The following is a 288,358-nucleotide window of genomic DNA, read 5'->3' as shown; positions in this document are numbered from 1 at the left end:
TACAACATAAATCAAATGTAGGACAGGCAATTTATTCCTACCCATAAAAGAAATGCAAAATATAAGAGACTCACAAAATACAATAACAGAACTACTTAGTACTACTTAAAACTCATTTCTATAATGTATTAGCTGCTGTTATAATCTCTTGGAAACTGGTACATAAACTTCCTAAAATATAATATAAAGTAGTTTATAGGACTATTCCTAGGATTCATATTATACAACTACCAGCTTATATCTTCCAGTGAAATGAGCCAGGTTTAATCCAATTCTGTCCTTTTAAGAATTGCTCAAACTCTGTTTTCTTCATGAAGCCTTTCCTGGTCCTCCAGTTGCTAGTTTTCCCTCTCCCAAATTATCTTATATTTGATTATTTTGCATAAATCTTTATTTAGTAATTCACTCTTCCTTCCTCCCCACCCTCTTATCCATCTATCATCTCCCTCTCCTCTGCTTCTTTATAATATATGTTTCTTGTGAGTACGGATTTTTTCATTTTCTATCTCCTATCCTCTTAGATTATCCACTGAGTTACTGATTCCTCTGGCACAGAAGCCAAGAAGGGAATTAATTCGTTATTTCAAAGTACTTTAGTTCTTAAGACTTAAGTCAATATGTGGCTAGAAGCACTTATAAGTTAGTCATCTCCAACATGCTTATATGCTAAATTTCCATGTCCCTGGAGTCTCTAGAAATTTCCAGGAGAGATCTGAATATATCCTTATAGGCCAAATCATTCTCTGCTAAACACTGATATCCTTGAGTAATTCCAACATGCAAGGCTCCATTCTTTGTGTTCTTCCAAATTTTAAGGGAGTAACCTCAACTGACTTGCTCATTATCATACAGTCTATGAAGACTTTATTTATCCACCTAGCTGGGTGGCACCTAGCTGTCTCCATGGGTACATTCTTAATAAAGGTTTGAGGATTTCTATCATTTGGCAATTTATAACTTTATGCAAGTAATAAATAAAGCAAGGGTCTCTATTTCCTTATATGTAAATTTTTTTTATTGTTGTTCAGTCATTTTTTAGTCAGGTCTGATTATCCATGACACCATTTGGGATTTTCTTGGCAAAGATACTGAAATGGCTTGCCATTTTCTTCTCTAGATCATTTAACAGATGAGGAAAGTGATGAAAAGAGAATGGGTCAGAGCCCTACACTTTATTCAATGTGCCATCTCACTGCTCCCATATATAAAATGAAAGAATATAAAATTGAAAATTGATTAAAATCCTATTTTGCTAAGAAGATATCAAGCCGGATTTAGAATTTCCTTTCACGATAATTTTCCCTGATAAATTTCATCTATCACCCACATTCCTGAGAAACTTGCCTAAAGGCCTATTTTTGTCTTATAATTACATCTACTTACAAAACCCCACAGGTAGGTGGATCAGAGGATAGAATGTAGGCCCTGGAGTCTGGACGTTTGAGTTCAAATTTTGTTGTTGTTGTTGTTGTTGAATAAAGTGTTTTATTCTTGTAAATATTATCTTCCTTTAGAGTAAGAGAAAATCGTTTTTCTTAGAGGGCCTGATTTATTTTATTTTTTTAATTATATCTTTTTATTTTCAATATATATGGATAATTTTCAACATTCACTCCGACAAAACCTTGTGTTCTAATTTTTTTCCTTCTCTTCCCCTTACCCCCTCCCCCAGTCTGCAGGTGATCCAATATATGTTAAACAAGTTTAATTCCTCTATACATATTTCCACAAATATGCTGCACAAGAAAAATCAGATCAAAAAGAAAAAAAATGAGAAAGAAAACAAAATGCAAATAAACAAACAACAAAAAGAGTAAAAATACTATGTTGTGATCCACATTCAGTTCCCACTGTTCTCTCTTTGGGTGCAGATGGCTTTCTTCATCACAAGATTATTGGAACTGATCTGAATCACCTCATTGTTGAGCAGAGCCACATCCATCAGAATTGATCATCCTATAATCTTGCTGTTGCCGTGTTTAATGATCTCTTGGTTCTGCTCATTTCACTTAGCATCAGTTCATGTGAGTCTGAGTTCAAATTTGACCTCAGATATTTACTAGCTGTGTGACTCTGGGCAAGTCATTTAACTATATTTACCTCAATTTCTCATGTGTAAAATGAGCTAGAGAAGGACATGGTAAACCACTCTATCATTTGTTTAAAAAAAAAGGAGTAATGAAATGTTGAACAAAACTGAAATAGCTCAACAATTGACAAAATTGTAACCCCTATTCATCACCCACTTTTCAGAGAAATTTAATTAATCTAAAAGGTCAGACTTTGTAAGTTTAAACTATTGTAGCAACTCTAGTACCTAAAAACTACTCCTATCCCTAGGAGTGTATGGCTGTTCAAGGGGGACTAACACCTTTAGTGTGAGGGCTTGCTGAGACCTTTTCAGGACTACTCACTCACCTTCACCAACTCTCACCTGTGTCTCCAAGAGGTCTGTAGTATGTGAAGGGACCACAGCTCAATGAAAGTACTTTCATTGTATCTTGGCAGATAATGCAAGTTGTGGTTAACTAATGGTTACAAAACAGTTGTTAAGTTGCAAGGTGTCTACTGCAAGCTTCAGCATTTGGGTGAATGAGAACAATGTGTTCCAATGGCCATAAGGCAACTGAAGCAAATGCCTAGAAGGCTTAGAGCCTGGTCAGAAACTGAAGATGCCAAAGTTATCCACTACATCCCAGGCCAGCCAGTCATCTTGACCTGTCTTGCCACTGGTCTTTAATAATTCTGGAAGAGAGAATGAGATTGAGGACTTTGTGCAACTCTTTCATTTAAATCCAAATCATACACAAGTCAAGACATCAGCCTGTGATATCCATTGGTCCACTTTGAAAATGAAGGACAAACAAACTCTTATTATCTGAGAACCCTTGTCTTGTGATTTGAATTGCATGTCTTGACTGTCTAAGGGAGATATAGAAGGAGAAATTCATAGAATGTAATTTCAATTCTGACTATGACATCAATAGCCAATCAGAAGAAATCACCCTTAAGTTGCTTGAGATTTTCCTAACTGTTACAAAAGACCTCATCAGCCTTCATCCAAAGTCTATAGTCATGGGGAGAGGGCATTAACCCCATTTATTGGTAATAGCTAGCTTTATTAATAAATGGATCATACTGTGAAATTCTCTCATAATTTCTCTTGGAACAGTGTAGGCCGGAGAAACAGAGCAAGACAGAGATTAGAGAACAATTTAATAGTTTATTAAATGGAGAGATTTACTGGGACCAATTGGATCCATGTTTTGTCTCAAGGCTGAATGAGACTGTCTTCTCAAAGAATCCAGCCCTGAATGTCCAATACAAGATTCTTTTATAATGTAACAAGAAAAATGACATAATGGGGCCTAATGGGAAGAGGAACCTAGGATGAGGATGACATAATGGAGGCAGGCACCTAGGATGACATAATGGAGGGAGGTACCAGAGAGACTCCTGATATTCTAATGATGTCTAAAATGCATAAAGACCTTTATCCCATCAAACATTAAGAGGGAATGATCATAGCCTAAGGTCTAAGATATAAGATCTTTATCCTATTAAATATTAAAACTGGGTCAGGACATTAAAAGAGAACTTTGGCACAACAACAGGGGAATGGAAATAACCATTTATATCTATATCTATATCTATATCTATATCTATATCTATATCTATATCTATATCTATATCTATATCTATATCTCCTATGTGTCAGGCACTATGTTAAGCATTTTACAAATATTCTCATTTGATTCTTATAACCCTGGGTTTCAGGTGCTATTATTTTCCCCATTTTACAGTTGAGAAAATGAAAGCAAATGAAAATTAAATGATTTGCCCAGACTGACACAGCTATTAAGTGTCTGATGCTGGATTTAAATGGAGGTATTTCTACTTCCAAAAGTAACACTTTATCTAGTACACCATCCTTCTGCCCCAAACATCTAGGTGATTTTAATTTCCTTTTTAACTCTTAAATCTATGATCATTTTGTAATACAAATTCTGGCAATTTTGGAATGGTTGCTTTGGAGGGGGTGTGTGGTGGGGAATTACTAAAGACTTTGGCTATAACTTTTCCCAGAGATAAGCTGGAATGAGGAAGAGGTTAACTATCTTATGGGTAGTGGGGGTGGGAGGTGGGGTGGAGATTTCAGTGTTTTAAGATCTCTATAGAGAAAAATACACAGAGAGAATTATAGAAAATGAACAGTGACAAAAGCCACCAAAGACAGAACCCTTTTCAAGAGAGTGATTATAAGCCCCATAGTGACTGAAGCTTTTTCCTTTTCCTATACAGCCCCTCTGCTTAGTTTTGGAATCCATAGATATAAAGCCTATGTCTGCAAATTACTGGAGCAACGGTGAATTTACTTCATTCTTTCTCTTTTCTGTTATATTGCTGCATGCATTGGGTATCATTCCAAGTGTTTCTTTGCTATTTTAAATTTTTCTTATCAGTTATTTTTATTTTTTAATGATGATTTTCTAGATAAAGATCATTTTATGTCCTGAATTGGTTTTTCGCCATGAAAGGTGGAATGGTAGGGAAACCTATAGATAATTAATTATACCAAATTCAACTTGTGGGGAAGTTTCCCTTTTAAACTTGATAATCAAAATAATATTCTGGGGGTTCAGAGCTTTGTGAATTTTATTGTTTAGTCCATCAGTCCTGTCCCACTCTTCCTGACTCCGTGGAGCAAAGAAGGACCTTCTATTTGCCACTATCTCTTGAAGTCTGTTCAAGTTCATATTCTTTTTTTTTTCCCCATGAATTTTATTAAGAGTCTGTATTGAAAGCTTTCTGATTTTGTAGAAAAGCAAAATCATGTAGACCTGGGACATTTCCCCTGGATTAGAGCCCTTATAAATTCATATTCATGCAAAGAAGTCATTTTTGATAGAAAGTCACACCCTAAAATAGTCCCAGAAGGTGGAGAAAAGCATCCTCAAGGAACATCAATTCCATCCATTTCTTCAAAGGGAAATGGGAAAGTGTTCCTTTTCCAAAAGAGTGGTCCCTCTGTTGGGATCACTGCTAGGTATCAGTATGATCCAGTGGTTTGTGGGAAAAGATATACAAGAATTACAAAGGCTGAAAAGGGGAGGAGAATCTTCACTGGTGGCCACACCACTTCAGTAATAATTCAGTAAATAATTCAGTATTTATGTATTCAAAGGTAGAACAAAAGTTTACTTAAGCCATTCTCTATACTTTTAGGGAATTCTTAGTGTAATAAATATCTAAGTAAATATTATTTCATTTCAAGAGAATTTTCCACCAACTTTATAGGTACTGTTTTATATATTTATTTAACTTATACATTAATACAATACAAAAAGACCAACAATATTCATATGCTATATAAGAAACAATATCACTTCAATAACTATGCTTTAGAGATGGACATTATTTATAAAATCACACACAATCAACATTTTGCTAATGGGGTGATTCATAGTGCATTAATGAAGGGAATCTACATACAAGTACACTCTCCATTCTTATTTTGGCACATATTTGAAGAGAGACACTAAAGCTAACTGCAGACTCCTCTAATAGAACCTTTCTAAGATCCTTTCTAAATGTGGCATCAACTGCACTATGTTCTGAGGTCTCTCCCAACTCTTACATTCTGTTTTCTATGTTGTAAAGAACCTTTCTATGCTGACTTTCTAAGATGGCACCTTTACCAGTATGAGGGAGGGGAATTCAGAGCTCTAGTACCTCACTCTTTCTCATGAAAATCCTGAAAGATCAAATACTGCATTATTCTACATAACCCAGTAAATACTAAGCATAACAGTGGTGTGTATGCATGTGTGTGTCTGTGTGTGTGTGTATGTGTGTGACAATTCATTGGAATCTTTTATTTTATAACACATTTTTTTTTTTTGGCATGGAACCATAATTACATCATTTGCTCACTAGGAGTACTTTAACTAACTTTGGAGGCTTTTACAAGAATATATTGGCTAGTTAGGTCTACCCTTTATGGAAGACCTGTTCTTGTTCTTGTTCACTCAGAAGTTGTACCAAACAGCCTCTCACTTTTAGATTCTTCAGTTTCTCTGGACTGTTTAGTGTTAGCTGACAAAGGCTGGAAGACATCTCTATGATCCCCATCTATTGCCTTGTTGGTGGCTAGTTCTTCCTTTGATTCCAGGCCCCTCAGTCCAAGATTCACACCATACACTGAAAAAAATTCAGAAAAACAAGGAAATTATAAATGGTGATTAGGATTTGACTATTAGATCTAGATATCACATCTGAAATACAACAATGATTTTTTGAAAATGGAACATATAGGTACACTGTGCATTACCCAAAAAAATATGAGATAAAAGAGCAGATTTTGACTCAAACTCCTCCTTTCTGAGATATTTTCCTCATCTGTAAAATGGGGATAATGATGAACACAATACTTCCCTCATTGTACAATCTGGAGGAAAATACATTATAAACTGTATGAACTATTTATATCATTATCTTTGTATGTCTCTTTTTCACCATGTCCCTTATCTGTTTCCTCAAGCATAATGGTCATCAAAAATTCTCTCTCCAATTTTTTTTTCTCCGAGAGTCAGCCAGAACCTAAATGCCAGGCAGTTATTCAAGTAAATAAATAGAAATATAGTATCCAGCCCAAGGGAAATGATAGCTGAAATATGTTGTTCAGTTCTCATTTTCAGAAAGAACATTGGAAGCAACCTGAGTTTTTTTCAAAGGAGGACAACTAAAATTGGAGATAGGGATTAGGGGAGGGATGTAGCTAGAGACTATGAGCATTGATTAAAAGAACTGGAGATGTTTAGCCTGGGAAAGAAAAGTAGCAAAGAAGCAGGCACTGAATTTCAAGGCAGAAAATCTGAGTTTGAATTCTGATTTTATTTCTTCTTACTAAATGAGTAATTTCTGGGTGTTACAGTGCACTGGCCCTGGAGTCCAGAGGATCTGAGTTCAAATTTATTAGTTGTGTGACTTTGGGACTTCAATGATTTCAAACTCCCCCCAACTAAATTAATAATTTAGAGGCAAGTCATTTGACCAATCAAGGGCTTGTATTCTTTATTTTTCACAGGAAGGAAGTTTGATTAGAAGATCTCTAAGATCTTTTCAAAATCCAAATCCTTAAATTTAGGAAACTTAGGAAATTTTCATTTGTTAAAGAAAAACCAAATGAAGTTCTGATGGGTCTGATAGGGTAGAACTATCAGTGGTTATCCCTAATAACTAAGTTATTTCTAGAAAAAACTGCCTTGCAATTAAAACTGTGATATGACCTTCTTTGGGAGGTAGTGAGTCCTTCATCCCTGGAAGGTCTCAAAGAAAAGTGAAAAATCACTGATGTTGTAGAGATTTAGCATTGCATAATAAAATAGTGATTGAGTAAGAGGATTAGATCATAAACTCATTAGAGGCATGGACTGTGTTTTGCTTCTTTTTAAATTTCTCCTTCTTAGTGCCTGGCATATAGTGAACCCTTAATAAATGGTTGGTGACTGACTAGCCTCTGATCCCTACTATCTCCATGAACTTGAGCAAGCACCTTAGCCTCCTGGGGCCACAGTTTCCTCACATGTAAAATGAGGCTATTGGGGTCCCTCCATGGCTCTGGTTAAGGTTCACCTTGATATCCTTTGAGGAGGTTTCCAACTTTGATATACAACCCTTTTCTGGTTACAAACGCCTTGGATATATATATTTTTAAAGCTTAATGGAGGGCTGGCAACTCACTGGCATTAGAGTTGAACAGACAAGCATCTTCTCCCTCCACTGTGATAGCAATGTTGTTCCTCTTAATATAGGTAGTTGTGATCTTCTTACAAGACAGCAAAATCTCAAGGAGCTGCTGGAGTGACAGGCCACTCATTTTTGGGTCTCCATCCATTTTGTAGGCATTAGAAACTTGATGGTAGATTTTCTTCAATATCTGAAAGAATAGAGCATAGGAGAGCAAAACTTGGTGACTCTATTGCTAAAGATCTCACATATGCATATATTACTTTCACATACAATCATACTTTATGGTCATCTTCTCATTTAAGCTTCATGCCAATCTTACATGGCAGAGGGGCAGTGGAGGGCTTATTAATCTCTTTTTATATGCTGATGTTTGGAGAGAAGAAAAGCTGGTAATTGATAAAGCAAGAATGAGAACTCCCATCACAGATAATAGTTCCTAAAACACATTATCTATTCTATGATTCTGATTTTATGGAGGAAGGAACTGAGACCCAGAGTGGGAAAGGGGTTTATTCAGAATCACACAGTAAGTGGCAAAGTCAGGGCTCAAACTGAAATTCTCAGATTCCAAATCCAGTACATTTTTCACTGAAACATAGAGACTTATATTTGAATCCCAGTCCTGAATTAAGACTGGGAAAAATAGTCTCCCTAAGAAATCAGCTCCAAAATCTAGAAGCTAAGTGCATTTTACATGTTTCTATGGATTCTTAGGGATCCTACCAGGATTATATGAAGGGGATTGAAAAATTTACATAGAAAAAGTAAAAGGAACTTTTTAGAACTTTCATGTTTAACTATATAACTATTGATCCCAGTTTCCTTTTCATTTGACTCACATTCTTCTCTATTGTGGTTAGGAAATGGAACCTAAACCAGCTCTGGAGTAGAATCAATGGGACTTGGAAAGGTTGCTCTAACTGATAGGAGAGTGCTTTGATTTTATTTTTCAAATTATGGGAAAAATTAAGTTTCAATGCATAGGGAGAAAGGTATATATATTCAGATGAGATTTTATTAAAGACATTAGGCACTATATATTATAGAGATAACATGATATAGTGAACAGAAATACTAGTTTTGACACTTATTAGTTCTGTGACCACAAGTAAGCAATTCAACCTACCTGAGCCTCAATTCCCTAATCTGTAAAATGGGAATGATAATAGCATTTATTTTGTAGCAATATGTACATTAGTAATATATATATATATGTATATACGTATATGTATGTATAAAATATGTATACTAGCAATATACAAATAATATTTATAATATGAAGACCATATTAAATAATTTATCTAAAATGGCTTATAAGCCTTAAAATGCTAGGTAAATGAGAATTATCTTTAATATTGTTAGTGTTATTATTAATTACAAGAAATTTTAAAAATCTGGAGCCAGGCCTTTGCTAAACCCTACCGAAAAAGGTATTTCAGTATATTGGAGGTTTTCCATTTCTCAATCATGGTATTAATTTTGTACCTTCAACAGATGAGAAACTAGTTACAGATGTGGTAGCCATAAAGTCAAAAAATTTTATGATTGCTCCATTATAAGCAATAAAAAATATTCAAAATTCCTTCCTCTCCTTTGATCTTAGTTTTCTCACCTGTAAAATGAGGGTGTCAGACCAGAAGGCTTCTGAGGTTCTTTTCTATATGATAGTCTAAACTTGAAAAGGATAATATACACTATCTATTTTATGATTGTGATTTTATGGAGGAAGGAACTGAGACCAGATAGTCTTTTAGTTCAAATTATATACTCTCTGCCTATGGTAGTTTACATGCTAACAAAAAATCATTTAAGGTTTTGAATACATACACACACACATATTCATTCAGAATTTGAAAGCAACAATCAAATACCTGTTGGATATATTATGTATCTCTCTTGTCATATTCCCTGAGGTTTGAGCAATCCATCCCCATGCGATTTGGGCTTGTTTTTATTTATTAGGTATTGAGACCTTTTTTTGAAACAACTGGCTCAGAATGTTATCCTGGTCATTTTTGTTTCTTCTGAACTTCCCTCTTTTTCTCTTTCCTCCTTCTCTTCTTTTTTTCCCCTCTTTCTTTCCTTCTTTTCTTCCTCCTCCCCTACCTTCCTCCCTCCTTTCCCTTCCTCCCTTCCTCTCTCCTTCCCTTTTTTCCTTCCTTTATTCCTCTTTCCTTTCCACCTTCCTTCCTTTCCTCCTTCTTCTCTTCCTCTCTCTCTTGCTTTCATTAATTAGTCTGGTACTTCAGATTTCTGCTGTTCAGATAACTAGGGAGCTCCTTTGGGGGTGTCAGTCCACATCATCTGTCTGGCAATTGCCATTTCTGACTAGCTAAGCTCAGACTGTAGTCTTCTATGCTACTCAAATAGTTGATAGAGACTCTGCAGGAAACATAGACCAAGGGAATATTTCATCTCATCTGAAACATTTTGTATGTCTACTGGCTGCAAAAATTAGCCTTTAAAAAAATCTCATTAGATTAAAAAAATTCTGTTCATATCTTTGCTTCTTTCCTCCCTGAGTATGCCAATTAGTTATCACAGAATCAATCATTTAAGGGGTTATTGGCACTAAAGGCCGGCAGTAATATAGTCAGGAAAATCATCACAGAATTTGTTTTGGAGAGGTGGAAAAAACTCTGAGGCTATTTAGCCCAAAACTATACGCAAAAGTTTTTTGTGTTCTCTCTATGCTAGAGATTTCAATCTCTCTTAGTAAAGAGATATTATAGGTTCAAGTGTTACCTAAAGAATAATTGTCTCATATAAACATACTATATTTTGATTATGATTTCTGTCAGTATCATATCAGTAGGATCTATAAGACATTTGTATGTGATAATATTTTTAGAATAGAATACAGAAACTACTTAGCATATCCAACATGGACATTTTAAATTTTATGTTAAACCAAGTCAAAGGAAGCATTAAATGGTTAGATATGTTTAAACTGAGCTCTATACCAAATAAAGTATAACTTCTCATCCTACGTCCAAAGTTTTCCATACTTGGTTGCAACCTGGCTTTCCAGATTTAGATCATGATTTGTCTTCATGCATTTCACCTATATTCCAGCCAAACTAGATTTCCTGGATAGACTGGGATCTTGTCTTATGGGACAGAACTCTGAAACAAGGATTCTTACAAGACGTTAACTCAGTGGAATTGATGAGACAATTGTTATCTAGTTTAGCATGGTGATTAATAGTTCTCTAAGTTCAGTATGATTGATTTAATCTTACAACAAATAATAGTTTCCTAGTCATATAATCATTGGTTTATACTCAGAGTAGAGCATATTAGCTGGGAGCCTCAGCCAGACTCATTCAAAGCTGGGGAAGACAAGTGGACTGGAGGCTGAAGCACAAGCCCTCAGACTTAGATACATTCATCCCATCTCACACCCTGTGGTGGCAGGTCTGTCTCCTGCATTTTCTCCATTGAAACCAAGATTCTGGAAGACCTCTTACAACACTAGCCGAGCCCCAAATGAAGGAGATAGACTTTGAAGGAGATAATAAAGAATTTTGACTTTAACACCTGGCTATTCTTGTGGTGATTAATCTGCTGAAAAGAAGGCTGCTCTAGAGACTACCAGAAAACCAAACCAAGAACATTACATTTTGGCACCTGAATGGGGGACCAGGGACCTACATCTAGCCAGAAATTAGGGTAAATACAAATATAGACAAGAAGGAAACTTTGTAAAGGGATTAACTGGTATTGCATCTGAAATAGGACAAACATTTAGAAAGGAATCTTTTCCACTTCAAGGAAAATGTGTAGAGAACATTGATAGACTTATGAAAAACCAAGGTTTGATTGTAACTTGGATGCAGATCATTGAACTTTTAGAAACAGTACAGTACATATCGACTTGGTTCTCTAAGGAAAAAGAATTAGATCCAAACAAGTAGAAATTAGTAGGAGAGCAACTATGTGAATACTACAAGGATAATGGTACTGATTCAATTCCTAAAGAAGCATTTTATACATATAACTTAATACAATTGGCTTTAGGAAATTATCTAAGTTATAGAATAAGGAAAAAGAAAAAAGTACAGAAGAGGGAGGATCCAGATAATCTAGGTGAAAAGGATGAAGAATTAGATAAGAATAAAGTACAATTCCGATGAAATTAAGGAATGTGGTTTCACAGCAGGAGCCATTAACACAACCAGCACCACTTATGAGGCAGCCTATGACAAAATTACAGAAGGCATTAGTTAAAGCTAAAAAAAAGGACAGGATATATTTGATTTGATTAATGTATATCCTGTGATTGAAAAATTTGAATCTTCAGGTCAAGCCAGGAGAAGATACACTCCTTTTGATCTGGAAATTATTAAAGATTTGAAAAAGGGTTGCACTCTTTATGGGGCTTCCTCATCTTATGTTAAGATGATATTAGAGAATTTGGCTTATGAAATTTTAACCCCTAGTGATTGGAAATTTATAGCAAGGACTGTTTAGAACTTGGACAAAACGTGTTGTGGCTTTCAGAGTATAGTGAATTATATTGACTACAAGCCAATGAAATCAGCAACCTGAAGTTAATATACAACTTTGGCCAACTAGCAAGTAAAGGTCAGTATGTAGACACTTCAATACAGATTAATCACCCCATAGCAGCATATGAGCAAATTGCTGCTGCTGCTATCAAAGCATGGGACTCCCTCCCAGGAAAAGATCAAGGGGGAGCCTTCACAAAAATAGAACAATGTCCAAATAAACCTTTTGCTGATTTTGTGGGATGTCTGCAGACAGCTGTCACAAGAACTATTGCAGAAAATGCAGCTACAGGAATTATGATAAGACAACTGGCTAAGGAAAATGCCAATGAGGTCTGTAGAAGAATTATATGGGGACTACACAAAGATGCTCCTTTAAAAGAGATCATAAGATGCTGTGCCACAATGGGCACAAATGCCTTTTATACCCAGGCTATGATGCAGAACATGGGAAGAAAGGGTCTCTGACAAGGGACTTCCAGATAGACTCGTCAATGCTTTCAGTGTTGTAAAATAGGGCATCTGAAAGCTCAATGTAGGCATAGAGATAGAGTGAGAAGACAGGATGGGAGAAGAAGACCCAAAACCCCATGTCCAAAATGCAATAAAGGCTTCCAATAGGCTTCAGAATGTAGAGTGACCCAAGGAAAGGAGAGGCGGGGCCCAGCTCCAAGACCTAAAACAAAAAACAGGTGGACCATGATGGCAGCCAAAGTTACACCCAGAGTGTCTTTAGAAGTTCAGGACTCTGATATGATCAATCAGCAGAGAAGCTGATAGAAGAAAGGGATTATATGATCAAGCAGCCAAAAGCAATCAGATGGGAGAAAGGGATTACAACTGGAGAGAATATAGGCTTTTTAACCCAACAGAAGGGCTGTGTCCAATGTGAGCAGCTCCAGTATAATTGCCAGGTGATGAGGAGAAATCTGAAAAGTGGTAAATAGAAGGGACTAGGTAGGTTAACTACTTGGGGGAAAGGGTTTGCTTATATTTCTACAGATGAAGAAGGAATCAGATGGGTGCCAATGAGCACCTGGAGAGAGACAGAAAAAGAGAAAAAGGAGAATAGCTAAAAAAATATCTGGCACTGAAAGAGCATGGCTGATAATGAGACTGTTACAGAACTTCAGAACCAGCAGGAATCACTGGATTTCCTGGGATAAAAAATTTTTTGATAAGACTGTTGCAGAATTTCAAAACCAGCAGGAATCATTGGATTATCTGAGACATGATAAGACTGATACAGGACTTCAAAATCTGCAGGAATTATTGGATTCCCTAACACATGATGAGATTATTGCAGGACTTCAAAACTTGCAGGAATCATTGGATTCCCTACACACATGACATAGTGGACAATAGATTCCTTTTGGATTGTTTCTAGGACTTATGGACATGCATAATTCCTCATGTTGAATCATGTTTGTAACATCACTACTAGCCTGTGTTATTATGTGTTATGTAATGACTCCCATGTTGATGGATTTATGTATTCCTGTTTCAAGTGAGACCCTTCAAAAACCTGCTAATCTGGTTTGATTCCTCATTTTCCTTTGGTTTTCATCTCCCTTCCTGAGAGGTCAGAGAGGGTGTGATCACCTCCTTTTTTGGTGTTTTCACCCCTTTTTTGAGGATTCAGGGAAGGTGTGATCACCTCCTTTTAGGGGGTTCTCACCTCCTTGAGAAGTCAGGGAGGGTGTGACCACCTTATGTTCTAAAACAAAAGAAAATGGGATATGTTATGGGCCAGAACTCTGAAACAAGGATTCTTCTAAGATGTTAAGTCAGTAGAATTGATGAGACAATGGCTATCTAGTTTAGCATGGTGATTAATAGTTCTCTAAGTTCAGTATGATTGATTTAATCTTACAACAAATAATAGTTTCCTAGTGATATAATCATTGGTTTATACTCAGTGTAGAGCATATAAGCTGGGAGCCTCAGCCAGATTCAGAGCAAGCGAACTGGAGGCTGAAGCACAAGCCTTTGGACTCAGATTCATTCATCCCATCTCATATCCTGTGGTGGCAGATCTGTCTTCCTACACTTCTCCACTGAAATCAAGACTCTGGAAGACCTCTGAGAAAATCAGCCAAGGCCCAAGTGAAGGAGATAGGATTTTGAAGGAGATAATAAAGAATTTTGACTTTAATACCTGACTATTCTTGTGGTGATTAATCTGCTAAAAAGGCTATTCTAGAAACCACCAGAAAACCATCCAAGAACATTACAATCTTGAATAATTATTTTACCTTTTCTTGTCCTTAAGCTGCTCAATAGTACACTTAAAGGATTGAACTAGACAGCTCTAAGGTCCCTTATATCTCTAAATGGCCATATTTGAAAGTCTCTTCCACCACCTCTGATAGTCTACAGGACCTTAGTATCTACTGTCAATTTTTTCTTCCTATTCATTCCTTAAGCACAAAGGGAAAGAAAGTAAAATTTTGGGCCCAATGTTTTATAAGAAACCTTTTTTGTGAATTCAAGGTCACTATTTCATTGGTCTTCTTTATTTTTTAAAGAGGAAAAAGATACCTGCACTCCCAAGTTCCATATCTACTCAGTTGCCCTCTTTTTTTCCCTATGTAACATTACAGTTGAGAATTTTTCATTGTTCTGTTCCTGAGAGAAGATGGCTTATACCATCAAGCAAACAACATGGAAGAGGAAAATAAGTACTAATTCTAGAATCAAACTAGGGAGTGGGGAGAGAAAAAAATGATTAAAAGCAACCGAAGCTCAAGGCAAATATCAATATTGCCCTTAAGAACCTTGGTACCTTTGATAGATTCAAGTCTTCAAGTAAAAGTTGAATACAATTTAGGGAACTGTGGAGAAGATTTCTACTCAGATTCACTGCCTTCTGAAAGATTGAGTGATTTTCCAGTGATTGATAAACAGATAGCAGTACTGTGATATAATATAGCACTCAAATTGATATTAGGAAGAGTTGACACTAATTCTCTGAGAGCAAGCCATTTAAAATCTTTGAGCTTCAGTTGTTTCATCTATAAAATGGGGATAAAAAGAAAACATATTACGGGATTGATGTAAAACTAATATGAGGTAAAACATGTAAAATGCCTTGCAAACAATATGTGAAGTGCTCAGCAAATTTTAAATATCTATAATAAATAAAATTGTTTTCCTAGATCTAGCACATCCTTTTCAGAAACTGGAAGTGAAATAATCTTATAGAAACTGTTTTAAACTGTTTTAAAACTTTAAAGTGGAACTTTGAATGGATAAGAAAAGAAATAATCTTAGATCATAGATCATAGAATACTATAGATGACTGATAGATGTGACTTCAACAATGAGATGATTGAGAGCAGTTTCAATGATCTCATGATGAAGAAAGCCATCTACACCCAGAGAAAGGGCTGTGGGAACTAAGTGTAGATCATACCATAACATTCTCATTCTTTTTGTTGTTGTTCATTTGCATTTTGTTTTCTTATTCATTTTCTTTCCTTTTTAATCTGATTTTTCTTGTGCAGCAAGATAATTGTACAAATATATTTGCATATATTAGATTTAACATATTTTAAAATGTATAACATATATTGGATTACTTGCCATGTAGGGGAAAGGGTGGGGGAAAGAAGGGGAAAATTTGGAACACAAGGCTATGCAAGGATTGATGTTGAAATGCATATTTTTAAAAATAAAAAAATAAAAAAAAATACTAGAGATGGAAGATATCTTGGAAACCATCTTGTCTGAATGCCAGCTCATTTTAGAGAAGAAAAAATGGATACCCAGAGATAGGAAAGTGAATTATCCAAATATACATGATCAATTAAAATCAAAAGAAGGAAAAACAAAGTGATATAGCCATTAGAGTAAACAGTACATTGTCATTTGTCCTTCATTCTTCAAGATGACTATGACATCAGGGAGGTGATACTATGACATACACATGAATTGGATTTGAGCGGGGAGGATCTATAGACTATTTGGAGGGAAACAAAATTTATGTGGAATTCTTTAGACAGAAACTGATTTTCAAGAAAATCATCAAAGATTTTAAAAACTATTGCAGATGGAAGTAAGGTAATATAAGATGATAATAATAAGAGGATAAACACTAAAAATATAGCAAAATACTATGAGAATGTTGTAAAGTTCATAATCAGTTGAAGCTGGCAATGAATGAGCTGAGTAAAACAAAAAAGTGATTTAAAAAAAATTAAAGAAAAGGATCAAAGAAGATATGACTTTTAAAATAGATGATATAATGATGACATAGTAATGATCATAATAACTAGCATTTACAAAGTACCTATTATTAGCCTGACATTGTGCTAAGTGCTTTACAAATACTTTCTCATTTAATCTTCACAACAACCATGAAATGTAAGTGCTATTGAGAGAACTGAAGTAGACAGAGGTTAAGTGACTTGCCAGGCTCACACAGTTTATAAGTATTTAAAGGCCATATCTGGACTCATATTTTCCAGGCGACAGGATCAACACCTATGATTTACATCTTTACAATGAAACAATCATAGTATTTTAGAGCTAAGAGGTCAATGTTGTATTATATAGAGAGAACACTGTATTTATAATAAAACCTAGATTTGATTCCTAACTCTGTTGGATCCTCAGTAAGTCCTTTCACTTTTTTGAATCTTAATTTCCTTGTCAGTAAAATGAGTCAATTGAACAAGATAACTTCTAAAGACTATCATATCTAACAATGCAGGGATTCCAGATCAAAGGAAAATCATTATGAAAGTAGCCCCACCCTCAGCCCCCTAAAAAGAATTCAAGTATCAAAGAGTCATAGTCAGTATCACACAAGACTCAGCTGCTGCCACCATAAAGAGCCTGAAATACAAGATTCCAGAATACAAAAAGATTAAAAGCTTCCAAGCAACCAAAGCAACCAAGAATAACTGATCTAGGAAAACCGAGTCTCATTCAAAAAGTGGAAAGATGAAGTTTCACTGAAATAAATGACTTCTAAGCATTTCTGATGAAAAGTCAGAACTGAATAGGAATTTTAAAATGCAACCATAGGAGTCAAGAAAAAAGGTAAATTAATTTGATCAATGGAAGGAACTATATGATGAATTATTTACATTCAAATATGGGGAATTGATACTAGTTTCTATGTAGAATCTCTAGTCTTTAATAGTCATAAAGAAAGTTAAATAAGACAGTTACAAAGTCTGGGGTTTGGTTTTGTTCTATTTGATGGTCTTACGAAAAGAAGGAAATGTAAGGGAAAGGAAAAGTTGCAGGACACAAATAAATCCACATAAATCATAAGCTTTTCTGTGTATTATTAACAAAAACCCAGCAGAAAGAGTGTTAAGAGAAATTACAAGCAAAATAACTTACAAAATATATAAAATATTTGAGAATTTATCAAGACACATAAAAATTATAATATAACACCTAATAGTTAATATTTATCTAGTACTTACTATGTTCCAAGCACTGTGCTAAGTGCTTTACAAATATTACCTCATTTTACCATCATGGGAAACTCTAGAAGGAAAGTACTATTATTATCTGCATAATAATGCATAACAATAAGTTTAGGAAAACTGAGGCAGACAGAGATCAAGTAACTTGTCAAGGATTACACAGCTAGCATCTGAGGCTGGACTTAAACTCAGATCTTCTTGTCTCTAGGGTCAGCATTCTAATCATTTTGTCATCTAGTTACCCAATACTATAAAACACTCTACAGAAATAACCAAAATAGTTGGAGAAATAGCAATTGCTCATGGATAGGCTGTGCCAATCGAAAAGTAATGACAATATTAATTTATTTAGTGCCATATCAATTAAGTTATTAAAGGATTATTTTATGAAGGTAGGAAAAATAAAAATGAATTTGGAGGAGCAAAAGGTCAAAATAATATAGAAAATAATGGAAAATGCTGAAAGAAAAGTAACATCTAAAATCAGATTTCAAACCATTTTACAAAATAGTAATCATCAAAATTAATGGTGTCAATTGAGAGAGAGAGAGAGAAAGAGAGAGAGAGAGAGAGAGAGAGAGAAAGAGAGAGAGAGAGAGAGAGAGAGAGAGAGAGAGAGAGAGAGAGAGAGATTAGCCACAATAACATATTAGGCATACAACATGCAAAAGGAAACCAACCTAGCAACTTTCTACTAAGTAGACTCCAAACTTCCAGGTATAATGGAAAAACCAGAAAATAGGATGATAGAAATTAGGATTAGATTAAAATGTAATACCATATATCAAGATAAGCTCCAAATGGACACATAACTTAAATATAAAGGATCGTAGTATAAACAGATTAGAGAAAGAAATGATATTTCATATTTATAGATAAAAGAGAGTTCATGAGAAAACAAGGGGAATAACAATGGAGAACTGTGATTATATAAAACTAAAAACTTTTCACAACAGTATCAATATAGTTGAAATTTGGAAACAGTTTATTAGGAAAACATTTTTACAATAAGTTACTCTGACACATTTTATATCCAGCCTATATAAGTAACTGAATCCAATATATAAGAATAAGAAACATTACTCATTAATATTAAAAATTGTTTACATTTTTACATTATTTAAAAATATGATCAGGTAGTTCTCAAGGGACAAATTCAAACTATCAGTAATAATATAAAAATGCCACAAATAATTAATTATTAGAAAAATGTGAATTAAAGCAACTCTAAGGTTCTATCTCATAATCATCAGATTGGCAAAGATGACAAAAAAGGAAAATAAAAGTTCTTGGAGGGCTTTTGGGAAAATGACACATTATTGGGTAATGTCATATATTGTTGGTGGGGCTATGAATTGGTTCAGTCATTCTGAGAAACAATTTGAAATTATGTTCCAAATGTCACTAAATTGTATATGGCTTTTGTTGCAACAAAAATGGCTTTTGTGGCTCAAAAACTTTGTGGGGTTGATACCCCACAAAAAACCAAAGAATAAAAACCCAAAGAACAGAAAAAGAAAAGATCCCATATGCACAAAATATACTTATAGAAATTCTTTTAAAAACTAGAAATTAAGGATTAGCTATCAAATAAGAAATAGCTGAACAAATATTATAAATGAATATAATATATTTTGCTATAAGAAATTGTCAATAGGATAGTTTTGGAGAAATCTGAAAGATTTGTATGAAGTGATATAGAGTGAAATAAGATGAACGCAGAGAAAAATTTATATAATAACAATGTTATAAATAAATGTCACTCTGAAAGACTTAAAAATTCTGATTAGCAAAATAACCACCCATGATTTCAGTGGACCAAAGATGAAGCATGCCATTCATCTCTTAATAGAAAAATAATAAACTCTGGGCATAGAATAAAATATTCATTTTTAGATTCAGAATATATGAGAACTTATTTTGGTTGTCTATGCATATTTATTTCATGTTTTTCTTTTGTTTCAATTGAAGTATGAGTTGGAGGGAGAGAAGGATTGGGATGGAGGTAGCAAAAAAAAAAAAAAAAAGGAAAGAAAGAAAATGGTCAATTTAATCATTTTTTTTCTTGAGGCAATTAAGGTTAAGTGATTTGCCCAGGGTCACCCAACTAGAAAGTATTAATGTCTGAAGCCCGATTTGAACTCAATTAAATAAATTTTTAATGCACAAAAGAAATCTGAAACAAAGCTAGTAAGAATCCAAGGCAAATTGGACAGTTTTGAAGATTACATTGAATTTCTTATATATTTTATAAGAAAAGTGAGCTGTATATAATTGAGATTCACAGTTTTGAATATTGTTCTCTTTTTTTGCTCTAATATAGATGTATGTTTTATGTATATAATATATGTAGATATATTATGAAGATGTCCATTTGCTGTGGCATTTGTTAAGTTCAGAATAAATTATTACCAGTCATACTAAAATGGTTATATTGCTGTCTAATTCTTCAATCCTATTGCTTTCTTACAATTCAAAAGATTTCTCATTTTAAAATGACCTGGAACCAGATCTATTGCAAGTTAATCACACTGAGCTGCTTAGCCTTTGACCATCATCAAATCTATCTGATAAAAATAATTTGTTGACTTTAATGCAAAACAGTTTAAAAAACAGCTAGAGAATAACTGAATCTCACTGCCTGCAGTAAACATTTCTTAACTCATAAAATGTTTGCCTTTATCCTTGATGTTTATGAGCCTAAAACATTTATCACCTTACTGTAATCTTTGTTTTCTATCATGATGTTAATTGGAACACCAATTTGAGTTTTTCCATTAACTTTGAAATTTCATGTAATAAAAGAACAGAGACCCTAGAATGTACAACATAGAATTCCAGAACTAAAAGGCATTTCAGAACACAAAACAGAATGTAAGAACTGGAAGGGGTCTTATAAATAATTTATATGAGGAAAGAGATGTGAAGTGTCTTGCTAAAGATCATACACACATCAGTGCCAGATTTAGGTCCACTAACTAGACCATTTTAGTGCTTTATAAACTTTTACAAAACTTCCCAAGGGGGAAAATGCTGTGTGTGTGTGTGTGTGTGTGTGTGTGTGTGTGTGTGTGTGTGTGTGTGTTTTAGAACCAAATACATTGATACTTTGCTATAAGCTAATGTGCCTGTCAACACAATAGTTCACCTCTTGAGTAGAAATCTCCTAATGATGCTACATGACTACAAATAATAGAACATCACAATGATGAAACCACAGTTACGATTGCCTCAAAGAATACTGTGAAGATGGTTGTAAATGAAGATAGGTATAAGTATCTGTATCAGGATATCAAATATGACTTTTATAGAGGAAATATCATAAAAGACATTATCAAGGTCTGGGAAAGGAGGCTTGTCAGTGATGTAGCAAGACTGTGGGATTACCTCAGTGTTAACATTGTAATTCACAAATTATTTTTTAAAAAATTCCAAAAAAATTTCTCCACAAAATTTCCTATAAAGATTATATTGAAAAATATAGATGAATTGTAAAAAGATGAGAGGGTGTGGAGAGGTCACTATATACACTAATAAGATATAAATAAAATATGGGTAATAAACATGTTAACAACAAAGATTAACACAGGAAAGCAAAGTTGAATCCATAAATATTAGCCACACTTGCTGGGATGGGAATCAGGAAGATTATTGCAATATTACTCTAGGAAAGTAGAACTTATTCAATACAATAGAGTAAATAATAAATTGCAGTGGAATAGTACTGCATATTAATAGTAATAGAAAGAAATCCACCAACCATTGATTGCCCAATAGACATCTTAAACTCAACATGTCTAAAACCAAACTCACTATCTCTCTCCTTAATGCCTCCCCACCTCTTATATTCCTTATTACCATAAAGGTTAAAATCTTCCTCTTGGTCCCTCAAACTCTCAACCTAAGTGTCACCTTTAACTCTTTACTGTCTGTTACCATATCCAATCCATTAGGAAGACTTGTCGATTTCACTATTACAACATTTCTCAAATATGCTCTTTCTCTCCTCTGACATGACCATCACTCTGACACTACCATCACTTTAATCCAATCCCTCATGACATCACACTTGGATTATTGCCTGCTGGTGGGTCTACCTGCCTCAAGTATCTTTCCACTTCAATCCTTTCTCCACTGATCTATCCAAAGTGATTTTCCAAAAGTGCAAGTCAATTATGTCACACACACTCTCAATATTCTCCAGTGATTTCCTAATGCCTCTAGAATTAAATATAAAGTCTTCTGTTTGAATTTTTTTAATTCCAAAAAAATCATCCAGGAAATTCCATATGAAAATTTTATATGAAAATATTGATGAATTGCAAAAGATGCAAAATATTTCATAATCTAGTTCCCTCCCACTTCTCCAGTCTTCTTTAATCTTTCATCATGACATTTTTGAATCCAGTGACACTGATTTCCTTGATATTCCATGTATAATACACTCCATTTCCTGGTTCTGGACATTTTCTCTGGCTGTCTCCCATGCCTGGAATGTTCTCCTTCCTCATATTCATCTACTAGCTTCCCTGGTTTTTCTTTAGTCCCACCTAAAATACTATGTTCTACAGGAAGTATTTTACAACCTCTCTTAATTCCAGCACCTTTCCTCTGTTTTCTCAGTCACCAATAGAGTGAAACAAGGTTATATACTTGCTCCCATGTTTTTTAGCATGATGTTTTCAGCCATGTTGTCAAATGTCTTCAATGAGGACAAACAGAATCAACATCAGCCACTGCACTGATGGTAAGTTCTTCAAACTTGAATAGGCTAAAACTAAAGTAGAGGGAGTATTGGTACTTGATTTTTTTTTTTTTTGGTTTGCAAATGATTATTAGTGCATAAATGCAGTTTTTGAAGCTGAGATGGAATAAAGTATGGATCAATTCTCTGCTGCTTTTGCTAATTTTGGAATAACAATTAACACCAAGAAAACATGGTACTCCATCAGCCAGCACCACACCATGCATATGTGGAACCATTAGTTACAGCAAATGGTGAAATTTTGAATAGTGTCAATAAGTTCACTTATCTTACACAAGATTCTCCATCTCCCATTTCAGGTCATTTGCAATGGTTTTCTCTCTGCCTTCAATATACTTCCTCCTCCTTTCTGCCTCTTCCCTTCCCTGTCTTGCTTCAAAATTCAGCTCATATCCCAGGATATGAGCTTCTTCTTCAGGAAGGCTTTCCCAGTACCCCTACCTGTTTGTGCTTTGGCTTCTCAAATTACCTTCCATCTATTCTGTGTATACATACTAACATGTGTACACACACATATGTGTATATATATAAATACATACATGTTCATATAGATGTATATATTCATATATACACACATATACACACATATTCATACACCTGGAAGATACTAGCACAGGCCTGATAGGCATGACATGCCCTCATCAGAGAAGGTACTATGCTCTATGAGGAAAGAAAAATTGAATTAGGTGATAAAAAATGCAAGATGCACAAAGCTAAAGAAGCTACTCCATATGTTCATAGGGACTATTTGTGTCTGAACTGTGGCTGAGCATTCCACCCTTATGTTGGTCTGATCAGCCAGTCTGACACACTGTAACTGGACCCTAACATAGTGATGTCATTTTGGTTCTCTTGAGAACAAAGGACAACAACCAACCAACCAACCAAAAAAAAAAAGCCTTCCCTCCATCAATTATTTCCTATTTATCTTCTATATAACCTGTTTGTATGTGTTTGTTTGTTTGTTGTCTTCCCTGTTAGATTGGTAGATCCTTGAGGGCAGGAACTGTCCTTTTCCTCTTTTCATAAACCTAGTGCATAGTATAGTACCAGATACATAATAGGTGCTTAATAAATGTTTATTGACTCATTGATTGAAACCAGTGGGAAAGAAGAATGATGAAGAGCATTTGGGTGAGAACAATTGAAGTGGAAAACAAAGGCTATATTGTGGAAACATATTTTAAACTAAAGGAAAGAGACATAATGAAATTTCTTGAGCAGGTGACAAGGTCAAAACTGTACTTTAATGGTATCACTTCTAGTGCAGTATGAAGAATGGATCTGAGAAGGAACAAACTAAAGATTGGAAGGTCAATGAGTAGACCATTGTAATAATGTGGAAGGAGATAAGAGTTTGAACTAGAGTGGCAACTGCATAAGTGGATTTAAAAGAGATATTATAGAAACAAAAATTGACAGATTTTGGAAACTGATAACATATGGGCAAGAAGGGAGGTGTATAAGGGAAAGTGAATAGGGAAGGAGGATTCAGGCTTCAAGGTTAGGATACTAGAAGGGATAATAGTGCCCTTGATGAAATTAGGAAAGTTAGAGGAAAAGGGAAAAATATAATAAAGTCTGTTTTAGATGGGTTATGAGACATCAAGGTGGAGATGTGCAATGGGAGAGGAGCTCAAAAGAGGTGAGTTTGGATATATAGATTTGTTAGTTATCTGCATGATAACTGAACTGGTGGAAGGTGATGAGCTCACTAAGATGGAAGAAAGACAAGAGGTCCAAAGAATGCGCATAAGAGTATAACCATACAAAAGGGCTGAGATATAAATAAAGACTCCATAAAGTAGACTGAAAAAGCATGTTCAGACAAATAAGGAAACCATGATAGTGCATCAGCACAAAAACTTATATGCTGTTTTGCTACTCTCTTTTCTTGTTAATGCTTATTAAATTTTGTGGTCTTTAAGAACAAATATTATTCCAAGGAAACATACTAAAGTTGTAGCTTTTAAAGAGCCCACCTCAGTAAGTGCCAATGGTAGTGGCTATTGGTACTATATAGGAAAGTCAAGCTTTTCAAAGATCATTTAAATCCACAATAAAATAAGATTAGCTGTACCAAAGTAAAAAATGAAGTTAAAAAGCTCCAACTTGACAAGTAATTGCTGCAAAATAGCTGAATTAATCTCCATAAAATTACAACAGACTTGTCAAGGGATTTTTTATAGATTCTCCTATAGTGTGGCATAGGTTTTCTGAATTTGAAAGAACAGTGAGAAGAGTCCTTTTTTTTAAAAAAAAGACAGCTAATTATTCTTATGAAGAATTCATACATGGCATAAACAAAATAAAGACTGGAGTACTGAACTTGGAAAAAGGTAATTTTTACTATTAAAATTCATTTTTTCATTTAAGAAATCTAAATAACATTGTAAGATCTGGGCATCCTTTATCAGACACTAAAACATCCACTCCTAAAAATTTTTTTGGAAGATTTAAAAAATTCTACTGAGCCTGAGAATTCTACCGGATTCTGGAGATGTAGATTTAACTCATGATTTCATTCCCTAAACCCTTAAATTCTCCAACCATGTTGGCTCCTTTTTTTTTCAATTCATCTTGCCTACAATACTGATAGATTAAATGACTTTCTTGCCTAGTTTCATAAGCCAGAATGTGTCAGAGATAAGACTTACCCCTAGGTTCTTTAAGCTCAGAGTGTGATTTGCACTATACTACCAAATATAATGATATATGAAGAAGCAGAATTATTTTGGGATCACGATATTCCCAAATGAGAATGGAATACTATACACCATAATATATGGTATATACCCTTATATCCTCATAAATGTTGCAAAAGATCAAGGAGGTAGAGATAGCCATATATCTGTAGCTTAGGAACTTGCTTGATTGAAATATCCATAAAAACTTGTGGGACAAAATCAAGGTTAGATGGGGGAAATGGATGGTTCAATATGATAAAAAATTCAGTGCCATGATAAAAAAAGAAATAAAGACTATATATAAACAAGATATATTAAAAGTTGAATCAGGTCTGGCAAGTGATTGTAATAAAAGAAGAATATATGTTGTATTAGAAGATTTTCTTAAGATGTTAAAAGATATAAGGCTTATTTTGTTTTAATAAATATAATTTTTATCCCAGTTAAATTGTCTGTCACTGTAGGATTCTAGATTGAAAAGAAACATTAGGGGCATACAGTCCAAACTGTACCTAAAAAGAAACCCTCTTTTGAACATCACCAAAAAGTGTCTATCTAGCTTTCACTTAATGACCTCTAGGTAGCAGGAACCCAGTATCTTCAATTCATGTTTGGAGAATTTTATCCTTAAGATTATGCCTACAACAAGCCAAAATTTGCCTTCTTGCAATTTATCACAGAAGTCAAAGTTGAAAGATATCTTCGTCTGATTTCATCTAGCCTCTTCATTTTACAAATAAGAAAGATAAAACATAGAGAGAATTTATTGGCTCAAGTTTATACCACTAGTAAAAACAAAAGCCAAGATTTGAACTTGTCTTCATTCAAAATCCATCAGTTCTTTTAACGTGTCATAGTACTCCTAGTTATTCATTTTAGTTATGTCCTTTGAGACTGAGCAGAAACAATTCAATCCCATCTTCATGACAATCTTTCAAATATTTGAAAATAATTATCATGTTCCTTCAGTAAGCATTCTCTTCTTCATACTAAATGTTTCTATTTAGGAAAGAAACAAGGCCTATTCAGCAACCTTACTCATTGGCCCAAACAATACTAGATTAACAGAAATTCTTTCATGTGTCCAAGGAAAATACACATTGTGATTTTTTAAAAAATCTGAAGTTGAACAATTCCCTAATATTTATTATTCCAAATATGATTGGTTCCTAAACATAATCCTCCTTCTGAAAATAGTAGCTATCATATCAGTGAAAAGATAATTTTACATCATAAAACTTGGGTTCAAGTTCTGATCTGCCATTTACCAGTTGTATGACCATTAGCAAGTGATTTAACATCTCTAAGTCTTTCTCCTTTTTTGTAAAATTTGGATAATATCCAATAACCTCAAAGGGTTGTGAAAATAAATAATATGTTGGATGTAAAGCATCACATAAAATAAGCTCTAAGTAATATAACAAAATGTTATGTCATTACATATCTTTGGAAGGATGATTATAATATGTTTCCTTAGGTCAAGTTTTATGTTGATTTTAATTTTTGTATAAACAGCACCAACCATAAGGCTTGGCATATACTAAATGCTTAGCAAAATTAAATTTTAAATTTTCAAATATCTGCAAGAAGAGAACAAACTCTGACAAGTGTTACTTACCCAAAATTACTGCATGAAAAAAGTTATGATAAAAGCTTTTTCTGTTTCTTACAATTCAAGTAAATATATTATCACTTTCATTGTGCTTGGGGTTTTTTTTTTAAGTGATGCAGATGATAACAGATTGTACTCAAGATTTGTAAAAGCCAGGATTTTTTGGATCAGGGAAGGAGATTGTGACCCATATAGTATATAGTATAGTATAAGCTCAGATCCATGTACTATATCAGAAAAAAAAATCACCTTTGTAGAGAAATTGTTTCCCTTTTCATCCTATATATTGAGTTAGAGTTGGGGGGGGGGCGAGAATGGTTGATTTTAATACACTATTTTTTTTCCTTCAAAGGAAGTTTGGGATTCAAATTTGGGAAGTCTCCATTCCTGAAATATAAAGTCTCAGGTAAACTGAGAGTGTTGGAGGTAAAGATCATATAAAGGTAAGTAAATCCTAATGAAAGGAAAATCAAAAATGAAAAAAAAGTATTTCCAAATTTCACAAAATGGTTTGGGGGCTTCTAGTAGAGTTTATTCTTATAAAGAGTAGAGATGATCTTTTATAACCCTGAAATGGACCAGTAAGAAGTGGGAGGGTTTGGTTCACTGCTAAGGGGACAACCCAGAAGCTTTGGGACCCCTCATCATCTTTCTATCATGATCTCTGTGATAAGATCCCTAGCAGGAATTAACTAATCTAAGCTTCTGTATAATGGGCATAACATTTGCATAATCTACACAAATTGTTGTGAAGATCAAGTATGATGAACTGACTTAGAGTTATTTAAATTAAAAATATTTTGTGGCCCATTCTGTGAATGTCTAACAAATAGGTCCTAGAACTCCATGGTTTCCTAGGATTTTCCCTACCCTACCATCTGCAGTGAGGGGGTGGGGCAAGAGATGGAAACAAGGATGACAGTCTCTCTGAATGGCTCACATACACATCTCTGAGATCACTGCTTTCAGTGCCAGTTTTTTATTTGTTGTACAGAAAGACAAGGAAATAAATGGATAACGCCTACTATTTTGAGTGACTTATAGTCTTCCTTCCTGCACTTTAATTTTGTCCTCACCATCCTCATCTTGATACCCAGGAAGATGCTGGATATCAGCCTGGTAGCTCCTACAATGTGGCTGGTGAGGACCAATTAGCTATAGAATCCTGGGACCACTTTATGGTTGGCTAAGGCAGTTCTGGATACTGGCCCATTCAAGTGATAGCCTCACCTTGGTGTCCAGGAGGACGAGGATGTTGGTCCTTGCTCGGGAAGCCTCCTGTTCCAGGAGGTTAAGCAGGTGCTCTTGGAAGGCTCCCAGCAGAGGGAAGAAGCGTCCATTGTTCCAGCAGTGGTTCATGTGGACCAAGTCCAGTCCCAAAGGACGCAGGGAGCGAATGCTTCCCTGGTCTAGGATAACTTGCTGTGAGCGGGCCGGCAGCAAACTCCCAGCTCTTGCGTCCAATGTCGTCAGTTTCAGCACCAGACCCGAGCGGACAGCAACCACTACACCCGCTACTCCCACAGGGCGGGCGCTCATCCCCCGCACAGGCACATTGGTCCGGGGCCCAATCTCACATAAAGATGTAGGTTTCTTTGAGTCCCAAGCACCCGAAGGCTCCTGCAGTTCCTCCAGCTCTTCGTCTGCGTCTGCCTCTGCCTCTGCTTCTGGCTCCGTCTCCCTCTCGGGCACTGCCTCCGCCTTATGTTTGAGCTCTTGCTCGGACTCCCTCTTCAGCACCTGCTTTGCTTCCGCCCCTGCTTCTGCTTCTGTCCTTGTCTCTGCCCTTTCCTCTGTCCCTGTCTCTGGGTCCGGTTCCTCTTCCTGCTGCTGAGCCAGATCCAGGACCCTCCATCTCAGCTCTACCACACTAGCCCACAACGCGGCGTACAGAAGCAACAGAGCGGCCAAAGTAGGGCCTAGTGCTATATCCTGCCCTGACCACTCCCCTTTCCAAGTCCACGTCCAAGTCCACGTATCGGCCTCAGGGCTCGATCCGCTCCCAGCCGTCGTAGGCGATGGCCCCCCTCCAGCTCCAGCCACTGCCACAGCTAAAATGAGGGCTTCGGGCCCCATGTTTACGGCTGCCAGACCTCCAGCCCCAGCAGGGGCCTGTCCTCCCATGACCTCCATCTTCAGCAGGTGTATACTCTCAGCCTGGGCCCCAGCTCCCTTCTCTTTCCTGCCCCACTTCAGTTGAGGCCTCAAACCTTCCTTCTTCCCCTGATCTGCTTAGGCTGTGGCAGCCTCGGTCTCAGATTTCCGTGCTCAGCGCAGTACCCACCTTCCACTCTCTTCCACCGCTGGTAGCTCCTCCTCCTCTTTCTCCTCCCACATCTCCACCCTTTCCTAGTCTCCCTCTGCCTCCTCCTACTACTTCCCCTCCTCCTCCTGATTAGCTATTTATAGAACTTTGTATTTTCTGTCCTAGGATTTCTTCCAGTTCTGACATTCTATGCTCTGTTCTAAAATTCTTTTTCCCTCTGACAGATTGTATTCTGAGGATCAATGAAGCACTTACAAATCTATATTTTCCCAGGTCTGAAAGTCTATAATTCGAGCTACTCATCAGGTCTCTCTCACTTTGATCACTGGTCTAAAATTATAACTCTCATTCCTTTCAGAGAAAAGAAAGACCGTGTTATATACATATCATTTCCCTCCAATAAGATGTAAGTTCTTTGATGGAAGGAATTCATTCCTTTTGGTCTTTGTATGCTCTGTACCTAGTTCAGTGTCTGGCTCTAGTATGGCATTTAATAAATGCTTGTTATAGGAATTAATGATTACTATCTTCCAGACCCCAAATCCTGACTCTGACTAGCAAGTGAGTTCTTTTTGCTGAGCCTCTGTTTTCCCATTTATAAAATTAAGATTCTGATGAACTATTTTGGTTTTGACAGTTTGCCTGAGCCTATTTGTGAGTAATTAATTTTCTTTAGTTATCCATATCTGTCTTAATTTCTGTAAAGAGTGTTTTGTAGTTGTGTCTTGGGAGATATAGATATGTTTTGATATATAAAGATTTCTAAATATTTTATACATCCTCTACTTATTTTAAATAAAATTTCTCTTCCCACCTCTTCTGGGTTTTGTGGATCTTATACAGAAATACTGATGATTTACATGGCTTTATTTTATATTTTGTAACATTACTAAAGAAACAATTGCTAATTATTTCAACTAATTTTTAGGTTTCTCTGAGCAAACAATTATATCAATTGCAAAAGGGATCATTCTTTGCTGTGATTATTCCTTTTTTTCTTGTTGCATTGCTAAAGCATTTCTAACAATATGTCAAATAGCAATGGTGATAATAAGCCATATTTGCTTCATTCTTGATTTATTGAACAAACCCCAAGTTTTATCTCCATTATAGTTAATGCTAGCTGTTGGTTTTAGATAGATAGTAATTTTAGTTGGTTTTGGTTAAATAGATAGTGATCATATTAAGGAAGTGTTCACTTTTTAAAATTTTAATTTAATTTATAGCAAAAATTCATGTTGTATTTTGCCCAAAGCTTTTCCCACATTTCCCATGTAATCATATGATTTTTCTTTTTCTTATGATTGATTTAATCTACTATATTTATATTTTTTTACTGTATTGAACCAATTCTATATTCCTGATATAAATCCAACTTGGTCATAGTATATAAACTTTGTGAAAAGTTGCTATTGTCTAATATTGCTAATACTTTATTTAAAAATATTTAGTGGGGCAACTAGATGGCACAGGGGATAAAATACTAGACCTGAAATCAGAAGGGTCTGAGTTCAAATGTGACCTAAGATACTAAACACTTCTTAGCTATGTGACCCTTGGGCAAGTCATTTAACCCCAATTGCCTCAGCAAAAATAATATATATATAATATATAAATGCCAGCTATTACTACCACCACTACCTCCATTATTATTGTTCTAATTATTCAAGAATATTTCCCAAATTAGGACTTTGTGTTGGGATTAGGCTTGTTATATTTCTAGATAGAATACTGATGCCTTGTAAGGTCCTGATCTGTATCATCTGGAGTCCTGCTGTTACAAACATTTTTGTGTGGGTGAGGCAAATGAGATTAAATGACTTGTTCACACAGTTAGCAAGTGTTAAGTGTCTGAGGCTGGATATGAACTGCAGTTTTCCTGATTCCAGGGTCAGTGCTCTATTCACTGCATCATTTAGCTATCCTTGCTGCTTTCTTCTTTAGGCAATGAATGCTCTGATCTTCAAGGATCACAGAGATGGCTCAAGCCAGGGAGCTACAAAATTTCAGAAGGCCCTAATTGGCTTCATTTAGGGGATGGTTTAACTTCTTTAGACTTCCTTTGCCCCAAACTCTGGTTTCAGTCTAAGCAGCAGAACTACAGACTCACCTAAGGTGGAACACCAGCAGACAGTTATTTGTCCCAGACATTATCAGCAATCTGGAAGACAATAGTGTTTCAAAATAACAGACTTGTAAGCTGACACAGTTCCTGTCGTGATCATTTGACTCTTGGCGGAGTCTTAGATTGCAGGGCAGTTAGATGGCACAGTGGATAGAGTGCCACACCTGAAGTCAGGAAGACTCATCTTCCTGAGTTCAAACCCAATTTTAGGTACTTTCTAGCTATGTGACCCTGAATAGGAAAAGCAATATTGTTTTAGTAACAACTTTAAGCAAATAAGTTATTTTGACTATTACGACTATTCAAATTAACTATAAAGGTCATATGAAGAAAGATGCTAACTGCATAAAGAGAAAGAATTGATCAATAGAATAATAATTAATTAATGCATAATTATATAATTATCTATTGTTCTACATAATATAATTAATATTAATATATTATACACACACACAACATACCTATTCATGTCTAATGGTAGCTGTCTCTAGGATGGGAAGAAAAAAAGAAATTTACTACATAATTTTGATATACATTTGAAAGGAATATCAAGTTGTGCATTATAGATCTGAAGTTTTGTGAGTAATCATATTTTAGTGTACTGTTATTGAAATGCTTGTTTTATGCTATAAATTAGAAATAAAATTTAAAAAATAAATATCAATCAGAACAAAGCTAAATGAAAGAGGATTTGCCATTGTCTTTCACACACTTGACCTATATGCCTAACTTTATTCTCTATATATCAACAACAATGCTTTTCCTTTCCCCTGACTTTGATACCATATTGTGCCCAGAAAAAAATAAAATAAGAAATTCTGTCTCTTTATATTTCAACAATTTCTGAATGAGCAAAGTGAAGATTTGGATTATGGTTAGGAGAAGGGAGAAACAAGATAGCAGTTCTCAAAAATTTTGAGGTATTGAAATATTAAGAAGGATTAAATATATTCTTTTTGGCCCCAGACGACAGAACTAGGAATTATGGGCAGAAGTTCAGGGAGATGATTCACTTTGGTACTAAGAAAAAAATTCTAAAAATGAGATTTGTTCTAAAAGTAAAATAGCCTATCTCACTTAGCAGGTCACAGAATCATAAATTTAATGTTGGAAGGGACCCTAGAGTTCAAGTGATCCATCTATCAGATGACGAAACTGAGTCTCAGACAAGTTTAATGACTTGCTAAAGATAACCTATTGCATAATTCATACCCACATCCTCTGACTTTTTCTTCTCTGCTATGTCTCCCATTGCTCCCATTTTCTTCTTTCTTGTGGCCTTGGAAATAGAAGTGACAATATTTGTGGGATGTAGTAGAAAGACAGTTTTACATGGAATCAATACAAATTCAAATCTGAATGTCCAATTAACTTCATTGTTTTGCATATTTTAAAACACATTGTTACAGAATTTTAGAACTGGTAAGGACCTCAGAGGGAACATTAGGAAGGTATTCCTTCTCCCAACTGGGAAAATACAAATTCTAAACGTAACATTCTGAACAAAGGGTTTTCTAGCTTTCAGATCATTTTATTTTTGGATAGTTCCAATTATCATAGAAGATTCTTTCCAAAATCTGACACACTCTGCTACTTCCACCAATCATTCCTAAATCTGCCTTCTGGGACCAAAAAAAAAAAGTATTATTCCTCTTCTGGGACAGTCATCATAAGGACCCTAAACATGTAACTATTACCCTTAATTTACTTCTTCAGAAATTTTCAGTCTCCATAGTTCTCTCTCTAGATGTGAATGGGACTTTTCATCACAAGTCTTGAATTGCCTTGAATCACTTCATTTTTGAAAAGAGCCAAGTCCATTCTTCAACAATGAGATGATTCAAACCAGTTCCAATTCTTCAGTGATGAAGAAAACCATAGAGGCCTGTGGGAACTGAGTGTGGACCACAACATAATTTCTTCATGCTTTCTGTTGATGTTTGCTTGCATTTTATTTTCCTTCTCAGGTTTTTTTTCTTTCTGGATCTGATTTTTCTTGTGCAGCAAGATAACTGTATAAATAAATATACATATATTGTATTTAACGTGTATTTTAACATATTTAACATGTATTAGGTTATCTGCCATTTAGGGGAGGGAGTGGGGGGAAAGAGTGAAAAATTTGGAACAGAAAATTTTGCAAGGGTCAGTGTTGAAAAATTATCCATGCATATGTTTTGTAAATAAAAAGTTTTAATAAAAAAAAGAAAAGAGCCAAGTCCATCATAGTTGATTATCATATAATCTTGTTGTTACTATGTCAAATGTTTTCTTGGTTCTGTTGACTTCACTCAGCATAAGTTCATTAAATCAGCCTAGTCATCATTTCTTATGGAACAATAATATTCCATTGCATTCATATACATGACTTATTCAGTCATTCTCCAACTGATAGGCAACCACATAGCTTCCAGTTCCTTGCTACTACAAAAAGGGCTGCTGCAAACAGGGTCCTTTTATATATACTAATGTTTAATATTGATTTTTCTTACAATTGGTAATTTGGAGCACATTTTTATGTGATTATTTACAATTTGCTAATCTTCTTTTGAAACCTATTGACATCCCTTATCCATTTATCTACTGGGGTATATAGCTCTTTGGGTTATAAAGTTGTGTCAATTCTCTCTGCATTTTGAATATCAGACTTTTATTTCATTATTCAGCTTCTAATCATACCTTCATTGATAATATTGACATGAACGGTTTTTTAATACCATAAAACTCATTTATTTTATTTATTATCTATTGTAAGATAAAAAAAATTGTTTAATTATATTCCAAACATTATTAATCACTGGAAATACAAGTAGGAAAGATGTATAGTTCCTTTTCCCAAGGAACAACAGTCTATCCCTTCTTTGGTTAAGAAGCCTTCCTTTAGCCATGGTTTTGAAAAATATTTTCTCATTCTCTTGTAATTTTTAAAAATAGTGTGATCTTTTACATTCAGAATGTCTTTCGACTTTGAACCTCTTATGTTGTATAGTGTAATCCTACTTTTTGACAATGACTGTCCAGTTTTCTTGGCAATTGTTATAAAAAAGGGAGTTTTTTTTTTTTTCTCTCTAGCAATTCTTTTTTTATTTTTATAAAAAATAAGATAAGTCTTCCTGTCTCTTCCAGGCTTGAAATACAGTAGCTATTCAGGGGTCCAATCGCACTCAAGATCAACGCAGAGACTTTGACCTGTTCCTTTTTTGACTTGGGCCATTTCACCACTCCTTAGGTAGCTAGTGCCCTTTTCCCTTGCAGGGATTCACCATATTGGTGTTGGAGATTCCCAAATTCGAGTAATCTACCAGTCTCAGTTTTCCAAGTAGCAATAACTACAGAACATCACACCAAATCCCCCTGTTTATTACTATTTTTCAGTGATCTGCTTTTTGATTTTAAGTCAGTATCATATAATTTGGATGAATACTCTATGAAGCTGGGAAATAATCTACTTCATTTGTATTTTTTCTGATCATTTCTTTTTAGATTCTAGACCCTTTTGTCCTTCCAAATGAACATTGTTATTATTTTGTCATGTTTTATAAAGTATTCCCTCAATGATTTGATTACTATAGTGCTAAATCTGTAAATAAAAATGCTATAATAATTTTCTTTATATTAGAACAACTCAACCATGTAAGGGAATATCTCTAATTATTGTTTTCCTTTGTTTCTGTCAAAAGTGTTCTATAACTTTATTTTCTCTAAACTAGTGTTTTGATAGATTAATTCCCAAAAATTTTTAGAATTTTGTAATTATGAGTTGAATTTCTTTTATGAAATTTCTTCTTCTTCATAATACTGTATAGAAATTTTTGTAAATTTATTTTTACAAATAATTTTCAAGGCAGCTAGATAGTGCAGCACACAAAAAGTTCAACTTGGAGTCAGGAAACCAAGAGTTCAAATCTTGCCTCAGATACCTGATAGCTGTATGACTTTGGATAAGTCACTTAACCATTTCTACCTCAGTTTCCTCATCTGTAAAATGGAGACAATAGTAGTACCTACATCCCAGGGTTGATGTGAAGATCAAATGAAATAATATTTATAAATGTTTTACAAACATTAATATAAAATACATTTTAGCTTTTATTACTGTCGTTAGTGTTCAGTTGTTTCCGTTGTGTTCTTGACACCATTTGAGGTTTTCTTGGCAAAGACACTAGAGTTTCTTTTTTTCTTCTCTAGCTCATTTTTACAGATGAGGAAACAGAAACAAATGGGTTAAGTGACTTGCCTACAGGTACCCAACTAATAAGTGTCTGAAGCTAGATTTGAACTTAAGAAGACAATTCTTCCTTACTGTAGACATGGGAATTTATCCAGTGAGCCACCTACCTGTCCAGCTTTTATTAGTATCATTATTCTGAAACTTTGCAACAACTACTAAGAATCTCAATTATTTTATTGATTCTTTGGACCACTGAAAAATAGAGCTAATTTTATTTCCTCTGGTGATGTTTTTATATTTTATTTTATTCTCTTATCTTAATATAATAATTATCATAATATCTTTTCTGCTTTGTCTCCACAATCTGATACTCACAAATTTACAGGTTGGGTATGCAGGGGGATGATTATTTCACAGATTCCAAGAATAGTAAATGGGTCCAAACTACAGCTCATAAGTTTTTACTGGTGAATTTATATTTTAAGTAGTTAATTAGCAAATATATTTAGCTCAAAGGAAAGTCATTTTCTATGATGGTATATAATAATATGTTATAATATATTACCTATTAAAACAATAGCTACAAAACACCCCTTTCCATAAATAAGGGATTCTACCAAAAAATACTCAGCATCATGGGAAAAATAAGCATAAACACATGCAAAACAGAAATCACAATATTTCCTCTTAAACTTATTTTTCCTCTTAATTTCCCAAGTTTATCATTTTTATGCAATATAGATTAGCAACTCTAGCCTTATTCTTTTTTACTCTCTTCCCCTAATATCTAATCAGTTGTCAGATCTTGTCAATTCCACCTCCACAACATCCTTTGCATCAGACCTCTTCTTAACCACTAATTGAGGCCTTCATCACCTCTCTCCAATTATTTTAATAACCTCCAAATAAGTCTTCCTGCTTCTAGTTGTTTTCCTTTCATATCGATTCTCCATATAACTTCCACATTGATATTCTTAAATCACAGATTTGATCATTCCTTTGCTCAAGAAGCTTCAGTGGTTTTCTATTGCCTCAAAAAAAAAAAATACAAATGTTCCCATTTAGCAATTAAAGCCTTTCACGATCTGGCTTCAATTTGCTTTTCCAAGTTGATTCCCCATTATTCCCACCCCACATTTTAAGTTCCAGCAAAACCAGCATACTAAATGTTCCCTGCACAAAACATTCTCTCTCCAACTTCCAATGCATAAGTTGTCCCCATTGATTCTTGGCATCTCCAGTACAGATCAAGGCTCAGATTAGATGTTAGTTCCTTAAAGCTCTCTCCTCAGAAATCCTGGGAAATAAGAAGTCCTATTTTTCTGATGAGGAAACTAACACTCAGGAAAGGGAAAATGACTTTTCTAAGATCATGTGGCTTAATAGTAATTATTATTTTATTACTAATATTTATGCAGCAATTTAAGTTTGCAAAATGCTTTATAAATACTATATAATAATAGCAATTATTATTATTATAACTAGCATTTATATGACATTTCATTCTTGTAAAATGCTTTATAAAATTATGATAATAATAGTAATTACCATTATTACTAGCATTTTAAGTTTGCAAAATGCTTTATAAATATTATTATAACACCAGCAATTATTATTATTGTTAGTAGCATTTATATGATATTTTATGTTGACAAAGTACTTCATAAATAATATAATAACTAATTCTTATTATCACTAGTATTTATATAACACTAACTTTGCAGAATGCTTTATAAATAATACCTCTTTTTATCCTCATAACAATTTTAAGAGTTTGGTACTATTTTTATCCCCATTTTATAGATGAGGAACTGAGGCAGACTTGGGTTTAATGGTTTGCCTAGGGTAGATAGGAGAAATCTAAGTATCATGGCCCAACTTCTAAAATCTCTTACAACTCTTAATCTTTAATATATTTTATGGGAATCTCAGTATAAGGATGAGCATTAATTGAGTTAGTAAATTAATTTGATACCCTCCCAACTCAAATAGCTACGTCTTAGTATTTTGATCATATGAGAACAATCAAATAATCACATGAACTAATTGTGAACATGGCAGGGACACCAATTAGTATAATATCATAGGCTTTAATCCAGTGCAGAAAGTTCCTGACCAATTTAGAAGTCATTAGATGAAGTGAAGTAAAGCCACATAGGAAATATATTTGGAATGATTGAGTTTGGTGATTCCCTGTGAGGAATGAGATAGTTTGAAATCAAGAATTTAAGCATCTATCATTTAATGGTGGAAGCTTCTAGCCAGTGCTCTGAAAGGGAATCTTGGCCAGTCTCCCCTCCTTCTTTGATGAAAATAGAGCCTAGTAAATTACAGAAGATCTGAAGGTTTGTCACAGGAATCCTAACAGTCTCCATCAAGAGCTGAAAATAGGCTGGACATGATGATAAAAGACACATTTGAGGCTCTATAAGAAGCCAACACAAAAGCTATACTCTATCTGAGGGAGCATTTTGAGAATTACTGCAAAAGGACTTTCAAGAATAGTAGATCACTTCTTTGTCTCTTAGGCCCTTAAGTCTCTTTCTCCAGAACTCTATATGTACTGATGGGAGAGTGTATAACAGACTATTTTGGGTAAACGGGGTGATATTTTATTATTTTAGTGAATATTTCTAAGAGCCAAGTGAGTCTGGCTGACTAATTGGTAACCACTGATAATCATAGGATTCCACAAACATACCATTCAGGTCTGTAAGCTGTAGAGTTAGAAAGACAACACGAAACTGCTCAGGTCTACTAGATCCTGAAGGAAGCCATAGCAACTCTATGGGGACCCAACCTGCCTGTGCAAAAATTGGTATGGGAAAGACGTCCCAGGGCATGTGTTTGATCTGAATCGGAGATTGTCAGTTTTGAAAGAGACATTTAGTCCAATCCACCATATGTATACTAGAAGATGATTCTTCCTGATGGAGCACTCTATCCACTATGCCACCTAGTTGCCCCTGAAACCAGGAAGACCTGAGGATTCAGCCTCAGATATTTACTAGTTTGTGATACTTACCTTCTGTTTATTTTAATGTCATCAACTGAAAAATAGAGAAAATAACGGCAGCTGTCTTCCAGGGTTGTTGTGAGAATCAAATGAGATAATAATTATAAAGTCTTAGAAGAGTACATAGTAAGTGATACATAAAAGTTAGCTATCATTAAATAATTAGTATATAGTATGGTTTTCAGTTCATCTAGCATCCTACTCTCCCCAATTTTGTGGGATCATATCCATTGGGCTGTGGGCCACACTATTCTGGGAGAGTAGCTCTTTCACTTTATTTATTAGAAAGTTGGTATTGTCATACAAATTATTCTCTTGGTTATACTCATTTCTCATGTATATTTTATCATTTCTTAGGCTTAATATTTCATTTTATAATTGCATTCTTATATCCTAATTTGCTTAGGCATTCCCCAATAGATGGGCATCCCTTTAATTTCTAGTTCTCTGCTAGCATAAAAAGAGTTGTCATAATTAATTCTGTATGTATGGGGTCCATTTCTTTTTTCTTTGGTCTACTTGGTAAAATAAGTCTAGTAGTAATATTGCTGAATTGTTAAGAAGTATGGACAATTTTGGGGGCTTACTTCCAAATTGATATCCAGAATGGATTGGTCATTTCATAGCTCCACACCATACCTATTTCCCCAAAGCTCTTCCTACATTTGTTATATTTTTTTATGTCATGTTTGCCAATCTGATGGGTGTGAAATAGAACTGGAGTTGCTTTAATTTGAATTTCTTTAATTATTTGTAATTTACTCCTTCAACCTTTTCATAACCTCTTATGAAGTGATTAATTACAATCTTTGCTGCCTTTCAATATTTTCTCTCAACTATATACCTTTGGTGTCCCCTGTTCCTTCTAGGGATTACCTTGATTTAACTATTCAAGATCTACCCATACTTCTCCCTTCATACCGACAGATACTGGACTAATAATGGCATTATCACAAATGAAAATGGCTCATTTATTTTGAGGAGGTCCAATACAATCATTGTTAGACTGGCAAAAGGAGCCTGGTCACTGACAAAGAAAGCAATTTCTGTTGCAATGGTATTTTTATGAATTTGGTTTTGAATCTCAGATCTGAAGCTTACAACTTTTATGACTTTTTGAATCTTCATTTGCTCAATTGTAAAATAGGGATTGTAATCATGAAAGGCTCTCTAGGGATGTTGTAAGAAAAAGGGCCTTACAAATCTTAAAGCACTTCAAAAATGGTAATTACTAAATTTTAAACTTTTTTTAGTCCTTCAATCCTGCAATGCTTTATTTTTCTGGAGGCCAGTCTACCGGCAGTCTAGTTCGGCAGTTACCTAGGCTGTGTCTGAAAGACTGAACACCTCTGGTATTGTCAAACATGGCAGAGAACATAATTTTCACATCAGGATGACCAAGGGTATTTGATTGAAGAGCATTCAGCCTTTACTATACAGTAAATAAGATCTATAACTAAGAAATTTATTTCTAAGCACATTATGAAAAGGAGACTGTAGGCTAAAACATTATGTAATATTGCATGAGTGATGTGATGAGAAAAAGTTATGTTTAAATGAAACAATAAAAAGTATTTTGGATTATTCTGCTTCTGTCGACTAAGAAAATTATATTTTTCAGAGAGAAATATAGTTGATGATTTGAACCCTAAAATAATTTTAGATAAATAACTTGAGGAATATGTTCACAAATGAAATAAAATCACGTTCTTCTGGGACAGGATCCTGGGCCATTTAGCAAAAATAAAAGATGACAGGTGGGCTTTCAGACCTACAGACTGGGCAGCAATTTTTTAGATCTCGTTGTTCAGAGATGGAAATTATGGGTGAGAGATCCTTGTTTCTGGTGCTCAACAGATTAGTGATGAATGGTGAGAAATCTGACTGTGAATGTCAATCTGAAAGTAATTTTTGTATCCCAAGGTAGACAATATGATGTAAAGGGAGCATACTAGGCCTGAAGTCAAGAAGGCTTAGGCATAGATCCTGCTTCAGACACTGACTGTGTGAATTTGGGTAAATCACTGAACCCCCTGTTCCTCTGTGTCCTCATCTGTAAAATGAAGAGGTTAGACCCGAAGACTTCAAATGTACCTCCCAACCCTAAATTTATGATCTATGATCCATGTGGCAAAAAATGGACAGCAAATGTTTGAGTCTGGATGTTCAGAAATGGAAATCAAGTGTGAGATTATTAATTCTGGTGTTTGATGAACAATGAGATCTTTGCATATGCATATGAAAGTTATTTAAACAACTTGAGGCAGTGTGGTATAATGGAAAAACCTTGGACTTCTAATCTTTTGACTAGATTTTCTTTTTGACCTAGATTCAAATCTATACTCTTTCACTGAGTAATCTGGGGCAGGTCCTTTCCCCTCACATTTTAAGTTTCTGCCTCTGCAAAAGGGTGGAATCGGATCATAGTACCTTGAACACAACCAATGCTTAACAAATTTCTGAAATTGAATTGAGTAGCTATTCTTAAAGTTCCCTCCAAGCTGTATTTTTATTATTCAGAGTTTGACAAAATTCAATAGAATATTGAATACAAAGAGATAGTTCTCAATCTAGTTTTTAATCTAAGTATCGAGTCCCTCATGAATAATGGGTAAGTATGAATCTCAGGGAGAGAACAACTATAAAATAGGAAGAGAGATGGATGCACAGGGAGAGAATGTGTGTGATGAATAAATGGACAAAGCCATAAATAGACAGCTATTTAAGTAGACAGACAGACAGACAGATAAACATATACATAGTAATGTCTTTTCTTAATCGCCCTATTGTTGTTGTTCATCCTTCATACTTGAAGATCAATGACATCATGATATTGGGATCAAGGTATAATGTGTTCAACTATAGCTGCTAAATTTTATAATTCAGAAGACTGTACTCTAGGTGGGACAGAAATCGTCCATTCAGTACAGAGTATTTATAAAACAAGTATTGTGGGGTCAGAATCAAGAGGTTCAGATAAAAGGTTCACACATATATGCATTGAAATAGAGGTTACATGATGCAGTGAAAAGAGCACTGAACTTAGGGTAATAGTGTCTGGCTATTCTTTTTCTTCTTCTATAAACTTTGAACAAAACACTTCATCTCTCTGGATCTCAGTTTTCTCCTCTATTAACTGAGGGAATAGCACTTGATGCCCTTCTAGCCCTTATTTTATGATCTTATCAAATCCTGATTCTAACACTTTTTTGGAACTAAGAGCAATGACATCTCATTCCACCCAGTGATAGATTGTAGCCAACTTGTATGACTTGAGGATTGATTATTAAATTTTCAGTGTGAGCATTTATATCTTGGACAATAGCAAACACTATATTCCAGGGCTTGATTTACTGTTTTGTTGTTTCTCTAGACCTAAAAAATGATGAAGAAAATATGAATAATGCAGATGAATTTGTAGAAGTGAGTCATGTGTACTCCTTTACTCCTAACCCAGCTCAGAGTCAGTTGTTAAGTACTTGCCAGAACACTCCTAATATCACCTCTCCAATCATTAGTATATCCATTGTAGTAAAATGAAAATGAAAAGCACATTGATTTTGGAATCAGGAAATTTGGATTTAAATTCTGAATTTGCTAGGAACTACCTGTATAATATTGACCAAAATCCTATTATCTGCAAAATGGTGATCTTTTATTTCAGTATCTTTTAATTCAGTACCTACTATGTGCAAGACTCTGAAACAATATTCCTAGCATTATGTTTCATAGGAAAGCTCTTATAAATCTTCAAATGTTATATAAATTAGATTAAATGGTGATAATTAAATTAATGGAATATAATTTTCCCCTCATTCCACAGATTCTGATTTACCTCATAATTTATTACTTAAATGACAGTTATTCCTCTTTTTCTTGCTGTGCGTGATTTGTGTGTGATTTGATTGCAATACAAAATACAGAGATGGCTCTGGGAATGTCTGGTATGGTGGTCAAAACTAACTTTTCTTGTCCACAGTTTGATTTTAGTGCCTTCAACTTTTTTTTTCCCCTGAGGCAATTGAGGTTAAGTGACTTGCTTAGGGTCACACAGTTAGGAAATGGTGCTCTATCCACTGCCCCACCTAGCTACCCCATCTTCAATTTCTTATTGAGAAATACCAGGGAAGCAGATATATCATTGAACTTGAAGTCAGAGATTCTAAGTTTCAATCTTAATATCATCATTTAATTGGATAAATCACCTTTTCCTTTTTGATTTCAGTTTACTCACCTGTAAAACTGATAGCAATATTTGTGTTCTCTATATCCCAAGATTGTAATGAAGAAAATGTTTTGTCAAGCTTAAAATACTGGAGGATTAGGAATTTCTACTTAAGAGAATAATAACTGACATGGAGGTTCTCATGATCTTTCAGCCTCTGCCCTCCTGTGAAGTTGAAGGTACAAATAGAAGCATGTATATATTACAAATAAGGAAACTGAGGCTCTGAGAGGTGAGATCGTGAATACCAGATTGATAAATTTTGGCAACTTCTAGCTATGTATTGTAGTTTTTTGGTAACTTAATAGTTAATAGCTGTAAATTATCTACATTTGGGATATAGGGGAAAAGTCACTGAAGTTGGAATCAAGAGAGGATAATTCAAACCCAAGCTCTTTGCATAAGTCCTTCTCTGAATCTCAGATTCTTCTATAAAAGAAGAGGGTTGGACTAGATAGCATTTTTTCAGCTAGACTTCCTCAATTAAAAAAGATACATCAATTTTAATTTCAAGACTAGCTAGATAGTGAAGGCTAACAAGTATTAATAGCTAACAATACAAAAAAAAATTTTTAGACTGTTTTAAGGCAACAGAGCACTTCCCTCACCTTATGAGGTAGATGGTACAAGCCTTACTAGTGAGAGAACTGAGACTAAAGGGGATAATGTGACTTGGACATAGTCATAAAGTGCTTATGTACTAAAGCAACAATTCAAACTCAGGTCACCAATTCTAAAGCCATTACTCTTTCCATAATTCCATCAGAATCTATAATTTCTAGATAGCTCTCTTAAGCTGCCAAAACCATTTGGTTCCTCATATGTTCTTCACTCTTAATAATTAGAAATCTTAACTCTCAAATTGTCATGGCATTGCTCAAGAAGTTTGATCAAACTCTGCTAGAGACTGGCAAATTTCAGAAAGCTTAATGCCAATTATTCTTTCATTAAATAATAATATTTATAATAGTTTTGAATTCAAATTCATTTCCCCCAATGCAACCCCACCAGCCAGTGACTGAAATATTTGACAAGGTGAGACCCAGTGGGAAGAGTTTTAATAATGTATATATTGCAGGATAGAAAATTCCATGAAGATGACATGTGGTCAATTGGACAGACCAACCATTTTGTTCTAATAACACATGGCTGCTGGATTTCCATTCTTGCCTTTCTGAATCTTATGGTTGAGCAGCATCTACCAATGGGAAGGATCAATATCACATTCTGCCTGGAAGCTTTGTGTTCAAGATGAACCCTCTAGGGAATGACAAATTCACATATGTATCTCTTGCTGCTCCGGCAGGACTCATCACTCCACTTTCCTTGAGCTGCCTGGGAAAACAAGGCACAGTTTTCCCTCTTCCCGCCATTGGGCTGTGCACGATCCCAGTTGAGGAAGGTAATGGCTATACCATTGACATCAACAAATTTGCCTTCATTGACCATGTCATTAATCCCCAGCCAAAAATCATTAATGCCTGGTAGACTCTTTTTTCCATAATCTCTCAGAGCATTAGTTTCATCGCTGTTCCTAGGAATGACCAGGGTTCCTCCTTTGGAAATACAATCCTCATTTGCCTCATGGAAGTGCTTGGAGACATCAGATGCCAGGTAGCATTTTTTATGTACTTTCATGCCTCGGAGGCAGACTGTGAAGAGAGTATGATTTTAAATACATAAAATAAAATTACAATAGAAGCCAATTATGTTGAATATAATTAGCAAAATATATTTTAAGATAAATTCATGGACCTTAAGTTAAGAATCTATTCCAAAAAAAAGTCTTAAATATGGAGATATGTTTAAATGGATTATACATATTTAACCTATGTCAAATTGCTTGCTGTCTTGGGAGAGGGGTAGTAAGAAGGAGAGGGAGAACAATTTGGAACATGAAGTCTTACAAAAATGAATGTTGAAAACTAATTTTATTTAGAAAAATAAAATGCTATTGAGGAAAAAAGATTTTACATTTATATCTTCAATACTTAACACAGTGCCTTAGTCACAGAAAGTATTAAATGCTTTTCATTCTTTCACTTCCTGGATGAAAAACATAGTGTATGATGCCAGGTTCATATTCAAGTTTTTTTCATTTTGCTAAGGTCTTCATGGTAATAACCTTTAGGAACTCAGATAATTTCTGTCATCGTATTCATAGTAGATTAATTTTTTTCACTAAATGAGTGGAAATTAAATCTATTTTTATTAATTAAATATAAATTACATATATATTCAGTATATATAAATATAAAATTCCTCATTTTGAATTTTATATTTATTCCTTTAAAAAAATCCTTCTGAATACCATCAAATAATCAACTAGTATGGTGAACAGGATGTTCAATTAGGAGCCAGGACTCGAAGGTTCCAGTTCCAGTAATTCTAATGAATTGTGAGCTAAGGCACCTTCATTTTCCAGGATTCATTTCTCTCATACTATTTTTCTATTATCTGTTAATAATTTTGTTTATTATTTTATTTACTAATATTTATTATTTCTCATAATTTTCTCTATTATTATTTCTAATAATACTTTCATTTGGCATAAGAATGGAGGTGATGTTGAGACCCCTAAAAAGGGGTCTCAACTACCAAAGAATAATGTTCAATAAGTGAGCCATTGGGCTGAAGCCAGAAGCCAGGCCTTGATGTAGAGAAAAAGCTGATTCTTAATTTGTAGATAATTGACTACAGAAAAATAGCAAAGAAACTCAGGCTTGTCTATGACCAGGGATCTTTGGGCAGGAGCAATGGAAAGAGATGGGCATGAGAATTAAGTTTGAATCCCAGATCTGACAATAGCTATATGCTCTTGAATAAGGCAGGTCCCTTCCCTTAGTCTTGATTTTCTCATTTAGAAAATGGCTATAATATTTCTTTCCTTTCTTACCTGAAAATGCTACAATTTGTAAACCACAAAGTGCTGTGCTGGCACAAGCAAAGGAAGCTGGTGGTGCAGTGGATGGAACACTAAGACTGAGCTTAAGAAGACAAGCTCATGACCTTAGACAAGTACAAGTTGTGTGACCTTGTGCATGTCACTTAACCTCAGTTTCCTCAACTGTAAAATGGGTGTAATAATAATTCCTATCTTATAGGATTGCTGTGAGGATCAGATGAAGTAATAATTTAGTATAATCAGTGCTTAGCACATAGTAGAAGCTATATAATTGTTTATTCCATTCCCATTATGTATGAATCATCTCTGTTTGCTCTTACAGATTTATTTCTTCTTGGTGTTGAATGATAAGGATATTTTTAGCAATTCAGCTTTTGAAGGCTCTCTTCTCATTTATTGTGGTACAATGAAAAAATCTTCAGATTTGAAATCAGAAGATGTGAGTTTGATTCTGAGTTTTCTTTCTTTCTTTTTTTGTGAGGTCAATTGACTTGCCCAGGGTCATACAATTAGTAAGTGTTAAGGATCTGAGGCTGGATTTGAACTCAGGTCCTCCTGACTCCAAGTCAGTGCTCTATCCATTGTGCCATCTAGCTGCCTCTCTTTTTCTGCAAAGCCATTTCTTATCTTTTAGCTGTAGCTATAGCTATAAAAGCTTTAGCTTTTAGCTATATAAACTTATAGCTTATTCGCTAATATGTAACTTATATATATAAGCTATAGTTTATCTTTTAGCTTTGTCATCTTGGTCAATCACTCAAGTTGATTAAATTAAATGAATACAGTGAGCCAGACACTGTGCTAAGCACTGGGGATATAATTAAGAAAAAGAAGACAGTTTTGTAAAACTGGGGGGGATTTGTTGATTTCTAAGGTTCTCTCCAGCTCTAACATTTTGTGACACTTTGGTCCCAGATCTTTGGTGACATCTTGCACCTTTCAGCAACAAGTCACCCACGACATACATTCTTACCTGTCTGCAGGGCTTGCATTTCCTTCAAGGCATTTACTTCTCTCCAGAGCTTCTCCACCTGTGTTTTTAGGTCACCATCCTTTTCTTTTGTGTACATGACAAAGACATAAGACAACAAAACAAGGATATTGAAAAGTAGTTTTGCTGAACAAAGATGCCAGTAGGCAGTCACAAAGGAAAATACCTTGATTCATATGACCCACAAACAAATGGTCTTGATAAAGTTTCTTTCAAGAACTTACATGGGATGATACTCCGTGACATTTTGGGCCACTTTCTCTCACTGAGACTCAGTTTTCTCTTCTTTAAAATGGGAATAAAAATACCTAGGGTTGTTGTGTTACTTTCTTCTCTAACATACTTAGTTTCTTTGTAAAAAGAAATAAAATTCTCATTATCTACTTAATGGAGTGATTGTGAAGTGTAAATGAAGCTTGTTTTGTTTGTAATCCTTAGATTATATGATTTAGAGCTGGAAACTATGATAAAGATCATTTCATCCAACCTTTTTTTTATAGAGAAATGAAGTTTTTTGCTCAAGGTTACATAGAATTGGAATTCAAAACAAGTTCTCTGATTAAATACAATATTTTTTGCACCACATCAGATTGCCTGTTAAAATACTGTTCAGCTCAGTTCTATTATTGTTATTATTTTTTATAATTAATGTTGGGATATAACATCCTTCATTGAATTAATTATTCATGGCCTGTAGCAGGTTTAGAATAGAGTTACATACATTATAATAATTATTGAGCCCCCAACTGTGTACGTAATATTTTGCTGTATACTGAGGTCTCAACAAAGTTTAAATAAGGTTCTATCCTGATTGTCAGGGAATTCAAAGTTCAGTTGGGACAAGCTGTATCTTAGCCACAAGCATGACCCTATAATAATGATACTATTAACTTGCATGTCTGTGGTGATTTAAGATTTATGAATTGCTTTCATTGCAATAACACTTTGAAATAAGCAATTTGTACTCTTTCCCTTACAGTTTTGTGCAGAACTTTGTAATCTGGCCTCAATTTTGTAAGCCAAAAATACTCATACCTTACTCAATAAATTCCAGCATCTCTTTGTTTCCTCTAAAATAAAAAATAAGCTCCTTTGTTAAATTTTTAAAGCCCTCACAATCTAGTCCCTATCTAGACTACCTTTCCTGGATAATTCAAATAGGAAATACTGTCAATCAACTGGCAAGTTTTCAATAGCTAGCATTTATTTAGAGCTTAAGATTTGCAAAGTGCTTCACAAATATCATTTTACTTTTTCCTTAGAACCTTGGGAGTTGTGTTATTATTATTCTCTGTTTTACAGATAAAAAAAAAAAACTGAATCAGATAGACGTTAAGTGACTTGACTAGAGTGACACTCTAGCTGTGTCTAAAGCCAGATTTGAATTCAGGTTTTTCTGACTCCAAGTCCAGTATTCTGTCTCTTCTACCCCCTTGCTGTCCCCTTTTGTACCTGTAGGCACTGGGGATACAAATACACTGAATGAAACAATCCCTACTGGCTAAGAAATTATAGTATTACAGGAGAGACAACAAGGACAAATATATATATGTGTAGATACATATATATGAGTATATATAGGCAATGCATTACATAGATTCATTATATTTTAAAGATGAACAAATTATAGTACATATTATAGACACATGTATTACATAGATTTATTATATGTTATGTATAATTTAAATTATAGTACATATTTATGTATATACATATAACTATATACATATAAAATATAGATATATAGGTATGTATGCCATAAGTAAAAAAAAAAAGAATAACAATATTAAAACAAAATAGTTAAGAAAGGGAAGACACTAGTGGGGGATTGGCAAAAAATTCACTTGGAATCTTCTGCTTGAGGTATATGTTGAAGGAAGACAATGACTGAGACAAAGAGGAGAGGCAGGGTTTTCTAGTCATGGGGATGTGCAAAGACATAGATTGCCGTGTGTGAAGAACTGAGAGAACATCAGTTTGGCTGCATGGAGGAGAAATGATGTCCAATTGGCCTGGATGGATAGTTTGGAGCTATATTATGATGGCTTTAAAATTAAAAAAAAAAAAGAGCTTATTTTTGATTCTAGAGAGAACAAGGAGGCATTGGAATTTACTGAGAATTTTTGGTTTATAACATTGAGGCCAGATTACAACGTTCTGCACAATTATGTAAGGAAAAAAGTATAAATATTACAGAGTACAGCAATTAGGAGGCCATGTGACAGCAGAAAGCCTTCTGGATTTAGAATCAATAACTTGAAATCCCAGGCCTGTCACTATGAATAGTCTCTTACCTCCTTTTGGCCCAAGTTTTACTATATGTAAAATGAAGCCATCAGACTGGACAATCTCTAAAGTCCCTTTAAGAATTGTGATTTAGCTCTATGAAATATGAAATAAATTTTTTTAGCTCTATTATTTAACATTCATTGGTGGAAAAGGTTGCAGACCTAACCCAGTAATTTTTGTTGTTATTTAGTCATTTTAGTTACGCTAACTTTTTGCGATCCTTTTTTTGGTGGGGGGCTGGGGGAGATTTCTTGCCAAAGATCCTGGAGTGGTTTATCATTCCCCACTCCTATTCATTTATAGATGAGGAAACTGAGGCAAGTATGGATAAGTGATTTGCCCAGGGTCACACAGCTAGGAAGTATCTGAGGCTGTATTTGAACTCAGATCTTCCTAACTCCAGGCCTCAGTCTCTATCCACTATACCAGTAATAGATCTTTCTCTTCTTCCATGTCTTTTAGACTTTTCAGTAAGGCTAATGGGTATTGTTTAATTTTGTTGTAATAGTTTTTATTATTTTACAAAAATATAAAAAAAAATCCATGAACTTGGAGTCAGGATTGACAGTTTGGTTATCTTAAATTAGATGAGTAACTTCAGCTAAGTCACTTTCCCTATCTGAATATCAGTTTATCTATTTGTAAAATGGGAATAATAATTGTTATACTCACAGTTTTATCATGAGGAAAATACTTTACAAACTATAAAGTACTAGAAAAATGGAAAGTAATTTTTTTACCTCCATTTTAGAGATAAGGAAACAGTCCTAGAGGGATGAAGGAATTTGTTGAGTATTGCAGACTTCATAAAAGGTACAGCTGAAATTAGAATCTAGTTTTTTTTGGCTCCAAATCTACTGCTATTCCCATTACATTAGAACTGTCAGGGATTTGAACCAATAGAATCAGCCTTCCTCACACTAGGCTGATATTCTTTGCATCAAACAGGGTGTCAGCCAAATCAGGGACAAAGCTAAGCTTTGGGATGAAATTTTGTGGGTACCTTGGGCAAGTTCCTTCATCTATCTAGACATTAAATTTTCCATTTGTAAAATGATATAGTTAAACTAAATGCTCCAAAATGTCCTTTCTACCCTCTAACATTCCATGTTCTTGTTCTAAGTTTCTGCCCATATTTAACAATCTATGTTATATAATCTAAGGTCCCTTTTAACTCTATTAGTTATCCTTCCAGTTCTAATTACTCTTAGAGAATGTTAGAACTGGAGGCAACCTCACGGAAGCGTTATCCCAAACTTCATTTTACAGGTCAGAAATCTGAGAATCAGAGAGGAGAAGCAATTTGCCTCCAAGATCACACAGCTAAAAAATGGCAGAGCCAGAGCTTGAAGCAAGGTCTTCTTTCTCCCACTGAAATCCTCTTTCTACTCTAATCTCTCTTTATGTGTTGTATCCCATCCAACTCTGTTATTCTATGGTCTGGGATTCATGTGGTGTAAAGTATATAGTTAAAGCCCTAGCGACCTGTTTCCCAGAGCTGAGTCTTGAATATGGCTATTTTTCACCACTCAGACTTCCCACAAAGCCTCCTCTGTATCAGATGACTGTGGTTCCTATCCCAAAGAACTCCCACTTAGAAGTCTCAGTTTCTTTAGTCTAATGTTGAGAGGTTACAAAAAAAAATCATTTTGGGTATAAAGACTGACCCTTGAATGGGCCCATTTTAAGTTAGGGGCCAAAAAATTATCTACTTTAGTCACACATAGAGATATGACTAACAAATACACATAAACATTGCTGTTCTTCCTCATTGTCTGGCCTCAGACATTACAGCAGTCACCATTTTGCAGATTCTTTAATATAGACAAAATGGAGGTTATATAAACTTGCCACATCATCTATTTCTCTCTACATTCATTCTTTTCTTTCCTTTCTCTCTAGCCTCCTTCTTGCATTCTCTAACAAGGAGATGTTAGAATTGGACTTGAAGAAAATACACTGGCAAATATAAGATTGCCCAGAAAAAACTTAGCTTCTAAACACTTAAGCCCAGATTAGTATTTATAAAAATAGGGAATTGGGGAAAGGATCTTTATAATTATAGAAAAGAAAAGTATAAATGATTTGACTTCTTCACACATTTATTTGGTGTCACATGTGGATACTGATTCTATTCTTTTTTTCTTTGTTTTTATTATTTGTAATATGTTCAATTGTGGAGTTAATTGTTAATGAAAGAAAATTGACAAGGAAACATAAGAGTTACCTTTAACTAGGAATTCTCTAAAGATTAGAGAATTATTGAAAGTAATAGAGAGAAATTTTGATCCTTTCCCTTGCCTTGATTCTTTGGTAATTTTCCCCCTTAAGATATTTCTTAAAAAAAACATCCAGTTATCAGAGTTGGAAGGGGCCTCAGAGCATCAAATGTTAGAACTGGGAGAGATTTTAAAAAAGAATATCAGCATTGGCATGTTTATATTCTATGTTCTAAGTTCCCTTCCAACACTTTTATTTCCCAAACTTCTTAATGTATGAAGGAAAATGGTTACCTTTCACTCTACGTTTGCTGTGTTTTCTGGCTTTTAGTTTGGCAGGCTGGCTTTGATCAATGAGTAAAATAATGATGAGGATGAAGATTCCAAGTCCATTATGGGCCATTTCTCTCCAAGAAGTATCAGGGAACTCAGGAGCAGTTAGGAGCAAATGGTGCAGCTGAATAGTCCTGGGCTTTATAAAAATGAGCTAGAGAAGCTGGCTCTTCTCACCCATGAAACCAGTCAAAGTGCTTCTGTTGGCTGGAGTATAAGGTGGCTCCTTGTTCTCCCTCCTCAAGTTAAAAAAGCTCATTTTGGCTACATTTCTTGGCTGATTTGCATTTTGACAGATGATTTTTATACCTGGTATATCACATTTGACAGTTTTCCTCCATTACTTCCTTACTTCCCAAAATATTGATATGTTTGAGAAACCTATTTTTTAAGTATCAGACTAAATTTCTGAAACTAATGGTACTAGGTAATAATCAAGATAATAGCTCTTATTTAGAAGGCCCTCTAAGATTTACGAGACCCTTTTCACATAGAACCATATGAGTTACTACAAATATTAGTTTCTCTATTTTTCAAGTATGGAAACTGAGGCTAGAATTATAAACTAAATTGTCTAGGATCATAAGTGTTAAAACCAGAACTCCAGTTTACATTCTCTGATTATAAATCCAGTGTTCTTCCAACTATAACACAAGGTCACCAGCATATCTGCCTCTACTTATTGAAAAAAAATATAATTGTAGAACTTAGAGCTCAAAGTGATCTTAGAATTCACTTAGATAACACAAATCAACAAGTATTTATTAAGTGCCTATTGTGAACTAGACACTGTTCTAACTATTGAGAATAAAAAGAGAAGCAAAAAGAAACCTTCTCATCTTCAAGGACCTTATATTCTAATTAGAGAAAATAATATATAAAAGGAATACTGATGGGAGAGGCTGGATTGCAGTCTGTGAAAAATGAAGAAATGGCTAGCCAGAGTCTCTTCCTTAAATGGATGTGCTTGGAGAAGCTTCTACTCAGAAGAAGGGGCAGCAAAGGCAGAAGAGAGAATTCCAGGGCTGAAGTAATCTTCTAGTATGTAGAGTTTTCTGGGATATAATGGAGGAATCTAGATGGTAGTCTGGTAAAAAAAAAAATGAACTTAGTTCATGGTTTGAATTTCTACATTAGAAGATTAAAACCTAAAAAAGGTAAGTGATTTGCTACAAGTCATTCAGTTTTTGTATTAGTCTACTATGCTAAGTGCTGGGGATACAAAGAAAGGCAAACAACTATTTTTACCTCTCAGGATTTTCCATTCTAATGGGGAAGAGAGAACATAAAAAGAAAAAAAAATCCAATGTGGATTTGGGAGTGAGGCATGATGAAGTCCTGCAATAAAATAAGAAATGATAACTTGGCTGTCTGGGGCATCTTCCTTAAATGTAGTATATAGGAGGAGCTCTTCTTTAATGTCCACCCTCCATCCTCTCCAATCAGAGGATGACAAGAGCCTCAGAGGCAGGAGATATATTGAGGAGGTGTACATTTCAAAGATTTCTTGAGATCGTGATGAAATCCAGAAGAGTCAAGTGAGAAATGAAGAGATGGTTGCCCTGAGCATCCTTCTTAAATGGAGTATCTGAAAGGTCACACATTTGTAAGTAGAGTTTGGTTGGGTATGTGAACCCAAGTTTCCTAACTCCAAATTCAGTGGGGGATTTTTCCCAATGAACTTACCTCAATTCATCCTTCTTTCCATTTCCCAAAAGTCTGATATGAATCATGAAAGAGGATAGCTGGGGTTTCACTATATGCATATATGCATATAGGGACATTTAGATATGTTGAATTAGGGGACTTTCCCTAAATACCCTAGGACTCATGGGGAAACTTTGAAAACAGATACATTACGGTCAGAAATCTTTAACTTGCCTTTTCTTCTAAAAAGCAAGCATGTCATCCCACAGAGAAATATTTATTTAAAGGCTCACACATAAAATTTGCAGAGAAATGTGTTTTAATGAAGTAAGGTAATAATGAAATTGGATAATAATAGTAAAAATAGCATTTATACAGCATTTTAAGGTTTGCAAAGTTTACAAATGTTAATTAATTTGATTTGAGTTAGAAAGCACATTCAAATTCCAAAGGGTAAGGTAGCTCTCTCTTTTCCTCCTATTAAGTTTAATTCTGGACCCAGTTCACTTTACATCCATAGAGTCTATCCGAAGTTAAACTGGTGGACTAATTCTATGGATCCTACTTCATATCATAATTAAGACAAAAGTCATTTGTCATTCATTTGTTTTTCCTATATAGATAATTACAGTCAATTCATGTTTCTGTAAAAACAAAACAAAACTTATGAAACTTATCTAGGATGTTCTGCAATGTTCTAGAGGTTGATGAAATCAGAATAATGTCATTCCAAACCTTCTCATCTGTAAGAATTCCTTTTTCCATTTGGATTCCTTGTGGCTCTTCTCTGGAACAAACATCTATCTCTGACACCAATATTCTTCATATGACTATCAAGCAAAGAATATCACAGTTAATGTTGTTAGTTGTTTAAAAGGCAATAGTAGAGAGATGTATAGTAAAGGAGAGTGGCCTGGATTATATTACCAACTACCAAAAAAGAACTATTAAGAATAAGTGGCAACAAAAAGAAGAATATTATTGGAGTGTGTAAGAGTATAAGAGTGCTAATCATGTAGTGATAGTAAAAAAAAAATGTGAAGCTCTATAAAGAGATCTAGAGGAAGCATGCCGAGTGAAACCCTTCTGGAAAATTTATAGGAGGTCATGGCCAATTGTTGCAGAGGATGAAAAGACCATGTATTTGGCATACATTCTGTGCCTTTATAACAATGTACCAATGTGCCAGGATAATAATGTACCTAAATATATAAATGTATTATTATATAACGTATAATCAAACACACAATAATTTGATATTGTACTATATTTGTTGCATTTTTATTATTTTATATTACATATAAATAATTCAGAATATATAAATATGTTAAAATAATAGCGATATGTCTAAATCTACAAGATCCTGGAACTATTAAAGGGTTGAAGAAGGAGTGAGTTCTTCATCACTTTCGGAAGTATTCAAAGGGAGGCTGGATAACCATTAATGGCTTGTTGTGGATCTTAGAGGGAAATCTAATTCAAATTAGACCAGGTGATCTCTGGGCTTCTTTCCAACTCTAGGACACCATGATCCTAGGTAACAAAATGAACATTGCTGTAAATTTGGGGATGGATCAAGGTTGTCTTTGGATTAAACACTTCTCTTTGATTCAGCAGCTGTTTTTACTACATCTTTTAAAATCTTTTCCTGGGAAAATCCTGTGTAATGATGATTTCATGGCATGGAAAAGCAGCAATGGAAAAGGTTGAGTTTCTTTTGCATCTGGGCTGCATTCAAATAGACCAGCTTGAGACAAGGTTTCCTTTTTCCATAGGAAATCCACAGATATTCACCACCATCACCATCATTACTCTGCAAACATACTAGACACAGTTTTTGGGTCTGTTTTTTTCCCTAAAAACACATGTTTAGAAGGAAAGCTGGTGTAATGGAAAAATGTCAGAATTGAAGTTGAGAACCCGAGGCTTCTGTTTTGAGATGGACACTACCCAGCACTATCCTAGACAAGTCATTTTTTCTCATTGTTTTTTCCTCCACTATAATTAAACAGGAAGACATTGGGCTAGAAAATCTCTAATTGACATTCAATAAGTATTTATTAAGTGCTTGCCATATGCAAGGCACTGTTAGGTACAGGAGTTACAGTGTATATACAGACAAGTGAATACAAAGCATACGTTGGCTGGTTGATTTGTGTTGGTTGTCCTTCGTTCTCATCACTATGTTACAGTTGAGTTACAGTGTGTCTAACTGAGCTGATCGTACCAAGACAAGCTTAGAATACTCTCCCACAGATTGGGCACAGGGCCATGTGAACTTCTGGGGTGGATTCTCTAATGTTGCACATCTCACATTTCTTCTGAGCTAATTCAATTCTGTTTTTGCTGATAGAGGGCACGGCATACTGAGTGCCCTGTGCCAGTGTCTCTCATGTCATGCAATCAATTCTAAAGTTGAGAGAGATCTTGAAAGTGTTTTTGCACATTTTTCTGAACACTACTTGATCACTTGCCCTGTGTGAATTCTCCATAAAATATTCTTTTTGGCAAGCATATGTTTGATATTCAAATAAAGTGGCCAGCTCAACAGAGTTACTGCACTCTCTACAGCAGACTTTGAATGTCTGAGAGTTTAGTTCCAGAAAGACTCAGTGTCTACTATCTTATTCTCTTCCCAAGACAATATAGATGGAAGAGATTTAGTTCCCTAGCATGGCACTGATATACTGTCCAGATTTCACAGGTATACAATGAGGTCATCACAATGGCTCTGTATACTTTTAGTTTGGTACTCAGATTTGAACTTTAGTCTTCCTGATTCCAGGTGCAGCTCCCTAAGCATCATACCACCTAATGGAAATTAGGGATTTAAAGAGACTATAAAGTAAGATCTATGATCATCTTTAAAATGGAGATAATAATAGGACCTATCTCCTGATTTGTGTGAGGATAAAATGAGAAAATATTTATTAAGTGCTTTGCAAATCTTAAATATATATATATATATATACTTATGCTAAGTGAAATGAGCAGAACCAAGAGAATATTGTACCCAGTAACAACAAGATTATGTGATGATCAATTGTGGTGTACTTGGCTCTTCTCAACAATGCCATGATTCATATAGGACTGCTTGCCATCTAGGGGAGGGGGTGGAGGGAGGGAGGGGAAAAGTCGGAACAGAAGCGAGTGCAAGGGATAATGTTGTAAAAAAAAAAAATTACCCTAGCATGATTCTGTCAATATAAAGTTATTATAAAATAAAATAAAATATTTATTTAAAAAAAATGCCATGATTCAAGGCAGTTCCAATGGACTTCTGATGGAAAGTACCATTTTCACCCAGTGAGAGAACTATGGAGACTGAATGCGGATCAAAGCATAGTATTTTCACTCTTTTGTTGTTGTTATTTGTTTACTTGTGTTTTTCCTTTCCCATGAATTTTCCCCTTTTGATCTGATTTTTCTTTCATAGCATGATGAATATGGAAATATGTTTAGAATAACTGCATGTGTTTAACCTATATTGGAGTGTTTGTTGCCTTGAGAGGAGGAAGGGAGAAAAATTTGGAACACAAAGTTTTATAGAGGTGAATGTTGAAAACTATCTTTGTATGTATTTGGAAAAATAAAATACAAAAAAGGCAAGTCAAAGGGGTATATAACTTGCTATTTTTCACAGATGGGGTGCATGAGAATACTATACAAACATGGCTGAAGAGATGGAGGTGTGTAAGCATCAGATAACCTCTCTTATTTGAAAGGACAAATGAGGGTCAAACATACATAAACACATACATACAGACATACACTATTTGGTACAGAAATTCATATTCAAGAAGGAAACAAACAGGGCTACTGAGGAGGAAGAAGTTAAGAGGGAAAGAAAGTTGGAAACAAATTTACTGATGGTGGAGACAAAAGTATGATAAAGCCTAAGAGAAGAATTAGAATCTAAGAAGAGGGTTACGGATCTTGTATCACCTTTTATAATTAGCAAATTGCTGAAAAATTATGAAATATGAATCTAATGGAATACTATTATACCCTAAAAAAATGATAATTTCAGAGAATTCTGAGTAGGATAAATCAATGCAAAGGGAAGAGGGGGGAAATAAGGAGATAAAGAAAAACAAGTTAAGATTTCTGATCAATGTAGTGATTAACCATGTCTTCAGAAGACAATAAAACATGCTACTTAATAAAGTGGTGATAGATTTCAGACGCAGAAGATTATTATTTATTACAAAAATCTTCCTCTCTTTTTTAATGGGGGAGTGATTATCAATAATAATATCAAAAAAAAACCGAGGACTATCAAAACCTTTTAAGAAATGGACGGAAGAGAACAACGAAATTCATAAGGGAATATAAACAAGCAGGAGGGTTTTGGAAATAATGTGGATGACTATTATAGAAATGTTTTGCATTTGCAATATAATCTATATTAAATTGCTTACATTTTTAATGGGTGTGAGGGGTATGAAAAAGGAAGAAGGGAAAGAATCTAGAACTCAAAATTTAAAAATCAAATGTAAAAAATTGTTTTTTTCATGTAAGTGGGGAAAAATAAAATGTTAGATACATTTTTTTAAAAAGAGAGTAATGTGTAAAATTTATTGTGAGCTTTTTTAAAACAAGTAGTTTGAAATAGAACTTCATAATTTCATGTAGAATCTTTTTGTGTTCTGATATGTGTATGGAAATACTTCTTTTGTTCTTAAAATTAAAAAGAAACAGATACTATTTAAGTACCTACCATGTAACAGGCACTATGTTGAATGATGAGACTACAAATACAAAATAGATTGTCCCTGCCTTTCTGGAGTTTATATTCTTTTTAAAATTAATTTTTAAAACTAACATTTATTTTCTCTCCCTCTTACCCCAAAAGAAAAGAAAATCCCTGTAACAACTATACATAGTCAAGCAAAATAATACATTGGTCATATCAAAAAATGTATATCTTATATTTCTTATTCTGCATATTTAAGCCATAATTTCTCTGTTAAGCAGGTAGGTAGCATTCTTCACCACTGGTCCTCTGGAATCTTGACTGGTCATTACTTTGATCAGAATTCTTAAATTTTTCAGAATTGTTCATTTTTATAAGGTTGCTGTTATCATACAAATTGTTTTCCTGGTTTTTATTGCTTCATTCTGTACCAAATCCTACAAGTCTTCCCATGTTTCTATGAAGCTGAAAGAGGGAAAGACAATACTTCTAGAGACGTGTGAGCTAGAAAACATCCAGGGAATAAATCACAACAATGATAAGTGGATATGGTACGTTTGAAAGTCTAGGGATAAGTTCTAATGATTTTGTGATGAAGAGAGCCATCTACACCCAGAGAGTGGATTGTAGGAACTGACTGTGGATCACAAAATAGCATTTTTATTCTTTTTGCTGTTGTTTGCTTGCATTTAGTTTTCTTTCTCACTTTTTCCCTTTTTGACATGATTTTTCTTATGCAGCAAGATAATTGTATATATACATATATTGAATTTAACATATATTTTAACATGTTTAACATATATTGGATTACTTGCCCTCTACTGGAGGGAATGGGAGGAAGGAGGGAAAAATTTCCAAGGGTCATTGTTGAAAAATTATCCATGCATGTGTTTTAAAAATAAAAAGCTTTAATTTAAAAAAAAAAAAGAAAGTTTAGGGATAGCTAGACATTCTAGGTTCTCAATTGTCTAGTTATCCCAAGACTTTTGAATGTACTATGTGTCAACCAACTTTCTGCCATGTTACTTACTGTCAAAATGTCATTTCCTCCCCTCTTTACTCCCTACCTTTTCATTTGTTATTCTGGGAACAGTAATCAAATTAACACTACCTCCTATCAAGGGATAGTTTCTTGACTGCCCTGACTCTATTTATCATCGTTGCAACTTATTCATTCTCAATCCTAATTGGGGAAGAAGAGCATTGCTTACTATCAGTAATACCAAAAATAGCATTACTCATCCAGGGCAGGGCCAATTGAGATTGATTAGGGAGGATGCTGTAGCAGTATCAGGATATGAGGGAAGAAGATAATCAGCTGTGCTCAGTGATGACAAAACATCCGGATTTGCTAATGAAATACACTACTTCCCTTTGACACCTAAGGAAAAACAGTAGGAAATGGGCTCTCTCAACTCAGACTGTTATGTCTTGTTATGCCACCAGGTGGCAATGTAGGTTTTAGCTGCCTCAAGTATTCCACTCGGTATTTTGTGGATTGAGCCCCTAAACCTGGCTGTTAAATTTGATAAGGCAACAAGATGGTGCTCCAAGATTGAATTATACTACCTGACTCTTGATGCATGCGTGAAACGTCCGTCTTTTTTCAGCCTCAACTTTCCTTAGTGATTTCTTGGTTTCTTTATATGTACACTCTCGACCAGACTTAATCTAAGCCAGTTCAGCAATTTAGGCTATATTTGAACTCAAATCTTCCTGATTCCTGGTGAATGCTCTATTCGCTGCACTACCTGGCTACCTCCCAAAGTGTGTAAGGCATCCCAAACATACCTCATACATACCTTGTATGGTATTTCATCCCCTTCAGAGGTTATTCACAAAAAGGTAACAAAATGTAAGCTCATCTTTGTAATTTGTTTTAGATAACTTCTTGTCTCTTACTCTTATTACATAAAATGGACTTCAAGGAAATCATTTGGTGAGAGATATAAGTTCTGATAAACTTCCTATTTTTCTTCCCCAACAATTATACAAAGACAAATATAACAGATTCTAACAAATGGGAAAGTAATTTTCTCTTTCTGGATCCTGGGTTCATTATCTGTAATAGGAATGCATCAGACTTTCTTGACATGACAAGGAGCTAAAATTGTAACAGAACTAAAAGAATCAGTAAAGGGAAAGTTGAACTTCACATCTCTTAGATTGGCTAAGATGACAGGAAAAGATAATGATAAATGTTGGAGGGGATATGGGAAAACTGGGGCATTAATGAATTCTTGGTGGAACTGTGAATTGATCCAATCATTCTGGAGAACAATTGGGAACTATGCCCAATAAGCTATAAAACTGTGCATACCTTTTGACCTAGCAGTGCCATTGCTGGGCCTGTAGCCAAAAATAGCATAAAAAAGGGAAAGGACTCACATGTGCAAAAATGTTTATAGCAGCTCTTTTTATAGTAACAAGGAACTGAAAATTGAGTAGATATTCATCAGCTGGCGAATGGCTGAATAAATTATGTTACATGAATACAATGGAATATCATTGTTCTATAAGAAATGATGGGCAAGCAGATTTCATAAAAGCCTGGAAAGACTTACGTGAATGGATACTAAGTGAAATGAGCAGAACCAAGCAGAAACATTGTACCCAGCAATGATAAGATTGTGGATCAAAACAGTATTTTCACCTTTATTGTTATTTGTTTATTTGCTTTTTTTTCTTATATTTTTTCCCTTTTGCTTTGATTTTTCTAGCACGGCTTCATGAATATGGAAATATATTTAGAAAAATTGCACATGGTTAATCTATCAGCTTGTTTGTTGTAGGAGAAGGGACAGGGAAGGAGGGAGGGAAGAAAATTTGAACAAGGTTCTGCAACAATGAATGTTGAAAACTATTTTTGCATATATTTAGAAAAAATAAAATACTATTTAAAAAAAAAAAAGAAGGGAAGGTTGAAAGATCCATGCCTTCTTGGACAGTTTTCCACCCCAGAAAAAAAGGCTATGTAAGTTTACTAGCTAAAATCCAGAATATCAGCAGAACTATTATATCAGATATGGGGAAATGACTTTAATAATGGAGACTGACCTTGGTATGGATAGGACCAAATCTTATGATATTGAGTACAATGTGATTGTCACCACTGCTTCTCTCTTACATTTGTTCTCTTCACAAATTGATATTATATTTTTAAGAGCAAGATGTGGCCAACTAAACAAAACAAAATAAAAAAGAGGAAGGGAAAGGAATATAGTCTACAAAAGTAATGTCATAGGAATTGGCTAGAAATGGAATTTCAGACCTATTATTGCAAAAGTCTTAACTTCAGACACAAAGGATAAAAAAGGAATGAATAAAAATATAGCCCATGGATCAGAAAATAAAATTCAGAATAGATAGTCTGTGCAGAAGAGAAATAGTGAGGAGGAAAAATCAAAGAAAAACTAATTGGAAAAAAGACACAAGAAAAAAATTACTTTAAGATGATAAAGGTGAAGGGAACTAGAAAAATTCTGAACCACATGTTTAAGTGAGCAGGGAAAGAGAAGGCCCAAAAGAAGTAGAAAAATAAACAAAGCGATAAAAAAAGAAAAGAAAAAGGGGCAGCTAGATGGCATAGTGGATAGAGCACCAGCCCTGAAGTCAAGAGGACTTGAGTCAAATCTGGCCTCAGACATTAAATATTTCCTACCTGTGTGACCTTGGGCAAGTCACTTAAACACAATTGCCTCAGGAGAGAGAGAGAGAGAGAGAGAGAGAGAGAGAGAGAGAGAGAGAGAGAGAGAGAGAGATGGTCATTTTAACTAAATTCAAAGGACTTGGTTTACAACAGTGACATACAGATGCAGAGAGTCTTGGTACTAGATTAGCATCAAAGAAGTGCAAACAAAACTTAACACATAGACAAAATCCTGTTTTCAAAGAAGGGGATAAAAATCAATACTGAAGAAATAATGAAGGAAAATGCAGGCCTAACAATTATAATTTTAAACATGAAGAATATAAAAAATAAAATGTTAGCCTGGATAAAAACTAAAACCCAACACTCTCTTATTCAAAAAATAAATGTGAAAAACACACATGCACAGAATTAAAATGAAAAGCTAGAACAAAATTTACTGTTTATCAGATGAATACAGGAAAGTGGAAGTTGCAATTATGCTATCAGATATCAAGAGAGATAAAGTAAATGGATGATCTTTAATTAATCATATGGGCTGATGATCCCAGGAAATACTCAAAATATATCAACTTTAAGTGATCAACAGAAGTGGAGCTGAGACATAACCTTTAGGCAGGCAGATATTGACACCTGAGGAGTGTGTTCAAATTTTTAATGATCACTCACACCAGACATAATCAAGGTTAGTATGTCTCATAGTTGGCAAACCCATAGAATTAGCAGTTAACAGAAGCAGAATTCTGAGAAGAAGGTACATCCCATTGCAGGAAGGATCATTGTGTACCAATAAGTACACTCCTGGCCAGAAAAAGGGCAATCTCTGCCCGGGGTCAAAATAAAAAGGTTCATGTTGGGAATAGAACAGTCAAGCTGAAATAGTACCAGGGTATAAACATGGAGCATGGAGAGTTAGAGAATAAGATAAATAGAAAGATTGCCTGAGATTAATGGTTAAGAAGCTCTATTTGGACCAGAAAGCCAATATACATGGAAATCTATTCTATTTGCCCACCTAATGTTAATTCCCCAAAATATTAGTTTCTTTATTGCTAAGTTTGCATGGTCCTCATCATGATCTTGTTCATCAAGCTCCGGTAGACTCTGCCTTCTCAAGTGAGACACATTCCTTTTACAGAAAAAAAAAAAAAAAAAAAAAACCTTACTATTCCTTTCAACCGTTAATTGCCTACAAGATACACAGATAAAGGCCTATGCTGTCTCATTCTCTCAAAAACCTTTCCTGTAAACCTCCAAAACAATTTGGTATCAACTTTTTCCTTATCAAATACCCTTAAAATTAAAATGCATTTTATTGTCAGGTTTCATCACTCTAACTTCCCTTAATTTTTTAGTGATGATTTTCCTGTTGTGTCGTCCTTTCCTAAGTGTCCTTTCTCTTCCATAGCAAACCAAGGTAGACAATATATTAAAATTTGATTGGGGCACAGATAAAATAGTGTATGAACAATGGTGGCGATAAGTTTGGGCAAGATTGTGGAGGACTCTATCAAGCTCAGTAATGTTATATTTCATACTATAAGCAATGGGGAGGCATTTAAAATTCTCTAGCAAGGGACATGATCAGAGCTCCATACCAATCTGGCATGTGGGTGAAGAATGAAGAAAAAATACTTCACTTAAGGCCAGTTGGATCTAGTGGTCTTTCCCCACTTTCCCATACCTGCCATGCCCATCTGTCTCCTCATCTCATATCATTCAGACATGTTCTCCCATTGCCTCCTCTTTCAACTCCTTTCTTATGTGAAAAGGTGACCTTTCACTTTGCCAAAATTAAACCCCCTATGTGTACCTTTAGTACCATCCTCTCCTGCCTTCTCTAGTATTTTGCTCCTTTTATAGCTTATCTCCAACTCTCCCCATCTATTGACTTCTCTGGTACTTCCAAACACAATCAGATTAATTTCATCCTTTAAAAAAAAAAAAAAAAACCTCAGTTATATCTCCTCTGGTAACTCTGTTTCATTTGCCCTTCACAGCTAAACTTCTCAAGAAAGCCAGCCACACCAAATATTTCCACTTCATCTCCTATTACTTCTTCTAAAATTTCTGAAAACTGGCTTCTGATCTCATCATTCAATTGATATTTCCTTCTCTAAACTTTTAATTTTCATATCTAATGGCATTTTCAATCCTCAATCTTCCTGACTTCTCATCAGCTTTTAATAATGTTGGTCACACTCTGAGATACCACTACACACCTGTCAGATTGGCCAGAGTGACAGGGAAAGATAATGCGGAATGTTGGAGGGGATGTGGGAAAACAGGAACACTGATACATTGTTGATGGAATTGTGAATACATCCAGCCATTCTGGAGAGCAGTTTGGAACTATGCTCAAAAAGTTATCAAACTGTGCATATCCTTTGATCCAGCAGTGTTTCTACTGGGCTTATACCCCAAAGAGATACTAAAGAAGGGAAAGGGACCTGTATGTGCCAAAATGTTTGTGGCAGCCCTGTTTGTAGTGGCTAGAAGCTGGAAAATGAATGGATGCCCATCAATTGGAGAATGGTTGGGTAAATTGTGGTATATGAATGTTATGGAATAATATTGTTCTGTAAGAAATGACCAGCAGGATGAATACAGAGAGGCTTGGAGAGACTTACATGAACTGATGCTAAGTGAAATGAGCAGAACCAGGAGATCATTATATACTTCAACAACGATACTGTATTCTGATGGAAGTGGATTTCTTCGACAAAGAGATCTAACACAGTTTCAATTGATCAAGGATGGATAGAAGCAGCTACCCCCAAAGAAAGAACACTGGGAAATGAATGTAAACTGTTTGCATTTTTGTTTTTCTTCCCGGGTTATTTCTACCTTTTGAATCCAATTCTCCCTGTGCAACAAGAAAACTGTTCAGTTCTGCACACATATATTGTATCTATACTTGACATATTTAACATGTATAGGACTGCTTGCCATCTGGGGGAGAGGATGGAGGGAGGGAGGGGAAAAGTTGGAACAGAAGTGAGTGCAAAGGATAATGTTGTAAAAAATTACCCAGGTATGAGTTCTGTCAATAAAAAGTTATAATTATGAAAAAAAATATAATGTTGGTTACTCTCTTCCTTCATAGTCTTCCTTCTAGCTTTTCATAATATTGTTCTCTGTTGGTTCTTCTCCTATCTCATTGTTCCTCAGTTTCCCTTTTATATTCTTCTACATACCATACTCATTAATAACGGGTGTCCCTCCAAGATGTTGCCTTGAACTTTTTTTTTTTTACATTATTTCACTTGATGATCTCCAAGAGATCAAATTATTTCTAGACAGATGATTTGCAGATCTAAATATCCAGTACTATTATTTCTCCTGAGTATCTTGTACCAAATGTCTTTTGCCTCAAAAATGGATGTTTCTATGGGATCTCAAACTCAATATGTCTAAAACAGAACTCATCATCTTTCCCCTCTCAAGTTCCCACATCTTCTGAATTTCTCTGTTGCTGAAGGCATAATTATAATTTCAGTCACCCAGTCTCTCTCAACACTTACTCAATATACATCCTCAATCTATCACAAAATCTTGCTGCTTCTATCTTTAGATGTCTCCTGTATTCCATTTACTATTGCCTGTACTCTAGTTCAGGTACTCATTACATTTTATCTAACCTATAGCAATAGTCTTCTAATTGATCTACTTTTCTCAACTTTCTCTTGATTTCAATCCATTCTCCACTCAGCTGCCAACATGATTTTATTAGAACAAAATTTTAACTATTCACTTCTCTAGTCATTAAATTCAATGGCTCCATATTAGTATATATTGAGTATGAAATGTAAAGACTTCTTTTTGACACTTAAATCTCTATATAACCTGGTCATTTTCTATTACAATATGTATGTTCTGAATCTCTCTTTCTCTGAGAAGAAACCCTTGTTACATCTCTCCATCAGGGTTCTCAGGTACCCTGAGGTAGTTGGAATACTTCTTTTCTCTGCCATTGGCTTGACTCTCCATTAGCTGTGCACCGCTCATTTTTAAAGTCCAGTGATTAGTCCTCCAGTTTCATTTAACCACTTAACACTGGATAGCTTTGACAAAATAACATTTGCTCCAAAAACAGAATCAGAATAAAAAACATTTTCCCCCAAACCTAGAAGGCCTAAACCTTACTTCATAATGTTGGGGAAGGAGCAGGGATTAAGCTTCAAATTTAACTCAGTTGCTCTGTAACATCTGCCCCACCAGGTTCATGTACAAAGACAACATTGCTGCTGTTTTCAGCTAGGCTAGAGCCCCAAAATAATTTCAGAAGATCTTTGTAAGTTCCGCAGGACATAAATGCTAGACTGGCTACAACATTTAGTCTAGATTCCAAACTGCCAAATCTTTGCTCATGCTCCAGATCTTTGAAACTCCCAAGGTTTGAAACTCCTTAAGTAGAATGGAAAAGAATGAACTAAAACCCTAGTATATCCTATTTCTCAAGGGCCATATGGCCTTTGGTAGTAGGAAAAAGGCCTATTACCACATGGTCTCACTGGATGTCATAAGTGAAGGAATCATATTTTTCCCAGATGAAAATACAGCAAAGAAAAGACCAGATATTTTTAGGCTCTTTTGAAGACACAGAAAGTTCCAGCTTTACAGTCAATGAAAAAAGGTTCCTCTTAACCACATGATAGGACAACCAGAACTAATTATAGGATATCCATGCATGTTCTAGTCATCACAATTCTCCCACATTCAGTTCCTTCATGCACTCCATGTGGAAATGACATTTTAGCAAATTGATGGGAATATGCACATGCACCAGATCCCCATTTACTAACTTTCCAATCTTCTTAAATTTTATTCCCCTCCACATGATTATAATCCTAGACTATGAGATAATCTTTGGGATATACCATCTCCTGTCTCCAGGCCTTTGTCCCTCTTCCTTTCAATTTCCTCTCCTTATTTCAATTTCTTAGTTTCCCCAGCTTCCTTCAAGACTCACATTCTACATTCTCTAAGAATGGTTTCCCAGTTCCTTACCTCCCTCCTACTAATGCCTTCCTTCGAGGTTACCTTCTATCTACTTACCTGGTCATTTACATGCTGTTTTTCTCTTTAGATTGTGAGTTTCTTGTTTTTGCTTTTCTTTATATCTCCAGTACTTAGCAATTGTCTGGTACATAGTAAGAGATTGGTATTGGCTAGGAAGTCTTGCTCACTCCCCTTTTCTATGCCAGCAGGGGAAGAGAAGATTAATTTTTTCTCCTACTTTGCTATTTCTCTCTGTCTCCATATCTGTCTCTTTTGTAATTTTGGGCACCATTCCACTCAAAAAGAAAGGACTTCTGGTGGCTCTGACAATGAGCAAAGGCTTAGTCTATAAATTTCCAAAAAGCTGTGGATTCTCAAAATTGAGATCAGGGCCAGGATCCCAAAGACAACCAGGGAGGCTTTAATGTACTTGACTATTTCTGGGGTGGAGATGAGAGGACAAGGTAAATCATAGGATTTAGAGCTAGAAGAATATATAAGGGTCATATAATCTAATCTAATAGTCAATTGATAGAGACTTAAACAGACCTAGAAAGGGAAAGTCGGTCAACATGCATTTATTAAGCACCTACTAATTTTTTTTTTTTCTGGGCACTGTGCCTAGAGTTGGGGATAAAAAGAAATACATAAAAAACTGCCCTCAAAAAACTCATAGCTTAATGAGGAAGACAGCAAGCAAAAAAATAAATGTACTTACCATATAGATAACAGTGTTAATGAGAGATAATTTCAGAGGTAAATGATGTGGTCATTGTCACCCAAATAGTACCTGAACCAGGTGTTGAATCTTGGTTCTCTGAATGTAGACTCAAGATTCATTCCTCTACCATCCACTGCCTTCATTGCTTGGGATAGAATAATAAGTTATTGTGAAGAAAACTTATTTATTTCCTGGCTAAGCCACTGAATTCAGGATAGAAATTCAGGTGGTGACTGAATGGCCCATTTAAAGATGAGGAACCCATTTATAGCCACTGTACAAACATTACTCTGAGTTGAATAATGTCTTGCTGGATTGGCATTGCGTGAGGGCTTTGGTTCATAGCTATCTGTTTATACCACTTTGTCCTTGGCCCAACTGGGCAACCAACATGTTATTCCACGAGTGACTATTAAAGTTTCCACAGAGTTTCCCCAGAATCTCAAATTTAGACAAATAAGCCTGTCTTAGCTCTTTTGGAAGAACTCATAATCTTGTGGCTGTTTGTTATACTGAGGATGGAAAAAGTAGGAAGGCTATGGCAGAACTTCTTTCACTGACTATTTCCAACCTCTAGCAAGGGTCCTCAAACTTTTTAAATAGGGGGCCAGTTCACTGTCCCTCAGACTGTTGAAGGGCCGGACTATAGTAAAAACAAAAACTTTGTTTTGTGGGCCTTTAAATAAAGAAACTTCATAGCCCAGGGTGAGGGGGATAATCATCCTCAGCTGCCACATCTAAACCTGCTTTAGAAACTCAAGTTTGGTGCATGAGATGGATGAGGGTATTGCCTCCTTAAGCCATTTCACCTAACTTAAGTCACCTAACTGCTTATAAGTGCACAGCTGTTTACATGTTATCTCCACTATTAGAACATGAGCTTTTTGAAAGCAGGGATTGACATTTTTTTCTTTCCAATTCTTTGTATCACCTACACTTAACACTACGCCAAATATATAATCAGCATCCTAATAAATTCTTTGGTTCAAATCTTGGTTCAAATCCATGCTCTGTCACTTAATTAACTTTATATTTATATAGTATATATGAATTATTATTTTTCACTGGACCTGGGGAGATGACTCAGAGAAAACCTACTGGCAAAGAGCTATCTGATGATCCTGACACAGGAAAGGTTATTTTACCCTGCCCCCCTTTTGCTGGAGCTCTCAGTGAATCCACATTTATAAAGGGTAGGAAGCCCCATGATAAAGCATAGAATGATGTAATCTAACTGTGAGAGATTCGAGTTTAGCTTCCTCCCCTCTCTCTATTGTCCTTAAGTTGGGATGTTCAAATCAGAGTAAATGTGCCCATATAGTAGCCAATGTTATAAAGTCACAGTACTATGTAAGTAAAATGATCAGAGGCCAGTATGTTGGGGGAATCTAATATTGGAGTAGGGGCAGAGATAGGAATCTTGAGGAAAGAGGATTCTTAGTGGCTAATTCTGTCAACTTCTATCACTTTGGGGGAAGAATAGTAGCATAGTAGATAGAATGCTAGTCTTAGTTAGTTAGGAAGATTTCAACTTAAGTGTGCTCCCAGAAAATTCTTAGTTATGTGATGCTGGGTAGGGCACTTAGCCTCTATTTATCTCAATTCCCTCAGCTGCAAAATGGACACAAAAATAGTGCCTTTCTCTCAGGGTTGTGGAAAGATCAAGTGAGATAAAATTTGTAAAGCACTTAGCCCCTATTAGGCACTTAATAAATGTTTGTTCCCTCCTTCCTGCCCCCTTATCATTTTCCTCTGTGACATTGTTTACTATCCTGGATGCTGAGATTTAGGGCAAACCTTTTCTCCCAGAAACTGTGGAAATGTATGGTTCAGAAATGCTCCTTGGTCACACACACATAGCCCAGAAGATAATTTTGAAAGTTTAGGAAATGGCTTAAGGAGAATGTCTCCATATGGGAGCATCTGATCTATTTCCAAGGATGTGCTGGAGTCAGCTCAGATTTGATTGTTAAAATTTCAATGTGAATATTTCTACATAATCAAGGCTTGATTTATTGTTTTGTTGTTTGGATTTAAGAAAAATGAGAAAATGGTGAAGAAAATGCTAATGATGTATATTAATCTTTAAAGTGTGTCAGATTCATCTACCACCACCATCTCAGCCGCTACCCCAAGAGCTGATTGTTAAATATTTACCAGCTTTACTACCTAAAATAAATTCAATGATCACAGTATGCTGAGTTCAAATTTGTGAACATGGGGATTCCTAAACTGAGAAAAGAGAATCTAGACTGATTGGATAAGGTCAAATAGTCTAAATAAAGATTTTATACTTTAATCATTTGAGTAATATTCTATTTCACATCCTAGGTAAATTCCAAATTGCACCATTAGGGACTGAGTTAAACCAAATGGCACATCAATCCAAGGTCTGGACTTGGCAGGAGGAAGAGCATGGTTGACATCTGCAAGCTAAGTGCCACTTGGTGGTCAGTGAGGATATTGCAGATTTTTAGGAAAGTTATTCCAACTTTGTGTCAGAGATAATGGGATAAGGCCATTTGGCTGGTGAATTAAGTAAATCACCACAGAGTAGGCAACTCAAACTTGCCCTTTTTGTTTGTTTGTTTGTTTTTTCTGTTCTAGATTACGGGAATGGAGTTTCTGATTTGGGAATTTTGAAAGGTCAGGGGAGTGTGCCATAGGAATATGAGAGTCAGGTCAGGGTTTTATGCAGACTGGTATCAATACTCCATTAAATAGAGAATAATCTTTCAGAGTTTTTATTGCCTTTTTCTTACTCCAATCCAACCTCTGACCAGTGGTATCTTCCCTCTGTGATGGCATTAGGGTCATCCCCAGTGGTACTGATCTTGCCACTAGACCCAGATGGCTCTAGAGGGGAAAGTGAAGCAGGTGACTTTGGTAAATCAAATCCAATTTATGACATTATCTTCCTGATGTCATAGTCTTTGAGAAGGAACAACAAACAACAATAATCTCCCATTGATACCATATGTGTGGCCCTTATACACAGTTATTTGCATTTTGTCTTGTCCATTAGAATGTTAGCTTCTTGAGGGCAGAGTTCAGGCCATCTATGTCTGGCACACAGTAAGCACTTGAAAAAATATTTGTTGACTACCACAGTTAAGTGGTACAATGGATAATAATTCTGAGTCCAGAGTAAGGAAAATTCAAATTCAAATTAGCCACAGATACTTACTAAATATATGTCCTGAGGCAAGTCACAATCTCTTTCTACCTTAGTTTCCTCATTTGTCAAATGGGGATAATAATAAAATATTTTTCTCTCTCAGGATTATTACGAAGACAAAATGAAGCACTATTTATAAAGTACTTTGCAAACCTAAAAATAGAAGAGAAAGGGAATAATCTCCTATCTAGCACTTACTATGCACTAAGCACTATGATAAGTTATACTTTACAAATATTATATCATTTGATCTTCTCAACAACCCTGTGAGATAGGTGCTATGATTATCTTCATTTTGTAACTGAGAAATCTGAGGCAAACAGGTTGAAGTGATAAGTAGAATCATATTCCTAATAAGTGTCTGAGGCTGGATTTGAACTCACATATTCCTGACTCTATAGAACCAGTGCTCTATTCACTTGTGCTATAGCAATGCTAGCTACTATGCTTGTCACCTGGCTCAATTGTTAAAGTGATATTTCTAAAGCAGAGCCCATATCACTGTATTTAATAAACTCCAGTGGCTGCTTATTATCTTTAAGATGAAATATAAAGTCCTCATTTGGCATTTAAAGCATTTAAAAATCTGGTGCCTTCTACCTTTCAAGGCTTTTTTTTTTTTTTTTGCATTTTATTCCTTTCCACAAGTTCTATGTCTACTTGACCTTACACGATTTTCCATCTCCCATTTCTGATTCTTTGCAATGATCTTCTCTCAGCCTTTAATATTCTCCCTCCTCCCCTCCTCCCTTCCCTGTCTTGCTTTAAAATTCAGCTCATGTCCTACCTTCTGCAGGAAACCTTTCCCAGTATCCCTAGCTGCTTGTGCTTTGGCTTCTGAAATTATCTTTCATCTATTGTGTGTATATACAAATATGTGCATGCACATATATATATACATATATATATACACACATATATTTATATATACATACGTAAACATATGTATGTGTATATAGGTACATATATGTACCTATATATATATACATACCTATATATACACATGTACACACACATAGTTATTGTTTTTATTCAATTGTGTTTGAATCTTTGTGATCCTATGGAACATATTGGTCGTGAGTTTTTGTTTTTGTTTGCAAAGATACTGGGGTGGTTTGCCATTTCCTTCTCCAGTGGATTAAGGAAAATGGAGATTAAGTAAGTGACTTGCCCAGCATCTCATAATTAGTAAATGTCTAAGGCCATATTTGTACTCAGGTCTTCTGGACTCAAAACCCAGCACTCTATCTGGCTGTCTATCTAGCTCTCTGGGTCTGTTTGTCTTGTATGTATTTCTCTCTAATTATTTACTTACATGCTCTCTCCCCACTTTAGAATATAACTTCCTTGAGGGGCAGGAAATTTTTTACCTTTTTTTTTGTATCATAATAGTTTAACACAATGTTTGAAATATCCTAAGTGCTTTATGAATGCTTACTGCCTCTTATTTCTTATTTCTGTCCTGATTAAAAAGTTTTATTATTTCAAAGCATCATAGGAAGAATGGAAAGCTCTCATGAAGGAAATTGCAAAAAAAAAAAAAAAAAAAAAAATGACAGTAAGAGGTGGAAGAGGAGTACATCTGCTATTTCCAGTACAACATGTACTATCATCTAGGTTGAATAAAGAGCATAAGAGGCTCCTATTAAATGCTTTGTTCAAATCTAGATAAACTGGCTGTACATCATTCCTTGGATCTACTAACTATTTAAAAAAAAGAAAAAAAATGGAGCTGCTCTGATACGTTTCCTTGATGAAAACAGGCGTTGTTTGTTTTTTTGTTTGTTTGTTTTGTGATTGTTGCTCCATTTTTTACATGCTAATACAATTTAACAAACATTTATTAAGCCTTTACTGAGACACACAGTGCTACACAATGAAAAAAAGCAATTAAGTAATCCCTGACTTCAAGGTGCCTGCACTTCAAAAGGATTAAACCATGAACCTCTAGGATCTCTTTGTGGATGTTAACTTCACTTGGACAACCTTCTCTCCCAAACCTCTCAACTCCTTTTTAAATGTTGCCTTCTGTTAGAATATAAAATTCTCAGAAAAACCTAGAAAGTCCTCCATTAACTCAAGCAAAGTGGAATGTACTTTGGACAAAGTAATGTTCTGGGATGATCATCTGTGAATGACTTTGCCATTCTTAGCAATACCATAATCCAGGACTACTCTGAATGATTTAGGATGAAAAATCCCATCTATACCCAGAGAAAGAACTTATGGTGTCTAAATACAAATTGAAGCATACTGTTTTGTTTTCATTTTTTAACTTTATTTTTCTTGAGGGTTTTTTTTTTGGGGGGGTGCGAAGGATGGAGATCTATATTGTCTTTGACAATATAGTTCTTATGAAAATGTTTTGCATAACTTCTCTTGTGCCTCCTTAATTGAGGGAGAGGGTGGGAAAGGGACAGAATCTGGAACTCAATGCTTTAAAAACAAATGTAAAAAATTGTTTTATATGTGGGGAAAATATTAAATATTAAACTCATTAATCAATAAAAAAGACATTTTTTTAAAAATGTAATCTCCTTCAGGGTAGGAATTGTCTTTCTTTTTGCTTGTATTTGTGTTATATACAAATCCCACATTGTGTGATTAGCTCAGTGCCTGACACACAGTAAGTACTTAATAAATGTTTTATCTATCTATATTTATCTATTATCTGTTCATATTTGTCTACCTATCTGTATATTACTTATTTATCCATAATTTGTCTATCTGTATATTATCTATCACTTATATATCTATTTATCTGATATTTCTCCACCAATAAGTACATATGAAATGATTTGAGGGAAAATAGTGTGACATGGAGGTAACCTTGAGTTCTTGAAGCCTCTGTCATGGAATACAAACTAAAGAAAATCTTACCTTGCTTTAAGTACAACCTTGCTTAGAATTGTAACCATTTGCCAAATGTAGAGTAGTAGAAATTAAACTTGATCAAAAGATCTAGTTTCTAATAGTAGATCACTACTAATCCTAGACAAGTTCATGAGTCCCAGTCTCATCCAGTCTGCCTGAGTAGAAGTCAAGATTGTTTCAACCTCCTATTCATTCTCAGTGAGTTTCTCATTCAGGTGTGACCTCATTTTGAGGATCTCTTCCCTCCTCTAGGACTCTGTGTTCATAGCCTTCCCAGGAATTTTGGACTTATTATTAGTAGCTCTTATGCTGCTTGTCCTTGGCCAAAAACATTGAGTCTTATACAATCATTACTTAGGGTCCCTGTGACTTTAAATTAAAGATCAGTTAACCTAGCTAACACACAGATTAGAATTATGGAATCAGATTCTAGGAAGGAGCCTGATGTAGTGGAAAGAACATTGGTCCTGGATTCACAGAGGAGAAAGGAATCCTAAGAGATCAACTCCCTTATTTTAAATTAAGGGGAAGTTTCTCATCATAGCCAGCAGATATGAGTGTTGGGGCTGGAATTTAGACACTTTGGCTAAAACCCACAGTTCTTTCCTTTATGGGGATAATAGATGTTGCTCTCAAGCTTTCCCAGTGATCAGTAGAGTGAAGGAAGGCTGCTCCCATGCTTTTTAGCATGATGTTTTCAAAGATGTTTTCAGACACCTTCAAGGAGGACAAAAATGGCATCAAGATCAGCTGTGACACTTACCAGGGGTAAGTGATTTAACTTGAAAAGACTTCAAGTCAAGACTAAAATGGAGGAAGAATTCATGTGTAACTTTTTATTTGCAGATGATTGTACATTCCATGCAGCCTCTAAGGCTGAAATGAAACAAAGTATGGGTTGATTCTCTACTGTTTGTGCTAATTTTGGCCTAACCATTAACACCAAGAGAACAGAGATCCTCTTACAACCAGAACCATATTATCCATATGTGGAACTATTGATTATAACAAATGGAGAGATTCTGAATGCTGTGGATAAGTTCACTTTTCTTGTCAGTATACTTTCTAAGGATGTACATGATGATGTTGATACACGTATTGCCAGAGCTAGCTCAGTATTTGAGAGTCTCATAGGGAAAGTGTGGGATTCAGGAAAAAGCCTTTATGCTGACTTTATTGTTAAATGTCAGTGAAACCTGAACAGAATATTAGCACCATGCAAATTGTCTCAGGAAGATACTGAAGATCACCTGGCAGGACAAGATCACAGACACTGAGTGAGGTCTTTTCTCTAACTAAACTGCCAAACATTCACACTCTACTGCAGAGAGTGCAGCTTTGATGGGCTGGCCACATTGTTAGAATGACAAATGTATATATACCTAAAAGACTCATTTATGGAGAACTCACACAGTGCAAGCCCTCACATGCAGGCCAGAAGAAGAGATACAAGAACACTCTCAAAGTCTCTTCAAAGAACTTCAGAATTGATTGTGCAAAATGGGAGGCCCTGGCACAAGAACATCCCAGCACAGCGCCTACAAAGAGGGTGCTGTGGTCTATGAGCAAAGCAGAATTATAGTAGCTCAAAAGAATCATGAGATGTGCAAATTTAGATTTCTCCCTTCCAGAGGTTCGCATGGACTATTTGTGTCTGACTTGTGGTAGAGTCTTCCAAGCTCATATTGGTCTCATCAGCCACAGTGGACACATTGTACCTCAGCTCCAACATAATGATGTCACTTTGGTCCTCTTTGAAGGTGAAGGACAATCAATCAGCCACCTGAGTCAGGAGACCTGGATTCAAATCAAGGATGCTATTTTTATTAAAATATTGTAGGAAGCTCTGGTGGCCAGGAAACTTAATATAGGTAAATTAGCTAGTCAAGGAGGCAATAGGCAATAAACACTTACTTAAGTGCTTACAACATAAAAAGCACTGGAGATATTTTGCTTATATTCATATCTGGGAGAAGACAACCACATAAAATGGAAAGAGGAGTTAGGATAGTAAAGGTAGGAGAAAGGGGCATAATGGTGAAGTTCAGAAAAGCAGAAAACACAGCCACGAAGGGAATGAAACATGATGAGCCTGAGATCTTCCTCGAAATGAAAATCCCAAAAGAAACTTGCCAATAGAAGGGCACTGGTATGATATAGAAATATACCAGGTGAAAAGGCATCTGAGGCATGGTAGACAAGTCAGAAACCCAGCTGGATCAACAGAATGGTATGGTAGTCCAGTCCAGTAAGCATTTCTAAGTGCTTACTATGTGTCAACAATTATGCTACAGGGATTCAACAAAAGGTCAGAAATAGTTCCTGATCTCAAAAAGTTCACCATCTAATGAAGTTGACAATGTGCAAATTGTATATACAAGAGATATAAATTGGAGATTTATATATATTGGACTTATGTATATATACACATACACCTATAATTTATCTATCAATAGAATTTATATATTTATACCGCTACATAAAGATATGTAAATTGGAGATAATCACTAAAATTAAGAGAAATTAGGAAAGATTTCTGGTAAAAAGTGAGATTTTATCTGGGATCTGAAGAATGTCAGGGAAGGAGTTGGAAATGAAGAGGGGGAAATTCCAAGCATGGGGAATAACCAGTGAAAATAAAGCTAATGCTTTCTTAGACTATATTTAATGAGGCATATAGCAGAGAATGAGGGAGATGATAGTCCTTCCTTCATTAGTATATATTTGGACTAATACATTCAGTTTAGGGAGCATTGGTCTCCTGGCTGTCCCAGGAAGAACAGTAACATAGTAAAAGTTTAATAAAGGTTTATGGATTGTTTGATTGATTGAACAAGCTGTAGTACATCCAAGAGAGGTTGACCAGTATGGAAAGAAGACAAGTGTCAATTCCATATGAAGATTGGTGGAAAAAACTGGGGACATTTATGCTGGAGAAAAGAAAGATAATTTAGATTGAACATTCTCAACCTGACATTCATAGATCCTCAAGGGCTTTTTGGATAAATTTCAAGCAGTGTATGAATTTGAATAGAGGAAAAAGGTTACATTTTTATTTTCACTAACCTCCAATTGAAATTCAGTATTTCTTCCAATTATTTAAAAACATTCTTGTCTGCATGCTTCATCAGATGGCCAGAGGGGTCTATAACACAAATAAGGTTAAAAACCCTGGATTTAGGTAAACTATCATAACTATTTTCAAGGATGTGATAACTGTCAAGAATTGGGCTTGTTCTATTTTGTTCCAAAAGGCACACGAAGGGCTGGTCAGCCAGTTAATAAACAATTTTTAAGAATCTACAATACATGTATCTAGGATATACTGCAACATATTTAACATATATAGGACTGCTTGCCATCTTGGGGGGGAGGGAGGGAGGGAGGGGAAAAAACGAAACATAAGCGAGTGCAAGGGATAATGTTGTAAAAAATTACCCTGGCATGGATTCTGTCAATACAAAGTTATTATTAAATAAAATAAAATTAAAATTAAAAAAAAAAAGAATCTACAATACACCAGATATTATGGTAACCATTGGGAATACAAAGAAAGGTAAAAGATAACCTCTGCTCTCAAAGAGCTCAGAGTCTAAAGGGGGAGTTGATAATATGCAGATAATCACATATAAACAAGTTATATACAAGATAAATTTGAATATAAATATTTGTACAAACATAAATTTGAATAACTGACTCAAGGAATAACTGACTAATGAAGAGTGATCATTGTGTAGAAATTGCAGTTGCCATTGGGCAAATTTCAGCGATATATAACAAAAAAATTTAGATATCCTAAAATAGAGTGGACTGCTGTGAGAGACAAAAAATCTTCATGGAGAAGTTGGATGGTTACTGGACAATGTTAGACAATGTTGCAGAAGAAATAATCTTTTAGATGGAGATTGTACTAAATGACCTTGAAGCTCCTTTCCAATCTTAAATTAGGAGTCTACAAAGTAACTTTTCTTTTTTGGACCTCGATTTCTTCATTTGTAAAAATGGAAATGTTACTATATACCTGTTTTGTGTGAGGGCCTGAAAGGACCTTGAAGACCATCTAGACCAACACCTATGAGCAGCAAGAATGTCCTCTGCAACATTATTGATAAATTGTCATTCAATATGGAATTAAAGATCTCTGTAAATGAAAAACACACTTCCTCATCAATCTGCTCATTCTACTTCAGGGGAGCTCTAGTTCCTAGAAAGTTTCCTTGTATTGAAACATAGTCTACCTCTCAGCAAATTAGACCTTTTCCTCCTACTTATGCCCTATGGGGCCTGTCTAATCTTGGCTTCCTTCAAGTCTCAGCAAAAGTTGCTCCTTTTGATAAAACCTTGTTCTGGTCTTCCTGAATTTTGGTGCCTTTTTTCTAAGATGGTGTCCAATTTGTGCTATATACATTTAAAAGATTTTGACCTTATGGAATAAAACAAGCATTTTTATAACATAGGACAACAAAAAGATTATTATAAACGAAACTGCAAATCTCTGCACTATATCCAACAAAATTATCATGTAAATTTCTTTTTATTTTCCTTCTTTCTCACCCATTCCCCTCCTAGACAGTGATGTACCATTAGATAATAGGCATATGTATGCATGCATATATAATTATCCTGTACATACTTCTGTTTATCAATTCTTTCTCTGTTTGCAGATAGTGTCTCTCATATGTCCTTTATGCTTGAACAAATTGTGGTATATGATTGTTTTGCAGAGCTATTATACTATAAGAAATGAGCTCAATGATTTTAGAAAAACTGGAAAACTTGCACAAAATAATAGAGTGTAATAAGCAGAACCAAAAGGATACTGTATACAATAACAGAAATATTGTTTTAAGGACAACTTTTAAGTGAATAAATCATTTTGCTTATTATATACCGTATAAATTTTGTTTGTATACAGTTGTTTTATGTTGTCTCCTTCATTAGGAAACTCCTTGAAGTTACTTTTTTGTCTTTCTTTATATCTTTGTCACTTAGAGCTGTGTCTGGCAAAATATTGTTGTTCAGTCGCTTTAGTCCTTGAGTGACTTTTCAAGACTCCATTTGGAGTTTTCTTGACAAAGCTATTAGAATGATTTGCCATTTCCTTCTGCAGCTCATTTTTACATATGGGGAAACTGAGGCAAACAAAGTTAAGTGACTTGCTAGGCAGTGTTTGAGGCTGAATTTAAACTTTGGTCTTTCTGACTCCATCTAGGTACCATCCCTTCAGATATGGTAATGATGTTTTCTTTTAACTCTTTTCTAAGATTCATTCAAGAGCTCTCTTTTTCTGAAGTTTTCCAACAAAGAGTTGAGCTAATGTTATTCAGGAAGTCAAACATTTAGGTAACGTGCTATTTCTGGGTCTGCTTCTTTTAAATTTATTTTGAGGCTGGCTGGGCTTCTTATGTGGTGTACAACTAGCTTAGAAGTCAGTCACTATTTATCCTTGTTCTACACAGAGAAAGTACAGTCCAGAAAGGGGAAAATCCTTCATGAGCACTGGCTGTCAGCCTCTGGAGGATAAGCTTCAAGGAAAATCTCTTTCCACTCTGGACAAAAACAACGAATGTCTTGTTTTTTCTGAGCACTTGGTAGCCAGTCTGCTTCTGGTTTCTTTCTAAACCATCCTTTAAATGCAGCTAGGTTAATCTCCCTTATGCATTGGAACTATGTCATTCCCCTGTGTAGAAATATTTAGTGATTCCTTATTATATACTTAATAAGACCTTCACACTCCTTTGTATGGTATTCAAGGTCTTCTACAGTTTGGCTCCAGTGTGTCTTTCCAGTCTTATCTCACAATACTGAATTGTTCTTGCTTTTTATTCTAGCCCCATTAGCCTACTCCCCTCCAGTAGAACACACCCTGTTCATTCCTGTCACCTTGACTGTTTTTCAGTAATTTAGACTAGATTTATAAGACCTGTATAGTGCCATCCAACTTAGCTTAAAGCCATCTGCTTCAGAGTCTGTATCAGATCATAACCCCATTGCCAGGAGTTTACCCAAGGCAGCCCCTCCACTTTCATTCATATTTCTAGCTCTCTTACTTGGAAAAAGAATATATTCCCTTTCCCTGCTATTGCTTTTCCACTCTTTTACCTCAAAATGAAAAAGAGGCATGTAAAATACAGAATCTCATTGATTGATAGAGCTTGTTCTTGAGGGCCAAAAAATGACATCAGTATTGATGAGATTCTGGATAGTTAAGTGGGCCTTGACCTAGAGAGCCTTAATTACTATAAATAATCTGGATATTTAGCTAGTCCCTAAGGCAAGCAGGGAAGAGCACTGATAGGATTATAAGTGAACCTTTTTTAAAATTTTGATTAGGCCTTTTGTTTAAGTGGGCTTTATTACAGCCCCATTCCAAGTGGAGGTCTTTGATAGGATACAGTAATTGTGAGGGTTATGATGGTTTCTATCAAAAAGCCGTTATGATGTTAAACCTTTAACGTTATATTTTCCCTATAAAAGGATTCAACTGTACCTTATTAACTTGCTAACTCTTTTAGTGTACTAAATCTCTTTTAGGATTAGCCTTCCTTCCAGTCATGGTGTCTTTCCCTTAATGTTATCTCCCTTCTGGTCACTTGTGGAGAACTTATCTACCCCTTGTTAATTGCTAAAAACCTTTTCCTTATTTAAAAACTCCTATGCATTTAGCCTGCTGTTAGTAGCTTAGTTAAAGTTCAAGGATGCCTCCTTTGTCCATCTTTATAAAGGTAAAAAGACTAGATCATCCTGTAATAATCAAAGGAGAATCTTTTTTCTTAGTCATCCATTGCTTCAAGATTCTTGTCAGTCTTACCCTACACCAGGAAAAAAGTCATCTAAGAGCCAGTGTGACTTCAGAAGGAGCCAAGAAATAATCATGGCTGGAAAAAATGGCCGGAGCAGAACAGAAGTTTGTATACAACATTTGGAGATCTGACCAAGGCTTTGATACTGTCAGTCATGAGATCTATGGAAAATCATATCAAAATTTGGTCACCCAGAGAAATCATGGATAGTTTCATCATGGCATGCTTGCTTGGGTTCTGGACAATGGACAATACTCTTGAGCTTTTTTAGCCCCAATGGAGTGAAACAAGCCTGTGTGCTTGCTCCCATGATTTTTAACATGATGTTTTCAGCCATGTTCTCAAATGCCCTCAATGGGAATCAAAGTCAGCTGCTTTACTGATGGTAAATTCTTCAACTTGAAAAGAATACAAGCCCAAACTAAAGTGCAAGGAGTGTTGGTGCGTGATTTTTTGGTTTGCAGATGTTTGTGCATTCAATGTAGCCTTGGAAGCTGAGATGCAACAAAGTGTAGATCAATTCTCTGCTTCTTGTGATAATTTTGGCCTAATAATTAACACCAAGAAAACACAGTTCCCCTATAAGCCAGCACTATATCATCCATACGTGGAACCCTTATTTATAGAAAACAATAAAGTTTTGAATGCTGTGGATAAGTTCTCTTATTTTGGCAACACACTTTCCAGGGATGTTCATTTTGATAATGAGATTGACACCTACATTGCCAGAGCTAATTCACTCTTTGCAAGACTTCAAAGGAAAGTATGGGAAAGGAGTAGTATTAGGCTGACTACCAAACTGAAGGTCTACAGAGTCCTTGAGCTGATCTCATTGTTGTATAACTGGGAAACTCGGCCATGCTGGGAAACCGAATCATTTCTATTTGAATTGTCTTAGAAAGATTCGGAAGACACCTGGCTGGATAAAACACAAGGCACTAAGTCCTTTTTTGAACTAAATTGCTAAGCATTCAACTCTACTTCAGAGAGAATAACTCCATTGTTCAAATGCCAAATGTACACTAGTCAAAAAGATTATTTTATGAGAAACTCACACAGGGCAAGCACTCACAGGTGTTAGGAAAAGTAATATAAGGACATCCTCAAGGTCTCTCTTAAGAACATTAGAATTGATTGTATGATATGGGAGACATTGGCACAGGACTACTCACCTCATGAGAGAAAGTGCTCTGTGAACAAAGCAAAATTGAATTAACTCAGAAGAAATGTGAGATGCACAAAGTTAGAGGCGTCCCCTCAAATGTTTACAGGGGCTATTTGTGTCCAACCTGTGGCAGAACATCCTGATTTCGTATTGGACTAATCAATCATAGTTGGATATACTGTAATTCAACTCTAACATAGTGATGACATTTTGGTCCTCTTCAAGAACTAAGGACAGGTATCTTACTAGGCTTTTTGTTCAAGTGGACAATTTTGATTACAGCCCCACCCCAGGTGGAGGTCTCTGATAAAAATAATCATAACCTCACCTTTACAGTATCCAATCAGAAAGCTAAATTATGATGTCAAAGTCTGCAAAAAAGATCAGCTCAGCGTAAATTCTCCCCAAATCTTTTTAGGGCTAGCTCATGAGGTCTTCCTCCTGGTTACTGCTAAGGAGCTTATCTTTCCCCTTCATTAATTGCTAAAACATCTTTTCTTACTAAAAACCCTTATGAATTTAGCCTATTGTTAGAAGTATAATGAAATCTTTGCCCCTTGATTTGGAAGATGTTGAAATCTACACATTCTTTTGAGATGATTTGTGACAGGAGTCCATAACTCCAATCTATTTTGGGGATAATACCCTGTATCTCATCGTTTAGTGAGTTGGTATAGGGAGAATCCATCTACATCCTATAACCTTAACAGAGGGAATTTCCATACCATCCCATTTCCCATGCTTGGTTTGGTCATGGAATTTGAGCAAAACAGGAGATACCTTTGTCAGCATTCTCATGGATGTGCAAGTGAACTTTATATCTGGTAAACAAGCAATGAAAATTACATTAAAGTTTGAGGCTTATTATAGGGATCTTCTATTAGAATCTATATTCTTAAAACATTGCTCATTCTTATGACTAGGTGATTGACTAGATATGTGTCACTGGATGACTATATTTAAATAATTATTGATAAACATTATCCCTTATAAAATCATAATGAACTAATACTGATTAGAGTTTAAGCAGGGATTCTGAATGAATCATTTCTCTCACTTTTAGGGATTCTCAAATTACATATTCTGTCCCTTACCTTTGCTTTCATACAGGCCCATTACCCATAATGCCTCAGGTTCGAAAGAAGCCTTCTTTTATTTCAAAGTCTGTTTAGGTGCCATCTTCCCAATAAAGCCTTTCTTTACCTCCTAGTTGTTACTATTCTACTTCCTCCTGTTGCATTAACTTCTTTCTGAATATGTTTCATGCTCTTTCTCATTTCCAATAGAATGTAAGCTCTGGGAAGGCAAGCACTGTTTTATTTTTGTCTTTGTATCTTTGGTTCCTTTGGGCAGCTAGTTCTCATAGTGGTTTGAAATCTGGATGATTTATCTTCCTTAAATTCACATCTGGCCTCAGCCACTGATTATGTGACCCAGGGTGAATCACTTAATCCAGATTACCTCAATTTTCTTCACAAGTAAATGAGCTGGAAAAGGAAATGACCACCCACTCCAGTATTTTGGCCAAGAAACCCCCCATAAAGGAGTTATAAAGAGTAAGAAGAAATTGAACACATCTTTGGCTCCTCATTCCACACTTAGCATACAATAGATTCCTTATTATTTTTCCTGAATTAAATGATCTTTTAAGATTTATAAAACTCTTCTCATAATAGAAGATCACATAATTATCTCTATAGGAGAAATCTGAGTTCCAAAGAGACAATAGGATTTATTATCCACCATCACATAGCTAGTAAGTGTTAGAGCCAGGATTATAAGATTTTAGAGTTTACATATCATTTTACCTAACCTCCTTATTTGTATATGAGGACACTGAGACCCAGAGAATTAAAATGACTTACCTGAAATGATAGAGGAAGCAAGAGGTACAACTGGGATTCCCAGCCAGCATCCCTGACTTCACATCTCATCCTCTTTCCTCTCTTATAGTGTTTTGCATCCCTTACATCTTACCCTGAAACACTTGCATATTATCATCTAATATTCTGCATATGGTTTTCTTCCTACTTTCTGCTATCTTGAAATTGGGACTCTTGGAAGCCTGAGGAAGCACCTAATGATTGGCCATGTCCAGGATCATAAAACCTGAAGACAAAGAACACAGTAATCAAAATTAATGGGAACCTATACTGGAAAAATCTGATCCTGGAAGGGTCTTATATTGGAGCAGTCCATTGTCCCCTTTAATCCTGCAGCTTCAGTATGGATGCCAAGAAATCAGGGAGCAGGTCTCATCTCATTTTGTATTTGCTTAAGTGCTAGTCACTACATCCACACCAACACCCACTCCCACTAATCCCCATCCACCCTTCACCCCATACACAGAGCAGGTGCTTAATATGTATTTGTCCAAATGAGGTCAGTTGAATTGCTATCATTTGATCTGCAAAGGCTCTCTGAATGAAAGCAAATCATAGACAGGTGCTGTGAAATGTTTTCCTCCAAATAAGTAGTTCTTGGCCAATTTCAAATTCATTGCAGTGTTTGGAGAAAATAAGCCTGCTGCTATTGGGTTATTCTGTTTGTTTGTTTTTTCCCCAGGTTTTTTAATACTGAAACTAAGGCTTAGAAATGTCAGTCTGAATAAACTATACAGGTTTAAATTGTGGCAAGAGTGAATCTCTTTTGGCTTAAGAAAGACCTTGGATAAAAGGATAATTAGAAACTGGGGTCAGAGCTATAATCAAGAATTTTAGCACCTGGAACGAATTTTGCTGGATGAGGGATGAATGTTTAAGATGTCATCCCTGACTTGTGTTTTATTATGGTAGGCTAGAAACCAAGGTCATGGGAGCTGAGGAGGTTAAAGAACTAACTAGAAGAAAGCCAGGGTGTTTGAAAGGGATGAGGAGTCAGGTATTGAATTTAGTGGGAAGGAAAAGTGAACTTGAGGTCTGTAGGAATTGAAAAATATGGACCACATAGGTTACCCCAGTGATCATGGCAGAGGGAGGGGCTGAAAGTGGCTGTGGAAACCTCTGCCATGTTCAGTCATTTACTTGTTTCACTTGTGTCTGACTTTTTGTAACCCCACTTGGGGTTTTCTTGGCAAAGATAATGGCTTGCCATTTCCTTTCCCAGCTCATTTTACAGATGAGGGTCACATAGCTAGTGAGTATCTGAGTCTGGATTTGAATTCAGGTAAATGAGACTTCTCGATTCCAGAGCCTGCCCTTTATTCAATGTGTCACCTACAGAGGTCAATCCAGTTTTGGAGTAGGTGCCAAAAGGTTTAGTATCTTCAAGAGAAAGATTAGTTTCAGTAAATTCCAGGAGATGGAAAGAATTTCAGATGAACTGATGCTAAGTGAAATGAGCAGAACCAGGAGATCATTATATACAGCAACAACAATACTATATGAGGATGCATTCTGATGGATGTGGCTCTCTTCAACAATGAGATGATCCAGGTCAGTTCCAATGATTTAGTGATGAAGAGAACTATCTACACCTAGAGAAAGGACTGTGGGAACCGTGTGGCTTACAACATAGCATTTTCATTCTTTTTGTTGTTTGCTTGCATTTTATTTTGTTTCTCTTTTTTTCTGGTTTGATTTGATTTTTCTTGTGCAGCATGATAATTGTATAAATATGTATGCATATATTGGATTTAATATATATTTCTACCATGTTTAACATATATTGGACTATGTGCCATCTAGGGGAAGGGGTCAGGGAAGGGAGGGGAATTGGAACACAAGGTTTTGCAAGGGCTAATGTTGAAGAATTGTCTGTGCATGTATTCTGAAAAATAAAAAGCTTTGATTTAAAAAAAAAAAAAAGAAAGAAACTCAAAATTTGAAAAAAAAAAAGCTTAAATTGTTTACATGTAATTGAGAAAAATAAAATATTAAGGTTAGAATAAAATAACAAAAAGATCAGCAAAAAATAAAGAATGTCAGATGAAAACCTATGGTATGAAGGAAAATTTGTTTAAAAAAAAAGAATATAGTGGGAAAGAGAGGGCAGAAGAGATTGGGAACTGGGGACAACAGGGGTTTAATTTTCTGTGAGGATGCTACTCTGAAGAATCTAGGCAGCCACTTGCCATGCACTCCCAAGACTAGTCAGTGAATCCCTGAAGATCATTAAGAACTAAAATTTAGAGGTGGAAAGATCCTTAAAATAGAGGGCTGCTTGAGGTCTGCAAGATCTAGTCCAACCATTTCATGTTATGGAAAGGGAAACTGAAGCCCAGAGAGAGAAAATTATTTTCTTTAAAACAAAACAAAACAAAACAATTTATTTAATATTTTTCCTCAGTTACACTTAAAGAATTTTTTACATCTAAAACTTTTGAATTCCAGATTATTTCCCTTATTCCCACTCCCAGTCCCAGAAACCACATGTGAAGTTATACAATACAGGGAATTATTTTCCCAAGGTCATATGGTTAGTTAGTAGTAGAGCTTGGGTAAAATCCAGGATATCTGGCTCTTTATCCAACATTTTTACTATTTCACTCTGCTATCTTTAACCTTAAAGGCACTTTGGATGGAAATAAGAGAGCAAATGTGGTGTATAGGCTGGTTATACTGATCCAAGATCTATTGTCTCCTATCAAGATGCATGTTGCTGGCTCATCACTTTGTCATATCTCTATCTCAGGAAAAAAAATTGTTTCACTTTATCATTTCAATTTAATTTAAACCAACAGAATAAATATTCATTAACTATCCGCATTGTAGACATCTGAATTCTGTGCTAGAAAGATATATGATCTTTTCCTACAGGAAGCCCAGTTTTGGAAAAAAATAATTGAAACAGACAACATTATATGATGTTTATGTCCCTGCTGTTTGGTCATGTCTGAGTTTTTGTGACCCCATTTGGAGTTTTCTTGGCAAAGAGATCGGCATGGTTCACCATTTCTTTCTATGCACATTTTACAAAGAAGGAGACTGAGGCAAATAGGATTAAATGACTTAGTCACATAGCTAGTAAGTGCTTAAGGTCAAATTTGAACTCAGGTTCTGCTGACACTATCCACTGCACTTCCTAGCTGCCCTGATATATGTGTTAAAGAGGTTGAAACAAAGTACACTGTGATGGGACTGTCGCTTTCCTTCGAGAGAGATTAGAAAAGACTCCCTGGAGAAGTGACATTTGAACTGCAGTCTGTTTAGGGTCCTTCCAACTTCATTTCCTTATGATTGCTCTCTATATTTTTCCATTGCTATTAGTTGCTCAGTGGCTAGAAAGAATCAAGATGAATTGAATTCAAATCCAATCTCAGCCACTTAGCTCTGTGACCTTGGACAAAATCACTACCTCTCTTTGTCTCAGTTTCTTCAATTGTAAAATGAGGATAACAACAGTACCTATCTTGCAGAGGATCAAATGAGATAATTTTTGTCAATTTTTTTGTATATTGGCACATGTAAGTGCCTAATAAAATTCTTGTTTCCTTTATTCCTTCCTACACTCAAGCCAAACTTTTTTGCCTTAAAAGGTGATTAAAAATATAAGAGTTTATAGTTGTATAGATATAGAGCTAGAAGGGAAGTTAGACTGTAGTCCAACTCCCTGATTTTCCCAATGAGGAAATGGAGGCTTAGAAAAATAAGCTATCTTAGCCAATGTTTTATAGCTTTTAAGTATCAGAGGCACCATTTGAATCTAGGCCTTTTTGACTCTAAGGTCTGCATTCCATTCACCATATAATTCTGGCTCTCCAAGGCACTTTCCTTATAAATAACCATTTGACATGATAAGGTAAGGATTATTTTTCCCATTGAACAGATAGAAAATCAAAGCATAATAACTTGCCCATGATTGTGTAGCCGATCAATTAAGAAGGCAGAACTCTGTACGCCAGTCTCCTGACTTCAGAATCAGTACCATTAGATCAAACTATTGATGGGATATGAGGTGGAGTGATGGAAGGGAATGGGATAAGGAAGAGAAATAAAATACCGAAGAAACTCAACAGCAAATAGAAAATGGAGTTCACCTTCTTTGAAATCTAGTTCCTGATTCTAGAAACTGAGTAACCATGGGATGGGAGGTTCTTTAACTGCACCTATTATTCTACATATTCCACTTTGGTCTCCATGTGAGTTGAGATTTGTTCATTTGTTTTTTCCTAGTGAACAAAGCATTTTTAAAATTTTATTTTCCCCCAAATTTTTAACATTTGTTTTTTAAAAAACTTTGAGATCCAAATTATTTTGCCCTCTCCTTTTTCTCTCCTCCTCATTGAAAAGGCAAGCAAGTTTATATAGGTTATACCTGTATGATCATGTAAAACATATTTCTGTATTAGGCAGATTGTGAAAGAAAACAGAAAAAAAAATCCTTGAGAAAATAAAAAGAAAAATATGCTTCAATCTGCATTCAGACTCCATCAGTTCTTTCTAGAAAAGTGAATAGGTTTTTTCATCATAAGTCCTTCAGAATTGTCTGGATCATTGTAATGGTAAGAATGACTAAGTCATTTATGGTTGGTTATCATACAATATTCTTTTTACTATATACAGTGTTCTTTTGGTTCTTCTCTTTTAACTTTGCATCAGTTCATGTAATCCTTCCCAGGTTTTTCTTGAGAGTCTTATATCACATCCAATTATGTACCACAACTTGTCTAATCATTCCCCAATTTTGGGCATTCCTCTCAGTTTCCAATTCTTTGTCACCATAAAAAAGAAAGCTGCTATATTTTTGTACATATAGGTTCCTAATAAATTCTTGTACACTTGTACTGGATTGTCTTCAACTGCTTTTTTGTAAGAGGATTCAAAAGAAAGAATAACAGAAACTGAAGGTTATTTCTAATAGAGAAACTGAAGGCTATTTTCAGTTTGAAAAGACACAAATAACATTGACAAATTAAGACAGCCCAGTAGAGGTACCTGGGCCTATACTGGACTAAGTACCAATAATAGCTAGCATTTATACAGTGTTTTAAGGAATACACAGCACTTTATAAATATCTATTTTATCCTTACAACAATCCTGAGAGGTAGATGCTAAGCTTATCCCCACTTTATAGATGAGCAAAATGAAGCCGCAGTCATGATTTACCCAGGATCATACAAGTAGTGCTCTCTCTACCAAAAGGGATTATGGTAGTCTTGGTCCCAGAGGCAGATTAGGAGCCAGGGGAGGGAGTTTCAGAGTTTTAAAATGATCTAAGGAAAACTCATTAACAATTAGAACTGTCCCAGAGGGCACTGGGCTGCCTTGTGAAGTAGTGAGCATCATTTCTCATGTGGAGGTTTTAAAACCCTTTCTCTGGGAAGCTTGGAGTAGATTTCTCTTTAGGTGTGTACTGAACCAGGTGCCTTATTAGTCTCTTTCAGCTTTGGAATTATATGAGATCTAAGTCTGAGAGTGCTGGCTTTGTCTCTGGCTAGCCCTATAACTTTAGGTAAAGCTCTTCCTTTCTAAATCTTGGTTTTCTCATTTTTAAAATGGGGATAAGAATGTTTTCATTCCCTGCTGTCACATGGTTGTTGAGAAGAAAAGTATTTAAAAAAAAAGAATTTAAAGTATTATAGAAATAGAACTGATATTAGAAAGTAACATGGTCACAGTAGGAAAAGATGAGACTTGGATTCAGAAAATTGGGATTCAAGGGCTGCTTCTGCCACTAACTACTTTTATCATTGGGAAAATCACTTCTCTTTCTCAAGCTTCCTCATCTGTAAAACGGTTATAGTGATAGCTCTACTCCCTACCTCAAAGGGCTGTTAGAAAAAGAGGTTTGTAAAACTATGTTATAAAGCAGCAGTCATTAAAATCATTTGGCACTGGCTAAGAAATAGAGTAGTCGATCAGTGGAATAGCTTAGATTCACAGGACAAAATGGTCAATGACTATAGTAATCTAGTGTTTGACAAACCCAAAGACCCCAGATTTTGGGATAAGAACTCGTTATTTGACAAAAATTGCTGGGAAAATTGGAAACTGTAGGGCAGAAATTAGGCAATGATTCACACTTAACACTGTATGCAAAGATAAGGTCAAAATGGGTTCAAGATTTAGATATAAAGGGTGATATAAGGAAATTATAAGAAGAAAGGATAGTTTACCTCTGAGATCTGTGGAGAAGAAAGGAATTTGTGGCCAAAGAAGAACTGAAATACATTATTGAATACAAAATAGATAATTTTGATTATATTAAGTTAAAAAGTTTTTGTACAGACAAAACCAATGCAGACAAGATTAGAAGGGAAGCAATAAACTGGGAGAAAAAAAAATTTTACATTCAAGGGTTCTGATAAAGGCCTCATTTCTAAAATATATAGAGAATTGGCCCAAATTTATAGGAATTCAAGCCATTCTCCAATTGATAAATGGTGACAGGATATGAGCAGACAATTTTCAGATGAAGAAATTAAAACCATTTTTAGTCATATGAAAAAGTGCTTTAAATTATTATTGATTATGGAAATGCAAATTAAGACGAGGTACCACTACACACCTCTCAGATTGGTAAAGATGGCAAGAAAAGACAATGATGAATGGAGATGTGGGAAAGTTAGGATGCTAATACATTGTTGGTGGAGTTGTGAACTCATTCAATCATTCTGGAGAGCAATTTGAAACTATGCCCAAAAGGCTATCAGACTGTGATCCAACAGTGTTTATATTGGGTTTGTATCCCAAAGCAATCATAAAGAAGGGAAAGGGACACATGTGCAAAAGTGTTTGTCGCCCTTTTTGTAGTGGCAAGAAACTGGAAACTTAGTGGATGTCCATCAGTTGGAGAATGGCTCAATAAGTTATGATATATGAATGTTATGGAATATTATTGTTCTGTAAGAAACGACCAGCAAGATGATTTCAGAGAAGCCTGGAGAGACTTACGTGAACTGATGATAAGTGAAATGAGCAGAACCAGGTGATCATTGTACACAGCAACAACAAGATTATATGATAATCAATTCTGAGGGATGTGGCTCTTTTCAACAATGAGATGATTCAGGCCAGTTCCAATGATCTTGTGAGGCAGAGAGCCATCTACACCCAGAGAGAGGAGTGTAGGAACTGAGTGTGGTTCACAACATAGTATTTTCACTCATTTTGTTGTTTGCTTGCATTTTGTTTTCTTTCTCATTTTTTCCCTTTTTGATCTGATTTTCTTTTGCAGCACCATAGTTGTGGAAATATGTAAGAAAAATTGCACATGTTTAACATATATTGGGTTACTTGCCATCTAGGGGAAGGGATGGGGAGAAGGGAGGGAAAAATTTGGAACACAAAGTTTTGCAAGGTTGAATGTTGAAAACTATCCATGCATATGTTTTGAAAATAAAAAGCTTTTTTCTTTTTTTTTTTAAATTTAAAAAAAAAGAAAAAAGGGGTTTGAAAACTGAAAGTTCTATAAGGATGTTAGAGATCATAATGTCTTCTTCCTCATATTTCCTTGTCCTTCTATTTTATTTCTTCCTCTCCCGCTCCTCGTCCTCCTCCTCCTACTTCTTCTATTCCTCCTCCTCCTCCTCCTCCTCTTCCTTTTTCTTCTTCTTCTCCTCCTCTTCCTTCTCCTCTTTCTTTTTCTTCTTCTCTTCCTTCTGCTTTCTTCTTCTTCCTTCTTTTCCTCTTTCTATTATTATTATTAGTAGTAATATTCATATTCTCCTTGGCTTCACAAACATGATCTGAAAACTGGGTCCAGATAAATAGATAGGACTGATCTAATGCATGCTGAAGAGAAGGCTTAGAAGTGATTCTTCAAAGTCCACTAGATGGCAGAAAGACTGTGCCCAGTATAGACTGAAACCCATAGTACACTCAAAGCTCTTGGTCAGAGTGGGGTGGGAGGAACATTTTTTCAATTACTTCATTAATTTCTTCCTTACCAACAGGTTTGAGATGCCCACTTCTTCCTTTTCTTCCCCCCTCCTCTCCCCACCTATGAGTCAGTACAATAACCACAGAAAACAGTATATGGCACTGAGGCTTAATTATGTGCCAGATGGCGTTTATGTCTCCAGGAGCAGTCTGACGTCACAGAGATTTATGAGAAAGGCAATAAGTCTGCCACGGTCCCTGACCTGGCAACCGGAGCCAAGAGCAAGCTCAGATCCTACCCATCAGAAAAAGAACATTAAGACAAACAGATCTCTTCAGATTCATCATCAGACATTCACAGATTTTTTTCGCTCTCATTTTTTTTTTTTTTTTTACTTTTTGATCTGATTTTTCTTGTGCAGCATATTTGTGGAAATTTGTATAGAAGATTTTCACATTTAACATATATAGGATTACTTGCCATCTGGGGAGAGGGTACTGGATTGGACCTCAGAGACCATCTGTCCCCCTACCTGTCAAAGGGTCATCTTGTCTTTACCTCCAGAGACAGGAAACCCAGTGCTTTCTGAGGCACCCATCCCACCTTTGGGTAACTCCAGGAATCAGGAAGCTTTCCCTTCTACTGAGCATAAATTTACTTAAGTGTCATTTCTCATTGCTTGTCATTCTGCCTAGTGAAAATAGAATGTCAAGTCTCCCTCTCTAATGTCCCTGCAGCTTTCCTCTAAGTCTCTCTCAGGCTAAAAGTTTCTACATCTGATTCTTATAAAACATTCCCTCTGAACTCACCTTCATCATCTTCCTGATTGTTTGCCCAGTGCTATAAATTCTTTTCATTCATTTATTCATTCATTCACATCATCACTGTCTTTCCTAAAATGTGGTACCCAGAAATGTGGCATGTAGGGCTAGAGATATTAGGATCATCATCTGTCTCCCAGGTTTTTTTTTTTTTTTTGTGGTTCACTCATTATCAATCCTCCATTTGGGGTTTTCTTGGCCAAAATACTAGAGTAGTTTGTCATATGCTTCTCCAATTCACTTTTTAGATGAGGAAACTGAGACAAACAATGGCTTGTCCAAGGTCACACAGCTAGTGTCTGAAGGCAGATATGAATTGTCCCGGAAACTCTGCTTCTATTCATGGAAGCTGAAATTGTTTACCTTTGGGGCTGCCATGTGCCACTTGATTTGAGCTAAAAACAGGTTGTAACCACAACAATAACCCTGAAGTTTAGGGTTGAAGCCTGGATCTCTAATATTGCCCAGCTGCATGTATGATGTTGGACACCCTCTTCCCCCACTCAAGGCCTCTTTTTCCAGCTCTGTAAAAGGAGAAGGTAGGAACAGTGTAGGTGGCTTAATTTAGATATTTATAGGAATTGTAAGAAATCTTTCTGGAACTCTTGTCCAATACTGAGCATCTGTATGAGAATTGCAATTGGCAAAAGCCTACTTAGGGGAAAACATCTGCCGCTCCTTATACGAGGGGCAGAGCTCCCATTTCTTCCCTTCTTCCCTTGAAAGAAGTCAGAGATGTGCCATAGCCAGCTTGGATGTATTCAGGAAAGCTGATTGTTATATGTTTAGTGTAAGCATTTACCTTGGAAATCCACAAATGCTAAGAATTAAAATTTGAGTTACTGTGAGAACTCCCTTCTTGTAAGGGATGGAAGAAAGTGATAGAGAAAATAATATTAAAAATGCATGTTAAATAATTCATGTGTCATGTATATATTTCCCTTCCCTCCAACTGATTGTTAAACTTTTACCAGCACATGCCTGGTAGAGCAATAGACTTGGAGTTACAAAAATCTAGGCTCAAATCCTGAGTTAAAAACACTTACTATGTGATCCAGACAAAGTCATTTTTAATTTTTCTCATGCTCAACTTCCAAAATTGTACAATGAGGATTACAATTTATAGAGATATGGGGAGGATTTTTAATTTAATGCAACCTCACCCTTACAGGATCAAATACAAATTCTTAGCCATCTTTTATTCCTGGTTATTTATAAGCTGCCTCCTTGGACTTGCTCTTTGAGGGTAGGTACTGTTTTTGCCATTTTTTTATATCACCATCACTTAGTATAGTGTGCTTTATATCACAACCATTTGTTGAATATGGTCTGATATTCCTTTCTTCTCTCCCTCCCTTTCCAAGTCAGATTTCCTAACTGCAGGTCCAGTGCTCTTTCATCTATAGCATATTGTGCCTCCCCCCTGCAGATATGGGGCCAGACTCATGGCAGAGCACCTTTGAGGGAGTTGGAGGAGGGGCCATTACTTCCTCTGCCCATTCTGAAGTCATCAGGCCACTGGTGATTGTGTTGCCATGGTGACTGAGCTACTTGCTGAGAGGATGCTGGGAACTCTGAAAGGAGTTACATTTAACCCTTTTTGAATTGAGAGTAAATGAAGAGAGGGTCTAGCCACTTGGAGATATATTCTCTCCTTTATCCCAGGGAAATATCATAGTATATCTCTTCTAATCTGGGCAATCCAGTTATGAACAATCCCAAGGAATTCTGGGGAAATGGCTTTATAAGCCCTGTGACTCCTGGAATCTTATCTGGAATGGGGAATCTTGTTATTGGCAAGCCTTCCCTCTCCTCCTCTGTTCCCTTCCTCCCATCACTGCCCAAGGTTAAGAGGTAGGACTAATTTGTCCTTCTTACACTTGAGGGAGGAAGAAAGTAGGAGCTAAAAAAGAATAAATGACTTGCCTGTAGTCATATAGTAACCTGATGAGGTGGATAATTCTAGGAACTTTTTCTCTCAGGAAACTGAATTTCAGAAAAGATGAGTGATTTATTTGCTCATGATCCCACAGCCAGTGTGTTTCAGATCTTGACCCATGGGTAACTGTAGGGGCCAAAATAACATTTCTGTGAATAAGGCTCTAAGAAGCTCTTGCAGGAAGTTATGCAAAACAAAAGAAAAACAAAACAAAAAATCAACCAAAGAAAGCTCTGGAATGTATCAGGATATTGGTATGGAACTTCTAAGTCAAAACAGAGGAAATAATGTTGATTTAAAATGACAAGGACATAGAAGCCAAGGTCCTTGGATAATTATTTCTTCCAGATCTGGTTTGAACATTTGCATTTAGAGAATGAGAGTCTGGGTTTAAAAATCCAAATCTTTTTCAAAGTCAAAAGACTGTAGAGATTGCTAATGACTTCTCTGTGGTTTCTGACTTGTCTGCTGGCTGAACAGCAACAAATAATCAACTGCCTCCATGTACAGAGGGCTGGAGGGAAGTAGGGGGATGGAGAGCATGGAAGGAAAGAGAGAGAAAGGGAAAGGAAAAGGGAAATGAGGAAAAGAAGGTGGACACAAACACTTATTAAGCATCTAATATATGTTGTGTATTGTCCTAAGTGCTTTATAAATATTATTTCATTTGATGCTCCTTGTGAGGTAGATGTTAGTATTATCTACATTTTATAGTTGAGGAAACTGAGACAAACAGGTGTTAAGTGACTAATTTAGGGTTATATAACTAATAAGTGTCTGAAGTAGAATATGAACTCAGGTCCTCCTGAGTCCGGATCTAACAATCTATCTCCTGTACCATCTAGCTGCTTCTGAAAAGAGGAAGTAAAAATGAGACAAGGAAGGAAGGAAGAGAAAAAAAAAGAAGAGAAAGAAGGAAAGGCAGGCAGGAAGGAAGGAGAAGGAGAGAAAATGAAAGGAAGAAAAGAGAAAGGAAGAAAAGAGGGAAAGAAGGAAAGAGGGAAGGAAGAAAGACATAGGAAATTCACATAGGATTGTCAGGTTCTTCCTCCATTAAAGTATAAACTTCTTGAGGACAAATATGAATTTGCTTGCCTGGATTTGTATTCCTTGCATTTAGTACCTGTTCCATAGTAAGTGCTTGATAAATGCTCTATTGGAGTCTAGGTGGGGTCTCAGCTTTGACCAGATGGTAGCTGAATGCATAAGTTCTATAGTCCATGTCTTCCTAGCATAGAGGATTGGAACCAGGAAGTTCTTAAACATCAAACTTGCCAAGACTAGTAATTGGAAAGAAAAACAAATGGATCCAAACAAAATCTGAGGAAATAAATGTGAGATGAGGTGTGATTGCAACACTTCACTATCAAAAAAAGAAACAAGGCATTGAACTTTCCTTAGAGGGCTCTCACTTTGCTGTAACATATTGGAGTACCACGTGGGTATTTCTTATACTGGGTCTTTCATGAAGGGCCCCAACCTCCACTATCTGAAATTCCTTTATCAGCACAGCCCTCATTATTCTCTAGAACAATAGCAATGTCATTCAGAAGTGAAAAGAGCTAGTCTTTTCTTTTTTATTCAAGCTTTTTTATTTTCAAAACATATGCATGGATAATTTTTCAACAATGATCCTTGCAAAACCTTGTGCTCCAATTTCCATTCCCTTCCCCCCACCCCCTCTCCTAGATGGCAAGTTAATGGCAATGTTAAACATGGTAAAAATATATGTTAAATCCAATATATGTATATATATTTATATAATTATCTTGCTGCACAAGAAAAATCAGATCAAAAAAGGAAAAAAAAATATGAGAAAGAAAATGCAAGCAAACAACAACAAAAAGAGTGAAAATACTATGTTGGGATCCACACTCAATTCCCACAATCCTCTCTCTGGGTGCAGATGGCTCTCTTCATCACAAGATCATTGAACTGATTTGGATCATCTCATTGTTGAAAAGAGCCACGTCCATCAGAATTGATCATCATATAATGTTGTTTTTGTTGTGTACAGTGATCTTCTGGTTCTGCTCATTTCACTTAGCTCATGTAAATAAGAGTCATTTTTTAGCTACAGGGGCACCAATTTGCAAGGTAGATTTCCTCAACAAGGCTACCTCTTAAAGGGTTGTAATACCTCAACTTCCCTGAATTGTTCTGCCTCTGTTTTCATGGTAGCCACCCACCCTCCCTCCTTGCCCCATTGGGACTGAGAGAATTGGGGCTTCAAAGGTCTGGTTAGTCTTATATTTCAGTGAGTCATAAAACTCCAGATGGCTTATCTCAAATGCCTGGTTATCTCCTGCCTCAAACATCTGTCTCTTGTTCTACTTCCTTATCTTGACCCCCAATCTGTCCAGGACTAAGTTATGATGCTTTCCTGGAATTTTCACTCACCCCTTCCCCTTACCTTTGTTTCCCTGATAGCTAAAGCCCTATAAAAGTCTCTGAAATTACTGGATGCTGGATGCTTTGAGACAAGAGTCCCATTCAGCTGACTAGCTTTGCTAACCCACATTCTCCACTATTAAAATAAAAAATATTGCCTCAGTTTCTCTGGCATTACAAAGTCTGCATTAATTCAACACCATAGTTCAGAAGACCCCATCAATGTGTTTATCTTTTATTGGTACTGCCTGATTTTAGGGGGAGCTTCTGTTCTAACAAGTCAAGAAATCCTAAATCTTTTGGCTTTGGAATCTGCCTCAGAGATTTCCTACAATTCCCAATCTAAGAACATTTATCTGATTCTGAATAAACTATTTCCCAATTCATCGCTGACTGATAATCTTGTCAATGGAAACCAAGTTCCAATCACTCCTCAGTTCATTGCTAACTGATGATCTGGTCAGTGAGAACCAAATTCCAGAGACTACTCCTTCCCACCTAGGAGCCGTAAAATTAGCATATCTATGATTGAAAGCTGGATGAATGTATCTCCTTGCTTCTGTTTCTCTGCTGAATTCACTTATAATTTAGCCTGCTTTGGTTACTATTGCAATAAAGCTTTTCCCCCTGGCTAAGGAGATGGGTTCAAGCCTGAAAATTCTTTTAAAATACCTCGTGACACTAGTTTGGGACCCCAAACTTCTGGGCCCCCCCTTCCCAATCTCAACATTACCAAGGCTAACTCTGGCTTAGATCAAGATCAAGAGTTTTTGTTTAAAATCCAATAAACTCTATAAAAATCCAGTGAACATTATTTTAATAATTGAAGTTTGAAAACACATCATATAAGAATTAAAAGGATGTAAAACTCTATTCCCCTTCAGCAGTCAGGATGTGAAGGAAGCACCCGGCAGGCCTTTGCATCTGGAAAACATTTCTGATAATCTTTTCTGCCCTTAGGCCAATCCTTTTATAATTCAAATCACCAAGTTTGTAAAGCATCAAGAGGAATTGAGCTAAGGGGTAAGATGGAGTATGAGCTGCTGAGTCAGCCTCAGCAACTGTCAGTGAGAGGATCCAATTAGTTAAAAGCAAAAACACCGAATTAATTTAGTTTAGTAAAACAATAACAACCTCAACAAAATGGTTAACCCAGGGTTAACTCACAGTCATATCCTCCTACCAATACATAGTAAGTGGAAGAATGGGCTCATTTGGCAATATATGTAACCAGGCTCACAGGGAGAAGGGACCATTGGTCCTTTGGGACCACAAGCAATGCTTTTGGCTAAGAACCCATGTGCAGAGGCAACTCACAGCTTGGATACTGCAGGTAGGTCAGTGTGCTCTGGTGATGTCATTGTGGTCAATGCGTTCTGGTGATGTCATTATGATCAATGTGTTCTGGTGATGTCATTGTATCAATGGGTTCTGATGATGTCATTGTGTCAATGTGTTTTGGTGATGTCATTCTGGTCAATGCATTCTGGTGATGTCATTATGATCAATGTGTTCTGGTGGTGTCATCGTGTCAATGTGTTCTGATGATGTCATTGTGTCAATGTGTTTTGGTGATGTCATTGTGGTCAATGCGTTCTGGTGATGTCATTATGATCGATGTGTTTTGGTGATGTCATTGTGGTCAATGTGTTCTGAGGATGTCGTTGTGTCAATATGTTCTGGTGATGTCATTGTGTCAATATGTTCTGGTGATGTCATCGTGTCAATGTGTTCTGATAATATCATCATGTCAATGTGTTCTGGTGATGTCATTGTGTCAATGGGTTCTGATGATGTCATTGTGTCAATGTGTTCTGGTGATGTCATTGTGTCAATGTGTTCTGATGATATCATCGTGTCAATGTGTTGTAGTGATGTCTGTGATGATTGTGATGTTGCTGCTCCTATTAGATCTTCTCCCTGGTGATCTTGTGGAAACTTCAGTCCCTTACTTATGTGTAGTCTAAGTATTTTAAGTATATTTAAGTATCCCTTTGGTTCAATTGCTAGATATTGGTCTTCTGTGATCCTGGTTGATGCTGTTTGCTATCAGACATGCTTCCATTGGGCACACAATTGTGGAACTCTTTTCTACTTCCAATTTGTGGCTCCAGCTGGAGTCCGTAATTATAAAGAATTACATGAAGTTACACTTCCTAAGAGGAAGGTGCCCCCACTTCTCCAGCTGCTCATCAACCAATCACTTCTTGTCATAAGTAGGAATTATATCACTCAGATCAACTTTTGAAGAAGACTACCATTGGAGTTCCATATATCCCTTTATTCTCTTCCTAATTTCCTTTTCTCTGTTACTGTCACCCCATTCTCAATCACTCAAGTTGGAAAATCACTGGCTCTTCCTTTTCATTCCCCTTTCAATCAGTTCCCAAGTTTCATTGATTCTTTATTCACAATATCTCCTGCATTTATCCCCTCGTCTTTATTATTAGAAACTCATTATCTCTTGCCTGAGCTATCATAATAGACTCCTAACTGGTTTTCTCATTTTCAATCTTTCTTTAATCCAACTTTAATCCAAAATTCTCCTCTTATTAAACCTTCAGCACCTTCCTATTGGCTAAACAGCGTGAAGTCCAAACTTTAGTCCTGGCAGCCAACCCCTTTCATAATCTGAGTTAAATCTACCTTTTCAGCCTTCTTTCATACTATGTATTTCCTTTCACATATACTAACCTTGAGCCAAACTAGATCCTTACCCTGTTCAGATATGGTCCTATCATTTCCCACTTCCATGCTTTTCCATATATTACTTCCCTCCTTAATATCTAGAATTGATCTCTCCCTTACTTTCCCCACAGATTTCTATCTGCTAACATTTTCTCTCTCCAGCTCAGAAGCCACATCTCAATGGATCCTTTCTTGATTCACATTATTATATTTTGTCTTAGACTTACTATCTTATCTCTCCTATTAGCTTGTAAACTCCTTAAGACCAGGGATATCAGAATAATAGAATATAGATTGTCAGAATTCCAAGGGACCATCAGAATTGGAAAAGACCCTAAAAAGCCCAGAATATCAGAATTAGAAGGGATTCAAGAATATAGAGGAGTATCAGAACTTTAAAGAACTTTATTTAATTGGGGGGAAATATATTTATAGCTTTTAGGGAGGAGGACAACTGGGGTTAACTGACTTGTTTCCACGTAGTGTGTGAGGCCAAATTTGAATTTAGGTCCTCCTGACTCCACAGCTGGTACTATGTCCACCGTACCACCCAGCTGTCCTATTAAAAAGACTTTAGAAGATTGAATGTTATATTTTAACATGTTTAACATATATTGAATTACTTGCCATCTGGAGAGGGGTGAAGGAGGGGAAAATTTGGAACACAAAGTTTTGCAAGGGCCAATGCTGAAAAATTATTCATGCATGTTTTGAAAATAAAAAGCTTTAATTAAAAAAAAAAAAAAAAGATTGAATGTTAGATCTAAACATAGAACATTAGGTCTTCAAGGGACCTTAGAACATATAATACAATAGCAAAGGTGGGAGGGACTTTAGAAGCCATCTGATCTGAATTTCTTATTTTACAAAGGATTAAATTCAGACATAGAGAGGGGGAGATGATTTCTTTAGCCTCCCATAGTGAGACTGCTCTCTGTTTACCCGATAATACAACCACTGGGTTCTTCACATAGTAGGTGCTCAATAGTTTGTGCCAAGATTAAGTGAATATTTAATCAGGACTCTGGGTCTCTCTCCTCATATAAAAAGTATGTGCATGCATGCCAGCCTGTGAGTGTGGGTGTATATTTGCGTGTGCGTGCATTTGTTAAATCTGCTCCTGCCTGGCTGCAATCCTTTGTCTAAAACCTAACTTGAATAATTCATAAAGCATATTTTCGAATAGCTTTGCTTGGCTGTTAATAGGAGCCTGCTTATTGCTTGGAGACTAAAAATCATCTTATACCAATCAGAAAGCTAGATGTTAGGTCTTGGGCGATCTATCCTGTATGAAAAAGGAGGGGAGTTGCTTGCAGCCCTCTCCATCCTCTCAGTCCCCAAGGCTTAATTAGAGAGCTGAAAGGGAACTTGAGAGAGCCATGTAGACCTGCCCCTTTGTCCTACAGATAAGGGATGCCTGAAGAGGGCAGGATTATCAAGTTCATAAGCAGCAGAGCCAAGACTTCCACCCAAGCTACCTCAGTCCGGGTCTTTTCTCAGAACCATGCTATCTAAGTCACATCCTCAACCAGTGGCCATTATAAGCAAGTGAGGGTTTAAAATCTTAAAGGCTAAGTTTTAGAATCATATGCTTTGCCCTTGTGTTCTACTAATTTTAAGAGAAAAATGGTGTTTTATTGGAATAGGGGACATAACAACTCCTACTCTGTTGATCCTCTAACATTTCAAAGGAATTGTTAGCAAATATATATAAATAACAGTGCAGAATAATGTTAAATGCAATGGATTTTGAGTCAGTAGACTTGGGTCCTAAAACTCTCTCTTACTTATACAAATTGTGTGAGCTTAGGGCATCACTTTTCTTGGGGCCCTAGTTTCTTCACTTGTAACATTAATAGATTAGCCTTTCAACAGAAAGATGATGGATTCAAGATGCTGGGGATGGATATATTTCTTTAGATGTAGCCACTGTTGGAATTTACTTGATTATGCATATTTGTTATAAGGATTTTCTCTTTTCTTCTTTCATTTTCATTGGAGGAGAAGTGGAAAGGAAAGAAAGTAAATATCTTTTAGTTGAAAAAAAATTTTTTTTTTCGTTAATGAGTAGAGCAAGGTGATTTCTAAGGTTCTTTTTAGTTCTAAAACCTATTAAAATCCAGTGTGTTGTGGATCAAACTAGACTCAGGCTGGTCCAGTAGGCATTCCCACCCCATACAATACTTAATAAAACATAATTCATTTACTAATAGCATGAAAAATATACTCAGCAAGGCTAGAGCATTGATTTAGGTGACTTGGCATCTGTGCAGGAGGGTTCACTGACTTGCAGAGCAGTGGGACAGCCATTAATTCTGATGACTAGATCCCTTTTCCATTGGCTCAATGAAGTACTTGGGGATTACTTCACTGCCATTTGGGGAAAACTAGCCCAACATACATGGTAGAGTCTTAAGAAAAGGAGTTTTTGGTCATTAAATTGTATCTTACTTACTTTGGTTGGTTTTTTACACAATGGATTTGGGCTTCCTTGACTTTTGAGGGAATTGAGATCAGGAGAGCAAGTAGTTAATTGTGGGAATTAAGTGAACCACACTGACTCCATCTTGTGACTCAACTCTGAAGCTCTCTCAGTTCCCTTTCTATTCAATTATGGGTCTAATCCAATATCTGTCCTGTGAGAAAACTTTATTCAATTATAGGAATTCAAAGAAAATTGTGTTGCATTGTTTGAACCTAGCCTTTTGTGACTGGAAAACTGGACCACTTCTTCCTGCTATTTAAAGACCCTTAACTAAGGACCTAGGTTATGCTGACAAACTCAGATCAGAGATTTGGGCAAATTTTCTCATAATTCTACATCTTGCACAATCCATCTATGTTACCTGAAAACCGTACTGATCAATTACATTTCCATGTTCCTTTGCTTACAGATACTATGGTGAATGGGACACCCAGAGAGAGGACTTTGGGAACTGAGTATGGATCACAACATAGTGTTTTCACTCTTTTTCTTATTGTTTACTTGCTGGAAACAACATTTCTCCTTTTTGATCAGATTTTTCTTGTGCAGCATGATAAATGTGGAAATATGTTTAGAAAAACTGCATGTATTTAACCTATATTGGATTATTTGCTGTCTAAGGGAAAGGGGAAGTGAGAATAGAGGGAAGAAAATAGGAAACACAAGGTTTTGCAAGGAAAACTTGTGGAAAACTATCTTTGCATATATGTTAAAAAATAAAAAGCTATTATTAAAAAAAAAAGGAATTGTTGATGCTTCTACTTTCAGTGCTCTATGCCTCATAACTCTCCATGGAAACTGGGGTGTCTCAACAGATCTATTAGAAACCTTAATATGTTAACCTAATTCTCATATCTAACAGCCTTTTATATTCAAGTGGGCAAAGGACTTTGGGAGCCAACTGTTGGAGTCCAGCTCCTGTAGTGAGATGAAGGATGTGACATACCGGGGCCAGGCGGAGAAGTCCTGGTTATGTACTTGTAGAAGTTTATTGATCAGATACACAGATATATATACTTCAAAGGCTCATAGGTTTGATACAAAGTACTCTTTTAAAATTCCTATAGCCTAACGAAATTCTGCTATGATGTAAATGATTAAACCCTTTAAGCCCTCGATCTTAGTTACTTAGACAGAGATGTAAATAGTTGAGATACTCATCAGAGTAAAGCTTATTATACTATTATCTCAGGTATCTTTCTCCCAAATACCTTTAGTCTCCTTGTGCTCTAAATTTAAAGGTTTAGCTTTTAATCCAAAGAGTAGTGTTTGCATTTTGCTTCAGTCGTTAGATTATTAATTTATTATATCGATAAGCAGTCTCTGCTATTTCAATAAAGGAATTTTGGTGAGTCAAGTTGCTGTAAGACTCAAAACCTGGAATGGAGTCTTACCTCCTGGCCCTCTACAGCCAATTAGTCCAACATCCTAATATTACAGAAATGGAAAATGGGGCTCCAAAGGGGTTAATTTTTAAATTACTTATAGGCAGCAAACATCAGAGGTGGGGTTGAACCCAGGTCCTCTGACTCCAGAATGAGTCTTATTTTCATTGTATCACACTGCTTCAAATCAATTACAACTGTTTATTTATTCCATTCTCAGAGATAGGTACACAATCTTGCACTGAGGAACAGACCCATTGATAAATGAGTAAACTGAGGATTGAGCAATTTGCTCAATTTAAAAAATGAGTTGGGGGAATTTGTGGAAGCCATAAGGAGTTTCCCATGTCCTCCAGCATTATAAAGTAGTGACTCCTTATTAATCTTTGAGAGAAAGTCAGTGAAGGTTTGCCTCACTTTAAAAAGTCCATGTGTACCTGAAAAGGTGTCTCTCCATCATCGTTTCTAAAATTGAATCACAATGCAAATCTGTACAGGGTCAGAGATGTGGAGGTGGAAGGAACCTGAGAGGTAACTAATTCAGCCCTTTAATTTTGCAAACGAGGCTAGAAAAGTGACTTGCCCAACATGGCACAGGTTGGACATATGTTATGGACCATATTATGACATTCTGATGGAAAAAAAAATGTTAAGAAAGGGAAAAGGAGATTTTTGTCTTAGGAGAATCTCCAGAGAAAGCTCAAGCAGCTTTCTTCGATATATAGACTCAAGGATTCATGTGTTGTTGACCATTAGAAAGACAGTCCTTGAGGGTGGATGGAGACTGTCTTATTTGTATTTGTATGCCCAGCATGGGGCTTTGCATATCACCAGTGTTTACTAAGTGTTTTTCATTCACTTGTTCATTCATTCATAAATTATTAGAGCTGGACGTGGACCAAAGAGTCTGTCTGGTCCAATCTCTTTATACCGACTCCAAATCACCTTTTCATCCTTATCTTGTCCTTCATGTTTTTGACCTTTTAGTTGAACTCCATCTCCTTCCTGACCTACCCTCTCCAGCTACCCGGCTTTTGCTCACACTTATCAGAGTGGACTTCTTCTGTCCCCTTCCTCAGCCCAAATTCTGTTTCCTTCAAGGCCCAGTTCAGCTATTACTTCCTCTATGAGGCCTCTCCTATAACTTCCCCACCTCATGTTTCTCAAAGCACTTTATCTGAACAACTCTTTCCCCCCATCCCCCATATTTGTGTCCTTGTCTTTACTCCCATTCATTTGTAAATTCTCTGAAGTCAGAGTCTGTGGGATAAACATCTACTATCTAAATCCCATCAAGCCTTCCATAGGTTCATAAAAATTGTTGAAATGAGTTAAATGGAATTTCCTGATACTGGTGGTTTTCCCTCCATGTTTTATAAGTTCAGATTTAAGATATATATATAAGTTCAGATACAAGGCTTTTCTATAATGCATGTTCTTATAGAAGAAGCATCTCAGAGTCCTGCTGGGACCTGCTGCCTCCCGAGGTGCAACAGCACTTTGCTTCTGTTCAATCAGTGACAGCCAGGCAGGGGTTAATGCTATGCGTGATATTTTATTCATATTTTAATGTAAACATAACTTACTTGGTAGGCACAATATAACCAAAGCTCTAAAGCAACAGGGACAATTAAACAATGTTTAAAATCACTCCAATCAGGCTTGAGTTCCAAAGAGGCCTTCACAGTTCCTTTAAGGCAAATCAAGACTTTCCTTTGCTCCAGGAAAACAATCATTTGACTGGAAAGAGGGTGATACAAACAGCAACTGGTAGAGCTCGCATCTATCTTCGCTCCACGCATCCCTCCAGCCCTGGGATCAGCTCTGGCCTGGTCGGGACAGATTTTGTCAGGCGTGCTGATCTCGCATCCCCTGGCACCCCCTTTGGTGCCTGCAGGCAGTGTCTGGGGGGCAGCACTGGCCTTTGACTGCCACAGTGGCAGATGGTTACACTGGCCCATTTATAACACCAGGAAGAGCTGGAGAGCATGGGCATCCCGCTTCCCCTTCCCAGTTACCGAGATTCCCCCAAATGCTTCATTTCTAAACCGCTGAGCTCCAGGACTTTCCCTTCGCCATCCCACTTGGATCTCCCCACTACCACCTGACTCTTTCCAGCTGGCAGAAGCTTTTCCAGTGCCTCTCGGACACACGGGGTACATAGCTCTGTTGGGGTTCTCCTCTGCCTCCATTTTGGATGTGTTTCTGGGAGAGGTAAGACAAATAAACAAGACACAACTACAGAATGGGACAAAGCCCACAGTAAAACCCAACAACAGTTCTCACTAGAGTATATCGCCCATCTCTCTAAATGGCACGGGGATGGAATATACTTAGCTCCTGACATGGAAAAGAGAAAATTCTATCAATATTAACTAGGAAATATTTTTTATTTCCATGGAAAATTGCCTTTTGATAAACTTCTAAGGGTAGCCCCTCCTTCCCCTCCTCTAAATGTATAATATTACTTACATCATGTACACAATCAAGGGAAACTCATTTCTGACTTAGGTTTGGCACAAATGAGGCAACTTCACAGCTGCCCTCCCTACCCCATGCTGAATGCCATGAAAGGAGCACAATTTCTGAGGTGTCCAATATGCTACATCGATGGAGGAGAAATGAGGGTATCTTAGGAAATGTGTAAACAATTTACAAAAGACTCCTTCATTCCCATCACTTTGGGGGGTATTGGAATAAATATTCATCACGACTGCCCAGGAGTACTGTGGGAGAACTAGGGTCCTCAGTTTGTGAGAGACGGGGCCCTCGGAATCCTCCTATTTCCTACAGGAACAGAAAGTAAGTTGAGGCACCAGGCAGCCTCTCCCTATTTCCTATTTTGTTTGGAGATTGGCGTGGTCATATGGATGTCTTTGGGGAAGAGAGCCTGTCTGTGGAGCTGCTTAGTGGAGACAATTAATATGAAGTGCTTCTGTCTAAGGCCTAGGGATTCTACCCATCCTTGGGAGGTAGCTATGTTAGCTGTTCCTTAAAAAAGGGGAAGGGAAATCATGTTTAATATTTTCAGAGGTATACGGATAATTGGTTATTGGTTTCAAAGGGATTAGGTCATTCCAGCTACTTGCTTCTAGTGCCAGACTTTGTCACCTTGGGACCAGCCTAGCTGTGTGTATGGAAAGGCTCTTCACCAGATGGTTAGTCACCTTGGGATGAATGTTTTTGGCCACAGTCTCTCAAAAAGAACATGTACTAAGGCAGGAAGGGGCCGAGATCTGCATAAGTGAAGGAAGCACCCATACTAATGAAACTGCAGATTGTTTAAAATACTGAAGAACTGAAGAAGGGAAAGTTATTCCAAAGAGTCTCTGAAATGGTGGCTCTCTGGAAACACTGCATATCAAAAAAGATCCGGCTACTTTTGTGTTTGGCTTTAGCCAATGAAAATTAACCTTTTGGATCATCAACAAACGTTCAAGATTGGCACAAAGCTCTAAACAAGGAAAGATTTTCCCTGACTTTTGTATACAAGTTCTGCAAGTTTCTGGTTCTTAGGGGATCAATACTGAAAGTGGCTTAAATACAGCTCAGTTTGGCCTTCTGATGGCTAATGTGCAAAAATCCTAGTGTAATTACAGCCTCTCAGGAACTAATTTGGGCTTCCCACCTGCCACACTCTATGATATAATTTCATCGATTTAAAAATGTGGCATCTGGGAAGAATATTTTGTTGGAGATGAAATGTAACTTCAGACAACACCTGTTACCGTTCTACCTCTTGCTTTCTCAAACAAGGCCATTTACATTGTCTTTCCTGAAAGCCCACAGATTGTACACCTTTTCTTTCCTTCCTAAAAAGAGCCACAAATAAAGATTTGGAGGAGGTTCCACAAGAGAGAACAGTGATATGACTTAATAAACACGAGAAAGAGACCCAATGATTAGGTAAAAGAGTAGTGGTATTGGAATGGTTTCAAGAGTCCACTAACCCATGGCCCTTGTTTTTGGCCTACTTTGTTTGAGTCGGTCTGGTTTCTATATCCTAAAGCCAAGGCAATGGCAGGCTGCCATGGGGCAGTGAGTAGCAGGTCTGGTCTGAAAAATCCTAAGACTTATCAAATGCTCTATCTTTTCTTCAAACTCTACCATGTTTACTGCCAGGCAAAAAAAATCCTACAATCTTAAGAAAGGATCTAGGAATCCAATCCCTCCTGAAGCAGGGATATCTCTTAGGTGTTGGGCCTGTGGGCTCATCCTAATTTACAAGGCTGTTGTAGGAATACTGAGAGGAAACCACCATCGGCAGACCTCGCTCACACAAGGAAGAGGGATGGCAGGTCACACCAATGCCAAGATGCGAGACTGAGCAGGGCGGGGTGGGCACTGAAGTTCAAAAAACAACAATCAACAGCTTTATAGCTCGGCGGACTGCAGACAAACACAACACACACGGCACTACGGCTTTTGTTCACGGGCGCACAGAATAGATTCCCCAGTCCGGTTCCCTTCCTCCAACCACATCTGCCCTCCTTTCGTTGGATGGAGGGACCGTTACTGGATGAAGGGCATTCGCTCCTTGTTGTCGCTGTCTCCCTCGTGGTCTTCCTCCTCTTCTCCAGCCTCACTCGTCTCCGTGCTGTCATTGGCCATCTGCAACCAGAAAAATAAATGGGATTACTGGTGATAGACCCTCCAACTTCCCTGGCTTCTTTGGTTCAGCCAAACTGTGGCAGGAAGGTTCAGTTTTGAATTATTTCCCTCCTAAGTCAGACAATACATTCCTATTAAGCACTTCCTATAAGTCAGACTGTACTGGGAATATAAGAAAAGCAAAATAGAATAAAAGGAAAAAGCCACTAAAAAAACAAACAAACAAACAAAAAGAATGGAAAATAGTATGTTTTGATCTGCATTCAGACTCCACAGTCCTTTCTCTGGATGTAGCATTTTCCATCATGAATCTTTTGGAACTGTCTCGGATCATTGTATTACTAAGAAGAGCTAAGTCTGTCGTGGTTGATGATCATACAACATTGTCACTGCTGTGTATAATGTTCTCCTAGTTCTGCTCACTTCACTCAGAATCAGTTTATGAAAGTCTGGTTTTTTAAGAAATCTGCCTGCTCATCATTTCTTATAGAACAATAGTATTCCATTCCATGAGCATCTCCTCAGTTTCCAATTGTTTGATCACATAAAGAGCTGCTATAAATACTTTTTGTACACGTAGGTCATTTTCCATTTTTTATGATCTCTTTGGGATACATTCCTAGTAATGGTATTGCTGGATCAAAGGGCATGCAGCACAGTTTGATTGTCCTTCGGGCATAGTTCCAAATTGCTCTCCAGAATGGTATATCAACATATTTTAAAGCTTAAAACTGCATGAATACTTTTGGGATGTCCTGTGTAAGGCTGATCCTGGCTTATGTTAGCTGTTTTACTATCAGCAAGACTTTGCTTCTTTGAACCCCTGTATCATCATTCACAAAATGGTTGATCCTTAGTTCACAGAAAACATAAGATTTGAGACTGTATAAAAACTTTATGGGAGTGATTTGGTCAAGATCACTTAACTAGTAAGTAGCTAAATTGTGATCCAAACCCAGGTATCCAGATTCTCAGTCTATTATCCTATCTGGGGATTAAACTAAGCTCTTTTCAGTATGTTCACCACATTCCTCTAGGTGGTGAGGGGAGAGAGGTGGGAAAGAGAAGAGAGGGAGGGTTCAAATCTAGGGCTTTTGCTTCCCAGCCATTGCTTGGTTCATTATACCAGACTCATACTTCTATAAAACTGTTGCACTTAGCCCAGTGCCGGTTAGTTACAGAAGAAGAGATGCTTAATTAATGTTCTTGGGATCATGGATTATTTAATGTACTCAGATTTAGCTATCTAAGGGCCACTTTGAAATACTGATTCAGTTATGAATCTAATCTTGCTGATGAGGTCAGGATAGCAATTCCTAGTTCAAAATAAATGTGTGACAAATTCACAATGACCATATTCTCTTTGCTCAAAGGCAAGTTTATTTAGGGGAAAAAGATAAAAAAAAAAAAAGATAAGAAGATAAAAATAGGTACCAGGAGTGGGAAATATGAAATAGAGTTAGGATAGCAATAGCTATCATTATCAAAAAAAGAAGTTTGAGCAATATGGTCAGGTCACATTCCCGCTGGCTGGCTGCTTCTCTTTCTACTCCAGGATCAATAATCCCTGAATTGTAAAGGCAACGTTTAAACAGACATGCTGTGGGCCTAGAAGGTGGTAAGATCTCCATCACTGGTGGTATTCAGACAGGAGCTGACCAGCTACTTTAGGGGAATGTTATAGCATAGATGGATGGCTGTTGAGCTACAGAATGAACCAGATTGCCTTGAGATCTCAACTCTGAAATACAAGGATTCACTAAGGTTCTCTCCAGATCCAAAATGCTATGTTCTAAGTTTCCACGCAATTCTGACATTCTATATTTTAAGGCCCTGCCCAAGATTCTTTCTTTATTTTCAATTCTTTCTCTATATATTTGTACATGGTAGTTTGCTTGTTTTAGACTGGGAACTCCCTGAGGGCAAGGACTTCTTGGTCATAACTTCATAGGGGACAAAACTCCAGTTCAGAAAGCAAGAGTGATTTGGTCAAGGTCATGTCGTACTGTTAAATGGCATGTTTCTTGACTCCAAGTTCCATGCTCTGTTCACTATGTGATTTTCCCTCTCCAGCTCCAAAACTAAGGGATCATGGGATGTGTTAGAAACATGGGAAAATATTTTATTATTATTATTATAGCTTTTTATTTACAAAACATACACATGGGTAATTTTTCAACATTGTCCCTTGCAAAACCTTCTGTTCCAACTTTCCATGGGAAGATCTTGAATAGAAATAGTCGGGAAGCCCCAAGAAAATACAATATAAAAGAGAAGACAAAAATCATACTCATGCTCTGAGATATTTCTAATATAAATGCAGACCATGTATAATAACATGAGGTTTGAACCCTGGGAGGTTAAAATGACTTCCCAGGCATTACAGACATTTGACAGTGATGTGGACTTATTCTATTTCCTTGTCAGGAAGACGCCCAAGCAGCTATTAACAGGCATAACCAAGTCCCAGACTATGTTGTTTGTAGAGTGGTTGTAAGGATAGAACTCTTATCAGCCTCCATTGTTTAAAAGTAAAGCTAGATGGGGGAATAGACAATCTTTGAGATATCGATTAGCATATCTTTAGACAGGTCTGGGACCTCGTCTGCCAACGCATTATATCTGGCTCCTCCTTGCTCCCTCCCTGTGAGTTGCCACCTTTACTTCTCCTTTTCCCCTCCCTTGGAGGAACCTCCAAGGCTGTATTCTCCCTATAAAAGACCTGCTTATAATGAAAATTTTTGCTAAATTCTTTTCAGGACTAAACCCACTATGAGGTACTCTCTCTCCCCCTCTAATGACATTTTTCTCCTTACTCTAGCTAATTCTGGTTAGTCTGCTAAACTTCTCTATGGATTTAACCTGCCAGTCAATGGCATACCCAGGCCTATAGCCAATTCCTTCAATGGATTCTTTCAAAGTCCTTTCCTCCATAATGATAACCCTTTTGTTCTTCCAACTCTACTTCATATTTGCCCCTTCTGGTACCTATTTTCTTCTTATTTGGTCTGTAACCTTTTCCCCTTAAATAAACCTACCTTTTGGCAAAGAGAATGGCCACTGTGAATTTGTGAATTTGTCATGTTTATTTCAAACTGCTACCCTGACCTCATCAGCAGGATGGGATTCATAACTAAAATATGGGAATGAGTTTACCTTTTAGTCAAGAAGATATTAATCATTCAGCTAAAATTTATTAAGCACCTATTATGTGCCAGCCACTGTGCTGAATACTGGGGATAAAAGCAGAAATTAAATTATCATATCTTTAGACAGATCTGGGACCTGGTCTGCCAGGTACATTCCATCTGGCTCCTTGATCCCTCTGAATTCCTGCCTTTACTTTCCTGGTTTTAATAAAAGCAAAAGACAATCCCTGCCCTCAAGGAACTCACAATGTAATGAGGTACACAGAAAGCAAAAAATTGGGTACAAACAAGACATATATAAGATATATGGGAGAGAATTAACAGAGGGAAGACAGCATTTTGGAGGGTGGGAAAAGACTTCTTGCAGAAGATGGGACATTCAAGGAATACCTGAAGGAAGCCAGGACCACTCTAAGAAATGGAGATGAGGAGGGAAAGAGTTCCAAGCATAAGACAGCTAGCGTAAATGCCTGGAGTAGGAGGAGTGTCTAGTGAGAGGAAAAATCGTGAGCTCGGCGTCACAGTTTCACAAAGTCCAAGGAGGCAGAGACAGTATATAAAGTACTAGAAGATGGGAAAGGTGTGTGTGGGGAGACCTCAGTCATGGATATGGATGGAAGTGGTAAAGTAGCACTGACTGATAAATTATATACTCTTGTGCAGGTATCTAAAAACCTGAGGATTGGGAGGAAGTATGGTGGAGAACCACTGGATGAAGAGAAAGGAAGGAAAAACAGATGCAAAATTGTTATGGGAATACCTTATAGGCTTCTGGGCCTAAAGGAGAAAATAGATAGTCATTTCCTAATGCAGATAATTTGGCTAGCATAGAGGCAAAAACCAAAAATAATAGTGATGGAGGATTTTAACTCTATGGACATGTGCTGGAGCCTACTTTCTGACAAAAGCAGAGTGGTTGGTAAATGCTTTATGTTTCTTGCTGATAATTTTCATCTTTTGAAGAGTACAAGAAATAATGAGGGCAACTACTATTTTGGACCTGCTTCTGACAGCAAGGAGAAATTAATAATGAAGGAGTGAACATCTTAGGAAGGCAGTAACCCCATCATCTCAAAGTTGTTTGTGATCTATAAGAAGGGAAACACAGGACACTCACTGCCTTATGCTTACCCTGGGACTTAGACAAGTATATTTCTAGGAGTTCAGAGTAAGTAAAGCAGAGATCTCATGACCTCAGCCTCCAAAAAGAAGGCAGCTCAACAGAGGTGAGAGCCTCACAAAAATGAAATTTTGACAATAAGGAAGAAGAAAAGTGAACCCAAAATAATTCTTCACAGAGAGCTTTCTAATTTACCAATTTCACACTGCCTTAGACATGTAGTGGTTATGTGAACCTGAGCAAGTCACTTAATCTTGGTTTCTTCATCTATAAAAATGGGGATAATAATAGTGCTTATTTCACAAGTTTTATATGAGGATCAAATGAGATCATAAATGTAAAGTGCTTTTTAAATCTTAAAGTGCTATATAAATGCTAGCCATTATAGCTATTTTATAATAAATACAAAAGATGAAAAGAAAGGCATGTAGCCATCTTTGATTACAAAATATTGGCACTAAAGCAGTTCAAACAAAAAACATTTAGGAGTTGTAGCAGAGGCTAAGTTCAATCTGAGCCAAATGAATGCAAGAGTAAAAGTAGCTAATGTGATCTTGGACTTTGGATGCCTAGTGTTCAGAGCTGGATGGGAAATGAACCCATTGTGCTCTGCCCTGATTAGGCCACATCAGGTAGTTAGCTGTAGGTATAACATTTTAAAAAGAATATGGACAAACTAGAGTGAATTCAATGAAGGGCAACCCACTCGGTAAAGTGAATTGAGATCAGTTCAGTTGTGAACTAGTTAAAAAATGACACATTCTGGACATGAGATAACTTTGGGACACATGGCCATGTGCAAGAGAGATTAGTCTGCTGGATCCCAAGCACAGAACTTGGAGTCACAGAGGGGAGGCAGAGAGGGAAGAATTTTCCTGATCACTGGAACTGCCCCAAAATGGAATCGGGTAAGGCTAAATTCTGTCACCAGAAGTGTTCAAGGAAGGATGAAATGTCCTCTTGTTGGAGATGTTGTAGAGGAACTTCTTCATTGTGAAGCACACTATCTTAGTCATTTCAGGAGTCCCTTCCAACTCCAGAATGCTATGACACAAACTTCAATGATCTAAAAAACCCTTTACACAGCAATGAAGAACTATGAAAGTAGAAATAATTGTTTCTACCAATAGTAGTTGATTAGGAATATTGGTACTGACTAAAAATCACTAAATATTAGATCTAGAAGGAGGATCTTAAAAAATCAGCCTCTCATTTTATAGAGGAGGAAACCAAGTCCCAGGGAGTCATTTCTTAGGGACAATGAGTTGATAGCAAGATGGAGCCTTAAAACCCAGTTTCCTGACACCCAGCATAGTTTTCTCTCCCTTGCATTCAATCTTCTCTCCTCAATTTCACCACTTAAGGACAATAAGATTTCTGAGAATTTTCTAAAACTGGCAGGGCTCCCTGAAGCTGTTTGCTTCTCATCAAATAAACAGAAATGGATAGGATAATTTTACCTTGATTATAGATATTCAATACAAACTATACAGAAATTCAATAGCAGCCACTTGGAGGCAGATGCTCATTGTGTTGGCAAGTTATAGAATTTGCAGCCTTCATCCAGGCAAGAAAGGAAAACAATCTATTTCTCATAGTAGGCCTTGGAATAAAGGATGATCATTGATCTTGAATGATCTCCACTAAGACCTCATGTTCATTGATTCAATCACTACTTCAACAAATACTTTTAAAAATCCACTATATGTGAGGAATATAACATTAAATAAAGCACCCATGGAGCTCACAACATTACAAGAAAAGCATAATAAAGAGGTAAAACAAAGGGTTATGAGCCTCTGGGGACAGATGGTTGGTGGCAGAGGAGATCAATCCTGACTGTGAGGGATCAGGGAAGGCTTCCTGGAAGAGAGCAGCTGAGATGGATTTCAAAGGAAGGGCAGGTATTCTAAAAGCAAAAAGTGAAGGATAATCCTTTCAGGCAGAGGGGAAAAGAACCGATATTTCCTCTTGGCACTTTGGACTTCTGGACCCTAGAAATAGGGATCCAGAAGGGATAAAAAGGGGGAGAGTGGGATTTGGTTCAAAGGCACACAGGCTGTGTGACAGCAATCAGACTCAAAGACTTATTAGTCTCCAGGCTAGGATAATTAGGATTATCCTATTCACAATGGGCTAATGAGGCAACATAAAGAAAAAGCATTGAACTTGGGAGCATGTGCTTGATCATGTCACTTTACATGGATCTCAATTTTCTTTAATTTAGAATGGGAATAATCATAGTAGGAGAACTTACCTAACAGGATCATTGGAAGAAAAGAACTTTGTAAAGCTCAAAGGAGAGGTATGATGAGACAATGGGAAGATCATTGGTTGTGGAGCCAGAGAGCCCAAGTCCAAATCCTGCTTCTGCCCTTAATATTTGACTGACCTCAGGCAAGTTCCTCAAACTCCCTGGATCTAAGTTTCCTTTTTGGTAAAAGGAAAGGGCTTGACTAGCTGCCTTATAAGGTCACTGCCAGTTCTCATTAGCACACATTTAACAAGCACCTACTGTATGCCAAGTTTGGTCTTAAATGTTGGGGATACAAAGAAAGATAAACACCAGTTCTTGCTCTCAAGGATTCATCCTGATGGGAGAGATAAGATGCAATCAAGATCTATGCAGGGGACCAGCTTGATGGCTCAGTGGTTAGAGCACCAGCTCTAGAATAAGGAGAAGCTGAATTAAAATACAACCTTGGACACTTAAAATTTCCTAGCTATGTGACTCTGTGTAAATCACTTAATCCCAATTGCCTCTCCAAAAAAAAAAAAAAATCTATGCAGAATAAGTCAGAGATAATATCAGAGGGGAAACACTAGATATCAGATTTTGTGATCCAATGATATAGAAATATATCCTTAATCTGGAATTGGAAAGTCCAACCTTTTGAGGGGGGAGGAGTAATAATAACGATGTTAGCTGACATTTATTTAAGGCTGGCACTTTCTATATTATATTATTTTATTTGAAGCTCACAACAACTTGGTGTAGTTGGGAATCTTATTTTCCAGATGAGGACACTGAGCTCATGAGAAGCTAAATTGCTTACTCGCACATGCCATAGTACATGTCTAATCCAGGAATCAAGTCAATATATCCAGGAGGCAAAAAGGGGCTATTGTTAACAGGAGTGATAGTGACCAGAACCATAGAGAAGATAAATCTAGGGATGTGTGGGGGGCGGCAGCCATCAAGCATTTATTGGCCCCATTATGGGCCAGGCACTTAGGGCCTGGAATAGGAAGAAAGGCAAAAATGGCTCCTGCCCTCAAGAGCCGACAGGAGGAGGCTGTGGTGATGAATGGGGTTCTACGCCGGCCCGGGGGTAGCGAGAGGGGTTGGGCATGGGAGGAATACCGAGGACACATCATTAATAAGATTTGGTAGCTGACTATCAGAAGTGATGGAGAGAGAAGAAAGACAGACAACCCCAAGATCATAAGCACAAGGTTATGGAAAAATGGTGGTATCCCATGCAGAATGGGCAAAATCAGATAAGAAGCAGCAGTTTTAGGGGAAAAGAAAATGAATTTGGTTTGGTGATGCTGAGTTTGAGGTGCTGAGAGGGCAAGTAAGCAGGGAGTCCTGTGGCAGTCAGAGATTAAGACATCATCTGCATAGGGATCACACTTGGATCCACGGCTCTGGTTGTTGCTATGGTTTGTCTTCATTCTCAAAAAAGACCAATGACGTCAGAAGGGTGACATCTTTTCTTGCAAGTGATTTGGATATAAGTGATTCAGGGCTGAGCAAAGTCATCAGCTCTGCTTTCTCCTCCAATCGTTGGGGTCCAATGTGCAAGAGAGTCAGGAGGCTGACCATGGCTCAAGACGCAGGGGGAGACCTTGGCCTTTCTGAGCCAAGGTCTTTCCTGGGTCTCAGTTTGTCCCAAAATTATTCAGTAGTTTAACTCATGGGTCTGAATGAGATTGAAACATAGTACAGACAGGTTATACCTCCAAATCTACCTCAAAGGACACCATTTTTTCTCATTAGGTAATAGGATCAGGCAATTAAATTTGCCCATAACTTAGGTTTTCATGTTCAGTGCTCTATACTTACCAAGGGAGTTGGGGCCTTTTCAACATCCAAAATTAATTTTCCTATGTTGCCCCTGTCATGGATTCTCTGCATAGCTTCTTTCACCTGTGAGATAAATGGACAGAAAGAAATAGTCATGAAACATAAATCCATTGGGAAGAGAAGAAGAGACTGGAAATGATTCTCTACTACACCCACCAAACATCTCTCTAGCACCCAATTTGTATAGAGCACTACACTTAGTTAGCATAATTGAGCACCAGTAGAAGCAGAAATGAATAAAAGCCCAGCATACAGTTTAGGAAGAGGCTAGAATAATTAAATTTATTTTAATTCAACAAATGCTAATTGAGCATTTCCTCCATACAAATCAGTATGCTTAGTGATGGTAGGTAAAAAGTAATGAAACACTTGAGGATAAGGGAGGGATAAAGACACCAATAACTAATACAGGACAATGCCTGATAAGTTCCCAGAAGGTAGGACACAGATAACTACAATACAATTAGAATGGGATAACTTAAGAAGAATTGAATGTGGCAATGATCAATTGAGAGCCTCAGACTTCAATTCCATGATTTATCTCTCTCCCCCACTTATTGCATACTGCCCATTGACAGCAACTAAGGAACTCAGAAGCACTTTTGAGAAATAATATGAAAAAACCTGCCTTTCTTGGCCGAGAAAGCTGCAATTAGACGTCTTCTTGCCCTCTATCCAAATAGCCCCTCCTATCTGGTCCCAGCCCCACATTTTACTAGGATGAGAATAATGAATGGAGATCATACTGATCAAGTATTTTGGGAGATTTCTTTTATGAACTTTTCTTTAGAAGAGATTTCACAAGCAATTGAAAATAAAAGGAAATCCTTCCAGGTTATAAGCATCTCTTAAGAGCAGCAGTGAAAAATATATGATATGAGTGACAATCATACCCATGTCCTGTTATCTCTAACTACTGAAACATTTAGGTATGTGAACAAATATTCTAATGTTCTTTTCTTTGTCCTATTAAACTCCTAGGGTTTTTTTTTCCCCCCTCTCAATCACTTAAAGAAAACCTACCCCACCAAAAACCTCTCCCAACCAATGAGATAGATAAATGCTATCTGGAAGTCCAAAGATTGCTTTTCCTTATTTAGAACAAAAGAGAGGTACTTTGCAAATAGAAATGGATAATTGGCTTATCCTGACTTCCTGTAAATCAATAGTGGTCCCCAAGTAGTATATATTGACTCGGTTAGAATTTATTTTATCCCTATACCCCACTGAGTGCTAGAAGAGCTCAGAGAATACCATTATTCTCATCCTAGTAAAATGTGGGGCTGGGACCAGATAGGAGGGGCTATTTGGATAGAGGGCAAGAAGACGTCTAATTGCAGCTTTCTCGGCCAAGAAAGGCAGGTTTTTTCATATTATTTCTCAAAAGTGCTTCTGAGTTCCTTAGTTGCTGTCAATGGGCAGTATGCAATAAGTGGGGGAGAGAGATAAATCATGGAATTAAAGTCTGAGGCTCTCAATTGATCATTGCCACATTCAATTATTCTTAAGTTATCCCATTCTAATTGTATTGTAGTTATCTGTGTCCTACCTTCTGGGAACTTATCAGGCATTGTCCTGTATTAGTTATTGGTGTCTCTATCCCTCCCTTCCCCTCAAGTGTTTCACTACTTTTTACCTACCATCACTAAGTTCTGAGTTCAAACTTGGCCTCAAATAGTTCCTAGCAGTGTGACTTTAGCAGTCCCTTAAATTCTGTCTACCTCATTTTCCTCAGTTGTAAAACGGGAATAATCATAGCACTTGTTTTTCTCAAGATTACTGTCAGAATCAAATGAGATAATATTTGTAAAGCACTAAGCAGAGTGGGTGACACAAATGAATGTTTGTTGACTGGACTTAACATTTATATAATAATTTAATGTTTCAAAAGACTTTTGACATACTTATAAAGGACATGCCAGCCAGGTTGCTGTGTGACTCAATTTACCAATCCTGACCTCTTGGACCAGAACACTCTTCTCTGGTTACCTTTCTACCCCACTCTCTGATATATATTACTTTCCTCTACTGGTATGTAAGTAAACTCTTCGAAAGCAGAGACTGTCCTATTTTTATGTTATTAATTGTATCTCTGTGATTTAGCACAGTGCTTGGCATTTACCAGTGATTGTTGAAAGTAGAGAAAACAGATTCCTTAAATACTGTTCCAATGGTCTCTTTTCTCCTATGCTCTCTATAGGACTAAGTGCTCTGAGAGCTGTGTGATTTTTATTATAAAGCTACTTGTACTAGACTATGAAAACAATCTGTATCTCTCTTTCTGTTTGTCTCTCTCTCCTTTCTCTGTTTCTACTATCTAGCATTTATATAGTTATTCAAGACTTATCCAATACTAAATTATCTCATAACCATCCTGTGAAGTAAATGCTATTATTTTCCCAGTTTTACAAATGAGGAAACTGAATCAGACAGAGGACTTATCCAGGCACTAGTAAAGTGCCTGAGGCTTGGATTTAAACTCAGATCTTCACATGAGTCCAGTGTATTATCTACTGTATACCACTTAGCTGCCTCTCTTTAGGATTATTTATCATTTACTTTGCTTTTGTTAAACTATCCTAATGGTCTTTTATTTCTCATTAACCCAAGACTAAGTAAGTCCTTCTTATCCACAAACTAGTGATCCTTCCTAATGCTCTGTTTCTCTGGAACAGTGGGCAGAACACAGGCCCAAGGGTTATGAAACAGTTAACTATGAAATAAAACTGAAGGCTACTTTCTGACTCTACAAGGTATAAATCTTGGAAGCTGGGAAAAAATGACAAGAATCCACAGAGGGAGAAAAGTAACCCCTCCTAGCTATGGAGAAAGCCAGGCATTTCCCTCTTTGGGCCACTGTTCCCTTGTGGATATGATTCCCAGGTAAAGAACTTACATCAATGGATGAGCAGTAGGGCTGCAATGAGACATAGGGCACGCCTAGAACTACATACCCACTACTGAATACTGATACTGTTCCAGTATCTTGTTGGGAGACCAAAGGTCAGCAACTTTACCATAAAATATCCTTCCAATAAATCTGGCTTCAGATACTTAAGTTTTGTATATAGGGTCATTTTTTTTTTTAACTTTTCTAACTTACACCACAAAAATCAATAATTTAGAAAGTATTTGCTGATCATTAGTAAGGAAAATGGATGAGTGCCTAATCACCCAATAAAACTCCAAATAAAGCATATTTGATGCTCAGTTATATCTGTACAGGTATACTAAAAACAAAAAACAAAAAACAACTGCCTAAGTGAGATCATCACTGTGCTACCTGGATGTGGGTATATAAGCTGGACAGTTGTGGTGGTTGTTAAGTCATGTCTGAGTCTTTGGAATTCCATATACCATAGCACATCAATATTGTCCATGGGGTTTTCTTGGCTAAGATACTAGGGTGGATAGGAATTTTTTTTTTAAATAAAAGATATTAGAGTGATTTGCCATTTCCTTTTGCAGTAATCTGGATACACATGAATAAAAATGTTTCTCATGTGGTCAGCACCTATCAGATGAACTACTGGATGGATAATAGCTATGGCATGCCTTCATGAGGTATCGAGAGAAATTCACTGTATCTGGAGTGAGGTACCCTGGGTTCTAGGACTACTTCTGTTACTAACTTTCAGTGTGACATTGGGTAGGTTTAGAAAATAAATATAGGCTACAATTTCCTCCTGTGTGAAAGGATGCTAATATATTTTCACTCCCTATATCACAGAGCTATTGTGAGAAAAGCACTTTCTAAACCTTCAAGTGCTATAAAAATATGAGTTAATGATTGATTATAACCAACGAGAGAGAAGAGGAAACATATCCCAATCAATAGATCAGCCCAGGAGAGGTCATTTTGATGCATGATTTTCTTAGGTCTCAGAGAATTGATAAAAGCTGTTTCTATTGTGCTCTATGGTTCCTACCCTGTGAAACAGAAAATATACATAATATCATTATAGTCTCACAGAGAAGGAAACTGAGGCCCATCAATAGAAAGGAATTTGCCCAACGTCAAAGGGCAAGGTAGTGACAAAATCAGGGGTAGGTCCCAGGTCTCCTGATATTAAATCCAGCAAGCTTCCCCATTCTATCAGACTCTTCTGTTTTCTGCAGGCTGATGCTAATATTCTCTTCCCCCTGCCTAACTCACAGATATCAACTTCTTGGCTTACATGGGCTAGGTGATGAATGGAAAAAATACCTAATGCGATTTAATAGCCAGGACTGGTTTAAGAATCTCTCTGGAACAGTGGGAAACTCTAGGACCTGTGAGTAGGGACAGCAAAGACTGCTGAGGGTCAGGACTTCATGCTGGGTAAGCATATTGGTAGAGCTTCCCCAGCCCCCAAAACAGGAAATTAATTTTTCATTAAGCTTTCTCTTGTCACAGTTTGATAAAACATTCTCACAGGGCACAAACCAAGCTGGAAGCTGGAAAAGAATTTGTGCTAGGCACCCCAGGTTTGGTTTTTAATGAAAAGATATCATTCCATATTTCATAATGAGCCCACACTGTTAATATCCAATATTAATGTTAATGTCTCAGCTCAGGGCTAAGTGTGAGTCTCCCTTCCCTGAACCTGAGAGTGACTGGAGAATTTAATGCTGTCCTTCACACCCCAACCAAGCTCTAAATGTCTCTTCTATTCAATTTATAAACTGCTATATAAATGATAAATACTTAAAACCTATCTTCGTGCTTGAAGAAATCAGATCACAGAGATGAGGCAATTTTGAAAAGAGAAAAGAACTCTTTCAGATTTTTCCAATAACTCTGGCCAACATTGATTTCCTTCTTTTTCTATATCTCTTCCTTGCCAAGGCAAAACCCTCTGCATGCCCATTCTATCCCTTCCTGTCATCTCTGGCAGATTGTGCTCTCTATTGTTCCCCACGTTCTCTAATCTTCAATCTTTCCTTATCTTCTGGCTCTTTCTCTGCTGCCTACAAAAGATGCCCATTTCTCCCTCATTCTTAATACCCCTCACTTTATCCCACTCTCTCTGCTAGCTATTGTCCTATATCTCTACTCCCCTTCTCTGTTAAATCTAATTTCTTTTCCTGAGGAGAAGCTTTCAAACATTTGAAGGCAAAGGTCATGCTCCACTTTGTGTCCTTGTCTTCTGGTCAAGCTCACCACAGTGCAGGCAGCCCAGGTGTCATCCTCACCCCCTCATTCTCTCACCCCCACATCCAAGTACCTTTGCAATATACACCCCCTTCTCTCCTGATGCTGCTTTCATCCTTTTGCAGGCTCTCACAACTTCACACCTGTCTGACTGCAGGGTCCTTCTGCTTGGTTTCCTTGCCTCAAGTCTCTCCCCCTTTTAGTCTATCCTCGAATCAATTGTCAAATTGAAATTCTCAATGAACAGGTGGTATTATCTCTGCCCTCCCCCCCATTTGATAAACTCTAGGGTTCCCATTATCTCCAGGATCAAATATGAAATCCCTTCACAAATTAGCCTTCCTATTGCTACCTAGCCTTAATCACTGAATGGGTGCAGCCTGAGTCAAACCGAGACCTATTGATACCTTAGCTTAAATAGTCCAAGGTTCCCATTCCATCCAGGGTTATCTCCAGTAATCCTGATCTATATCTGGCTATTGGACCCAAATGGCTCTAAAGGAGAAAGTGAGGCAGGTGACTTTGCTCCCTCACTGGAATCCAATTCACTTGCATGTCATAGTATTCCCTCCCAGATGTCAGGGTCCTCTTGGAGAACAAGGACAAACAACCACCACCACCCTCCCCAACCCCCCAAATTCTGTAATTTGATGACACTGGCTTTCTTGTTTTTCCTCCAACTCACACCTCTGCATTTTAACTAGCTGTCTCCCATACTAGAATCCTCTTCCCCCTTGAACCTGGTACTCCTTCCACTAATATAGTTCCCAATCCCTCCATGCCTTTGTCTTCATGATTTGCTTTGGCCAAAACAATTCGTTCCATAGTTAATCTTCTATTAGCTAAATGTATTCTGGGATGAGAGATAAGAGTATGTCTCCTGGCCTATAGTCAACATCTTCCAGAAGGATTAAGAGGAGACTGTTATTGAGGTTTAATATAGATGATGAGCTAAATATGACATTAAAAAGTGTGCCCTTGACCTTGGTGAGATTCATTCTTCAAATTATTATAGTCTGGTTTGCTGATTATCTGAATTAGGGATGTAAGACTAGCTTGTAGGAGTCAGAAACACATACTGATTGAGTGTAATTGATACAGGGAGTCTTCCTATCAGCACTGAGGCAAAGGCAAGGACAGCACTTGGTACCTATGGTATCAAGAATAGACAGTTTTTTCCTTATGTAGTCTATTCTACAGATCTACTCTCTTATTGTTTTTAGGGGTGCCAAGTAATTTGGATGGTTACTGCTTTAGAGTATAATTTGAGGTCTAGAAATATGAATCTCCTTTTATTCTTTCATTTTTCAAGATTTCCCTTAAGATTTTGAATGAATTTTATTAATATTCTGACTAGCTCTATAAAGCGTCCTTCTGAGTAAGTAAATTGGTATAACAAAAAAAAAAAGAGGAAATTAGGTAGTCTTATGATTTTTATCATATTGATGTAGTTCAGCCTTGATCATTGACTTTGCTTACAAGCTATTTATGCTGTCCTTTATTTAAGATGTGATTTTTAATTGTATTTATATAGGTCTTATATATGCCTTGTGGGAGTGACAGGGCAATTTGTTTAAAAGAGAACATCCCTTTCTCTTTGTAACTCTTAAGTTTTGCTATGGTTCAGAAGACCTGAATTCGATTTTGACCACAAACATTTATCAGTTATATTTTTTCACCTATGTTTACCTCAATATCTTCAGCTGTAAAATGGGGATAATAATAGCACCTACCTTCTAGAATTATGAAGATCAAATGAGATAATAATTGTAAAACTTTTAGCACTTACTATGTGCCAGGCTCCAGTGTCAACTATCATTGTTTATTTTATTTTTCTTATTATATTTATATGCTATCCTAGGATTTTGTGGAAATAGGAATGTAGTGTGGTAAAAAAAATGATGAACTTGGAGTCAGGATCACTGGACTCAATTCCTGGCTTAATTCAACAATAAACATTTCAATAAAACATTTATTTCATTAGAAATTCTGAACTTAAGCAGGCTCATGGACCCTGAGGAGAGATGAGGTAGCAGGAGATTGGGGAAATAGCAGAATGTGAAAAGCCCTGAATTTCAGTCCTAGCTATGTCACACTCTGGCTGTCTGATAATCATGTGACTCTCAGTTTCCTCATCAGTTAAAAATTAAAAAAGGGAGGGGAGACAAAGGGACTAGAAGATGATCTATATGGTCTATTTTCCTTGGTATCTCAAGATTTTCAAAGTCTTCCCATCATCTTTAGAACTTTTTGTCATCTCAGCAAAAAGATATTTGGCCCCAAGTCAGGAGATGTGGATTTAAGTCCCCATTTTGAAGAGATTATTTGTCTTTATGGGTCTTTTTTTTCTTGTCTGTAAAACTGGAAATAATAGCTAAGTCTCCAGAGGGCTGTGGGAAGAAACACTTTGTAAACTGTAAAGAGCTGTGGAAATGGGAGTTATTTTAATTAATAAAAATAAAGATCCAAAGGCATTATTAAAATATCAGTAATGTTAACCGGCATTCACAATCTGGCATTTACTTCTAAAGGCAGTCATCTTTTATCATCGAAATCAAATTGGTCAGGTCCCTCACACTGGGATAATGAGACTTAATGCTATTTGATTTTTATTTAGACTTTCATTAATGTTTAATAACATTCAATTTCCTCTTGAAGGGTCTGAAGGGCATAATCATTAGGGCACCAATGATATGACTTCATAAGCAAAGCAATGTCCTTCTGCTAAGAAGATCATACAATATGTCCTAAATATAAACATAACCAATTATCCTATGTATCATGCACTATTTATTTAAATGATAAACATAAGGCTTTTAAAAATCAGAAATGAGTAATGCTATAATTAAAGAGCAGATCTACCAAAGTCATCCTTTGAATATTAGAGAATCATAGAATGCTAAAGATGGAAGGAACTGTCAAGATCATCTAGCCCAACCCACTCGTTTTATAGAAGAGGAGAAAATCACATCCAAAGAAGGATACTGATAAGAGAGAAAGGCATCAGAGAGGAATGCTACCAGAATGTCAAAGGGCCAATGAATTGAGGATGTTTAAAACTTGAAGAAGAAAAAGTTGGGAATGGGGGAAAAGGGCAAAGAACTATAAGTTATAGGTTCAAGTTACAAAGAGGTAGATTTAAAAACAGATAAGACATTTCTTGAGCATGACTATTATTATCTCCAGTTTTTCAGACAAGAAAAACAAGGCCCCTAAAGACAAAGTGACCTCCTCAAAATTATGCCATTAGTACCAAAATGAGGGCTGAGAATCTACATCTCTTGATTTGGGGCCAAATTTCTTTTTGATCGAGATGACAGAAAGTTCTAAAGATGCTGGGAAAGACATGACTGGGAAAGGGAAGAAGAGAGAGAACAGAATTGTTCTGTTGGAGTGGCTCTCCTTACCCAAAGCCATTTTCTCTGAATTGGACACAGAGCCATCACTGAATTTTAAGATTCTGCTTTTATTATGGCCATCAGTGACTTGACCTAAACTGAAGCCATTATCTAAAAGAGATATGGATGGCTGATGATATAGTCCATCACTAAATTCTAATAGCTAATCGTTCTAAGGGACTAAAGAACCCCTAACTTAATCCCTCCCCAAGCAGGAATCCTATCTCCAATATCCTTGACAGGTACTTGTCCAGAATCTGAATACCCATAATTAGAACTCCCTATTTCACAATTCAGCCTGTCCATGATTACACGGTTCAAAATGGCATGACTTTTTTCTTACATCAAAGTAAAATCTTGACAGCTTTCTCTAATTAGTCAAGAAAATAAGCATTTATTAAGCGCTAATCGACAATACGCCAGCATCTGTTTTAAGTGTTAATGATATAAAGAAAGACAAAAACAATCCCTTGCCTTCAAGGAACTCATATTCTGAAGGAAGAGACAATGTGTGTCTAAGTAAGTGTGTACCAGATGCATCGGAGTAAATGGAAAGTCCCAGGTGTGCCCTCTGTGCTTTTGTCTTCATGTTGTTCTTACTCACAACTGAAAACAAAGTTCACATCCCTCCCATATCTCTTCTTCTGGCTAAATATCTCTAATTCCTTCACGTGGTCCTTCTACTGTAGGTATTCAGATGAACTGCCTTTTTCTCTACACATTCCACCCAGATAGCTTTCCTAGGATGTGACATTCAGAACTGAGCACAATGCTTCAGAGAGGACCTGCCCTACTCACAGGCTAGATGGCACATCCAGTCATCCAAGTTCCCAACTTAGGAATCATCCCTGGCTCTTCAGCTTTCCTCCATATGCAGTCAGCTGCCAAGTCTTACAGATTCTGCCTTGATATCTAATCTAATCTTATCTTGTGTCCTCTCTTGTTAAACCACAACAGCCCTGGTCCAGTCCTTGGTCATACCCTCCTAATTAGTCTCCCTACATTTAGTCTCTCCCCAATCTTGTTCATGTTCTAGACAGTTGCTAAAATAACATTCCTAATTCAGGTCTGACCATGGTATTCTCAACCCAGAAGGCTTCAATGGTGCTCCATTACCTATGCAAGATTAGATAAAGCCCTGTGATATTTGAAACTCCTCACAATATGGCTCTAGTCTGTCTTTCCAATACTGATTCTGCTCTTCATGAACTCAACTTTCTATACCACCTGACCCTCCTGCTGTTCACTATACACTATAATCCATTTTCTTCTTCCCTGCCTTTAAATATTTCTCATTGCTTAGAAGACTCTCTCTTTGCCTCTGCCTCTTGGAACACTGAGATCCCTTGAAAGCTGAGTTTGTAACACATTGTTCAAGATGTTTTTTCCTGATATTCCCAGATATATTTTGAATATATCTCTTCTAGTTCTTGACCTGTGAATACCCAGCTCCTGTCTCCACCTCCCCTCTCTATTTGGATGCAAGGACTGGGATAGCAAGGTCTATTTCACATTTGTTTTTGTGCCTGGCACATAATAATGGCTTAACAAATGCTTGTTGATTGATTATGTATCAGCTCCCTTATGCTGAAAACTTATCTTTTTTTCACTAACAACCCACGACTAAATTAACCTTTTTGGCAGCCAAATCACTATGCTGATTCATTCTGAGCTGATACTCCACAGAATTTGATCATCTCATTTACTGTATACCACACCACCCCCACACCAGGAGGAGGCAGAGATGAAACTGATTTGCCTAATCCCAAACTAACCACCCTGAAGTACCATTTTTTAAAACTGAATTACAAACAGAATGAAAGGATTTAAAAAATAAATCCCAAATTCCCACAACCACAGGTGATTTAATTTGGCTAAGAATAAAGCCTTATGCTTAAAATTACTGAATCAGAACAAAGTAAGACTACAGTAGGATTTTCACTACCATATTTCTTTCTTTCACCTTTTTCTTTCAATTCACTGATAGTCATAAAAAGAACTTAAATAGTTCATCCATTTACTAAACATCCATCAGATGCCTGGGTCACAAAGATTACTGTCCTGCAAGAAAGAACTACAAATATCAAAAAAGAGTAAAGAATCATAGGATCAGACATTCTGAGTTGGTAGGATCTTTATACATCATCTGATCCAACATTTTACAGACAATGAAATCTCCAGAGAAATGAAGTGACTTTCCTGGGATGATGTAATTAGTTAATGGCAGAGTCTGGGTTTGAATCATAGTGCTTGGCACAGCCAAGTCCTTAATAAAAGTTTATTGAATATTGGATGAATGGATCCACAAACCCAGGACTTGATTCCTAATTCCACCGGTCCTTCTAATATCCCTTAAAAACAAGTCTAATATAATGTATTTAATAGATACTTGATGAACATTTATTAAGTGAATAAAGCAGTGAATGGGGATAGTCTTTCAGGTACCAACAGAAATTTCAGTTACCCTTCTCCCTTCTCCCCATGGGCGACTGGGAAGGAAATAGAATTCATATTTGCTTTCTGCGTAAGCATCCAATTACTCGAATTCCATCCAGTATATAAAAGAAGTCTCAGATTATTTTTTCACTCTTAATTAACTCTCCTCGCTGTCTCACAAAGGAGCTGGCAGGGGAATCTTGCATGTAGAGTCGGTCTCCGTGGCGACAGTTGGGTCATGTGTTTTTTATGGGTTTGAGGGAGAATAGGAAGGTTACTCTGGCAACAGACAAAAAAAAAAGACCTGTTTTTTTCTGAGATTGGCTAGGATAATCACCTGAAAAAGAATGGGGCAGAAGCCAAAAACAGGTCTCTGCTCCACGAAATAACTGGTCAGAATGATCACAATTCAAATTTCCACAGGAAATTAAGAAAGGAACAGTGGCTCCTGTTTCTATAGCAATTTACAGGGTCGAAATGCTTCATGTCCAGGAGCTCATCTGATCCAATTATAGCTCTAGGAAGGAAGTAGTGTAGGGATTATCAGCCTGCTTTTACAGAGAAGAAAAGGAGACTCAGAAAGCTACAAGGTTAAGTTCAGACTTTTCCTGTTCCAAGGTCCACCTCCAAAAAATCTCCAGTTTCTGTTCTCTCAAATCCCTTGCCTCCATTGTGTCTGCCTTTTTCCGAGGCCAATCTTTTCTTCCTCACACTTCTTCTGAATAGATCTGTTTCTTACACCCCTAGGTTAAAAAATTCTTAGTGCTTCCTTCTCTCCACTTAAATCAAGTTGAAATGTCTCTGCCTTCAAGACTCTCCACTCCCATGAGTCTCTATTTCATCTTTAGTTTGATATCATTTTTCTCCTTCCATGCACTCAAAATTTGAATCAAACTCTCTGGGCCCTGAGCACACCTTGTTCTCTCCTTTGTGTCCAATGTTCATGGTGTTCCCTGGGCTCAGAACATCCATTTCATCTTTAGTTTTAGAATTCCTACTCTCATTTAAAATGCAAAATCTGACTTTTTTCTCCAAGTTTTCTTTGATCTTTTAGCTATGTGTGTCTTATTCCTGACCAGACTGAGTGGGCAGGAGCTATGTAATGTTGCCAGGTTTTGAACTCAGGCCTTCTGACTCCTAATAAAGTAGAAATGAGCTAATATTTATATTACTTATAAATTGAGACTAGTATCTCCCTTTAGGCAAGATTCACACCTGTCTCCATGTCATTCACATCAAGTGGTTCAGAGTCAGCTGGCATGAGGAAATGAAGTCAAAGAAACATCACATTTTATAAATTAGCAATTTGTGAATGGCAGAATTGCAATATACAAATTTTGATTACTACCTGATATTTTTTAATAATAATAACAACAACAATAAAGTAATATCTAATACTTATATAATGCCTCATATGAGTCTTTTAATTAATTAGCTAATTAAAGTCTGGTAACTTTATAAGTATCTCATTTGATCCTTAGAGCAAATCTGAAAGATAGATGCTGGTTTTATCTCCATTTTATGGATGAGGAAACAGACAAACAGCATTTAAGAGACTTACCCCCTGTCACCCAGAGTGTCTGAGACTGCTTTTGAACTCAGATCTTCCTATCTACCATCCTACTTGACTGCCTTTATGTCTTGAAGGCGGTGTGGTGCAGTGGAAAGAAAAGTAGATTTGGGAATCAGAGGACCTGAACCACTGGCACTTGCTGCCAATGTCACCTGGGGCTCCTCTGGCTTCAGATCAATGGTCCTCCATTGAGCTATTCAATCAGATCAATGATTTCTCCAGAGGCCCATTGGGAAACCCATGGCCCTGCAGTCTGGTCACCCAGACTGGGATGCTATCTCATGGACAAAGTACCTAACCCCTGAGATTCCTCATTTGTAAAAGTAGGAGTGCTAGCATTTGAACTATCTAACTCACATGGTAGCGAAGAGAAAGGCACCTGACAAACCAGAAAGTGCTACACAGACTAGTTCTACACTTTGAATCAACTTAGTGGGTGATAACCCACTTTCCTTTCTCTTTTGCTCTAGTTTCTGAAGAAGAGGGGGCCCTTCTTGCCAATACCCACCTTCTAAGAGGTCCCTTGATTTCTATCCTCCCTACCTCTCAACCCCATCTCCTCCAGGAATTAGCATTCCTTCTCTCGCCTTCATTTTCAATTTCTATCTACTGGCTTCTTTCCTGTTAACTACAAATATGCCTAGATTTCCCCCCTCCCCCTTCTTAAAAATCTTTTCCTTGCCATCCAAGCTATTATCCTGTATCTCTTCTTCCTCTCAGAGCCAAACATCTAGAAAAAGCTTTCCCCAGTTGTTGTAACCTCTACCGTCTCACCTTCTACTCACTGCCCAACTCTTGCAGTCTGGTTCCTGACTCAACCACTTACTGATACTGTTTTCTCTACTCTCTCTCTAAGGTCACCAACAAGCCCTTTCTTGCCAATCATAAAGTCATAATCTAGAGGCAGTAGAGACCTCAGAGATCATCGTTAGAAATGAAGAATCTGAGATTCAGGACGATTACTTGCCCAAGATCACACTGGTAGTAAGTGTGACAGGGAAGATTTGACTACAGATCCTCAGTATCTAAAGGCAATGTTCTTTCCACTGGTTCATGCAGACACATCTTCATCAACTTCTCCCTAGCATCTGACACCACTGAACAACTTCTTCTGCATCACCTCTCTTCTCTGGGTTTTCTCTCCTGGTTTACCTTCTACTTCTGACTGTCCTTCCTCAGTTTCCTTTTATAGGACCATCATCCATCTCTATCTCCTAGATGTGGCTATGCCCCTGTCTTGGATTCTCTTTTCCTGGACACTCGATTTTGATGATTTCATCAAATACCATCGACTCAAGCCCCTCTTTCATCCTAACTTCCCTATTTCTGTAAAGGGACCACCATTCTTCAAAGTTACCACTCCCCATATTTAATCAGTTGCTAACTAATGTCAACTGTACTTTTACATCTCCTTCACCTAATCCTTTCTCTTCACTTGTGCCTCAGCCACCCTAGTTAGTCCAGATTTTTCATCTTTTCTTGCTGACATCCAGTCTCACCCCTCTCCCACCTACCAAAGTGCCAAAGTGATATTTGGAAATCAGAGATCTGATTTAAAAAAAAAACAAAAAAAACAAAAAAAAACTTCCTAGCACAAGAAGCTACAGTGACTCCTTATTAAAATGCAAAATTCCTTCTTTAACATTTACAACTCTTTCACAGCCTGGTTTCCACTTAATTTTACAGGATGATTACACGTATTCTATGCTCTACTTGCCATTCCTTGTACATGACATTCCCTCTTTTGCCTCTATGACTTGGTACATGCTGTAGCCCTTGTTTAGAGTGCCTTCCCTTCTACTTCTTGCCTCTTAGAACTCATTGTTGCCTACAATATGTCTTTCCTGATTTTGTGGAGATAATATAGATAGTATGGAATATAAATTATATACTGCTTAAAATTTTTTTTCATCTTGTATTGATTTATTTGATGACACTGAATCATAGACGGAAGAATTCTTGGTGGGAATCTAGTCAATCCTCTCATTTTACATAAGAGAACTGAGATACAAAGAAATTAAATGACTTGGGTAATAAGTGGTAGGGCAGAATTCAAAATAGAATCCTGTGATTTCAAGTAAGTATAGAGATAATTTTTATCTATATTTTCTCAGCATAGTGCCTACCTTGGTTTTTAGTACCTTAAGACTGCAGTAAGACTTTTTGCAAAATCCTTTAAATCTATTTATCTACATATTATATATGCATATATACTTATGAACATATATAAATATGTATATGTGTTTGTACAAATCCCTATCCCAATAAAATGTTAGCTCCTTGAGGGTAAACACTGTGGCACTTTTGCCACTGTCACAGATGCCTCACATGCAATAGTAAGGATTTCAGGATGATACATTCCTAAGTAGTAAGTCTCATTTGAGCTTTATATCTGCTCCATCACAATATTCCACATACAATAGGTACATAATAAGTGTTTTTTGAACTGAACTGGATTGAGTGGATGTTGTGTGAAGACAAGAGTTAAATTTTGACTGCTGGTTTCTAGTCTGAGCAAACCTGCATATATGCCAGTCAGCTAGGAAAATGGTTTTCTAGCATGAAGGAAGATCTATTACTCTTGGGGATGAGTTGCCATGACAGCAAAACTCAAAAGAGACTTAAGATTGGGAAAAAAAATGTCAAAGGACAGAAAGAAGATTCTTCTAGCAATGTCAGATTTCTTCAGCAGTTTCCCTGCTGTAGTAGAAACAGTGCTGAGTTGAGGCAGAGGGACTCAGCCAAGGTTTAGGTTCTGCTCTTTATTTCCTGCATGACCCCAAATGAAGCTCTTGACTTCTCAGAGCCAACATCATTTCATCTTCTGAAATCAGGAAGTCACACTAGATGATTTTTTTCCTTTTAAAATTATTTTTATTTGAAAAAATAAATATTGATACCTTTTGGTTTTTGTATCACCTAAATTTCCTTTTGTGCCTTCTCTTTTCAACTCTAAAAAAGCTGTGAATACCTATTCCCCACTCACCTCTGGCCAAATGATTTATATTAAGGTCCTTGACCATTCTAAATTCTAATCCTATGTCAAAAGTGCCTCTCTTTGGGAGCAGGGACTGTTTCATGCATTCATTTAGATTATGCCAAGTGCCTAGTATAGTGCTGGGCACATGCAAGACACTTAATAAATGTTTGTTGATTAACTGACATGTGGGCTGCGATTTGCTTATGGGTCTCTGTTTGGTCTTTGTCCCAGATGGGCACCTAACCATGAAGGGAAAATGCCTCAAGCAAATGTGAATTGATGGGAGGCTACACAATCCAGCTTGGGCACCAATTAGTGAGCCCCAGAAACTCAGACTTGGAAGGCACTTTGGAGGGCACCTATGCCTGAGCAGGAGTTTCCAACAGCCCTGACAAATAGTTTTCCAACTTTTACTTAAAGATTTCCAATTGTGGAGAATTCTCTCTCTTTCAAGGGAGTCCAGTCCACTTTGGGACAACTCTGAGTATTAGGAAGTTGTTTGTTTGTTTTTAATTGACATTAGTTGTGCCTCCTGAAACCTTTTAGTGTTTTCCAGGGATTCCGACACATGCTTGAACAACTGTTTTCTACCTGCCAATATCTCTCCCTCCAATTCATATTGGGGAGTCTACTTGAATAGTCTTTCTAAAACTCTCTCACTCCCTGGTTGTAGTTTACAATAACTCGTACTTCTGTATCTAGTATAAGGTCTGTTTACTGAGAAATTATAGGATATCATTCTTAAAGTTAGGGACTTCATGAGATCATCTAATACAGAGATTCTTTTTGGTCTTCCAATCCAGTTATGCTCTTAAAAATGACTGGAAACCTCCCAAAGAGCTTTGGTTTAGGTGACTTATATAAACTGATAGTTACCATATTTATAATGTAAAAAACCTTTGTATTATTATGAAAATAGGTTTAATCTCAAGGACTTCCTGAAAGAGTCCTGGATCAAACTCTGAGAACTAATGATTTACCTACCTCCTTTTACAAATAAGAAAAATGAGATCCAGAGAAAGATGTGACTTGCCCACTGAGGGCAAAACTAGCGTCTGAAGTAGAATTATTTTCTTTCAGTCTGGTAGTCTTTCCCCTATTCTATAATGCTTTTTTTTTTTTTTTGCATCATGATCCTGGGGACATCAATTGGAACTTTCATATTTTGTTACAATCATTTCCTACCCCCATTCACCTTGCCTTGGATATGGCTTGATGACAGTTATAGTGTTCTTCTCCTTGCTACATTTCTGCATATAACACACACACACACACACACACACACACACACACACACACACACACACAATGTGGTTGTATGTATACATGTTTCTGCCCTCAGTTAAAAAAATTAGAGTTATTTACCCTCACATCAAATTTTTGTAGTGAATTCTCTGACTCCATTTCCAAATGATTCCCTTGACTCCACTGCCTCACCAGACAGTTTGGCTTTCTTGTCCAGTTCCACTGATGGACAGAGATAAATGAAATCTCCACTCTCTCAGAAAACACAAAAACAAGCCTGGATGATTCCCACATCTGGAACTTATAAGTAGCTATGCCCAGGGCGAATGAACAGAATCCAGTACTACTTAGGGTACAGAAGCTATGCAGCAGCCATTGACCCTTATCCTGGTCTGTCATCCCTTCCATTATATTTATGATCAATGGATTACAAAGCATTTACTAAGTGCTTACTCTGGGCAAAATGCTGAGTGGTTGAGATTCAAATAGAAAGTCAGGACAGCCCGTGCTCTCAGGAAGCTGAGATTTTAAACCCGTGCAGAGTGCAGGAACAGACAATGCTCTCTACAAACGATGCATTTTCAATCATCCCTAGTGCCAGCTGCCTTTTGTGACTGCAGTTTGATGCCCCTGAGGTGGGTATGGGGTACCTCCTTCCTTGTCCTGCATCCTTGCCAGTCACACTAGTTCCACCTACACTGACTCCATCTTCCCCAAACTAGTGACACTAGATCCTACAAGGAATCTTGTTCCCAGTAGGGCCTGGCACTCCTCCAGCTGATTAGTTCTTGCCTTCTGATGCCCATGGTGGGACCCGCTCAAGCAGCACTCTGATGCCCTCTGCTGGTTTCTACAGAAGCCATTGGGATACCCCAGGAGCAGCAAAGAAAGAAAAGACCATTTCATGGCATTTCTGGCCCCACAGACAGGGACAGAAGCACTGCCCCGGTCTTGGTGCTCCTCCATAGAAACCTGTTTGGTGGCTTGAGCTGATGTGAGTTTAATTAAGCATAACAATGTTCCCAGTTCTAAATCTTATAATATATTTTAGTGACACAGGCATAGAGAGAGCTTTGGACATTATAAGTCCTGGCTAGCAATAAGCTTTTAAAATACGTAGCTACCCAGCAGCCCCTAAATGCCAGTGTCTGGACTCCCGACTGAATGAAAATTTATTTGGGTTCCTAAGGGAGAGCGTTCTGTTTGCCTTCCCATAGAAGGGAGTTTGTGAATTGTACCTGAAAGCAAAACTTATGAGACTGAAGAGTGTTGGTGGATGGGATTGACCTAAAGTATTTTCCCTAAAATCTTCAAAGAAATCATGAGCAGGGTCACTGGAAGGGATGACTTCTGAAAATTTCCACCACAAAGACTTGTTCCCTCTCAAAAAACCCCAACCAAATTGTCTGGTAAGCAGGTTCCAATGAATTCCACAAACTAGGCAGGGCCAATTCCTCTCATTCCTGGCCACTGGGTAGATACCAGGTGTGAGAAAGAGGAGCTATTTTCCCATTCCCCAGCTTTTTTTTTTTTTTTTTTTTTGATGCCATAGAATTTTGAATTGGAATGGACCTTAAAAATATTATTTTGACCAACTCTCATTTTACAGAGAATCAAACTGAGGCAATGTAAGAAGAAGTATTTTCTAAGATCATACAGTTAGCAGGAAGCAGACTAGAGATTCAAACTCCTACCTTCTGCTGCTAGGTCAGGTTCTTGCTCCATTACACTGCCTAAATTCTATAAACAGTGCAGGCTACAAGAGAAATTAAAGCCCTGGTGCATTAAGGCAATTTTCCACTTTCAATGGACCACTGACTATTGGAATCTCAGGGTCAGAAGGGACTTCAGGAGGTATCTAATCCAATATGTACCTGAGCAGGAATCCCATTTTTCCACACCCTTGACAAATGGTTACCTAAGCTATGTTTAAAAATCTGACTCTAGAGGCAACTCTGCTCATTGTCATTTTCCTTATATTAAATCGAAGTGTGTTTCTCTAATATCTACTTATGGATTCTAACTTTGCACTTCACTCAGGGTGAAGCAGAGTAAACATAATCCCTCTTTCTTATAGCAATTCTTTGAATTGTGAAGGTCATCATGTTTTCTTATGTTCTTATGTATTACGTTCTACAGAAAACAAAACCAAAAATATCTGCAGTTCTTTTAGACAAGACTCATCTATCACGGTCTTCAGCCTCCTTACCAACAAAATCATTCTCTGGTTATTCTCTTCCTTCTTAAAGTCCTTCCTGAAATGTGCCCAGAATTGAACTCTTCCCTTTGAGATCACCTTCTCATTACATTGTAGAGAGCTTATATGTACATTTTTTTGTTTACATGTCATCTTCTCCACTAGACATAAGCTCCTTTGAGAGTAGGGATGCATTTTTGCCTTTCTTTATATTCCCAGGAATAAGCACTGTGCCTGGCATTACAAGTCAGCATAGTGACTGACTTATTAGTCTGGGGCAGGGAGGTGATGTAGTGAAAAGAGCACTAATCCTGGAGTCAGGAAGATCCGAGTTAAAATTTGGCCTCAGACATTTATTGGATGTGTAACCCTGGGCAAGTCACCTAACCTTTTTTGCCTCAGTTAACTCATCTGTTAAAATGACTAGATAAGGAAATGACAAACACTTCAGGATCTTTGCCAAGAAAATCCCAAATGGGGTCATAAAGAGTCAGTCATGATTGAAACAAGACTAAACAACAATCTCATTTCTTTAATTATGAAATTAATTTTTCTTCATTCTAAGTGCAAGATTTTATATTTAACTCTATGAAATTTCATATTATTCAATTCAGGTCATACTCCCAAGCCTATAGCAATTATTATTTTTTGGTCAAGCTTAGAATATAAAGGATACAGTGGCCTGGAAGGAGATGAGAAGAGATATGATTCATGGTCTATAGGGATACTTGGTCAAGCCATTCATAAATCCAGACAGTTGCAGAAGACGGAAATGGGACTACATGGCAATTGCTAAAGGAGATTGTTGAGTACATAGAACCATATGGTTCCAACTTTTAATCCTGTTATCCCAGCTAAGAATCCCTGGGATAATGGAAATAAAAGCTGGAAGGAACCATATTAAGCACCTTAGCTGATTCTTTCATTTTTCAGGTAAGAAAGCTGAGGAATAATTTGCCCAAGGTCACACAATTAGTAATAAAGTCAAGATTCAAAATCAAATTCTCCAACTCCAAATATTGATCCCATCCTAGAAGGTAATATAGACCTTCCAAAGCAGCACAGAGGTAAGAAAACACATGAAGGGGATCATTTGTCTACAGCAAACATTACAAGACAGAGGTGCTTTGTGTGACTATAGAGGCAGCTTCTAGTAAGGGATTGCTTCTCCAGAATCAGAGATGCTTAAAGCATCACTCTACTTCAGGATCTTTGCCAAGAAAATCCCAAATGGGGTCATAAAGAGTCAGTCATGATTGAAACAAGACTAAACAACAATCTCATTTCTTTAATTATGAAATTAATTTTTCTTCATTCTAAGTGCAAGATTTTATATTTAACTCTATGAAATTTCATATTATTCAATTCAGGTCATACTCCCAAGTCTATAGCAATTATTTTTTTTTGGTCAAGCTTAGAATATAAAGGATACAGTGGCCTGGAAGGAGATGAGAAGAGATATGATTCATGGTCTATAGGGATACTTGGTCAAGCCATTCATAAATCCAGACAGTTGCAGAAGACGGAAATGGGACTACATGGCAATTGCTAAAGGAGATTGTTGAGTACATAGAACCATATGGTTCCAACTTTTAATCCTGTTATCCCAGCTAAGAATCCCTGGGATAATGGAAATAAAAGCTGGAAGGAACCATATTAAGCACCTTAGCTGATTCTTTCATTTTTCAGGTAAGAAAGCTGAGGAATAATTTGCCCAAGGTCACACAATTAGTAATAAAGTCAAGATTCAAAATCAAATTCTCCAACTCCAAATATTGATCCCATCCTAGAAGGTAATATAGACCTTCCAAAGCAGCACAGAGGTAAGAAAACACATGAAGGGGATCATTTGTCTACAGCAAACATTACAAGACAGAGGTGCTTTGTGTGACTATAGAGGCAGCTTCTAGTAAGGGATTGCTTCTCCAGAATCAGAGATGCTTAAAGCATCACTCTACTTCAGGATCTTTGCCAAGAAAATCCCAAATGGGGTCATAAAGAGTCAGTCATGATTGAAACAAGACTAAACAACAATCTCATTTCTTTAATTATGAAATTAATTTTTCTTCATTCTAAGTGCAAGATTTTATATTTAACTCTATGAAATTTCATATTATTCAATTCAGGTCATACTCCCAAGTCTATAGCAATTATTTTTTTTTGGTCAAGCTTAGAATATAAAGGATACAGTGGCCTGGAAGGAGATGAGAAGAGATATGATTCATGGTCTATAGGGATACTTGGATAAGTAAGTGATGTCTTATTCCAAAAATAAGAGTGGAGATCAAGAAAAATACCCCTTTATAATAATGATAACAATAATGATGATTTCCATAAATTTACAGCTTTCAAAACATTTATAACTGAAACAAACAAAAAACCCGAAGTTCATATAACTCTCACTTCTATGTCAAAGACCTATGGTTTAGTCAGTATGGGAACTCCCTCCACCAGAGATAAATTGTCTATGATTTATAGCTTAGAGAGGTACATAGGGTGCTAAGAATGATTTGTTCATGGATACACAGCTAACCATGGCTAGAGGGAGGATTCAAATCTATGTCTTTCTGACTATATTTTTGTTGCTATTGTAGTTCAGTCATTTCAATTGTGTCTGAGTTTTCCTATTTTGGGTTTTCTTGGCAAACTGGAATGGTTTGCCCTTTCCTTCTCCAGTTCATTTTACAAATGAGGAAATGAAGGTAGAGTTAAGTGACTTGCCCAGGGTCACCTAGCTAGGAAATCTGGATTTGAACTCAGGAAGATGAATCTACTTGCATCATCTAGTTGCTCCCTTCCCATTTTTACACTAAGATGAAAAAGGCTGTTTTTTTTTTTGTTGTTTTTTTTTTTTTTTTTTTTTTTTGCCACCAAGACCCCATCTGTACAAAATTAAACCTGAAGGACTTTCTGTCAATCAGCTAAGCATAGAGAAAGAGTGGAATATCTCCACACAAAGAAAAAGACCATATTGACCACTCATCATGTTTTCAGAGTACATCAGCCCAGTTGGAAAATTCCAACTCTCAGGGGCAGTGAGGCAATTCAGGGGAGAGAGCACTGTATTTGGAATTCAGCTCCAGCCTCAGACACTTGCTGTGTCAGCCTGAGAAGTCTCTTGACCTCTATTTGTCTCAGTTTTTTCATATGTAAACTAAAGATAATAGCATCTACTTCCCAGAGTCACTATGAGGATCAAATGACATCATTTATAAAGGTCTTAGCATAATGCTGGCCGTATAGTATTATATAAATGTAAGTTTATTATCATTATTGTTGTTGTTTTTGTTATCTTGGGAACATCGGCATCTTCATCAAAAAGATGTAGTCATTTTAAACTGTCTTTTGATGCCCCAAATCATGAATTCTCATAGCTAGAAGGGACCCCCAGGGGTGACTAGTCTAAACTATATATGTGAATAAAAATTCTTCTTATAGCTGAAGTTCTTAATTTAATCAGAGCTCTGTGAAAATCTTTCAGAAAGTCTATGAACTTGAAAGGGCAAAAATTATATCTTTATTTTTACTAATCTTTGATTTCCTTTGTAAATCTTTGTATTTTATTTTATGTACTTAAAAATAATATCCTAAGCCCATATGTGCAAAAATGTTTGTAGCAGTTCTTTTTGTAGTGGCAAAGAACTGGAAAATGGGTAGTCAATCATCAACTGGGGAATGACTGAATAAGTTATAGTATGTGAAAGTAATGGAATATTATTTTTCTATAAAAAAGGATGAACAAGCTGATTTCAGAAAGGCCAGAAAGATTTACATGAATTGATACTGAGTCTAACAAGCAGAACCAGGAATACATTGTACCCAGTAACAACAAGACTGTAAGATGATCAACTATAAAAGACTTGGTTCTTCTCAGCAGTTCAGTGATCCAAGGCAATCCCAATAAACTTTAGACATTGAATGTAAATCAACACATGCTATGTTCACTTTTTTTTGCTTGTTTTTTTTTTTCTCATGGTTTTTCCTTTTGTTCTGATTTTTCTTTCCCAACATGATTCAAAAGGAATTTCTTTTAAATAAATGTCTATGTATAATCAGAAAAAACAAAACAAAAATTAAAATTAAAATAAAATTATCCCAAGAAGGGCTTCATAGATTTCATCAGATGCACCAATGAGTCTACGATATAAAAAAGATTAAGAACCTCTGCTTTACAACAATTTCTATATACAAGTTTGGCTTGAAGACTTCCAATACCTGATTCCTCATCCCTTTCAAACATCCTGGTTTTCTTCTAGTTAGTTCTTTAACCTCCTCAGCTCCCATGACCTTGGTTTCTAGCCTACCATAATAAAACACAAGTCAGGGATGACAGCTTAAACATTCATCCCTCATCCAGCAAAATTCGTTCCAGGTGCTAAAATTCTTGATTATAGTTCTGACCCCAGTTTCTAATTATCCTTTTATCCAAGGTCTTTCTTAAGCCAAATGAGATTATGTATATATTTAGAGAGCCAAGAGGAAAGTACCTTGATTACCATCTTTAGCAGGATAAGAATATGGATGAGGAATGGATAAAACGTAGAACCTAGATCAATTTCACCTACCATTATACATACTCGACCAATGAAGAGATGTCCATGGAAGTCCAAGCAGTTAAGTTCAACCTGGTATGATGATGACTGTGTCATGCATTGTGTCTAACATATTAGGTGCTTAATAAATGCTAATAAACTGATTAGCTATGCATTGGGATGGTGGATCATGTAAAGACAGAAAAGAAGATGTCTGGTTTTCTAGTGCTTGTTAGAAAGCAGGGTGTATAAAATCATCTTGGAAAAATTTCCCTATAGAGCAAATGAAGAGTTTTCCAGAAAGATACAAAAGTAAATTGCTTGAGGTAGCTTGCCTCTTATAGTCATTGAATTATACCACAGACAATAAGTGAATTATCCCATCCACATATATTGAATAGCAAGGGGCCACAAATAGCCATATGGAAAATCAAAACCCTGATTAGAAAAATTAAAGGTTTGGATAATATTCAAATATCAAGTTTGGGATGAGGGGAACGGAATACAAAAGAAACATACCAGAGAGAATAGGTGATATCTGCACCTACCCTTTTCCCCATACACCCAGAGCACTATCTAGGAGTAACCAGTTGATAAATATTTAGTCATTAAGTGCCTACTATATGTCAGGCACTGTGCTAAGTCCCAGAATTACAAAAACAAATTAAAAACAAACAGTCCCCATTCTCAAGGGGTTTATAATCTATGAGTCTTCAATGTAGACTCTGATCCTATGATTCCCACATTATCCTTTTGAGTTTTAAGTTCTTCATTTATAAAGAGGAGATGATGATGCCCAAACATTTTATCTTTCCTAAAGTATATTATGAGACTCAAACAAGACAATATGAAAATGCTTTATAATAGTGAAATATTCTTAAGACAGTTTCTTGTATGTAGTTGGCACTTATTAAGGTCTGCCAAATTGATCTTGCTTAGGAAATGGAAATTGTTATCAATATCTAATAGGATTAATGTGACAGGATTTTCTATTTTGCAAAGAATTCATCATGGGATGCATCTTCTCCTATAACACCCATTTTCTGACTAATTCCACATTCCACCTCTCTGTGCCTAGATAAGAAACTGAACTTAGGATCAACCAATCAATATACAAGTTTTTTTAAGGGCCAACCATATGTCAGGTATTATACTAGGCTCTGGGGGGTGCAAATAAAAAAAATGAAAAAGTCCCTATGCTCAAGGAATCTGGCATTCTATTGGGAGAGAAGACACAAACTTTAAATAAAAACATTCCAAATATATGCCTCAAACAAACACAAGGCAGTTGTGGGAGGGAGGGCAATTGGAAGTAGACAGGATTAGAAAAGTCTCATGTACATTTTACATGGGCACCCTTGAGTCTTACTGGGAATAAAGGCTTCTAAGATGCAAAGGAAAAGCAGAAGTGAATTCCAGATATAGGGGATGAGATGGAGACAGAAGATGGAGTATTATATAGTAGGAAGAACAAGAAGGCCAGATGAACTAACCAAGTAGGGGAAAGAGAGTAATATATAATGAAGCTGGGAAGTAGGCTGGGCCACGTTGTGAAGGGCTTTAAGAAGAAAAAAGAAGAGTTTGTACTTCATCATGGAGGCAGCTCAGTGATAAGATCAGATCTGTGATTGGGGAAAATCTCTTTGGCAGCTATATGGAGGGTGAATTGGAGAGTGGAGTGGAGAGAGATTTAAGGCAGGGGAGAAGGTTACTGCAATAGTCCAAATGAAAGGGGCTGGGTATCCACATGAGATGATGGTTGTGTGAGGAAAGAGAAAGGATCAGATTTGAAAAATGTTTTGGAAGACAAGATTTGACAACTGGTATATATGTGAATATATATGCTGAATGAAGTGAGCAGAATCAGGAGAACATTTTTCCATATTTGTCACATTTTGAAAGAAAAAATCAGACCAAAAGAGTAAAATCACACGAAGGAAAAAGCAAATAAACATAGAAAGGTGAACATAGTATGCTCTGATCTGCATTCAGTCTCCATAGCTCTCTCCTTGATTGCAGATGGCTCTTGGGCCTGGAACACAGAAGAAAGCTTCTGTCCCCTGGCTTTCCTGGATTCCTTCAAGACTGAGCTCAAATCCCACCTTTATAGGAGGATCCTTCCTAGAACAACCTCCTGATATTCTTCCCACCACGTCCTCATACATTCCCTCTAAGATTACCTCCAATTTGCACTATATTTTGTAGGTTTAGTTATTTTCTGATTAGAAAATAACACTCTTGGAGTGTAAGCTTCTTGAGGGCAAAGATTGTGTTTTTGCCTTTCTTTGCATCACAAGTTCCTAGCACAGTTCCTGGCATAACAAAAGATGAATAAATATGCCTGACTGACCTTTGGCCTTTAAGAGAAGGTTAAGACAAAGAACAGATGCTATAAAACTGCACTTGCTCCTACTATAGCCCAAAGAGAGCCTGGGTGTTTATAATCTGAGAACAGCCTTTCTCAGAGCAGGGAGACTATTCATCAGGATTAATTTTATGGCTTTGTAAAGTAACTTATAAAACAATATATGAATGCACAGAGGGTCTGGGATACATGTAGGTGGAGGAGGTGCCCACACAGATGAAATCATGGCTATTGTGAAGTCCTGAAATGTAATTGGCTATGGGTTGAAGAATGAAATTATTCCTATCTGTCTTTCATCCAAAGCTTTCTTTTTCAAGGACTGGGGGATGAATAATCAAGTGTAATTTCTAGAAGCAATGATTCACTACAGCTGAGATGCCTTTTCTCAAACCCACTCAGTGTCAGCCTCCTTTCTGTTACTCTTCTTATGGTCAATGTGATTAAGAGTGGGAGTCAAACCATAGCCCTCAGAAGAATTATCACATAAATTAGAGACCAAGATATTAAGCTCAGATAGCCTTGGGAAAAGACAATGATAAGCTCCATCTGTCAAAAATTATATTTCTGAGACAAACAAAAATAAGATTTCTCAGGGAGCTCTTGATTTAGTGCCTTTAATTCTTAACCTGAGTCATTCTCTCTACCTTCCTATTGGTTGCCAGTGTGTCAGTGAGATGGCAAAGGCTCATGGGGTTTATATATACAATTCGAGAAAATCTTTGGCTTTTTTCCCCCTGGAATATACCATTTTGAATTTCAGGTCAATAGAGATTCTAACAAAGTAGAATGGAACCAGAAGAGAAAGAGAAAGGGAATAATCATTATATGGACCTGCTATGTGCTAGGCACTGTGCTAAGTACTTTTCAAGTATCTCATTTGATCCTCACAACAATCCCCATTTTACAGCGAAGGAAACTGAGGCAAACAAAGATTAAGTGACTTGCCCAGGGTCACAAAGTAAATGTCTGAGGCCATATTTGAACTCAAATTTTCCTGACTCCAGGACTAGCCCTCTCTCTTCAATATCACACAGCTGCCTCAATACACGTAATAGGGCTGAGTTCAAGTCCTTGCTCCGGAGAAGTTCCTTCTCCTCTCTAGTCCTGTTTATTCATTTATGAAAAACAGGATTTGGGCTAGATCGCTGTTAATATCTAATATCCTGTGAAGTCAGTAATTCATAGAATCTCTAAGGGAAAGGGACTAAGGACAACCGGGGGAAGGAATACCAAGTTCTGACATCCAAGGATCAGTTGAGAGAACTCAGAATATTTGAGGCTGAGGAAACTGAGGAGGAACAGGACAGCTACTGCATGTATCTGAATGATTCTCCTGACAGTGAGGGTTAGTCTCATTCGGCTTGACTCCTGGTAGGAGGGGCACGGGGAATGGGAGAAAAGGGTTAGAAAAGATTTCAGTTCAAAACCAGCAAAATTATAACAATCAGAGCCAATTTACAACAATGATTGGGCTTTCTCGAGAGGTATGAATCCCTATGACTATAGATCTTCAAGGGAAGGCCAGTAGCCTTCACAACATCTTTGACTCTTCCCCTTTTCCCTCACCCTACATATCCAATCAGTTTCCTTGCACTTTGGCTCCAATTTCTATGGTAGCCTTCTGATTATTTCTCGAGAATACATGATACTTCGTGTCCTTGTGGGGACATATAGAGACTGTCCCCAGATTTGGATGTTCTTCCTCCTAACCTTTACCTCTTAGAATCTTTTATTTCCTTTTAAATTCAATTTAAATTCTACTACAATCTACATGAGGCCTTCCTTCCCTTAGCTATTAGTATCTCCCCCAAATTACCTTGAATTTACTTTATATACATTTAGAATGTACTTTTTATATATATCCTCTCCTGAAAGAATGTCAGCTCCCAGTGGGCAGAGGCTGTTTGGTTTATGTCTCTGTGTCACCCATGCTTGGCATAAGCACTCCATAACTGTGCCCAAAGGGCTATCAAATCATCCAGCAGTGTTCCTACTGGGCTTGTATTCCGAAGAGAGCATAAAGCAGGGAAAGGGACCCCCATGTGCAAGAATGTTTGTGGCAGTCCTTTGTAGTGGCTAGAAACTGAAAACTGAGTGGATGCCCATCAGCCAGAGAATGGTTGGATAAATTGTGGTATATGAATGTTATGGAATATTATTGTTCTGTAAGAAACGATCAGCTGGATGAATACAGAGAGGCCTGGAGAGACTTACGTGAACTGATGCTGAGTGAAATGAGCAGGACCAGGAGATCATTGTACATGGCAACAAGAAGATTATACAATTATCAACTCTGATAGACATGGCTCTTTTCAACCATGAGATGATTCAGGACAGTTCCAATGATCTTGTGATGAAGAGAGCCATCTGCATCCAGAGAGAGAACTGTGGGAACTGAGTGTGGATCACAGCATAGCATTTTCACTTTTTTTGTTGTTATTCATTGCATTTTGTTTTCTATTTTTTTTCCTTTTTGATCTGATTTTTCTTGTGCATCATGATGATTGTGGAAATATGCATAGAGGAAATGTACATGTTTAACCTATATTGGATTACTAGAAGAGGGGGGAAGGAAGAAGGGGGAAAATTTGGAACACAAGATTTTGCAAGGGTCAATGTTGAATATTATCCATGCATATGTTTTGAAAATAAAAAGCTTTAAAGAAATAAGCACTCCATAAATGCTTGTTGATTTATTACTAGAAGTCAGAATGACTGTTCATCATAGAGGTTGCAAACAGCATAACTGCTCTGCCTGACAAGCTGTTCTACGAGGCTTTTTTCAATGCTAAGACTCTGGTTATAAGTATAAGTCCTTTCTACAGCTTTCCTGACAAACTGCTCACTGCATGTATAAACACAACAGAGCCCTTTTAAATATCACTCCTGAAAAAGAACTGAGAGTTTAACAAACAGAAAGATGGCACTGCTGAGATTTTAGCTAAATGCAATCACTAGCATATGTTTCTAGTTGGCTGTGCCAAATGATAAGCACAAAGCCCAAGTTTTCCTCATGTTCCTAATAGCTACAGACATTGTTTGCATAAAATGCCTTCTGGAAACAGAAGCTATACAAGCCCAAACACATGTGCTGTAAAAGGAACCAGAAAACAGCAATGTAGAATCACCATATGTTAGCTCTGGAAGGGCTCTTAGACCACAAGACGAGAAAGGGGCTTTGAAGAACATCTAATCTAACAACCTCATGTGACAAACGAAAAAATGGAGGATCAGAGAGGTAGTCTTAACTAGCAGATCACACAATATATTCAGCAAAACTGAATATGAACTCAGGTCATCAGAATTCCATTCCAGAAAGAAAAGAAACAAACATTTATTAAGCTCCTATTAGATATCAAACATCTAAGCACTTTACAAATATTATCTCATTTGATCCTAACAAGCCTGGGAGAAGAATGCTATTATTATCCACATTTTCATAATTGTAGAAAATGAGGCAGAATTTAATTGCCCAGCATCACATTGCTAGTAAATGTCTGAAGCTAAATTTGAACTCAGATTGTAGTGACTCCAGGCTCATAACTCTATCTACTTTGCTCCCTAGCTACCTCTTTTCTCACTATGCTAAAATAACTCCTTGCTAGGATAGAGGTGGTTGGAGGGATATTTAGGGAAGGGGCCTTGGTTTCTCTTGCTGGCCACCAATCTATGTCTGGCTTTGGAAATCCCCTCATTCCTCCCATTCTCTTGACCTCAACAAGAATGTTCCATTCCTTCCTCTTAGCATACTGAAAATGAAAGTGGATTTTTCAGGTAACTAAGGGAAAGGAGATAAAATAGTTGAATAGAAAACATAGGGTATTATGTTATAGAGCTTAAGAATCATGCTTTAGGATCTTTTATAACCAAAGATGTAACTAGCCTGATTTCTACTCATCCATTTGAAGACAGCAACATTAACAATTATAGCTAGCATTTATGTAACATTTCAAGGTGGTTTACAAAGCATTTTACAAATGTTGGCCCATTTTTCTCCCCACAACGCTTTGGGGGGCAGGTGTTATTAAGATCCCTATCTTATGAAATTAAGGCAGACAGAAGTGACTTGCGGGGAGGAAATGCTCAAGTCAAACTCCACCCATTATCCCACCAATTACTCCACATTCCCTAAGATATTCTCTAAGTTCATTTTCTTTGTTTGAAGGGTGACAATTTTAAAAAATCATCATGTACATTTCAGAGGCCATAACATTGTCTTCCAGACTTTATATCTTTCTATCTTTCTCTCTCTCTCTCTCTCTCTCTCTCTCTTTTTTACCCTGAATAGTATTTTATTTTTCCTAATCATCCATTCTCAAACTAATGGGCATCCACTCAGTTTCTAGTTCCTTGCCATTACAAAAAAGGACTGCCACAAACATTTTTGCACATGTGGGCCCTTTTTCCTTTTTTATGATCTTTTTGGGATAGAGACCTAGTAGTGACACTGATGGAATAAAGGGTACACACAGTTTGATAGCCCTTTGGGCATAGTATAACTGTTATCCTGAAGCTGGATCACTGCACTGCAGTTTAATCTTTTCTCCTAGAGATGAGACCTCTGGAATCTGCTGAGGAGTGAGGTGACATGGTCAGATCCACTAGAGAAAATTACTTTTAACAGCTGAGTGGAGGATGGAGAAAAGTGGGGAGAGACTTGAGGGGGGATCAGAGGGCTACTGCAATGACTAGTCGAGATAGTGAATTAGAAACTGGATTCAAATCCCACCTCTGACATGTTTTAGCTATCCCTAGAGCAAATTACATGTCTGGGTCTTAGTTTCCTCATATGTAAAATAAGAAATAATAAAAATAGCACCTATCTCCGGGATTGTTGTAAGGATCAGTAGAGAGGATAAATGGAAAACTCTTTGCAAATGTCAATGTGCTATATACATGTCAACTTAGTGTTATTAGTGACTGTGTGATCTTGGGAAAAAACAAAAAAAACCATAACTTTCCTTTTCTAGGTCTCAGTTTCCCCATCTATAAAATGACATAATTGAATACATGGTTTCTTAAAGGCTCATCCAGCTCAAACATTATATGAATTGGTTTATGAATTAGAAAGGAGGTTGGCCCTTCTGAGGGCCATTTCCTGAGCATGCAGGAAATGAATGTTTCATCTAAACCTTGTTATTTCTCCTAGGAATGGAGACAGCTCTAAGCACAGCTGGTATTCAATGAATATTTGCTGAATCACCTCAAGCGCTGAGCAGCAGTAACCCAGAAGCCAGAGAAGTGAACAGAAATGATCACAGGGTCATATTTAGGGCTGAAAGAAGACACTAGAGGTGATCCCATCTAACTTTTCTTGCTTTATAGATGAGAAAACAACCTGAAGTGATGGGATCTATGCCATAAAAGTAAGTAGCTGAGTGAAGATTGAAAGGTCCTCTGCCTCTCAGAGAAGTTCTTTTCTCAATCCTCTATTTTCCCTTAAAAGACAGAAAAGTGGAAGGCTGACTCTGGGCCTCCTGCCCAAAGTGTCTCTGTCTCTCTCTGTCTCTGTCTCTCTCTCTTTCTCTCTCTCTCTCACACACACACACACACACACACACACACACACACGTGTTAAAAAAATATAATCCTTCAAACTGATGCAAACATTAGCATCTTGACTTTGGAAGAAAATAATTACAGCCAAACTCTCTGTGATGTCATTCAAAATGAAGCAACTAGCAATGTCAATCCGCCTCTCACTTGGCTTGAAAAGAATGCCAGCTTCTAGATTCCTTTCAGCCAAGTGACAGGCTTGACAACAAGTGTGGGCCTTCTCCTCAGCAGGAACACACATTCATCGTTCAAGCTCACAGTCTTCTAAGAGAAGTGCTTGGCAGAAAAAAATAAATCCACCTTGGCCCAGGGCTTCTCAGCCCTATGGTTCCTATGGAAATCTGATGAGCCACTCAGAAACCACAGTCCCCCCCACCAAAAAAAAAAAAAAACCCCAAAAAAACCAAGGCCTTCTTTTATACTGAATGCTCGTAGGGACAATGAAATACTCATAGTGGAGGTTTGCATGTATGTGAATATATATGTGTGCCCTGGCAGATGTTCAAAACCTAGTTTTCCTTGGACCCCTCCTAGCCTTTTTCACCCTGGTAAGTGCAGGAGTGGGGAACTACATAATATTATGACTTTTGAAAGCTTCTTTAAATCAAATCATCCCCAAAATGATGGAGATCTCCCAAAAAAGATTTAAGAGAAACTGACTAAGGAAGTGAAATCAATCATAAGTCATAGATTCACAGACTCTCAGAATTGAATGAGACCTCAGAATTCTCTAGTCCAATCAGGAGTTCTTTTATAACATCACTGATAAGTGTTTATTCATATCCCTCATCTGGTCACTTTCAATTCATTCTATCTGGTCAGGGATGTTTTGGATCCTCGTTGTAGTGTCCAATGAATTAATTCTCTCTCTCTTACCTCCTTATCACCTGAAAATATGAAAATCATACTTTCATGTCCCTTTATCTAAATCATTATAAAAATTCTAAACAGCAATAGTTGTTTCAAAACTGATTGTGATCTGTTATCAAACCATTTCCTGAGTATAGTAATTCAACACAAGTTGGGAAATAGGATCACAGTCCCATGTTCAGAAGAAAAACAATGCATTATCTTGAATTCACCTCTTCTCAGTAAGCACCAATCACCACTAACTTCCCTCCAGATCCTTGCAGCCTTACAGAGATACACCAGATGAACAGTTATCTGTAAGAGAACTCTGCTTTTCCAGAAACGCAGCACACAACAGCCATTTTCTCTTGATCAGTATCCAGAACTCTGGCCATAAAAGAACAACACTCATTCACAAATGGGTGGAGAGAGGCAAAGGGCAGGGGGGTGGGGGAGCATTTAGCAAAGGGTATTCCAGAGTATTACTATGTTGCCTTTTATTATAGTCCTCAAAAGCATGGCTCTGCTTTTGTAAACACTGAGGTTAGATAAGCAGAAGCCAAGGAAATATTTCTGTGTTAGATTTGATGGCCAACAGAGCAAAACCATTTTCAAATGGGCAGGGAAATTCCCTTGAAATGACCCTAACCTGAAAAAAACCCACAAATACAAAAATGAAAGCAAAAACCAATTGGACTGCCTGATATGTCATGTGTTCTGCCTGGTTGAGCAAGTTTGTTCAGTTTTCTCTCTGTCCATTCTCCTCTCTCATCTCTATAAGATCCTGACTATCCATCAAGGCCTAATTCCTATGCCATCTTCCTTAAGAAGCTTTACTCAGGCAGGATTAGGGGCCACTTTTCTCTCACTTATTTTCATAGACTTTAAAGTCTTCAGTTATTAGTTTAAAACATTCATCCAACAAGCATCTACCAAATATCTACTATCTGTAAGACATTCATGAATTTATATTCTAATTTGTATTATGGTTTTTCTGTGCTCAGTTATTCATTGACATGGACCTTCCCAACTAGAAAATAAAGAAAAGGGACTGCTTCTTATCTAAACTTTGTAACTCCCATAGTACTTCTGCATACAGTAGGCACTTGATAAATGTTGTATTTAATGAATGTTGATTGTTTAGTAAATAGTTAGCAGATACTATATATCCCTGGGGACTTCAAATTAAATGTTGATGTCTCTTCAATAACCCTGGATGAACTCTGAAACATTTATTCCCTTGATCTCTACCCTCACTCTTATCTCATTCTCAAACAGGGATGGACATACCCTTAATCTCACCATCACTCACCCCAAAATATTCTACCTATGATTTTGAAATTCTTCTATTTGACTATATACCTTCATGTCCGTCCTTCTTTCTGTGCCTTACTAAAATCATTTCTAAGGCTTCTCCATTCTTCTAAGCCCTTTCTCCATCCTCATTGAAATTTCAAATAATTTTTCCTCTGGCTATACAACATTGAGAATTCTTATTGATTTTTCAGTCTGCTCCCCTTCCATTCCCACCAATCTGTACCTTCTCCTTCCTTTACTTCTAGTTTTAAGCTTCCTTTTGGTTATCTTCTTCTCCCATTAGATGGCAAGCTATCTGAAGGCACACACTTCCTTTTTTCATATTTATATCCCCAGCACTTAGCATAGTGTTTGGCACTTGGCAGGCTGTTAATAAAAGTTGATTGATTGAAGCTACTCCCCTCCCCTCTCTACATTCTCAGGTCACCAACCCTATTCTGGTCTCATTTTCTTCCCTTCAAAAATATTTTAGTAAACCAGTTTGACTGTCCTCAATCTTTCAACCCCTTGCCTCACTGTTCAGTTGCTGAGCTGCTAGCACTCATCACTTTTCTAAATCCCACCTCTGAATAACTCCATCTATTCTCTCCATTCTGGTTTAGGTGTTGCCAAATACTACTGGAGGAATTCTACAACTATGCCGACTGGGTCTGCTGTAAACTTGTGTTATTAGATTTCAATTGGACCTCTCTTACTGCATACCAAACCTTTTACTCTTCACTGATAGACTTTATCCTACAATCTACCTATGCCATCCACTCCCCAGGGACTTCCTCTCAATGGAATACTTCTTCTTATAATTGACAGAGAACAATGAAACCATCAAATATGAGATTCCTCTCACTGCCCACTCCAATATTCAAATTTCCTCAGCATAATTTCACATCTTCTTCTCCTCCTGAGTCATGGAAGAGAAGATAGTCCTACAACTTGCATCCTTCATCTCCACCTGAATGTATCTCAAACTCAACATGTACAAAATAGAACTCATGATCCTTTCTTTAATCCAGCCCTCTTCCTAACTTCCCTATTTCTGTAGAAGACCTGCTATTTTTCAGTCACCCAAATCCAAACTTTGGAATAATCCTCAACTCATTACTTCCATTCACTTGCCAGATCTTGCCAGCCATGTCTTCTCAACATCTATTCCCTTCTCCCTAGTCCAAGAACTCATTTTTGATCACTTAGACTATTGTAAGAGCTCCCTAATTGGTCTTATTACAGATAGCTTTTTTCTTTCTTGAAATCCACATTCCCCATAGTTACTAAATTGATATTCCTTTTAGCACAGGTCTGATGATGTTACTCCTCTAAACAAAAAAGTGTCAATGGCTTCCCATTGTGTTTAGAAACTGCTATGTGGCATTTAAAGCTCTTCCTAGTTTAGCTCCAGGCTGATAACACATTGCTCCCCCTCATGTACTTTGTGTCCAGCCAAATTAGCCTCCCTCCTATGCCCATCTCCTGTCTCTGGGCCTCTGTACAGACTGTTCCCGTGCCAGGAATGCTCTTCCTCCTCAATTCCAAGCCTTGGAATCCCCAGCTCCCTTCAAAGTTCAGCTGAAGGGCCCCCGACTTTCAAAGGCCATTCCTGTTTCCTCTAGTTAATAGTGTCTCATCTTAAGCACCATATATTTATTTTGTTTGTCTTTTACCTAGTAGGGGATTAATGGTTACCTTGTTCCATCTGTATCTAAGTCACACAACCATGGAATTATCAGAGTTTTGGGGGACCTCACAGATCATTTGGTCCCACTTATACTATGTACTCATGAAATGCCCTCTCTACAATATTCCCAGTGAGGTATCATCCAAACTTTCCTTGAAGACTTAAAGTGGTGGGAACTTATGACTGCCTTCTACTTTTTGGAAACTCCAATTATTAGACAAGTTATCATCACATGATGCCTAAATCTACCTCTGTGCATTTCTCACTTATCACTCCTAGCTTTACCATAGGAGTGTGAGGAAGAACAAGTTTAATCCTTGTTCCATATGAAAATCTTTCACATAATTGAAGATAATTATCATGCTCCTTCCCCCTATCTCAAACCTCATCCAAGTATTCTATTTTTCAGTCTGAGTGTTCCCAGTCAATTCAATTGATTGTCATATGTCAAGGTCTTCAAGTCCTTCATCATACTGCTCACCCTGCCCTGGAACCTCTCTGATCTGACTATGCCTTTTCTAAAATGTACCACACAGAAATGAGTATAATAACCAATAGAGAGTTCAACTAAACAAGAGTCCAATGGGATTATTGCCTCATATGTTCTTCATTGTATCTTTGTTCTAAAATCACCTTTACTTTTTGTGCTGCTTATCATATAGTTAACTCATACAGAGTTTGTTGGAGCAACTAGATGGCAGAGTGAATAGCGTGCTTGGTCTGGAGTCAGAAGTTCTGAGTTGAAATCCAATCTCAGATACATAGTAGCTGTGTGAGGCTGAGAAAATCACTTCATTTCTGTTTGCCTCAGTTTCCTCAACTGTAAAAAATGAGAATGATAAATAACACTTCCTTTCAAGGTTATTGTTAGGATCAAATGAGATAATAATGGTGAAATATTTAGCACAGTGCCTGGCACATAGTAGGCACTCTATGAATGTTATCTATTATCATCATCATCTTTATTTAGTATATCCACTAAACAAGGTAGCCAACTCATAGTAATCACTTAATATACTCTTGTTGAATGACTGAATTGTTGACTGATAGCTCCTATAGATTTTTTTCCACTTGGTTAAGATTCAAATCCCTCAGCTCACACTTATAAAATTGATTTTTTTGAACGTAAGTGTAGAACTTTATATTTATTTATGTTAAACATCTCTTCTTGGATCAGGATAGTCTTTTTAGACTGTTAAGATCCTTTTGGATTCTATCATCCACTGTAGTTGTTAGACCTTTTAGTTTTGTGTCATTGATAAGTCTGAAAAGTTTTTACATTTATATTATATTTATATCTTCCTTTCAGTTAAGGAAAAAAGTGTTCATTAGCACAAGGCCAGAATGGTCAGAATGTTACTTTGGAGGTACTTGACCAGCAAGCTTCTCTCATTTTATAGTAAGCTATTGAGATCAATAAGAACAAGTTTGATCCTTTCTCCATATGACATCCATTCAAATATTGAAATGTCTTTTTCAAGTCTTAAAGTAATTTGGTTAAAAAAAAAAGACACTTTAAAGCATACTGAACTGTTTTATCAGTATTAGGAAATTCATATATTCAACAAATATTTATCTATTTGACACGTGGGAAATTCAAAATTGAAAAGATTAGCTCTATCTCTCCATGAGGTTTATAATTAGCAAGAAGGGATGAGAGCAAAAGCAGCAAGAAGACTAAGTTGGAATCTTCTGATCTGTAGCCAGACATTTTGTGCTTTGTATGACTAGTCCCTACAATTCATAATAAATGTAGAGATGAATGGCCAAAAAGAACCTCTAATGATGTCTGAAGTTATTCTCACAACTAAATAAAAGAGAATTTTTCTTTCAGTCTCTCAAGACTTTATATTTTTTGCATGAAGTTATAAAGTTAGCTCCCAAAGCAATTCTTGGAGGTGAGAATCATTATCAGTAGTTAGCAAGCAAGTACTGCAAACTGTCTTCTGGCACTAGGAAATTGTGTAGGCTTGATGACTCACAAGTCTGGCCTAATAGTGGCCCTGAACATATAAATGACTCAGTCTGATCCAACTGAATCCTCAAATGGATATTTGCCCATTTTAGCAAAAAAAAAAAATGAATAAGTTACTGCCATACAGCATCAGAAACATCTGTTAGCAGATCAAGGTATAGATAATATCATTCATCCTTGACCCTGGAAGACTAATCCCTGAGGGATGTTTCTATTAATTAGAATTTCTCTTTTAAATTATAGCAATAGATGATATTTTATAGCATTTTAAAATTTTCAAAGTGCTTTCCATACAATATTTCATTTGATTTTTCCAACAATCTTGTAAGGAATTAGAATGACCCTTTAATTTTACTAATGAGTAAAATGAGTCTGAATTGTACTGACTTGTCCAAAGTCACACAGCAAGCACCTGGAGTGGGATTTTAACTCAGATCTTTCTGATTCCAAGTTTTTTGCTCTGTCCACTATGTAACGCTGCCTCATCTGATTTTTAGAATTGAACCAGAGCCTTCTTCATTAAACAGGAAATAATGAATGCTTTTAGAGTATTGTTAGAATATTTTCTTAGCTATATTATTTCCTTTGATTAGCTCTATGATTTCCCTCTAGAAGGATGCATTCTCTCCCTATCCCACATTCTTCACTGTCCTTTCCATCATTCATTAAAAACAGATTCATCTTCTTCCTGCATAGATGTAACTGTGATTATTCCTTCTCTGCTCAAAAATCCTTTAATAGCTCTTTGTTGTCTACTGAATAAAGTCTGAAATCCTTAGCCTAACAGTCAGAAAGAACCCCCACATTCTGGAAACTTCCTTTTCTCATACACTGCTGCTCTTATACTCTGCCTTCTGACCACCATGTTCTCTAAAACTGCCTGAAGATCTTCCATCTCTGCCTTTGCTCTGAAGCACAGGAAATAAGACCCTAGACTTAGAGGGGGAAAGACTGGCCGTCATCTTCTTCCTCTGATATTTGACAGTTGGATGACCCTAGAGAGGCCACTCAACTTCTATTTCTCTCAAACATCTCCCTAGAATGTAAGGGCTCCCATCCATTTCAGTGGAAGAATCACTCATTGAGACATTTTACCCCCCCCAAAAACAGGATGCCCACAAACATTTGAAACATGTCTTCTTCCTCTTGACACCTGCTAAATTTCTGCCCATCCTTTTCACCCTAATTCTATCATCACCTATTTCACTTCTCCCCTTTGATCTCTTCTCTCAGCCAGTAAAAACAATTTTAAAAAGCCAAACAAAATCCTTCAGAATTGATAGCACTGTGCTTGCAATTCTTTGATACACTTATGAATTATTCCACATCATTAGTATCTATGTTTCATCCCTATATTACTAATACAAAGAACAACAGCTAACACTTATAGAGCTCTTACCACATATCAGGTATTGTGCTAAAGTACTTTATAATTAGTACATTTGATCCTGACAACAACCCCGTGAAGTAGGTGCTATTATTACCCCATTTTACAGGTGAGGCAAACCAGATGTTAAATAACATGGCCAGGATCACAGAGCTGGCAGATGTCTGATCTGGTTCTGAGCTAAGGTTCTCCTGACTCCTGTCTTGCTCTATCCATCTCACCATCTATCTCTGACTTCCACGAGGGCAGGGACTGTGTCTTACTTAACTTTCCCTGTATCCCCCACCTCCCAGCACAGGGTTTTGCACAGAGAAATGCTTAATAAATGTTTGAATTACATTGAATTAGGTGAGTGAGACCTGTCCCTGTTCTGCTCCACTTAGCACACACACAGGGGCCTTACTCCACTGTTTCAATATTTGAGGGCTACCAGCCCAGCCCAAGGCTCTCCACCCATCACCCCTTGCTCTACTAGAGGACCTGAGTGCTTCCTTTTTTGTCCCATGTGTGCTCAATGACATTTTTTAGACCAGCCATACCAAGTCTTTGGCAATAACATACCATTAATGATGCGGGTGGTTTGGTTCATTTCAGTGATACTATGTTAGCCAAAGATATAGTTGGGTCCCATCTGTAAACCTGGTATTTGGGCAGGACTAGTCTTCTCTCTATCTCAGGGCCTGACAAATTCTGCCATGTTTTTGCTATGTAGAATCATGGCATTTTATTTCCGACACTTTCTTGCCCACATCTATATTCTAGATAAACAGGGTTCCTTAGTGTTCCTCAGTCTCATTCAAGCTTACCTCAATCTGTGCATTCTCACCAACACAAACTTTTCTCTTCCTTCAAGATGCTTACCCAGGGCTTTTAAGTGCAGAAGAAAAACCAATAGGCTTGAAATAAAGAAAATGGCTGAGTTCCAGCTCTGGCTATGTGACCCTGAGAACATTCTTGTTTCTCCGAGATATGGTTTCTTCCTTTATAAAAGGAGGGGGTTGTATTGGATGGTCCCTGAGGTTCTTTCTCACTCTAACAACTGATCAACACAAAGATCTACATGTTGGAGATGGTAAAGAAAGCTGGCTCTACTTTGTTTGGAAACGGTTTAAGTTCCCAAGGGGACCCAGATAAGCAGGGCAGTTGTGCTACTGTGCTGTTCAATTTAACATATATTTGAACAAATTGAATGTAACAGAAATACACAGTTGAGGTTATCTTCTTTTTGTTCTTTAGATATCGAAATGTTCCTATTTGTTGGTGCTTGTTAAGGTTCAACTAAAAAAGAACATTTTTGGCAAATAGTTCTTGTGACCAAAGCTTCCTCTCTTAATAAGGGCTTAATAAGCTCTTTCAGTATAATCCTATGAGTAAAATCCTATCCTTTACAGAAATCACAGATTTATCTCATCTACAAGATAAATATAATACATCCCCCTTGATGCTTTTAGGTAACAAGTCTCTTTCACTACAACCCATCTCTCCTCTTCCCCTTGCCTGCTATTTTATGAATGAAAACACACTTAAAGAAATGAGATCTGTCCAAAGTCATATTCCAAAGAAGTGATAGAGCCAGGATTTGAAAACAAAATTCATTCTAATGTAAGAACTAACAGTTCACATGAGTTTCAATTTAGAATTGAAAAAACCTTAGAAATCTTTAGTTTAGCAATTCTCCAACGTTTTGGCATCAGGACCCCTTTACATACTTAAAAATGATTGAGGACACAGTTTGGTTCCTGTGAGTTATAGCTATTAATGTCTACTGTACTATCAATTGAAACATTTTAATATTATTATGAAAATACTTTTGACCCCACAGAACCTCAGAGAGATCTTGGAATTCCCCAGGAATTTCAGAACATATTCTAACAATTGATATTTCTATTTTAATTATTTTACTGAAGGCCAAAGACACTAAGTAAGTTGCCTAAGATCATATAGATAGCAAGTGGTAGATCTGAGATTTGAAACCAATTCTCCAGACTCCAAATCCTGGATTCTTTACACTATATTATGTTGTTGGCTAACAAGGACCCTAAAAAGTTAGGAAAGGGGATCACCGATCTTTTTTTTTCAAATACCATGCTAAAATGTCAGTATTGACCTTAACAAAATCCTCAAAAAATTTGAGGGGACAACAATTTACTGTGTGATTATAATTTTGTATAGCGAACCTAATTACGAAGTTAAGAAGCAGTGTGACAATCTATAGAAAGCCAGCATTGGAATCAGGAAGGCTTAGAACCAATACCATACTAGCTATGTCTACCAAAGATTAGCCACTATTTAATTTTGCCCTGTCTTAATTCTCCAAGATTGTAAGCCGATTTATGTTGGAAGGAATTTTCATAATAAGAGTTCACCATAGCAAACTCCCCCAAAAAGGGACCCTAATAATGTAGAATTATCCATACATACCACATGGATATAATGGTACAGGTCTAGATTAGGTTTCCACAGATATCTAAAAAAGCATAATAAAACCTCTCTCAATTAGTCTCCCAGCCTGCACAATTGCTGAGAATCTTATTATATAAGCAGGGCAATTATATAGCTAATTGTACATAAGAGAATATAGCAGAATAGAAAGAATAACAATGGAATAAATAAAAATTGATAGTAGAGATTAGACTTAGACCTGTATGTATCTTGGGAGATTCAGTAGTGTTGGAATCCTTACTAACTGCTAACTAATTAGAGTTGATCTAATCTTACAAGAAGATGTTTTGGGCAGAACCTGAAACAAGGTACTAAGTAGAACTACCCATAATCCCTCTCTCTGGAAGGAGCATAAATAGGCCAATGGGCCAGTCGGAGAGTTCGGGAGAGGAAGACGCTACAAGTCGAGATTTCACCGGAATTACATGAAGACTGGAGCTGGCTGGAGGCTGAAGAAAGCAGAGGCAGAGGCTGAAGGACCAGACCTTTGGATTTAAAGACATTTGGAGAGAGCTCTTGGAACCAAGCAGAGAGATAGGCCTCTAAGCTAACCGGGCTATATTGAAGATAATAAAAGATCTGAACTTTTATCACCTGGCAGTGTTTTGAGAAGAAAAAGCTCACCACACAGTAGCATCATTCTATCAGCACAAGTGATTGATTTTTGTAATAAATTACCAAAAAAAAAAAAAGCTCAATTATTCTTCAGTATTGGAGATGTAACTGATTATAAAATAACAAAACTATTTTGTGAACCTATATCACTTTGTTTAAGAAAGTGGGGGAAGTGTCTCATGCATTTTTTAAAAAAGCTTTTTGTTGGAAAATATTAAAATAGTTTTTTCACTTATGAAGAATAGTGAATTTTCTGATGATACAGATTACTGCATTAATTACTGTCTATGCTATATAAATATTGTGGTATGACCTAAGTTTGGAGGAATAATCAACTATTAAGAAAATATATTATTAGTTTACTACATATTAGTACATAATGACTCATCATCATTGCTGATTATAACTTGTTATGGACCAGAACTCTGAACTTGAAACAAAGGATTCTTACAAGGTATTAAGTCAGTGGAATTGATAAAGACAATGGTAATTCAGTACATGTACTTAGTACTTAATATAATTCTACAAGATTCACACCTATAAGAGAGCATATAAGCTCGGACAAACTCAGCCAGAATTAGAACTAGGGAAGACAGAGTCTGTGGGGGTGGTCCTCCTGCCTACCCCACAGAAACCAAGATACATTCAGGAGGACCTCAAGAAAGCTGGCCCGGGCCCCAGGCAAGGGGATAATAAAGGATTTGGACTTTTAACACCTGGCTGTACAGAGACCCTAAGGAAACCGAACCAAAGAGAACATTACAACAATTGCCAACAATTTTCCAGCAATAATGATGTGTAAACTTTTGGAGCTCTTCAAATCAAAACAGGTTTTGAATAAATTATAAAATGGTTTTTAAAAAAGAGTCAGTGTTGATTCTCAGAAAAGAGATAGTCTTACCTCTTCCAGAGCCCATAAAGAGTCCACCATGGGTTTGATCTTCTTCTCGTTGTACAGGGCTATGAGTTTGTCCATTATGCCTTTAATCAGGCCTCCTCGGCCTTGTTTAAAAAGGAGATTGAGGAGCGAAAATCCAGCAATGACTTTGTTCTCCTCATATAGCTTGATAGGGTTCACCTTCTCAACCTGCCACCACTGGGAATAGAAGTGACAAGAGCATTAGAAGAAATGGAGAACAGAAAAAGCCAATCAAAGTTATGTGACTATGTGAAGGGAAGAGAGGGTACCAGAAAACTCTAGAAGTTTGGCCACTTGAGATTTAATCCTTCCATTAGGAATGCCTCAGTAATTAAATAATGGTATTACTGACATTTATATAATACTTTATAATGTGTAAAGTGTGGTGGGGGCAAAGCATGTTCCTTACTGGCGTCAGTTTTCACCTCTAAAAAACGAGCAAATTGAAGATAAGCTTGTGATTTAAGATGTCTTCCAGACTTAATATGCTACATTCTAAGGGCCTTTCTAGCTTTGCGTTTTTATGTTCTGAAGCCTTTTCTAGCTCTGAGATGCAATACAAAGTCATGGCTTTCCACTCCTGAGCCTTTCTTCAAATAGATCCCCATGGAGCCCTCATCTGTCCCTAGAGCATAAGACTTACAACTGGAAGGGTCTTTAGAGCTCATTTCTTTCAACCAACTCAATTCAATTATCGATGAACAATGAAGCTCAATGACTCATATAAGGTCAAGAGAAAAAAGTGGCAGAAATAGGATTTGAAATCAGATCCTGACTTCAAAGCCAGAGTTCTTTATAGTTCACCATGTTTAAAGCCCATCCGAAAGCACATACTGCCATTGGCATGATTATTCAGCATGCTGTGCTGCCAAAAGGACACAGTCCCACTCTTCACACCATATGCAGTTTTCAACAGGGGCCCTTGTTTTTCTGAATGCTTTAGTCAAATATGTACACAATGCAATTATTGTGTTAACACTGTGCTTATGGAGCCTGTATTTAGGGGAGAAAAGGGAAAACACTTTGTACAAGTGAATGTAATTTGGGACCAATTTGCTTACACACAGCAATCTGTCAGTATTGAGTTAATTACAGCAACATAAAAATAGCTATTCTTGTTCTGAAACCACTCATCAAGAGAAATGCTCACAGAGGCATCTTGTCTTTTCATTTTTTTCTGGGATGGAGTAATTCTCCTCTTATATTCAAGCTCAAAGGAAAAGAAACCTTTAATGTTTATCTTAGAAGGGCAAGGGAGATTACATGAAGTGGTTTCAATTAAGAGATGATGGCATCAGAGATCCATGGGATTTTGGAACTAGAAGAAACCAGTTCTTCCTCCATAAAATGAGGAAGTTGGACTAGATATCCCCTCAGATGCCCTCTCACCTCTGACATTCTATGTCCTATATTGATCCTCACTACAACCCTGGAAGGGAGGTGCTATTCTGATAACCATTTTACAGGTAAGGAAGGAAACTGAATTTGTGTGAACTGACTTGCCTAGAATGACACAGGTAATAAGTAAGTGTCTGAGGATGGATTTGAAGGAAAAAAAATAAAAATACAGTTAACATTTACATAGTGCTTGCTAAGGGCTTTATAATTATTATTGCATTTGGTCTTCATGGCAATCCTGGGAAGAAGGTGCTGTTTTGTAGATGAAGAAACTGACAAAATCACCTAACCTCTCTATGCTTCAGTATCACACAGTTAGTCAACAATTGAGAGTGAATTTGAATTCAGGGCTTCCTACCTTCAGGTCCAGCATAAATCACAATGTTGTTGGGAGGATCAAAGGAAAGAATATTTGTAAAGCACTTTGTATGGTGCCAGGCCCATATTAGGCACTTAATAAATGTTTGCCATCTTCTGCTTTGAGATCTTATATTCTATTTTCTATAGGGAGACTCAACTTGGACGTTTTATGAATATAAGCATGAGGCACCAGATAACCGAGCACAATGATATTATGGAATCATATTAAGAAAATGACTATTTACCCAGCAATAGCTATCCCATATTCTGAATCACGCCAGTTCACACGTATTATTTCTTCTTGTCTAGAGTTAGAAGCTTTGAATCCTAAAGCTGGACAGAAATGATGAGATCAACCGAGCCATCTTAGAGATGGGATGCCTTCTACAATATCTCCTCTGAGTGGTTACCTAGCCTCTCCTAGAAGGTATCCAGTGCCAAGGACCTCACTATCTTCCAAATGTGGCTCAAGCAGGGTTGGACAACTGTAATTATTAAGAAATTCTTCCTCACATTGAACCAAGTGTCTCATTGTAACTTCTACCTTCTGCTTTCTAAGACCACAAAGAACCAGTCTTATCCTTCTTAATAATGACAATTACTTAATGAATTCAATTAATGACACTTAATGAATTCAATTCAACAAACAAATGAGGCTCCTAATGATGAATCTCCTAGCATAAGAGAGTCTATTGTCCTGCTATACTCTGCTCTGTCAGGATGTCATCTGGAATGTTGTGTTGGCTTTGCATGACATTTTATTATTTTTTATTTCTTCTTTCCCTTTCTTTTCAGTTTTTTTCTTTTTTAAAATTATTATTATAGCTTTTCATTTACAAGATGTATGCATAGGTAATTTTTCAGCATTGACAGTTGCAAATCCTTTTGTTCCAACTTTTTCCTTCCTTCTCCCCACCCCTTCCCCCAGATGGCAGGTTGACCACTACATGTTAAATATGTTAAAGTATAAGTTAAATACAATATATGTATACATGTCCAAACAGTTAATTTACTGTATAAAAAGAGTCAGACTTTGAAATAGTGTACAATTAGTCTGTGAAGGAAATCAAAAATGCAGGTGGACAAAAATAGAGGGATTGGGAATTCTATGTAGTGGTTCATAGTCATCTCTCAGAGTTCTTTCGCTGGATGTAGCTGGTTCAGTTCATTACTGCTCTATTGGAACTGATTTGGTTCATCACATTGCTGAAGAGGGCCACGTCCATCCTTTTCTGTTTTTTTCTAAAGATTTATTTTTTTCAATAGTAATTTTTCCAAATACATGCAAAGATAAGTTTTCAATTTTCACCTTTGCAAAACTTTGTTCCAAATTTTTCTCCCCCCTTACCCAAGATAGCAAGCAATTTGATATGTCAAACATATTTAATTCTTCTAAACATATTTCCATATTAGTATATGACACATTTTAAAAGTACCTATGCCTTGATAAAAGATTCAGTAGAAGGAACTTGGAAGATGCTTAAGAGAAGGAAACAAGCAATTTATTCGGCACCTATGTGATCTCATTTGATCCTCACAACAATCCTGTAATTGTTGTTATCCCTACATTATAGTTGGGGAATCTAAGGTAGAGATGAAGTGATTTACCCAGAGTCACATAGAGAATAAATGTTTGAGGCTAAATTTGAACTCAGATCTTCCCAATTTCAGTTTCAGTGTTCTAACCATTGTGCAAGCTACCTGTGGATGGAAAGACAACACAACTCTTGGACAATAGTATTGGTATTGTTAAGTCTTTCCAGTTATGTCCTACTCTTTATAACCACATGCAAGTTTTTCTTGGCAGATACTAGTTTGTCATTTCCTTTTCCAGCTCATTTTATAGAAGAGAGACTGAAGCAAAGAAGGTTAAGTGACTGCTGATAGTCACATAACTAGTAAGTGTCTAAATCTGGATTTGAACTCACAGAGATGAGGTTTTTTTGTTCCAAGCCCAGTGCTCTATCTACCATACTACCTAGGCTGCTCAGTACATAGTAAGAGGAACTTAAAGACAAATGCTTATTGAATTAGCTGGAGATATGTTAGCCATCTTCAAGTGTTTGAAAAACTGTTATCATAGAGAGATGAGACTTATTCAATCTATTAAGAGCTAAGAGCAGTGAGTGAAAGTTATAGGGACACAGTTTTTAGATTTAAGAAACTGCTGATAATTACAGCTATCAGCAATGGAATGAGCTTTGGGAGGTACTGACATCCCCATCCCTGAAGTTTTTTAATTCAAGGTTGAATGATTCCTTCTGGGGAATCTCCTAGAAAAGATTACTGTTTTCAGATATAGCTTGAATGAAATTCCCTCTGAGATGCCGTATAAACTCTGAGATTCTAGCTAAAACTTTCAAATTCTACAAATCTTGGTATGTGGCAACAAGCTCAAAACACAAACAATCTCTGGTTAGAAGAGATTGAACATTTCTTGCATTTTTTCCCCCACCTACCACACCAGAAGAAAACTGGTGCTAGCAAATTAAATTTCCTTATTATTATTCTGCTCCTTCAGGTTTTTTAAAAGGCAGTCTAATCCTACTAGTGAAAATCAAGCACTTTGCGAAGATAAATAACTTGCAAAGAAATTTATATTATGTCTAAGTCCATATATAGCTACCTTATCCAACCTTATATCAGTCTCCTGTATTACTTCTCCTAGCATTCTATTTTTGTGCTATTTGTGCTGAGCCTAGAGACAGAAAGATTTGAGTTCAAATCCAGTCTCAGACATTGAATAGCCATGTGATCCTGACTAAGTCACCTAAATTCAGATTTTTTCAGTTTCCTTATCTATAAAATGAGGATAATAATAATAGCATCTATCACTCAGGGTTGTTGTGAGGATCAAATGAGATAATTACCATAAAGCCCTTAGCGTAGTATTTGGCACATAGTAAGCACTATATGAATATTATTTGAAGGCAGCTTCAAAAACTTAATAGGTGTAAAACCCTGGACAATACCATTAAACTATCTGGACTCAGTTTCTCTATCTGCAAAATGGGGATCACAATAGCACTGCTCTCCCAAGGAGAGAATATTTGCAAAGTACTTAACACAGTATCTGGCACATAGCAGGCTTTTAATAAATGTTTGTTCCTTTCATTTGCCTTCCCAATTTCTAATCCCATCTCTAAATTCTGCCCACTTAGAAGTGGACTTGGGACATTTCTCAATTCTTAGACTATTTCCCTTTATTCAAGTTTCCTCTCTGATATTTCAGAAGTAAATGGCCTTTTTCTGACCATCACAAGGCTCCCTCCAGGAGGTTTAATATTCTCAGTTGTTCAGGCTTCTGGATTTTCCTAAGTGCTCTTTGGCTAAATGGCTTTCCCCCTCCTTTTATTGCCTACTAGTGCCTATTTGGCACTAGCTTGGTTAGAAAGGCAACCCCACACATGAATGTGGACTGCATGTCAGTTTTTGCAAATACTCACTGATTTTGCAAAGCTGAAGAAGCTCTTGGTCTCCCCTGTCACGGTGTTTGATGATCCTGTGAAGAGATGACATAGAACATGAGCCACTAAGAAGAAAGATGGCACAATGATAGAGTGAAAGGAATACTGGAGATGGGTCTGAAATCCAAGGTCAAGTTGCTTTTTCTAATTTTGCCTCAGTTTCCTCATTAGCCTGGATGATCTCCATTACCCCTTCTTGGTCTAGATCCTAAGAAAAATTCTTTGGGGGAACAAAAATATTGATATTTGTCCCAAATGAAAAGGTTTGAATCCAGAACTGGAAGAAATTTGAAAAAACTACACTGGGCAGGTAACTTGAGATAAGTCCCAATTTCCTCAGAAAGGAAGAGGGGGGGAATTGAGAGGATCAAAAGAATTGAAATGTTGAAGGTCATATTGAATAAGTAGCAGTGGTAAACAAACAGATAAAAAACTTGCCACATTTAACTTAGAAGAAAAGCAGAGAGACCATAGCTGCTGTCATGTGGTAGAGGCACTAGACAGCAATAGGAGCAACTGGTGGAAGCTGTGGAGAGGCAGATTTGGGTCTGATGTAAGGAAAAGCTTCTTAACAATTAGGATTACCCAAAGGCAGCATGGATATCTTCACTCGGGTTATAGCACATTTTCTCCATCCTTGGGGCTATTGGCATGTGGATGGAATTTCCTAGAGAGTCTATAAAACAGATTCTTTTTAGATGTGATGGTCTCTTGGTTAGATTAGATGGCCTCTGAGACCTGTGAAATTGATAATCCTAGGAAATTGATAATCTGCTAGTTATCACTCAGTGAGGTACACTCAGTGAGGTATCTAGAATAGCAGAGAAGGAAGGCACTAAATGCAGTCTGGGGACTTTGGTTTGCAGCTGCTGCTGATTAGTTGAGACTGAGGATGAGCACTCCCCATGTTCCTTTTTTGGTTTTCAGTAAAATGGAGACAGTTACTGTACTTGACATTAGCCTCCTTTCTGTTCCTCACAAATGCCACTGTTTCTGACTCCATACATTTCCAGTGGTTATTCCTCCTCTTCTACTTTCTGGCTTCCTTCAAGTCTCAGCTTCAATCCTACTGTCTGCAAGAAGCCCTTCTTAGTCCTTCTCAATCTTAGTATCTTCCCTCTGAGCATACCTCCAGTTTATGAAGCATGTATCTGTTTTGTATATAGTTGGCTGTATATTGTCTTCCCTATTCCCTGTGAGTTCCTTAAGAGAGGGGCTTGTTGTCTTGCCTTTTTTTGTATATCTCTACTGTGTAGACCAACACATGGTATATAGTAGATGCTAATACTTGCTGACTTGATTTCCTACTTCACAAAGTTAGTTTGAGGAAAAATACTTTGTATATTCTAAAGGTCTAGATCAAAAGTGCTTAACCTGAGTCCATAGATATCCCAAAGATAGATTTCAATGCATCTATGAACCTGGATGGGGAAAATATTGCATCTTTATTTTTTACTAACCTTTTTTTCTTAAAGGGGTGGGAGGTTCATTCTTTTTATTTTAATATTTTTTAAATTAATGCTTTCTGCTTCTTACATCATCATAGTTATCTTCAGCCACCTCTCCTTCTCTTCCCAGAGAGCTGTGCCTTGTGACAAATAGTATTTTTTTTTTTTTTTGCTAAAGCAATTAGAATTAAGTGACTTGCCCAGGGTCACACAGCTAAGAAGTGTTAAGTGTCTGAGGCTACATTTGAACTCAGCTCCTCCTGACTTCAGGCTGGTGCTCCATCCACTGTGCCATCTAGCTGCTTTTAATATTTTTTTTAAAGAAAGAAAAAAATTCAGCCCAACTGATCAATATGCTAAAAAAGTCCAAAAACATGTGTGTGGTAACAGCTGTGGACCTTCCCCCTCTTACAAAGGAGTGAATCGAGGGTTTTTTCTTATCTCTTCATTCAAGTCATACATGATCTTTATTATTTTGTTACATTCATTTTGTTGTTGTTGCATTTTCACTGACCTTTAATTGAAATTTGTAATTTTGTTCAGTTATTTGAAAGCCTGATTCTGATTAGCGGTTCATAGGCTTCACCAGACTGCCAAAGGGACCAAAAGCTCATGCACAAGTATGTGTGTGCACACACACACGCACATACACACATGCACCCCCCCCACACACACACATGCACAGAGTTAAGAACTCTGGGTCGAGAGAAATGGGAATAATTATCTCCCTGGAATGAAAGATGACTCATTTCACTTGATAACTTTTTTTGTTATTTTTGAAAAACTGACATTTAGGAGCTCTCTGAAAAAGTGATTTGGGCTGGCTTACGTAAGCTCTTCAATACAATATTTGGCTTCCTCTCTGAAATCCTTTTCATATGACATACTCAGGAACAAAGGAGCAAGGCACACAAGGATTCAGAACCATTTAGCCTCTCAGCTGCTGATGACTTTGTTTTGTTCCAGTCTGTCTTGCTCAGGCTGGAAGTACAGGGGCTAATAAGGGTCGCGCCCTATAGAGACTGGCATTTGCTTCATTTCCTCCCTGAGTCAGTTCACCCCCATTTAGGCAACTAGACTTAGTGAAGATACTTAAACAGCTTAACCCACCAAAACTTGGCCCTCCCAAGCTCAGAACTACAACCTTCCTAGCGGTTGATGTCACAGGCAGTATCATGCCTGTCTCTAGGAACTCTTACATACTTTAGAGTGGGAATCAATCCTAATGTCATTGTGATCAGAAATGTCACTCCCAGGACCCCCTTCTGCAGCCCCAGGATCTTCGTGATAGGGATTGGAAAATGAGATCTAAAAGAGTTCAGAACCAAATGATTTCTTTTAGATCTATGCTCAACAGTGGTGAAACTGGGCAGTATTTCACATACTGGAGGAAAAAGAGCCCAAGGGGAATCCTAGTTCTGCCCCCCCCCATTCTGTGTGTGACCTTGAACAAAAGTCACCTCCCCTTACTGGGTCTCCACTCCCTCTTTTGTGAAATGATGGGTTCGGGCTAGATGGTCTCTATGGTCTCTTTCAGTTTGGGTAATGTATGTTCTATGTCCTAATATCCCTTCTAACTCTAACATTCTGTGCTTCATGTTCTAAGGTTCCTTCCAGCTGGAACATACTCTGTTCTGACTGTTAAGGTCTCTTCTAGTTTCGCCACTTTTTATGCTCTATATTGTAAAGTTCCTTTTACTTCTCTCTTCTGTGTTTTAGCTTCTTGAGCTCTCTTCCAATTTGAACATTGAGTTATATTTTCTAGAGTTCTTTCTGGCTGTAGTACTCTCTGTTCTCAGATCTTTTTACAATTCTAACATTCTGTTCTCTGTGTTTTCCAGTTCCTTCCTGATGTAGCTTTCTGTTTTCTTTTAATGTCCTGTCTAGCTCTACTATTTTGTGCTCCATAATTTCAGGTCATCTCCAGCTTGAATGTTCCACACTCTGTGTTCTAAGGTTCCTTTCAGATCTGACATGCTGCATTTCATGTCCCATGTTTTCATTTAGTTCTGTCATTTAAAGTACTCATTATATAAAGGCTGGGTGATGTGGTAGAGCCAGAATGGTGTTGGAAATGGGAGAGGCAGGTTTGAATTCTGGTTCTATCACTCAGTAGGTCTATGGCTTTGGTCCAGTCACTTCACCTAAGTTTCCTCATGTGTCAAATCTGGGGGTAACAATAACTGCTCTATTTAATAAGGTTGTTGTGAGGAAAGTACTTCAGTTTTAAAAGGGTCATAGAAATTATGTCATTGTGATTTCTTGTCTAGAAATTAGGACCATCCCAGGAAATCATTTGATTACTTCCTTTTCCCCTTTTGTCCTATCCCCTAAATAGAACATAACAAAACCTTAAATTGACAAATTATTCAAGATAATTCTCATGGACGTGTACACTGCATTTTTTATACTCACCATATAAAATATATGTTCCCAGAGGTTTGAGAAGACTGAGGCCTTTTCCTGTGTTTTCTCCACATAGACAGTCCAAGACAATATCTACACCTTCTGGAGAGATTCTGAATAGTGGAGAAACAAAATGCAAGATAAGTATTTGTCAGGGAACAGAGAAGGTTATCCCTTTTCTCCCTTCCTGCTTATTCTTAATTATAAATTAGGATTTTATCATACCTTTGGGATAATTGTTGAATTGTTCCTAACTCCAGCTACAAAAATAATATTATGCACTTGATTTTGTTAGGTTAAAGCCCAAACTCAGTTGCAAATAGAATAATTTAGACAAGAAAGAATAAGAAAGGCCTAGAATTTAGGCCTTCCCCAAACTGCCACTATTCTATCTTTCTAGCCTAATCTCACTCCTTTTCTCATGGCACACTTATACTATGGCCAAACAAGGTGCATCATCTTCCCCATATATATCTACTCTTTGATACCTGTGTTCACAATGATGTTATCTTTCATCTCTCCCAGATGATACTCTTGAAGATCTAAGTTGGACTAGATGACCTTTGATGCTACAATTCTCTATAATGCAATATTTTCTGGCAAGTGATAATCTTTCTCTTGTTGAAAAAGGCACATATTGTCCCAATTTTTTTTTTAATGGGAATGTGCAACCTATAGGAAAAGGAACTTGATTATGATTCCTGGGAATAGTCTAGAATATTTTACTAAGGAGATGGTTAGGAAGTTAGCTGGCACATGGACAGTACTAGTCTTGGAGGAAAGTTCAAATCCTACTTTAGTCATTTAAAAGCTGTGTGAATTTGAGCAAGTTACTTAACTTCTTTCAGCTTCAGCTTTCTCATGCATAAAATGAATGAGTTGGACTTGCTGGTTTGAAGATTGGACTTGAGGATTCCTGCAAGGTCTAATTATATGATATATATGTTATCCTGTGTGCCACAATTGAGGAAGGTAGTTGGTGAGCTTGGAGGAGTGTCCATGATGGCAGAGGGCCTTGCATTCATGTCATATAATAAATTGGTTAAAGAAATCAGAGACGTTTAGCTTGATGGAGAGAAAATCTAGAGGGACACTGTTGTTATTTTCCAGTCATGTCCAACTCTTCATGACCCCATTTGGGGGGTTTGGGGCCGAGATATTAGAGTAATTTGCCATTTCCTTCTCCAGCTCATTTTATGGGTGAGGGACTGATGCAAAGAGAGTTAATAAGGGACTGTTCAGAGCCACACAGCTATGTGTTTGAGGTGACATTGATTTTAGGAATATGAATCTTCCAGAGTCCAGGCCAGGAACTCTATCCACTATGCTACCTAGCTGCCCAGAGAGATACGCTAGTTATTAGAAATATCTAAAAGGATGTCACCCTAAGGGGGATAGGAATTATTATGATTTGAAAGCAGAATGAAGGACAATGGATGAAAATTGAAAAGAGGCAAGGTTAAGCTTCGTGACAACTACAGCTGTCCAAAAGGAAAGGCTTGTCTCTCAAGGCAATAAGTTCTTTTTCATTGGAGAAGCTCTAAGGTCAGTTGTCAGGAATGATGACTTTTTTTTTTGGGGGGGGGAGGTGTCAGACCAGAACGCTCCTGACATCCCTTCCAATACTAAAACCCATTTATTCTGCAGGTCTGTGTGCACCTGCATATGGTACATGCAATGTAATCACCATGTACTATGTTCTGTGGCTACATGTGTGTGCATTTTATGTCCTTACTGCTTTATAATATCAATGAAGGCAGGGCAGAAAGCAAAACCAATATCCTATAATATTTGCAGGGTGGAACAGTAAGTGCTTCACAGTAGCTATTTGCATTTCACCTTTTCTTGAAGAAATGATGAGGTGGGAGAAGGAAAGAGAATGAGAAAGGGAGAAAGAAAGAAGTGTGGAGCTTCCTAGCAATGAAATGTATCTGAAAGTAAAATGGGCTGTCTCTAGAAGCAATGGATTTCCCATGGGAGATTTCCATGTGGAGGTAGGACATTCATGAGTGAAAATAAACTACTTCAGCTATGAATTTTTTTCCTAGTTCTGAGATTTTGCTGTTCCACGAGTGGCAGATTCCTTTTTCTGGAGTAGTATTTACTTAGGCACAAACTTCCAAACTAAAAAATATTTGGCAATAATTAGACGTTCTGCTTACAGCCTAATTATTGAGAAGGCAAAAACAAATTCCATTCATTTGGGTCTATTATGAATATCACCCCATACCAAAATGCCTGATCTCAGTTAAAAACACAGCTGTAAATACATTAGTAGCTCTCTTTAATTAAGCAATTATGTTAAACAGCAGGACCTTTTTTGGAAATGAAACTTCTTGAATAAAGTCCCAATTTCCAATCCCCTAAATCAAGGACTACCTTTGGGGGTCCATCACACCTACAATACAATTATCTAGTGGTTAAGCCTGGGGAAACATTTCATGGTCTTTTCTTTCTCATATTTCAAGAAACAGTGAACCAAGGTGTAGGTGACAACTGGAAAGACTGCCATTTACTGAAAAATTATTTTCACACTATGGCTCCATTCTATCTCTCTAAATCTTAATCTCACCTCTTCCTCTCTTCCCTCGATGTACATTCCAGCTAAACTAACCTATTCTTCAATTTGGCTGTTCTCATTTTTCTCTCTTTGCTCACATCCTTTCCCATGCTCATAATGGTCTCTTCCTTCCCTTCTCTTCTCCTTTTATGGAAATCCTTCCCTTACTTTAAAGCCCATCTCCTCCAGAAGGCCACCTTCCCTGAGGATCCTGTTTACAATGATCTCTCAATCCTATCTTAGACATTTCCTTATCATATTCATGTTTGTCTCTTATTTATACAAGCCTATCTCTAAGCCCCCAAACTGATCTCACTAGGTTATATAAGCTCCAGAATGTGTCTGATTTCAGCTTGAAGTCTGCTGGGTTTAATCTATAAGTTTGATGAGCTGGAGTATAACTAAGATTATCCCAGGGTCTCCTGGAAGTCCCCCCTCAGGATAAGAACCTTTTCATTGTCTTGGTCAGTGTGAACTGCATTCTATCTAATTGTGAATGGGAAGCACGAATTGAATCTCATATCTAAAGCCACTTAGGCAATGCAGAGAATCAGTGTTCCCTTGGAAACCATCTGAGCTGGACACAGAGGATGTTGAATATCATACTTAATCCAGGTAGGAAATTCTTCCCTCTATCCCTATCCAATCATTTGCCAAATCTGGTTGATTCTACCTCCACAACATATCTTGCATTCATCCATCTCCTTCTTTCCAGTCACACAACACCAACCAAATTTATGCTCTAGTCATATTTCACCTGGCTTATTGCAATAGTTTCTTATAAGTTCCCCTGCACTCAGGTCTCTTCTCTTCCCTTCATCCTCTAAACAACAACCAAATTGATATTCCTAACATCAGTTCTTTAACTCCACTAAAGAAACTATTCCATCTTGGACTGAACACAAACTTGTTTGCCATTTAAAGGCCAAATCAATTTGGGTTCCAATCTATCTTTCCAGCTTGATGAGCTTCCTCCCTCTCCTCTCCCTTTCTTTCTCTCCCCTCCCCTCTCTTCTTCAGCTCTCTTCCTCTTCCCCCTTTTTTCTCCCCTTTCCCCCTTCACCTCTCCCTCTCTTTTCACCTCTCCCCTTCTCTCCCCTCCCCCTCCTCCTTCCCTTTCCCCCTTTTCTCCTCCCTTTTTCTCTCCCTCCTTCTCCCTCCCCATCTTCCCTCCTCTGTCTCCCTCCTCCTCCCCTAGCCCCCATTTCTGGAATGTTCCAGACTCACCTTCCTTCACCTACTGTATCTCTTGCTCCATTCATGTGACACCTCCTCAGCCTTGATTAACCACTGATGTTATTTCATATTCAATCTTATCTTTTTACGTAAACTTTTTTTTGTCCATATTTATCCTCCTAGGAGAATGGAAGCTCCCCAAATGCAATAATTGTTTCTTTTTTGTCCTTCTATCCCGAACATGGCTGCTGCAGGCTTCTCAGAGCCTCAGAACCAGGAAGGCCTGGCTTCAAATCCTGCCCCAGTCACACAATGGCTGAGTTGTAGTGAAGGTGCCAAGTTCCATTGATAGGAGGAGTTTCCTGGTCCAGGAGTTCTCATGGACCAGGAAATGCCTGGACCAGGTCCAGGGCCTCTTGTCCCTACCTCCAACACCAACCCTAGTGCCTCACACTTGAAATGGTTGTTGTACTGAGCTATGTTGGGAGTGGAGCCAATATGGCAGAGAGGAGACAGAACTCTGCCTGAGCTCTTCCTCCCTTCTCTTAGAATCAGAGCAAAGCTCTGAATCAATTCTGGAGTGACAGAACCCACAAATAGTCAGTGTAATAATTTTCCAGCTTAAGATATCTTGCAGGGACTTCAGGAAATCTGTCTTACTTGGGTAGGGTGGAACGCACTCTGGGAAGACCCAGCGCAGGGAAGCCCAGCAGAGGAATCGAGTGGGAGGCTCTCAGCCAAAATACAGCAGCATTGGCTACTCAGTCCTGGTTCAGAAGCCAGTGGATCAGCAGACCAGTTGTGAGATCTCCCACAGAACTATAGAAGGTGAATTGTGAGCCCCCCAACCCAGAATAACTTGGCCAGGCCTACCCAGCACAGTGGGAAAGCTTTCAGCACCACCAGCCCCAGCAGCAGTCAGTGAGAAGCCCCTGTCCTCCTGTAGAGGAAACTCAGGGCAATCTCCCCTGTGCTCCAGGAGCAGAACTCAACTTTTAAAAATGAGCAAAAAAGCAGAAAGAGCCCTGACTATAGAAGCTACTATGGAGACAGAGAAGAACAGAGAAAGATAGCAAAGGCAAAATGCTTTTCAGGTGAAGTCTCAAAAGGAGATATGAACTGGTCTCCAGGTCAAAAGGCTCTCTTAGAGTTCAAAAAGGGTCTCAAAAGAGAGAAAGAGAAAAAATGGAGAAAAGAAATGAGAGTTATGCAGAAAAGTTATGAAAGTTTTAGGGGAAAAGCCAACAGCTTGGAAAAGGAAGCACAGAAATTGACTGAAGAAAACAATTCCTTAACAAATAAATTTGGTAAAATGGAAAAAAAAAAAACTCCTTAAAAATAGGATTGACAAATGGAAAAAAAATCCACTAAACAAAATGACTCCTTTAAAAGTTCAATTAGCAAATGGAAAAGAAGGTAAAAAGCTAACTGAAGAAAATAATTCACTAAAAATTAGAATTGGAAAATGGACATGAATGACTCAATGAGATATCAAAAAGTCAGCCAAACAAAAAAAATGAATTAGATTACATTGAATTTAGTCTTTATAACCTAAGTGCAAAGCTCTAAACACACTTGGCATTAAAAAAAATATTGGTTCTTTCATTCTAAGATGCCGGGGAGCCATAGATATTTCTCTCTCTGCCTCAGCTCTCAATGTCCGTCTCCCTCATCTTTTATTTCTCTCTCTTCTTCTTTTCTCTAGGTTCTCACTTCTCTCTCCCTATTTTCTCTTCCCGTCTCCCTTGTCCTTTCTTCAGTTTCTTTTTTATTTCCCCCCTTTTCTTTCCTAATAACTTACTACCATTAGTTTGAAAGAGTTCTAAAAAATGTTCTATTGTAAATTTCCCTGAGTAATAATTACTTTACGACTCTTCAATAAAATGTTCACTAAAAGACTCTTGCTTCTTTATTAGGGAATTTATTTCTTTTTATTATGCCTTTCAGTTCTAGCTTGGCTTCTACCTAAGCTCCTGCTCCAGTAATTCATTCTTGCTCAGTGAGGTCAATCAATCTCAGGCCTCCCCTCATTGTGACCCAACGCTGATAATCCCCTCAAAAATTTCCAACCTCAGCCATCCTTGAGAGCTCTAGTCCTCAATCTACAAAGGCTGAGAGACATTTCTTCCATCTATAAAGACTAAATACAGAAACTGTTTGGTCAGGTCTAGAGGACATACAGAAGCAAATAAGCCATGATCTCATTTCTGTCTACAAGAAGTTCATACCTAGATATCTCCCTGCTTCCTCAGATTTAATGTTACCCTAATTGACCTTATCATACTCTTCCACAAATGAGCTCCAATTCCTTGCCTCTGTTGATGTTACTATTATTCTCTCAATCAGCCAGTCCCCAAATCTCTTGACTTTTTTTTTTTTTACCATTTTGTTTTCCATATTTGCTGACATTCCCAAGTCTTATAAATTTTCCCTCTAAAGTCTCTTTTGTATCTGTCTCTTCCTTTCCATCTCCACTCTGCTCCTTGTCCTTGTCTCCTCAATACCTGGATACCTGTAATAGGCACCCTCTCTGGGGCATATAACCTTACCCTAGCCCACCCATAGTACTCCTCATCCAACTTATAAAAACTGCCAGATGTTTAATCATTAACTGACATCATTATGTCACTCCACTACTTAAAGCTCAAGACGTGATCAGCTGTTATCATTAATCAGTTACAGCCTGGAAGATCCTAATTAAGTATGGGATAAAAGGCATCCTGTGATTCTTTCTCATGGTATTAAAGGGACTCTGCTCTTTAAAGTTATGCCAGTAGAGTATAAGCTTCAATAGATTCTACCAAAATGGAAATGAGTTAAGTAAAGGCTCATTGTTCACGGATCAGACTAGCTAGGAGTGGAAATGTTCATAACCAGAGAGTGAGCTGCCAGAAGATGACTTTTTCAGCAGAGGATGCAGACACAGAGAAAAATCAAAGATCTTTTGAAATACTCAACTCTGTGAAGAGGATTTTGCTCAGATCTAGGGGAAGTGCAAAGACAAGTGACATACCATCCATACCTTCAAAAAGCTTTCGGTCTAGTATGAGTGATTATAAAACATCAGAATATAACTGCATAAGTTAAAGTGCTATGAAATCCAACTTATGGATGAATGAATCAGAGAAGTCTTCTTAAAAGTGGCATTTAAACTAGAACTTGAAGGAAGGAGCTGGAGCATCAACAGATAAAGATATGGGGGAATAGAAATTAAGATGACTTCTAGACATAGGGAAGCTGAGCAGAAAGGGAATAAGTGTGAGATCAGGCTAGGGAGGCAGGAAGGTACCAGATGGTGGAGGACCTTCGATGACAATTTGGAGTATATAGATTTATTCAACAAGCAACAGATAGCCAATGATGAATTTTAGAACAAAGGAACAATGGTATGGAGAATGGATTCAAAGCAGGGACTATACTGAAAAAGATCTAGGAGCACTGTGTATTGCAGGTGATTCTTGAACCAGCTAAATAAAAGACAAGCACAAAATATCCCAAATTGGAGTGATTTTCATTGTTCTATTAGATACAGGTCAGATGGATACCATCAGGCAGCTTTGTGGGTTAATGTCCTACCTTTTAACCTCCTGCACATAGTCAGCATTTCTGTCAAAGAGATGGGTGACTGAATCTTTGATGGCTTCATGCTTGAAGGAAGAAGCAGTTCCAAAGACTGTGACATTGGGGATGGTTGAGCAGAGTTGAGCAACAGCCTGGCCCTGAAAATCAAAATCGTTATATTAGGCATTGATGGAATATGTTAGTGCCAATCTCCATAGTTACCTTTTACAAGTCTTGGGGCATTCTCTCTCTTCTAGTCTCTAGTCTGATATACTGCCTTACTAACAAAAATCAGGCCAATACACATTTATATTCCTCTATTTCCCAAATCAGATCATATTGCTGCTCTATATCAAACAGCTGAATGCCTCCACATGACCTACTGAATAAAACACAAACTTCTTATGGGGTATTCAAGACCATCTAGTTAATTCTTCCCATTTTTACAGCTATCACTTTCAGGTACCTCACACCCTAGTAAAACCGGATTATAAATTCTTTTGCAAATTTAGCTCACACTATTTCCTTCCACTCAAGGGATATGCTACTCCAGAGGTTTAATCACTTTTTGTTTTCTGGACTCCTTAAGCAGTCTAATGAAGCCTGTAAACCCCTTCTTAGAATACTGCTTTTAAATGCATGAAATAAATTACATAAGACTACACAGAAAATTAAAGGTTAATGAAAATAAAGACTTTTTTTTTTCCAATTCGAGTTCACAGAATCCCCCATATCCCTCCATGGATTCCTCTCGAGTCAGTGAATCGCTGGTTAAAGACCTCCAAACTGACTCCTATGCCCCAAACACACTCCTAATTTTTTTTTTAAATTAGTAACCTGATAAACAAGAATATTTCCTCATAAAATGAAAAACAGAAAAAGAAGATTATGTGATTGTGAATATGTATGTTCAGATTTTTTTAAATATGCTATTAAATTTAACACATTTGTCAACACTACTCCATTTGTCTATGTCTTCAGAACCTTCTGATCCCTGCTGTTTATTTTAAAATTTTTTAATTGATGCTCTTTTCTTTTTTTTATATCACTATAATAATCCTCCTATATACTTCCCAATAACCTCTCCCTGAAGAAAGAAGCCATCTCCTTCTTGTAATAAATAGTCAAGCAAAACAAAAGAGCACATTAACCTTGTCTGAAAATACATGTCTCATTCTGCAGTTCTATTCCTGCAACTCTCAAGGAAGAGGTGGGTCTTTTGGAATTCTTAGCAGTCAAGTTATTGATCATAGTTCTTAAGCCTTCTCAGTTATTTTCCTTTACAATGCTGTAATCATTATATGACTCACACTTAAACTATTTTTTCAAATCTCGGTGTCTTTATTCACATGGATGTCTATGACTGGAATTTATTCCTTCCCCATATTTCTACCTATTGTCATTCTAATTATCCTTCAAGGCCCAGCTTGGATATCATCACCACCAAGATTTCATGAAGTCTTTCCTGATGAAGTTATCTTTCCTTTCTTAGGTCATTCAATAACATTTTGCTTGTCTTTCTTTTCTGTGTTAATTGAATGTTAAAATGATCTGGAACTGTTTCACATTCTCCTCCTAGACTGAGCTGCATAGGGACCCAACTACAGTCAAGTATTTCCCCACAAAATCCAGCATAATGTTCTGCACACATCAGGTGTTAATAATTTTTTTGAATTAAATTAATATTAATAACTTGTATTTAGTGACTAGAATTCAAGCTACTATAGAAGAATACAGGCACATGGAAAAAAATGTATGATTTTTTAAAATACTAAATTACCTGAAGAATATTACATACATTTAGAACAAGTAAGATCAAGAACATTACTATCAACTGAATTTCTTAGTACTGAAGATGAATTTAATGATATTATCACTGTGTCTGTGTCGCAAAACAAAGAAGAAATAATTCCATTGAAGTAAACTGCAGGAAGCAATACTTGCTTGTATTTATTACAGGTCTTCATATTATTGACAAAATCAGATGGGAAATGCAATTTCCTCTTCACTGTTAAAATGTTAGAAAATCAAACACAGAATATGTCAAGGTTGAAAGGGGCCTTAGAACATACAACACAGGATATGTCAGATTTGAAAGGACTCTGAACACAAAATGTCAGAGTTAGAAGATACTATTTTCTCCAACCCCTTCATTTTACAGATAAGAAAACAGACTTGAGAAGGGGCTATGAATGGCTCAAAGCTATACAATTAAGTAGGTAGAGTTGGGAATTAAACCCATATCTCCAACTCTCAGTTCTTTCCATAAGTCCATGATGCCTCCAAAATTTGACATTCTGCATTAAGTTGGCAAAGGAGATGATTCTGACCCCTTGTTAACGTCTCATTAATATGCCTGCCCCTGACTTGGAATGGAAAAATTTAGAATAAAAAATTAGTATGAATTTGTGCCTTTCTACCTATTAAGTCTCATTTCCTACTTTCCAAAAGAAACCAGTCATTCTGAACTACATGTTGTTCTCATATATTTTCTGCAGCTTTCTACATTTTGCCCACTGCTTATTCCAATCTATATAATTTCCCTGGTTTTCTATAAGTCCCAACTAAAATACCACTCTCCCCCCCACCTTTTTTTTTTTTTTAACAGGAGGCTTTTTCTAACCCCTTTTCATTCTAGTGCTTTCCCTCTATTACTTACATCCTACTTTTCTTGTATGTGGTTTGTTTTGCATATATGTGTTTGCATGTTGTCTTCTCTATTAGATTACAAGCTTTTTGAGGGCAGGAATGGTCTTTTGCCTCTAGGGTTTAATACAGTGCCGGGCACATAGTTGCTATTTAATGAATATTTATCTATTGGCTGGAATGTCAGCCCTACCATTTTGCCTGCTACATTATTAATCATCCTATAAGTAGTCAAAGGAAGTATATTTCCTTCCTTCTTCTTTGGGGCCAGTTTGTTGGTTATGATTATATTTCTCAATCTCTCCACTTTTATTTATTCCATTTGTGTTGTAGCAATTGTGCACAGAATTTTATCCTGTCTCTTTCTTACTTCACTCTGCAGCATGCTGACACAATGCTGATAGAGCTATAAAGCCATCCCACTATTCAGGATTTCAAATCAGAATTAATGCAAGGAAAGTGACTAAACTGTCAATAGACTTTGGCCCAGGAAAATGATTGGATATATACCTCTCAAAGATGTAAACAGTTGAGACTAAGTTGAAACAATATGTACCAAAATAGTCATTATACCTCTTTGTGATAATATGCCCATTACCTGGGAAATGGCTGGGAAAAAAGGATGCTACATGAATGAAATAGAATATTATTGTACAGAAAGAAATGGTGAATGGAGAAACAAATAAACAAAAAAGATTTATATAGATAGATGCAAAGCAAAAATAAAAGTACTAAGAGAAAAATATGTAAAAGGACTATAGTCATATAAATGAAAGAAATCAGTATAAAGGAAATTGAGCCATGAATAAGGGGGTGGGGGAAATCAATGAAAGTCCAGAAGAAGAGATAATAAACCACACTTCCTCTCTTATAAATGAGTAATGCAGAACTACCAGAATGAGATAATCTATATACTTTCAGATAAGGTTTCTATGTTGGATATTTTTACTCAATTGCTTTTGTTACAAGGGAAGGTTCAGTCTGGATGGGACTGAGAAATAAATGTAAAATAAAGGCATCAATAAAATATACTTTAATTATTTGACAATCCTTTAAAAGTATCAGTTCAAATGCCACCATAAACTTCCTATTAGCCACAGATGGAAATGATCTTTCCCTTATTCAACCTCTTGGCTTTTTGATGTTATCATATTTTAATTTGAGTTTTAAAAAAATTCATACTGTGATTCCATTGGAACAGGAAATTTTTGGTGAGGAAACTCTGTCAATTCAAATAAGCAATTATTCTACAATATTTAGTCTGTTTTAGATCACCTGGGTCGAGTCATTATGTATCTTGACTAAGATCATGCAGCCAATATGTACCAGAATTGAGACTTGAAAACAGATTTTCAGACTTATCTTTCTGAACTCTATCCAATGCAACACACTACCTCTTGTATTATATTTGTCAAAAACAATTAAGAGTGGAAAAGGTTTGTTCTAGAAGGTCTCTCTCCTAATCCATATATGAAACAAAAATTCTTTTCAAAACATTTTCAACAGGTATTTATAAAACCTCTATAGGAAGGCTTTTGGGGAATGGGAGCTTATTGTTGGACAGTTCTAAAAACATATTAATTTCAAAACTGTTTTCATATAACTTTCCCCTAATGCTCTAAATTTTACTATCTGGGGTAAAACTCAACAAGTCAAATTCCTCTTTCACATCAGGTATCTATCCCATCTCCTCTAAGTCTTCTCCTTTCCAGACTAAACTTTCCCAGTTCTTTCAATCAATGCTCACATGATATCTCTCAAAGTATAAGAGCCAAACAGCCAAACTCAGTATTCTTGATGTATCTAATTACATCAAGTTAGAGAGTCAAGCACAGAAAAATTATATATGGGGGGAAAAAACGGAATGCTTCATATCTCCTCTTCTCTGACATTGCTGTCACTCTGGTACAAGCCCTTCTCACCTGAAACTTAGATTTTTGCATTAACCTACTGGTTGCTCTTCCTCTCTCAAGTCTCTCTTCATTTCATTCCATCTTCCACTCAACTGTCAAATTAATCTTCCTAAGGCACTGATCTGACCATGTCACCTCTAGAATCAAATATGACATCCTCTGGTGTTTAAAACTATTGACAATGTGACCTCTCCTGTCTTTCAAATCTTCTTATATCTTTTATCCTCCCCAACTTCCAACATCCTGTGGTCCAATGATACTGACTTAAGTCCTTGATGTTCCTCACATAAAAAACTTCATCTCCAGACTTAGCATTTTCGTTGATAATTTCCTATGAATGTAATACAGTGCCTCCTTATCTCTACCTATTAATTTCCCTGGCTTCTTTTAAATTGTAGCTGAAATGCAATTTTCTATGAGTCTTCCGGACCCCCCGATACTCCATCTTAATTCCAGTAGCTCTCTGTTACTAAAAACTCCTATGATGGTTGTGCTGGATTTTCTACTGTCAGGGGTGTGTGTATGTGTGTGTGTGTGCACGTATGTATGTGCACGTTTGCATGCCCATATGCATGTGTAAAAATGAATTCTTAAGACATGAAAAACAATTTAGCTTTTAGTTTCGTTGCCTACTTTCTTTCCATTTTCAGGAATCCTACTATCATTTGGTTGCTACTTTAAAAATGATTTTCTAAGTAAAGGGCAAAAAAAAAAAAGTACCATGGATTTGTTTTTAGAAGATCTGGATTCAAATCTCAGCACCTGAGCCATCTTAGATAAATATCCTCCCTTCTCTTCATCTGTTCCCTCCTTGGTAAAAAGCAAGCTTTGGACCAGATGGTTCCTAAGCTCCCTTCCAGCTCTAAATCCTTTGGTCCTATTTATCCAAATTTCCTTTCTGTCCAAATGGCACTTGTCATAATGGAAATCAGTTTTCTTAATGCAGCAAAATGACTTGGCTCATTAAAATTGCTTTCTGGGACATGCAGAATATAAGAGAAGGCAATATTGGATTTAACAGGTTTGGAACTATATTGATCTCATTTAGGTTATAAGGTAAAATTTTCAAAGGCACAGATATGGAGGTCTGCAGCACTGGCTAGAGGGGAGACTCTGGATGACAAAAAGGGTGATTTCTGATTGGAAAAAAATAAATTGTGAGAAAGCAAACAAGAAGGGCTACTGATGGAATTATAGATTCTAAATTTGAAGGAACGCAAGAGGTTTTTATCTCATTTTACTTTTACCTAAAGCATGAATCCCAAACAACTGGTTAACAAATGGCCATCTAACCTCTTCTAGAAAACCACTAGTGACAAATGGTTCACAACCTATCAAAGTCCTCTATTCTATTTTGTTGGATCTTTCCAATTATTAAGTTTTTAAAAATCTTAATCTGCCTCTTTTGAGCTTCTATTTCTTGCTCCCAGTGTTGTTCTCTGGAGACAAGCAAAAAAGCTTTCTTGTTCATAACAGACCGTCCAAACTTGAAGACAGGATCATATCCCTCACAAGTCTTCTCCTAGGTGCTACTTTTCCTGGAACATAGGAGCTGCTTAATAAATTACTGTTTAACAGAAAACATATCCAGTTCTTCAACTAATTATCACATAGCATGATTTCCTAATCCCTAACCACTTTAGCCATCCTCTTCTGGTTATATTCTAATTTGTTAATATACTTGCTAAAATGTGGCACTCAGAATTTAACTTACATAATAGCTTCTATTAATGAAACATTTTTTTCCTTGCAAACTCTCAATAAAAAAAGAACTGTATAGATTTGGGCACTTCAACTTAACCTAATTCAGAGGAATATTTTCAGTATATAGATTTATAGTTTCTTTGACTGAAGCCTTCCATTGAAGCCTCTTTGTAGTAAGAGATGACTATGGGTCCCTTAAGGCTAAACCAGAAGGTCACAAGTTCTGGTAGGTAGATGGTGCCAAAGATAGAAAATGACTTTCCCAAAGTTTCATAGATAATAAATGAAAGAAATAGATTTAAAATTCAAATATTCTGACCCCTTGTCTAGAGTTTGTTCCATTGCTAGGCAGCAAGAGTAAGATTCTAAGAAATGATAGTTCATGGAAAGTTGGTAATTTTACAAGAGGTACAAAGGCCAGTGAAATCTCCATTTGATCCTAGAAGAGTTGCTGAATGAGGAAAGCATATTAATGGATTATTGAAAGACAAGTGAAGGAAGTCAACAGATAATCATTTTAAAGATAGTTCATATGTTTATTTCACTTCAAGTTTTGCAAAGCACTACATATCTAAATATCTACCTCTATTCCTATATATAGATAGATCTATATATGTATATACCTGCACATCTCAGCTCACTTGATCCTCAAGAAGATCCTATGAAAGTAATGAGTATTGTCACCATTTTACAAGAAGTAAACTGGGGCCTGGAGAATTCATGAGTTAGTCAGTAAGAAAGTGCCAGAGTCAAGATTTGAATCCAAGTTACCAGGCTGCCTTGCCATGAAGAGGTATCTCATATGTGGAAGGATAGGCTAAAATGTCTCTACTACTGACAAGAAGCATGAATTGCATGAAAGAGGAAAGGGCTGACTGACCTGACAGGCAAAGGTCATAGACAATGATTCAGTAGCATGAGGCAGTTAGACTATCTGCTGTGTTTGGAGGAGGGGGATTACTACCCTGGAAATGACCTCTGAGGTTCCTTCCCACTTACAGAGTGTGATTCTATTAACACAAAGCTCAGGAATGAACATTCATACCACTAACCATGTGGTAATTTTACAGAACAGAACAAGCACAGTGCTGGCTTAAAATATTAACATTTTTGGTCTTCTTAATGAATTCTTTGTTGGAGTTTTCGCCTGATCTCTGAAAAGCAAATACTTTGTGCTCACTGGAGTCTTTGTTGAAAAATTTTAAGTACCTTTGATATAAAAATTGAGATTAACTCTTGGCTTGGGATATGGGAGTAACTTGCACAGAGTAGAGGGGGAAAATCCATTTTCTCTTTTCCCCCTCTATATTCCCTTGACCAAGAGCTGAATTAAAATATCATAGATGCATAGGTCTAAGAGCTAGAAAGGAAGTTAGGATGGACCATAGATCATAGAATATTAAAGTTGGAAGGTGCCTTAGAACATAAAATGATGGAGCTAAAAGAAAGTTAGAACAAAGAACACTGAATGTTAACACTACAACAGACTATACAGTTCCGTCATCTTATTTTATCAGATAAGTAAACAGGTACGTAGAGGAGAAATGATTTTTCCAGGATCACATAACGAGTCAGAGTTTGTATGGACACTCAGATCTCCTGATAGCCATTCCCTCATTCCTTTCACTATGCTGACTGCCTCTCAATCAATGGAATGCCGAATTATTGTCATTCCATCCTCTAGATTATTTTAAACTGATCTGAGAAACATCTCATTTATCACTATTGCTTGCTGCCTCATGTGGAATCCCATATGGTCTATGAATCAGATATTGTACTTTTAAAGCTTGTACAACCATATGGATCACAGAAGAGTAAACATGAGCATATGGGTTATTAGAACAGTTGGCTGAGATATAGACTGGGTTTGGTTCTAGACAATCTGGGAAAAGAGAACATCCAATAATTCAGTTGTTCATTTGTGATTCATTTATTAACTAACCAAGTCCCACTCTGATCCCTCATCATGGTATGAAGATGACATAAAACTCTCAAAAGGCTATCTGTGCATGTTAGGGAAGAGCAAGCTCTGGCAGGTTCTACCATGCTGAGAAAACTTTAAGTATGGCCCAATCTGAGTGTATGTTTCCCATTCCCCTTCCCCAGCTAAGAATGGAGAGAAGCTCATTGTCAATAGGCTGGCCACTTAAAGATGAATTTCTTATTCATGGAAATGCATGGAACAAAATTATAAAATAATCCTCAGCACTATTAGTAGCTTCTTTCTGCTTCTCCAGGAGCAATAGGAGAGTGGCAGAAAAGGGAAAAGAGGGTGTGAAGATTCTTTTAGATCATCTCTAAACATTACCTTAGTTATTAGTACTCTAAATGTGAGATCCCTGACCCAGTGACCAACAAGTGGATCTTCTTGTGGAGGAAATTAGTCATATAAATCTTGACACTCTTACTATAAATAAAACCAGAAAATAAAAGGAAGTTGCAGCTAAATGGAAGAGGGGATCATAGGTTCTTTTTGGATTGGCAAATAAAGAAGATGACTGACAAGTTTTTCTTGCATGTCAGAAGGAAAGAAGAAACATTATTTTATGTAACATTTGTTCATTTTGTAATTCCATGCTCATTATAAACATTTTCAAAAAGACCCCCATGATTATAATGAGCCAACACACTACCAGCTTCAGAAGATAAGAAAATAGAGAAAAATATATCAAGAATTTGGAAAGACCCTCCAAATTAAAGCAACATATATATTGATATGCAGTTATTTTGATGAAAAGGAGAGTATGGGCCATGGGCGATAAGAAAATATGGTTTAACTTTGATACTGGTTAAGAAATAGAGTAACTGATCAATGGAATAGGTTAGATTCACAGGACAAAATAGTCAATGACTATTGTAATCTAGTGTTTGACAAACCCAAAGACCCCAGCTTTTGGGATAAGAATTCACTATTTGACAAAAACTGCTGGGAAAATCGGAAACTAATATGGTAGAAACTAGGCATTGATTCACACCTAACATTGTATACCAAAATAAGGTCAAAATGGGTTCATGATCTAGACATAAAGATTGATATTATAAACAAATTAGAAGAACATAGCATAGTTTACCTCTCAGATCTGTGGAGGAGGAAGGAATTTTTTAACCAAAGAAAAACTAAAGATCATTATTGATCACAAAATAGATAATTTTGTACAAAACCTTTTAAACTTAATATAATCAAACAAAACTAATGCAGACAAGATTAGAAGGGAAGCAATAAACTGGGAAAAACATTCTTACATTCAAAGGTTCTAATAAAGGCCTCATTGCTAAAACAGAATTGACTCGAATTTATAAGAATTCAAACCATTCTCCAATTGGTAAATGGTCAAAGGATATGAACAAACAATTTTCAGATGAAGAAATTGAAAGTATTTCTAATCATATGAAAAGATGCTCTGATCACTATTGATCAAAGAAATGCAAATTAAGACAACTCTGAGATAACCTCTCAGATTGGCTAACATGACAGGAAAAGATAATGATGAATATTGGAAGGGAAGTGGGAAAACTGGGACACTAATATATTGTTGGTGGAGCTGTGAACTGATCCAACCATTCTTTAGAGCAATTTGGAACTATGATCAAAAAGTTATCAAACTGTGAATACCCTTTGATCCAGCAGCGTTTCTACTGGGCTTATATACCAAAGAAATCTTTTTTTTTTTTTTTTGGCTGGACATTTATTTTTTATTTTTTTTATTTTTTTTTAATTTTATTTTATTTAATAATAACTTTGTATTGACAGAATCCATGCCAGGATAATTTTTACACGACATTATCCCTTGCAATCACTTATGTTTCGTTTTTTTCCCCTCCCTCCCTTCTCCCCCCCCCCAGGATGGCAAGCAGTCCTATATATGTTAAATATGTTGCAGTATATCCTAGATACAATACATATTTGCAGAACCGAACAGTTCTCTTGTTGCACAGGGAGAATTGGATTCAGAAGGTAAAAATAACTCGGGAAGAAAATCAAAAATGCAAATAGTTCACATTCCTTTCCCAGTATTCCTTCTTTGGGTGTAGCTGTTTCTGTCCATCATTTCTCCAATGAAACTCAGTTAAGTCTCTTTGTCAGAGAAATCCACTTCCATCAGAATACATCCTCATACAATATCGTTGTCGAAGTGTATAATGATCTCCTGGTTCTGCTCATCTCACTTAGCATCAGTCCATGTAGGTCTCTCCAAGCCTCTCTGTATTCATCCTGCTGGTCATTCCTTACAGAGCAATAATATTCCATAACATTCATATACCACAATTTACCCAGCCATTCTCCAATTGATGGGCATCCATTCATTTTCCAGTTTCTAGCCACTACAAACAGGGCTGCTACAAACATTTTGGCACATACAGGTCCCCTTCCCTTTTTTAGTATCTCTTTGGGGTATAAGCCCAATAGAAACACTGCTGGATCAAAGGGTATGCACAGTTTGATAACTTTTTGGGCATAATTCCAGATCGCTCTCCAGAATGTCTGGATTCGTTCACAACTCCACCAACAATGCATCAGTGTCCCCGTTTTCCCGCATCCCCTCCAACATTCATCATTATTTTTTCCTGTCATCTTAGCCAATCTGACAGGTGTGTAGTGATATCTCAGAGTTGTCTTAATTTGCATTTCTCTGATCAATAGTGATTTGGAACACTCTTTCATGTGAGTGGTAATAGTTTCAATTTCTTCATCTGAAAATTGTCTGTTCATATCCTTTGACCATTTATCAATTGGAGAATGGCTTGATTTTTTATAAATTTGAGTCAGTTCTCTATATATTTTGGAAATGAGGCCTTTATCAGAACCTTTAATTGTAAAGATGTTTTCCCAGTTTGTTACTTCCCTACTAATCTTGTTTGCATTCGTTCTGTTTGTACAAAGGCTTTTTAATTTGATATAATCAAAATTTTCTATTTTGTGATTGGTAATGGTCTCTAGTTCATCTTTGGTCACAAATTTCTTTCTCCTCCACAAGTCTGAGAGATAAACTATCCTATGTTCCTCTAATTTATTTATAATCTCGTTCTTTATGCCTAGGTCATGGACCCATTTTGATCTTATCTTGGTATGTGGTGTTAAGTGTGGGTCCTTGCCTAATTTCTGCCATACTAATTTCCAGTTATCCCAGCAGTTTTTATCAAATAATGAAATCTTATCCCAAAATTTAGAATCTTTGGGTTTGTCAAACACTAGATTGCTATAGTTGACTATTCTGTCTTGTGAACCTAATCTTTTCCACTGATCAACTAATCTATTTCTAAGCCAATACCAGATGGTTTTGGTGACTGCTGCTTTATAATATAATTTTAGATCAGGTACAGCTAGACCACCTTCATTTGATTTTTTTTTCATTAATTCCCTTGAGATTCTCGACTTTTTATTGTTCCATATGAATTTTGTTGTTATTTTTTCTAAATCATTAAAATATTTTCTTGGAAGTCTGATTGGTATAGCACTAAATAAATAGATTAGTTTAGGGAGTATTGTCATCTTTATTATATTTGCTTGGCCTATCCAAGAGCACTTAATATTTTTCCAATTATTTAAGTCTGACTTTATTTGTGTGAAAACTTTTTTGTAATTTTGCTCATATAATTCCTGACTTTCCTTTGGTAGGTAGATTCCCAAATATTTTATGCTATCAACAGTTATTTTGAATGGAATTTCTCTTTGTATCTCTTGCTCTTGGATTTTGTTGGTGGTGTATAAGAATGCTGAGGATTTATGGGGATTTATTTTGTGTCCTGCTACTTTGCTAAAATTATGAATTATTTCTAATAGCTTTTTAGTAGAATCTTTGGGGTTTTCTAGGTATGCCATCATATCATCTGCAAAGAGTGATAGTTTGGTTTCCTCATTGCCTACTCTAATTCCTTTAATCTCTTTCTCGACTCTTATTGCAGAGGCCAGTGTTTCTAATACAATATTGAATAATAATGGTGATAGTGGGCAACCTTGCTTCACTCCAGATCTTACCGGGAAAGGTTCCAGTTTTTCCCCATTGCATATGATGCTTACTGAAGGTTTAAAATATATGCTCCTAACTATTTTAAGGAAAAGTCCTTTTATTCCTATGCTCTCAAGTGTTTTTATTAGGAATGGCTGTTGGATTTTATCAAATGCTTTTTCTGCATCTATTGAGATGATCATATGGTTTTTGTTTGGTTGGTTGTTGATATAGTCAATTATGTTAATAGTTTTCCTAATATTGAACCAGCCCTGCATTCCTGGTATAAATCCTACTTGGTCATAGTGTATTATCCTGGGGATGATTTTCTGTAATCTTTTTGCTAATATTTTATTTAAGATTTTAGCATCAATATTCATTAGGGAGATTGGTCTATAATTTTCTTTCTCTGTTTTCAGCCTACCTGGTTTAGGTATCAGTACCATATCTGTGTCATAAAAGGAGTTTGGTAGGACTCCTTCAATCCCTACTTCTTCAAATAGTTTATTTAGCATTGGAGTTAATTGATCTTTAAATGTTTGATAGAATTCAGATGTAAATCCATCTGGTCCTGGGGTTTTTTTCTTAGGGAGTTGATTGATAGTTTGTTCTATTTCTTTTTCTGAGATAGGAGTGTTTAGGATATTTACTTCTTCCTCTGTTAGTTTAGGTAAGCTATATTTTTGGAGGTATTCTTCTATTTCATTTAAGTTGTCGAATTTATTGGCGTAAAGTTGGGCAAAGTAACTCCTAATTATTGCTCTAATTTCCTCTTCGTTAGTGGTGAGTTCTCCCTTTTCATTTTTAAGACTAACAATTTGATTTTCCTTTTTCCTTTTTTTAATCAGATTTACTAAGGGTTTGTCTATTTTGTTGGTTTTTTCATAGAACCAACTCTTAGTTTTATTAATCAATTCAATAGTTTTTTTACTTTCAATTTTATTGATCTCTCCTTTTATTTTTTGAATTTCAAGTTTAGTGTTTGATTGGGGGTTTTTAATTTGTTCCTTTTCTAGCATTTTTAGTTGCAAGCCCAATTCATTGACCTTCTCTTTCTCTATTTTATTCAAATAGGCCTCTAGAGATATGAGATTTCCCCTTATTACCGCTTTGGCTGCATCCCATACATTTTGGTATGATGTCTCATTATTATCGTTTTCTTGGATGAAGTTATTAATTATGTCTATAATTTGCTGTTTCACCCAATCATTCTTTAGTATGAGATTATTTAGTTTCCAATTATTTTTTGGTCTACTTTCCTGTGGCTTTTTATTGAATGTAATTTTCAATGCATCATGGTCTGAAAAGGATGCATTCACTATTTCTGCCTTACTGCATTTGAGTTTGAGGTTTTTATGTCCTAATATATGATCAATTTTTGTATAAGTTCCATGAACTGCTGAAAAGAAGGTGTACTCCTTTCTGTCCCCATTACATTTTCTCCAGAGATCTATCATATCTAATTTTTCTAGTATTCTATTTATCTCTTTGACTTCTTTCTTATTTATTTTGTGGTTTGATTTATCTAATTCTGAGAGTGCAAGGTTGAGATCTCCCACTATTATAGTTTTACTGTCTATTTCTTCTTGCAGCTCTCTTAATTTCTCTTTTAAGAATTTAGATGCTACACTACTTGGTGCATATATATTTAATATAGATACTTCTTCATTATTCATTCTACCCTTTAGCAAGATATAGTGCCCTTCCTTATCTCTTTTGATTAGATCAATTTTTGCTTTAGCTTGATCTGAGATCAGGATGGCTACCCCTGCTTTTTTGGCTTCACCTGAAGCATAGTAGATTTTGCTCCAACCTTTTACCTTTAACCTGCATGTATCACCCCGCTTCAGGTGTGTTTCCTGTATACAACATATTGTAGGATTCTGGCTTTTAATCCATTCTGCTAACCGCTTCCTCTTTATAGAGGAGTTTACCCCGTTCACATTTATGGTTAAAATGACCAATTCTGTATTACTTGCCATCTTGTTACTTGCCCCGGTTTATGCTTTTCTCCCTTCTTACTCCCTTACCCCCCTTCCCAGTATTAAGCTTGTGAGCTCCCCTTGCTTCTCACAGCCCTCCCTTTTTCAGTATCCCTCCTCCCCCTTAGAGTTCCCCCCCCAACTTGCCCCTTTCCCTCCCAGTTACCGTATTCCCTTCCACTTAGCTTATTCCTTCCTTTTTCACTTTTCCCTTCTCACTTTTCAATGAGGTGGGAGAAGTTTCACCATAGATTGAATATGTCTAAAATTCTTCTCTTAATGCCAATTCTGAAAGCAGTAAAATACTCACTATTTTCATCCCTCTCCATTCTTTCTCTCAGATATACTAGGTTTTCTTTGCCTCTTCATGAAATGTAGTACCCCCACTTTCCCTTTTTTCTAGTACAATGTCCTTTCCACATCTAGTTTCTAGAACAAGGTATACATGTATTCTTTATACATCTTTACAGCTGAAATATAGTTCCCAAGATTAATCTTTACCTTTTTAGATTTCTCTTGAGTTCTGTGCTTGTAGATCAAAGTTTTTGTTAAGTTCTGGCTTTTTCATCAGAAATAGATGAAATTCGCTTATTTCGTTGAATGTCCATCTTCTTCCCTGGAAAAAGATGCTCAATCTCGCTGGGTAAGTTATTTTTGGTTGCATACCAAGTTCCTTAGCCTTTCGGAATATCATATTCCAGGCCCTTCGATCCTTTAATGTGGATGCTGCCAGATCCTGGGTGATCCTTATTGTGGCTCCTTGATACTTGAATTGGGTTTTTCTAGGCGCTTGCAGTATTTTTTCCTTTGCCTGAGGGTTCTGGCATTTGGCCACTATATTCCTTGGTGTTTTGATTTTAGGATCCCTTTCAGTAGGGGATCGATGAATTCTTTCAATGTCTATTTTACCTTCTGTTTCTATGACTTCTGGGCAGTTCTCTTTGATAATTTCCTGGAAGATAGTGTCCAGGCTCTTTTTTTCATCATACTTTCTGGAAGTCCGATGATTCTCAGGTTGTCTCTCCTGGATCTGTTTTCCAGGTCTGTTGTCTTCCCCAGAAGGTATTTCACATCCTTTTCCATTGTTTGATTTTTTTGGATTTGCTTGACTGATTCTTCTTGTCTCCTCGAGTCATTCAATTCCAATTGTTCGACCCTGATTTTCAGTGAGGTATTGTCTTCACTCACTTTTTTAAGATCTTTTTCTAATTGTCCAATTGAGTTCTTTTGTTCTGTGGAATTTTTTTCCATTTCGCCAATTTTGTTTTCCAGTTCACCAATCCTATTTTTCAAGGATTTGGTTTCTTTATCCACTCTCTCTTTAACTGACTTCTCCAGGCTCTTTTGCCAAGCCTCCCTCTCCTTTTGCAGAGCCTCCCTCTCCTTTTGCAAAGCCTCCTTCTCCTTTTGCCAAGCCTCCTTCCCCTTTTGCAGAGCCTCCCTCTCCTTTTCCCATTTTTCTTCTAGCTCCCTTGTGAGAGCCTTTTTAATTTCCTCCATGAGATTCATCTGTGCTGAGGGACATAAGGTCTCCTCCTTCGGGGATTCACCTGGGGACTGTTTGTTTTTAGTCTCCTCAGGGTTTGGAGTCTGCTCTTTATCTGTATAAAAGCTGTCCAGGGTTAAATTCTTTTTCAGTTTCTTGCTCATTCTGTCTATTTATCAAAGACAAACTATCAAAGAAACAGAAGGAAAAAAACCCCTTGAATGGAGGCTGCTTTCTTTGGGGGAGGGGCAGGGTATTCGTGAGGCACGGGTCCTACTGTGCTATGGCGCCTGCGCGCTGAGATCCGAGTGCTCTGAGATCCGAGCGGGCTAAGACACTGTGGGGGAGGGGTGGCCAGGTCCCGAGAGACTCCAGCTGTTTGGGATTGTATTCTTCACCCCCGGTGTTTTTAGCTTCTCTGCTGGGCTGCTGACTTGCTCCTGTAGCAAAGCTCTCCCCGCAGAGACGGCTGCGATCGCGCCCCACCCCCTCTCCGCTCTACCCGGTTCTGAGCTGCTATCTGTGCTCTGGTTGCAGCTGCTGCCCGCAGACTGCTTCCAAATACCATCCCCGCCCTCGCGCAAAAACAGACCTTTCTTGATGAGTCTCAAGGATGGTTTCTCTTGGTGAGTAATTGTATGGTTTTTTTTCAGTCGAGCATTAATTCAGAGGCATGAAATGAAATGAATAGTGAGAGAAAAACACGGAGGTTACACAGAAGTGTATTTCCTCTCCGCCATCTTGGCCGGAAGTCCAAAGAAATCTTAAAGGAGGGAAAGGGACCCACATGTGCAAAAATGTTTATACTAGCCCCTTTTGTAGTGACTAGAAACTGGAAACTGTGGATTCCCATTGATTGGAGAATGGCTGAATAAGTTATGGTATATGAATGCTATGGAATACTATTGTTCTGTAAGAAACTACCCGCAAGATGATTTCAGAGAGGTTTGGAGAGACTTATATGAACTGATGCTAAGTGAAATGAGCAGAATCAGGAGATCATTATACAAAGCAACAAGAAGATTATATGATGATCGATTCTGATAGACGTGGCTTTCTTCAACAATGAGGTGATCCAAATCAGTACCAATTGTTTAGTGATTAAGAGAGCCATCTACCCCCAGAAAGAAGACTCTGGAAACTGAGTATGGTTCACAATATAACATTTTCACTCTTTTTATTGTTGTTTGCTTGCATTTTATTTTGCTTTTCTCTCTCTCTTACTGGTTTGATTTGATTTTTCTTGTGTATCATGATAATTGTATAAATATATATGCATATATTGGAATTAACATATTTCTACCACATTTAATATATATTAAACTACTTGCTATCTGGAGAAGGACATGGGGGAAAGGGGAGAAATTGGAACACAAGGTTTTGCAAGGGCTAATATTGAAGAATTGTCCACACATATGTTTTGAAAAATAAAAGGCTTTAATAAAGAAAAAAAAAGAAAATATGCTTTAAGAGTAAGAAATGAGAAAGGACAAAGACTTACAAACTACACAGATGTTTCATATCTATATATCAATATTATTTTCTTTGAAAAAGGATTCAAGAAACACTAGACATGATAAAGACTAACATCATAAAAATGAAATTATTATATTTTAGCTGACTGGAAACAACTCTACATTTGTGGAAATAATTACTAGATCATCTGTATGTAGTCATATAATAGGCTTGAGGTGAGGGAGGGGGAGATCAAAATTAATAAAGATTAATCAAAAATGTTAAAGATCAAAATTAATTTAAAAATTAAAGTGGAAAAAAGTTAAATAATTAAAACACACAACTAATCTGACCTATTTAAATAAGGTATTGAAACAAAAAAAAAAGAGTGTTTGACTGCAGGGCAGACATTGCTGCAGGTTACAACAGTTCATTTTTTTTAAAATTACTGATACAAATCAATTGCAATAGTGAAGAATTCTCAAGTGCTTAGAAATTTCAGCATACAGTAAAAACTTACTATCCTTGCCAAGGGAAGGTATATGGTAATCCAGTACAATACTGATTTAGAATATAAATGCACTTATAAAATTCTCTAAAGAAATATGGTAGAAGTATTGCCTCACAAAATAGTAAGGCACAGTGGAATGAAAAGTTTTCTAAGAAACCTAACTAAGAAAAAAAAAAAAAACCTGCCCAGGACATTCTAGGTTGAAACTGGAAGTAGTGCAGCAAACAAACAAACAAACAAAAAAATGGAAAAGATCTGTAAAGATTTTTTTTTTAACAAACTTCTTAACATAAGAACAGTAGAGCTATCATAGCATCTAATTTTATAGTCACCAATATGCTGAATCAAGTTACCAAGAATTTGTAAGGGAATGGAAATAACTAAGAAAACATTGATGAAAGAGCCTAAATAGAGGGGATCCATGCTGGAAGTGACACAATATTTATGGCACTGAAAGTTCTACTTTCCAGATTTCTAAAAGGAAGGAAGAATCTAAAAAGGTATAGATAAATTTCAAACCTTATCATTCCCAAAAAGGGTGACTGAAAATTTTAATAATAGCTAATCTTCATGCCTACTTTTTTATGTATATAAAAATTTTATGAGTACAACCTAAGACATTGTTGATGATGGTATAAGAAGAGAACTGAAAGGCTTTTATAACTAATATTCCATAATAGACAATATCTTTTCTAAAAACACAATTCAGTACAAGGTTTAGATAATACCAAATCCCTTTGTGGTTATCTATACAAATTATACATAGCCTTACAGACTCTCCCAACATGTTGTCTTTAATGCACATGTCAATAGTATGCATGACACCTTGAAAGATTTCATAAAAGCATTTTCCCCAATAATCCTCTAATTATGACTATTAAGAAAAGCATAAAACAAGAGACAAATGTTTGTTAAAGTTGTTCACTAAAATCATGGGGACCTTATACATATAGCACAGTTCAAATGGAAGTGGGACTCCCTATGAGTGCTAGGTTCTCCAGATGCTCTTATTTGCAGATGATATGATGCCGATTACATCAGAACTTATCAGAGCTTTGTAATGACCAATTATTCTTTTTATTGTCCCACCTCAAGTTAGTTGCTCCAGCTGCAATATCTCCAGCAAGAAAAAAAATTAACATACAAAAAAAAAACTGATTTAACAATGCCAGTTAAACTTCCACAGATAAGGGACCCCCAAACATATAAAACATTAGCTTGGGTTTTGACTCCCCTCCCCACATTTGTCTGCCGAGTAGCTTTTGTACTAAAATTATTTATTGTTGACTATTTGTGCGACCAGGAAGCAGTTTGTATGAAAATGACCCTGGGGAGGTCAATGTTAAAAAGAACTGTCTGTCCCACACATACCAAAATACTTATAGCAGTACACTTTGTCGTATCAAAAATCTGGAAACAAAGTACATTTCCAATGACTAGAAAATAACTAAGCAAGTTGTGAATGCAATGAATGAAAAATAAATGAATGAAAAAGCATTTTATTAAGCACTTGCTATGTGCCAGATGTTGTCTTAAGGATTGGAGATGTGATAAATGCAATTCCTGACTTAAGAACTTCTGCAAAGCGAAGAAAGCAAAACCAGAAAAAATATACACAATGGCTACAACTTAAATGGAATTAACAACAAAAATTGAAATTGAACACTAAAATTATACTGACCAAACTCGGGCCCCAGAACAACTATAAGAATTTACCCCTCTCCCTTATTTGCAGAAGTGGGAGAGAATGGGTGTGGAGGAGCAATGCTTGTAATGTCAGATTTGGTTGGTATGTTGGTTAGTTTTGCTGAACTGTTTTTTTTTTCCTTTATTTTTAAGGTTCTTTGTTATATAAGATTTAATTTGGTGGCACAAAGGGTAGACTCTTAGACTAGAAGCCAGGAAGACTCAAATTCAAATCAGGCTTTGGACATACTAGTTTTGTGACCTTGGGCAAGTAACAATCTCTATTTGCCTTGATTTCCTCAAATATCAAATGAGCATAATAGCACCTATCTTACTGGGCAGTTGTGAAGATCCAATAAGATCGTATTTGTAAAGCACCTAGAATAACACCTGGCCCATAGCAAGTACTCATTCCCTTCTTTTACCTAGTAAGAGTTATAGAGGAGAAGTATCACATAGTAAGTTGCAAAATCTGTACTTAAATCCTAATTCTTACATTTCCTTGCTGTGTGACCCTAGGCAGGTAATTTCATCTCTAACTTTCTATTTCCTGGCTTCCTTACTTCCTTCAGATCCTAGACAAGACCCTACCTCTTGCAAAAAGCTTTTTCTAGTCCTTTTTAATGACAGTATCTTTCCCTTAAGATTAGCTTCAATTTGTCATATTTCCCCTAATTTGTTCAGATCTTGTTTGTACAAGAAATTTCTGCAAGTTGTTTCCCTCATTAGACTGTGTGTTCCCTCATTAGACTGTGTGTTCCTTCATAGCAGTGACTTTTTTTTTTTTGCCTCTTTGTGATCCCAGTGCTTAGCACTAACAAGTGCTTGTCACATAGCAAATCCTTAACAAATTCTTGTTATCTCAACCGAGTCTACAAAATAGTGATAATATTTGCATTATATATCTCAAAGGACTGTCATAATGAAAATGCTTTGTAAACTAAGCAGCTAGATAGAATTCAAATCTAGTCTCAGACACTTATTAGCTATAGAACCCTGGGCAAGTCACTTCACTCTGTTTGCCTCAGTTTCCTTATTTGTAAAATGAGCTGGAGAAGGAAATGGCAAACTACTCCAATATCTTTGTCAAGAAAACCCCAAATGCGGTCATGAAGAGTAAGACACAACTGACAAATGACTGAACAATATAGACTGTAATGCATTATAAAGATGTGAGCTATGACTACTTCTTTCTCAGAAGGAACACTGTACAAGCACTAATACATATACTTCCTTTGAATATGTGAATGGCTGAGCCACAGGTGCTAGGCCATATAAAGACTAATTAAAGGCAGCCAGGTGGCACAGGGGATAGAGTATCAGCCCTGAAGTCAGGAGGATCTGAGTTCAAATCTGGCCTCAGACACTTAACACTTCCTAGCTGTGTGACCCTGGGCAAGTCACTTAACCCTGATTGCCTTCAGGGGAAAAAAAAAAGACAAGTTGAAGAAATTTGAAATGCTTAGCTTAGAGAAAAGAATATTGGAGATCTGGGGAACAGGGATGAACAGGGAACAAGTCTTCAAGACTTGAAACATAGTAGAGTTTTTCTGCTTTGGCTTTGATGGGAAGAATAAGAGTGGTAGGAAAAAGACAGATTTGTGCTTAATGTAAGTTCTAGATCAGTGGCAGTCTCCAAGCAGAGGCTGGATGATCACTTCTTGGAGTTATGATATAAGGGAATATCTGCTTAAAGTCATGCTTGGGCTAGAGGTCGTCTGAGGTCCTTTGGGGCTCTGAGTTCTGTGATTTAATAGTAACAAGGTTTTATGCTCTAATTAAGCCACTCAATGCATAATTTACACTCTCAAAGGCTTAAAGGAAGCTGTTTCACCCCAACCCAGAGATCATATTTGTCTACGAAAAGGACCCATCAGAAAACATATTTGTCCATAAAAAGGACTCATCATGTGTTGAAATATGAGTAAATAAGTTTTTTCTTCACAATGTGATAGGGTCTAAAATTTGATGAGATTTATATGAGAATTAAGTAGAGAAAGAAACTCAGATATGTTAATATAAGGAAGTCAGTACTTTACAGCAATTCAATTCTGCTGAACAAACATTTATTACATACCTTTTCTCTGCTCAGTGCTAAAAAAGATACAAATATGAATAAAAGACTAGTGTCTGCCCTGAAGGGGCTCTCATTCAAATAAAGGAGATGTCCACAGATAATTTGCCCAAAAGTAACATGGCTAAAAAGTAGCAGAACTAAGAATTCAAGCCAGGTCTTTTGTCTCCAAATCCAGTGCTTTTTTTCATTGCATTATGCTGCTGCCTCTTTTTGATCCCAATCTTCCGCTGGTAGGAAGCAGGCAGGCAAGTCAACAAAAGGCACTGAACAATGATTCACAAAATGAAGATGCTAAGGTAGAAATCATCCCACCCACCCCAATCCAATTTGTAGAGCAGTAATTTCAACAGAACAGAGCCAGATAAAATATTTTCTAGGCTCTTTGGAATTTCTCTCTAGATACCCTTTCTGCTGCCACTACACTTACCAAATATATACTCAGAAAGTAGCTATCAAGGACGTTTTTTTCAGTCATAGCATCCAGATGAGCATATGGCTATCAGGTCTGTCATACTAGTGTTATTCCCTAATTTTCTCCTTAACTAAAAGAGAAGCATCAGTAAGGGGGAAAGGAGAAGGCTCTTCCCTTTTCCTCCTCTAAGGAATACCTGTCAATTGCCATAAATTGATTGGTGGGCAGAATAAAAAGATTGCTGGATATGAAAGCCTCAATGACTCCTCCAGCTCTGAATCTATGGAAGGGTATGAAGAAAAATCTAAATAAAATGCTATGAGATTAAAGAAGAGAGCACTTCTAGAGGGGTGAAGGAAGGATGGAGATAAGGGAAAACTTTAGGAGAAGACAGTACGTGAGCTAAATCTTAGAAATGGTTTTAAGTGGGAGAGATCATTCTAGACATGGGATAATGAGAACTTGTAAAGAGGCAAGGGAAGTTAGGAGAAGGTCAAGGGAGTAGTGGATAGGCTTTTTTGATGAAGACACAGTTTATGAAGACATAAGCCTGAAAGAATAGATTGGAAAGAGATTTGAACGATCCTTGATCATTGGTTGAGTTTCTATTTCATTTTAATGACAATGGAGCCACAAAAAGCTTTGTGGGGAAAAGGGGAAAAGTGAAACAGGTGATTAGACCTGTGCAGTGGAATATGAAAGAGGCAATAGCAATTGGTGATACAAACTAATGGCTCTTCAGGCAGAGGTTATACATTCAAATCCTCTGAGGTTTTGTTACCTTTGAGCAAGGCATTTAATAGTCTCCTCATCTATAAAATAAAGATACTGAATTAAATGCCTTTTGAATTACCTTCAACCTATATAATAATGACCTTATGACTGGAGACAGTGGAGGCAAGGAGATCAGTGAAGAAACTCTTTAGTAGTTGAAGGAAGACATGATGAGAATCTAAATTAGACTGGCAGCTTTGGAGATGATTCTAATAGTCATAACATTTTGAAATGATCTTACATAAAACAATTTAAAACCAAATTTAGACTGGATCCCTTGCAAGGAATAATTAAATTTTTAGAACTCATTTAGGATAAATGCAGCACTGTTTGTAGAAATACAACATATGGAGAGGGATTTGCAAAGAAGAACTTGGAAGACTTAAAATATTTTATTGGTAAAGGATTTCAATAAAATTGTTAAAGTTGATCAATGCATATAATACACAAAAATTTAGAAATAACAGTTGACATGTTTTCATGTCAAAAAAAAAAACCTTCATATTTCCTGACAAATCCACTTCATTATTAAACTTCCCAATTTTGTTTCAGGGGCGGCTTACAACCTTGGGCATCCTCACTTCAGTCCTCAAATTAGATCAAACTGATTTGATCAAATCAGTTGCCAAATCTTGTTATTTCTATTTCCATCACATCTTCCGCATCTTCCCATTTCTCTACCCTTATCCAACCACTCTCTGAATTTAGGCCTTACTCAGCTCTCACTTGGGCTATTTATTATAGAAACCTCTAGATTGGTTTCCCTGATTCAAATATCTCCCAAATCTAATCCATCCTTCATTTAGCTGTAAAAGTGATTTTCTTAAAAGTGCAGCATTATCCATGCTACCCCCAATTCAATAAACCCAAATGACTCCCTCTAGACTCTCTAGGCCTCTTGAATCAAACACAAACAATTCTGGCATTTAAAGCATACCATAAGCTATACTCTTCCTATCATTTGGGTTTTCTGACATCTTACTCCATCTCCCATTGTGTGATTCAGCCATACTGGCCTTACTTGCTGTTCCTCATATGATGCTTCATCTCCCATCTCTGTGTCTTGGTACCTATTCCTTATGCTTGAAATGCTCTTCCAGTCATTCATTTCATTCCATTTATTTTTACTTTTTAGAATCTTTGGTTTCATTTAAGCTTGTTATGTCACTTCTGTAGCAATATGAAAGATGAATTAGAGTTGGAAGACATTTGAATAAGGGAAACCAATCTTGAGGCTAGTGCATTTAAATAGCCCAAGTGAAAATTGATTAAAGCCTAAACTAAGAGTGATTGGATGAGGATAGAGAAATAGGAAGATGCAGAAGATGTTATATAGAGAGAAATAACAAGGTACATCTTAAATGAGGTTTTTTTCCTGGTTCCCCCACCCCACCCCATTCCTTCTCCATAGTAAAATTACTTTGTATCTGCTCTGTATTCCCCATTGGAATGTTACTCTTTGAAGGCAGTGGCTAGTAACAGTGCCCAACACATAGTAGCTTAATAAATATTTGGTGATTCAGTAATGGATTTCAGGATTAAAAAGCATCTTACATACATTATATCATTTGATCTTTAAAAAATAAAAATTTCTTCTTTTTTAATTTTTGAAAAATTTTATTTAATCTGTACCTTGTCAGGTAGATAACATCCAGATATGGAAATGAACCTAAGAAGGTAGTGTTTGAAAATGGGATTTGAATTTCTGGATCCTGGATTTAAATACAGACATTATTTAAGTCTAGTACTTAATGTTGAAAATGCATTTGCCCGATATCTTGCAAATAAAATCAAAAGGGCATTAATCTAAAAAGAATAGTTTATACTGCCTCTGTACATATTCATCAAGACACTTCTAAAGAAGAACTAAAGCAAAGAATGACAATTAAAACACACACAAATTCACAGGAAGCAAAAATACAGAAAACAAGATAGTAGAAAACATATTGGACACAAATATTGTACACAAGCACCGTAAATGTTAGAAGGCAAATTTGATTTCATAGGTATCACTGACACCAAATGCAATGAAATCCATAACTTAAATACAACTCTAGAGAAGTACACTTGATAAAAAGAAAAAAAGAAGTCCCCATCATACTCTAACTTATTATGCTTATTTTTGTATATGTCTTATCCCAACAGCTTGAAAAAGCCTTTCATTCCCATTAATGCTTCAATTCAACATGAATATGAATTCATTGATCTATCACTCTACTAATTCAATAAGTTTTTAAATGCCTGCTTTGTGAGGCAGTATTGTATAGTAGAGAGTAAAAGCAGTAGCAGTAACAATAACATTTATAGAATACTTTACAATTTATAAAGCACTTTACAAATATTGTTCCATTTTATCCTGACACCAATCTTGGGAGGGTAAATTACCAGTATGAAATAGTGGGCCAGAGGGCTATGTTATCATTACTTAATTCTTCAATGCCCTCAGAACTATGACTATAAGTTAGAATATAAGTTATCAGTCTGTATTGGTATAAGGAATTTTCATACTGAGTGTTTGCCCACACTGATTAAAGGTTTTGACTATTTTCAATGCCCCAAATTAGTAAAATAAGGATGAAAAGATAAAGCAAGAAAAAGTCCATAGAACCAAGAAACTTATGTTTTATCAGATACATTATTTATACAGATAGCTGTCAGAGAATTTGAGAATGGAGGGAAGACTACCAACTTGGAGCATCAGAAAAGACACATTTACAATTAGTTCTGAGAGTAGAACAGAGGTGAGGAGGGAGATGTCCAAGGAATTCAAAGACAACCTCTATAAAAACCTGGAGGTGAGAGATGGAATGGCAATTCCAGGAAGCAGGCCCATTTGTATGGAATGTAGAGTGTGAAAAAGGAAATGACATGAAAGAAATCTGGAAATGTTTGAAGGATTTTCAACACTGAGTTAAGGCTGATGTCTACCAATGAAATTCGGCCCTTCTCCAAAGCTGAGATAGCAGCTTCACGAATTTCAGTGGCCAAAAATATTATACTGCTTTATGACCACCCTTGATGAACTTAAATAAGGCTGATCCACAGATAAGACAAAGATAATCTTTCTGAGCCTCTATCCCCAAAGCTTTTCAAGCTTGGCAGGCCATACTAGAACATTTGTGCCACATGCATAGTCTTTGAAAAGCCAGGGTCACGTTCACAATATAGTGAGGCATTAGCAAGACTCTAGTGGAAATACTAGACATACTGCATGCTCCATAATTTTTGTTGAGTTTGTTTAATAGAGAGAAATAGAACCTAACACTTATTTCAAGAAAGGGTGGAGTGAGTCAAACCCAGATTTTTTTTTTTTTTAAAGCCAAAAATATTTACAGCAACACTTGGTAGATAACAAACAGCTAGAAACAAAGAATATATATCTATCACGTGGAGAATGGCTGACTTTTTGTTGTTTTTGTTTGGTCATGTAATGTAATGTCTGGGCTAGCTCTCTAGAGCAGTGGTTCTCAAACTTTTGTTTTCAGTATCTTTATCCTATTAAAAATTATTGAGGATCTCTCCAAAGCGTTTTTGTTTATCTGGGTTATATTTATAGACATTTACCATATTGAAAATAAAAACTATTTTTGAATTTGTAGACCCTCTAAATCCCCAGGATTCTCTAGACCATACTTTGAGAACCACTGCTCTAGAGGGTCTCAGGATAGGTCTTAGTCTTTAGATGGAGAAGTGATGAAGGCAGGAGAGCCACTATAAGGCTGGTCAAAGATGGAGTCCCGGATCTTCTCTGTGTCTGCAGCTAACAGGCTCCTTCCCAGTCCTCCCAGCCCTTTAGTACAATTACATCACTACAGCAACTCCAGCATGTGCAACTATTACATCACCATATCACATTAAGTATATGTTTAGAGAACCATTATCTCACACTGAGTAAGTGCTTAACTATAAGCATCCTTCTGTCCTTGATTCAAGTATACAGAGTTCCAGCTCTCTATAATGTAAGACTCTTTGTGACTGATTTGGGATTCCTGGCAAAGATACTAGAGTGATTTGTCATTTCTTTCTTCAACTCATTTTACAGATGAGGAAACTGAGGCAAAAGGATTATGTGACTTGTCCAAGATCACATTTATATAATAAGTATCCCAGACCAGATTTGAACTCATGAGGATTTGTACCATCTAGCTCCCCCTAAATGCATGAATAATTTGTGATATATGAATGTAATGGAAGATTAATTATTATGCACTCAGAAATGATGGCCATGAGGAATTCAAAGAAATGTAGAAAGATTTCTGTGAAGTGATGATGAGGTAACTAAGCAATAGACAAGAAGTATAAGGAAAACAATAGACAAGTATACAATAATTAAAAAAAAAAAAACCCTGAAAGAGGAATTTAAGCTCAGTAATTGACAAGCCAATAATAGTTCTAGACACTAGATAATGAAATCTCTCTCATTCCTCTCAGGAGAGAAGATGACAACTATGAGAGCAGAAGGTTACTTACATCACTGGAGGCCAGTGTCCATGGTTTTGTTTGACTGTTGATTATAAGGGGGTGGCAGTGGGGAAGAGAAGCATTTGTATTGGAAAAGACTGATACAAAAACAAGTGGAATCAAGAAAAATGAAACTGTGGTAATCATTACTTAAAGCCTTGGACAAAAGAAAAAACATGGAAAAGGACTCCACAAAAGTCTTGGATAAAAGAATAAACTCCACAAATGCTTTATGGACATTCTATATGTCCAGAAAACTTTCTCAGACCTAGGGAATGGCATGGTTCTCATAATTCTATTTTTAAAATATGCAAAATATACTTTTGATCCAACTGCAAGTCTGTCACTTGGGTGGGGCAGTCAAGCAATGTAATTAAAGTTATCAGAAATGTCTGACATTTAAAAGGAGCTAAGCCGATTTTCTTGGTCAGCAAGTGAAGCATACCCCATTACATTTTATGTCAAATGTCCAATAAATATCTAAGCCCAAGATGTTAATGTATGGTTTCCTCTATTATTAATAAAGGGTGTGATAGAGAGGTTTTGTTCTATTTAATTTTTCAATAGTTTCCATTCTTCCAGTTACCAGCTACAGGACTCATGGGAGTGGAACTGCTGACAGGGCAGGCCTCCTGTGAACATATTTCTGGAGTTTCAACTTAGGGATTAAGAGGGGGGAAGATTCTGTTCCCTCTTCTTTCCCTCTCCCCATTGAACACTACCCAGATACTTTCTATTGTTATCTCTTTCTTTACTCTTGTCTCACATGGAGAGGTGGTTCTTCTTGCCAAGACAAACTCTTTTACATGCAATTTTTCCTTCTATCATTCCTACTCTCTCAACTTTCAATGTCTCCTACTTTACTGGTGGTTTCCCTCCTGCCTATAAGCATGCCCGTGTCTCCCCATACTCAAAAAATCCCTACTTGATCCCTTCATCCCCAATAACCATTGCTCCACATCTCTTCTGACTTCTTGGAGAAGGCCAGCCACCCCACAATGGGTTCCTTCTGCTTTCCCCCCCCCCCCCACTCTTTTCTTAATTTTCTGTGGTTTGGCTTTCAACTTCATCATTTATCTGAAACAATCCTCTCTAATGTTACAAATGATATAATCAAAAGATTTTTTTCAATCCCCACTCTTCTTGTCCTCTCTACAGTCATTGACAGGTTAATTGTCCACTTTTCCTGGATACTCTGTCTTTTCTTTTGGTTCTTCTGTCACTCTTCTACCCTATCCTGGTTCTCCCCTTATGTGTCTGCTCATACTCCCCTTTTACTGGATCTCCATTTAAATCATATTCACTAACCACAACTCTCTCTCCAAGATTCTCTCCAGAACCTTCTTCTCTTTTTTCCCCTCGATATTATTATTATTATTTTTTTGGTGATAGGACTGAGTAGAAGCACTAAGGCAAAGAATATCAGAAATGAGCTTGGAAAAAAACTCACCCAGACAATGCTGACAATCATTTAATAGGGATAATTTTGAAAAGTGGCTAGGTGGCAAAGTGGATGAACTTGGAAGTCAAAATGACTTGAGTTTGTATCCTACTTCAAAAGTCAATTCACTTCTTTCAGGCTCAATTTTCTCACTTAAAACCCCAGGATTATTGTGAGGATATAATCAGGTAAAGTTGGAAGGAGTTTCTTGTTTTATTTTTGTTGTTGTTTAGTTTAGATTTTTGTTTTTGTTGCTTTTTTTTTTTTTTTTTGAGAGGCAATTGGGATTAAGTGACCTTCTCAGGGTCATATAGCTAGTGAGTGGTAAGTGTCTGAAGTCAGATTTGAATTCAGATACTCCTGACTTCAGGACTTAGGTTCTATCCACTGCACCATCTAGCTGCCCCGAATTAGGAGGAGTTTCAAAGGCCACATAGTTTTCCATAGATGGAGAAACTAAAATCCAGAGAAACTAAGTGTCTTGGGTACACAGGCAGAAAGCATCACAGGAACAGTTTCAAAATAATAATAATAATAAATTACACAAACATGAGAAACAAAGTGGACATCAATTAGGAAACAGATGAACAATTTTGATGCATGAATACAATAGAATGTCCTATGACAATGGATGAGGTCCTGGATTACTAAACAGGATTAGCAGAGAGAGCCTGAAGTACTGATAAAATTACTCCTGAGGCAAGCAGAGAAGGGGACTGATGGGGATCAGTTCAATTTTATAATCCCATCTTCTGTGGAGGCCATGAGTAGCCCCACTTTGATGTATGTAGTAAGAAATCAAAGTTATATTAAAACTCCAATGTTAAATTTCTCCTCGATCTGTTTATGGCTCATGCCACCTTTGCTGAATCTCTTTTGGGGTTATAGCCTTATCACAGCATTCTACCTCGTGGTGTCTTTCCCCTTTCTCCTCCCCCCCTATGCTATGTAGTATCTTTCTCCTTCTTATAGCTAACTGACTCTTTTAGGATGCTAAACTCTTTTATGGATTTAGCCTGCCAGCTAAGAGCATACTTCAATTTCACAGAGTATTCCCTTTCTCCTGGCTAATTATGAAGTCCACTAGAGAATTTGTCTTTTCCATTACTAATTGTTACATGCTCTCCCAACTCTATTTCACAGTTACCATTGCTGGTATCTATTATAATAAATATTCATTTTTTTTCTAAATAAGTCTACCTTTGACCAAAGAGAACAGCCATAGTGAATTCTGTCTGTCACATGACAGAACCCCAACATTTGATGCCTAATCAATCTTCTCATTTGGTACTGAACCACAAACATAATTTGGTTGGAAATCGCTCTTCTAAATCACAGGACCTATGCTCAACTTTCTTGATTTCTCTTTTTGAGTTGAGGCTAAGCTTACTCACCTAACTGTACCGATCCTAGGGATAGGTGGTGATCACATTGCAACTGCTCATTCTCAAGGTCCTAGGGGTAACTGTGGGGTGTGTGTGTGTGTGTGTGTGTATGTAAGGGAGCCCTAGATTTCCCATGCCCTCAGTGAAAAACTTCCCATTTAAGTTGACAACCCCCAAAGCCAGATTCCTATCACATGACACAAATAACCAGTATGTAATTTTCCCAAAGTTTTCCACAGTTCTTTGATTCAGTTTTTCAGTAATTAATGTCTATGTCCTAGAAAACAGTCTCATTACCTATTGAGAAATAAGGTGCTCCAGCCATCTGTTAGTACATTTATTTCAGAGAGAAAATGCTTTCATTCAGGTTCTTCTAAGACTGTCTATATCTCTTCTCAAGCTGCTTTTCTCTGTTTTTCATATAAATGTTTCCTTTCTCCACGTTTCAGTCAATACAATATTTATATAAAAAAGGAACGGTACTTTACATTAGACTTATATAAACTGATACCAAGTAAAGAAAGATCAAGGGAATAATATACACAACGAAATGACAATTAAATAAAACACTAAAAGATAATGGAATTCAGATTAAAAGCAATGCCCAGTGGCTATAGATACTCATCTGGATGAAGAAACATTTTCTTGCAATTGTTTGAGAGGATATAAGACTATTGATGAGAAGTAGTAGGTATGCCTATTAATCATAGTTACGTATGAGATTCAGATGGCTTTGTTATTTTTATAATGGAGTGTAATACGTGCATGTGTAGGGAATTACTGGAAAATAAATGTGGTTTAAAACACATTCCTAAAAGATTTTAAATGTTTTTAAAAATCAAATATACAAATGTGGAATGGGGAAAATATTGTTTATTGACCATACATTGAGAAAAGACCTGGGGGTTTTGGCGATTTCAAATTAATTAACTCAACAATGTTACACAGCCACACCTAGAGTATTGTGTTCAGTTTTAGACGCTGCATTGTAAAGACATTGATAGGTGGGAGCACTTTCAAAGAGGAGAGTGGCTAGGATGGTGAGGAGAACTGGGAATGTTTAGTTGGGAGAAGAGAAGATTTAGAGTGAACAAGACTACTATCTTCATGAATTTAAAAGGCTGTCACGTAGCTGAAGTCTTGTTTTGTTTCAACACAGAGGGAAAAACTAAAAGAGGAGGATGGAATATGTAAGGAAAATAATTCCAGCTCAATATACAGAAACATTTCCTAATGCTTTGAGCTCTCCAGAGGTGAAATAGGCTTCAATGGAAGTCTTCAAATAGAGAACAGATGCCTAAATTTCTGGCAGGCTAATGAAGAAATTCCTGACACAGGTACAAAACTGGATTAGATTGCTTCTGAGGTCCCTTAACACTTCACAATTCTATGACTTCATAAAATTTAGGCAGGGTGTTAATGACTTTACATGAATCTCAAATCAAATAGACTATTTCTTATATGGCATAGGACTACTTATCAGAAATAATTTTCTGAACTGTGTAAAACCTTCAATAAATTACACTCTAGACTTTCAACCACACAGAACTGGCTTCTGTCTTATGTATGAAGTCAAACAAAGCAGAGTCAGGAATCAAATAGAACCTTAATTTCAAAGCGAGGGAAACAGCTTGCAAGTAAGGACTTAAGTTTTAGAGCCCCACACCAGCTGAGGGGGGACCCAAGGCAGTGTGGGGATATCTCAATACTTATACTAATAATTGTTCAGTGAGCTGTAGGTCTGACAATGAAAGGTAACAGCAACAATATATCAAGTTTGATTCATAGCAAGGATTGACTCATAGCAATGAGTGAGAGAAAAGTAAAGACCTATCTTGGAGAGAATAATACAACAGAAAAGATAAAAGCAAGGAGGGATGTTACAAAGTAGAACTCAGTCCTGAGTAATTAACACTTCAACATCTCTACCTGGATGTCCTATCAACTTTGCTATTCCTCAAATGTGGCACCTTTACCAGAACTTGTCTGAGCTCAGAGCATACCTGGTATTAGTAAAAAAACAATACAATAATTATGTGATTTTGTGATTCACAATTATGTGATTATGTGATCAGAGGGTAAGGCTATTAAGAGAGTGAGCACAAAGGATTATTGATAGGTCAAGATCAGGGCACAGCTTGCATGCTGGGTCTCAGCTCTAGAAAACAAGGTGTCTCCTAATATCTTGACAAAATCATCACAGAAATATTCTATAGTCATTAATTCCTCATTAGCCTTTTTCACTTAGTGTCCTTTCAATCGAATACCTCTATTTGCAGATGGTTTTGCAGATTTTAATAACATTTTATTTACCAAAACTGTAAAGTTATTTGATATATTCAAGTTCATATACTTCTCTCTCTCTCTCTGAACCTTAATTCTTCCCTTGTAAGATAAATTAGACCATACTAGAAGACACGCAAGTTCTTTTCTAACTCTGACATTCTATTTTTTAAAATATCTTTCCAGTTCAGTCCTTCAATTCAATTCCATCATTATTAATATTCTGTGCTAGGTTAATATTCTGTGCTAGGTATTATGCTGGTCATCAGAGATAAAAAGGCAAAACCAAAGCAGTCTTTGACCTTAACAGTTTACATTTTCTTGGAGGAATAGAAAACATATGGAGATAAATAAATACAAGGGAGGGGCAGTCTGAAGCCAGGAAAATTCATCTTTTAGAGTTCTAGTCTGGCCTCAGATATTTCCTGGCTATGAGATCTTGGACAAGTAACTTGTTTGCCTCAGTTTCGTCATCTATAAAAAGAACTGGATAAGGAAATGGCAAACTACTCCAGAATCTTTGTCAGGAAAACCCCAAATGGGGTCATAAAGAGTCAGAGGAATAAAACGACTGAACAACAAACAAATACAAGGGAATCAGAGAAGTGGTAAAACATAAATAGAAGGAAGAGAAGAAAGGGCATCATGGATGAGTTAAATCCCAAAGTAAGATGGGAATTATGAACGGCAGAAACGAGGAGAAAAATTCCAGGGATGGGATACATATGCAGAGAGGTGGAATGTGTAGTATAGTGCTTTAGTCAGTTGACTGCCATGTTAAAGTGCCTACTACGTGCTATGCACTGAGCTAACTCCTGAGGATACAAAGAATGGCAAAAATCCCAAACTACCTCCTACTCTCAAGGAGTATGAGGGAGAAGGAGATAACATGAAAATGATGTACAAACAAGAGAAAAAAACTGGGAAAAGAATCAGAGGGAAGGCCTGAATCTAAGACAAGAGGTGGGAATAAGGAGGAAAAGTGCTTCTGGTATGGGATATAGGCAGTAATTGAGTGCCACATTTGAGGAATAGCAAAGTTGATAGGACATCCAGGTAGAGATGTTGAAGTGTTAATTACTCAGGACTGAGTTCTACTTTGTAACATCCCTCCTTGCTTTTATCTTTTCTGTTGTATTATTCTCTCCAAGATAGGTCTTTACTTTTCTCTCACTCATTCAATAAGCACTGATTAAATGTTTACTGTGTGCCAGACACTGTTAAGCACAGGGAATGTCTCCAGAAGCAGACGTACTAATGGGAGAGATATATATTTTTTTAATTTACCAAAATACCCAAGATAAAAATAGAGTACAATAAATGGAAAGTAATCCTAAAGACAGAGGTGCTGGAGCCAGCTCCAACCTATCAATTCTACTACCTAGAGTTGCTAAATTTTCATTACAAGCATTTTGGAAACTGGCAAGTACTAAAAATCAAGGCTTAATTTATTGCTCTGTTGATTGTACTTTGCTTCTATTGGTTATTCCAAATTTATCCTCTATGTATCTCATTTGTACATAATAGTTTATACACCCTCTTCCTTTTTAGACTGTAAGCTCCCTGAGAACAGGGATTATATTTTGCCCTTTTCTCTATCCTCTGTACTTAGCACAGAGCCTGATGTATAGGAAGTGTTTAATAAATGTTTATTGGTTGAAAACTGAGGACAGTGATGGAGAAAATGTGATTAATGCGGATTAACCTTGAAAGTGTGCCTTGAACATATTCTAGCTCTGTCTCAATCCTGCCTTTCCCTTCCAACCACAGAGACAGTTGTAAACATTTATCAACATAATCCTACTTCAAGGGGATGGCACTAGAAGTTAGAAAAACCAGGAAAGGTTTCCTGGAAGAGGTGATAGTTGAAGTGAATCTTTAGAAAATTAGCTCATCAGGCAGCAATCTGAAAACGAAGAAGCACAGAAGCAGATCAGAAGTTTTCTAATACTCCCAATGAATACTTCCATGAGCTTTCAATTCTAACTGATTTGAACTACAGTGGTAAAGGCAACATATATAATGAATAGAATTTAATAATTGAGCATCTAAATACTAAATATATTTCATTCCAAAGACCTTTGGCACTGAAGATGCTGCTGGGACATGAAACTCCTGCTATCAGCTTACTGGTAGGTACTTAAACTTCTCCCAAATTTCTTCCTTTCAGCATCCGTGCCATTGCTGTTAATTTTGTATGCAGAACTGAAGAAGGCAAGGATTATTCATTCAACTCTACCTGGAATCTTTTTTGATTAGGTTACATGGGAGAATTGATGTTGGACCAGTACAAGTCTACATGGTACTTCTAAGAGAAGTCTTTAACTAGGGTCACTGGGAGATTTTAACACTCTAAAACCTAGGGGGTATTAATGACTTTACATGAATCTCTAGTAAAATGGACGATATCTCATGGTATGGAACTACTACTCATAAGGAACAGTTTTCTGGAAGCAATTCAACGTATTCAAACGCACAAATATGGAATAGGGAAGACATTGTTTATTGACTATTCATGTGGAAAAAAAACTGGGGTGTATTTGATTTTAGATTAAATAATTTACATAATCTGTGTGTTCCAAATATGTTAGACCATTGGCTATTTCCCAAACTCAGCATTCCTACCCTGCCCCACCCTAATTTACTGGCATAAGCTATTCCCTCTTTTCTGGAATGAACTCCCTCTTCAACTTCACCTCTCTAACTTCTTTTTTCCTTCAAGGTTTTGCTGAGGCACCACTTCCTATGTAAACATTCCCGGATCCTGCCAGGGACTAGAGATCTCTACCTCTTCAAATTACTTCAGATATTCACTATTGCACTTGTAATTTCTCAGTAGAATGTAAACTTCTCAAGAATAAGCTATTTCCTTTTTGGTTTTGCATCGTTAGGATTTAGAACTATACCTTAGATTAAATAGTGTGGCTTAATACATGTTGGCTGAATTTAAATAGAAATCCATGAATTGCAGAGTCCAAGAGCTAAGCAGAATCTCAGAAAATACAGCTTCTCCAAGATGTGATCTTTAAGTTTAAAGATCTCTAGGGATAGGGAAATCACCACATCCTAGGGCAACTATTCCATTTTAGGATAGTTCTAATTGTTAGGAAAGTTTTCTTTACTTCAAGCTAAATCTAAACATTTCCCCTATTTTGCCTCCTAGAGCTAATCAGGGCAAAAAATACTAATATCTTTTGTACCATGACAGCATTTCAAATACAAACATCAATCACATGCCTTTAAATCTTTCCTTCTCCAACCTAAACATTCCTAGTTAAACTTCCTAGTTAGCAAGAAAAATATTCAGAAACTGTCTGAAAGACAAAAGAGAGAGGTAATTAAAATTAATTTGATAGAACTTTGTTAGCAATTGAATGATGAAATAGTTTCCATTTGCACTGGGGCTTGGAAGGAATGTGCTAGTTACCCATCAAAAGCAGCTAGACAGACGGTTTGGCATATCATGAGAAAAGGCAGCAAAGAAGCCCACTATAAATCAATTAAGACCTGTTCAAGAACCCCCACTGGAAGCAATAATTGTAGTTAATAGGACGTTTGCCAGGGCAGTTCCCCATATGAATAAATCACAGAATGCTACTAACAAGAACAAAAAGACTAAAGATCTTTTTTTGTTGTTGTGGCAGTGCTATGGATGCACAAAGTGCACACTGAATTCTGGTCCAGAGGATAAGTGAGAGTCACAACTAGACCAACGTATCTCTACTTTTTACATCACCAGGATATTAGAATGAGGCCTATTTTCTTTTATTATTATTAAGGGTTTTTATTTTCAAAACATGCACATAAATAATTTTCAGCATTCACCCTTGCCAAACCTTGTTACAAATTTTTTCTCATCTCCTTCCCCCAATTCCTTCCCCCCTAGACAGCAAGTAATCCAATATATGTTAAACATGTACAGTTCTTCTATATGTATTTTCATAATTATCATGCTGTGCAAGAAAAATCAGATCAAAAAGGGGGAAAAATGAGAAAGCAAAATGCAAGCAAACAACAGAAAGAGTGAAAACACAAAATTGTGATCCATACTCAGTCCCCACAAGCTCTCTTTGGGTGCAGATGACTTTCTCCATCACAAGTCTATTGGAACTGATTTGGTTCATCTCATTCTTGAAGAGGACCACATCCATCAGAATCGATTATCATGTAATCTTGCTGTTGCCATGTATAATGATCTCCTGGTTCTACTCACTTCACTTACCATCTGTTCATGTAAGTTTCTCTAGCACTCTCTGAAACCATCCTGCTGATCATTTCTTCTAGAAAAATAATATTCCATAACATTCATATACCATAATTTATTCAATTCAACCACTCCCCAGCTGATGGGCATCCACAAAGTTTTTAGTTCCTTGCGGCTACAAAAAGGACTACTACAAACATTTTTTCATATGTCCCTTTTCCCTTTTTTATGATCTCTTGGGGGAAAAGGCGCAGCAGAAACACTGCTGGATCAAAGGGCACATAGTTTGATAGCCCTTTGGGCATAATTCCAAATTACTCTCCACAATGGTTGGATCAGTTCACAACACCATCAACAATGTATCAGTGTCCCAGTTTTCCCACATCCCCTCCAATATTCATCATTATTTTTTCCCTGTCATCTTAGCCAATCTGAAAGATACCTCAGAGTTATCTTAATTTGTATTTCTCTGATCAACAGTGATTTAGGGCACTTTTTCATGTGACTAGAAATGATTTCAATTTCTTCATCTGAAAATTGTCTGTTCACATCCTTTTGGTGGTCTATCTTGAAACAAAAGGAGAACATCAAGGAAAAAAACAAAATGAAATCCTATTTTCAAGGAGAATTCTGCTAATTTGGGACTTCTTGGATTTAATCTGTCTGTCAAGATGTACTAATGCCAAAGCCAAAAGATTCTGATCTTAAGATTGTTGAAACCTCATGCAAGATTGATGTCCTAATTCTGATAGAGAATAAAGGAATATTTGGGTAAGGGAGATTTAATACTCATGACATAAGAAACTAGAAACTCTTAAATTTAAACAGATGTTTATCAAGAAGATGTTGGGCTAAATCTTTCCTAAAAGACTTATTGGCTGTGGGGCCCTGGCCAAGTAATTTAATTTCTCTCAGACTCAGTTTTCCTACCTCTAAATGGGAACAACAATAGCAACCATCTCAGAGTGTTGCTGTGATGATTAAAAGAGATTATGTAAAATGCTTTGCAAATGGTAAAGTACTATATACATGCTAGCTATAATTGCTGTTATTAATAAATCAAATTGATTTTATTAAATAATTCAAATAATAGGATAATTTCAGATTAAAAATTTTTAAAATACAATCATTTGTTTATAATTTTAAACTATATTTGAATATATGGGTGAACAAATGAATTCCACATGAAGTGATAAAATGACTAAAGAGTAGATTGAGATTCATAAGAGACCTAAGTTCAAATCCTGGCTCTGTCTGTGCTTATGGGCAGTCATATCTCCTTTCTGACTCTCAGCTATTTATCTGAAAAATAAGATGGCTGAGCCACATGATCTCTGACATGCCTTCTAGTTATAACATACCAACTCTAACAGTACTAATGTCCCTCCCAGTCATAAGAATGTCTGTTCTAATATCTCTCCCAGTCTTGACAGACCATTTCTATGTTTTAAAATCTCATGGAGATCTAACAGTTCATGCTCTTTAATCTCTTCTAGTTCCAGCATTCTCTAACAATGATAAATACCAAGTATTTCTGTTTCTATACTTTGAGGTTATAGACTACATGCATGTAAAATGACGAATTAAGAACTCAACACTTTCCTATTATTTTTTCTTGTCAGTTTTATTAATGTTTGCTTCAGAATTATGCTGAGCGGACTTCCAGTTAAGATGGCGAGAAGAAGCACACAGCTGTGTAAGCTCCGCGCTTTCTCTCACTATCCATTTCATTACAAGCCTCTGAATTAATGCTTGACTGAAAAAAAAAAAAACCCACAAATAGTTACCAAGAGAAGCCATCCTTGAGATTCACCAAGAAAGGTCTGTTTCTACTGGAGGGTTGGGACGGTTTTAGATTGGGCGCAGGCTGAGGGCAGCGGCAGTGAGAGCACGGGAGCAGACTGGAGAGGGAGTGGGGAGTGATTGCAGCCGTCTCTGCGGGGAGAGCTTCGCTACAGGTTTGGATACCTTGCCCTAGCAGCAAGTCAGCAGCCCAGCAGAGAAGGTAAAAACACCGGGGGTGAAGAATACAACCCCAAACAGCTGGAGTCTCTCGGGACCTGGCCGTCCCCCCCTTCCCTCTCCCCCCCCCCCCCCCACAGTGACTCAGCATGCTCTGGGATCTCAGAGCGCAGGCGCAGCACAGTCGGGCCAGTGCCTCACTGCTGCCCCCCACAGTCTGGAGAGGAAGCTCGGTAACACCACCCAGCCCCTCCCCCAAAGAAAGACTCCAGTTTTTTCTGTTTTTCTTTGCTAGTTTGTCTTTGATTATTAGACAGAATGAGCAAGAAACTGAAGAGGACTTTAACCCTTGACAGCTTCTATACAGATAGAGAGCAGACTCTAAATCCTGAGGAGACTAAAAACAGACTGTCTCCAGGTGAATCCCCAAAGGAGGAGATCATCTGTTCCTCAGCACAGATGAATCTCATGGAGGAAATTAAAAAGGCTCTCACAAGGGAGCTAGAAGAAAAATGGGAGGCTTGGCAAAAGAGCCTGGAAAAGTCAGTTAAAGAGAGAGTGGATAAAGAAATAAAATCCTTGAAAAATAGGATTAGTGAACTGGAAACAGAAAATAGCTCTCTAAAAAACAAAATTGGCGAAATGGAAAAAAATTCCACAGAACAAAAGAACTCAATGGGACAATTAGAAAAAGATTTTAAAAAAGTGAGTGAAGAAAATACTTCACTGAAAATCAGAATTGAACAATTGTAATTGAATGACTCGAGGAGACAAGAAGAATCAGTCAAGCAAATCCAAAAAAATCAAACAATGGAAAAGAATGTAAAAGACCTTCTGGGGAAGACAACAGACCTGGAAAATAGATCCAGGAGAGACAATCTGAGAATCATTGGACTCCCAGAAAAACATGATGAAAAAAAGAGCCTGGACACTATTTTCCAGGAAATTATTAAAGAGAACTGCCCAGAAGTCATAGGAACAGAGGAAAAAATAAACATTGAAAGGATTCATCGATCACCCACTGAAAGGGATCCTAAAATCAAAACACCAAGGAATATAGTGGCTAAATGCCAGAACCCTCAGACAAAGGAAAAAATATTGCAAGCGGCTAGAAAAACCCAATTCAAGTATCAAGGAGCCACAATAAGGATCACCCAGGATCTGGCAGCATCCACATTAAAGGATCGAAGGGCCTGGAATATGATATTCCGAAAGGCTAAGGAACTTGGTATGCAACCAAAAATAACTTACCCAGCGAGAATGAGCATCTTTTTCCAGGGAAGAAGATGGACACTCAACGAAGTAAGCGAATTTCACTTATTTTTGATGAAAAAGCCAGAACTTAACAAAAAGTTTGATCTACAAATATAGAACTCAAGAGAAATCTAAAAAGGTAAAGATTAATCTTGGGAACTATATTTCGGCTATAAAGATGTATAAAGAATACATGTATATCTTGTTCTAGAAACTGATGTGGAAAGGACATTGTACCAGAAAAAGGGTAAAGTGGGGGTAGTACATCTCATGAAGAGGCATAGGAAACCTATTATATCTGAGAGAAAGAATGGAGGGGGATGAATATAGTGGGTATCTTACTGCCTTCAGAATTGGCTTTAAGTGAAAAATCTTAAGACATATTCAATCGATGGTGAAACTTCTCCCACCTCATTGAAAAGTGAGAAGGGAAAAGTGAAAAGGGAAGGAATAAGCTAAGCAGAAGGGAATATGGAAACTGGGAGGGAAAGGGGTAAGATAGGGGGAGGAACTCTAAGGCGGGGGGAGGGATACTAAAAAGGGAGGGCTGTGAGAAGCAAGTGGTGCTCACAAGCTTAATACTGGGAAGGGGGGTAAAGGGGAAAGAAGGGAGAAAAGCATAAACCGGGGTTAACAAGATGGCAAGTAATACAGAATTGGTCATTCTCACCATAAATGTGAACGGGATAAACTCCCCCATAAAGAGGAAGCGGTTAGCAGAATGGATTAAAAGCCAGAATCCTACAATATGTTGTTTACAGGAAACACAACTGAAGCGGGGGGATACGTGCAGGTTAAAGGTAAACGGTTGGAGCAAAATCTACTATGCTTCAGGTGAAGTCAAAAAAGCAGGGGTAGCCATCCTGATCTCAGATCAAGCTAAAGCAAAAATTGATCTAATTAAAAGAGATAAGGAAGGGCACTATATCTTGCTAAAGGGTAGCATGGATAATGAAGCACTATCTATATTAAATATATATGCACCAAGTGGAGTAGCATCTAAATTCTTAAAAGAGAAATTAAGAGAGCTGCAAGAAGAAATAGACAGTAAAACTATAATAGTGGGAGATCTTAACCTTGCACTCTCAGAATTAGATAAATCAAACCACAAAATAAATAAGAAAGAAGTCAAAGAGGTAAATAGAATACTAGAAAAGTTAGATATGATAGATCTCTGGAGAAAATGTAATGAAGACAGAAAGGAATACACTTTCTTTTCAGCAGTTCATGGAACCTATACAAAAATTGACCATATATTAGAACATAAAAACCTCAAACTCAAATGCAGTAAGGCAGAAATAGTAAATGCATCCTTTTCAGACCATGAGGCAATGAAAATTACATTCAACAAAAAGCCAGGGGGAAGTAGACCAAAAAATAATTGGAAACTAAATAATCTCATACTAAAGAATGATTGGGTGAAACAGCAAATCATAGACATAATCAATAACTTCACTCAAGAAAATGATAATAATGAGACATAATACCAAAATGTATGGGATGCAGCCAAAGCGGTAATAAGGGGAAATTTTATATCTCTAGAGGCCTATTTGTATAAAATAGAGAAAGAGAAGGTCAATGAAAATTGGGCTTGCAACTAAAAATGCTAGAAAAGGAACAAATTAAAAACCTCCAGTCAAACACTAAACTTGAAATTCTAAAAATAAAAGGAGAGATCAATAAAATTGAAAGTAAAAAAAAAACTATTGAATTAATTAATAAAACAGAGTTGGTTCTATGAAAAAACCAACAAAATAGACAAACCCTTAGTAAATCTGATTAAAAAAAGGAAAGAGGAAAATCAAATTGTTAGTCTTAAAAATGAAAAGGGAGAACTCACCACTAACGAAGAGGAAATTAGAGCAATAATTAGGAGTTACTTTGCCCAACTTTACGCCAATAAATTCGACAACTTAAATGAAATAGAAAAATACGTCCAAAAATATAGCTTGCCCAAACTAACAGAGGAAGAAGTAAATATCCTAAACAGTCCCATCTCAGAAAAAGAAATAGAACAAACTATCAATCAACTCCCTAAGAAAAAATCCCCAGGACCAGATGGATTTACATGTGAATTCTACCAAACATTTAAAGAACAATTAACTCCAATGCTAAATAAACTATTTGAAAAATAGGGATTGAAGGAGTCCTACCAAACTCCTTTTATGATACAGACATGGTACTGATACCTAAACCAGGTAGGTTGAAAACAGAAAAAGAAAATTATAGACCAATCTCCCTAATGAATATTGATGCTAAAATCTTAAATAAAATATTAGCAAAAAGATTACAGAAAATCATCCCCAGGATAATACATTATGACCAAGTAGGATTTATACCAGGAATGCAGGGCTGGTTCAATATTAGGAAAACTATCAGCATAATTGACTATATCAATAACCAAACAAACAAAAACCATATGATCATCTCAATAGATGCAGAAAAAGCATTTGATAAAATCCAACATCCATTCCTAATAAAAACACTTGAGACCATAGGAATAAATGGACTTTTCCTTAACATAGTCAGGAGCATATATTTAAAACCATCAGTAAGCATCATATGCAGTGGGGAAAAACTGGAACCTTTCCCAGTAAGATCTGGAGTGAAGCAAGGTTGCCCACTATCACCATTATTATTTAATATCGTATTAGAAACACTAGCCTCGGCAATAAGAGTCGAGAAAGATATTAAAGGAATTAGAGTAGGCAATGAGGAAACCAAACTATCACTCTTTGCAGATGATATGATGGCATACCTAGAGAACCCCAGAGATTCTACTAAAAAGCTATTAGAAATAATTCATAATTTTAGCAAAGTAGCTGGCTACAAAATAAATCCCCATAAATCCTCAGCATTTTTATACATCACCAACATAACCCAACAGCAAGAGATACAAAGAGAAATTCCATTCAGAATAACTGTTGATACCATAAAATATTTGGGAATCTATCTACCAAAGGAAAGTCAGGAATTATATGAGCAAAATTATAAAAAAGTCTCCACACAAATAAAGTCAGACTTAAATAATTGGAAAAATATTAAGTGCTCTTGGATCGGCCGAGCGAACATAATAAAGATGACAATACTCCCTAAACTAATCCATTTATTTAGTGCTATGCCAATCAGACTTCCAAGAAAATATTTTAATGATCTAGAAAAAATAACAACAAAATTCATATGGAACAATAAAAAGTTGAGAATCTCAAGGGAATTAATGAAAAAAAAAATCAAATGAAGATGGCCTAGCTGTACCTGATCTAAAATTATATTATAAAGCAGCAGTCACCAAAACCATTTGGTATTGGCTAAGAAATAGATTAGTGGATCAGTGGAAAAGGTTAGGTTCACAAGACAGAATAGTCAACTATAGCAATCTAGTGTTTGACAAACCCAAAGACCCTAACTTCTGGGATAAGAACTCATTATTTGATAAAAACTGCTGGGATAATTGGAAATCAGTATGGCAGAAATTAGGCATGGACCCACACTTAACACCATATACCAAGATAAGATCAAAATGGGTCCATGACCTAGGCATAAAGAACGAGATTATAAATAAATTAGAGGAACACAGGATAGTTTATCTCTCAGACTTGTGGAGGAGAAAGAAATTCGTGACCAAAGATGAACTAGAGACCATTACTGATCACAAAATAGAAAATTTTGATTACTTCAAATTAAAAAGCCTTTGTACAAACAAAACTAATGCAAACAAGATTAGAAGGGAAGACACAAACTGGGAAAACATCTTCACAGTTAAAGGTTCTGATAAAGGCCTCATTTCCAAAATATATAGAGAACTGACTCAAATTTATAAGAAATCAAGCCATTTTCCAATTGATAAATGGTCAAAGGATATGAACAGACAATTTTCAGAGGATGAAATTGAAACTATTATCACTCATATGAAAGAGTCTTCCAAATCATTATTGATCAGAGAAATGCAAATTAAGACAACTCTGAGATACCACTACCACCTGTCAGATTGGCTAAGATGACAGGAAAAAATAATGATGAATGTTGGAGGGGATGCGGGAAAACTGGGACACTAATGCATTGTTGGTGGAGTTGTGAACGAATCCAACCATTCTGGAGAGCAATCTGGAATTATGCCCAAAAAGTTATCAAATTGTGCATACCCTTTGACCCAGCAGTGTTTCTATTGGGCTTATATCCCAAAGAAATACTAAAGAAGGGAAAGAGACCTGTATGTGCCAAAATGTTTGTAGCAGCCCTATTTGTAGTGGCTAGAAACTGGAAAATGAATGGATGCCCATCAATTGGAGAATGGCTGGGTAAATTGTGGTATATGAATGTTATGTAATATTATTGTTCTGTAAGAAATGACCAGCAGGATGAATACAGAGAGGACTGGCGAGACTTACATGAACTGATGCTAAGTGAAATGAGCAGAACTAGGAGATCATTATACACTTCAACAACGATATTGTATGAGGACATATTTTGATGGAAGTGGATTTCTTTGACAAAGAGACCTGAGTTTCAATTGATAAATGACGGACAGAAGCAGCTACACCCAAAGAAAGAACACTGAGAAACGAATGTGAACTATCTGCATTTTTGTTTTTCTTCCTGCCTTTTTTATACCTTCTGAATCCAATTCTCCCTGTGCAACAAGAGAACTGTTCGGTTCTGCAAACATTTATTGTATCTAGGATATACTGCAACATATCCAACATATATAGGACTGCTTGCCATCTAGGGGAGGGGGTGGAGGGAGGGAGGGGAAAAATCAGAACAGAAATGAGTGCAAGGGATAATGTTGTAAAAAAATTACCCTGGCATGGATTCTGTCAATATAAAGTAATTATTAAATAAAAATTTAAAAAAAAATGAATTGAAAAAAAAAAAAGAAGAAGAATTATGCTGAGCTCCTCCAATGACCCCTTCTTGGGCACAAACCTGATAGAAGCTTGGGGTTCTTTGAACATCAGCTAGCCCCAGCTTCTTATACTGTGATTTGAAATCTTATATGATGGCTTGTAACTGAATGTGGGGGCCATAAAATTATGATTTATTATCAGTAAATATTTAATTTTTATACATATTTTGTATACCTATACACTCAGAGTTATAAAAATTTCTTAGGCAAAAGGGGATCACAAGTGGGAAAAGTTTAAGAAGCCCTGCTCTAGACTCTTCTTTAACTTCATTAAGGACCCTTTGTTTTAATTAGGCTAAATAGGTTATTGTCTGGATTTATTCAGTTTCTAGTCCGGAGAAGGGAATAGAAAACATCTCACCTAAGGATAGGCTGTTAATTGATTGGTGAAATGGAATTACAAGGGGCACTTAATTCCAGAAGCAAGGTTATAAATGGGTAACGATTTAAAAGCATTACCTTGGGGTTTTGTGGTTTTACTGGGGTTTTGGTTATACTCTATTAATGACATTATTGAGAAATGACTGTATTTAGGACAATCACAAGTCGAATATATCTTACCTCTTGAGCTACATCATTGTCATTTTTTCCTTTCTCAACAGTTGCTTAATATTAACCCAAGCCAAAAACCAGACCAACTAAGTTGATTCCCTGTCTGAAACAAGTGTAATGCATGTCTCAAGAGTACTTTAACATCTACAAAGTACTTTTGTACAAGTACTACTGTTCCCATTTTACAGATGAGGAAACTGGGGCCCTGCTCTAAGAAAGGAAGTGGCTTTGCTGAAATCAAATAGATAATTATTAATAGAGCTGGGACTTGATGTTGGAGGGATTGACAGCAAATACACTAGTGCTTTGTTGGTGGAGCTGTAATAAGTAAACACATTTTGGAAAGCAATTTGGAATTATGTATGTAAAATTAAAATGTTCATAAATTTTTATATCAAGATCCCACTGCTGGAGAATCATCAATGAAAAGAAAATCTTCATCTATACCAAAATATTTACAGTAGTACTTTTTATGATAGTAAAGAATCAAAGACAAAATAATTGCTCACAGATTGGGGAATAATTATACAAATAGAAGTACATGAAAATGATGAATATGAGATGCTTGGAAAGATTTACATGAACAGAAACAAAATGAAATAAAGCCAAGAAAACAATACATACAGTGACCAAAAGAATGTAAATGGAATGAACAAAACGATCAAAAGGGAATATTTCAAAATTACAAAGAATAAACATTGCTCCAAAGAAGTGATAAAAAGACAATTCCACTTCACTCCTTTACAGAAATGGAAGGTCCATGAGTGAAATACATCATCTATTTTTCAGACTTTTTCAATTAATTGAGTGCTTTTCCTGATTTTTTTTTCTTTTTGAAAATTGTTATTTGTAATTTGGTATGGCTCTCTGAAAGTCAAACTCAGAAAAAATTATCACTAAGATCTAGTCTCAAAAAGACCCAAACCAAAAAAGACAATTTCTGAGTTTCTTAAATACACTTTGTAATGACTGCGTATTTAAAATCAGCTGGAGTCAGGAATTTAGGTTAAGGGAAAAATCTTCAATCTTTATTAAAGTGAAGAGATGAAAAAAGATTGCGGTAGCAATATGGGCAAGAAAGATTGCGATAGCAATATGGGCAGCTGCAATAGGAAGCCAGCTAGCAGAGAGAGACCTGAGCTGAAAAGCCGTTGCAATGGCAATGCGAGCATTCTCCCCTTCCCCTTCCTTTTCCACTCCCCTGCCTCCACCCACCAAAATCGTTATTTCCTATACAATACATCAGGACTTGCACAAAGAGTGGGCGGGGGCCATTCTTTCTCCAAGCTTATATATTAATAGAGTATGGTCCAATTACTATTTAACCTCATGTGCTTGGGACCTCAGTGCATCAACCCGAGCCTCAGCCCATTACATCTCCCGCTTTCTTTTGTTTTAGAAGACAGGTGGTCATGCCATCCCTCACTCCTCAGGGAGGTCAGAGCCCCCAAGGGGAGGTGATCACACCCTCCCTGACTTCTCAGGAAAGGAGATGAAAGCACCAAAAAGGAGGTGATCACGACCCCCCTGACTTCTTAGGAAGGGAGGTGAAAGCACTAAAAAGGAGATAATCCAACCCGAGCCTCAGCCCATTGCAATACTTAGAGACATTATCTGAGATCTCTCATATCCAGAGAAATCCTGTGAGATCCAAACCTAAACAACCACCTGAGATCCTTTATATCTAGGGAAATAATCTGAGATAATTAATATACAGAAAGCCTATCTGAGATACCCATCAACTGCAAGAGACTATTTCTGAGTCAAAGACAGCAAGACTCATCTCTGAGCTTCTATAGAACCAGATATCATTATTAATATCCAAAATCAAAAGCTCTCCTCACATTTGCAAGCACCTATTCTGAGATCTCTCAGACCATATGCAAGATGTCCACCCATCCAAAGAGAATGAAACCCCTCACATGAAGAGGGCATCTCCAAAACATGTTAGAGAGAAACCATCTCTCAGATCCCTCTCGTCCAGAGATACCATCTCTGAGCCCAGTTATTACCACCCTTTATTTAAAGGGCACAGGCATTCCAAGATTCTCCTAATAAGATTCCTTTTCCCTGGCCCATGTCTTCCTGACCCCAGATGACAGAGTTACTTACCACGCCACCTCCAGCAGAGTGCACTAGCACTGACATTCCTTCTCGCAGGTTGGCAACCTCAAAAAGCATCATGTAGGCAGTTACAAAGTTCATGGGGAAGGCGGCAGCCTCGGGGAAATTCATGTCATCTGGGATCCTGTAGACAAACTCCACTGGTGTGCAAACAACCTCTGCCCATGCGTTGTAATTCACAAACGCCATGACACGGTCTCCGATCTGTGGGGGAAAATGTAAAGTGAGAGGAAGCTCCTAGAGACAGCCTCAATAGGAAGGGGACCAGTAGCTCCCCCTGCCACATAGTGATGACAATAATTATTAAAATCCTAAGACACAGTAATAAAATTATTAGTATCCAATATAGATGACAACAAGATTTCTCATTGGAAGGGCTCTTAGGAATCATTTAGCCCAACCCTCTCACTTTGTAAGGGAAAAACAGGTGCCAGAGTGGCCCAGTGACTTAGATACATAAGAGGGCAATTGCCAAGAGTCTTGGTCCAGGTATCACAAGTGATGTAAATGTCATGGTGTTAATGATCCGATTATTGTTCTCACAGCAAGAAGTGGAAACTAGTGAAGGGAGCTAGGGGGCAGGTACCACCACCAGCTAGCTCTTGGGGTAGTATCTTGGTACATGGCTAGGTGGGCTGTGAAGCATAGTATGGAGCCAGATAGGCACAGTACATGATGGGGGGGTTGGGTGGGGAGATTTCATTCACCTACCAATGAGGAAGACAGCTCACCCCCAGGGCAGATCTCCATAGTTGAATGGATTAATTAGACCCCCATCCCCATGAGAGCTGGCTGGGTCCCACAGCAGGCAAATATCAGAGGTAGGATCCATGCTGGGATTCCAGGTTGTCCAGGATAATGGATATAAAATGTTTTGTAAATTTTAATGTACTATGTAAATGTTAGCTATTGTTGAGGCTCTGAGAAGGGAAATGACTTTCTTCAATTCATACATAAAGGTAGGGGGATTGGAAGCCAACAGTGTTCTCAGTCCCAATAACATATTTAAATTGCTTTTTAAATGGCTACATTGCAATATATAAAATATATGTACACATACATATGTATACACACATAATATATACACATTAATATATTAATGAATATAATATATACACGCTAATATGTATGCATATTCATACATATATATAATATGTATTGTATATGTATATTATATATATATAAAAAGTGAAAAGATATATACACATGCATATATATGTATTTATATATACTTTTTAAAGTTACAAAGTACTTATATCCATCCTACCACCAACTGTAGGAAATACAACTTACAAATATTATTATACCCATTTTATAAATGAGCCAATTGAGAACTTCAGAGGTTATATGGCTTGGTCACATAGATACTAAGGATCAGAAGTAAAGTCTCTTAACTTCAGACCTCTTCCTGCTATATCATATTCAAGCTCCCAGAGTATATCCCAGGGAAAAACCCTGCATTTCAGATCAGATGATATGACTTGGAATCATGATTTAATGAGTAATTACCACTTGAGCCTTCACTTGATCCACATATAAAATCAAAGCATGGCCTAGCTCAGGGGTTCTTAACCTGGAATCCACAAGCAATATGTGAAGAGATTTCTGGAAGTGGAAGAGGAGGGGAAATCTAGGGACTTGTACTAGGAAGGAATATTTATTTTCACTAATCTCTAACTGAAATTTGGCATTTCCTTCAATTATGAGTGTAGATTACAAGCCACAATAGTATTATGCCAAAGAGGTCCTTGACATAAACAAGGTTAAAAGCCCCTAATCGGGATGATCTCTAAATTTCCTTCCTGTTCTAAAACCTTTGATTCTATGACAGATTGTAACATTTTTTTTATACATGACCCTTTGATATCACCTCCCTCCCATCAGGTGATTCCAGATAATTCAGGCTCCTGAAACCACCCTCCTGTTATTACCTCATAGCCTTTCACATTGTCTCCAATGGCTTCCACAATCCCAGAGCATTCAAATCCAGGGACCAAAGGAGTCTTGGGAGGGTTGTCAATATTCCCTTGTCTCACCATCAGATCAATAAAGTTTAAACCACTGTGAACAGCAAAAAGGAGAAAAGGAAATCAATGTGATAGAAATTTGACCAAAAGAAACCTTAAAAGTGTTCTCCTGAAATGTGCCAAGGAACACATCATTCACTGAGACAGAATTTATTCAATAACCTCATCTAGGCAGAACACAGACGATCTGACAGAGTATGGGAAATAGCATCAGAGCAGGCATCATGGCTGCTACAAAGTCCACACTTCCCTTATGCCCTCATTTTACTGATTTAATCTTATTTTAGATACAAATGGAAATAACTGAATTATATTGTTTTCTAGCCCAAAACAGATCAGCATGGGGCCAGGAATCTGTTAAAGGCAGATACATGAGCAGCAGCAAAACCTGATAGAGAGGAAAGAGATGAAAAAACTACAAAATACAGACACAAGCACTCACAAAGTGCAATTATATGGGGCCATTTAATGCAAAGAGATTATTGTAGCCTAGGAAAATCTTTGTTTTTCCTGGCCAAATCTTTCAGTCCAGCAAACTTTCTAGGTCCCAGACATGCATTTTCCCCTTATCTGATATTCCTTCCCTGTTCTGTTCAATGTATGGAATCTTAGCTAATTGGTGTCGTCTCCCTGAGTATGACTTGATGGTAGGAAATTCATTAAACCCACTGAGAAGTACTGAGCTGCCTTGAACCAAGTTTCCTAAATTTCTGTGAAGCTGTTGTTATTTGTACATCTTTCTTGAAAAGGAGGGCGATATCAGGGAAGCAATGCATTGACATGCAAGTGAATTGGATTTAAGTGAAGGAGCTCTATGTTAAGGTCATCAACCTCACTTTTTCCTCTTAAATCATTAGGGTCTATTTGCCATCGACATAATATAGATTGAATGACTGAAAATGGCCCTAAAGATAATGGAAGATCTTGGCCTTTTTAAGCTGAATTTAAAAAGTCTCACTTCGACTGAGGCAACACCCAACCAGTAATTAAGACTGGGTAAGAAATGAGGCAGAAAATGATCTCTTTTACTTAGTCAAAGGAAAAAAAAATCAATATGAGAGGGAAAGACCTTCAGGGTTTGGGGCCAAAATAGAAACAATTGCCATTTATGTTCACTCTGAGACAATCTGAATCCAAACAATGACCAAGTAAGTCTTGATCTGGGGCCTATTGTTGGCCAATCACTGAGAGTCAAAGTGATTTGGGTTTAAGGCAGGTTTCTTAAGAAAGAATCTAGCCAGTAAATTCCAAGATTATCTTGAAAGGTTTCAGCAGATAGAGAGGGAGAAGGGAAGGGAGGGAGAAAAAGAAAAAGAGAAGAGAAAGAAAGATGGGGAAAAGGGGAAAAAGGGAAGGGATGAGGAGGGAGCCATATTGTCCAATTAGCCATTTCCAACTGGGTCTCCATAGAGACTCAACTCACTACTACTACTACTCAAAGAGATTGTTATTTATCTTTCATTCCTGAAGAAGACAATGACATCAGGGAAGTAATGCCATGACATGCAAGTGAGGTGGATTTAAGTGAGCATGAAGTCTACCAAGAACATCAAGGGTTTTCTCGCAAGATCTCCTCCTGAAGGACTTGAAGACAGTGCTAGTGAAATGATGTGCTTCTTCTTCCCAATTAGGATTTAAAGATGTCAACCCCATTACCCTATGTGTGAGCTCCCTTTGCTGTCCTTGCCTCTGGCTTCCTTGGGTACCTTTCACTTAAATAACAGGGTTTTTTCGTTTAAGCCCTCCCCTAAAAATAGCAAACAAAAAGGTCTGCTACTTTCAGCATTGACCTGGCTTATCTAGACTTCTCAGGTCTAAAAACAAATTCTAATTAAAAAATGACATGATAAGGGATGCTAGGCTTTGCTAACAATAGAAATAATGTTTGTTGAATAAATGAATTCAATCAACTTTTAGACTTGATGAAGCTATATTGAAATTTTATCTCCAGCTATGGTTGTTTATTCTACCCTAAACAATAACAATGATAGCTGATGTTTTCAAAGCATTGTCTTGTTAAGAAGCATTTTCCATGTACAATCTCATTTGACATCATAATGTCCTTATGTAGTAAGCAGTATTCCCTACTTTACAGAGGAGTAAACTGAGGCTTCGAAGGGCAGTTATTTGTCTAAAGGCACACAGTAAGTCAGTAACAAAAACATGTCTTCTGGGTCTAAATCAAATGATCTTTCTACTAAAAGTTGGTACAGCCTGATATTTATAGACTAACAATGAAGCATGAATTTGCTGGTTTGAGAAGCTCTGAGAAAGAACTGACTAGGGTCTGAACAAGATATGAGCTATAGATTTATGGGGAGAACAATACTAACAAACAGGATCACTAGTATTAGGGTACTTTATTCCCTCAAGCCAGGGATTGGCAATTTTTACTTCAGAAGGGACCTATTGGGACTACAAACTAGAGGAGAAGAGAAAAGGAGAACAGAGAGAGAGAAGAGGGACAAAAATAAAAGGTACATTAAGTTTCTTGGCGATCCCCCAAAAGGGGACCCACTCCTATGATTCAGAGACCACCATGCCTCCCTGTTTCTCCAAAGTCTGCCAATGCTGTCCATAGCAAGGACTGATTACTGCCATTCTCTACTTCTACCCCAATGCTGATATCATATCCACCACCTACAAACCACATATCACTGCTCTATCTAATTCCTGATGCTCTTAAATACCCCAGAGTAAATATAGTCAATCAATCTCTTCTCCCAGTGTCTATAGCATATAGGGATACTCCCTTTGCAAATGATACTTTCCTTCTGAACTTCATATCACCTGAGCCAGAAGGTAGATGCAGAAAGGAGATATATACTCAACATAATGGAGAGTATGTATAGGTCTGGAAATCTCGAAGCCCTGAAGATGAGGCTTGCCTTTGTCACTATGTGACCTTAGGAAAATTGTTTCATCTCTCTGGGACTCAGTCTCCTTTTCTGTACAATAAGGCAATTGAACTTAATGACGTCCCAAGCTCTCCTGGCTCTATAAGTAAATGACTGAAGGAGCAGCAGAGACAAAGTTATCCTAAGAATTACTTTCTTATACTTCCATATTTCAATCTCTTCCCTAACAGAAATAGGTACAAATAAAAGTGCTTTTTTGGGACATAGTCTATGAAACAGTCCCAAAGGCTATGTGAGGCCTTTGCTCTGCTTTGTGGACAGTATCCCTCCTAGAACACTGAAAGAAGGGGAAGAGGCAGATACCACTTATTGCTGAACCATATGAGGATAGGTTGAAGTGACTGACAAATGTCACAGAAGTAAAATGATTTCAGAGCTGGCAGGAACCTTAAAATAGAGAGAATATAGCATCTTCCTTTGTTATTTGTCAATGGAGCTCATCAGCTCCAACCTTCTTATTTTATAGATGAGGAAGCCAGGAGAAAGAAAGTCATTAGCTTCAGGGAACCAAATGAGAGGTAGAGGTAGAATAAAGCCTTGGTCTCCAAACTTCCACCTGGCTGTGAATCTAATGTCCTCGCCTGCATGGCCAGGAGCCTCAGATCAGGAGGCTATCCTAAACTTCAGGGTGGGAGTATGGAGGTGATCTGAGCTCAGACTAGAAAGAGAATCAAATGGCAAAATCATTCTGTCCGATTAAGATGAGTGAATTGGATGTAGAAATAAATGAAATGATTGTTTTTAGGTCTCAAATGAGCAACAACAAAAAAAGAAAGGACGAGAAGGGAAAAAGACAGAGAGAGACAGACAGAGAAAAAGAGAGACATGTAGAAGTCTCCCTGGGTAGACTATAGAATGATGTGATATAAAGGTAGAGCCAATCTGTCTATAAAGGTAGACACAGTCAAGGAAACATCTTCAAAAGGTAAATCACAAATTTTGGCCACAATTCTGTAAAAACGCCATTCTGAGGATTCTGGACTTCAGCAACAGCTAATTGTTAATAAGGAACAAGATAAAAAAAATGGTTTGAGCAGTGGTGTCAAACTCAAATAGAAGCAGGAACCATTAAATCAGGCATAAGGATCCCTGTGGGCCACATATTGACTTAGAAATTATATATTAACATTATCTATATTCTATTGTATTTTATTCATTTTGTTAAATATTTGCCAATTACATTTTAATTTGGTTCCTGCACTTGTAGGCTACATGCCTGATACCCCTAAATTAAAGATCTATGAATGTACTACCAGGGAAATTATTTTCATTAAAGAGTTCAAAAGTATTTCCGATTAGAATGCTTTGTCAGTAACTACCTAGGTGAGCTGAGCTAAGTCATTTCATCTATAAAAATAAAGGTTAGTCTCCTAGCTCTGATATTCTATACTCTAAGATTCCTTCCATCATGAACATTATGTTCCAAAGTCCCTTCCAGCTCTTAAATGTTATAGTCCAAGTTGTTTTCTAGCTCTGATGTTCTGTGTTCAAATGCCTCTTTCAGCTTTGACATTCTATGTTTTAAGGTGCTGTCTAGCTCCAATTAGAAGCCTAGACCATTGATTCTCAAATTGTGGTCTGAGGAATCATTTTTGGAGTGTCTGGGAGTTCAAAGCTATTTTAATAACAATACTAAAATGTTTTCCTAATAGCAAATGCTGATGTAACCCATGTAAACAAAGGCTCTTTAAAGGCCCACTTATTTTTAAAAGTGTAAAAGGATTATGAGATATTTGAGACCTAGGGATCAATGAAATCACAGGTCCCCTTGAAGTATAATACATTTGTACAGTCCAAATCAAAAGTCAAGGAACATGAGATAAAGCATGACAGCAACAGAATTAATGGACTGAATGTTCTGGATGTAGAGATACCCAAGATAGTTTTTATATTCCAAGTGAAGAATAAAGTTACATGATTATTTTAAATGATAAAGATCAGATTAATGTCTATCTCAAAAAATATTACCTAAATTGGGCTGTTAGGCACTACTGCATCATCCCAGTGTATCCTGATTGAGAGAAGAGGTCCTCAGGAGAGATGAGTCAGGCATGAACTACTAAGCCCATTCTGGATCCACTTTATCATTACAGACAGCTTTTGGGATAATTATAATCAACTTGAAGACTTTAACCAGCCCCTCCTGAAACCTACAAGCAGATACAATGAGTAGGAGAGTCCCCATTTTGCTGGGAGAAACACATTGACAAGGTTCACTCACTATAATTCTAATCTCATAGGTGGAATCCATAGAAGATCATGTATCTCCACATAAAGGATTTAATCAATATCACCATGGACTGAGACCACGAAAAAAAAATGCTACATTCTAGACAATGATTTCTCACATTTCTCACAGAATCAATCTGTAATCTCACCAATCATCAGCATTGATGGATCCTTTTTTATTGTTGTTTGCATCTGACTCTGTGACCCCATAGAACAAAGTACACCACTCTCTTTTATCCTCCACTATTTCCCCAAATCTGTCCAAGTACATGGTTATTGTTTCCATGACTCTCTCTCCTTATCCTCTGCCTTTTCCTTTTGACTTCAAACTTTCCCAACATCAGAGTCTTTTTCAATGAATCTTGTCTTTGATGAATCCTCAACAAAGAGTAAAGTACATTGCCTGTGTTTATGCTCATAAATAATCAGCAGTAGCTTCGCTAATGCCTTCACAGCGACTCCCAAGGTGGTGGTTGAACATCTCTTGTTCCTTATATAAACCAATTTTAAACAAAGGACATAGTTACCCTTATTCAAGTGGTAGCATTTAATCACACAGATGGAAACTTGACAATTCTTATATTAATTTTTTTTTCAAGATGGGCAGGTCCCTTGGAGAAATACTGAATTATGTGAGACCTCTGCCTGTTAACATCTCAAAATATAATGTCCTCAAAATATAATAACACTTCCATTGACTAGTGAACTTTCAAGCATGAGTTTTTTTTCCTTATGCTTGTTTTAATACATCATCTTCAATGTCTTTTCTAGATGAGAACACACAAATAAGGATAAAATTAATTTGAGGCTACATGCCTAATGCACTTTTCTATTAAGGATTTCTTTTTCTTGCTTCTAATCAAACAGACAGTTCTGTTCTTTGATAAATGCCAAGAATTATAAAGGGTCACTGCTGTCTCTGGAAAAAAGGAATCTAAGGAGACACTACTACAGTTGTGAAAATGACCTTTCAGGTTATATCAAATCTTTGGGCAAGACACTATGACAAGAAAAGGTACAGCAGCATAGAGGGAAGGTATTGGTTTAAAGTCTGTGTTTATATGTAAAAACTATAGTAAACAATTTAGAACTTCAATGAACCTTATGAGGCATATGGTCCAATCCCTTCATTTTATAGAGAATTAATCTGAGGCCATGAGAAACAAAGGTAGCCACAGCTGGTTGCACACATCCCTCTCTCCAAGTCTCACTTGCATATACATAGTAGCAATAACAAGACTTGAACTAAATGTGTCATAGGGTTGTTGTGAGGAATGCATTTTGCAAACTATAAAATGTTACAGAAATCGGTGCTATTGGTTTTACTATTAAGCAAAGAAAGTTTCTTTTCAAATAAGAGGTAAGGAAAATGATCCTTCATAACTTTCATGAAAATATTTTCTGTGTAAATCTTTTAAACTAGCTACTCTGGGCTGGCTTCATGACACACAAAGTGGCCGACAAGCTCCTCTGAGATTGTCTCACTAGATCTGTCTAGCATACTGACGTCCTGTGGGAGAGACTCTTTCACAAGTAACAGTAATAATTCTGCTTATTATAGAATACTTTCCTCAACACAATTATGAGATGGGTAGTGCAAGTATTATTTCCACTTATCGATGAGGAAACTGAGTTCTGGAGAGGTTATGTGATTTGCCAAAGGTCACATAGTTTGTTAATATAAGACTTATACTTGGACCAAGACCTTTTGGCTATGTCTTTGCTGATCAGTCATTAACTCATCCTGATTTTGGGTGGGAGAAGAAGAGTTTAACCTGGAGGTGTGAACTTGATTTATTTATTTTTTTAAAATGTGGAATCATTTCAATATAACTGGTTTCCCTTTTAAGACTATTTATTATGTCATAAACATTTTAAAATATTGTTCTGAGATGGGGACCATAGGCTTTACCAGCCTGCCAGAGATCCCAAGAATATATAAAAGATCAAGCACCCCTGTGCTAACTGAGCCACCATCCTCCCATTTCCTCTCTCTATTCCCTCCCAGTTCTCTCTTTGTCTTACTGACTGGGGATTTCTTCTCCCTAGGACTCTTGAGAGAGCCAGTCATCAAAGACTCAAGTAAATCATGGACTACTGAGCTCTTATCAGGCAAGAAATGATTAATAAAACAATATGAACATCAGTTTCTCCACTTCCTCCTTCCCATATTATGATGTGAATCATTTGTATCTCAGTAATAATTTTCTTTTCATTCATCATATGAATATTTAGGACTCTGAAACCTGACAATAATCTGGTTCTGTTTTGTTTCTGAAGTCTTTAAGAATGGATTTGTTCTGGTACTTCATTACAAGGGCTAGGAGAACACCTGAAGCACTGGGCTTAAATTGAAGGGGGAGAGGAAATAAAAAGAGCACTATTTGTTCTTTGAATTATTGGCTCCACCTCATCTGCAGATACTTCAAAAAGAAAAAGAGGCATCTTCAGGTAGCACATTGAGAATAGTAAGAAGTTTAGTTACTGTGTGACTCTGGGAATGTCACTTCTTCTCTTTGGGCCTCAGTTTCCTCATCTGTAAAATAAAAGGCTGAGAGAGATGATTGCTAAAGTTTCTTTCCATTCAAAATGCTAGGAGAAGATGATCCCCTTAGAACCATCTCAACTTGCAAAAGCAGAGAGTGTCTCAGACTAGGAAGATGACACTCCTATTGTCTTTAGAAAGCTTATTATTAAAGTGAAGAGTGAACAGGAAAGGGCAACTTTGATGAGTGAAGGGCCTTGACATCATGACCCATTAATCTCAGCTGAAAGATTTGGAGGCTGGGAATAGATATAAGAGCTGTTTGCAAACATTAGAAGGGCTATCACACAGAAGGGGGAATTTGCAATTCTGCTTGGTCCGTAAAGAAAAACTAGAGGTAGGGAGTAGAAGTTGCAATGAAGCCCATTTAGGATTAATATAAGGAAAAATGTCTTGATAATTTGAAATACCCTAAACTTCAGTGGACTACCTAGCTCTCCTTCACTGCCAGAGAGCAAACAAAGGCTAGATAATTACCATCAAGTATATAGTAGAGAGAATTCTTGTTCAGGTAAGGATCAGATTAGATGTCCTTTGAGACTTCTTCCAAATCTGCTATTCTGTGCTTCTGTTCATGAACTAAATTTACTGATTTTATCTTATTTAGCCTCATTGGAACTCACCACTAATCCACCTAATCACTGTCTTTCCTAAAAAGTTCGATTCAGAATAGAACATAATAATGCAAATCTGGTAGACAGAGCAGAATGATAGTAGAAGTATCACTTTCTTTGTTTTGGACATTATTTCTGTTAATTCAGTCAAATGCCACCACCTGAAGTTTTTTTTTTTTTTTTTAAATTTCCAAATCACACTGAAGATGTATAGAGTTGATAGTCTATTAAGAACCTCAGATCTTTTTTTCAAAAGAACTACTATTTAGCCATGTTTCAATATATCCTATACTTCTGAACCCAAGTGAGAGCACTGATATTAAACCTAAGATCTCTCTGTATCTTGATTCTAGGAAAATAATATTCTAGCCATCAGTCTTCATCTAATATTATATTAGTCAAACATATTTATGGCTATATTCTGATACCAAAGTCGATCTTTCTATTTCTGCCCTTGATCCTATCTGAGAGTTTACTACTTTGATTCTCTCCTTCCCTCTTCTTTCCTCTTTTCCTTCTGCCTACCTGTCCTTTCCCTTTCTCTCCCCTTTTCCCTTCCTCTTCCTTCCCTGAATACACATACACACACACACACACACACACACACACACACACACACACACACCCTCTCCTCCTGCTTCCAAACATGCCTATATTGAATCTACTATTTCCTAAAATTCTCTCCTCTTTTTTGATAACAAAATTCCTTTTTTAAAAAAAAAAATCCATATTTTTAAAAAAAGCCTCTACTTCTTAATGTCCCACACATTTCTTAGCTCTTTGTAGTCAAGGTTTTGACCAAGAATGCTTCTTCCACAAGCTTGAATGATTTCATAATTGCTAACACCAATGACTATTTCACAGATATCATCCTTCTTGACTTTTCTACACCGATTTAAACTGTTACCCTTCTAGATAATTTCTTCCCTGGATTTTTAAGAGTCAACATTCTACTTTTTCTCTGGTCTTCCTTCTCAGTTAACCCCAATTGCCTCAGAAAAAAAAGGGGGGGGGGAAGTGAGTTGCTCAGGGTCACAGAGCCAGGAAGTGTTAAGATTTGAACTCAGGTCCTCCTGACTTCAGGGCTGGTGCTCTGTCCACTACACCCACTAGCTGCTTTGTCAGTTCCCTTTTAACATCACTTCCAAACATATATCCATCTCTCATCTATTTCCTGAACTCTAGTTCTATACCACTAATTGTCTGCAGGATAGCTTAACATGTCTAATTCATTTATCTTTTCCTGTATACTCGTCCTTTCTCCTAACTTCCTTATTTCTTTCAAGGGCACCACCATTGTCTCTATCATTCAAGTTCATGATCTCAGAATCATCCTCAACTTCTCAATACTCTCTTTTCCTCTGCTTCTTGAAATCTTTAATTCCCATAAAGGCTCAGTTTAAATGTCCCCCTCCCCCCTACAAAAAACTTTTATTACTTAAATTTATTTTTTATTCACTTATCAAGGTGTACTGGTGCTACACAAGTAGAATGTAATCTATTTGAGAGCAAAAACACCTTCATTGCTGTCTTTATAACCTGGGACTTTACCCACTTAATAAATATTATTGAATCATATTGAATTGAATCCCCATCCTTCCTCCACTTAAAATCACAAAATCTCAGAGGTGGATCCTCAAAAGTCATTTAATGCCATCTGTTTCTGTGCAAAAACTGTCTTAGGAGCCAATGCTACCTTTTATGTTGTGGTAATAGACAAAATCCTAGACAAAGATAATTTATTTGCAAGTGTTTGTAAAAGTTTACTGGACTTGGGAGTCAGGAGTTTTGCATTCAAATCCTTGTTCTAATTGTCTGTATCACCCAGGTCAAATCATTTCCATCTCTGAGAACCTCTGTTCCCTTGAAAAATGTGGATAACATTAGAAATGTCTGCCTCAAGGGATAGTTGACAGGAAAACTTTTTATAACCTAAAAGTACTAAAGACACATGAGTAATTGTTAACCTTTTCTGATTCAAAAAATTATGGGCAGAACTCTGAGATGTAATTGATGATGCCAATTAACTTGATTATAATTGGGTCTTTGAGAGTTGCTGAATTATTGGGAGGTAACATCTGTCATGGCCCCACAGAAGCAGAACCTGAACCCAGATCATCCTATCTCCAAGTCCAGTCCCCTTCCGACCCCCATTGTGTCATGCTGTCTTTCCTATTTTCTAATCCCTCTGGGCAAAGAAACACCACTTTTCATACCTTTAATATAAAGTTTATTTCGAAGCTAGACCCTTGAAAACATTGTAACAAGAAAAAAAAACACGTTTGGACATGCAGCTATGCAAGGCCTACTTTATATACTGGTTCTCATGACTAAAGCTGATCACAATATAATATCTGGGGGTAGGACTCCATTTAGAGGCAAAGTGACTTATTAGGAAGGATAATATACTTAGAGCCAGGAGACCTAAATATGCATGTCAGAAAATTGTGTCTGAACTACAGTTTTCTTTTTTGTAAAATGAGGAGAAAACTTGCATCTCTGTCTCCCAGGGCTGGTGAGAGAAAAGCTACAAAGCCCAATGGAAATGAGTGATATTTTATTCTTTGCTTCTAGGATAAAATACAAATTCCTTGGTTCCAACTTACCTTTCTAGCCAGTGTTCATCTCCAAGCCACCTCCCTTCCTCAAATTACTTTATATGAATATGCTGTATTTATTTAACATTGAGTCTGTTGTTTACCTTTCTTCCCTAAATAAAATAAAAAATAAAAAAAGTTCCCTTATAATATTGTTTCCTTTTTTTTTTTTTGGTCTTAGTATGCTTGGTATCTAGCCCAGGGCCTACTCTCATGAGGTCCTTAATACCTGTTAAATTGAATCTAAGCCCTCCTGGAATGAAAGTGAGTTATTCTGAATCTTTGATCATTTATGATGGAATCTAGCGCATTCCCAGTCAGAAGAGAGAACACTCAGATAATGAAAAGGTTTAAATTAAAACCAAGTCAACAGACATTTATCACAATTGTTTGCATGTGTGTCAGACACTATTAAGTGCTGGGGATGCCAAAAAAGGCTAAAATGGCCCCTGCCCTTAAGCAGCTCACCATCGATTGCAGGACACAACATCTATGTACAAAGAAGATAGATTCAAGATAATTTGGAGATAACTGGAGAGGGAAGGCAGTATTAAGGGGGACCCAGGAATGCTTCTTGCAGCAAAGATATTAGCTGAGACTTGAAGGAAGTCAGGGAAGTTGGAAGGGAATAAGGAGAACACTAAAGACACCAAAGCTAGTCTGAATCATCCCGAGTGCAGAACACAGCGAAAAATTGGTCAAGGCTAGATTAGTACCATCAAAAGAAACCAAAAATTAGTCCCCATTTGTTCCCCAAAATCAATTCATTTGGGTATGACCCGTTTTATAACCTCTTGAAAGGACTGTAAATAATGTGTTCTCTGAGTATGTGTATATGTGGTTTTTTTTTTTACATTCAACAGAGACAATGAGCAAGAGGAAAGGGGGATGGACACACAGGGAGGTGAGGTTGGAGGGGAGAAGAAAAGAGGGAAGGAGAGGAGAGAGGGAGAGAGGGAGGGAGGGAGAGAGGGAGAGAGGGAGGGAGAGGAGAGAGAGAGAGAAAGGGAGAGAGAGAGAGAGAGAGAGAGAGAGAGAGAGAGAGAGAGAGAGAGAGAGAGAAAGGAGAGAGAGAGAGAGAGAGAGAGAGAAAGGGAGAGAGAGAGAGAGAGAGAGAAAGGGAGAGAGAGAGAGAAAGGGAGAGAGAGAGAGAAGAGAGAGAGAGAAGAGAAGAGAAGGGAGAGAGAGAAAGGGGGAGAGAGAGAAAGGGGGAGAGAGAGAAAGGGGGAGAGAGAGAAAGGGGAGAGAGAGAAAGGGGGAGAGAGAGAGAAAGGGGGAGAGAGAGAGAAAGGGGGAGAGAAAGGGAGAGAGAGAGAGAGAAAGGGAGAGAGAGAGAGAGAAAGGGAGAGAGAGAGAGAAGAGAGAGAGAGAGAGAAGAGAAGAGAAAGGGGGAGAGAGAGAGAAAGGGGGAGAGAGAGAAAGGGGGAGAGAGAGAAAGGGGGAGAGAGAGAAAGGGGGAGAGAGAGAAAGGGGGAGAGAGAGAAAGGGGGAGAGAGAGAGAAAGGGGGAGAGAGAGAAAGGGGGAGAGAGAGAAAGGGGAGAGAGAGAGAAAGGGGGAGAGAGAACGAGAACAAAAGAGGAAACAAGAGAAGGGAGAGAGGAAATGGAGAGAAAAAGACGGAAGAAAAAAGGGAGAGAAAAAAGAGGGGAACAGGGCAAATAGAAGAAGGGAAAAAAGAAACCGAGGGAAACAAGGGGGATAGAAGAGGGCAAAAGAAGAGAGGGAAGAGGAAAAGGGGGGGAGGGCAAAGAGAAAGAAGAGAAGAAAAGGAGGGAGAGAAAGGGAAAAGAGGAAAAGAGTGGAGGGGGAGAGAACAGAAGAGGGAAGGGAAATAAGGAAAAGAGGGTTAGGGAAAAGAGATGGAAGGAAGGAGGAAGGGGAGAAAGGGGGAAGAAGAAGAGGAGAAGAAGCGAGGAAAGGAGAGAGAAAGGAGAGAGAAAGGAGAGAGAAAGGAGAGAGAAAGGAGAGAGAAAGGAGAGAGAAAGGAGAGAGAAAGGAGAGAGAAAGGAGAGAGAAAGGAGAGAGAAAGGAGAGAGAAAGGAGAGAATGGATTTCATTCTGTCTATATAATATGGTCTAAGTATAGGCTCATATATCCTGCTTTGAAAATCAATCTTTTGTCCTTCATCTTGACATCTCTTTTCCTGCCAGTGCAGAAGGCTCTGGCATTTATTCAGTTAGAAAACAAGAAACCCTCCCCTCCCTCTCACCCCACCCCTACGGGCTCAGAGGCACAGACATGATTTTGATTTCCTATTCTAGAATACCTGATGCTCAGTACATCATCACCCCAAGAGGACTGACGGTCCAGGGGAAAGATTTCTGAATTAGAAGAATCTCACCTCTGTCCCAATATTGTGTGATCAAAGGCCATCACAATCTTCCTGGGCTTACTATCTACTTCATAAGAGTTCCAGTGAAGCTAATATAGCTGATAACTCTATAGTTTGAGATGATCCATCCTCATTCTACCAGCAACTTTCCTTCCCCAGCAACCAAGAGAAATCACTTTTATAGCCCAAAGGGGCTTTAAAGATCATAGTCTTCTACTGCCTCATTTTAAAGATTTGAAAACTGAAGCCCATGTACATCCCTTTCCCTTTTTCTCCTTCCCATTTGTGTCTCTGTTTTGTGATTCCTCTAAGGTCAATTAGGGGTTAAATGGCAGAGCTGGGATTTTAAGTTATGTCTGACCACCTTTAAATCTAATGCTTTCTTCCCCTACATCAGTGCATGTATTATTATTCCCATTTTATAGAGAAGAAAAAGGAGGCTCAGGAAAATGACTTGTCCAAGATGATCCAGCAAATTAGTGTCAGAGAGAGGACTCCAAGACCAACATGCTTTCCTCCATACATCACTGCCTATTAAACGAAGCAGATTCAGGTGAGACTGCAATGGGTTAATCAGAAAGTTTCTCAGGAGATTGGTCAATTTGATTTGGTTATCTATCCCAAACCTCCCTTTTCTACAGGAGCAACACAGGCTCTCATTAGGAAGGGGCTGGGATAACTAATTTCGTCCATTTACTGGGAGAACAGAGGCTTAGTAAGGAGTAAATATTTAATAAATTTATATTGAAAATGCATTTTTTGAAAATGAAAAATTAAGGTTCAAAATTTGGGTCAAAAGAGATAAAAGTAGGGGAAAAGGATTAATCATTTGAATAATATATAATGTTAAAAATAACATATAATGTTAAAACAAAATGAAGACAGAATTCATCCCCTAAAAAGAGAACCTTTCACCCTTTTTTCAAATTTTCTGCTCTAGGGAGGGACTAAAGGAGAAGGACTGAGGTGGGAGAGGAAGTCAGCAGTCAGGCCCTTAAGCTGAAGCCTCCAAGAGTGGCTGGGATGCAGGTTTCCATACAACTAAGAATGCAACTCTCATTTCCAGAGTGCTTTAATGTTTGCCAATCGCATCTGAAAGAAGCACTGTGTCAGGGATGTGGTTCAGAATTTTCAAAGGAAGAAACTGAGGTTCAAAAGAGGAATTGCTTAAAATCACTTGGAGCCCTGGGGAGCTCGATCTTGGTCTCAGAACTCCAAGACCACTCACTGCTCTATATACTTCACAACACCAAGCACATTGCAGCTATAGTCACACTAAGAAAGAAACAGGAATAGTATAGGGGAAAAACAAATTGGTACCACTCCCTCTCTTCCCTTCCCCTACCATCGCATCATACGCAATCAAGCCAGGCTCCTTTTCGTTCAGGCTGGACCTTGGCAGTAGTTTATCACAGAGCATCCCTTCAAACCCTTCTAAATATTCTCCCCAGAATCACAACAGCTCTCAACTCTAATTTCCTGTAGCCTCCATTCAGCCCCGGGTGACTTTTATTATTCCTATTTTATAGCAGGGGAAGGCGAAACCCTCAGAGAAGGGAAGGAACTTTCACAGGACCAATGATAGAAACAGGATTTGAAACAAGATTCTATGGTTCTCAACTCAGAACTCAATCTTTTCCAAGTCTTTTAGAAGGCTATGGTACCAAGGAGACTTCTGAGCGAGCATTCTCCCAGGTGTCACCAATCCTCCCAGTACCTTCTCTTATACACTTTCTGACATCAGAATAGGGAGGGTCTGCCTGTGAGCAGGGCAGCGGGGGTGGGGGATTGGGGAGTGGAGGAGGCAGATGGAGACGAAGACCAAGTGCTGGAGTTTTCAGAGTAATAATAAAGGTACTGCCCCCTTTTTTGTGTGCACCCCCCCCCAACACACACACACACACACACACACACACACACACACACCTATTTCTCTTCTGTGTTAGTGTTTCTTTCCGTGTCTCTCTCGAACGCGATCGCGCGTATACGCATACACACGCACACACATTCACACAAAACTCCCACACCCAGACACACGCAAAAGCGCGCGCGCATATGCATACACACACACATACACAAAACTCTTCTACCCACACCCAGATACACGCGAAAATACACACACACACACACACACACACACACGACTCTTCTATCTACACCCAGATACACGCGAAAATACACACACACACATACACCCTTTCCCACGGACACAGCTACAATCAGATCAGGTTGGCTAGGGTTGGTTGGGGAAGGGTCTGGGAATCGGGAGGAAGGACAGGAGAGAGGTGATACTGGACCAGGCTTTGACGCGGATCTTGAGCTCGGCCTCCTGGGGCTCGGGCATGGGCCTCCGGCTAACCCTCAGCTTGCTGAGCCCGCCGAAGCCGGCCAGCAGCACTGCACGCATCTCCTTGGTGTCCGCGGCCCGAGGGCTGCCGCCTCCGCCGCCTCCGCCCTGGGCCGCCTCGGGCCCGCCCTCCTTGGCGATCATCTGCTCGGTCTCCTCCGCTTTCTCCGCGCCTTCCTTGGCCATGGTGCGGGGCTGGTGTATGTGAGCTGTGGGAAAGCTACTCTAGCCGGGTGCAGAACTGGGATGCTCTGCTGCCAGTGAGAGCAGCGGCTGATTCAATGAGGCTCCCTGGTCCCTGCTCCCGGCCCCGCTGCCGTAATACTCAAAGTAGATGCGAACGAAAGCCGGATCCCACTCCCACTTAAGAGAGCGTCACAGCTGGGAGGGCCCTCACACGTGGTTCGATCCTGCCCAGCCGTCTCCTCCCACGCGCGGAGAAAACGAGATTCAGAGCCTGGCTCTACCTTCCCTGTGTTACCTAGCTAGGTGGTCATAGATCTGAAACTGCAACCTATAGGGGTCAGAGAATGTCCAAGTGGTGAAAGAATTTAGAACGTAGGATAGGGAGTGGAAGAACTGAAATTTGCTTGCTTCTCTCCTATATTTTTCTGTATGCTTGTCCTAAGCCAATAGTTAGAACAGCAATAAAAGTAGCATTTATATAACTTTTCAAGTCTGGGGAGCACTTTGCGAGCCAAGTGCCAATATTAGTCCCATTTTACAGATGAGGAAATGGAGGCAGAGTTTAAATGACTTACCCATAATTTAAACTCAGATGTGGGAGCAGATAGGTTGCCCACTGTTAGAGTACCCGGTCTTGGAATCCGCAGGACTACGGTATGAATCTGCCCTCAGACACTTACTAGCTTGGTGACTGTAGGAAAGTCACTTAACCCTGATTATCTCCAAAAAAGTAAAACAAGCAAACAACAACAATAAAGAAAAATACACCCCAGATCATCTGCACCAGATAGGAAAAAATATTTGGAACTGTTCTCTTTCCTCTTCACAAGACTTTGTATATAATAGGCATTTTATATCTATATCTATGTATATATATATATATATATAATTTAATTGAACTGAACTCTATAAGAGACCTTGAAAACAAAACTAGAGGAGAAAAGAACTTAAGGATTATCTTGTTCAGAGTTTCTTAGCGTTTTTTGTGGATCATGGACCTCTTTGGCAATTCTGGTAGTCTATGTACCTTCTTAAACTGTTATTAAATGTGTAATATAAAACATAGAGATTATCAATGAAACCAATTGTGTTAAAAAAAAAAAAAACACCCTGATCTATTAATCTATCTCTATAATATATCAAGTTCAACTACCTGTATCAATGTTAAAGAGAACCCCACTTCTCCTTCTCCCTGGAGTTGGATTATCCCCTTGGTAATGCTAGGGGATGATTCCTCTATCATTTAGACAGAAAATCTATTCAAATTCAATTCATTACAATTCAATTCAGAGTTAATTTTCATGCAAACCCCTGTGCAGATACACTCTGGGGAAGGTTCAAAGTTCAGATAAAACATGACCCCTGGTCATGTTTTGGAGGATTTGCTGCCTATGAATTTTATTAATTACAGGTATAGAGGGTCAAAATCTTCTCCTGATTTAGTTAGGCTGGATCCACATTTAGTCATTATTAGATGGTATAGAAAGTATATGCATTTCAGAATTCTGATATGATGAAATCTGATTTCAATGGGAAGCAAAAGTACCAAAAAAACCAGGAAAAGAACATGTTAACAGGATTTGATGATTGGTTTTTTCATTGCCAGGATGGCTATATTATAATATGTTCTATATATAATGTAGAATATAATATGTTTTATGACATGATATATATATATATATAATATTGACTCAAAAAGCCATTGAAGATTTCTGAATAGGGGAGTAATATGCTTAAATCTGTGCTTTAGGAGTATAAGGAGGCAGCATAATACTGTGGAAAGAATACTAGAGTTCTAGAGCCAAGGGATTTGAGTTCAAATTTTGCTTCTTATAAATTTTTAAAAATTATTATAGCTTTTATTTACAAGATATATGCATGGATAATTTTTCAGAATTGACAGTTGCAAAACCTTTTGTTCCAATTTTCCCCTCCTTCCCCCTACTCTCTCCCTCAGATGGCAGGTAGACCAATAAATGTTAAATATGTTAAAGTATATGTTAAATAAAATATATGCACACATGTCCATACAGTTATTTTGCTGTACAAAAAGAATTGGACTTTGAAATAGTGTACAATTAACCTGTGAAGGAAATCAAAAATGCAGGCAGACAAAAATAGAGGAATTGGGGATTCTATGTGGTGATTCACACTCATATCCCTGAGTTCTTTCACTGGGTATAGCTGGTTCAATTCATTACTGCTCTATTGGAACTGATTTGTTTCATCTCATTGTTGAAGAGGGTCAAGTCCATCAGAATTGATCATCATATAGTGTTGCTATTGAAGTATATAATGATCTCCTGGTCCTGCTTAATTCACTCAACATCAATTCATGTAAGTCTCTCCAGGCCTTTCTAAAATCATCCTACTGGTCATTTCTTACAGAACTATATTCCATAACATTCATATACCACAATTTATTCAGCCATTCTCTAATTGAGAGGCATCCACTCAGTTTCCAGTTTCTGGCCACTACAAAGGGGGCTGCCACAAACATTTTTGCACACATGGGTCCCTTTCTGTTCTTTAAGATCTCTTTGGGATATAAGCCTAGTAGTAACACTGCTGGATCGAAGGATATATATGCACAGTTTGATAAATTTTTGAGTGTAGTTCCAAATTGCTCTCCAGAATGGCTGGATGTGTTCACAATTCCACCAATAATGTATCGGTGTCCCAGTTTTCCCACATCCCCTCCAACATTCCACATTATCTTTCCCTGTCATTCTAGCCAATCTGGCAGGTGTGTAGTGGTATCTCAGAGTTGTCTTAATTTGCATTTCTCTGATTAATAATGACTTAAAGCATCTTTTCATATGACTAAAAATAGTTTCAATTTCTTCATCTGAGAATTGTCTGTCCATATCCTTTGAACATTTATCAATTGGAGAATGGCTTGATTTCTTGTAAATTAGAGTCAATTCTCTATATATTTTGGAAATGAGGCCTTTATCAGAACCTTTGACTGTAAAAATGTTTTCCCAATTTATTGCTTCCCTTCTAATCTTGTCTGCATTAATTTTGTTTGTACAAAAATGTTTCAATTTGATATAATCAAAATTTTCTATTTTGTGATCAAAAATGATCTCTAGTTCTTCTTTGGTCACAAATTCTTTCCTCCTCCACAGGTTTGAGAGATAAACTATCCTATGTTCTTTTAATTTATTTATAATCTCATTGTTTATGCCTAGATCATGAACCCATTTTGACCTTATCTTGGTGTATTAGTGTTAAGTGTGGGTCCATGCCTAGTTTCTGCTATACTAATTTCCAATTTTCCCAGTAGTTTTTGTCAAACAGTGAATTCTTATACCAAAAACTGGCATCTTAAAGTTAAGTCCTTTGAACCTAACCTATTCTACTGATCAACTCGTCTATTTCTTAGCCAATACCAAATGGTTTTGGTAACCGCTGCTTTATAACATAATTTTAAATTTGGTATAGCTAGGCCACCTTTATTTGACTTTTTTTCATTAGTTCCATTGAAATTCTTGACTTTTTGTTTTTCCATATGAACTTTGTTGTTATTTTTTTTAGGTCATTAAAATAGTTTTTTGGGAGTCTGATTGGTATAGTGCTAAATAAACGCTAAATAAACTAATTATTAGTTTTGATAGTATTGTCATCTTTATTATATTTGCTCACCCTATCCAAGAGCATTTAATATTTTTTCCAATCGGTTAGATCTGACTTTATTTGTGTGGAAAGTGTTTTGTAATTTTGCTAATATAGTTCCTGATTTTCCCTTGGCAGATAGATTCCCTAATATTTTATACTATCAATAGTTACTTTATTTTTTTTTTCCTTTTTATCTTTATATATCCAAGGTACCTACCATATAATTTCAAGGTACTAAATAATCTCATCTTAAAGAATGATTGGGTGAAACAGCAAATTATAGACACAATTAATAATTTCACCCAAGAAAATGACAATGATGAGACATCATACCAATTTTTTTTAAAAATTATAACTTTTCATTGATAGAACATATGCATGGGTAATTTTTTACAACATTATCCCTTGTACTCACTTCTGTTCTGACTTTTCCCTTCCCTCCCTCCACCCCCTTCCCTAGACGGCAGGCAGTCTTATATATGTTAAATATGTTATAATATATCCTAGATACAATATATGTGTGCAGAACTGAACAGTTCTCTTGTTACACAGGAAGAATTGAATCCAGAAGGTAAAAATAACGTGGGAAGAAAAACAAAAATGCAAACAGTTTATACTCATTTCCCAGTGTTCCTTCTCTGGGTGTCCTTCTCTGATTCTGTCCATCATTTATCAATTGGAACTGAATTAGATCTTCTCTTTGTTGAAGATATACACTTCCATAAGAATACATCCTCATACAATATTGTTGTTGAAGTGTATAATGATCTCTTAGTTCTGCTCATTTCACTCAGCATCAGTTCATGAAGTCTCTCCAAGCTTCTCTGTATTCATCCTGCTGGTCATTTCTTACAGAACAATAATATTCCATAACATTCATATATATTGGTAGTTACTTTAAATGGAATTTCTCTTTGTACCTTTAACTGTTGAATTTTGTTAGTGATATATAAGAATGCTGATGACTTATATGGGTTTATTTTATATCCTGCAACTTTGCTAACGATGTGGAATAATTCTAATAGCTTTTTAGTAGAATCTCTGGGGTTCTCTAGGTATACCATCATATCATCAGCAAAGAGTGATAATTTGGTCTCCTCATTACCTACTCTAATTCCTTTAATCTCTTTCTCGGCTCTTATTGCCAAACTAGCATTTCCAATACAATATTGAATTGTAATGGTAATAGTGGGCAATCTTATTCCACTCCTAATCTTAATGGGAATGGTTCCAGTTTATCCCCATATGATAATTATTGGTGGTTTTAAATAGATGCTACTGATTATTTTAAGGAAAAGTCCATTTATTCCTATACTGTTTTTAATAGGAATGGATGTTGGATTTTATCAAATGCTTTTTCTGCATCTATTGAGATGATCATATGGTTTTTGTTAATTTGGTTATTGATATGGTCAATTATACTTATAGTTTTCCTAATATTGAACCAACCCTGCATTCCTGGTATACTTGGTCATGGTGTATTATCCTGGGGATGATTTTCTGTAGTCTTTTTGCTAACATTTTATTTAATATTTTAGCATCAATATTCATTAGGGAGATAGGTCTATAATTTTCTTTCTCTGTTTTCAACCTACCTGGTTTAGATATCAGTATCATGTCTGTGTCATAAAAGGAATTTGGTAGGACTCCTTCATTCCCTATTTTTTCAAATAGTTTATATAGCATTGGGGCTAATTGTTCTTTAAATGTTTAGTAGAATTCACATGTAAATCCATCTGGTGTAGTTTCCCTCTTTTTATCTCCCCTTTTCCTTTTTCTGATACTATCCCCTTTCCATTTCTATTTCCCTTTTATTTAAATGTTATAACAATAAAATCAAATTATATATGTACTCTTTATACCATAACAGAAATACAGTTCTTGAGTTGTTGTTGTTTTTTTTTTTTTTAACCTTTTTCTGCTTGTCTTGAGTCTTATAAATTCTTAATACTTAAGGCAAATCATTTAATCTTTCCGGCCTCAATTTCCTCATTTGTCAATTGAAAGATTTGCTAGAATAAAGCTCTAAATTTATGATTCTACCTATGACCTTGGGAAATATCAAGCTGGGACCATATGGAAAAATGACTGAGAAAGAGAAAGTCTTAGAATCAAAGAAACCAAATAGGAGACAAATGTAATAGCCAAAACAAGAGTATATTTTATATTTTTTTTTAAATTTTAATTTTCAGAGCAAATGCATTGATAATTTTCAACATTCACTCTTGCAAACTCTTGTGTTTCCATTTTTTTCTCATCTCTCCCTGGACCCCTTTTTTAGATGGCAAGTAATTCAATATATTTTAATTCTTCTGCAATTCTACATATTTCCATAATAATCATGCTGCACAAGAAATACCAGATCAAAAAGGAGAAAAATGAGAAAGAAAACAAAATGCAAGCAAACAACAACAAAAAAGTGAAAATACTATGTTGTGGTCCACACTCAATTCCCACAATTCTTTCTCTGGGGGCAGATAGCGCTCTTCATCATAAGATCATTGGAACTGGCCTGAATCATCTCATTGTTGAGAAGAGCTATGACCATTATATAGTCCTATTGTTGCCATGTACAATGAGTTTCTGGTTCTGCTCACTTCATTTAGTATCAGTTCAGAGTCTGACATATTTAATTCAATAAACATTTATTAGAAGCTACTATGTACCCTTTGCTAAGTCCTGGACATACAAATAAGAATAACAGTCCTGGCCCTCAAGGAGCTTACAGTCTAATGGGGGAAGACAATACACAAAAAGAGGCTGTAAGAGGGAAGGTGGTTGGGGAGGACACAAGAGGATAACTGGTTTGGAAACTTCTTGTTCCAAGGAATCGAAATCAGGCAAAGCAACAGATGCAAAGTGGGATGAATTGTAGTCCAATTTCTGGTCTGTATAGAAGAAGGCATTGGGAGAAGTTTGATACCCATCCCAGAGCCCTTCAATCAAGGGGAAAAGAAGGCTGAGGGAAGTGGTTCACAGATTTGAGTTATGGGCATGACATTAACTTGGGTAGGGAGTTAGGTTATTTTTAAATCTCAGCAATTATTTTTAAAATCATTTTTAATTGATATCATTTGCTTTATATTGACTAAATCCCCAGTTGTATTCTTTCCCCCAACTAGAAAGCCATTCCATATAACACTATTTTTCAAAGGAAGAAAAAAAATATTCAAAACCCATCAAAACACTAAAAAAAATCTGTAAATATATGCAACATTTCACATCTTTCCAACGAAAGAGAGAGAGAAAGAGAGAGAGAGAGAGAGAGAGAGAGAGAGAGAGAGAGAGAGAGAGAGAGAGAGTGTGTGTGTGTGTGTGTGTGTGTGTGGTGTGAATTGGGGAGAGGATGCTTTCTCATATTTCTTTGGGGCTATTCTTGTTTTATGATTTTGTGTGTGTGTACACAGGCCTGGGCTCCAGCCAAGCTTTTCTTCATACCCCTGGGTTTTTCTACATCAGCTGACATGCTGTTTTTATCCTTCCTTTCCCAACACGTTGCCAGTTCTGGAATCAAAATCAAATTAAACCTGCTCTTCCTCTTGGAAAGGATGTGCCAATCTTGCTCCTAAAGGTTCCTCTCACCATCCTCAAAGCCTTCCTATCTCTGGCCACCATTTCCTTAAATGTGTAGCATTTTCTATTGAAATATAAATTGCTTAAAGGAAGGAGCAGTATTTCTTTTGCATTCTTACTCTTAGTGCTTAGCACAATCTGTGGCATACAACAAATGCTTCATAAAGCCAAATAAATACTTTTTCATTCATTTAAAAGCTGCCTTTCCATGTTCTTTTTTAGGGTCTTCTACTTGATTATATACGGTGCAGAGCTGAGAAGGACTTGGAGCACTGAGGTGGAGGGAATCTGGATTGGTCTAGGAGTGAGGCCGTAGGAACAGAGAGGTTTGGTCTTTTTAGATTCTGGGTTAGGGGCAAGGGGGATGGGAAACAGTAGGTGGGGGAAGAAAGGAATGTGGAATTCTGAAAACATCATGTTTTCTAAAGAGCTTCCCCAAGGGAAAGCCAAAAACACATTTAGTGAATGAGAACTGAATCAGGACTCTAGAAGTTTGAATTAGAGACTTTGCCATTTACTTGGGTTATAACTAAGCAAATCACTTGTCTCCTCTGAGCCTCATTTTCCTGAATCAAGAGAGCAAAATTGTCTCTAAGTTGCCTTCAGTTTTTGGTATGCTGTGTGAGCAGAAAGAGTCTTAGATCTCCAGGCAGGATATCTGGATTCAAGCTAATAATGACAATAGTATTATTATTTATTCATGTAGTTTACAAAGCACTTCACACATGTCATCTCACTTGTACCTCATAGAAATCCTGAGAGATGGATGGTACAAGTATTATTAGTCCCATTTTTCAGATGAAGAGAGATTCAGAGGGCTTATACTTCTAGTGTAAGGAACAAAATATCTTACCAAGAACTCCACTGACTCATTGGTGAATGCAGGAAAGATTTATTTTACATTCTTGCAAGAATGGGGTGCCTAGTTGAATAGACACACCTTTGAAACTCTAAAGGCAGCATTTTATTTCCTATCCTGAACAGAGGAGGGCTAAAGGCAAAGAACAAAAGATTCTTTTCAAATTTCAGACCACCACCCCTGATTATAAAAGTAAATCTCTGCCCAAGAGATTTAAGGAGGTATAGGAAGATTACCTCCACCTTTGATCACTCCCTGATGTCCCAGTGGGCTCCCATTCTCCAACTCAATTTTCATTTCTCTAACCCAATCCCTTTCACTTCTTGTGGAGAAAAATATGCCCATCCATTTCTCACATCTAGTAAATGTCTGAGGTGGGATTAGAATCCAAATTTTCCTATTGGACTAGTCAGAAAGACTTGGGTTCAAGTCTCAGAAACTTACTGTAATATAATATAAACTTCTAGAGAAACTGCCTCTGACACATACTAGCCCTGAGACCCTGAACAGATCACTTACCTCTTGGTGCCCCAAGCAGCAATTTGAAATTATTAGTTTTAGAGAACCTTCCTTGCTACGTCTAAGGGCATGCTTCTAAGAAAAGCTCTCCTTTGTGATGACTGCATATTTAAAATCAGCCGGAGTCAGGAATTCAGGTTAAGGGAAAAATCTTCAATCTTTATTCTCAGTAGAGGTGAAGAAGGATTGCAATAGCGATATGGGCAGCTGTGACAGGAAGCCAGCTAGCAGAGGTGAAGGGGGATTGCAGGTGAAAAAGGGATCTGAGGTGAAAAGGGGATTGGAGGTGAAGGGCAGTCGCAATAGCAATGTGAGCAGCTGTGTCAAGACACCAGCCAGCAGTCTCTCTTTCTGCTTCCCTCTCCACTCCCCTGCCTCCACCCACCAAACACATCATTTCCTATACAACACATCAGTACTTGAACAAAGAGTGGGCGGGGGCCATTCTTTCTCCAAGCATATATATTAATAGAGTGTGGTCCAATTACTATTTAGCTTCATGTGCTTGGGACCTCAGTGCATCAACTCGAGCCTCAGCCCATTACACTCCTTCATTATATATTCAAAAAATCACAACATCTCAAAGCATAGGTCTGAAGGGTTATGGATTGAGAACGAGAGGGCAGAAGCCTGGTCTTGGGAAAGAATTTATCAAAGTCACATAGCTATGCTAATTAAGTGACATCAAGGGGCTTATGGTAAATAGTGCTCTGGGAAAAGTAAGAAAAGGTTATCACCTAAACCAGAAACTTCAGGGGTAAAGGAAATTCTCTTCTCCAAGGAAATCAGAGCAATCCCAGAATCTCAAAAAGCATCAAGTACAGCTCCTATCTAAGCAGGCATCCCTTCTACAATATTCCCCAACATAGTTGTCATATTAGTAGTCATATAGTCTCCATTTTACATCTGATCTCAACCACTTATTAGTTGTGTAACTTCAAGCAAATCACTTAACCTTTATATATCTCAGTTTCCTCATCAATAAAATGAGGATAATAATAGCACCTCCTTTCCAGGATTGTTGTGAAGATAAAATGAGATATTCAAACCTTATAATACTACAGAAATGTAAATCATTTTCATTTTATTTTCCCAATATTATACTTCAAATAAGTAGCAGACCCAGATCTTCTGAATCCAAATCCAGTGTTCTTTACTTTCTCAGTAATGTTATAATTAATTATAATTTCTTAAACAAAATCTGGGAAGAACTTCTGTCTAGCCCATTGCCTCTAGACAAATCCATGGCCATCCTTAGGTGCTGGCAAATCAGAAAGATCAGTAATAACATTTTAATTCTCATAAACATTTTGTAGAAATGGAAAAATAGACATATAACTCAAGTTATCTTTTTTGATCTTTCCTGATTGTTTTCTTTTAAGTAAAAACAAGAACTGAGATTTTTTCCCCTTGAGTATTTAGTAGCCTCCTTATTTTTCCAATATGTTAAAAAAAAAAAAACAGTTCATCAAAATAATGCACCCCATCATGGGCTTCCTCTATGTTCAAGTTAAATTGCTCTTGTTGAATTGCTTGTTTTTTTCATAGTGCCATTTCTAATTACCTCAACAGTCAGTCAACAAGCCTTTATCCAACATTTGCTATATGTTAAATTTTGGGGATACAAAGAAGAGAAAATATCTAGTAACTTCTCCCATGAAGCACCAATTCTAATGATCTCTTTACAGATAAGTACGTGCATATGAGATATATTCAAAGTAGATAGAAAATACTTATTCACATAGCATTTTGTTCTTAGAATCTAAATATGGCAGCTACTCTGTCACTCAAGAAGAAAAGAATGGTATGGGGACATCAACAGGTCATTTTCATTTCTCTTCACCATCCTGCTTCCATTCCTATCCTCTGATATTTTGATGGAGGATCTGGCTCCACTGGGGCAGAGGTGGAAGGAGAGATGGCTCTTTCCAAGATCTCCTTAAGCCTATTTTTCCCCTCAATTGTTTATTCCTCTTTCTCTTTAAGTCTTTATAAGCAAAATTTTGTGTTTTAATACAGCATTCCCTTGGCTGCTGTCCTTTTTGCAAGATCATCAAGAATTTAAGGACTGAAATGATTTCTTGATTCTTCTGTTCTCCTCATTACAGAGATTGATTTATATCAATTAAACTTCCTTAAGAAATAGTGATATCTATTCTTCAATTAAACTTCCTTAAGAGATAGTGATATCTGTTCTTATATTCATTTCCCATTTTGGTATAAACATTTTTTTTAAAAAAGGTCATTTTGGAATTGCCTAAAATGCATGCCCTATCTTCTCATTTTTATCCCTTCTACTTTATTATTTTTTTTATTATTATAGCTTTTTATTTACAAGACATATGCATGAGTAATTTTTTAACATTGATCCTTGCAGGACTTCTGGGCCAAGATAGCAGAGAGGAGGCACACAACTGTGTAAGCTCTGCGTTTTCTCTCAAAATCCATTTCATTACAAGCCTCTGAATTAATGCTTGACTGAAAAAACCCCCACAAATAATTACCAAGAGAAGACATCCTTGAAATTCACCAGGAAAGGTCTGTTTTTGCTCCAGGGCAGGGATGGTTTTAGATCAGGCGCAGGCTGAGCGCAGGCGGCAGCAGCGAGAGCCCGGCAGGCAGCTCACAACCTAGCAGACCAGAGGGAGTAAGGTGTGATCTCAGCCATCTCTGCAGGGAGAGCTTTGCTGCGGGATTGGATACTTTGCTCTGGCAGCAATCAGTAGTACAGCAGAGAAGCTAAAAAAAAACCAGGAGGTGAAGAATACAACCCCAAAAAGCTGGAGTCTCTCGGGACCTAGCCACCTCTCCCCCACCATGTCTCAGCACGCTCTTGGAGTCTCAGAGCGCAGGCACAGCACAGTCCTGCTAGTGCCTCGCTGCTGCCCCAGCAGTCTGTAGAGGAAGCTCCGTAACACCACCCAGCCCCTCCCCCCAAAAAGCAGACTCCATTTAAGGTTTCTTTCTTTTTTTTTTTCTTTGCTAGTTTGTCTTTGATTCTTCTCTGACAAAATGAGCAAAAATTTGAAAAGGACCTTAACCCTTGGCAGCTTCTATATGGATAGAGAGCAGACTCTAAACCCTGAGGAGACTAAAAACAGACTGTCTCCAGGTGAATCCCCAAAGGAGGAGACCATTTGTTCCTCAGCACAGATGAATCTCATAGAAGAAATTAAAAAGGCTCTCACAAGAGAGCTAGGGAAAAAATGGGAAAAGGAGGGAGGCTTGGCAAGAGAGTCTGGAGAACTCATCCCACTCATTTAAAGACAGAATGGATAAAGAAATCAAATTGTTGAAAAATAGGATTAGTGAACTGGAAACAGAAAATAGCTCTCTAAAAAATAAAATTGGCGAAATGGAAAAAATTCCATAGAACAAAAGAACTCAATTGGACAATTAGAAAAAGATATTAAAAAAGTGAGTGAAGAAAATACTTCATTGAAAATCAGAATCAAACAAATGGAATTGAATGACTTGAGGAGACAAGAAGAATCAGTCAAGCAAATCCAAAAAATCAAACAATGGAAAAGAATGTGAAATACCTTCTTGGGAAAACAACAGACCTGGAAAATAGATCCAGGAGAGACAATATGAGAATTATTGGATCCCAGAAAAGTATGATGAAAAAAAGAGCCTGGACACTATTTTCCAGGAAATTATCAAAGAGAACTGCCCAGAAGTCATAGAAACAGAGGGTAAAATAGACATTGAAAGAATTCATCAATCACCTACTGAAAGGGATCCTAAAATCAAAACACCAAGAAATATAGTGGCCAAATGCCAGAACCCTCAGACGAAGGAAAAAATACTGCAAGCGGCTAGAAAAACCCAATTCAAGTATCGAGGAGCCACAATAAGGATTACCCAGGATCTAGCAGCATCCACATTAAAGGATCGGAGGGCCTGGAATATGATATTCTGAAAGGCTAAGGAACTTGGTATGCAACCAAAAATAACTTACCCAGCTAGAATGAGCATCTTTTTCCAGGAAAGAAGATGGACATTCAACGAAATAAGCGAATTTCACCTATTTTTGATGAAAAAAATTAGAACTTAACAAAAAGTTTGATCTACAAATATAGAACTCAAGAGAAACCTAAAAAAGTAAAAATAAATTTTGGGAACTATATTTCTGCTATAAAGATGTATAAAGAATACATGTATACCTTGTTCTAGAAACTAGATGTGGAAAGGACATTGTACCAGAAAAAAGGGTAAAGTGGGGGTACTACATCTCATGAAGAGGCAAAGGAAACCTATTATATCCAAGAGAAAGAATGGAGGGGGATGAATATAGTGGGTATCTTACTGCCTTCAGAATTGGCTTTAAGAGAAAAATTTTAGACATATTCAATTTATGAAACTTCTCCCACCTCATTGAAAAGTGAAAAGGGAAAAGTGAAATGGGAAGGAATAAGCTAAGCGCAAGGGAATATGGAAACTGTGAGGGAAAGGGGTAAGATAGGGGGAGGAACTCTAAGGTGAGGGGAGGGATACTAAAAAGGGAGGGCTGTGAGAAGCAAGTGGTGTTCACAAGCTTAATACTGGGAAGAGGGGTAAGGGGGAAAGAAGGGAGAAAAGAATAAACAGGTATTAACAAGATGGCAAGTAATATAGAATTGGTAATTTTAACCATAAATGTGAACGGGGTAAACTCCCCTATAAAGAGGAAGCGGTTAGCAGAATGGATTAAAAGCCAGAATCTTGCAATATGTTGTTTACAGGAAACACACCCGAAGCAGGGAGATACATGCAGGTTAAAGGTAAAAGGTTGGAGCAAAATCTACTATGCTTCAGGTGAAGGCAAAAAAGCAGGGGTAGCCATCCTGATCTCAGATCAAGCAAAAATTGATCTAATTAAAAGAGATAAGGAAGGGCACTATATCTTGCTAAAGGGTAGCATAGATAATGAAGCAATATCAATATTAAACATATATGCACCAAGTGGTGTAGCATCTAAATTCTTAAAAGAGAAATTAAGAGAACTGCAAGAAGAAATAGACAGCAAAACTATAATAGTGGGAGATCTCAACCTTGCACTCTCAGAATTAGATAAATCAAACCACAAAATAAATAAGAAAGAAGTCAAAGAGGTAAATAGAATACTAGAAAAATTAGATATGATAGATCTCTGGAGAAAACATAATGGAGACAGAAAGGAGTATACTTTCTTTTCAGCAGTTCATGGAACCTATACAAAAATTGACCATATATTAGGACATAAAAACCTCAACCTCAAATGCAGTAAGGCAGAAATAGTAAATGCATCCTTTTCAGACCATGAGGCAATGAAAATTACATTCAACAAAAAGCCAGGGGGAAGTAGACCAAAAAATAATTGGAAACAAAATAATCTCATACTAAAGAATGATTGGGTGAAACAGCAAATCTTAGACATAATTAATAACTTCACCCAAGAAAACGATAATAATGAGACATCATACCAAAATGTATGGGATGCAGCCAAAGTGGTAACAAGAGGAAATTTCATATCTCTAGAGGCCTATTTGCATAAAATAGAGAAAGAGAAGGTCAATGAATTGGACTTGCAACTAAAAATGCTAGAAAAGGAACAAATTAAAAACCTCCAGTCAAATACTAAACTTGAGTTCTAAAAATAAAAGGAGAGATAAATAAAATTGAAAGTAAAAAAAAAAAACTATTGAATTAATTAATAAAACTAAGAGTTGGTTCTATGAAAAAACCAACAAAATAGACAAACCCTTAGTAAATCTGATTTAAAAAAGGAAAGAGGAAAATCAAATTCTTAGTCTTAAAAATGAAAAAGGAGAACTCGCCACTAATGAAGAGGAAATTAGAGCAATAATTAGGAGTTACTTTGCCCACCTTTATGCCAATAAATTCAACAACTTAAATGAAATAGAAGAATACCTCCAAAAATATAGCTTGCCCACACTAACAGAGGAAGAAGTAAATATCCTAAACAGTCCCATGTCAGAAAAAGAAATAGAACAAGCTATTGACCAACTCCCTAAGAAAAAATCCCCAGGACCAGATGGATTTACATGTGAATTCTACCAAACATTTAAAGAACAATTAATTCCAATGCTAAATAAACTATTTGAAAAAATAGGGATTGAAGAAGTCCTACCAAACTCCTTTTAAGACACAGACATGATACTGATACCTAAACCAGGTAGGTTGAAAACAGAGAAAGAAAATTATAGACCAATTTCCCTAATGAATATTAATGCTAAAATCTTAAATAAAATATTAGCAAAAAGATTACAGAAAATCATCCCCAGGATAATACACTATGACCAAGTAGGATTTATACCAGGAATGCAGGGCTGGTTCAATATTAGGAAAACTATTAGCATAATTGACTATATCAATAACCAACCAAACAAAAACCATATGATCATCTCAATAGATGCAGAAAAAGCATTTGATAAAATCCAACATCCATTCCTAATAAAAAAACACTTGAGAGCATAGGAATAAATGGACTTTTCCTTAAAATAGTCAGGAGCATATATTTAAAACCGTCAGTAAAAAGCATCATATGCAATGGGGAAAAACTGGAACCTTTCCCAGTAAGATTTGGAGTGAAGCAAGGTTGCCCACTATCACCATTATTATTCAATATTGTGTTAGAAACACTAGCTACTGCAATAAGAGTTGAGAAAGAGATTAAAGGAATTAGAGGAGGCAATGAAGAAACCAAACTATCACTCTTTGCAGATGATATGATGGTATACCTAGAGAACCCCAGAGATTCTATTAAAAAGCTATTAGAAATAATTCATAACTTTAGCAAAGTAACAGGATACAAAATAAATCCCCATAAATCCTCAGCATTTTTATACATCACCAACAAAATCCAACAGCAAGAGATACAAAGAGAAATTCCATTCAAAATAACTGTTGACAGCATAAAATATGTGAGAATCTATCTACCAAAGGAAAGTCAGGAATTATATGAGCAAAATTACAAAAAACTTTCCACACAAATAAAGTTAGATTTAAATAATTGGAAAAATATTAAGTGCTCTTGGATAGGATGAGCTAATATAATAAAGATGACAATACTCCCTAAACTAATCTATTTATTTAGTGCTATGCCAATCAGACTTCCAAGAAAATATTTTAATGATCTAGAAAAAATAACAACAAAATTCATATGGAACAATAAAAAGTCGAGAATCTCAAAGGAATTAATGAAAAAAAATCAAATGAAGGTGGCCTAGCTGTATCTGATCTAAAATTATATTATAAAGCAGCAGTCACCAAAACCATTTGGTATTGGCTAAGAAATAGATTAATTGATCAGTCGAATAGGTTAGGTTCACAAGACAGAATAGTCAACTATAGCAATCTAGTGTTTGACAAACCCAAAGATCCTAACTTTTGGGATAAGAATTCATTATTTGATAAAAACTGCTGGGATAACTGGAAATTAGTATGGCAGAAATTAGGCATGGACCCACACTTAACACCGTATACCAAGATAAGATCAAAATGGGTCCATGATCTAGGCATCAAGAACGAGATTATAAATAAATTAGAGGAACATAGGATAGTTTATCTCTCAGATTTGTGGAGGAGAAAGAAATTTGTGACCAAAGATGAACTAGAGACCATTACTGATCACAAAGTAGAAAATTTTGATTACATCAAATTAAAAAGCCTTTGTACAAACAAAACTAATGCAAACAAGATTAGAAGGGAAGCAACAAACTGGGAAAACATTTTCACAGTTAAAGGTTCTGATAAAGGCCTAATTTCCAAAATATATAGAGAATTGACTCAAATTTATAAGAAATCAAGCCATTCTCCAATTGATAAATGGTCAAAGGATATGAACAGACAATTTTCAGATGATGAAATTGAAACTATTACCATTCATATGAAAAAGTATTCCAAATCACTATTGATCAGAGAAATGCAAATTAAGACAACTTTGAGATACCACTACTCACCTGTCAGATTGGCTAAGATGACAGGAAAAAATAATGATGAATGTTGGAGGGGATGCGGGAAAACTGGGACACTGATGCATTGTTGGTGGAGTTGTGAACGAATCCAACCATTCTGGAGAGCAATCTGGAATTGTGCCCAAAAAGTTATCAAACTGTGCATACCCTTTGATCCAGCAGTGTTACTTCTGGGCTTATATCCCAAAGAGATACTAAAGAAGGGAAAGGGACCTGTATGTGCCAAAATGTTTGTGGCAGCCCTGTTTGTAGTGGCTAGAAACTGGAAATTGAATGGATGCTCATCAATTGGAGAATGGCTGGGTAAATTGTGGTATATGAATGTTATGGAATATTATTGTTCTGTAAGAAATGACCAGCAGGATGAATACAGAGAGGCTTGGAGAGACTTGCATGAACTGATGCTAAGTGAAATGAGCAGAACCAGGAGATCATTATACACTTCAACAACGATACTGTATAAGGATGTATTATTATGGAAGTGGATTTCTTTGACAAAGAGACCTAACTCCGTTTCAATTGATAAATGATGGACAGAAGCAGCTACACCCAAAGAAAGAACACTGGGAAATGAATGTAAACTATTTGCATTTTTGTTTTTCTTCCCGGGTTATTTTTACCTTCTGGATCCAATTCTCCCTGTGCAACAAGAGAATTGTTTGGTTCTGCAAACATATATTGTATCTAGGATATATTGCAACATATTTAACATATATAGGACTGCTTGCCATCTAGGGGAGAGGGTGAAGGGAGGGAGGGGAAAAATTGGAACAGAGGCGAGTACAAGGGATAATGTTGTAAAAAAAATTACCCTGGCAGGAGTTCTGTCAATAAAAAGTTATTATAAAATTAAATTAAATTTAAAAAAAATAAAGCTAAAGAGGAAGAAACAAACAAACAAACAAAAACAAAAAAAAAAACCCAAAAAAATTTTTCCTTGCAAAACCTTCCAACTTTTCCTCACCTTTCCCCCATCCCCTCCCCTAGATGGCAGGTAGTCTCATACGTGTTAAACATGTTAAAGTATATGTTAAATACAATATATGTATACATATTTATACAGTTATCTTGCTGCACAAGAAAAACAGGACTTAGAAATAAGGTGAAAATAACATGAGAAGGAAAACAAAAATATAAGTGGACAATAACAGAACGAGTGGAAATGCTATGTTGTAGTCCACACTCATTTCCCATAATGCGTTCACTGTATCCCTTCTACTTTAGATTTTTGTTCTAACAAATCAATGATCTGAGTATACAAAGAGAGCTGATTTGGGAAATGACACTCACATGTATAGTCATTTCTTGTTTGTTAAAATAATATTAATTTTATTAACAGTATTTAACGTAAGACCTCCTGACATTAAAAAAAAGAGTGTGTTATATAGATAGGAGCTTCTATGTAGTCTTTGTATTCTGACTTGCCTGTTTTTTTTTATTTCTAAACCATGATTTTCATCATATTTTATTTTTCTTCCTCTATCTGCACATTTGCATTAAAGTCACAGTATTAAAATATATATTATTCCATTATGACCCAACAAAAGGGAGTCCCTCCTGGAAGAGAGCATGAGTTCTCTGTTAGCTTTTGTTTCCTATCAGTGTACTCATACACAATGGGTACAGGTACAAGCAACTAATCTCAGCCCTGGTGCTCCTGGTTCACCAAGTAGTCCCCACTGGTGAAGACAAACCTGCCCAGATCTTCAGATACTCACTAGGAAAGACCATGCTCGCAGCAGGAAGTAATGCATCTGCCACACTTTAACAAGGCACTGAGAGTTCAGGAATAATGCTGAAATAGTGCAGGGAATGGGATAGATGGTGGGGAGAGATAGACCAATTTGGAACTAAGTAGTTAAGGGAAGCAGGTTGCATGGGGAAGAGATAGGAGAGAGGAAAGGGCACAGAGAACCACTTACATAACCGCATATTAGACTCAGGCATCTATGGATCCATGATGTAAAAGTTTTTTGCCCTCTCTTTGTACCAGAGAAAAATTCTGATTCATCATGGTATTAAAAGATAAAATATGTTGATAATATATACACTATTACACATGTATTTTTATGCATTTCTGAGTTTCTAAACTTTTTTTCTGTTTGTCTGCTGACCTTCATGTGTTCTCTGTGGCTTTTGCAAAAGTCCAAAAAAATTCCTATTTAATTTCTAATGCTGACTCATGATATATATTGAAATCACAATGGGGAAAGTTGTGATGTGAAAGGGATAATTGTATGATTTACATAATGCCTGGGATTTATCTGCAGTTTAGACTATAGATACATATGCTGGGGCCTAGCTGGCTTCTCCTAATTTATCACATAGTTTTAGGATATAGTCTCAGATAATTTATGAAACAAGTTTGCAAGTCATTTCTATGTTTTCTTTTTTTTTCCTCTTTCTTTACACTTTATTATACTGGCTATTTATATATTTGATATATATATATATATACACACATACACACACATATATATCTACACATACACACACATATACCCTTCATAAATATGAATGAAAAAGCATTTATTAGGTGCTCACTGTATGCCCAGCCCTATATTGAGTACCAGAGATACAGATACAATCAAGATAGTTTCTGCTCTTAAGGAGCTCATATTCTAACAAGGGAAGATAATACATGTAGGCCAATGGTAGCCAGGGAAGATTTAGACAGGAAAGTCAGAGGAAGTGATGATCAGAGTCATAGGGCAATTGATTAATACATTCTTTCATGGAATAGTAATATTATTTTGGTTACTATTTTCAGAGCTGTCATTGGGAAGGGGGTAGGAGCTGCTAGTGTGACAATATGACATGGAGATGGTTGGGAAGTGGTATGGTAGGACTGAATTGAGGCAACATGAATGCTCACAAATCAAAGGCCCAGAATCACAGAGATGGACTGGAGTGAAGGGAGGCAAGAGCGCAGATGGAATGGCTGCCTGGGAAGTGATACACTAAGTCTTCTTCCAGTGCTCATTGTACTATGTTACATTGCCTTTCTTCTCTCCTATCCTATCTTTTCTAGGATGTCTTGAGACAAGATTATTATTGCAAAAATGCCCTTTAGGGAATGCTGTAAAGTAAGAAGCCCCAGATGGATAAATAAACCGGACAAGAGATGAGTAGGTTCTGGGAAACATCTGGGAAATATACTGGGAACATCAGAGAGCCTTTTGCTCCTTGCCATACTAACAGGCAAATTCCTGAGAGTACACATGTTCACCAGAATTATATTACCTGCAATTTCTGTGCTCCTGGTGTCTACTAAGCTAGAATAAAATCTAACTTTTAGGACCTCTGATAAAATAATATTTAACCACAATCTCATAGCTAGGAATTTTCATTTTGAAATTAACTAGCACATAACAATAAAATGTTATTTAAAATGGGAAAGAAACTGAGTCAGGTGCTAAATTTTATGAAAAATCATAGTTTCTATTGAGCACAAATATTGTGCTGTGACAAAGTACATCTCCATTTGTAGATCTTTGACCCATTTACTTTGTATATTTATTAGGAGGTAGTCAGGCCAGGGGACCAGAGCAAGATACAGTTTCAATGTATGTGATTTTTATTTGGAGAATCTTATCAAGTTTGTAGAATTTTTTGCAGAATTTACAGAACATCTGTATAATTTTTTTGTCTTAAACCTTTGCGAATAGATGTTGGCACATAAGCCACAATTTTCAGATGAAGAAATTGAAACTATTTAAAGCTACATGAAAAGGTGCTCCAAATCACAATTGATCAGAGAAATGTAAATTACAACAACTCTGAGATTCTACTACACACCTGTCAGATTGGCTAAGATGACAGGAAAAGATAATGACATATGTTGGAGGGGATGTGGAAAATTTGGGACACTGATACATTGTTGGTGGAGTCTGTGAACAGATCTAGCCATTCTAGAGAGCAACTTGGAACTATGCTCAAAAAGTTATCAAACTGTGCATACCCTTTGATCCAGCAATGTTTCTACTGGAAGTATATTCTAAAGAGATCTTAAAAGAGGGAAAGGAACCCACATGTGCAAAAATGTTTGTGTCAGCTCTCTTTGTAATAACAAGAAGCTAGAAACTGAATGGATGCTCTTAAGTTTGAAAATGGCTGAATAAGTTACAGTATATGAATGTTATGGAATATTAATTATTCTGTAAGAAATGACCAGCAGGATGAATACAGAGAGACTTGGAGAGACTTACATGAACTGATGCTGAGTGAAATAAGTAGGACCAGGAGATAATTATACACAGCAACAACAAGACTATATGATGACCAATTCTGAGGGAGCACCTTTTCATGTGGCTATAAATAGTTTCAACTTCTTCATCTGAAAATTGTCTGTTCATATCTTTTGACCATTTATCAATTGGAGAATGGAGTATGCCATTTCTTAACAGAAATAAATTCAACTCAACAATTCAATAAGCATTCTTTAAACACTTACTGTAAACTTTGTAATGTTTTAGGCACTGGGGATTACAAAGATAAAAGATGAAACAGTCATCTGTCAAGGAGTATACATTCTTTGGAAAAAAAACAACATAGTTGCCAAAAATTAAATAAAAAGGATAAACAAATTAATTCCAGGGAGAGGATACAAGTGGCTATCAGAGTAGGCTTCCTGTAGGAAGTGTAATTTGAGAAGAACTTTGATCAATCCAGGAATCCTAAGAAGCAGGTAAAGATGGAGTGTGGAATGCACAGAGATAGATTTAATGTTGTTCTTGAGGATCAATTTAGCTGGGCCACTGACATAGGGAAGTAATGGCCAATTAGCCTGCAAAGAGGCTGAAGCCTTGTTGTGAAAGTGCTAAAATATCAAATAGAAGCTTTTGTATTTTGTCCCAGACACAACAGGGTGGCCTAATAAATCCTATGTCCCTGAGTCCCATTCTGTTCTATTTTTCCTCTACCAAGCTGTCTTTCCTCCTTTAGTTCTCTTAGTTCAACTGTCCCTATGATATCAATAAGATCAATTTACTTTACATTATAACACCCTAGACCAACCTTTCTCCATAAAATGCTGTGTTATGGCTGTAAAGTAAATTGATTTTATTGATGCCAAAGGGAAGGGCCTTGCTCAAGGCCACATGGCCAGTTGGGCAATTGATTTTTTTTTCTCTATACCTAATTTTCCTCTTTAAAGAAGACATCACTCCCATCTTCATCATGGTTCTTAGAGTTTAATAAAATATAAGACATGGACACAGATAAGCACAGTACAAATAATAAGTAATAATAATCATATTTAGCATTTACATTTTATTTTAAGGTTTTCAAAATACTTTATAAATATTATTGCATATTATACTTGCAAATCTGGGAGGTAGGTGTTATTATTATCTTTCTTTTTAAAGAGAAAATTGAGACAGACAAAAGTTAAGTGATTTCTTTACATTCATACAATTAGTAAATGAATGAGACAAATTTTGAACTCGTCTCCTTAAATATATTAGAGAGATACTAAACACAGTGCCATATGAGATATGAAGGAAATAATTTCTGTAAGGAGGATCAGAGGAGATGGTCTTTGAGTTGGGCTTTAAAGGATGGGTAGACATTCCCAAAGTCCTATGGGGTACACTGAAAAAAAAAAAAACAATAATAGAATTGTACTTCTTGCCCACAACAGGTCAGATACAGAAAGAGAACACAGTAAAAATAATTGCTATTTGACTTTATTTGAATTCTGAATCAGAATTTTTTAGCAATACTTTTTTGGTCTTGGTCACAGTTTCTCAGATGACTTTGTCTTGAGACATAGGGAAGTGCTCAGATTTCAATGCTATTCATTCACCTTCCTAAAAGACTTACAAATAAAGAACTGATCACTGGGAATCAAACAGAATGACACAGAATTTGAGTTGGAAGAGAATTCAGTGGCTGGCTAGTGAAATCCATACTAAAGAAGAATCTCAGTACAACATTCCAACAAGGAATTTCTCTCATGGCAGTAATCCTAAACTTGCTTTTCTGAAACTTCCATTCATTGCTTCTGGTTCTTCCTTCTGGAGTCAAGTAAAACCAATCTAATCTTTCTTCTACCTGACAACTTTTTAAATCCTTAAATATAATTATCACGTAAGTTAGCTAAACTTATCTTCTCTAGGCTAAATACTTCCAGTTTTTTTTTTTTAACTCCCTATGTCATAAAATCAAAATCCTTAACTCTCTTGGTTACCCTTCTCTAAATACTCTTAAGAGGGATAATTAATATTCTTCCTAAACAGGGATACCCAAAATCAAACACAATATTCTAGATATGGCCTGAGCAGGATTCTTGCTTATTTCTGCTTTCTGCACTCCTACACAGAGACTTTTTTTATTTCCATCAACTAAAGACTGTAGGATACCATATCCCAACATGATCCTTTCATGAAGGGCCAAAGAGAGTTTGGAGTAAAGAATATCATTTGTATTTTCTATTTTTATATGTAAATACTTTCCCTCTGTAAAATAGGAGAGTTGGTTTATGTTATCATTGAGCACTCTTTCATGTTTGATATTCTGTGAGACTATAAGGGAAGGGAGAACATTTCAGGAAAAAGGAACATAGGGTAATAAGATTCTTGGTAAATGATGGCAGTAGAACTAGAGAAGTAGGAATAGATACAAGAGATAACTTGAATAAAAAAGAGAACACAAGAAAAGTATAAAAAAAGTCACATCTGGGGTCTGGGGAAAGCTCATTTCCAACTAGATGGATTTAACAGAAGAGATAATTTTTGAATGTTTGTTATTGCATCATTTCAGTCATGTCCAACTCTATAACTTATTTAGGGTTTTCTTAGCAAATATACCGGAGTGGTTTGTCCTTTTTTTCTCCAGATCATTTTACAGGTGAAGAAACTGAAGTTAAGTGACTTTCCTAGGGTCTTACAGTTATTAAGTGTTTAGGACCAGATTTGAACTTTCCAACTTCCTGGTGTTTTATCCACTGTACCACTTAGCTACCTTCATTTGAACAGCCTTGAATAACAAGGACATTTCATAGTATCTGCTCAAAGGAAACTTGATTTTTTCCAAGCTAAAATTTGCAGAACAGATTGAGCATTGGGTCTCTACATTGAGTTGGAACTGGATAGCTCAATAGATAGTCAGAAAAATGTAGTAAATGAAAAATGAGCTTGAATCCTATCTCTTTTTTTTAAAATAACTTTTTATTGACAGAACCCATGCCAGGGTAATTTTTTACAACATTATCCCTTGCACTCACTTCTGTTCTGATTTTTCCCCTTCCTCCCTCCACCCCCTCCCCCAGATGGCAAGCAGTCCTATGCATGTACAATAGGTTACAGTATATCCTAGATACAATATATATGTGCAGAACTGAACAGTTCTCTTGTTGCACAGGGAGAATTGGATTCAGAAGGTATAAATAACCTGGGAAGAAAAACAAAAATTTAAGCAGTTTATATTCATTTCCCAGTGTCCTTTCTTTGGGTGTAGCTGCTTCTGTCCATCCTTGATCAATTGAAGCTCAATTAGATCTCTTTATCGAAGAGATCCACTTCCACCAGAATACATCCTCATACAGTATCCTTGTTGAGGTATATAATGATCTCCTGGTTCTGCTCATTTTGCTTAGCATCAGTTCATGTAAGTCTCGCCAGTCCTCTCTATATTAATCCTGCTGGTCATTTCTTACAGAACAATAATATTCCATAACGTTCATATACCACAATTTACTCAGCCATTTTCCAATTGATGGGCATCCATTGAATCCTATCTCAAACACTTATGAGCTATGTGACCCTAAGGAAATTACTTAAAATCTCTTATGTTCATTTTCCTCAACTACAAAATGGGAATAATAGTAATATCTACATCATAGAGTTGTGATCAACATGTATAAAGCACCTTGCAAATCTTAAAGTATTGTATAATATTAATTAAAACTTCAATCATGATATGTAGCCATATGGGACCTTATGTTTTAGCAGTAAAACTCTGTCATTCAAGGCCCTCCACCATCTGGTGATGCCCTCTTTTTCATCTTTATGCTGCAATTTCTTACCTCCAAACATTTATTTGTATTTTTCCAAAGCATGGAATGAAGTCTCATTCAAATCCACTTCTGTTGAATTCCTATCCATCCTTTATAGTCCAGTTTAAAAGCTACTTCTTCTAGAAAGCTTTCCTTAGTTTCCTTTGAAGGTCATGATCTCCTTTGGATCTCACTTTCTTTGTATTTTTCAATGTGTTCGTGTTATTTTCATAATAGATATTTGAGCTTGTCTGTGTCAATATCTGTATCTATATCTTACCCCCACATCAGACTCCATGATGGCAAGGATTCTTTTATCTAAATTTTAACTCTTCCAGAGCTGAGTATAGTGCTCTATTCATAGTAGATGATTAATAAATTTTTATAGTTGTAGTATTATACTTACTATAGAAGTATGACAACACATTTAGTTCCATTTAATATGGTTAAGTAAAGGTTATGTGATGGAGTAAGGGAGTCTAACTATATATCTTTTTATTTTGAATATTTATTTGTTTATAAAAATGGCTTTTATTTTTCAAAACAAATGCAGAGATAGTTTTCAACATTCATCCTTGCAAAGCCTTGTGTTACAAATCCCCCCACCCCATCCTCCCTTAGAGCAAGTCATCCAATATATGTTAAACATGTGCAAGTCTTCTAAACATATTTCCACATTTATCATGCTGCACAAGAAAAATCAAATCAAAAAGGAAAAAAAAAGAAAGAAAAAAACAAGCAAACAAACAAACAACAAAGAAGATGAAAATACTATGTTGTGATACACATTTGTCCCCATAGTCCTCTTTCTGGATGCAGATGACTCTCTCCATCACAAGTCTATTGGAATTGGCCTGAATTGCTTCATTGTTGAAAAGAACCAAATCCATCACAGTTGATCATCATATAATCTTGTTGTTGCTGTGTACAATGTACTTAATTACATATCTTGGTGCTATGAAATTGATTTTTTGAACCCAATCACAAGACTTTACATTTTAATTTTATTATTTTAGTTCCAATGTTCTAGCCTAATGGGGTATTGTCAGATCCTGGTTATGTCAACCAATCTTTTAACTTTTACTTCTAGATTTGTGGTCATCTGAAAATTTGATAAATATGACATTTATTTCTTTATCCAAGTCACTAATAAAACTGTTATATAGCTCAGAACCAAGCATAGTTCCTGAGGTAATCCTAGACATCTCCCTCTAAACTGACATTAACTACTTATTATTCCTTGTGGTTCAAAAGTGTAATGACCGCGTATTTAAAATCAGCCAGAGTCAGGAATTCAGGTTAAGGGAAATATCTTCAATCTTTATTGAAGTGCAGAGGTGAATAAGGATTGCGATAGCAATATGGGCAAGAAAGATTGCAATAGCAATATGGGCAGCTGCGACAGAAAGCCAGCTAACAGAGGGAGATCTGAGCTGAAAGGGCCTTCGCAATGGCAATGCAATCAGTCTCTCCTTCCCCTTCCTTTTCCACTCCCCTGCCCCACCAAAATCGTCATTTCCTATACAACACATTAGGACTTGTACAAAGAGTGGGCGGGGGCCATTCTTTCTCCAAGCTTATATATTAATAGAGTATAGTCCAATTACTATTTAGCCTCATGTGCTTGGGACCTCAGTGCATCAACTCAAGCCTCAGCCTATTACATCTCCTGCTTTCTTTTGTTTTAGAACACAGGTGATCATGCCATCCCTGACTCCTCAGGGAGGTCAGAGCCCCCGAGGGGAGGTGATCACGACCCCCCTGACTTCTCAGGAAAGGAGGTGAAAGTACCAAAAAGGAGGTGATCACGACCCCCCCTGACTTCTCAGGAAGGGAGGTGAAAGCACTAAAAAGGAGATAATCACGCCCTCCCTGACATCTCAGGAAGGGAGATGAAAAGCACCAAAGGGAAGTGGGGGTTGCTAGCAGGTTTCTGGGCTGAAGGGTCTTATTATGTACAAACCCATCAGCATGGGAAGTATTACACAAGCACACAGCAACAACGCAGAGGCTATTAGTGATGACTTTCCCCACAGTCAGTGCAGGCTTGATGTGGTGTAACAAGCATGAATTATACACCCAAGTAACGGTATAACAAACAATATAAATCAAACATTGTGTTGTGAAAGATTGCCAGAAGTCCTAGAAGGAGAGTATTATAAACAGCAGTCGCACATACACCTTCTTCAGCAGCCAAGAGATAGTCTAAAATCAATCTATTGTCCATTGCTTCACATATCAGGGAATCCAATGATCCCCCCAAGTTTGTGAAGTCCTGCAAAAGTCTTTTTATGTCTTAGGGAATCCAATGATTCAAGCAGATTTTGAAGTCCTGTAACAGTCTTATCATTTCTCAGAAAATCTAATGATTCCTGAAGGCTTTCAAGTCTTATGTCTCAAAGAATCCTATGATTCCTGAGGGATTTAAAGTCCTACAACAATCTAATGTCTCAGAGAATCCAATGATTTCTGAGGGTTTTGAAGTCCAATGATTTTCTATGTCTATGAGTCAAATGCCATAACTGCCACACTCTTTCAATGATGAGCACAATCAGCAACAGAACCACCCGATGTTTCTTGGGTCTTCTCCTTCGTTTCAAGGGTCTGCTCCGTCTTTCTGCGATGGACAAGGCGAATACGGCTTGTTGTCACCCATCTGATTCCTTCTCCACCTGTAGAGATACAAGCAAACCCTCTCCCCCAAGCAGTTAGCTATCTGGTCCCTTCCATTCACTACTTTCTGGGTCTCTCCACATCATCTGGTGATTATCTAAAGATAGTGGAGCTGCTCGCACTGGACATTGCCCTTCCGGTGGGTTATAAAACCTGTCTGCCGGAGCCAGTGCATCTTTGTCAAAAATCAAGAAGTTAATAGTATAAAGTGCTAGATTTAGTAGTTCTCTAGGGTTACCTGTGGCTCCCCCTTTCTTTTGTTTTTGGAGCAGCGTCTTAATGTCTCTGTTTCTCCTCTCTACTATTGCCTGTCCTTAAGGATTAAAGGGTATGCCAGTGGTGTGTAAAATCTTATACTGTGCACAAAAGTGTGCAAAATGTTTGGAGGTATATGCAGGACCATTGTCTGTTTTTATTGCTTGTGGCACACCCATAATGGTAAATGCTTGCATGAGGAATTCAGTGACCACTCGGGCTGTCTCTTTTGCTGCTGGTATGGCAAAAGTGAATCCTGAAAAGGTGAATACCACAACGTGGATAAAAGACAGACGACCGAAAGATTTATAATGGGTCACATCCATTTGCCAGATTTCATTGGGTCTCAAACCACGAGAGTTCTTCCCTGAAGGCAGTGTAGGAGCTTGGAAAGGAAGGCAAGCTGTACAGCTTTTTACTATGCTCCTAGCTGCCTCTTTTATTATCCCAAATTGTAAACGCAAAGCTCGAGCAGCCTGATGGTATTTAGAATGGGATTCCTGGGCCTCCTGAAATAAAGACGTACTGGCTAACATAGTTAAAAGGCTATCTGCCTTTGAATTCCCATCAAAAATAGGGCCTGGGAGTCCACTATGTGAGTGGACATGCAAGATATAAATCTTACCTGGATGTTTTCTCACTTGCTCCTGAAGTTCCTTAAAGAGCTGATATATATTAGAAGCTGCAAATTTTATTTGGGCTGTGGCAATTCTTTGTACCACACCTACTGAATAGGCTGAATCAGATATTATATTTATGTCTCCTGGGTAATAAGTGAGAGCTAACATGATTGCATATAATTCGTTCTGCTGAGTGGACTGAAAAGGAGTTCTGACTTCTCTCTTTATAATTAAGTCATAAGAGTATACTGCACAAATATTGTGTTTGGATGCATCTGTAAAGATAGTTGGTCCTTTAAGAGGAACTTTAGAAACTTTTTCTTCAAGAATCCATCGCCAATTATGTAAAAGTCTGGTTATCTTTAATGGAGACCCATGTGTAAAATTTGGAGCCATGGGTAATAAAATTTGCCACTCTGGGATGGTCTGACAACACACATTAATTTGTGTATTGGTGTAAAAGGTGTATATCTTATCAAGTCTTGCCCCAGATAATTGTACTGCTCTCTTAATGGCCTTTAACAAAATTCTAGCCACAAGCACTCGGTAAGGAGTAAGGCTTTGTTCTGGTTGTGCCGGGAGGTTCACCCACTCTATCACACTGTCTCCTTGATGAAGGACTGCCGTGGGTGCCTCTTGTGTGGCAAAAACTGATATTTCCAAGGGTTTTTGAATGACTCTTTCAACCACATTGGATAAAGCCAGTTGAACTTTTCTCAAAGCCTCTTGAACTTCTTTTGTAAGCTGGCGTGGTGAATTTATAGCACTGTCTCCCCTTAAAATGTCATATAATGGTTGTAACTGATAGGTAGTCAAGCCTAACACTGGTCGCATCCATTGGATATCTCCTATCAATTTCTGAAAATCATTTAAGGTGTTTAGCTTCTCTGTTCTTAAGGACAGTTTTTGTACTGTAAGCACCTTAGGGTATACTTCATATCCTAAATATTGAAAAGGAGCATGTCTTTGAATTTTCTCTTCAGCTATGTATAATTTGTAGTATCTTAGTGTTTCTATGGTCTTTTGTAGACATGCTTCTAGCATTTGTTCCTCAGATGCACATCCCAATATATCATCCATATAATGTAATAGCATAACTTTTGGAAATTCTTTTCTTATTGGAGCAAGAGTAGCAGCAACATACATTTGACACACAGTGGGGCTGTTTTTCATTCCCTGTGGCAAAACTATCCATTCATATCTTTTATAAGGCTCAGCTAAGTTACTCTGGGCACTGAAAAGGCAAATTTTTTCATATCCTCCTTATCCAGAGGGATAGAATAGAAACAATCCTTAATATCAATGACCTAAAGAGGCCACTCTCTAGGCAATTGAGTAGGAGATGGAAGTCCAGGCTGAAGAGTTCCCATAGTTTCCATCTGTTCATTCACTTTTCTTAAATCAGTGAGCATCCTCCATTTTCCCAATTTCTTTTTTACAATGAACACTTGGGAATTCCAAGGACTTAGAGAAGGTTGTAAATGCCCTTGTTCAAGCTGCTCTTGTACTATATCTAATAAGGCCTGAATTTTATCGCTACCTAAGGGCCACTGTTCTATCTACACTGGTGTATCAGTTTTCCATTGGATAGGAACAGGTGAAAGTGTTGGTAGGCCTTCAACACTTGTCCATATTGCTATCGCAATCCTTATTCACCTCTTCACTTCAATAAAGATTGAAGATTTTTCCCTTAACCTGAATTCCTGACTCCGGCTGATTTTAAATACACGGTCATTACATTTGGCGCCCAACGTGGGGCCCAAGGACCCTACTTTCACTGAAGAACTCTCCAGTGACCAGGAACTTAGGTGAGTATAAGATAAACAAGGAACTTATTTTCTTAAAGACTAAACTAGTAACTTTTTGGCTGAAATGGGACAGATCCTACGTAAAGATGTGCTTGGGACCTCAGTGCCTAAGCCTCAGCCCATTACACAAAAGTTCTAAATCCAACTGATATTATTGTCTTTCCCAACTCTATCCGACTTATTGACATGGAGAGTAAGAGAGATTCTGTTATATGTTTTTCTGGAGAAAAAAAATAGTAAATCATTTTACAGCATTCTTCTAATATGCTAGAAGGGGAACCTTGTTTAAAAAATGAAGTTATTCTGATGATCTATTCTTGATGAAATCTTATGGCTCTTTTTGTTCAGTGTTTCTTTTTTGCTAATATCCTTTTGATAATACATTCTAGAATGTTGCTAGGAACTGAAGCCATACAGTCTGTCATTTTCTAACTCTATTCTCTTCTCTGTTTTGAAAATTTGGACAATATTTGCCCTTCTCCAGTTTTGCAACATCTCTCCCATTTTCCACAATCTTTTAAATAACTCTGACAGTAGCTAAACAATCTCATCCACCAGTTCTTTTAGTCCCCTGGAATGTCAACTATCTAACTCTGGAGAACTGAATTTATCAAGGGCAGCTAGGTGCTCTTTTATTATCTTCTTTCTTATCTTGAGTTTCATCTCTATATTAGTCATTTTTGTTCTGTACTTTACAGTCCAAAGATTATTCTCCTTGGCAAAGAAAACAGAAACAGAATAAGAGATGAGTAGTTCTGGCTTCTATCCATTATCTGCTGTTGCCTAGCTAGGAGCTAGGGTAGATCTGCTGTTCCATGACTAGTAGGAGTGTATGCACTGACTCCTCCCCAAATCAGGGGATTGGTTTTTAAAGCCTGCTTCCCCAGGAACATATCCTGGATTCTATCCACTTCTGAATCACTGCAACAACACTACCACCCTCCATCACTATAGTGTCAGAATCCTAGAGCAGAAAGACAATTGCTTGACTGATGTGTGGTGGCTCCTAAACCCACTAGATTAAGTTTAGCTATTCAAAACTACCTATTTTTAAGGTTTGATTTGATTTCTAGCTTTGATTAATCTATAAGCTTTTAATCTCATTTCTTGAATCTAAACCATATTTTTCAAAAAAGGTTTTGCCACTTCTTCCATCTCCATAGTTTATTTATTGCCTCTATTCTCCCAATGTCTACACCTGCATTAAGTTACTTAGTATTAAAGTTTATCTTAATTTGGAAGATCCCAAATTCTTCATATATTGTCCTTTATCTTTTATAATAGATGTTTGTATCTATTCTACAATTATCTCCAGGGGAGTCGGTTTGCTCATCATAAGTGCTTCAAAGTGAGATTATCAAGTAAAAGCTCCATGAAATGGTGTTTTTAATTGTCCTTGGGTGCACGAGCAGTTAAGTTGGGCCATACTGCATAGAGTCCCAGGTCTGAAATCAGGAAGACCTCAGATACTAATAGATGATGCTGGACAAATCATTTAACCCTTTTTGCTTCAATTTCCTCATCTGTAAAATGAGCTAGAAAAGGAAATGGCACATTATTCTAGTATCTTTCTCAAGGAAACACCAAGTGAGCTCACAAAGAGTCAGACACAACTGAAGAATTGAACAATAAAAAGTGCCTTTAGGCATGTGATGAAACCAACCCCACCAAACCCTTGATTTATTTTTCCAAGGAGAAACTGTGAGAAATCCTTTAATTTACCTACAATTTCTTTTTGTCTTCTTGTTTGTTTTGAGCAGAACTCTCCAAGCACACATGGTTTAATGAATCTAGTAGTGGTTCAACTTATTGTTAGAAAAATATTAATTAGCTAAAATGCCAGCTGTAAAACCAAGCTATAGTCTCAGAACTGTGTGATTCTTACTAACGTTCTGCTTTTATACCACTTTATCACTGTCACTGCAGAAGCAGGTCACAGAGGACTAAAGATCATTTTGTATTTTTATCTGCCTCTTAAGTTTCTGAGGTCAAAAATATTCATATATTTTGTTTGATAAGCTTCTTAGAAAAGTAGTGTGGCTGAGTGGACCCTGGGCTAGATATTTGAGTCAGGAAATACTGAATTCAACCTTTCTTAGAGGCAAGAGCCAAGTTACTTCCACTTTACCTCTCTGAAGCTATTTCCCACTTTCACAGATTTAGATATTGAGATGTTAACAATCATTTAGTCTAACATCCTCATTTGTTAGATAAGGAAAGATGGGTTTCAAAACCTGCCTAAATTTTCATAGGTAGAAAAACATTGGAAATAGGCCCTCTGATGCTAAATTCACCCCTATTTTCCCCTGTATCATGTGTTCTCATTTGTAAATTGGTGATTATAATACCACAGTCCCAATTCACAAGCTTTTTATGACCTTCAAATGTGATAGCATATGTAAAATATTTTAACAAATGCAAACTTTAAGGAGATATGTAAATATAAGGTATTATAGAGAACAGAGATTTTGTTCCTGGGCAGGAATAAAAAAGATGTTATTTTTCAATTATGTCTGATTCTTTGTGACTCCATTGGAGATTTTTTTTTTTTTTTGGCAAAGACACTGGAGTAGTTTGCCATTTCCTTCTCCAGTTCATTTTATAGATGAGGAAACTGAAGCACACAGAGTTAACTGATTTGCCCAGGATGATGTAGCTAATAAGTGTTGAGGCCACATTTGAACTCGGGAAGAAGTCTTTTTGACTCCAAGCCCAAGACTCTATCCCACTGCTGCCTTTATATAAAGGTCATCTAGCTGCCCCTCTATAAATAAAATAAATGAATGTAGTAAAAAGAAATTATTGAGGGTGAACTTGGATCTTTTAATCTTGCCCCAAACAGATCTACATCACAATTAGTAAAACTATGGGGGCTGAAAAGAACTTTAAATCCAATCATTATAATTTTGGTAAGTGGGGTCCTTGAGATGTTTTGAAATAATTCAAACTAACAACAAGGAATGTTACAGGAATTAAAAGGAATTCTCTCTCAACTCCAATTCATTTTTTATATAGATGCCAAGATGATTCTCTTAAAGTGTAGTTCTGATCACACTGTATTCAATAAATTCTCTTGGTTTTTTTATCTTTAGGTTAACATTTAAACTATTGAAACTTAAAATTATGCTAAGATCATTGTTTGGCATTTAAAGCCCTTCATAATCTGGGCCAAGGCTATCTTTCTAATATTATTACACTTTACTCTCTACATGCACTATATAATTCAGCTGTAAGAAAACTCGTGTTCCTACCTGCTAGGAGTAAGCAAAAAATTCATCTCTACTTCAAAGCTGTTTTGGTGACTCTCATGTATCGTATGACACTGGGTAAGATTTCCCTCTGCTGAATTTTTTTCTAGTCTCACTCACTGATAATGGAGACCTATCTCTAAGTGCTTAAGTGCTGTGAAATTGCCACTAGTGTTGTATAACAGCACAATGTATGGAATTTAACATGACATGAGTTTCTTTTGAAACATTTCCAAAGGAACTTAGTTCCTTAAAGTATCAAATGAATATCATCATAATATGGCCTTATAGAGATCTGAGTTACAACACTGTTTCAGTGGGATCATTTTTACTTGGTTCCTTTAATAGCAATAGAAAACAAAATTGGATTACTAATAAAATTCAATATATCTTTATTACTAATAGTCAATCCCAAAGGAGATTTTAGTACTTTGGAAAAAATAGAATCATAATCAGAACTGAAAGGAACATTAGAAAATAGAATGTAGAATGTAAGAGCTGGAAAGGACTTTAACACAAAAAGAATTCGGTATAAAGGGTTGTACCCAGAAGAATCTTGTCTTACATTAACTTCTGGTCAGCAATATTAATTAATAAGATTAAAGGAGTCAAAAAATTCGTTAAGTGTCTACCACATATTAGGCATTTAGGACATAAAAGTGAAAATTAAATCATACCTACCTACAGAATTTACATTTCATCAGGAAAAAAATATATGTATATGTACACATTCATATATAACATATGTATGTGCACATGTGTAAAAAGTAAATACAAAGTATTTGAGAGGCATTAATAGTTGGATTAGGGAGTGATGAGGAATCAGGACAGATATCTGTAGGAGATGGCATGATCTAGATTTTGAAGAGAGCTAGAGATTTAAGGAATATAGAAAATACTGGACAGCCTTGGCAAAAGGGCAGGGATGGAATATTATGTATGGAGATCAGCAATTAAAACAGTTTGAATGGAATGTGTGAAGGAGAAAATAATGGAAAGGAAGACCAGAGCCATATTATGAGGATCTAAAGCCAAATGAGAATTAATGCTTTATCTCAGAGGCAACATCAAAACAGTGGATGTTTCTGAGTAGAAGAGTGGTATGATGAAATTTGTGATTTAAGAATATCATATTGACAACTCTTTAGAGAATGTACTGAAGGTGAGAGAAGCTGAAGCAAGGAGATCAATTACAAAGATGTTTCAGTTGTCCAGGTAAAAACTATTGAGTACAGTGTGAATGAAGAAAAAGGGGCAGAACCATCAGATGTTGTTAAGGTAGAATCAAGATTTGACAACTAACTGGATATGGAGAATGAGAGAATAAAGAGTTAGAAATGAATCTACGATGGTGAATCTGGATGATGGAAGGATGGTGGTACCCTGGACAGAATAGTAAAGTTAGGAAGAAGGGTGAGTTGCAGGGAAAGATAAAGGAAGATGTTTTTGTTCTGGCACTGAAGATATTTCCTAATAAAAGATGCAAATATTCCCATAAAGATCACAATTGAGAATTATTGATTCAGTCCTGAGTAGTCATATACCCGAGTTATTCTCTTAACTTTAACTTTAAAAGGGAGCAATAGATAAGGAGACAAATGAGAACCACCAGAATTGAGAGAATCTAGGCATAAAAGGAGTTTGAGGACATACTCTGGGGCAAGTATCTTTATCATCATCATCATCATCATCATCGGAAAAGTAATAGCAATCCTTCCTAAGAGGAAATTGAAGAGCTGATAGTATTGCTGCCCTAGAATGTTCATGCAGACCTAGCCTATCCTCTATGCACAAACTACGTAAAAGACACTAAGAATAAAAGGGCTGTCCATAGAGACACTCAGTTACTTAGAGGGGGAGTCTGCACATCACATCTGCTACCTTTGGACACAGCCATCTCTAGGACTCTAGAGCTCCTCCTTCCTCCCTAGAGGAGTCTCCATCACAAGTCTATTGAAACTGGTCTGAGTCATCTCATTGTTGAAAAGAGCCGTGTCTATCAGAATTGATTATCACATATTCTTGTTGCTGTATACAATGTTCTTCTGGTTCTACTCACTTCATTTAGCATTAGTTCATGCAAATCTCTCCAGGTCTTTCTGCCTTTCCTTTCTGAAATCATCCTGCTGATCATTTTCTATGGAAAAACAATATTATTCTATAACTCTCCTCTAGAGAAGAAGGAGGAGCCCTAGAGTCCCAGAGATAGCTGTGGCCAGAGGCAGCAGATGTTTTCCTCTACTTATCCATGAATTCCCCTGCTTATAAGACCATATACTCCAATCCTACTGCCTTTCATTCCTTTTGTCCCATGTTGGTTTAAGAACTACTTGCTATTCTGTTACTGCCTCCAGATATTCCTACCTGTGTACCATGCCATCTAGTGTTCCTTCTCTATTTGCCCAAGCAGCTTCTCTTTGCTAGCTCAGCCCAGGTTCTATCTTTCCTGTTTGGGTCTTATAAGAATACAAGACATTTTCCAAATTGATAGTCAAAGGATACGAACAGACAATTTTCAGATGAAGAAATTAAAACCATTTCTAGTCATATGAAAAAATGCTCTAAGGGCAGGTAGGTGTCTCAGTAGATAGAGCACCCCCTCAAGTCAGGAGGACCTGAGTTCAAATCTAGCCTCAGACATTTAACATTTCCTAGCTGTGTGACTCTGGGCAAGTCAGGAAAAAAAAAAAAAAGCTCTAAATCACTATTGGTCAGAGAAATGCAAATTAAGACAACTCTCAGGTACTACTACATATCTCTCAGATCAGCTAAGATGACAGGAAAATAAAATGACAAACATTGGAGGGATTGTGGTAAAACTGGACACTGATATTGTGAACTTATCCAACCATTCTGGAGAGCAATTTGCAACTATGCCCAGAAGGCTATCAAACTCTATATATCCTTTGATCTAGCAGTGTCTCTACTGAACCTGCACCCAGGGGTAAGGACCCTCATGTGCAAAAATGTTTGTAGTAGTCCTTTTTGCAGTGTCAAGGAACTGGAAACTGAATGGATGCTCATCAGTTGGAGAATGGCTGAAAAAGGTATGATATGTGAATGTTATAGAATATTATTATTCCATAAAAATGATCAGCAAGATGATTTCAGAAAGGCCTAGAGAGATTTGCACGAACTAATGCTAAATGAAGTGAGTAGAACCAGAAGAACATTGTTTTTTTTTTTTTTAATTTTTTTATTTAATAATTACATTATATTTACACTCATTTCTGTTCCGATTTTTTTTCCCCTCCCTCCCTCCACCCCCTCCCCTAGATGGCAAGCAGTCCTTTATATGTTGGATATGTTGCAGTATATCCTAGATACAATATATGTTTGCAGAACCGAACAGTTCTCTTGTTGCGTAGGGAGAATTGGATTCAGAAGGTATAAATAATCCGGGAAGAGAAACAAAAATGCAGATAGTTCACATTCGTTTCCCAGTGTTCTTTCTTTGGGTGTAGCTGCTTTTGTCCGTCATTTATCAATTGAAACTCAGGTCTCTTTGTCAAAGAAATCCACTTCCATCAAAATATGTCCTCATACAATATCGTTGTCGAAGTGTATAATGATCTCCTGGTTCTGCTCATTTCACTTAGCATCAGTTCATGTAGGTCTCTCCAAGCCTCTCTGTATTCATCCTGCTGGTCATTTCTTACAGAACAATAATATTCCATAACATTCATATACCACAATTTACCCAGCCATTCTCCAATTGATGGGCATCCATTCATTTTCCAGTTTCTAGCCACTACAAACAGGGCTGCTACAAACATTTTGGCACATACAGGTCCCTTTCCCTTCTTTAGTATTTCTTTGGGATATAAGCCCAATAGAAACACTGCTGGATCAAAGGATATGCACATTTTGATAATTTTTTGGGCATAATTCCAGATTGCTCTCCAGAATGGTTGGATTTGTTCACAACTCCACCAACAATGCATTAGTGTCCCAGTTTTCCAACATTCATCATTATTTTTTCCTGTCATCTTAGCCAATCTGACAGGTGTGTAGTGGTATCTCAGAGTTGTCTTAATTTGCATTTCTCTTATCAATAATGATTTGGAACACTCTTTCATATGAGTGGTAATAGTTTCAATCTCATCCTCTGAAAATTGTCTGTTCATATCCTTTGACCATTTATCAATTGGAGAATGGCTTGATTTCTTATAAATTTGAGTCAGTTCTCTATATATTTTGGAAATGAGGCCTTTATCAGAACCTTTAACTGTGAAAATGTTTTCCCAGTTTGTTGCTTCCCTTCTAATCTTGTTTGCATTAGTTTTATTTGTACAAAGGCTTTTTAATTTGATGTAATCGAAATTTTCTATTCTGTGATCAGTAATGGTCTCTAGTTCATCTTTGGTCACAAATTTCTTTCTCCTCCACAAGTCTGAGAGATAAACTATTCTATGTTCCTCTAATTTATTTATAGTCTCGTTCTTTATGCCTAGGTCATAGACCCATTTTGATCTTATCTTGGTATATGGTGTTAAGTGTGGGTCCATGCCTAATTTCTGCCATACTAATTTCCAATTATCCCAGCAGTTTTTATCAAATAATGAATTCTTTTCCCAGAAGTTAGGGGCTTTGGGTTTGTCAAACACTAGATTGCTATAGTTGACTATTCTGTCTTGTGAGCCTAGCCTTTTCCACTGATCCACTAATCTATTTCTTAGCCAACACCAAATGGTTTTGGTGACTGCTGCTTTATAATATAATTTTAGATCAGGTACAGCTAGGCCACCTTCATTTGATTTTTTTTTCATTAATTCCCTTGAGATTCTCGACTTTTTATTGTTCCATATGAATTTTGTTGTTATTTTTTCTAGATCAATAAAATATTTTCTTGGAAGTCTGATTGGTATAGCACTAAATAAATAGATTAGTTTAGGGAGTATTGTCATCTTTATTATGTTCGCTCGGCCGATCCAAGAGCACTTAATATTTTTCCAATTATTTAAGTCTGACTTTATTTGTGTGGAGACTTTTTTATAATTTTGCTCATATAATTCCTGACTTTCCTTTGGTAGATAGATTCCCAAATATTTTATGGTATCAACAGTTATTCTGAATGGAATTTCTCTTTGTATCTCTTGCTGTTGGGTTTTGTTGGTGATGTATAAAAATGCTGAGGATTTATGGGGATTTATTTTGTAGCCAGCTACTTTGCTAAAATTATGAATTATTTCCAATAGCTTTTTGGTAGAATCTCTGGGGTTCTCTAGGTATACCATCATATCATCTGCAAAGAGTGATAGTTTGGTTTCCTCATTGCCTACTCTAATTCCTTTTATATCTTTCTCGACTCTTATTGCCGAGGCTAGTGTTTCTAATACGATATTAAATAATAATGGTGATAGTGGGCAACCTTGCTTCACTCCAGATCTTACTGGGAAAGATTCCAGTTTTTCCCCATTGCATATGATGCTTACTGATGGTTTTAAATATATGCTCCTGACTATTTTAAGGAAAAGTCCATTTATTCCTATGCTCTCAAGTGTTTTTATTAGGAATGGATGTTGGATTTTATCAAATGCTTTTTCTGCATCTATTGAGATGATCATGTGGTTTTTGTTTGTTTGGTTATTGATATAGTCAATTATGTTAATAGTTTTCCTAATATTGAACCAGCCCTGCATTCCTGGTATAAATCCTACTTGGTCAAAGTGTATTATCCTGGTGACAATTTTCTGTAATCTTTTTGCTAATATTTTATTTAAGATTTTAGCATCAATATTCATTAGGGAGATTGGTCTATAATTTTCTTTCTCTGTTTTCAGCCTACCTGGTTTAGGTATCAGTACCATATCTGTGTCATAAAAGGAGTTTGGTAGGACTCCTTCAATCCCTATTTTTTCAAATAGTTTATATAACATTGGAGTTAATTGTTCTTTAAATGTTTGGTAGAATTCACATGTAAATCCATCTGGTCCTGGGGATTTTTTCTTAGGGAGTTGATTGATAGTTTGTTCTATTTCTTTTTCTGAGATGGGACTGTTTAGGATATTTACTTCTTCCTCTGTTAGTTTGGGCAAGCTGTATTTTTGGAGGTATTTTTCTATTTCATTTAAGTTGTCGAATTTATTGGCATAAAGTTGGGCAAAGTAACTCCTAATTATTGCTCTAATTTCCTCTTCGTTAGTGGTGAGTTCTCCCTTTTCATTTTTAAGACTAACAATTTGATTTTCCTCTTTCCTTTTTTTAATCAGATTTACTAAGGGTTTGTCTATTTTGTTGGTTTTTTCATAGAACCAACTCTTAGTTTTATTAATCAATTCAATAGTTTTTTTACTTTCAATTTTATTGATCTCACCTTTTACTTTTAGAATTTCAAGTTTAGTGTTTGACTGGGGGTTTTTAATTTGTTCCTTTTCTAGCATTTTTAATTGCAAACCCAATTCATTGACCTTCTCTTTCTCTATTTTATACAAATAGGCCTCTAGAGATATGAAATTTCCCCTTATTACCGCTTTGGCTGCATCCCATACATTTTGGTATGATGTCTCATTATTATCGTTTTCTTGGGTGAAGTTATTAATTATGTCTATGATTTGCTGTTTTACCCAATCATTCTTTAGTATGAGATTATTTAGTTTCCAATTATTTTTTGGTCTACTTCCCCCTGCTTTTTTGTTGAATGTAATTTTCATTGCATCGTGGTCTGAAAAGGATGCATTTACTATTTCTGCCTTACTACATTTGAGTTTGAGGTTTTTATGTCCTAATATATGGTCAATTTTTGTATAGGTTCCATGAACTGCTGAAAAGAAAGTGTATTCCTTTCTGTCTCCATTACATTTTCTCCAGAGATCTATCATATCTAGCTTTTCTAGTATTCTGTTTACCTCTTTGACTTCTTTCTTATTTATTTTCTGGTTTGATTTATCTAATTCTGAGAGTGCAAGGTTAAGATCTCCCACTATTATAGTTTTACTGTCTATTTCTTCTTGCAGCTCTCTTAGTTTCTCTTTTAAGAATTTAGATGCTACCCCACTTGGTGCATATATGTTTAATATAGATAGTGCTTCATTATCCATGCTACCCTTTAGCAAGATATAGTGTCCTTCCTTATCTCTTTTAATTAGGTCAATTTTTGCTTTAGCTTGATCTGAGATCAGGATGGCTACCCCTGCTTTTTTGACTTCACCTGAAGCATAGTAGATTTTGCTCCAACCTTTTACCTTTAACCTGCATGTATCTCCCCGCTTCAGGTGTGTTTCCTGTAAACAACATATTGTAGGATTCTGGCTTTTAATCCATTCTGCTAACCGCTTCCTCTTTATGGGGGAGTTTACCCCGTTCACGTTTATGGTTAGAATGACCAATTCTGTATTACTTGCCATCTTGTTAACCCCGGTTTATGCTTTCCTCCCTTCTTTCCCCTTTCCCCCCCTTCCAAGTATAAAGCTTGTGAGCACCCCTTGCTTCTCACAGCCCTCCCTTTTTAGTGTCCCTCCCCCCGCCTTAGAGTTCCTCCCCCTATCTTACCCCTTTCCCTCCCAGTTCCTGTATTCCCTTCCGCTTAGCTTATTCCTTCCCTTTCCACTTTTCCCTTCTCACTTTTCAATGAGATGGGAGAAGTTTCACCATAGATTGAATATGTCTTAAGATTTTTCACTTAAAGCCAATTCTGAAGGCAGTAAGATACCCACTATATTCATCCCCCTCCATTCTTTCTCTCAGATATAATAGGTTTCCTATGCCTCTTCATGAGATGTACTACCCCCACTTTACCCTTTTTCTGGTACAATGTCCTTTCCACATCAATTTCTAGAACAAGGTATACATGTATTCTTTATACATCTATATAGTCAAAATATAGTTCCCAAGATTAATCTTTACCTTTTTAGATTTCTCTTGAGTTCTATATTTGTAAATCAAACTTTTTGTTAAGTTCTGGTTTTTTCATCAGAAATAGATGAAATTCGCTTACTTCGTTGAATGTCCATCTTCTTCCCTGGAAAAAGATGCTCATTCTCGCTGGGTAAGTTATTTTTGGTTGCATACCAAGTTCCTTAGCCTTTCGGAATATCATATTCCAGGCCCTTCGATCTTTTAATGTGGATGCTGCCAGATCCTGGGTGATCCTTATTGTGGCTCCTTGATACTTGAATTGGGTTTTTCTAGCCGCTTGCAATATTTTTTCTTTCACCTGAGGGTTCTGGCATTTGGCCACTATATTCCTTGGTGTTTTGATTTTAGGATCCCTTTCAGTGGGTGATCGATGAATCCTTTCAATGTTTATTTTTTCCTCTGTTCCTATGACTTCTGGGCAGTTCTCTTTGATAATTTCCTGGAAGACAGTGTCCAGGCTCTTTTTTTCATCATGTTTTTCTGGGAGTCCAATGATTCTCAGATTGTCTCTCCTGGATCTGTTTTCCAGGTCTGTTGTCTTCCCCAGAAGGTATTTCACATTTTTCTCCATTGTTTGATTTTTTTGGATTTGCTTGACTGATTCTTCTTGTCTCCTCGAGTCATTCAATTCCACTTGTTCAATTCTGATTTTCAGTGAAGTATTCTCTTCACTCACTTTTTTAAAATCTTTCTCTAATTGTCCAATTGAGTTCTTTTGTTCTGTGGAATTTTTTTCCATTTCGCCCATTTTGTTTTTTAGAGAGCTGTTTTCTGTTTCCAGTTCACTAATCCTATTTTTCAAGGATTTTACTTCTTTATCCACTCTCTCTTTAACTTTCTCCAGGCTCTTTTGCCAAGCCTCCCTCTCCTTTTCCCAAGCCTCCCTCTCCTTTTGCCAAGCCTCACTCTGCTTTCCCCATTTTTCTTCTAGCTCCCTTGTGAGAGCCTTTTTAATCACTTCTATGAGGTTCATCTGTGCTGAGGAACAGATGATTTCCTCCTTTGGGGAATCACCTGGGGACTGCCTGTTTTTAGTCTCCTCAGGATTTAGAGTCTGCTCTCTATCTGTATAGAAGCTGTCAAGGGTTAAAGTCCTCTTCAGCTTCTTGCTCATTCTGTCTATTAATCAGAGACAAACTACCAAAGAAAAACAGAAAAAACTGGAGTCTTTCTTTGGGGGGGGGCTGGGTGTGTTATCGAGCTTCCTCTACAGACTGCAGGTGGCAGCAGTGAGGCACTAGCAGGACTGTGCTGCGCCTGCGCTCTGAGATCCCAGAGCGTGCTGAGTCACTGAGGGGGGGGAAGGGGGGGCGGCCAGGTCCTGAGAGACTCCAGCTGTTTGCGGTTGTGTTCTTCAGCCCCGGTGTTTTTAGCTTCTCTGCTGGGCTGTTGACTTGCTGCAGGTTCCAAACCTGTAGCGAAGCTCTCCCCACAGAGACGGCTACGATCACTCCCCACCCCCTCTCAGCTCTGCTCCCGTGCTCTCACTGCCGCTGCCCTCAGCCTGCGCCCGATCTAAAACCGCCCCAGCCCTCCAGTAAAGACAGACCTTTCTTGGCGGATCTCAAGGATGGCTTCTCTTGGTAACTTTTTGTGGGTTTTTTTCAGTCAAGCATTGATTCAGAGGCTTGTAATGAAGTGGATAGTGAGAGAAAGCGCGGAGCTTACGCAACTGTGAGCCTCCTCTCCGCCATCTTAACCGGAAGTCCCCAGAAGAACATTGTATACAGCAACAAGAATATATGATGATCAATTCTGATGGACATGGCTCTTTTCAATAATGAGATGACTCAGACCAGTTTCAATAGACGTGTGATGGAGAGAGCCATCCACATCCAGAAAAAGGACTATGGAGACTGAATGTGGATCACAACATACTAATATCACCTTTTTATTTATTTAATTGCTTTTTGTTTTTGTTTTTTTTCTTTTTTCCTTTTTGATCTGATTTTTCTTGTGCAGCATGATAATTGTGGAAACATATGGAAGAATTGCACATGTTTAACATATATTGGATTGCTTTATGTCTAGGGAAGGTGGTGAGAGGAAGGGAGGGAGAAAAATTTGAAACACAAGGTTTTTGTAAGGGTGAATGTTGAAAACTATCTTTGCAAAATTTTGAAAATTAAAAGCTTATCATTTAAAAAAATTCTTGCCTTCTCTGTAGATCTGACAGTAAATTATTTCTTGCTCTCCTAGTTTGTTCATAGTATCATCTTTTATGTCTAAATCATATACCCAATTTGATATACCCTGCTGTATCCCCCCCAAACTTTCCTCTCTCCTTTTGTGTGTTGTTTGCCCGAATTCTTTCTCTCCATTAGTCTGTAATCTCTTGGGGATTGTCTCTTCAGTTTTGTTTTAAATTTTTATTTATTTTTAACATTTACTTTTGTAGTGTTTGAATTCTAAATTTTCTCCTCCAAATTCTCCTTCGTGAAGTAAAAAGGCAAACAATATAATACCCATTATACATGTGAAGTCATACCACATATATTTCCATATTAGCTATGTTGTAAAAAAAGAAAGTAAAAAAAATGTATGCTTCAGTTTGCACTCAGATTTCATTGGTTTTCTCTTTGGAAGTAGATTACATTTTTCATCATGGGTCCTTTGGGAATTGTCTTAGATTGATGTATTGGTCAGAGTAAGTCTTTCACAGTTGATCATATTTATAATGTTTCTGTGTATAACTGTTCTCCTAGTTCTGCTCACTTAATTTTGTATCAGTTCATGTAAATTGCCAAGTTTTTCTGAAACCATCTGGCTCATCTTTTTTTAATACAATACTATTACTTTTCCGATGATGATGATGCTGCTGATGATAAAGATACTTGCCCCAGAGTATGTCCTCAAACTCCTTTTATACCTAGATTCTCTCAATTCTGGTTCTTCTCATTTGTCTCCCTATCTATTTCTTCCTTTTAAAGTTCAAGTTAAGAGAATAACAATACAATAGTATTCTATTATGATTATATGCCACAACTTGTTCTGCCATTCCTCAATTAATGTATGTATCCTAAACTTCTAATTTTTTGCCAACACAAAAAGCTATAAATGTTTTTGCACATTATAAATTATTTTCTTTTTATCTTTGATCTCCTTGGGATACATTTCTAGTAGTGATATTGCTGAGTCAAAGGATATGTAGATTTTATAAACCTTTGGGCATAGGTCCACATTGTTCTCCAGAATGGCTTAATCAATGCATAACTCCACCACCAGTGCATTAGTGTCCACATTTTTCCAGATCTCCTCCAGCATTTATGATTTCTCTTGTTAGCCAAACCAGTAACTACAAAGTAATATCTCAGAACTGTTTTTTAAAACAATGCTTTGCTTTAATCAACATATCTTAATTTGCATTTCCCTGATTAATAGTGATTTAGAGCATTTTTTTTTTTTTTTTTTTTTGGCTGAGGCAATTGGAGTTAAGTGACTTGCCCAGGGTCACACAGCTAGGAAGTGTTAAGTGTCTGAGGATAGATTAATGTCTAATCAACATTAGAGCATTTTTCATGTAATCATTGATAGTGTTGATTTTTTCTTCTTCTGAAATCTGTCATTTATATTCTTTGACCATTTATCATTGGAAATGGTTCTTATTTTTATAAATTTGGCTCATTTCCCTAAGTATTTGAAAAATGAAGCCTTTATCAGAGAATCTTGCTGTAAAATTTTTACCCAGTTTTCTACATTCTTTCTAATTTTGGCTGCATTGGTTTTGTTTATGCAAAACCTTTTCAATTTCATGTAAACAATATTATCTATTTTATTTCCCACAGTCCTATCTCTCATTTGGTCTTTCATTATTTATTGATCTGACAGGTAAATTTTTTCATCTTCTTCTAATTTATTTTTGATATTATCCTTTATATCTAAATCATGTACTCATTTTGACCTTATATTGATATATACAGTGTAAGATGTTGATCTATGTCTACTTTTTGCCAAAATATTTTCTAATTTTTCAGCAACTTTTCTCAAGTGGTAAGTTCTTGCCCCCAAAGCTTGGATTTTGGGGTTTATCAAACCCTAGATTACTATAGTCATTTATTACTGCGTATAGTAAACGTAATCTATTTCACCAATCCACCATTCTATTTCCTAGGCAATCCCAAACTATCTTCATGAATACTAATTTGTAATATAGTCTGAAATCTGGTACTGCTACACTGCCTTCTTTCATATTATTTTTTCATTGTTCTCTTAATATTCTTGATCTTTTGTTCTTCCAGATAAATCATGTTATTTTTTTCTAGTTCTATAATAAGAGTTTTATTGGTATAGCACTGAATAGGTAAATTAATTTAGATAGAATTGTCATTTTTATTATATGGGCTCAAATAACTTATGAATAATTAGTACTTCTCCAACTGTTTAGCTCTGTCTTCATTAGTGTGAAAAACATTTTATAACTGCGTTCATACAGTCCTTGGGTTTGTCTTGGCAGGTAGACACTTAAGTATTTTTTTTTCACCTACTATTTAAAATAAATTTCTCTATCTTGTTATGAAAAATTTTATTGGCAATATGTATAAATGTTAGTGACTTGTGAGGGTTTATTTTATATTCTGCAACTTTACTAAAGTTGATAATTGTTTCAAATAGATTCTCTAGGGTTCTGTTAAGTATACTATCATAACATCTGCAAAGAGTGCATAGTTTTGTTTCTTTTCTACCTATTCTTATTCTTCTAATTTCTTTTCTTAATGCTATCACTAACATTTTTAACACAATATTGAAAAATAGTGGTGATAAGGGACATCCTTACTTCACCCTTGATCTTCCTGGAAAGGCTTCTAATTTATCCTCATTACAGATAATGCTTACTCTTGGTTTTAGGTAGATACTACTTATCATTTTAAGAAACCTTCCATTTATTCCTATGCTTTCTAGTGTTTCAAACAGGAATGGGTATTGTATTTTGTTCTGCATTTATTGTTGTAATGATATGATTTTTTTCTTGGGTTTAATTATTGATATGGTAAACTATGTTTATAGTTTTCCTAATATTGAACCAGTTCTGCATTTCTGTTATATATCCCACTCAACTATAGTATATGATCTTTGAGATATATTTCTGTAATTTCCTTGTTAATATGTTATTTAAAATTGGTATATCAATATGAATTAGGGAAATTGACTTTCTTTTTGTGTTTTTGCTCTCCCTAGTTAGATATCAAAATCATGTTTGCATCATAGAAGGAATTTGATAAAATTCCTTCTATACTTATTTTTTTCACAGCTTGTAGTAGCATTAAAATTAACTATTCCTTAAATGTTTGATAAAATTCATTTGTAAATTCATCTGATCCTGAGGATATTTTTCTAAGGGTAACTGCTTTCTTTTAATGAATGTAATTCTAGCATTTAATATAGGATCTGGAACACAGTAGACACTTAATACATGGGAATGGATCAGGTCATGTGTGAGGAGCTCCAAGAAGTCCTGTTTGGCTGGATTGTAGGGTGTGTATGTAGGGAAGTAACATACAATAAAGAAGGAAACGTATGATGGGGAGAGGTACTGAAGACCTTTAGATACCAGAATTTATATTTGATAACTTCCATGAAGAGGCAGTGTCTTAGAGGAAATAAAGAACTGTTGAAATTTCTTGACTGGGGAATAACATGGTCAGAGATGAGTTTTAGGAAAACACTTTGTTGATACTTCATTAGACATCCCACATCTTTCAGGAAATGTGCAGGTAGAAAAGATAGCTTATCCTACTGAGTATTATTCTAAAGCCAATTCATGGGAAATGAAAAGAGGCTAATGAACATGGTAAAAGTTGGGTCCCAATAGAGTTGTAGGACCCTCACACAAGACACAGTGTACAATCCCCAAGAGGGTGTACTACAGGGCAACACTTGGAAGGAGACAAAAGTAGGGAGAATATTCTCTATTGAGTACACTGGGCAACACCCCTGGAGCAGGGGAAGAACATGGCAACAAAACTGGGGAGGAATGGGAATGTGAAAAAGTAGGCTCCAGCAGAAATTAGACCCTTATGTGATCTTTTAGCAAGGAACTCAAAGAAGACTGAGTAGCTCTGGGGCAAGGTCAGAGAAAATAATGATCCCCTTCCTTGGGTTCACACCCTAGGGAGAGTTCACAGTTTATTATGTGTATTATGTTATATCAAAATCTTTGGTGAGGTTGTTGAGAAGATGGTTCAGAAGTAGGAAGTGAAGTGAGGCACTCTGGAGTCTGCCTACAAGAGTAAGCCAGATAAGGCAGTCACTATAGCATTCTGTCCTTCCAGCCATTTTTCTTTCTCTTTCTTTCTCTTTCCTTTCCCTTCTTCCTCCCACTCCCTCCTTATTTCTCACTTCCCCTCCCCTTCCTTCTCTCCCCTCCTTCTTCTTTTCTTTCTCTCTGACTCTGTGTCTGTCTGTCTCTGTCTCTATGTCTCTCTCAGAAAAAGGGCATGTTATGTCCCTGTTTTGGGACACTAGTTCTCAGTAAAACCTCAGATTTTGTTAACCATGATATGGGGTTGAGTTTGTAGTGCACTAAATCTCCCAGATCTTTTGCATGGGAGCTGTGGCATGGTCAGGCGTCCCACTCCTGTATTTGTATCGTTGATTCTTGGCTGCCCCTTGGCACCGCTGATTGGTTTTAGTTTCATGGTCTTGAGTGAAGGAAGGGCTCTTTGGGGGCCTCTCCCTTCTCTCCAACTCTTCAGCTACGAAAGCTGCACATTTCCTATTCAGCCTTCCCCCCCACCTCCTCCCCAGTGCCTCTGAGCACTATATCACCATGGAAACAGATTGTGGACTGGAGGAGATGCCACTAAATCCTATTAGATTTGCAATCATTCCAGCAAAATCTGCAGAGCAATTTGGACTTTGTTGTCCACAGCACCCTGCCTTGAGCCTACCTTTTCACTTCTATTCCATTCATCTTAACCCCATAAGGTATGTATGCCATCTAATTCCTCTTCCCTCACCCCTGTTGTTTGGGCTTGCATGGTCCTGCCTAAATCCCTGCTCTGCATTGATAGATTCTAGCTTAATCTCCACCAAATTAATTTTAGCATAAGAATGAGCCTGTGTGCTCCCAGGTTAATACTATGCACATAAAATGAAACAAAACATGTTGAGCTAATGGACTAATTGGGTTGACTTCAGAATTGTTTTTTTTTTCTAATGTTTAGTGATTCTGTATATCTACATATTGCTATAAAAGAAAATTATAATTAACATGTTGTTCACATTCATTCACTTAACAAACACCTACCAAATTTCTATTGTATACTGAGCCCTGTCCTAGGTGAGAGAACAAAGATTGAGAAAAGACATGTTCCCTACCCTTACAGATATCACAGTCTACTGGAAAGTATAACAAAAAGAAAAAAAAAACTATCCAGTATCTAAAATCTGTCTCAAATGATAAAAACACCAGAGTGATGTGAATAAAGTGCCCTATGAGGTCCAAGGGGAAGAGTACAGGGACAATTAAGTAGAAAGAAGTCTGAACTTGGTCCAAGGCTCTGCTAAGAAGTCACTGTATGAACCTCTGGCAAGTGACTTGTCCTCCCTGCCTCTTCTGAGCCACAAAGAGTTGAACAAGATGACTTCTAAGATCCTCATCAGTTCTAACATTCTATAATTCTGAGAAATGACTTTCCCTTTTGGAACCTCAGATTTTCTCAAATATAAGGTAGAGATGAAAATAACAATTCTATCCTCCACTGGAGCAGAGAATCATGGCATTCATCACTTAGCAGTAATAGTCTTTCTGATTTGCTATAGAGAAAACAATAATCATCACCTGGTGGCCAAATTAAAGCCCTTAAATAGTCACATTCTTTGACTTCCTTACTGACCACTGTCTCCTCCTCAACACTCTCTTCATTTTTGGCCTCCCTCAATTCTCCTGCATGTTTAACTGCTCTTTTTCAATAGTTTTAGCTAAATAATAATTGTTGACATATGTGTGTGTTTACA

At 36.8% G+C, this 288,358-nt stretch overlaps 3 protein-coding genes across 3 annotated transcripts; all 3 read right to left on the bottom strand.

Moving 5' to 3' along the window:
- Window positions 1-5,299: 5,299 nt before the first annotated feature.
- On the bottom strand, window positions 5,300-29,105 carry LOC127547970 (uncharacterized). The gene is made up of 3 exons (XM_051975104.1): window positions 28,002-29,105; window positions 7,744-7,939; window positions 5,300-6,201 (listed from the first exon to the last, which is right to left on the bottom strand). Exons 1-3 carry the CDS (start codon window positions 28,902-28,904, stop codon window positions 6,026-6,028), a joined length of 1,275 nt encoding a protein of 424 aa, XP_051831064.1. The 5' UTR covers window positions 28,905-29,105; the 3' UTR covers window positions 5,300-6,025.
- A 14,530-nt stretch (window positions 29,106-43,635) lies between these two features.
- On the bottom strand, window positions 43,636-51,396 carry CLEC3A (C-type lectin domain family 3 member A). The gene is made up of 3 exons (XM_051975109.1): window positions 51,273-51,396; window positions 46,453-46,536; window positions 43,636-44,226 (listed from the first exon to the last, which is right to left on the bottom strand). The coding sequence occupies exons 1-3, from the start codon at window positions 51,379-51,381 to the stop codon at window positions 43,835-43,837; spliced, it is 585 nt and encodes a 194-aa protein (XP_051831069.1). The 5' UTR covers window positions 51,382-51,396; the 3' UTR covers window positions 43,636-43,834.
- Window positions 51,397-104,052: 52,656 nt separating this feature from the next.
- VAT1L (vesicle amine transport 1 like) lies at window positions 104,053-239,594 on the bottom strand. Its single transcript, XM_051975105.1, has 9 exons — window positions 239,180-239,594; window positions 223,550-223,679; window positions 221,607-221,822; window positions 174,468-174,610; window positions 167,165-167,268; window positions 163,281-163,336; window positions 158,059-158,253; window positions 115,467-115,550; window positions 104,053-107,128 (listed from the first exon to the last, which is right to left on the bottom strand). Exons 1-9 carry the CDS (start codon window positions 239,413-239,415, stop codon window positions 107,030-107,032), a joined length of 1,263 nt encoding a protein of 420 aa, XP_051831065.1. The 5' UTR covers window positions 239,416-239,594; the 3' UTR covers window positions 104,053-107,029.
- Window positions 239,595-288,358: the final 48,764 nt, after the last annotated feature.

The sequence above is a fragment of the Antechinus flavipes genome, chromosome 2 (assembly GCF_016432865.1).
Source record: "Antechinus flavipes isolate AdamAnt ecotype Samford, QLD, Australia chromosome 2, AdamAnt_v2, whole genome shotgun sequence".
NCBI classification, from domain to species: Eukaryota; Metazoa; Chordata; class Mammalia; order Dasyuromorphia; family Dasyuridae; genus Antechinus; species Antechinus flavipes.
The sequence above is the reverse complement of the archived record's forward strand: the minus strand, read 5'-3'. Positions and strand labels throughout refer to the sequence as shown.

Bases quoted from the DNA above. Each gene is read 5' to 3' on its own strand.
- VAT1L (XM_051975105.1), bottom strand. From the start codon at position 239,415: ATGGCCAAGGAAGGCGCGGAGAAAGCGGAGGAGACCGAGCAGATGATC. The intron at 174,611-221,606 runs GTAAGTAACTCT...TTTGATTTTCAG, and splicing joins ACTCTGCTGGAGGTGGCGTG to GGCCAGGCTGTTGCTCAACT. The intron at 158,254-163,280 runs GTGAGTATTTGC...TTCTATTCCCAG, and splicing joins TCTTCAGCTTTGCAAAATCA to TGGTGGCAGGTTGAGAAGGT.
- CLEC3A (XM_051975109.1), bottom strand. From the start codon at position 51,381: ATGGCCCATAATGGACTTGGAATCTTCATCCTCATCATTATTTTACTC. The intron at 46,537-51,272 runs GTAACCATTTTC...TGTACACAAAAG, and splicing joins CAGCAAACGTAGAGTGAAAG to AAAAGGATGGTGACCTAAAA. The intron at 44,227-46,452 runs GTAAGAATGTAT...CTCTCTTCACAG, and splicing joins AATGCAAGCCCTGCAGACAG to TCTGCCTCCGAGGCATGAAA.
- LOC127547970 (XM_051975104.1), bottom strand. From the start codon at position 28,904: ATGGAGGTCATGGGAGGACAGGCCCCTGCTGGGGCTGGAGGTCTGGCA. The intron at 7,940-28,001 runs GTGAGGCTATCA...CTATTCTTTCAG, and splicing joins TCGTCCTCCTGGACACCAAG to ATATTGAAGAAAATCTACCA. The intron at 6,202-7,743 runs GTGAGTTGCCAG...AATTTTTTTCAG, and splicing joins TCTGTTCAACTCTAATGCCA to TGTATGGTGTGAATCTTGGA.